This window comes from Lathamus discolor, chromosome 3 (genome assembly GCF_037157495.1).
Source record: "Lathamus discolor isolate bLatDis1 chromosome 3, bLatDis1.hap1, whole genome shotgun sequence".
Lineage (NCBI taxonomy): Eukaryota > Metazoa > Chordata > Aves > Psittaciformes > Psittacidae > Lathamus > Lathamus discolor.
The window spans coordinates 148,722,261-149,010,618 of NC_088886.1; the positions used below are offsets into that span (position 1 = coordinate 148,722,261).

Consider the following 288,358-nt stretch of genomic DNA (forward strand, 5'->3'; position numbering starts at 1 on the left):
GATTTACTCATGAAAAGGGTAAATCTCAATGAACAGTAAGGGGATGGCTTCTGAAACACAGAATGAACAGAGCCAGGAGCCTTAAGCAGTCTGTTGGTGGATTACGTCAACTGGAAGATAGATTTTGCTCCCTCAGGCTCATCAAATAATCTGATTAGCTGGCACTGATTATGCTGAGCATGATGTGCTGTGCTCTGTAAACCCAACACAGAACATCCCTGTTGCCTTGGACACTCCTGGAGAGCCTTCCTTACAATAAATGCCCTTTTCACTCTCTCCAACCACTAACTGTGGTTCCTATTTGGGATATATTAATCCCACCTGATGATACTGCTCACCTAAAGCAGAAAAATGCATGAGTTGTTGCCTCTCAGCTTCACAGCCAAACCTGTGGCCACTGAGTTTAGTATCTATGATGTTTGGAAATGTCATCAGTGGGGCTCACAAAAGCCAGCCGCAAGATGAGGGAGCTACCTAACCTAGGTATCAACCCAGGGGTTGTGTAATGTGGTGCTTTTATTTAGCCTCCGTGAGCAGCGTTGGAGGAGTCAGTGGTACGCTCACCCTCCAGTCTTGTCAACTCTCCCTCTTCTGCAGGCAGGAGCATTTTCATAGCATCACAGAACCCCAGCCTGGTTTGGGTTGGAAGGGACCTTAAAGCTCATCCAGTTCCAGCCCCTGCCACGGGCAGGGACCCCTTCCACTGGAGCAGCTTGCTCCAAGCCCCTGGGTCCAACCTGGCCTTGAGCACTGCCAGGGATGGGGCAGCCACAGCTTCTCTGGGCACCCTGTGCCAGCGCCTCAGCACCCTCACAGGGAAGAGCTTCTGCCTAAGATCTAACCTAATTTTGCAGGGGTCCTGGTGTTTGGTAGTACTTAAATCTGTCATTGTTGAGAGCAAGAGATGCTGGCCATTGCTCAGAGGAATCCAGCCTCTCTAGGCCTGACATTTCATACATGAGTTTATGGATTTTAGCCCATTTTTCTCATGGGCTTTTGTCTCAAGTCCTCACAAATGTCTTAGATGCCCCTAAAGGGTCTCAGGCTGCTGGTTCCTTTTATAGCTGCATTGTTTCTTGTCACTCTCCTCCCTCCTGACCTTCTTTCAGAGCCCATTCAGAGCTCTTTGCATTTTCCCGTTTTATTTTCCTTTCCCCTTTGTTTTTAATACTCGGCTTCACATTTGCCTTAATTCTCTCCCTCTTCTTCTTCTCTTCTTCCTCCTCCCACATTCTTTTGCTGTGACAAACCTGCTGAAGCATGCTCAGAGCGGCAGCAGCCACGCTGTGCTCGCCATCTGCGATGGGCAGCTCCTGCAGCCTCCCCAAGTCTCCAGAACCACCCTGGACCGCAGCCACGCCATCACCTCCCAGCTTCCCGTCTTATTCCATGTCTGTTGCTTTTCTGTTGGCCACCCAGCACAGACTCCTTCGCCTCCTCAGCGTCTGCCCAACTGAGGGAAGATTCCAAGATTCCCAACCATATGGCTCATCCCTTCAGCTGGAAAGCCCCATCCTGATGGATTTACTCCTTCACCCCTTTCCTCTGCTTGCCGTGGAATCATAAAGCATGAAACATATGGTGCATGTGGAAGCTTTCAGTGCAAGTGCTCCCCACTTTTAACAAACTTCTTTTGCTACTGAAATACAATTCAAAGTGACTGAGGTGATAACTCAGTACATGCTTTTGTCATATTTCTGCTGAGTTTCTCCTAGCTATATTTGTTTACTCCCTATCTTTCCTACCTATTTCCCATCTCTATACTAGAGACCAGCCCCAAAGAGAAGGACTTGGGGTGTTGGTTGATGAGAAGCTCCCCATGACCCAGCTTCAGTGTGCGCTTGAGCCCAGAACCACCCCCGTGTGCTGGGCTGCACCCCCAGAGCGTGAGCAGCAGCTCAGGGAGGGGATCCTGCCCCTCTGCTGTGCTCTGGGGAGACCCCCCCTGCAGTCCTGATCCAGCTCTGGGGCAGCAGCACAAGAGGGACATGGAGCTGTTGGAGCAAGGGCAGAGGAGGCCATGGGGATGCTGCGAGGGCTGGAGCAGCTCTGCTCTGGAGCCAGGCTGAGAGAGCTGGGCTGGGGCAGCCTGGAGAAGAGAAGGCTCCTGAAGGGGAGACCTGAGAGCAGCTCCAGTGCCTGAAGGGGCTGCAGGGAACCTGGAGAGGGGCTTGGGACAAGGGCCTGTAGGGACAGGCCAAGGGGAATGGCTTGAACCTGCCAGAGGGGAGATTGAAATGGGCTCTTAGGTAGAAGCTCTTCCTAAGTTATAGGTCTCAGTGTGGTAGCTTGTAGAACACCCAACAGCTATAGCAGGGAAGAACAGATTTGTTGGGGCCATTTTGCCTTCTCTCCCTTCATCCTCTTCTGGACAGGGGCAGCAGTGATCTAGCTATAGTTGAACATTTTGATGTTTCAAAGCAAGATGGGGAAAAAAAGCCACAAGTGTGAGATTTACTGGGTGTGAAGCTGAAGCTGACTCAGAGAGAGGATGGAAAAATGGTAACACATCAGTCAACCATTTAAAATATCCTGTTCTCAATAGCTTCAAAAGCTGTGCTGCTGTTGGAATTCTGTGCATTTCTATCCCATACCCTTTATCAGTTCAGTTGCAAATCTTCCTTCATCATGAAAAGCCTGAAAACACTGAATAAAGCAAAGGCAAGAGCAGGATTTGAGAAGCCGGTGCGAGGAGGGAGTTCTGCATATTCAGAGTTCAGCTAGTGAGGAATAACCATCTGGTGAGCACATACAGCTCTGCTCCTGGATAAGCCGGGGATGAATTGCCTAATGGGAGCCAGCAGTCTGCCTGTGAGCAGGTAGTTACCAGGGTAAAGAGAATTACATAAGGGTAAGATCTGCACTTATACATCACTAACTAACCAGATGTAATCTCTGCTCTCCGAGCCGAGGCAATCCTGCTGCAGCACAGGAACACTCCATGCCAGCGTAAAATAAACTGGGTTTTGCCTTTTTGCTTACCTGAAGCACAATTTTGCTTCAACAAGTCCCCCAGGTATTGTACACAGCATCCAGGAATCTGCTGCTGTGAAATGTTTTGACTCTTTCTTTCTAATTATAGCTTTTGGTTGTAAGCAGGGTGAATCAGAACAGAAATGTCAGGGAGGATGGAGGGAAGAAACCTTTTGCTAATGGTGAGCATCAGGGCTGAAGAAACAGGGCACCTCATGAGTGTGATGCAAAGTGCTTGTGTTTAATAGGAGAAACTGGCAATTTGCAGTCGTGGATTGTTCTGAAAAAGATCCTGAATTGTAAATTCTTTGCAGCAAAGGAAGGGAACTATCCCAGACATCTGCCTTGCTGGCTGCGAGCAGGGCTCACACCTTGGAAGCACAAAGGGTTCCTGCTTCAGGCAGCCTGTGCTCCATCCTGGCTGCTGCACAGGTGCTGGTGGTGCAGCTCTGGGCTGACAGGGAGCAGGAACCAGATGATTTTTCCAAGCACAAACACAGGGTGGGAGAGACTGGATGGAGCAGCCCTGAGGAGAAGGACTTGGGGGTGTTGGGTGAGGAGAAGCCCCCCATGAGCCGGTTTCAGTCAGGAACAGTAGGAACAAGTCAAGAGGAGGCCATGAGGATGATCAGGGGACTGGAGCACCTCCCGTATGAAGACAGGCTGAGGAAGTTGGGGCTGTTCAGCCTGGAGAAGAGAAGGCTGCGTGGAGACCTCAGAGCAGCATTCCAGTACCTGAAGGGGGCCTGTAAGGATGCTGGGGAGGGACTCTTCATCAGGGACTGTAGTAACAGGACAAGGGGTAACGGGTTAAAACTGAAACAGGGGAAGTTTAGATTGGATCTAAGGAGGAAATTCTTTCCTGTTAGGGTGGTGAGGCACTGGAATGGGTTGCCCAGGGAGGTTGTGAGTGCTCCATCCCTGCAGTGTTCAAAGCCAGGCTGGACACATGGGCTTGGAGCAACCTGCTCTAGTGAAAGGTGTCCCTGCCAGTGGCAGGGGGTTGGAATTGGATGAGCTTTAAGTTCCCTTCTAACCCAAACCCATTCCAGGATTCTATGATTCTATGATGCTGCAAAAACTCTGTGGCTTATGCACGCCTCCTGGATTTCATCGTATCTGTGAGTTCTGACAAGGAGATTTCCAATGAATTCTTCCCTGAGCAGGCTTTTTCTTGTTCTAGAGAAACTGGAAGGAAATCAAGCTGATCAGGGAGAGCTGGGATGGCTGAGGAAGGTGGGAAGAAAGCAGTGTTAGCAGAACAGGGATTTATGATGTTCGAGAAGTGGGGGGAAAAGAAAGCTGGAAGACATATGTGTGCAAATGGTATTTTTAGATGTGCATGAAGGCGCATGGTTGTGCCATGGGTTTATTCTGAGTTACAGAGGGCAGTTGCACACCCTCTGTGTGAAGGCACACAATCTCCAAGGCATGAGCAAATTCAGCTCCGCGCAGCAAAGTTCCCAAAATAACGTATTAAGCTGTCAAATGAATATGACTGTTCCAAATTTCTTATAGGGAGTTGAAATTTGTCCTTAAATTGGTGGAATCAAGTTGGAATTTGGGATGGAATGTAGGAAATTAGTACTTGCCAACAGAAATAGAATTAGCTTTCTGACATTTAAAGAAGAAAAAGATGATCAAATAGCAAATCTATTGAGAACTGGGTTATCAAGTCATGTAGATTTTGATTTCTCTCCAAATCAGAAGTCTGACAGCTATTAGTGCACAAATTGCATGTGTAAATATCAATGTTCTAAAGCACTGAAAGGTCATTGCTGCTGTATTTTATTGTTTAGGTCTAGAACAAATGGCAGTTTTGGAGATAAAACCGTAGTTGTGGCCTTAGGAATAGCGTCACCAAGGTCAAAACGTCCCGAAATTTGGAGATGCAGCCAGGATCCACTTTGGAAGCTAAAAGCTCTGGTAACAGTGTTCTAGCTCAGTTTTGAAATGATCATTGAATCATAGAATCCTGGAATGGTTTAGGCTGGAAAGAACCTTAAAGCTCATCTAGTCCCAACCCCCTGCCACGGGCAGGGACCCCTTCCACTGGAGCAGCTTGCTCCAAGCCCCTGTGTCCAACCTGGCCTTGAGCACTGCCAGGGATGGGGCAGCCACAGCTTCTCTGTGCAATCTCTTATGTATGATGCAAGTTTGGTTCATTAAAGCTCTTTTCTGTTGTGAACATACTTTACATGCTCCTAAAGTGCTGCAGTGCTCTGTGTTGGGTTTAAAATGGTTCCATGATTTCCAAATGGTTTTCCGACGGGTCTAGGTAATATTCTGGAAGGATTATAAGTGATATTTTCCCCTAAATTACATATTCCATGTATTTTCATATCCTTTTCTGCAGTCTAATCTATAACAATTATTTCTGGACATTTCCATTGCTGTACAGTTGAGGCAGCATTTAGGATTCACCCCAGTACTCGCTCACTTACATGACAGCTCTTCCATTACCTTTCCTAGACGCCAAGAACAAGGGATCCATTTGCTGAATTGTTTCTAACCACAGAGAGTTCTCCTTAGCTCTCCTTAAGAGAACTGATGTTTCTTTTGCATGACTTATCCAAGTTCATCCGGGTCTTATATGTGGGTGGATGAAAGAAAATACACTTTTCCCCATCTTTCCTATAGCTAAACATCCATAATTATGCTTCCCAAAAGACAATTTAGTAAATAACTCATCTGGGAGAGACAAATCACATTTGTCCCCCACAACAGTTTTTCATGTTTAGAGGGATCTAATTTAATTGCAAATGGAGACAAATTTCTCTATCAGCCTCCATAAGTAATTGCATTTTGCTTGTCCTGACTTTGGTTCTGGTTGTCTTGTCTGCTGGACAAAGGCAGTTTCTCTACCAAAGGCATCACTGCTCTGCTTGAACATCTTGGGTGCTTTCTGTTTATCTGATTGAGGCAGAAGGGATGGATCCACCTGGCCAGAGCAGGATGAGTTTCCCAACACAGCATCTAGCTCGAGGAATGAACTAACAGAGTCCCCTCTATAACCTCGGCCGGGAACAGGGAATGAAACCATGGGAAGAAAAAGTGCTGGAATGCCTGAGAAAGCCTGAAATGAAAAGTGGATACTGCAGCAGGAGAACAAAAAGGCAGGTATAAAATGATGTAAGATACAGGAGGGAAAAGCAGGGAGGTGGGAATTCTGTCTGTGAGCCTACAACAAGATGCAGACTTGCAGTTCTTGGGTAGAAAGCAAAACAAAATATTGCATAGTCAGTACAAGTGAATTTTTAAGGGATCATAGACTTATAAAATCCCAGGCTGGTTTGTGTTGGAAGGGACCTTAGAGCTCGTCCAGCTCCAACCCCTGCCACGGGCAGGGACCCCTTCCACTGGAGCAGCTTGCTCCAAGCCCCTGTGTCCAACCTGGCCTTGAGCACTGCCAGGGATGGGGCAGCCACAGCTTCTCTGGGCACCCTGTGCCAGCGCCTCAGCACCCTCACAGGGAAGAGCTTCTGCCTAAGAGCTCAGCTCAGTCTCCCCTCGGGCAGGTTAAAGCCATTCCCCTTGGCCTGTCCCTACAGGCCCTTGTCCCAAGCCCCTCTCTCCAGGTTCCCTGCAGCCCCTTTAGGCACTGGAGCTGCTCTCAGGTCTCCCCTTCAGGAGCCTTCTCTTCTCCAGGCTGCCCCAGCCCAGCTCTCCCAGCCTGGCTCCAGAGCAGAGCTGCTCCAGCCCCGGGATCATGGTTATGAGCCCCTCCATCACGGTTTATCCATGATACGCAGGTATTTCCTGCCAGGGCTCCGGAAGGGTCAGTTATCCCTGGTACATTCGATGGCTGCTGCCTGTCCGTGCCATCGCAGGGGTCTTCATGCGGGATGAGCTCCACAACCGCTTCCCCCCGCTGCTCCCCGTCCCCCCGCGGGGTGAGGCGGGCGCTCGGCTCCGGGCTCCGCTCACCTCAGGGGGGACCCAGGGCGGCGCGGCACCCGGCGGCACCGATGACATCACCGTTCTTCGCAAAGAAGCGCGCACCGATTGGCCGAGGGCAAGCCGCCGGCTCCGCCAATGGGCGCCAGGCATGGCGGCAGGCCGGGCTGACGTGCGGGCCGCTGGCCGTATGGGGGTTTATTTTGCTTTGGGCCGCTCCAGCCGCCGCCATTAGAGGAGCCCGGGGAGCGGGGCGAGAGGTTCACCCCCTCTCCCCCCCGCCCCCCCCCCCGGCCGTGCCGGAGTGGGAGCGCCCGCCGCCGCGGCAGAGCGCCGCGCTGGGAGAGACCATGTCCTGAGCGGGGGGAGCAGCGCCGCAGCCAGCGGGCCGGGGGGTGGGGGGGGGCGGCGGCGCGGGGCGCAGGCGGCTTCCAGCGCCAAGCGGGTGCCTGAGGGACGGCTCCCGGCGGCCAGGTAAACCCCTGTCCCCTCGGGCAGCGCTGAGGGCGGGCGGGCTGCGGAACCCGGGAGGGACCGAACCGAGCCAGCGCCGGTGGTTCCCCGGCCGGTGACCCCCCCCCCCCCCCCGGTGGAGCGGGGCTGGAGTGGCCCGGCTGGGCCGAGGGGCGGTGTGGGGTCGGAGTCGCCGCCTCCGCGGTCCCGTGGCCCCGGTCCTGCGTGGAGCGGGGGTTGCTCCGGCGGTAGGCGCTGGCAGAAGGGCAGCGGAGGGATGCGGGGCTGCTCGGTCCCAGCCGCGCGGTGTGTGGCACGGGCTTCGGGGATCCGCGGTGCAGCACCGAGAGGCTCGGTACAAGGGCAGGAAACTCGGGGGTTTCTTCTCCTGTGGGCGCTTCTCCAAGCGCGGGGCTGCGGTGCCTCGGTGTGCTGGGGTGAGATCATGCCTCTGCTGCCTCCCCCTCCTTGTTTTTCCTCTTGGAGATGCCTGTTCTGGGCTGTGTGCTGGGGTGGCTGCTAGGAGCTGCTTCTACCTGCGAATTTGGATAGCAGAACTTCCGTAGTATTGCCTGTAGTACAGTGTCACGTATTGCCGGTGCTTTAGCAGATGTGAAGTGCGGTGTATTGCCAAACCGAGCTTGTTTTTGTGAACTGAAGTTTAAACAAGATGGGAAAAGTTGGATTAATGAGGCAAACGTTGCTTGGCTCTCCCTTTACAGTCCCACACTGCGGCAGCCCGCTGCCGGGGTGAGGTAAACTTCTCTGCGGAGGTCATGGATATGTCTGGGACTGCTTGGAGTGACGGAAGGCTTCTAGCTCTCCAGTGCTCTAGCCCTGCGTGGGATAACTGATGGGAGAGCATGGATCTGGGTCTCCTGCATGGCCGGCACCGCTCGGCTGTGATGAGCTGCTGCCGCTGCCACTGTGACTTTTGGTGCTAACAGGAATGACAGCTTTGTCGAGAATTCTTGGGAGCTGGTGTAGTAAGCAAGTGTTGTTTGATGGGCTTTGTGCTGTGCTTGAACAGGCTCTACTCACTATACCAGCTGCGGGGTGGGGGTGGTGCGTGAGTGCAACGCATTGGTGAGTCTGGAGATGCAGAAAGTTGGAAGGTGAATCATAGAATGGTTTGGGTTAAGGGACCTTCAACGATCATCTAGTCCAGCCCCTGTGGAATGAGCAGTGAGGTGTCTTCTGTGTAATAACCTCAGCTTCTCTAACATACACTGTGTTAAAGCTCATCCTGGTGGGAGCAGAACCTTGTAACAGCAGTTCAGGAGAGGTTTGTTGCACTCTTGTTTGGTTTTTCCTTCTGCTCATGTAGCACTTTGCCTGTGGTGACTGCAGAAGAGAGCTCTGCAGCCATTTCTCTTTTATGTGTGTGTTTTTGTTTGTTTTTTCAGCGCTTACTCAGAGAAGGGGGAGCAGGTAAGCAGCAGGAGGTGTTCTGGAACTCTGTTTGCCTCCCGAAGGCCAAATCGGTGTCTCAGCATGAGGATTCTGTTTAAAAGATCAATTCCGATTTAAGTTTGTCACAGCATTAAAAGCGAGTAATGCTTTTGGATGAGTTGCATTTTGTAGCATTAGTGAAACTCTAATTATGTGGTGTAGATCTCTTGATTTAGAAATTACTGACTTTTCTTATGCTGAAGTAAAGACCAGCAGGTGGGGGTGACCGATGAGGCCATAGCCTGTTATTGCAGAGTTGTAGCCATTAGCATTTTCTCAGAAGTATAATTAAACATATTAATTTAATTGGAATGTGGAGTGACATAAAAGCATCAATGGGATTCATCACAGAAGCATGTCTTAAATGGGAGACTGGGTAAAACACAAGATTGGTCAAGATGACATTTTAAGTCTTCCTGGTGTATGTTCATTCTAATGGTATGTCATTCAGTATGTAAATTCCTCAGGGATGGCAAATCCCACCTCTCTTTGGTATTCTTTGCATAATGGCTCTGTAACTTAGTTGGAAGTGTAAGTAGAAAATGCTTTACTGACTGTATGGGAGGTTATTTTTAATACAGCCCATCAAATAATCAGATGTCCAGCGCAGAGCCACAAAGATGATTAAGGGAGTGGAACATCTCCCTTATGAGGAGAGGCTGAGGGAGCTGGGTCTCTTTAGCTTGCAAAAGAGGAGACTGAGGGGTGACCTCATCAATGTTTACAAATATGTGAAGGGTAGGTGTCAGGATGATGGAGCTAGGCTTTTTTCAGTGATATCCAGTGATAGGACAAGGGGCAATGGGTGTAAACTGGAGCATAGGAAGTTCCATGTTAACATCAGGAAGAACTTCTTTACTGTAAGAGTGACAGAGCACTGGAACAGGCTGCCCAGGGGGGTTGTGGAGTCTCCTACACTGGAGATATTCAAGGCCCGCCTGGACAAGTTCCTGTGTGATGTACTGTAGGTTACCCTGCTCTTGCAGGGGGGTTGGACTAGATGATCTTTTTAGGTCCCTTCCAACCCTTGGGATTCTGTGATTCTGTGATTCTGTACTCTCGGGCACTTTAATGTGAGGTTTACTGGCTCCTACCTACTGGTATTAACTTAGGTGTTAATGTTTCTCTTTCCAACTTCTCTTTGCCATATTGGGTTGAGGTAATGCAGAACTTAAGGTCAGTACATTCTTTATCATGGTGTACCATCTATGAATTGCAGCAAAACATTTAAACTGCTACTGCAGTCCTGTTAGTAAGCTCATGCCCATTCCTCCCCCTAGAATGTGAAGACTGGGTTATTTTGAGCTGTTCAGAATTTATGTCAACAAGTAATCCTCATTTTAACTGCATGAATTATGATCAACAGTCTCCTGGTACTAAAATGGAGCTAAACTTGAGTTTGGCAGCTGAAAATGGCTGGCTTAGCTGTTACAGAGTTCTTCATCTTTTAGGTTTTACATAGTGTACTACATATAAAGTGAGGCACAGTTGAAAAGTTTTCAGCATAGCTGATGCAGAGCTTCCCACTTGTCAAGTGGAGTAGCTCGATAAAACTGGTTAAATAACAGATAATTCTATCTTTGTAATATCAGTTGAATGGAATTGGTTATGCCTTAAAATGAAAATGTCTGTCTTCTAATTCAGATCTCAAACATGAGGAGTTCGACCACTTTCTTGGTACTTACTCTTTTGTAGCACTTACTGTATAGCTGACATTGCTTTGACTTGCACAGAATCACACTGATTGTGTGACTGTGTTCGGTTTTGCATCATCAGCTGCTGAAGCACAGCTTATCATATGTATGTAGTTAATTCTTCTGGAACTTTCTTGCCACACGAGATTAATAATAGGACTTTTATCTGTGGTGTTTAACAGTTAATGTTCTTGAAAAGAACTTTAACATCAGTTCTGAAAACGTGCTAGGCTGTAATAATGCAGATGATTTTGTCTTTCCTCCTTTTGTGGCATGGGCAGATTCTGAGAAGCTCTGGAATCAAACTGGAGTTGTATCAATCTGGCACTTTTCATAGCACCTTTTTTTTTCGGTGCTGCTGGACCATTACTCCAAAAGCTCATTTTGGTGAAGACAAAGGATGCTGGAGAGGGGCTCTTCGTCAGGGACTGTAGCAATAGAACAAGGGGTGGTGAGTTCAAATTGAAAGAGTAAAGTTCAAGTTAAATGTAAGGAAAAAGCTCTTCCCTGTGAGGGTGCTGAGGCGCTGGCACAGGGTGCCCAGAGAAGCTGTGGCTGCCCCATCCCTGGCAGTGCTCAAGGCCAGGTTGCACACAGGGGCTTGGAGCAAGCTGCTCCAGTGGAAGGCGTCCCTGCCCGTGGCAGGGGGTTGGAACTGAGTGATCTTAAGGTCTTTTCTAACCCAAACCATTCTATGATTCTAAGACGAAAGGTGGTGTGGAAGGGGGAGAAGGGAATGAGTGCAGTGATATTTGAAGAAGGAACTGTCTTCAGGAGGGGGCTGATGCAGAGACTGTGAGTCTAGAAAGCAGAAGAAATGGTATATTTCTTTTACCCAGGGACCATGAGAGTGTAATACATTTGGAAGAGTGGTAGTTGCCTATGAAGCATCCAACTTTGCAGCTCTTTTGCATCTTCTGTACAGCAGGTATAATTAAGTTGGCGTTTTTCCCTTCTGTTGTTTGGATATAATCTATTCCACTTCTTCTTAAACCAAGGATACTGTTGCATCTTTTCTTTGTGGTGAAATGGAGTTGGTTGGGTTTGGGTTATTTTTTTGTTTTGTTTCTTTTTACTGAGAGTGGCTGAGTGGCTCCTAATTTTGCTTGCATTCCCATGTGTAGTTTAAATTAATGAAAGTTATTACAAATGCTGGAGAAGGCACAACATTTGCAGCTGTCTTGAAGGTTCAGTTCAGAATTGAGCTGAAAGTACTTGAAGTGATGAGAACTAGATACAAACCAAATACCAGGAGTGCAGCCTGCCATCCAGGGGAGGAAAGTCTGTGTCCCTTCCCATGGCAGGGGGTTGGAACTGGATGATCTTGAGGTCCTTTCCAACCCTATTCTATGATCCTGTGTTAAGGTTTAAAAACCCTCCATGTGATTCAATGGCTTTGGTTGGATTTAGCATCTAGTCTTGAGTAGCTGTTTTGACTGAAACAGAAGTCTGAGTTACTGAGTAATTTTACAGACATTAAGAAACTTTTCTACCTTCTAGACATAGAATAGAATCATCTAGATTGGAAAAGACTTTCAAAATCATCAAGTCCAACCATTACCCCAGGACTGCCAAGTCCACCACTAAACCATGTCACTAAGGGCCTTGTTGACATGGTTTTTGAGCACCTCTAGGTGAAGACACCCATATTGCAGCTCCAGGAGTTAGCTTTCCTGAGCTAAAGAAAACTGTCAGAACTGTGGTTTATGTGACTCTGGGAAGAAAAATGAGCTTGTGTGGTCTATTTGGTTTGCAGTAGATTAAAATTATTACCATCAAGTAATGTTCTGGTGGCTCTGAAGTTGCACGCCTTCTTGTAGGTCTGTTCATTTGAAACCCTTGCAGCTGTTGGTGCACAGTCAGTTGATTACCTGGGAAGCAAAATGACTGTGAAATTGAATAAATGTGGATAATTCTAGCAAAAAAAAAAAAAAAAGGGAATTTGCTTTGTGAAGGTGGTTGTCAGTTTGAAAAGTCCTTTTTCTTATGGTTGTAAGGACTGTAAGTGCGTTGTGGAAGTGTTGACTTGTACTTCTTTCCTTCAGGGTAATGGACTTGAAAGTATTTCTTCTGTCTCCATTAATCTTCCTCGTATCTAAGCAGGGATTCAGTAGACAGCTGAATTATTAGTTGCTGCTGCTGCTCCCCGAAGCAGTTTAAGACTACAGGTCTGAGACTGAAGTCCTCTGCAGTTCCAAGAAGTGTTGAGTACATACTCCTTGTGCATGCCAGGCCTCTTCTTTTTTTAAAGTTCACACTACCATGATAAGTCAGGAGTACTTTGTACTTGGTGTCTTAATGTCTGTCTGTCATATGACAGATTTAGATTAGACATGAGGAAGAAGTTCTTCCCTGTGAAGGCGCTGGCACAGGGTGCCCAGAGAAGCTGTAGCTGCCCCTTCCCTGCAGTTTTCAAGGCCAGGTTGGATGGGGCTTGGAGCAACCTGCTCCCGTGGAAGGGTGTCTCTGCTTGTGGCAGGGATTGGAACTGGATGAGATTTAAGGGCCCTTGCAGCCCAAACCAGTCTGGGATTCTATGATTTGTGCCTTCCGTGGGCTGCGCCTGTGGGGTTAGGTTTTGGCTACAAAGGCTTTCCCTTACTCTGTGCTTGTTGATAAGCTAATTTTTATCTTGGTGAAGGATTGAGGTGGTTTGTTGGACTGTTTGAATTTTTTTGACCTCCGCATTACTGTTTAGCTTGGCAGGGATAAAAATAATCGTCACCTCATGGCTTTTAAATGGTTTATTTAAAGAAGGTTCTTCAGGCTTGTCTCTAGCAAGTTATTCCCACCTCCAAAAGCAGAAGGTTTACTTAGAGCTGTTAGTCTGAAACTTTCTAGCAGGTCAGAGCACAGCCTTGCAATGGTTAACTTGGAGCTGCTGGATATGTATTGTGAGCAGAGCACAGATTACTAATCATAAGGTTAAAAAATAAAAGAACTTATATCCCTCCTCTAGAAGAAGTTAAATTTGTTTCCCTTATATTTGATCTTTGCATTTGATCTTTGATACTAGTTCTTTGCACTGTGTTAAGCAGCAACATGGAGAGTAGTCGGTTTTGTGTGCTAACAGCATTTTACCTGTCTTTTACTTCTTTATACCTTTCTTTTTTCCTTTGATACTTTGCTGTCTAACCAGTATCTTAAGAAGAGCTGGGTAAAATGTTATGGCTTACTTAACGGCCTTAAAATACAGCCCAATTGCAAATACATATACCAGAGATGTCCTAAACTATATCTCAAAGCGGCTTGCCATTAGTTGGGAGGGAACTATACAATAGTTGATGTTGAGTGTTTGTTTCATTTGATGGCAGGTGGTTTTTCTCCACCAAATGGTTGGACTTGATGATCTGAAAGGTCTTTTCCAACCTAGTCGATTCTAAATGGTGACTGTGTCTGCAGTTAGCCATGATCTGATTTATGTTGAGCCAATATTGAGGAGGCTCAGAGGATCATAACTAGAACTGAATGTCAAATGTACAAGTCTTAATAGAAAGTTCCTTGGTTGGTGGACAGTTTTAAGTGTTTTTAAGTTCTGATGTCTGGCTCCACAGTGTGTTTTTAGTCAAGAGTGTGACATCTGGTTTTCCTCAACTTGTGTGAGAATGGCTGAGATGTAAACAGAAATGAGTCTTGTGTTTTAGGCATGTAGTCTAAACACAGATAAAATTTGACCTCCCTTTCTGTAAGGAGTCATCTTGTTCAACTTCTGTACTTTGTCCAGTGCAAATAGGTTGAAAATGAAGTTTGAACAATTCTGTTGTTTATTGTGTGGGTTTGTTGCTGTTGTGCATCTCGAGTCTATATTCATCTGTTGCTCCCTGTTCATAATGAGCAGATCCATTAAATGGCCCTGGCTGTACTTACATGAATATTCCATCATTATTTTGAGTCACTTTGCTTGGTTTTTGATTGCGATTGTGGGGGAGATGCTGTGTATTATGTAACTGCTGATCTGCTTACTCTGCTTTTCCCAAATTGGTTTCTAAGTACTCAGTTGTATTTAGTCCATCCTAATAGGTAGTAGTATCTCATTTAAATAGTGCACTTCTAATTGAGTTTTAAACAAATCAAACCTCTGACAAATAGAACTCTCCTGAAATAAGGGAACTGAACTGCAAGCATCTCCTGTTGTGTTTTTAAAGGTTGTTTTCAGCTGTTAAGGTTTTTGTAGGTTTTAGCCCCAAATTTAATAGAGCTATAGATGGAGTTAGATCCCTTTGAGGTAAGTAACTAACCTGCAGGTTACACAGCAGCTTTAACTGTAGTGGTTAAGAGCACAAAAATGCTTTGAGGGATAAACGTCAAAATAAAGGCAGCAGAAAGACAATGTTTAATATTCCCAAATACCTGTTAATTCTGGGATGACCTCTCAGCTTCTGCATGAGAGTACCTTTATAGTCAGGTCTGTGTCTTAACCTAAAGTTCATTGTGAGTTCTTGTATTCCAGATATTCCCTAAGATCTGTAACCTCCCCAGTGTTTGACTTCTCACTGCACAGAACACTTGCAGAACTAGGCAGCCTCTTGCATTAAAACTGCCTCTAAATTCTCTTATGAGAAGTCAGGTTTGGAGGTTCATTTGAAATAACAGTAGTTGGATTAAAAGTGGGAACTGAAAATTGGAAAGAAAGCTGAAGAAAAACGGCATAAATACCTGATAAAGTAGACTTCAGGTGCTTTGCAATGAGTTCTGAATGCATAAATCACAATGAAAGCAGTGTTGTATGTATTGTATGTAGAGGAATCCCGTCTGAATTCCTCTGAACCAACTTCTGAATGTCTTCAGAAGTTAGTAAGTTTCTCAGACACTGTTTTGGTGAAGGGAAGTGAGTTTCTGGCAGTGTTTTCAAGTTTTCTGCATGTTAACTAATGGCTGGCTGGAGAAGAGGAAAAGTTGTATGTAATGAAGGACGTCAGACCTAAAAACTTGGAGTACTTTGACAGCCTAGACTAGATAGTCTAGAAAACGGAAGTAAAAAATACTTTAACCTACTAGATTGTAAATAGTTAATAATAACTAAAATCTTTTTAATTTCTTTATTTTTCATGCACCATTAATGTTACAGTTTGTAGGTTGTGCTGTGGTTTACACAGCAATGATTTGGTCTGTAATAGAACTGAGATTTGAACTCTATGCCTCTCAATACAGCAGTGTTTCTCCTATATCATAGAATCACAGAATCATAGAATAGTTAGGGTTGGAAAGGACCTCAAGATCATCCAGTTCCAACCCCCCTGCCATGGGCAGGGACACCTCACACTAAACCATGTCACCCAAGGCTTCATCCAACCTGGCCGTGAACACTGCCATGGATGGAGCACTCACAACCTCCCTGGGCAACCCATTAACAGGAAAGAATTTCGTCCTTAGATCCAATCTAAACTTCCCCTGTTTAAGTTTGAACCTGTTACTGGGAGCAAAGAAACAGTTAACGTGACTCAGGAGAGCAGAGGTGATATTTGTGTGCTCCTGTTAAATTCCTTGCTTCAGTCTATCCAGGCTCATACAGAAAATGCTTATAAATTTGTGACTGGCAGTAATATTTATGTTCTTTATTGTAATACAGAGTTCCTGCCCTTCCTGCAAAGCTTCCAGATTTAGCACTGGGCTGATTTGGTTGTGCCATTGACAAGGTCAATGCTCTTAGTTTTGTCTTTAAAAGAGACAAGAATGGAACTTAACTGTTCATTCCCTTTAAACTACAGAAGCCTGGGTTCAAGATTTATTCTTTTAATATATTATCTTTTGAGGCTTATGCTGAATTCTTGAGGAAGAATATGCAAGAAATAGTGACTAGTTGAAGGTGGAGTAAGTAATTTGTTAACTAGAGAGTGAAATGTCAGTATAGAAAATCAGGCAAGGCAAATTTCAGGTGAAAATCCATTCTTAATACTTGGCCATACATTGCAAATAGGTGATTTAAAGATGTTTTTGTTGAAGTGTATTGACAATGAGATGCCTCATAAGGATTCTTGGACCCAGAGAACAGAAATGGATTTGAACCAATTAAATCTCAGTGTCTTCTCTCTAAGGAACTGGTGAGGTTTTCAGGGAGTTTACAACTTTGAAAAGGACAAATAGGCGTTTTTGATTTAAGCTTGTGTACAACTCTGTTACCTTCTAGACCTTCCTACTGGCTGGAGTTAAAAATGGGCAAAACTTTCCATAGCAAGTCCCTTAGTACAGCTTGTATGAGCTCTAAAAAGATGCCCTGTTTTGAGGCGGTAGTTTATAAATCTATTTATTAGATGACAGTGAAATCAAAGCATTGCTTTGTTTCCTGTTGCGAAGAGTTGATTCAGATTCATCTTACGGATTTTAATATTCTGCAGTTTACAGGACAAATCCAGCTACAACTCTCTGAATTCAGACTAGTGCCTATTTTATCACAACAGGTTTTCCTGTTGCAGCTTTTATTTGTGTATAAATGAACTTCAGTTTTCTAAGTCATATGCTAATATGGGTAATATTAATAGGTAATTGGAAGAGAACTTTGAGGCAGTGACGTGAAGGGGAACACTTCTGAAAACGTGTCGAAGTACGTGGGGTTAATCATGGGCAATTCTTCCTCAGAAAGCTGGTTGTCCATCATGTGTTTATATGACTTCACAGGACGTTATCCAGCTGTGAGTAGTTACAGCTGCCAGACCCTGTTTTGGTAGATGTACATTTAAATAGACCGTGTTTCACGATACAGATAGAATATGGGAGGTGAAAATGCTGCTGTTTGATCTTTTGCTTTAACTCGCAGTCCTCTGCCTCTCACTCCTTCTTGTGGTTTGTTGTGTGAAAGGTGTTACTGCACTCAGAAACTGTTAATGGCTTCTGTGTTTGGTAACTGAGATGTTTCTTTCTTTCAGAAGATGCATTTGCTTGTTTTGATGTTCCAAAAAGTTGCTTCAGTGTTTAAAATGAAAATAAAAAAATCATACAATCCCAGGCTGGTTTGTATTAGAAGGGCCCTTAAAGCTCATCCAGTTCCAATCCCTTGCCATGTGGGGTTGGAAAGGACCCCTTCCACTGGAGCAGCTTGCTCCAAGCCCCTGTGTCCAACCTGGCCTTGAGCACTGCCAGGGATGGGGCGGCCATGGCTTCTCTGGGCACCCTGTGCCAGCGCCTCAGCACCCTCACAGGGAAGAGCTTCTGCTTAAGAGCTCGTCTCAATCTCCCCTTGGGCAGGTTCAAGCCATTCCCCTTGGCCTGTCCCTACATCCCTTGTCCAAAGCCCCTCTCCAGGTTCCCTGCAGCCCCTTTAGGCACTGGAATTGCTCTGAGGTCTCCCCTTCAGGAGCCTTCTCTTCTCCAGGCTGAACAAAATACACTGGATTTTTTGCTGGTGTGGTGCTGGTATCTGTGCCAGCAGAAAGCTTGTACTGATCGCATCAGTGTTCCAACCCTAAGTCATTTTGCTCGTGTGTAAGGACATCTGAGCAAAGCAAACTGCTTCTGTGTTACAGGGAAAAGGGAGCTCGGGAATCCACTTAAATGTTCAGCGAGACTCACAAGGCGAAAGAGATCTATCTGCCTTCCCCAGGTGCAGCTGCTTCTCTGAGGTTGCTCCAAGAGAAAGCCAGGCTCGGTTATCATTAGGTCAAGAGAGGGGATTCTTCCCCTATGCTGTGCTCTGGGGAGACCCCCCCTGCAGTCCTGATCCAGCTCTGGGATGACAGCAATACAAAGAGGGACCTGAATCCAGAGGAGGCCACGGAGATGCTGTTGGGGCTGGAGCAGCTCTGCTCTGGAGCCAGGCTGAGAGAGCTGGGCTGGGGCAGCCTGGAGAAGAGAAGGCTCCTGAAGGGGAGACCTGAGAGCAGCTCCAGTGCCTAAAGGGGCTGCAGGGAACCTGGAGAGGGGCTTGGGACAAGGGCCTGTAGGGACAGGGCAAGGGGAATGGCTTGAACCTGCCCAAGGGGAGACTGAGATGAGCTCTTTACACTGGTCTGAATCAGTGTATGGCTGCTTATTGGGAAGGGCTTGGATCACTTGATGAACTGGAGCTCTGTATTGTTCCTTGTTTGAGCCAAAGGAAAAATAACTTCAGGACACAGTGAATAATTAAATTGAGGGGTGTATAATATATCCTGTCATAAAATGTTATTTGAGGACTTCACTGTTTCCACCCAAGTTCTTTGTGCTGTTTTGTGTTTTCCCATGCACCTAAATAGAGAAGTAGTTTTAAAAGCTGAAACAAAGCAGAAGAAAAAAATCAGATTGTTCTGGGTGATCATTTCCAATTGACTTTAGTGAAAAGGGACTCTGGCAATGTTTTAATTTTTCTTTGCTTTATCAGATTTTAATAGATTCTCCTCTTCAGTGTTGTGAGTTACTCCACTACTCTGTTCAGAAGGTATTTAACACATACATAGATTAACTGGAGCTTCTTTGGAGTTTTGTTGTTTCATTTCTTGTCTGCTCATTCTTTTTGGATGTTAAGGCATGAACCTGCACTTCACAGTCACTGTTGTGCTATTCCTCTGCGAGAGGAGGTTCTGTGTGATTCAGCTTTTCCTCTATGAAGAATCTAAAATAACAAGTTAACTTGAAGCCTGAGTGGCAAGCAAGTAATCATGAAGAAACGTACTTGGCTTGGAGCTGCTCAGTGGCTGGTGATGATGCTGTATCACCAGCACATCAGGTGGTGCTGGTGTCACTGGGGTGTGGGGCAGCTGCAGGTCACACCAAGGCCTGGAAGTAAAGCAACCCCATATGTGAAAGTGCTGGGATTCCTCATCAGTCTGTGCCGTAGTGGGTGTTGGCAGAGCTATCAAAGGAGAGAAATTGCTTTGCTCCATTGAGCCTTTTTGTATTCTTCACTCGTAATAACCTGAGGCCTTGTGTTCGGAGGCAATAGTCCCTACTTATAAAAGGCCCTTCTCCATGTTTCTTGTAGTTGCTTTAGGTATTGGATGACTGTTATAAGGGCTTCCCTGAGCCTTCTCTTCTCCAGGCTGAACAAGCCCAGCTTAAAATCAAGTTTACTTTGTATTCTCATGTATATGTATGTATTTTTCACTTTAGTTATTACAGATCTGGGGACCTTATATGATCTGTCTCCTTTTTTTTATCCGTTATGCATGGGCATGGACATTTATGAGGAGCAGTGAAGGGGAAGCAGTAGGAAGTCTAATTGCCTTCTCAGCACATTCCTTAGCCTGACACAGTTTTATAACATATAGGTGGGAGTGAAGCGTTCTGCAGGCTGTTCAAACAAGTAATATTAGAACCTGAGCTTTATGAGAAAGCTCTGTGTGTTCCTGATAGCTCCGCTGCTTTCATGGAGCATAAATATGGATCGCTGCTGAAAAGGATAGTCCTGCCCTCTCCTCTGTCCTCGCCATGCGATAGCCCCTCATTCATGCAGCCACCTGATCTGGGGACTAGAGCAGAGTTGAGCTGCTGGAAAAAGCCCCATGCTGCATGCTGGAGCCTACAGAAGGGAGGTGATAGGCTTAAGGGTGATAAATGTAAGTGGACCTTTAGCTGTGCGTTGGTAGAGCAAGTTGTGTGTGAAGGTATTTCAGTGAAGAATGTACTAACTCATAAATCACTTGCTACTCAGAGAACAGGTATAAGCTAACTTTAGTTTGATGTTCTAGTTACTGGTTGAATCCTGTTGTGTAACTTTTGAGTTTCTCTTTAATAGATTCTGAGTGGTTTTGTTAGCTGATGAGAGTTTCAATAGGATGAATGAGAGTTGTGAGTCAACTGAGATGGCAGATTTGGGTTCTAAACAGTTTTGCATGCTTGAAAATAACACCTTATTGTGCTTTAGATACTGGGTAACTACTTTGTGGCAAGGAGGAAATGGACTATATACACTTGTCTATTTATCGTTTATCTACCGGCCTCACCCTTTCCCTCTATTATGCTCTTTACACAGAGCTTTATTTCCCTTCCCCATCTTATGTTTCAAGTTGTAATAAGAATGTTTCTAAATATTTTAGTGGGAATTTGAGGGATCTGGTTGTTTTACTTCCACAGACTGATCACTTGTGTGGCCACTGGTTCTTTGTGACTGTTGCTTTCTTTTCACCCGTCTATATGTTAGTGTCAGCAGGTCATGACTGAGGTCAAACATGTAAATTGGGGTCAGAAGAGGTGTGCCATTTAATAATTAACTTTCTGGTTCCTCGGGTCCAGTAGGAAACCCATAATGAGCCTCTTTCTATTCTGTTTACAGGGATAGTTCTCTGCTTAGTCTCATCCTTCGCATTTGGCAATCTGAGGAGAAGGCCTGAGCCAGCATGAAGACAGAATCCCCTCTTCATTAGAGAAAAAGTGAGTCGGAATTGCATTGAAATCTGGATGTGTAGAATGAAAATGCTCTGTCAGGTTGCCAGTGCACACAGCTTGTGCATTGCTTGCAAGTGGTATTTTAGCTTTGTAACACTGCTGTTGTGAGCGAGGCCAGCCAAGGCCTAGTCATGCTTAAGCACGTGTATGAGATGTTCAGATCTATGCATTTATGGAAACTCCTACACCCTACTTTTCCAAAAGAACTGCTTATTCATTGTGTAACTGTCCACCTGCTACACTCCTGCCTTCCAAATCCTGTGAGGTCTTGCAACAGACCTCACAGGCTCTATCTAGACTTCGTGTTGCTTTTCTTGTACTGCTGTATTCACATTGGGTTTTGAGTTATTTGATATTTGTGACTTGCTTCTGTAGCTGTAGCCGGTCTCTTCTCCAGTATTCTCAGTGCTTAATATGTCTCTTCTTTTTATTTCTTCTTATTCTGAAGCCTCTGTGCCAATCTAAGGAATTCCAGTAATGAAGAACTGAGTTTTCATTTCTGCATTAGGAAATCTTGAGATCTGGATTCCAAATGCTGTCAGTGCAAGTCTTACCCTTTTCATAGTGATTTTTGTCCCCGTAAATGTTCTATTAGAATCAAGAATAAAAGATTGCCCTTTTCCCAGCCTGATTTTTGTATTAGTTCAACTAAGTTATCACTCATTTACTTCTAAGCAGAGCTCCTGTGCAAGTGCTGTACTGATGATGTATTCTGTTCTTAGCTTTCCGCCTGCCGCAGTTCACTTCAAGCAGTGCACGATGACAGAGCGTGGCATTAAATGGGCTTGTGAGTATTGCACGTATGAAAACTGGCCATCTGCAATCAAATGCACCATGTGTCGTGCTCAGAGACCTAGTGGAACAATTATCACAGAAGACCCATTTAAAAGTGGTTCGAGTGATATTGGGAGAGACTGGGATCCTACAAGCACTGAAGGAGGGAGTAGTCCTTTGATATGTCCGGATTCTAGTGCAAGACCAAGGGTTAAATCCTCTTACACTATGGAAAGTGCAAATAAATGGTCGTGCCACATGTGCACTTACTTGAACTGGCCGAGAGCTATAAGGTGTACTCAGTGCTTGTCTCAACGCAGGACCAGGAGTCCTACAGAGTCTCCTCAGTCATCAGGTTCTGGTTCAAGACCAGTCCCTTTATCTGTTGATCCATGTGAGGAATATAACGACAGAAATAAACTAAACACAAGGGCTCAGCACTGGACTTGTTCTGTTTGTACATATGAAAACTGGGCAAAGGCCAGGAAATGTGTTGTATGTGATCACCCCAGACCTAACAACATAGAAGCAATAGAACTGGCAGACACAGAGGAGGCTTCTTCAATCATAAACGAGCAAGACAGAGCTCGATGGAGGGGAAGCTGTAGTAGTGGGAATAGCCAAAGAAGATCTCCACCTACAACCAAACGGGAATCTGATGTGAAAATGGACTTCCAAAGAATTGAATTGGCCGGAGCTGTTGGCAGCAAGGAAGAACTTGAAGTTGACTTCAAAAAGCTAAAGCAAATAAAAAATAGAATGAAAAAGACTGACTGGCTCTTTCTAAATGCTTGTGTCGGTAAGTTGTTTGCTGCTCCCTTACACTGTTACACCTGTGCTTGAGTATTTGCAGAAAATGAAGAATTAAAACATCAACGTGACATTTTTGAGTTTGAAACAGCTTTTCTTTAATCTCTGCATTTTTAGTTTTAAAAGGAAGCCAAATGTAGAAGTTCCTGAAATAGTATTTGCTAAGAGAGAGTGCATAATCCGAACAGGGCTGGACCTGTTTCCCTGGACTTCTTTGACCTTGTATAGAAATGGATCCCCTTGTAACCAAATCCTGTTGTTGTGTAGCTGTTGAAAGGTGGTAAAAAAAAAAATACAAACCCAGCCTGCAGAACAATGTAATGCACATAGCACTGTACAGAATGCCAGGGCTGGGTAACTAAAATGACTCTTCTTTTTAGCTGTGGTGAGATACCCAAGTAGAATCAGCAGCTGCAGCTTGGGAGTATTTGTAAACAGTGTGGAGCTTGCAACAGTACAAGATGCTCTGTCAGATGTTAAAAATAACACCAAAATATGTAGCTCCAAGAAACTGCATGTGTAATACTGACCTTGAAAGTAATAATGTTGTGTTAATACAGAGCCTGGCTTGTAAATGTTTACAGCCTTTCCAAAAGTAGTTTTGTAGTCAACTGCTTCAAAAAATGCCAATCCCAGTTTGGGTTTGTGTTTTAGTGCTTTCCTAAGGGAATTCTGGAGAGTTTTCCCAATACTGTTAAAGAGCAGACGTGTGAAAGCAGGGTTTTCCTTAGTTACTGACCTTGTGAGTTAACTTTTGTGCTGTAGCTTCCCAGAAGCAGCTCTTTTGCACCCGAGCATACAAGCAGGTTAAACACTTGAAATGCACAACTATATTTAAACACTTCATTTGAAACTCTGGTGCTACTCCTATGTCTCAAGCTATTCCTTAATGTTTCATTAAGTCACTCCATGGTTGTTACAATCCCAAAACTAATTTACGGAGCTGCATAATTTATTTGATCAGGGTTAAATGTTTTCTGGGTATAGTGTGTTTGTTTGGTTTCTCTGAACTAATAAATGTTCCAGTTTATTTTTGTGGTGCGGGAGCAGTTGGAAAGCACATTTGCTTTTGAAGCCCAGATAGATGCCTTAGTGTTTCCTTCATACATTCAGCTCCTTGCATGCAATGTCTTTCCCTGCTGAAAGGAAGCAGTTGCAGTTCTTTGTGGTATTAAATGTTATCAAATACCAAAGATGAGTTATCGGAGGATGTTTCTGTGCATTGCAAGAGTCTCTCTTGCATTCTGGTAGCGATTGTATTAAATGTTAGGGCTTTTTCACTCTGCTTTTTGAAAAGAGCTGTTTTTTTGACTGTTCAATTGGTACTTAAGATATTTCACACTTTCAGACGTAATCTGTGTGGGAATGGTTGTGTTTAATATCTAAGGGTTTGAGTTTTGCAGGTATTTCACGTTGCCTGTGACTCTGCCAGGTATATGTGAAACTCCAGACTGTTCATAGAAGGTTTGTTTGACTTGGGTCTTTTAAAATGGAAATAGCTTGAAGGGATCTTGATGAGAAAGCCAGAGTGCGGATGGATTTGTGAGCTCATTTTCACTTCTGTTCTGCTGGGAGGCTTCATGCATTCCTTTCTGTGACTTCAGCATTTAATATACTTCAGTTTTTGACTGAAAACCCAGTAACCAAAGCTTTTCATTATCAGTCCTTCATTTCAGGGTTTCATTTCTGTTCTCACACATGTTGTGATATTCCAAGTGTCAGGAATATCTGGGAAGATTGATTAAAACTCACTAGATTTGTTTGTGGATGTCTCTGGACATTTTGCAGAGTGTATCTATATTGGAAGGGTACCAGTTTAACCAGTGATTTTAAAAGCAACAAGCCACGCTTGTACTGGTTGTTTTGTTGTCTTAGTGCGACATACTTAAAGCAATTGAACTGTCAGTTGAACAATTTTGCCTGAAGCACATGTTCTTAGCATCGAAATCAAGTGAGTTATTGTACCACAGTGAGCTGGTGTTTGTAACCCAGCTGGAGCTCTTGTGAACTTGGAGCTGAGCTGAACGCTTGTCAATCCTCAGCTAAACACAGCTATGAAGTAGGACAAGTTCATGTTAAATGTCAGGTGAGCTAGGGCAAATGAATGGGGTCAGGGCTGGTATGTGGTGTGTTCCTGTAGCCCAGCTGACAAGTAGTGCTTGTTAAGATTTGGTAATGGCAGACTGGCACCTCCAAGTTTTAGCTTGATCAGTTGTGGAGGTTCCATTTGCTTTGAGTTTATCTTAACGTGGGAGAGATGTTAAAAACTTGGTTAACTTTTAAAGGTAATTCTGAAGTTAAAAATAAAGATTAGAGCAATTCTTGGCAGACAGGTTACCTCCTTTTCTCATAGAAGGTAATTTTCATAGAATCCTATACATTTATAGTTCTGTGTACAATAGAATGGTTTGGGTTGGAAGGGACCTTAAAGCTCATCCAGCTCCAACCCCTGCCACGGGCAGGGACCCCTTCCACTGGAGCAGCTTGCTCCAAGCCCCTGTGTCCAACCTGGCCTTGAGCACTGCCAGGGATGGGGCAGCCACAGCTTCTCTGGGCACCCTGTGCCAGCGCCTCAGCACCCTCACAGGGAAGAGCTTCTGCCTAAGAGCTCATCTCAGTCTCCCCTCGGGCAGGTTCAAGCCATTCCCCTTGGCCTGTCATTAGATACCCTTGAAAAGACCAGCAGATACCAAGGAAAACATTTGATACTTTGACAGTTGTTTAGTTGAGCCTGCTCTTCACATTTCTAAATTTCACTGGATTTTAATGATGAGGGTGATTAAAAACATGTATCAGACTATTTCCTCCCCCCTCCAATGTGTTCTTTTTGGCTGAAACAAGACCGATGTGTATCTTGTATGGATTTAGAAAAGTACCTCCGTGTGCATGTTTGTGGTTGGCTTTTTGTTTCATTTGTTCTGTCAGAGACATCCATTAATGCTCTCCCCACCTCAGTAAATAAACATGCCATGGAGGCTTCTATCCCTTGCAGATCTGGGCTGTACACAATGTGATGAGTGCAGCTCTTGCATTTCAGCATGAGTAGTTTTCCTTGATGGAAGGGTATTCTTTCTGAATGAGCAGGATTAGTGGCATTCCCCCTTTCAAACTCTGCAAGTAAATGTACTTGAATGTTATTTTTGTTCCTGACTCTTCTGCAGCAGTGGATGTATCCATCAAATGATGCTTTCTCAAAAGGGTGAGATTATAGAACTGATTCATTAGGTTAAAATGTACTGAAATCAAAGCAGAGCATCTCAAAGCATGGCTGTTAAGAACATGACTTGCTGCAAATGCTGGCTTGAATTACAGTGAGATATCACAAACCCTTCTGCAAGGACACTGGTGCTTTCTGCTGTACTGACCTGGTACAAGGTTAACGTGAAGCCCAAGGTTACTCATTCTGTGTTGGGTGAGGAGAAGCTAATGTGTATGGAAGCTCCTTGTCTTATGTGTAACTCATGGTATCTATGCCAAAGGGACTGTAAGAGAGGTTTGGTGGCATGTGGGGCTTAGGGAATCTGATGTGCGAGTGCTGCTGTGGGGCCTGGTGGAGCTGCTTACAGCTGGCTATGGATCGAAGTAGTACAACTGGGTGAAGATGGTCTGCACTTCAGGGATATGTTGTGGCTGCCCCATTCTTGCCAGTGTTCAAGGCCAGGCTGGACAGGGCTTGGAGCAGCCTGCTCTAGTGGAAGCTGTCCCTGCCCATGGCAGGGGGGTGGAACTGGGTGAGCTTTAAGATCCTTTCCAACACAGACTGTTTTATGACTCTGTGACTTGAAAACCTCTCTAGCATTGAGTTTGCTTGGGGCTTACACATCAGTACTTACTGAAGCTTTCCCTCTCCTGGCACTTCAGGGCTGGGTTTCACACTGCTGCCAGTGATGTGTTGCTGCTGGGCACCCTTGGGTTGTGTGTTCAGTTCCTGTAGCCCACAGATGAAAAGTAAACTGCATTTCTTCTCCTTTTCTCTTCCAACCTTGCTTATGAACTGCTGCAGGAGGGTATGCTCTTTGCTCCTGGTTCAGGTCAGTGAGGTAACTGCTGCCATCACGGGACAGACTTCCCCGCTTTGGATGGTGGCTCCAAACCCATGTATACACCCATTCCTCTTACTGTTTGAAGGAAACAACTAGGAGAATGTTTCTTAAACAAATCCAAAATATTTAGAGCAGTCTGTAATGACTTGTTTTGCAGCGCATCCTTAAAAGGATTGTTAGTTCATTCCTGGTATTCCTACATATGTGTCTGCTTAGCTTTTCCTTTGTCAGCTGCATTATCTCTCTTCCAGGTTTTCTGTTTCTCCTTTCTCCTTTTCTTCCTTCACTTTTCTGATTTAGTTCCAGATGTGTTACCCAAGCACTCAGTAACCCTATGGGAGAGTTGTTGTGTCCAGCTTTTGGTATGGAGTTGGCTGGCCAATGTCCCAAACTGCTTCACAGCTACGGGAGAGATGGAGCCCATCTCTTGCTCTGTGTCTTGCGGAGCCTGTGGCTCTTTACTGACTGAAGGGACTGATATACCAAGGTGCTTTCAGCTGGCATTGTCACCCAAAGTAGCCCTCGTGGTGTATTTGCCTTCTACCACACAGTGAAGTGTGTCTGAAAACTAACAGTATAAATGGAACTTAATAAGATAGATTAGGGGGTGTTTTGGGGGATGATATTTTGTTTGCTGGTTTTGCTGTTTCAGTAAACACTGACTGGTTTGCTCATCCCATCTGTGGTACAACTAAACCTTGGTGGGGCTGTTCATGCTGTAGTAAGGGGGTGAGAAGTGTGCTGGTAGGGAAGGGTCATGGACTGATTCTTGCTGGTGTCAGTTCAGGCTAGTTTGAACTGTTTGGGGAGGTACAGCATGCATAAGTGACCTATCTGTTGCACTGGCCTTGGCTGGAGGTGACACACAGTGTCTGTTGGGATGGCTGGGAGGGAAGAGTCCCTAGTGTGAGCTGTACAGCCTGCCCTTCTTCCCCTGTTCCTCTGTGGTACTGGGAAGCATGACTGGGCATACTTGTTCGTTGTGCCAGGTGCAGTGATGTCAGCTTACAGCTTTCACATGGGAGAAGGAATCGTGTTGTATTGTCAGCTGTGCCCTGTACATATATTCTGTCATAAATAGATTACATCTGTGCATATTTATCTTTCAGAGTAGGTAAAACTCTGTATGCCTTGCTTTTTGGTAGGAAACCTTAACTCCTGAAACACACTTTGATCTCCTGACTGCTTTGTTTAGAAGCATTAAATACTTAATGCTAAAAATAATTGAATAAATGATCAGGTTAAAACCAGTTACTTAAATTTGCCTTGGAAGCACTGATAGTTCACTATCATCTATGCCTTTCCATTGGCCAGACTTCCTTTAGGGTACAGCCCTGCACATAACCGATGGGCTGTTAAAGCAACAGGGGGCGTGGATACCCCTGACAGATAAGAGAGAGGATTAGGACATCTTCCAACAGTCCTTGTTACATGTTTGCTGCTTTGACTTGTAATGATGTGTTAGAAACATACTGTGTATAGGGGTGAGAGGTGTTTGCATGGAGAAAAGAACAGGCGACAGCCATACTTACATGCATTGGATGGCTTCAGGCTTAAGGTACGTGTAATCTTGCATCAGCTTAAGAGTAAGTAAATTACTTCCAAGTTGTTGAACTTGAAGAATTTAAGAAACTTTAATATAGAGAAGGTTCTGTTTCAAGCTGTTATTATGTAGAGAGTGATCTGCTGTTGACTGTGTGCTAACACATGAAGAAAGGAGAATGAACAGAACAGTGTGGTTAGAGGCCCATAAAGATTATTGAGACAACCCCTCTGTTTTATCTGTATTGATGTGTCCTATTTGCTTGCAAAGGAGTTCCTCCTCTGAGAGGAGAACTTCTGCCCATACTGAATGTTTTTGGTGCTCAAAATGCTGAAAAGGTGGTTACCGATAATGAAACTTTCCTTACGGCCACCTGATGTGGCCCTGGTGAGGAGTTGGAGGATGGGGAAGAACAACCCCATGTACCAGTACAGGTTGGGGGTTGACCTGCTGGAAAGTAGTGAAGGGGAAAGGGACCTGGGGGTCCTGGTGGATAGGAGGATGACCATGAGCCAGCAATGTGCTCTTGTGGCATCTTAGGGTGCATTAGAAAGGGAGTGGTTAGTAGGTCAAGAGAGGTTCTCCTCCCCCTCTACTCAGCCTTGGTGAGGCCGCATCTGGAATATTGCGTCCAGTTCTGGGCCCCTCAATTCAAGAAGGACAGGGAATTGCTTGAAGGAGTCCAGCGCAGAGCCACAAAGATGATTAAGGGAGTGGAACATCTCCCTTATGAGGAGAGGCTGAGGGAGCTGGGTCTCTTTAGCTTGCAAAAGAGGAGACTGAGGGGTGACCTCATCAATGTTTACAAATATGTGAAGGGTAGGTGTCAGGATGATGGAGCTAGGCTTTTTTCAGTGATATCCAGTGATAGGACAAGGGGCAATGGGTGTAAACTGGAGCATAGGAAGTTCCACGTTAACATCAGGAAGAACTTCTTTACTGTAAGAGTGACAGAGCACTGGAACAGGTTGCCCAGGGGGGTTGTGGAGTCTCCTACACTGGAGATATTCAAGGCCCGCCTGGACAAGTTCCTGTGTGATGTACTGTAGGTTACCCTGCTCTTGCAGGGGGGTTGGACTAGATGATCTTTTGAGGTCCCTTCCAACCCTTGGGATTCTGTGATTCTGTGAGGGCAGAGCTCAAGAGAAGGCTTGAGCTTTTGAGGTCAGTCCACAGGTCTCCAGCACTCCGTGCTGGAAGAGCAGTAAGATTTGTAGCAGGTGTCAGAACTGGGTTTTGGTGGGTCAGTTGATCAGCCCTTCACTTGCTGTGTGGACACTTCAGCATGTAAACCAATGTTAGGTTCGATCTGTAGATAAGTAAATGAGAGCATATATAAGATGTAGACCATGTGCAATTGCATCTGTAGCAGGAGAGAAGCAGCGCAGGGCTCTGTTTCTGATCTGGTGTATGTTAGACGTGTGCGATCAGTCTTCTGACTTGCAAAATGCATAATGATTGTTGAAGAAATTCATCTTCTCCTACCACGCAGTTCAAGGAACAGTGATGTTGATTACAGTTGTCCCACATAGGAAGCTCAATGACCTCCTTTAGATGAAGTGTTTCCTTTTGTACTCCATTCGAGTGTGAGAACAGGTTGTTTGTGGAAGCATTGCTACCTCCTTGAATCAAAGAAATCACAAATCTGTGGGTTGTTCTTTAGATGTTTTACCTAAACAGAGGCATCTTCGCACTCTTCTGTTAATTTAGCAAAGAAAATGTTGTCTTTCTTTCAGCAGGTGTATTGAAATGAATCCTCTTTACTTTTGCATGACACAGACACACTGATGCAGTTCTGCCTTTTATGTAAAAGAATTAGCTTATTCCATTTCCAGTTTGTGCCAACCAGAACACTCCAGGGCTGTTGCAAAGAGAGACGTAAATAAAGGCAGTTGCTGGAGTGTTTTCCCTGGAAGCTTTTATATCCGGCTGCTCTGAAGTCACTGAGACAGTGCAAAACAGGCAAACAGGATTTAGTTTTCTAGATATGCCCAGAGGCTCTTGCATCTTTTCCAAGTTGAGTTAACGGCACTAAATCCTATAAACATTTACATGTTCTAAAGTATAAACTTCATAGCACCTTAGCTGAAGTGGTTTGGTTTTAGCAGCTATGCTAATTGTGGGCTTTTTTAATATGAGCAAAAGCAACAGTGATAAATAGAATCATAGAATGGTTTGGGTTGGAAAGGACCTTAAGATCATGGAGTTCTAACTCCCCTGCCCTGGGCAGGGATGCCTCACCCTGGACCCTGTCACCCAAGGGTCTCTCCAGCCTGGCCTTGAACACTGAACACAATGTAATAAAGATGATACATGTTAACAGTTGTAGCAGGAAGAATCCAGGGTCAAGATGGTACAAATAGTTGTCACTGGGGGATTAATATTGGTGAAATTTAGCCTTTTTAAATAAACTTCTTAATCTCTAGCATGTGTCTTCTCATGTACACTGAGATGCATGTTCCTGATCTTCAAGAGTTGGGCCCTTGGGTCCTGGTGCTGTGAAAGAGTATTCCACTAAGAGGAAGTGCCTGAATTCCAGATGGAGACGGAGCTGATCCTGTAAACACAGAATGTGAACTTGCTTTTGTTCTTGCATCGTGAATGATGACATCCACGTCTTCTCATGACTTGGGTGCAGCACTTGGCATTCTGTCACTTAAGGTGTCAGGTTAAAGTCACACACTTGTGCATTAAGTGAAGCACAGCTTGGTGGGGACACACACAGACTGGTCTCCAGTTGCAGCACCAAGCTGACATTTCTGGAGTCAGCTTTAAAGAAAAGCTATTCTTGCTGTGAAGTAGAAGTAGATATAGAATCAGAGACTGGTTTGGATTGGAAAGGACCTTAAAGCTCATCCAGCTCCAACCCCTGCCATGTGCAGGGACACCTTCCATTAGAGCAGGTTGCTCCAAGCCCCTGTGTCCAACCTGGCCTTGAGCACTGCCAGGGATGGGGCAGCCACAGCTTCTCTGGGCACCCTGTGCCAGCGCTTCAGCACCCTCACAGGGAAGAGCTTCTGCCTAAGAGCTCAGCTCAGTCTCCCCTCGGGCAGGTTAAAGCCATTCCCCTTGTTCTGTCCCTACAAGATCTGTCTGCATTTGTGTACCTGTTGTAGCTGCTCAGAGCTGTGCTCTCACAGGAGGTTTAGCTGCTGGAGCCCTCACGGCTGCTCTATGAACAATCATAAGGCAAATGCCACTCTTGACATTTAAACTGTCTGCGGAATGCAGTGGGAGTCAGTGGGAATAATCCAACTGGCACAGCACTGCACCAGAACACGATTCAGAGGCTGCTTGTGGCAGTAATCAGGCTCTTGTGTGTTAGGAAATGTAGTGAATTTTAGCAGCAGTAAATATTTCTGTGATATTTCTTGTAAATAGTGTTTTGTTAAGCTTTATTTAAATAGACTTAATGAATTGGAGGCTCTCATTCATCTGACAGAAATCAAAGCCATTGTAGGAATGTGCCTGGTATTGTCAATAGAAGCATATCAACACCTCATTGTGAAGCGGTGATCCTGGATTTAGGAACTGCAGGCAGTTCTTATGGGTGTTGCATGCAGGCGAGTTTACCCCACACTTCTGGGGCAAGATTTGTGCTTCCTGTTCCATATTTCTGGCAATCTGCCTGTTCCTGCTATGGTTTTGCTCAGTGTTCAGTGAATTGCACTGACTAGCACTTATGAGCTGTCAGGGATTTTCCCCTGTTCTTTAGAAGCCGCTAAAATGGAGCAGATATTGGGTAGAATGGGTAAAAAGAAACTTGTCCTTTCCTCAGTGTGGCTGAGAGGTTTGTAATGAGCACAGAAGTGATGCGCTGAATACTGAGGTCATAGTATTTCAATGCAGGTTAGTACCAGTTGTAGGGGCATGCAGCAGGTTTGCAAGAGGAAGTTTCTTAGAAGGAAATAGACTCGTAATGGGCTCCGTGCAAAGAATCATGCAGGATGAGCTCTGTATGGCTTGATTTTGTGTGTCATGTTATTGAGACTCAAAGTGGTTAGTGTATCCAGAAGTGAGTTTGTCTGGACTTGATCTAAAAGTTTCCTGATCTTTCCCCTTCTAGTACTCACTTAGCTGTTTGGATTAAGGTACAGGGGATGATGTAGTGTGCACAACAGTCACATCCTCACACCTCCATGAGCTGTAACTGTGCAAGTTTGATGTGTCATTTAGCACACCATCAGTGCTCTTCACTTCTGGATAAAGTATTGCCAACTCTGTACCTAAAATAGAATCCTGGAACGGTTTGTGTTGGAAGGAACCTTAAAGCTCATCCAGTTCCAACCCCTTGCCATGGGCAGGGACACCTTCCACTAGAGCAGCTTGCTCCAAGCCGTGTCCATTTAGAATCTCTATTTCTTAAGTATACCTAGGAAGCATCCCGTGTTTGCATGGTTGTGGGCATTGATCTTTAGCTTGAACTTCATCAGCAAAGTTGAAAATGTACTTTTAAAATTAGAGCTTATGTAACACTTTCTAGTCATTAATTCTGGGACATGGGGCTTTTAGGAGTGTCAAGTATTGCAAGACGTGGGAATACGCTGCAGGAACTGGCAGTGCTGTGTGAGGCACATGGCTCTCATTTGGATCCTTATTGTAGCTTGTAGTAGCTTGTGCTTGAAGGCATTGCCCAACTTCACATGGCCGCCTCTCGGCATCACTCTTAGACCTCAGTTGCTGCTGAGGTTTGCTTAAGAGAGGGATGATAATAAGTTGCCTGAGCACTAAAACCATAATTACAAATAGGAATTGACCAGGCACTGACTTAAGGCTGTAGTAGGAGGTACCACTGTGTAGTGTGTATTTGACAGGCTGGCTGACTTGAACTTGTCACAGTGATTTGGGTCCAGTCATGGAATAGTTAGGGTTGGAAAGGACCTTAAGATCATCTATCCTTTGAGGCATGTTTTAGAGAGTGTTTTGGAAACAGATGGGATTTTCAGTGTTCAGTTCCCTTCACTGAGTAGCTTTTCAGCATTAGCAGCTCCTTTCTTTCAAATAAAAGATGTTTTCATCAGCAAAGTTCTAAATCTGACAGAACAAGAACTAAAGCTGGACAGCCAGAACTCTTAGTCTGACAGGTTCTTTAACTCATCTGGGGTGAATACACAGGCAGGCACTTGAGCAGAATGAGACATTAATGCTGGAGTGGAATGAGAATGTCTTTCTGTCTCGGCAGACCGGAAGCATGCATCAGGAAACTAAAGTTGTTGTCCTTGTTTTCATTCTGGCCTGGCCTCTTAGGACTTGGGAGTCCCTGATGGTAAATGAGGTAGATGTTGTATCAGGTCTACCTCAGCTACCCCCTGGGGCTGATGTTGTATGACATACTTGCAGTTGAGTTGGTACTGTGGAATTTCTCTGCTTTAGAACACCACTGGAATGAATAATGTAACTTCTATCCATAGAAACTTGCTAAGTAGAGCTGATAACTTTGCAGAGAAATGTCTTGCACTGATAATCCATTTCCCCCCTGCATTTCTTCTGAAAGCCTTCTAATCTCAGTATTGAAAGTGATAGACTCTTTGGCTGAGCTAAGAATGCTTTACTAAATCCTGGATTAACCAGCAGCGTAGAGGTTAGTGTGCTTCTCCGGCAGCTCAGGTCGTTGTGGGGGTTTTCCTTGGTGGTTTGGGCTTTTTTTTTTTTTGTGGGGAGATATTTTGGGGGAGCCTGTTGTTTGGGTCTTGGTCCTTAAACCTGAATGGGAGTGAGTGCCCTGACTGATAGTTGCCTCTCTCCCTTCTGATCCGTTTTTGAGTCTTGGCAAGCAAATTGAGTGAAGGGTGAACTGGAGTCTCAGTTTCCAGCCTCATGGCCCTTGTGCAGCTGCTGACTCTTGGGAGTTAGAAGGAGGTTTGGCTACAGAAAATAGTGGGGATGGCACAGGTGACAGATGTTGAGCTGCCGCAAATAGGGCTACTTCTCAGTAAAGAATTAGAAGTAGTCCATTTACTTAAAGATGGCTTTAAGATCACTTTTCTGTTTCCTCAGTTCAGCATTACTTTGTTCTCTTATGAAACAAGTATCTGAAATAGAATCTTCATATTTGGAGGAATTTCTGAATTCAGGAAGTCTTATATTGGAACCGATTTTGTTAACACCACATCTTGTTGATGGTGTATTCTGGTAATTCGTAAATGGTTTGTGTTGGAAGGGACCTTAAAGCTCATCCAGTTCCAACCCCCTGCCACAAGCAGGGTCACCTTCCACTGGAGCAGCTTGCTCCAAGCCCCTGTGTCCAGCCTGGCCTTGAACAGGGCAGCCACAGCTTCTCTGGGCACCCTGTGCCAGCGCCTCAGCACCCTCACAGGGAGGAGCTTTTGCCTGATGTCTTATTTAAATCCACCCTCAAAATCTACCCAGCTCAGGACTGCATTCAGCATGAATGGTCTCGATATGAAGCATGGTACAGAAATTAGAGATTTCCAGGGACTCTAGAAGACATTAGGGTGTTGTGCCCCCTACCCAGTGATTTACGAAGCACACCTGGTGTATGTGTAATTTCTCTTTAATTCAGTTTGAATTGAGTACCCTGAATGATAACTGCAAAGTTCAGTTAGTAGCAGTGATGGTGAACTGAAGAGAAACTTTGTCTTCTGTACCTCTTCCAACACTGTTTTAAACCATATTTTGGGGAAAAAATAATCCCAAACCGAGTATTTATTCAAAAAACCTTTTAATAGATCTATTTCTTGGGTCCAGTAGTTTGTTTTTAAGATAAGGTAAGAAGGGAGATACAAAAGTCAAACTGGGAATGACTGACTTTCCCTCAGTACTGCTGATCAAATGAAACTCCAGTGAGTATGTTATGCTTGGTATTTCATCAAGGGTCCTCAGCACCACTTCAGAGCTGCCTTTTGATCTGCTGTATCTTCCAACTAGTTTGGATGGTGGAAATGGTCTAGGAGGTGAGGTAAGTGTAAGTAGTTCATAGTGTTATGTTTTAATAAAGAAATCAAAGTTTGTTGGTATGCAGTTATGTTCATGTGTTAGGTCCATATCGGATTCGATAAACTGTGTTAAATAAGGTAGCTCAGGCCAGAATGGCTCATTCACCAGCTAAAATGAATTGCGTTGTGTTATGTTTCCTCTTCAGGAGTTGTAGAAGGGGATTTAGCTGCTGTTGAAGCTTACAAGTCATCAGGAGGAGACATTGCCCGGCAGCTGACTGCAGATGAAGTGCGCCTCCTCAATCGCCCCTCTGCTTTTGATGTGGGCTACACGCTGGTGCATCTGGCCATACGCTTCCAGAGGCAAGACATGCTGGCAATTCTGCTCACAGAGGTGAGTTACTCTGTCCTTGTGCATGCTTAGTAGGAACCTCGCGTAACTGCACCATTGTCTGCAGCCAGTGACGTGTAACTGTTAGAGGATAGAGCCTAATACTGTTAGAATACAAGAACTGCTGCTTTGTGCCTTTGTTGATGCTCCTCCTTAAGAAGCGAGTTTAAGACTGCAGGTATGTGGTGGTCTTGAGGCTTTCAGTTTTCTCATCAATGAGCACTCTTGGCACACGTTCTGACCTCGCTGGTGGTGGAAGTGAGCTATTGTGAGGCTTCCTGTGCTTTGGGTGGGGGAGAGGAAATGCTCTGAGAGCAAAACACCGACATCAATGACAGCGTAGGGCTTTCTGAGTTTCGTTAATGAATAAGTCTGCCTGATCTGTCTTCCCTGGTTTTCTTTGGAGCTTCTCTTCCAGAGAAAGGCTTTGTGAAATTGCTGCATTTTTCCCACTCTGCGATTTTATGGTTCCTTTTTGTGGTCTCTTGGTTCTTGCACGTTCCATTTCCTTGTATTTTTTGGTATGGTCCACCTCGCTTCTGGTGGTCTTTGCCCTCTTACTGGGCCCATAAGTAATTCTGTTACCTTCTTTTTGTCTGTTTTCTTCATCTCACACTCTGGTTCCTCAGCATATTGGAGCCGGGTTTTTATTCTGCCTCCTTTCCTTTTTTGATGCTTAATGCAGTTCTGAAAGCATTAAGAAAAGTAACATGCCCAAGAAGTGCATAAGGATGATGGAATGCAAAGGGTTGAATAGTTAAAAAGGGTAAATGAAGCAAGGCAAATGTAGCTAAATCTTTGGGAGGAGTGTATATACTTATACATGGCTAATACCAGTAATTTTGTGCTGTTTACATAGCTCTCTGGGTGGATGGAGTTCTACATTTAGGAACAACTTGATTTGCTGAAATCTGATCTTGCAGAGGTTTCTGTTTGGTTTTGTCTCAGTTTCTAGGAATATATCCCATATATTACATCCATAATACATACCATTTATTTAGTATGTATTTTGCAGCAGCTTAGCAGTGTTTGAGCCACGTGATGCTTTGCTTTGCTAGGATATTTATTAGTGAAAATAAGTATATTAAAGGGTGTTCTAATACAGCCAGTGTCATCCTGTGTCACTTCACTGTGTCACTGAATGAATTCCTGCTGCCAGTAATGAGAAGGCTGAGTGGAGACCTCGGAGCAGCTTCCAGTATCTGAAAGGGGCCTAAAAGGATTCTGAAGAGGGATTCTTCGTTAGGGACTGTAGTGACAAGACAATGGGTGACAGGTTTAAACTGAAACAGGGGAAGTTCAGGTTAGATATAAGGAAGTTCTTTCCTGTGAGGGTGCTGGCACAGGGTACCCAGGGAGGCTTTGGCTGCTCCATCCCTGGCCGTGTTCAGGGCCAGGTTGGACACAGAGGCTTGGAGCAAGCTGCTCTAGTGGAAGGTGTCCCTGCCCATGGCAGGGGTTGGAACTGAATGGTCCTTTCTAACCCAAACCATTCTATGATTAGAAGCTGGAGAAACATCACCTACGTGATGAATGAGACATTGGTTTGCTGGCAGTCACTAGATACTTATTCTGTCAGGGTAGCCATGTTTATCCCTCTGTTGCATTACTAACAAAATCCTGTCTGCTGCTGGTGGTGATGACCCCTAAATCTTTGCATTTAACTAGAAATAATACTGAGTGCAGTAACTGTGTTGTGTTACAGGTATCCCAACATGCAGCCAAGTGCATTCCTGCCATGGTGTGTCCAGAGGTAACAGAACAAATTCGTCGTGAAATTGCTGCATCTCTTCATCAGCGAAAGGGAGACTTCGCTTGCTATTTTCTGACTGACCTTGTAACATTTACATTACCTGCAGGTACTTACTAAATTCTTACTACTAGTGGAAGATATTTCTGATCACCTAGTTGGGACTTGCTTGGTTTAGATGTATACTTTGACTGTCTGGCGGCACTCTGTGTGTACAGCTTTTATTTATTAAGTTTTAACAATGTAGGTCAGAATTAGTAATTGAATTTGCTTGTTAATGTACAGTATTTGTACACTTCAGCCTGTATCTTATTACTGTGAATATCTGTTGTTCTCTTTAGACACAAAGAGCTTGAAGAAAAGTGGTGTATTTTATGGACAGGCTGTGGTTAAAGTTAAGATCAGAGCCCAAAACTTTCTGGACTCTAATGTGACTTCTCATATAGCTGTGTCAGCTTTCATCCTTTTGCATTTGTACCAGGCTATAGCAATAGCACTATTTGAATACTTTCTAAGTACTCTACAATCAAGAGTCTGTCTATTAAACAAAGAGCTATTAGAAAGCTTTTCATCTTCAATAGCTGTTTCCTTTAATTCAGATGCCACCAGTGATAAGAAAATGTGTAAATGCAATCTCTACTAATCATAGAATCATAGAATCATAGAATAGTTAGGGTTGGAAAGGACCTCAAGATCATCCAGTTCCAACCCTCCTGCCATGGGCAGGGACACCTCACACTAAACCATCCCACCCAAGGCTTCATCCAACCTGGCCTTGAACACTGCCAGGGATGGAGCACTCACAACCTCCCTGGGCAACCCATTCCAGTGCCTCACCACCCTCACAGGAAAGAATTTCCTCCCTGTATCCAATCTAAAATCAGAACGTTTGTGTTCTTTATAAAGCAGTAGCATTGTAAGAATTGTATTTGGAACCTTTTTGGTTGAGTGTTGCCTTATCTCCTCCTCCTCAAAAAGTCTGGATAATATTTACCACTTGTCTACCAAGTCTCTGGCTGTGGTGCTCTATTCAGTCTTATTCTGTGGGTCATGTGTGAGTGGCAGACAGTGTGGGTGTACAAAGTGTTTAGAGACTTAACACTTCGTTGCTGTTTGGGGGAGAGAAGGGAAAGGGGCAGAAGGATTATTTCATAACACTCAGGAGAATTGTTGCTTTCAGCACAACTGAGGAATTTTAGTGTTTAAGAGGCATCTTAAACCACTGTGCAGCTGTTTGATGCATGTAATAGCATTTAAATAAGAGGAATAAGAATGTTCAATGGCTTCTGTGCATCAAGACACTCAATGTATTTTCACTTCCATCACACTTAATCACCTGAACGTCTTTTGTAGTCAGCAGTTAGTTGGTCTTAAGATAGCATTTCCATGGATGGGGGGTATAAATCCCACAATCCTGTTCTTATACTACCTATATGATGTAGTTAAGAACCAGTTTCCCCTTGATCTTTCAAATAAATGGATTGGATCCTCCCGAAGAGCCAGTGCACGGGTGTTAGAGTGCAAAGCTTCTAAGTTCATTGCTGGCCACTGTAAGCCAGTTTTAGTTAAAAACCCCAAATCAATCATCTAAAGAAACCCACCCCACAAACACCCTGCCTGCACCAAATAGTGCATGTCAGTAGCAACTCATGTGCCTAAATGTGGGCTTTGCTTCTACAAGCCCATGGGGATTGGACATCTGAGCAGGACTGGCAGGTAGGACGCTGGAATCGAGTGCTCTGTGTGCCCTTGAAATACCACTTAGAGCACAGGTATTATCCCCTAGACTGCCCAAAGGGATACTGGATGTCCCTGTTTAGCTATTTGATTTAATAATTGTGCTGAAGCTGGCAAAGTTTCTGGAGGTGCTGATCCTAGCAAGCTTTTACTACTTAACCTGCATTGAAATGCAGGCCATAAGCAAACCTTCAGGTGCTTGTGTTTTAGAATGTGTGACTGTGTGGTGTGTTACATGATACAAGAATCACAAAGGAGTTTTGCCTATTATACAGTTTTCAGAGGTAGATCCGTAGTTGCAGTTTTTCCCTGCAGACATCTTGCAACAGTTGTCAGAAGTGGCATTTTCCATGTCATACCTCAATAGTTTCCCCATTTCTTGTTTTCTAACCTGCAAACTGTGGCCTGTAAACCATTGGGGTTCTCTGAAGTGTTCCATTGAAGTCTGCGTGAAGCGCCTGAGGAAGTGGATGTTCTGTCCAAGAACAAGGCTCTTGGCAAGCTCTGCCTGTCCTCCTCTTCCCAGGGAGAGGAAGCCATTCAGATGGGTGGAAAACTATTGCTTAGGATTGAAGCTGTCCTAAATATAGTAGGGTTGAAAATACTTGTTTTTCCACCTCCAAGTGGTTCTCTGCTTCTTCCTTAAGAGAACTCTGTTCTTGTCCTGCGTGTGCTGTGCCCATCCTTTCTGCATAAAAGGTATGACAGTCAGTCTGAGGTACAGATCTATTTCAGTGTGCTGTGTGAAGCCTGTGTTCACAAGTGACAGGTCTGAAGTAATAGCAGCTTTTCAGAGGAGGCATTAGGGATGGTAGGGTGCAAGCTGTTGCGTAAGTTCCCCTGAGCATCAGCTGGTAATGTGTCTCTTTTATAGTAACATGAAATGACTTTTGTATTTGCTTTCTATTTTCCAGACATTGAAGACTTGCCACCCACAGTCCAAGAAAAGCTATTTGACGAAGTACTTGATAGAGATGTTCAGAAAGGTAAGTGCTCTGAGAACAGCTCAAAGCCCTCCTTGCTTTGCAATAGAGATCTCTGTTACTAAAAAAACCTCAGTGGTGTGTGTGTGGCTTTGTTGCCTCAATTTGTTTTAAATATAGATTTGATGCTTTCAAGTTTATCTTCACCCTGGACTTATTTTAACACTTACAGGTTATTTATGAAGCAGAGAGAGAATGGAGCCTGTGTAAATCATGTTTGTAGTATATCTTTGAATTGGAAAGATCTTTAAAGCTTTAGTTTTAAGCTTCAAGTTTTGAAGACACTGAACAAATCTTTCCAGTTCAGTCACAGCCCTCAAACAAACGATGTGATGCTTTGCTTAAGGCTATGGTTTGGTTTTGGGGCTTTTGCTTTCTTTTCTAAACAGTATTTTGCCCAAGGAATGCCTTTAGCCATTGTAGTATTTTTGTAGTACGAAGGAAAATTTAAGTTGAATGACTGTAAATGGATAATTTGTTGAGGTTGTCATTACTCTCCTCGTATTCTCCGAGACTTCAAATGAATATAGGTTTTAAGAGAGGGTCTTGTCACGTTGCAGAGCTAGAAGAGGAATCTCCCATTATTAACTGGTCGCTGGAGCTGGGTACACGCTTGGACAGCCGGTTATATGCACTTTGGAACCGCACTGCAGGGGACTGCCTGCTTGATTCAGTGCTGCAGGCCACGTGGGGCATCTACGACAAGGACTCAGTGCTGCGGAAGGCTCTTCACGACAGTTTACACGACTGTTCACATTGGTGAGTGATGATGTGTCAGCTTTAAAGGCAGCTTCCTGTGTAGCATAGGAGTTGGTAGTAGGACACAATTACAAAGGAACACCACCACCACTGCCCAGTTTACCTCAGATGTTGAGTCACAGTGTGATTCATGTAGTAATGCAGATGTAGCTTGTTTCTAAATGAGAGCACTGGAAACTTGGATGTTCTGAACTTGGTGACAACAGTGTGTGATATAAGGAAGAAGTTGGATGGGGCTTGGAGCAACCTGGTCTAGTGGAAGGCGTCCCTGCCCATGGTAGGGGGCTGGAACTGGATGATCTTAAGGTCCTTTCCAAATCAAACTATTCTATGATTCAGCAAATAGAATTTAAACCAGAGTAAAACATTTTGTGTTGTGCGCTCGTCAGAAGTGCACTAATCACAATTATTAAGACTGGAATTTCCTTGTATTTGCAACGTAAATCATGTGCATGCCATGCCTTGGGGGAAGCTTTGCAGAAGATTGTTAATAGTAGATAGCCTTTTATTCCTGTCTAAACTTTCCAGTATTTTCATTCCATCTGCTTAGTTACAGCTTTATTTGGTATTGCTGTTTTTGTTCCTCTTCTGTCTGCTATAATAATGGCAGCAAAGCACAGAGCATTGACATTTAACTGCTGCTGTCATGTGGCCATAGAATTAAATTATTGTTCTGTAAAACAACTTTTGTTGGTGACCTTCTTTAGTCCAGTGCTGTGATTTGCCTCTGCTGGAGGAAAAATTCCTGGAGTTGGAGTCCCAGAGGTATCCAGCAGCTCTCAAGTGTGTAATGGGACTAAGGGAAGAGTTTGATAAGGACTAACAATGTGAGAGACAGGTGGTTTAGTTTTCTGGTGTTCTTATGCTCAAGTGAGTCCAGAGGAGGCCACAGAGATGCTGTGAGGGCTGGAGCAGCTCTGCTCTGAAGCCAGGCTGAGAGAGCTGGGCTGGGGCAGCCTGGAGAAGAGAAGGCTCCTGAAGGGGAGACCTTAGAGCAGCTCCAGTGCCTAAAGGGGCTGCAGGGAACCTGGAGAGGGGCTTGGGACAAGGGCCTGTAGGGACAGGCCAAGGGGAATGGCTTGAACCTGCCCGAGGGGAGACTGAGATGAGCTTTTAGGCAGAAGCTCTTCCCTGTGAGGGTGCTGAGGTGCTGGCACAGGGTGCCCAGAGAAGCTGTGGCTGCCCCATCCCTGGCAGTGCTCAAGGCCAGGCTGGACACAGGGGCTTGGAGCAAGCTGCTCCAGTGGAAGGTGTCCCTGCCTGCGGCAGGGGTTGGAACTGGATGAGCTTTAAGGGCCCTTCCAACCCAAAGTACTCTGTGGTTATAGTTGAAGACAAACAGAACACTATCAGCAGATATACTAGAGGAAGAGCAAGAGGACTGGCTCTATGTGCAGTGCAGGAGTAGCTTTTGTGATTGCTGTTCCCAACTACCTGCTGTTTGAAGAAAACTCCCCACATTAGCACCCAGAACTGGATTCAAAGAAGTGATGCTTTAGTAACAATTCTCCTGAGAATCCAAATGAATCTGTCACTACTTCAGAGCTGTTTATAATGGAACATGCATCTCAGCCAGGCAGGAATGTCCCTGGCCTCACAAGCAGTTCCCCTGCAGCCAGAACAGAAATTTACGATACATCAGGTTTTGTTCTTTATGGTAACAGAACCAAGTGTGGTATTTAAAAACATGCTGCAAACTATGGAGATTTAAACCAATCTTTCAAATTGTTAGTGTTAACTGTTGTTGGCTTACTGCTGTATCTAATATAACCCTCATTATTTAGAGTCTGTTAAATCTAGGTAAGCTTTTTAGTTCATGGTCTAGACAGAATTTGCATTTTACTCTGAATTTACTTTATCTTTGTTGGTAGTACAGGGGTTTTTTTAACAGATGAATTTGTTCCTGTATAGTTGTTTGAATACAGTTGACTACCTCCTGTCTGGATAAGCTTTGCTGGTTTGCAATTGGAAGTATTAGTGCAGGTTTTAATACAGATGTCTATAGAGCTACATCCTTTATAACTTCTGTCTGCAGAGGCTGTTAGTGATGGGAATTGTTGAAGAATCAGCTGACATGTTGGTGGTGATACCAGGATCAGACTCGAGTCAGTTCCTTTCAAAAAGTCCAGATTGAGGGTGTGAGAAGTCTTTTTAAGTTCTGTTGTAAGTTCATGGAACCACAGAATCCTGGAATGGTTTGTGTTGGAAAGGACCTTAAAGCTCATCCAGTTCCAGCCCCCTGCCACAGAGGCAGGGACCTCTTCCACTAGAGCAGCTTGCTCCAAGCCCCTGTGTCCAACCTGGCCTTGAACACTGCCAGGGATGGGGCATTGATCATCCTCTGCATCCTGTACTTGCTGTATAGATTTCATATGGGATGATCCATTTACTTCTAATTTTGTGGGCTTGGACATGTAGCAGATAAGAAGTGATATTATCATCACTGGCTTGAATCATAGGTGTTGAAGAAATAGGCTCTCAAATGCAGTCACTAGTCTCAACAGCAATATGCTCTGACTTTGATCTAGTGGAATTGATCTTCAAAGCCTGCACAAGATGCTTAAAAATGGATATTTTTATAGTCAGACACAGAATGTTCATGTACCTTGTTTAGCTGCTTTTTGTTATGTTTGTTTAGATGCTGAACAAAGGAGAATCTATTTTCTACAGACATTGCAGTGTCTGGTACCCAGAGGAAGCTCAGTAGTGCAGTTCCCAGGGGCTCTGGCCTGTGGAGCCTTTTCCAACTCACCTTTGAAATCACTACACTAGTTTATGCATAAGTGTGCTCTTTGTCCCTTTTTGTATTCCACCCTTAGCTTCTGGTGGAGAACAGGCACATGCCCCAAGCTGGCTTTCAGATCTTACATTTTCTTCATTACAGATGCGTTCAGTTCACTTGTGTTAAACTGAAAACTCTGTTTTAAATGCGATTAAAACCTTGTGCCGTGACTTGTGTCTGCAAGGCTGTGAACATCTGTAGGTAACTGTGTCTATGGCTGACTAATTCAAAGAAGAAACTTCTTTAGGAGAGTGTTTTCACAGTAGTTCTTTTGGGCTTTTTCTTCAGTTCTTCCATTGTCTTTTCCTTTTTTCCTTGTGTGCTCTTGCTCTCTGTGTCCTCCTTTCAGGAGACCTGACATTTGATTCATTTAGCACAAGGTGTTTGCTTAGAGATTTCTTGGGGGGAAACAGGCAAGCTAATTCTCAGCTGCAAAGAGGGAAGCAGTTGATGTATTTGCCTAGGAACTGGAATGTGGATCCGGAAGATTCCCTGTGGATGAATTACAGTGAGTGAGCACACAGACCTGTCAAAATGTCTTACTAATGGGTCTTTTAAGCCATGCAGAGGTTTGAGTTCTACTTGGGAAAGCCAGCCTGGTTGGTGATGGCTGTTCCATGTGCCAGGGTTTTAGGATGATAACATCTTTACTGAAAGCAGAGGAAAGGTTTTTTCCACACACACTCCCTGCTTGTTAATTTTGTCAGATTTTAATTAAATGAGTTCATTTCAATGACTTTTTTAATAAGCTGAACTTCAGAATGGTTTCTTTGTGTTCACAGTAAAGGCCATTGTTTCCGAGTTGGCTTAGCACTCTTCACTAAATCCATGTTCCCAATGTGAAGTTGTGGCCTTTCCATAGTGCGGTGATCAGCCTGAGTTTAAAACTCCAGAAAGCCAGAAGCTGCTTTTTAATGTGTAGGTTATTTTTCTTTGGAATTGATTAAGGAATATAAAACACTGGGACCAAACTAGTGTACAAAAATGATAATTTTAACTGAAATATAGAAGTCTTGTGACCTGATCAGTCCCATTTGCTATATTGATTCTTATCTATGCTGCTTTATACCTATTCCATATGATGTGAAATGAGCATACTCTTTGCTCCAAAACCTGATACAAACCGCCTTCTGCCTCTAAACCGTGTTTGAAGTTGATAGAATCCTAGAATGGTTTGGGTTGGAAAGGACCTTAAGATCATTCAGTTCAAAACCCCTGCCATAGGCAGGGATGCCTCACGCTAGACCGTGTCGCCCAAGGCTCTGTCCAGCCTCCCTTGAACGCTGCCAGGAATGGAGCATTTACATGAGTACTTTGGAGTTAACTGGCTCATGATATGGTCAGCAATAGAAATTACTTGTACTGTTTGTGTGAGAAGAATAAGCAGTTCCTCTTATGTGAAATAGGACGTCCGAGTTATGTTCCGTGCACATCAACACTTACATAAGCTTAAATAAGGCTTCAAAAGATCTATTACAAGGAGTGTTAAGCTAGTCAGAAGCCTGTTAGGAGCTGGCATCTATTGCAGCGTGTTTGTTGTAGGCATTGTGACCCCAAGTGATTTCTTCAATGAGAATTACCAAGTGGAGTCTCCTGAAGGTTAAAAATAAAACAAAATCCAGTTTTCCTGACATACATGCTCTCTTTCTTCCCTCTTCTTTGTAGACTTGGGATAAAGGATTACAAAGGCTGAGTATTGCTATCACATGTATATGGTGACTGAGTAGTTATTTTTGTCTTTACCATTTTTCTCTCTCCTTAACATTTCAGGTTCTACACACGCTGGAAAGAGTGGGAATCGTGGTATTCCCAAAGCTTTGGTTTACATTTCTCATTGCGAGAGGAACAGTGGCAGGAAGATTGGGCATTCATACTCTCTCTTGCAAGTCAGGTATGAAAGCTGCTTCAGAAGATGGCTGTTAGATGGGCTATTTCAATCTCCGAAGAGAAATTCCAGCAACTTGAATTGTTCTTCATGTAATAAGAAAGGAAAGAATTCCTCTTAAGCCAGCAATGTTAAAGCATGACTGGGTAGACTCTTCTGCCCAGATGGAAAGCTTCATTTAGAATCCTGATTTTGGAGCTTACCATTAAGCAGTACAGTACAAAGTCTGGGTCTTCTGGTGTCAGTATAGAATAAACAGATACACAGGTGTCTGATTTGTGACCTGATCCTAGTTTCTACTACACTTACTTCCTAGAACGTTCCTTCAAATCTAAGCTTACACTGCTTAAACTTCACCAAGCTGCCATATTACAGTTCTCCTCCAAAAGGAGATTTACGTTCTTACCAGCTTCCAAATGTTGGGAGATTTTTAGTCCTCTTTTTAAGTATAACGATGATTTTAGTGCTTTTTTTCTTGTGATTGGTTTTGGGTGTGCTCTTTTCCTGTCATCAAAAAGTTATTTCCCTTAACCTGTCCTCCGATGAGTGAATTACTGTTATCTTTACTATTGCATTACATAGAGTTTCATGGCTAACTGGGGAATTAAATACATTAGATTGAATCTGGGCAATGGGACAAATAATTACTACTGACAGATTAATTTCCTGTGCAAGCTACAATGTTTTTGCTTATTTCCAACTGATATGTAATTGTCTTCCAGTCTTTCATTTTCCCTGTCAAAGTTGCATCACTCTTAAAAGCATTTTCTCTCTCAAATTGGAGCCTGTATTTCAAAGTAAAAGATAAGTTCTGTTTCAAGTAATGCCTTTTCTTTGTGTTTGCTTCAGCCTGGGGCGAGTTTGGAGCAGACACACATTTTTGTACTTGCACATATTCTTAGAAGACCAATTATAGTTTATGGAGTAAAATACTATAAGAGTTTCCGAGGAGAAACATTAGGATATACCCGCTTTCAAGGTAAGCTTTTTGGTTTCAAATTCCCCTTTAAAAAAACTATAAATCATAAAGGAAGTTGAAAGGAGAGTGGCATTAAGCAACTGAGTGGAACAGAATGGGATTCTGTTGCAGGTAATATTCATTAGCTATTAAAAAGAACAAAACAGTCCCTTCAGACTTGCAGGTTTTCATTGTATAGTGGGAATGCTGCCTGTAGGCAGAGTAAAAATGTGTTTTGACTTCCACTCAACATGCCATTAGTCTATAATTTATATAAAATGCTGTGATTGTGAAAACATATCAAAAGTTGTCTGCTCTAAGACACAAGAGCTTTGAATGAGATTTCAAATTCCATTCTGTTGTGCTGCTAATGGCTGTAAATGTTCATGGCAGGGAGTTGGAACTGGATGATCTTAAGGTCCTTTCCACTACAAACAGTTCTGTGATTGTATGATTCTGGAAACTACACTGCATTAAGCATTTCCTGAAGGAGGCTCATAAAGCTGGGAGTGAGGCAGGCAGAAGGAGTTTGCACTGACAGCTTTCTCACCAGAGGGATGGTGGTGCCTGCTGGGTGTCATTTCCAGGGTGAAGGGCAATGTCTCATCACTCTGGGATGCGCTGTGGGAGGTGATGGTGAAGTGGCCCGTAAGAGCAGTGAAAAGTAGCCACCCTTAAAACAAGGGGCAAGAAGGGTAGAGAAGGTAAAGTAGGATAGAGAATGATAAAGATGAAGGGTTTTTTGGTAGTTGATTAAAGTAAGAGATGGAAAATTGGATGTATGCCATAGAGGCTGAGAAGGAGGGAATTCTGTTCATAAATGCTCTAGCAACAGTTATATGAGAAAATAATAGGTAATTTAGTTTGGAGAGACTTTTGACAAAGGCATGTAGTGATAGAACAAGGGGAACAGCTTTACCTTGACAGGGGGGAGATTGAGATGAGCTCTTAGGCAGAAGCTCTTCCCTGTGAGGGTGCTGAGGCGCTGGCACAGGGTGCCCAGAGAAGCTGTGGCTGCCCCATCCCTGGCAGTGCTCAAGGCCAGGTTGGACACAGGGGCTTGGAGCAAGCTGCTCCAGTGGAAGGTGTCCCTGCCTGTGGTGGGGGTTGAAACTGGATGAGCTTTAAGGTCTCTTCTATCACAAGCCATCGTAGGGTTCTACATAAATCTCACTTTGTGCAAAAAAAGGTGAATTCCATGCTGTAGTAAAAATGAAGTCTTAAAAATTTGTGTTCCAGTAGTTCACACTTTACAGCAAGTGTGATACTGACCTATTTCTGAAGTAGTACTGTGATTTTGCATAGCTTGATCAGGTTCTTTCTGACCATTTCTCCTCCCAGTTTTCTGAGCAAACAGCCCAAATATCCATAACATAAATATGAAGATCTAACTCAGTCCAGTTTTCCCTAAATGCATGTTTCTGGAAGATGTGTGTTCTATTTTGCATGTTAAATATGTGTTTGGGTGACTTTATATTAGATGCTTGAACCCCCACCTGTGTGCTGGGCTGCACCCCCAGAGCATGAGCAACAGCTCAGGGGGGGGATTCTCCCCCTCTGCTGTGCTCTGGATCCACACCCCCTGCAGTCCTGATCCAGCTCTGGGGCAAAAGCACAACATGGAGCTGTTCGAGCAAGGCCAGAGGAGGCCACAGAGATGCTGCGAGGGCTGGAGCAGCTCTGCTCTGGAGCCAGGCTGAGAGAGCTGGGCTGGGGCAGCCTGGAGAAGAGAAGGCTCCTGAAGGGGAGACCTGAGAGCAGCTCCAGTGCCTGAAGGGGCTTACAGCTGTGTTACAGGGTGTTTGGGTGATTGCTTTACACATAGTTCATCCTCCTGGCTTCAAGTATTATCTGTTTGATGACTGTCCTACAGGTGTTTTCACCAGTACATCACTGTTGATTTACACATCAGTAGAGGACTTGATGAAACATCTATTTTTCTGGTGTTAAAAAAGCATGCTCACTTTGGAAGGAAGCAAACCCATTATGTACAGAAGAATTCCAAGCTGTGGAGTTAATGTCAAATGTATAACTTGTTATAACCTGAGGAGCTGTTTGGCTTTAAGTTTTGTCACTGCCCCAAACTTACATGTGAGGAAATGAAATACTTTATTGAAGAGTGTAAGAATTTAGTAGGTTTTGTAGTTACACATGACAGTTTTCTTCTGTTTGAGCTGATGAAGGGATAGGCTGGGAAGGAACAGTTATTCATGTGATATAGATCTGACACTTCAAGTTTGCGTTGCTTTTAATTCAGAGGCTGAGTGGTTGTGAAATGGTTTTATTTCATAGACTGCGCTTTGAGGCAGATAAGTGTTACATGGCCTGAATATGCTGGGATTGTTTCCTTGCTCTGTGAACCAGAAGGTAACCGGGTGTCTGGAACAACCTTTTCCTAGATGTGGGTTTCCAGGAATTCAGCCTGACAAGTATTTGACATGTGCTTGCTTGTCACAGGCTGCATCCATCCATCCCTGGGAACACACACTACTGTGAGCAGGTGAACCAGGGAGTCCTGTGTCACATTACCTGGAGTTCTATCCCTGTCCAGCCACATTTTTGTGGTTGATGTTGTGCTAATTATATGGTAGCAGCACAGCTGAAACCAGCCAGCCACCAGACCCGGAGTAGTGTGTGCTGCCAAGACAAGTCTACTGTAAATAGTCCAAGGCTTGCTGTTCTGGCCTTGTGTGTGAGCTTTGCCTAGCACGTGCCTCTTAGTGAAGCTTGGAGGAGTGCTTGGGCTTCTTTGGCTTGCACCCTGTCACTGTTTAAGATCATACTGACCAAGAAAGAAAGAGAAAAGAGAGACTGTGTGTTCTTGGGCTTCTTCGGCCTGGAGAAGAGAAGGTTCAGGGAAGCCCTTATAACAATCATCCAGTGCCTAAAGGGGCTCCAAGAAACCTGGAGAGGGGCTTTGGACAAGGGCCTGTAGGGACAGGCCAAGGGGAATGGCTTTAACCTGCCCGAGGGGAGACTGAGCTGAGCTCTTAGGCAGAAGCTCTTCCCTGTGAGGGTGCTGAGGCGCTGGCACAGGGTGCCCAGGGAAGCTGTGGCTGCCCCATCCCTGGCAGTGCTCAAGGCCAGGTTGGACACAGGGGCTTGGAGCAAGCTGCTCCAGTGGAAGGGGTCCTTGCCCGTGGCAGGGGTTGGAGCTGGATGGGATTTAAGGTCCCTTCCAACACAAACCAGTTTGGGATTCTGTGATTGTAACTTTTTGAAGAGGAGGGATAAGTAGTCATCTTGAGGGTGCTGATGCCTTCGGTTCTGAAAGGCCTCAGTAACCGACCAAACACGTATGTAGAAAGCACAGTCGTATTAAAATGAAGCATACGGTATAAATGAATTCGTTTCCAACCCTTGCTGCTTGATTGTTTTGCTGACGTTTGATGCTGAAGATGGGAAAAATGTTTATGAAGTTGCTTCTCTGAGTGTGCCTGCAGAATGAATTCCCAGGAATTGAGACAGTTTTCATTACATTTGACTGTATGTTGTTTCCACTGTAACTTTGGATTTTGAGCAGGTGTTTGGTCCTTTCCCTGCATGTAAAGGCTTGAAATGTTCTAGTTAACACCCCTTCTGCATCTTGTGTTTAGCATTGGATTACAGTGAGATGTCACTGTAATGGGAATGGGAGGAAGGAAGCACTGAGAAGGTATTAAATGGGTTTGTTCTTAGATCTGGATGGTGTAAAAACTTATGTGAACCTTAATCTAAAAGAAATAGACTTTCAGATGTTTCTTGATTCAAGAATAGGGGACAAATACTTATCAGTAGCCCCCACTAGTTTTTATTGCAGCAAAATAAATCAAGTTCTAAACTTAAATAAAACCCCAGACCAGCCCCCTTGCTTGAGATTTCCATTTTAGCGCTGCCCTTCCATCTCCATGGATGCTGGAGGAGAAGTGAAGTGCCTTGTTTTGCTGCAGTGCCTGTTCCCAACTTGCTGGCAGCAGCTGTACGAGGAGAGGTTGCTATGCTACATGTGCATTTAAGTTTATGCGTGGCTATTTTTAAGCTGTCACAAGGTAAGGACTGCTCCTGCTGAAGTTGTCTTGCAGCAGAACACACCAAGAACTAGTTCTGTTCCTAGAAGAAAGGATTGTGAATTTTGAGACTTCATGGGAATTACTGTCTTTACTGCTGAAAATGAGGAGGAAAAGTGCAGTTTCTTCTGGAGTCAGCGACATCAATGATCTGAGTAAAATAGTCTCAGCTTTTGGTGTGTTCTTCAGTTATTTATGGAGGCTAGAGATGAGAATTGATGTGGCTTAATTTAAGCTGTGAATACAATGTTTGTAAGAAGTCCTGTTGTCTCTGGGATGAGCTACATGCTTAGAGGCTGAATAGCATTCAGTGCAGTAACTTATTTTAATAATGAGTTTTGTAAGCAGATGGTGGAATTTGTGTTCTGGTAAAAATAGACATCTGCCTGAGCTTTCGTTTCTGTGATCCACAATCTCATTCCTTTTTCATTATACATCTTTCTTTTTAAGAAGAGTTGCCAAATGTAAGACTGCTTTCCTAACCTTGTGTTTTGTTCATCACTATACTACAGACCAGATTTTAGGGGAATAGGGTATTGGTTGGAATTGTAATGGCTTTGATGTCTATACTTGTACTGTTGTGGAGATACTTTACTAATCTCATGTTAACCTCATAATGATGAGCTGTACTGTAAAGTGTAACCTGTATGTGTTGACCAAACCAAGTATGTTTTAAATCCCAAACTGGTTTGTGTTGGAAGGGCCCTTAAAGCTCATCCGGCTCCAACCCCTGCCACGGGCAGGGACCCCTTCCACTGCAGCAGCTTGCTCCAAGCCCCTGTGTCACAGAATCACAGAATCCCAAGGGTTGGAAGGGACCTCAAAAGATCATCTAGTCCAACCCCCCTGCAAGAGCAGGGTAACCTACAGTACATCACACAGGAACTTGTCCAGGCGGGCCTTGAATATCTCCAGTGTAGGAGACTCCACAACCCCCCTGGGCAACCTGTTCCAGTGCTCTGTCACTCTTACAGTAAAGAAGTTCACAGAATCACAGAATCACAGAATCCCAAGGGTTGGAAGGGACCCAACCTGGCCTTGAGCACTGCCAGGGATGGGGCAGCCACAGCTTCTCTGGGCACCCTGTGCCAGCGCCTCAGCACCCTCAGAGGGAAGAGCTTCTGCCTAAGAGCTCATCTCAGTCTCCCCTCGGGCAGGTTCAAGCCATTCCCCTTGGCCTGTCCCTACAGGCCCTTGTCCCCAGCCCCTCTCCAGGTTCCCTGCAGCCCCTTCAGGCACTGGAGCTGCTCTCAGGTCTCCCCTTCAGGAGCCTTCTCTTCTCCAGGCTGCCCCAGCCCAGCTCTCTCAGCCTGGCTCCAGAGCAGAGCTGCTCCAGCCCTCGCAGCATCTTTGTGGCCTCCTCTGGACTCACTCGAGCAGGTCCATGTCCCTGCTGTGTTAGGGCCCCCCACGTGTTTGTAACTTGCTGCCTTTAGCCGGAAGCAATAGTTTTGTATGGAAATTACTCACTGTTGAATGCTTCAGTTCTGAATCTCACCCTTTCTTTTAATTTCTCATAGGTGTGTATTTGCCTTTGTTATGGGAACAGAGTTTTTGTTGGAAAAGTCCTATTGCTCTGGGCTACACAAGGGGCCATTTCTCTGCTCTGGTTGCCATGGAGAATGATGGTTATGGCAATCGTGGTGCTGGTGCTAACTTGAACACTGACGACGACGTTACTGTTACTTTTCTACCCTTGGTGGACAGCGAGAGGAAATTACTGCACATTCACTTCCTTTCTGCTCAAGAGGTAAGAAGTAACCTTAGAAGTACCACAGGGGCTGGTAGCCTTTGTTATGGGTGCTTATGAAACTATGGCCTTACCGATGTCTGTAGCCCCATAGGGCTCTGCAGTTCAGAGAACTACAGGGAGTGTGTGGTTCTGTTTGTTTGATACTTTGCCATCATTTGAGGGGATTCTGAAAGATATTTCCCACCAATTTGCTTATTTATAGCTCTGGAAATTGAGTGTAACTTCACTGCGTGTGAATACAAGTGAAGAGGACCCAGAAATAAGGATTCTGTCACTAATGTGAGACTAAAATAGACTTTTTTTTCCTTAAGAGGATGCAGCACAAATATAGGCCAGTAGTTACAGCCTGTTCTACCTCTTTCTAATGCAGTTCAACTCATTTCTTCTGGAATAACTATAAAGACAGTGAACCACTTCAGTAAAGTGTGTGCTTGGGGGAAGGGAGGGATGGAAAACATGAAGTTACTGCATTATCCTGTAGTTAAAGGAGAAAAAATATGGAGTTTATGTCTAGAGAGGGGTATCTTTTAGCAATTCCCAGATTTACTGTGTCTTACAAGAGGGAGGCTGTCATGTCAAGAACTGTTAGGCTCCCAAAAACTGCTTCGTAAAGCCAAAAGGCTTTTAGGACTTACCCTCCTGTGGTGCCTACCATAAATAATTAGCTGAAATATAGGAAGGCTGTGTTAGGAACACACTGTGAAGGCTTTAGAAGGGAAGAAAAGCTGGAGAACATGTGCAGAACCTTCACATTTTGGTTAAAACACAGTGTGCGTCAGTGTTTGGCTCTGACTCTTGGCTGCAGTGGTTTGCTAAGCCTTGAAAAGGAGCCACATTGCTCCCCTTGGCCTGGGTATATCAGAGTATCACAGGTGGCTTGCTTGAAGTTGGTTTTGATGTTTGAAGCCTCAATCTGTTTTCTCTCTCCCAAAGATAGGGAATGAGGAGCAGCAGGAAAAGCTGCTTCGGGAATGGCTGGACTGCTGTGTGACAGAAGGAGGGGTCCTCGTGGCAATGCAGAAAAGCTCTCGCAGGCGCAATCATCCGCTGGTCACCCAGATGGTAGAGAAGTGGCTAGATCGCTACCGACAGATCCGCCCGTGCACATCCCTTTCCGATGGTGAGGAAGATGAGGATGATGACGATGAATGAAGAAATGGAACAGAAAACGATCAGCACAGGGTGTCTGAGCCGGAGTTAGCATTGTGCTCTAGCAGTTCATTGTGGAACGACCCCATTCTAGGGGAGAAGTGCTGGAAAGGCTTTTTCTAACCAGCATGGAGAGAGTCTAAAGCTCATGTGCTGCGTGAAGAGAGCAAAATGGGCTGGACTACAGTTTGTATAGAAACAAAACCCACCTAATTTTATTATCAAGATGGAAAAGAAAGAAACCTTTTCTTTCTGATTGTAAATCTGTCTATAAATGTCCCGCATGTGGTTGTGTAAGAGGTTGTGTAATAGGAAGAGTATACCAGCATCTTAATTATTGCAACGAGATCTTGCAAAGAAGGGCACTTAGGAAAGCACATGGTATAGATGGATCTCTTCCTTCCGAGGTTCTTTTGCAGTAGAACTTGGTAATCTGCATCACCTTTTAGCTACTCTGACCCATTTCCTTTGCCAGGCCCTTTGATGTGAAATCTCACTCGTGCCCAGGCCAGACGGTGAGGTTTTCTCTTTTTGGTTTGCACAAAATCTCCACAGCAAGACATAAGCAAAAATCCATTCATAATGTTACTAATCCCTTAGTTACTGCTGTGCCCATATAATAAAACTCTACGGAACAAACTGGAAGGGAAGCTAAATTTTTCCTCGAGTGAAATGATTTGTCTCCTGAAAAAGGTTTTGTTTTGGGTTTCTCTTTTCTTTGCTTTTGTTTTTAACTTCTAATAGTGAATAGGTTCCTTTCAGTATACATAAGAATATTTATTCAGAGAAGTGACCTAAAATATGGGGATTTGATTCCAGTGAGCATACACTAAACATAAATATGTGAAATTGGAGAACTCAGACACGATTTGAGTTTCATGTTGCCAGAACTCCATCTTGCTGTGATACAAACTTTCTCATTTAATCATTTCTTCGTTCACCAACATAGACATTGCTGCAAATGAAAGAACACCTTTCTAAAGGGTTACTCCTTGGTCAGGAAATGTAGTGATGAGAACACACTTGGCAGTTCTGATTAAAAAGAAGAATCTATGCTAAAAAGTTGTTTTTAAAAGCACTGTGTTATATATTTCTCAGCCTGTAAACCTGGGAATTTCTTGCATGTTGATTGATGTGGCCATACTTAAACTTCTGTAAGTTCCTAAGACTGTAAGTTCAGAGTATATTCTCCAAGTAGAAATTTTATTATATTTGATAACTTTAGCCATGTAACCTGTAATGGATAAAGTTGATCTAAAAATCTCACTTCCAACACTAAAGGTTAATGCCAGTTTTTACATAGTGCAATTCAGGTTGGCTTGAAAAGCACTTTGGATGGTGTGGTGGTTGACTAAGGAATTTTGCCGTAGCTGAGATTTGTTTTCATTTAGAATTTGGAAAGAAGCCCCATAGCACCTATTTTTATGTAGTTCAGAGCTATGGAAACCCTGAGGAACTTGCTGCTTTTTCTTCCAAATGCTGCTTAGATGGTGTTGAAATGTGCACAGCTCTGACAGAAACTTGGTGATGACACCAAAAGTATAGAGATAATGAAGTACTGTATTAACTTAGCAATTGTCCCATCACAGATTCCCTTTTGGTTTATGATGAAATGTCTTCACCTCTTTTATTTTTGGCCATTAGATCCCCTCTGATGGGTGCATGCACAAGTTTTCAGGTTGAAGAATGCATGCTTATCTGCGATGTACGTGTGATCTACCCGAGCTGAACAGAACCGCAGATACTAAAGAGGTTCCTCACCAGCTTATGGTCCTGTTTGAAGTTTGCTTTCTAAATTGGTATATTTCTATTTCATCCCTTTTTTTTTTTTTCCCTTGCACTGAAATCCCTTTGCACCTTGTCTAGCTGAGGATGCAGAGTTTCTGTCAGGGGAGCTGAACATGGAGTAAGCTGGGATGAGAATTCCTGTGATCCGAGCTGATGGTGTTGTGGCACAACCCCAGTGCAAGGCTGTGGAGGTCCTTCTAGGTCAGGACTTACACATGTCAGCTTAAGTTCTTACACAGCAACCAGATCACTGTGAATTCAGTTCTGAGCTTACCCAGGAGCAGCTTCCCTGGGCAGACCATTTGAATGGACAGCAGGAGCAGCTCCTGCCTTCAGTAGGCTCCTTTGAGGGGTGTGCGAAACACTGTGCTGAGTGTTAACATCCCACCCACCCTTTGCTTTCTGTAGTACTGTTCTGTTGAAGGAAGTGAAGCTTCCTTGTAACATGGGGAGAACAACCAGTGTGAAAGCCTACCTTGAGCCAATTCGATGAGCACACCTCTCCTTACCTCCTGTTGCTGTGTGTGGGCACCTGTGTTGTGGCCCAGCCATCCCCATCCCCATCCAACGCCGCACCAAGCAGAAGTTCACCGTGCAGCCAGTCCAGCTCTATCTGAAAGCATGCACCACGCTCGCCTAGTTCTGGTCTGAGAGGACAAGTCCTGGTACTTCAGAGCTCTTGGCTTCCTTGATCATTATTGTTTGTTCTGATGTGCTGTAAAATGGTATGTTCAGGTTTAACACGCTTCACGGGCCATTTCGGAACTGGTGAAGTGTCTTTTACAGAATCAAAGTAATCCAAACCTCATGTACCTGTAGATTAAAGAGATGCAAACCCCTGCTTTGTGCTAGCACGGTCGTCAGTGTACATTAATGGGTTCTCTCCTTGAATTACAGACTTGAGGGGTAATAGATACCAAGATTAATTTGCAGATGATACCTTGCAGCTTGCTGGCAAGTTCTGCTCTCTTGGCCTAGTAGATACACATCAAATTGGGTTCCTCAGTGTTACTTTCCTCATACTATTGTACATGCTTTCCTAGCAGAGAACTTGGCTTTTCATTGCTACCTCCTTTACAGCTGGTTGATTTTTCTTTTCCCTGATTTTATTTACAAATTCCTCGGTGGAAATCCCTGTATTTCTTTTGGTTTTAATCTATTAAAATTTAGTAATTCTGATTCTTCCACAGTGCTGCTGCATGGCTTATGGCAAATGTTACTAGATTGTCTTTACTCCATTAACGAAATGGGTTTGTGTGCATGTGGAGACCCTTATTAAGTGCTGCTTTCCCTTTTTTCCACTTTTCACAGAACCCCAGAGTGGTTTGGGTTGAAGGGACCTTAAAGCTCATCCAGCTCCAACCCCTGCCACAGGCAGGGACCCCTTCCATTAGAGCAGCTTGCTCCAAGCCCCTGTGTCCAACCTGACCTTGAGCACTGCCAGGGATGGGGCAGCCACAGCTTCTCTGGGCACCCTGTGCCAGCGCCGCAGCACCCTCACAGGGAAGAGCTTCTGCCTAAGAGCTCATCTCAATCTCCCCTTTCAGGTTAAACCTAAATCAAAGTACCAGAGCTGGTTTAAAACAACCCTAAAACTTAACATCAATTGAACTTTGTCCTCTTGGTTTGCACCATCATTTCCCAAACCCTTCTCTGTAACTAACCTCTTGTGTCCCCAGGATGTCTCGTAGTGTTCATGGATCATCACTGATGTGCTGTTCCTCACTGACACGAAGTGGTCACTCATCTATAGAATGTGACCTCATTTTTAGTGTGTGAAGCTGGTACCTAGTTTTCAGTTTAATTTAAAGCTAACAGAATACACAGTTTTGTACCCTGGACACTCCTTGGTTTCAGTATTTTTTCAGTCTCCTCTAGTTCCATGTGTGCCGGCATGGATGCGGTGTGGAATCAAAAGAGCAGGTATTTCTGTATCAAGGCTCAAAGCCTCGGCACCTCTTGGGCATGATTTCAGCTTGGTTCCCTTGTGCTTTCTTAATGCTTCATTTCTTGAGTACATGCACAAAACGCTGTTTGGGGCATAGCTGCTTTTGTAGCTTAACAGAAACCATCTGAGCTGTTTTCCACCAAGGCTGTGTGTGATTAATGTCAAGTATTCACAGGTTAGAGCTTTTCAGCTTATAAATAGCACCACCTGAATGTCAAGACAAGAAACTGAAGTCCCTCAGTAGCAGTTTTGCAACCAACCTGCACCCACAAGCTTGACCCAAGTCCTCGTGGCACTTCTAGAAGACGAAGACCATCTTCACCTTCTGTTGCCCATGCTTGTGAGCACTGAAGTTACTTAAGGAGGACTTACCTGCTCTCTATGTGGCTCCAGAGGAGGGCACAGCGCAACCAGAGCTCCGACCTCTCGGAAATGATAGGAATTTTATCACTTTTTTTATTGAAAACTGCACTGACCGCTAAATGTCCACCTTTACAAGAAACAAATACAGGACCGGTAACACACTAAAACAAAACATACTGCTGATAGCCATCGGGTTGTGTGGTTTCTTTTCTGGTTGCTTGGGACAGCTTCAGGTATTTTATGTCACAGAAACAGGAGTGTACCCATACAAAGGCTCAACATCGGCCATCTCTTAAAAACAAAAAGGCGATGCTTCACAAAAGACTATGAGTATAACATGTAACTAAGTTGATACAAATCTAAGAGGATTTGTTAAAATCAGTCACATCTAATAGCACGTGGTCCAAGTGTTCTTGTATAAAATAGCACGTGAAGAAAAGAAGACTTTTTTTTTTAACCCATGTCTAAAAAAGGGGGGGTTTGTTCAGAGACAGTCTGACAAGTTACCATAAAAAGTGTTTCCTGAGACATAAGGAAATGCAACATTATTCTTGAGCCCTTTCCAGCTCAAGACTTCATTTTTTTTTTCTTTCCACTTGATAAAATAGCTGCAGATTTAAAACTGAGAAAATATATTTGAGTACAAATAGTGTGAAACTTAATACTTTCTTCTCTTTTTTTTTTTTTCCTTTTTTTTTTTTTTTTACTCTTTTTTTTTTTTGTCTTGCATCATTGCAGGGCAGAGGTGGATGCACAGCTACTTTATTCAGTGTATGGGGCAGTTGTTGGGTTCTTCCTTTAGCTTAGGAGGGCAGTGGCCATTCCCTTTCTGCCCTCCTCATCCCATGGATTCCAGCTTAAGCCTGGCAGGAGAACTTCCATTACTGGCCCTACGATTATTAGGATGGTTTTTCTCTAAGCCAGGCCTAATGCCTCCTGTTGGAAGAGGTAACCAGATCCAGGAGTAAGGAAAGGGCTGAAGCCACATCCGTGTTAACTCCGCAGTGACGGCTGAACGCAGCGGTTTGAACACTGGTGCAGAAGTCTGCCCTTCCCAATGAATTAAAGGTGAGGGGAAAGAATCTCTCTTTATTCATGTGATTGATGCACAGATGAAGGAAACTGAACACACAAGAACAGAAGTTGCTCATTCATGGATCACATCCGAGTTTTCAGCGCTTCAGTTGAGGTGACTTCTTCAGGCCTTCTCCCCATTGACCGCTGTCGCTTTGTGGGGAACAGGGGAACATCAATGATGCGTCTGTCCAAAAGGAACGTTACAAATCTCGTATCAAATGCTTCCTTTAGTCCGTGGATAACTTCTTTTCCAACGTCTCTTGGTCCTAAGTTTATGGAGTGCTTTTTAAATTAGCTGCTATTGCTCGTTGGGATGTTCCCTGTTGTCCCCGTGTTTCGTGGGCTGGTTCGGAGATGGCGCTTGGGAAGGATGTGCCACTGTGGGGAGGTTGTGAGTGACAGGGATGCCGCCGGGAATGATGCCCTCCATAGCTGCCGGTATTCCTCCCGGTGCCACACTGACCATCCCAGGGGGATACCTGGGAGAGGGGACACAGAGAGGCAGGTTGGGCATCCCAGAGACTACAGAGGAAACAGGCGGAGATCCCATTCCTGGTTTCCTTTTAAATTACAAGGGGTAGCTCATTGTTAAACCAGTTCCACTGTGTTCCATGTGAGTGTCCACTGACACCAGGACTGCACCTTGTTCTCCACCTCGTAACGGGTTCTTGAACCATAAAGAAGCCTCTGTGTTGTAAAACTGGGTAAGGAATGACCCTGCATGCTCTCTGAAGCACCATGCACTAGCATGCTCTTACTCGCTCATCCCTGAGTACCGTTGCACACATACACCTGGTTGTAAGTTATCCCTCTATGGAAAGTGAGCTGCATCATCCTCATGTAACCAGAGAGCACAGCTGAAAAGCAGGGTTAGGTCTAGTCCATCTCCCTTCCTAAGAGCAGGGTGAGTGGTCCAAGCCATGACACTAAAGGCGAATCTCTGCAGCTGGGCGCAGGGAAGATGTGATGGGGGCAACGAGGCCAAAACCCTCTGAGGGCCCCAACCACAAGCAGCTCCCTCCAGCCACCATTTCCTTAGGGAAGAGTGGAGGGAAAGGGAGGTTCTACCTGCCCATGGATGGGATGAGCTGATCCCAGGTACCAGATTACAGGGACTCCAGGGCTGTGGCTCTGGAGGAGCTGAGCCTGGATGAAGCACTTGGCAGAGGCAGAGATTAAGGCCGTGAGGGCATCACAGGATAAGGGCATCATCACCCTTGTGTTATGGAGCAGGACCATGGGGGATGCTTTCACCAGGTGTGGATATTTCGGTCTACACGTTCTGCTGGTCAAAGTGAGCAATTGCTCCAGTGAATTGCAGGGGTTTTCTGGGATCGAGTCTTTTTGGCAGTGGTGATCTGCTGAAGGGTGCCTGTTCTCCAGCTGACTCCTCATACCTCATATCTCCTATCAGCATCCTTTGAGCTATCCAAAGCGGAGCAGTGAGTAACCCTAATTCCAGGGATTTAAGTGGGAATGAGGCCATCTGACTATGGGCCTATAGGTGGAGTTTTCCCCTTGGCTCATTGACCCATTACCTGGGCCAGGCTCACAGTGAATTCAGTTTAGAAGTTCCCTCTGCCTGCTCATGGGCCTGGGGGGGACTGTCCCAGCACTAACAGTGGTGCTGTACAAGTGACTGCTGGCCCAGCAGAACAGAGGATTTATGAACAAGAGGCTTCATGAACAAGAGGCTTCCTAACCCCGTGGTTACATCAAGCATCTCTTGTAACCCCAGCTCTGTGACTGTGGTCCCCAGGGAGGGGGATCTCGGCCACCAGCTGAGCCGGCACAGAGGGTCTTTGTTACAGGGCTTTCAGGCTCACTTTATAGCCAGAACCCCAAATCCATCCCCCTGCCCAGCCAAGGGAGCGGCGGGGCTCCTGTTCCCCGCTTTACCTGTACGTGGCACCATTGAGCTCCGGATGGATCGCTTGCTGATCTATTACTGACCACGGAGCCGTTGTGACAAAGAATTCCTTATTGACGCAGTTCCTTAGGCTTTCTGGGATGCGCCCTGGAGTTGGCAATAAAGGGAAGTGTGTGTCAGGAGGGTCCCAGCTTTAGCACCCTCTCGTAAGCTGCAATTTCTTCATTTATATATGTGTGTATCTATAGAATCGTAGAATCACAGAATAGTTGGGGTTGGAAAGGACCTCAAGATCATCCAGTTCCAACCCCCCTGCCATGGGCAGGGACACCTCACACTAAACCATCCCACCCAAGGCTTCATCCAACCTGGCCTTGAACACTGCCAGGGATGGAGCACTCACAGCCTCCCTGGGCAACCCATTCCAGTGCCTCACCACCCTAACAGGAAAGAATTTCCTCCTTAGATCCAATCTAAACTTCCCCTGTTTCAGTTTGAACCCGTTACCCCTTGTCCTGTCACTACAGTCCCTGACGAAGAGTCCCTCCCCAGCATCCCTATAGGCCCCCTTCAGGTACTGGAAGGCTGCTCTAAGGTCCCCACGCAGCCTTCTCTTCTCCAGGCTGAACAGCCCCAACTTCCTCAGCCTGTCTTCATACGGGAGGTGCTCCTGTCCCCTCAATCAATATATATATATATATATATAATCATATATATATATTTACTGTAAAGGATGGGGATAAAAATCCCATATCCCTTGTTTCAGGAGGAGGTTTTGGCCATCCCGAGGTGCAGGGTTGGAGACCACTTTCCCATCCCATCCCAACTGTCTGCTTTCGGGAACGTTGTTCCCTTGACCCACTGCTTTCAAAGCAGGGGCTGGCCCGACGTGAAGCCGTGCCTTCCACGTTAACATGAAGCCTTCCATGGGGCTGGTTTTGGGTTTTCACATGCTGTCTGTGATGCTCTGCAGCATCTTTTGGGTTAGCAGCATTCAATGGGGCAGGAATTATTGCTTCAGTGATTGTTTCATCGTCATTCCCAGTCACAGACAGCAGTCTTTGCCACACTGCACAAGAGCCCCACTGATGTAAAGAACCAAACCCAAACCCCACAAACCCCATCACCAACCACCAGCAGACGCAAAGGACAGAAAGGTAAGGTTTGGTTTCTCAGCTCTTGTACTGGGAGGACAACGGGATTCAAACCCTTTTCCCAGTCTCCTGCAGGGACACAGCCACGGTGCAGCCCCATCTCTGCCCTTCCTGCTCTCGTTCCAGCACCCACATGGGCTGGGTACCTGTGATGGCACGCCGGATTTCAGTAGCAGCAGCTTCTCTCATCTCCAGGGACGCCTGCTCGCTGTACCAGGCCGTGTGCGGGGTACAGATTAAGTTAGGAGCATCTTTCAATGGGCCTTGAGCAAAACTGGGAGCAGGGAGGGGGGGGAAGAAAAAGACATTAATCCATGTTTAAAGAGAGAGTAAAGGATGGCAGCATCAGCAAATGGCCTGCCCTGTGTGTATGCAAGCCTCCTTCCCCAGCCCCTCACCCGTGGCTCCTGGGCTGGGGGCAGCCTGGCAGGGTCCTGCCAATCCCAAATGGCCACGGAAGGAAAGGGAGCAGCTTCCGATATGAAAATGCATCAAGCAAGAGCCAACAGGGCTGAAACCCAGCCTGCTGCGGGGAGGTCTTGGTGCTCCCATGGGAATCACTGCTTGGGGTATCTGTGCATCTGTGACCCTGGCACCAGCCCAGCACACCAGTGTTGGTTTTCCTGCCCCATGGGACTGCCCCATGGTGTGACCAGGCTCAGGGTGTTGTGTGTTGATGGTACCCCCAAGGAACAGCCTCAGGGTGTTGTGTGTTGATGGTACCCCAAAAACAGCCTCAGGGTGTTGTGTGTTGATGGTACCCCCAAGGAACAGCCTCAGGGTGTTGTGTGTTGATGGTACCCCAAAAACAGCCTCAGGGTGTTGTGTGTTGATGGTACCCCAAGGAACAGCCTCAGGGTGTTGTGTGTTGATGGTACCCCAAAAAACAGCCTCAGGGTGTTGTATGTTGATGGTACCCCAAGGAACAGCCTCAGGGTGTTGTGTGTTGATGGCACCCCAAGGAACAGCCTCAGGGTGTTGTGTGTTGATGGTACCCCAAGGAACAGCCTCAGGGTGTTGTGCGTTGATGGCACCCCAAGGAACAGCCTCAGGGTGTTGTGTGTTGATGGCACCCCAAGGAACAGCCTCAGGGTGTTGTGCGTTGATGGTACCCCCAAGGAACAGCCTCAGGGTGTTGTGTGTTGATGGTACCCCAAGGAACAGCCTCAGGGTGTTGTGTGTTGATGGCACCCCAAGGAACAGCCTCAGGAGCAGCAGTGGTACCTGAATGGTTCAGACTCGTGCACGTCGAGCGCAGCCCCTCGTATCCGTCCCTCCTTCAGGGCTTGGGTTAAGGCCTTCTCGTCCACCAGCCCCCCGCGTGCTGTGTTCACCAGGAACGCTCCCTGCCTCATCTGGCAGAGAGAGGAGAGTCAGCTCCATGCAGGGACCTGGTCCTACCACATCCCAGTGCAGCAGTGGGTGCCCCGGGGTGCCTCCATCCAGGACTGTACCCCATTTCCCATGCCGTGCTGCTGCTCTCCAGCCGCAAGCAAACCCCATCCCAGTGTATGTGGTCTGATAGAATCCCAGCCTGGTTTGGGCTGGAAGGGACCTTAAAGCTCACCCAGTTCCAACCCCTGCCACGGGCAGGGACCCCTTCCACTGGAGCAGCTTGCTCCAAGCCCCTGTGTCCAACCTGGCCTTGAGCACTGCCAGGGATGGGGCAGCCACAGCTTCTCTGGGCACCCTGTGCCAGCGCCTCAGCACCCTCACAGGGAAGAGCTTCTGCTTTAGATCCAACCTGAACTTCCCCTGTTTCAGTTTGAACCCGTTACCCCTTGTCCTGTCACTGCAGTCCCTGATGAAGAGTCCCTCCCCAGCATCCCTATAGGCCCCCTTCAGGTACTGGAAGGCTGCTCTGAGGTCCCCACGCAGCCTTCTCTTCTCCAGGCTGAACAGCCCCAACTTCCTCAGCCTGTCTTCACACGGGAGGTGCTCCAGCCCCTGATCATCCTCGTGGCCTCCTCTGGACTTGTTCCAGCTGTTCCATGTCCTTTTTATGTTGAGGACACCAGAACTGCACACAGTGCTCCAGGTGAGGTCTCACAAGAGCAGAGCAGAGGGGCAGGATCACCTCCTTCGCCCTGCTGGGATCATGAGCAAGCTGCTCTAGTTGAAGGTGTCCCTGCCCGCGGCAGGCGGCTGGCACTGGATGAGCTTTAAGGTCCCTTCCAACCGCCACCATTCCATGAGTCTATGATCCTATGCACGCAAGGTGAATTACCTGCTTGATCGTGAAGTCGTTGATAAGGTGGTGGTTGTGTTCATTAAGGTTACAGTGCAACGAGACGCAGTCGCTCTGGTAGAGCAGGTCCTGCAGCGTGTAGACCCGCTGGACCCCCAGGGACCTCTCAATCCCATCCTGCAGGTACGGGTCGTAAAAGATCACGTTGAAGCCGAACGCCTTGGCTCGGACCGCGACCGCCTGCGCAGTGCGACCTGTGTGCGAAGGGAGCAAAGAGAGGGGCTCGTTTAACCACCTTCCCATTGAGCTCCTGACACCCCAGCGTGGCCCCAGGGCTGCTGTGGGCCCCCCTGGGTTCCTCAGACAGAGGAACGATCCTCTGTGGTGCTGTGTGTAGCAAGGAGTGATGAAAAGGGAAGGCAAACCGCACCACCTTCTCTTTCAGGCAGCTTCTTTGGGATGGGAGGGTTCCAGCCTCTGGCTGGTTAATTTGGCATGACAGAGACAACTGTCGTGGCTCGGAGGCGAAGGGCTGTGTGGATGCTGTGCTGGGGGAAGGCTGCAGCATCACTGGAGGCCTCCTGCCTGCCCCTCCACAGGCAGGGCAGGCTCCGTGTGCCGTGCGTGCCAAGCCTCACTGGTTTGAATGTCGGTCGTTCCAGCTGGGAGCAGTGCAGGGGCCCCGCACATGCCTGGTTCGGGTGCACGGCCATGTCCCCCCATGCGCACGCACGCTTAATGCTGTACCGGTGCCCCAGAGCTGCGCGCTTGACAAGGGGACATCAGCCGGCTGCCTGCACGGGCAGCCAGATGTGAGCGCACAGCTGGGCACGTGCTGCCACCCTCACCCCGACCCTGACAGACTGACCCCGATCTCCTGCACCGATCTCAGCAGATCTCTGCTCTGTTTCGGGTGTGCCCGGGTGCTGGGTGAGCTGCTGCTGCCTCAATGCACCTCCTGACCCATCGTGTGATGCTTGGGCTTGGCTACCGATAGGGATACCCAGGAGGGCTGTCAGCAGAGGTGCTGCTACCTCTGATGCTGAAACTCTCTGTAGCTATGGGTGAGCTAAAGACAAACGTTGTTTTACTCCAAAATGACTCAGGAGGAGCTGGGCTGGTGGAGCTGCGACTTAGGAATGGGTTTTGTGGGAGAGGATGGCAGCATTGCCAGGTGTGGTCCTTCTTGGACTCAGTGAAGGCTCACAAAATGCATCTCCTTCCCCTCCCCAGTCCAATGTAAGATGTTCTCTTTACACACATCAATAGTTCTGGTTTGGAAAATGCTCATTTTAGGTCCTTCAAAGAGCAGTGAATTGGTGCCGAGGACTCCCCAGCACATGAGCCCTGTGCCAGCACTGCACCACGTACATCCCTTTGCCAACGTACCGAAGCCGATGAGGCCGAGCGTCTCCCCCCGGATGCGGGCAGCTCCGGAGGCCACTTCCCGGATCTGCTCCACACTCTGCACCCTCGTGCCTTCCCGCAGCGCCTGGTAGAGCCACGTGTTGCGGCGGTACAGGTTGAGGACGTGGCAGATGGTGGAGTCGGCCGTCTCCTCCACCGCTGCCGACGGGATGTTGCAGACGGCGATCCCTGCGGAAGCAATGCCATGGAGCGCAGCCATGGATCAGGGGGCAAAGCGGATGGGGGGATCCAGCCCTTCACCCTCACGTCACCCAAATGCATCACTGCTTAAAGCATTGGAATAATGGCTGCTGAGGATGTGCATGGTTTAGGTGCCGCAGCCTGAAATCTCTGCAAAACACACCATGAGGGGTCCCCTATACCCTTAAGGAGGAAGGACAAGCACAGATATCAAGTGCGGCAGCTACACCGGAGTAACCCCAGCACCAAAGGTCTTACTTCAGTTTAATCTATCACCAATGGGACTTAAATATCACTGGCAGAAGTCGCTCCTTTTCCAGAACAAGACTGTTCAAGCATTAAGTTGTATAGGGACCAAGATTTGGTGCACTCAAGCAGGATGGTGCACCAGGTCAGTGGCAGGGCCAGCTTCTCCTTTCACTAACAAGCACTAGAACAGTCAAAACACCCCATTGCAAGGCATGGGGTGACCACCACCACCACGGCATGTTCACCATCATTTGGTCCTTAGCACAAGAGGTTTATCTTAAACTGCTTGGAGCTCTATTAAGTTCACTGCAAATGCTTCCCTGATCATGGCCCCATCCAGGTTCTGGCTTGGGTAACATGGGTAGGGATGTGCTTAATGTCATGTCTATTCAGCAGAGCTCATATCCCACCAGATTCAATGTGATTTACACACACATTTAAAGGTGGATGTGTATTTAGGTGCTTTACTGGACTGGGGCCTTTGAATACATAGCATTGGTAGAACAAGTAGGAGATACAGAAAGAGTAAGAAAATCCCCTTCCACTGTGAGGGGCACTGATTCGAAACCCCATCGCCTACCAATACCCCTGCTCCCAGGAGCTGCTCTGCTGTTTTTCCCAGCCTGGTTTGTGTTGGAAGGGACCTTAAAGCTCACCCAGCTCCAACCCCTGCCACGGGCAGGGACCCCTTCCACTGGAGCAGCTTGCTCCAAGCCCCTGTGTCCAACCTGGCCTTGAGCACTGCCAGGGATGGGGCAGCCACAGCTTCTCTGGGCACCCTGTGCCAGCGCCTCAGCACCCTCACAGGGAAGAGCTTCTGCCTAAGAGCTCATCTCAGTCTCCCCTCGGGCAGGTTCAAGCCATTCCCCTTGGCCTGGCCCTCCATTCCTTTGTAAAACTGTTTCCACCCTGTGGCTATTTGAAAGACTTATGGAAACTGGGAGAAAAACTGACTGACCCTGCAGGGTGAAAAGCGCCATCACCAACCAACACCGCTCACCTCCGGTCTCTTTTAGATGATGGGGACACGAGGCTCTGGTCCCCACAAGCTCTTAAAGCTGACGTCGTCTCATTTTACATTCCCCATTTCCTCCACAGAGGGGACCTTTAGATTTACCTCAGAGATGTGGTGCAGCCCAGAAGCCACCTGACCGCCTGCCCAAGTCCCTAATGAAGGGGGATGGAGAGCTTCCCGAGAAGAAAGCACAGTGAAGTGTCAGACAACCGCTCCTGCCCATTTGCAGGCAGAGGCTGTGGCTGCTCGTAGCAGAAGAGAAAAGAAGGTGATGGGGAGGTCTCCATCAGCCTGCAGCTCTGCCAAGGGTCCCCATCACCAACCCTGCAGCGCTCGTCCCTTTCTGATGGACCACTTGCTACAGAGCTGGATGACACCAGGCTGCCTTTCCATCAGCTTCTTACACCGTTAGTTCATAGAATCATAGAATGGTTTGTGTTGGAAAGGACCTCAAGATCATCCAGTTCCAACCCCCCTGCCATGGGCAGGGACACCTCACACTAAACCATCCCACACAAGGCTCTGTCCAACCTGGCCTTGAACACTGCCAGGGATGGAGCACTCACAACCTCCCTGGGCAACCCATTCCAGTGCCTCACCACCCTCACAGGAAAGAATTTCCTCCTTAGATCCAATGTAAACTTCCCCTGTTTCAGTTTGAACCCGTTACCCCTTGTCCTGTCACTACAGTCCCTGATGAAGAGTCCCTCCCCAGCATCCCTATAGGCCCCCTTCAGGTACTGGAAGCTGCTCTGAGGTCTCCACGCAGCTTCTCTTCTCCAGGCTGAACAGCCCCAACTTCCTCAGCCTGTCTTCATACGGGAGGTGCTCCAGCCCCTGATCATCCTCGTGGCCTCCTCTGGCCTTGTTCCAGCAGTTCCATGTCCTTTTTATGTTGAGGACACCAGAACTGCACACAATGCTCCAGGTGAGGTCTCACAAGAGCAGAGCAGAGGGGCAGGATCACCTCCTTTGCCCTGCTGGTCACGCTCCTTTGGATGCAGCCCAGGATACGGTTGGTTTCTGGGCTGCGAGCGCACACTGCAGCCGGCCCATGTTCATTTTCTCATTTACTCTTGTGCCCACAGGAGCTGCTGGTACCAGGAGATAGATACCCACAGTGGATGGTTAAACACCAGTGTCTTGCTCTGAGGGGTTTTACAGTGGGTTAAACCCAGCCCCACCAGCAGTGTTTAGAGCCTGGTCATTTACTGACTGCACAGTTTAAAAACTACCTTATGGAAAGCAAACCCAATTAAACTTTACGCTACATTTGTGGGTAGTCATTACATTTTCTCCTCGAAACCACATCATTTGGCCACCCAATTTGCCAAATATAAAAAGAAGGATTATACTGCAGCATCCCATTACCTTATTCGTTATATTTGTCCTTTCTTGGTGTTCAAAGCCTCAGAATACTGTTATAATGGATAATAACAATAAGAGCTTAAAACATGAAGAAACCATTACGTTGGGAAGATACTGTTCTCCTCTCGAAAAAGAGAATAATTCGGCGTATTGAGAATTGCTTTTTATAGGAATAGAGATTGGAAACTCTCTTATCACAATGATCTCTGTGAAACGGCTCACGTGAGATGGTTGTTATTCCTCACTTCCCCAGAGATAACCTTTAATACAAGATATCCGAAACACTATTGTGCTTGATGATAGACTGAATGTTGGGATGATCAAAACCAGTTAGAACTCAGCTGTTAAAACCAGGCTACAGTTGAGCTCTCGTAGCTAGGGGTGTGCAACCAAAGGTCTCTGTGACCAGACAAACCAGTATGGAAACTGGGTGACCCCAGCACTGTTGGAGCATGTACCCCTCAAACCAAGGCATGCTGAACTATCCCATAGCTAGACGTAGGGTCTCCTTCCTGACAACGGGACCCTCTCTATTTTGGTATCTCATGGAACATGTACCCACAGTAAAGCTCTTTTTCAAGTTCCCGAGGCACCTTTGGTGAGATTGCAAAGGAGGCAGCAACAACCCAATGCACGATTCCTGCTCCGCCATCCAACACGTTGCCTTCCCGGTGGTGTGGGCATGATAAGAAACCCGGAGAGGGGCTTTGGACAAGGGCCTGTAGGGCCAGGCCAAGGGGAATGGCTTGAACCTGCCCGAGGGGAGACTGAGATGAGCTCTTAGGCAGAAGCTCTTCCCTGTGAGGGTGCTGAGGCGCTGGCACAGGGTGCCCAGAGAAGCTGTGGCTGCCCCATCCCTGGCAGTGCTCAAGGCCAGGTTGGACACAGGGGCTTGGAGCAAGCTGCTCCAGTGGAAGGGGTCCCTGCCCGTGGCAGGGGTTGGAGCTTGAGGAGCTTTAAGCATCCTTCTGACCCAAACCATTCCAAGATGCTATCACTCCAAGAACGAGATCAGATCAGAAAACACACTAACCCACCCTTCCTCCGTGTTTCTAAAGCTAGATCAACTCAGAAATAGAACAGGCATACAAATACCTGTTGGCACAAGCAGGCACCTGGAACTAGGGACAGCACAAGAACAAGGGACTGAGATGGAACAGTTTTAACACAGTAGGAGCCTCAAAGCTGCCTTCTAAAGCTGCACCGTTCTGTTTACATCGTGGTCAAGTTTTCTCATCATAATCTCTATATACAGAAGTATTTAAACCGCACCTGTAATTTTAGGGCCTGAATCAGCCCCCTTTGGGAGGTCCTGTACCTCTGCTTCGCCAACACGCTCCCATGGGAAGCAGCAGGTACCCGTACTGACTCCAAACACTCAGAAGGACATAGAGGGTACTGATTGCAGAGCTGAGACCTACCAAGCTCCCCCGCAGCTTTGATGTCAATGTTGTCGTAGCCGCTGCCTATTCGAACGATGACCCGTAAGGCCTTGAACTTCTCTAGGTCTTCCCGAGTCAGCGTGATGGTGTGGTACATCATGGCCCCAACGGCTTCGTTTAATACCTGCAACAGAACAGAGGGGTCAGGAGGCACCAGGACGGGACATCGGCAGCTCCTGAATCAGAGATGTTACACAATAAATGGTCTATTTTTACTGCTGAGTTACTACTGTCTGACCCAGGCTGCCACCAAAGCCATCAGGGGCGTGATGCACCGATACTGTGGCCATTCCCTTTGGTTAACAGACTAAATGGGTATCTGAAAATGATGCTGTTACATCTGAGGAGCCAAGGCAGTGGAAAACTGAGCCTGTCACTCACCTGGACCCTTTTCCGGGTTGCTATCCCTCTGCTCCTGACAGCAGTAATTCTGCCTTTAAAAAGGAATTAGGTTTTACAGCAGTATCTGCTGGTTTTGAACACGACTGTGTGTGTGTCACTCATGACTCCTCAACCTACTTTTACATGCTGTTCGTTCAAGTCCCTGTCACACCGTTCACATTAACCTTTCCTGTTGGTTTTCAAGAGTACCTAAAAAGATCCACCCGAGGCTGTGCCATCGCATAAGGCTGCACTTCATCCCCTTCAGTGAAGACTCAAGCCATCATTAGTGCTCACCGTAAGCTACCTCAGAGCTCCGTAACCTCAGGACCTATCCAAATTCTCCAAGACTGGCTCATCTATCATCTGTCAGCGTCTCACAAACCCCCCCACTCCTCCTTCCCCCTCATTTAATATCTGAAGCACTGCAAAGATCAGCACTGCTGCTATTTGTAGTTCTCTTTCCCAGATCCTGGAAGTGATTTCTTATCATTTCAGACCTCATTGGAGTTCCGTAAATGTGCACTACCAATATGCTTTAAAGAAATATTTACAAGTGGTTGGGCTTCCAAGCAGAAACACCCATAACACCCATCCACACTGCACGGATCTGCCTGCATGATGCCCAAACCTCACCCATTGCCCGAGGGGGGAGAAATGACCAGAGGAGACCCATTGGCTGCAGTGTGGGATGGTGTTAGCAAAGCCAGAGCAAGCATGCTGCACCCTGGGGAAGTGCAATGTTACTGCTGCACTGAGCAAGTGGACTTTAAGCATCATGAGAAACATTCATGTTACAGAATCATAGAATCATAGAATAGTTAGGGTTGGAAAGGACCTCAAGATCATCCAGTTCCAACCCCTCTGCCATGGGCAGGGACACCTCACACTAAACCATCCCACACAAGGCTCTGTCCAACCTGGCCTTGAACACCGCCAGGGATGGAGCACTCACAACCTCCCTGGGCAACCCATTCCAGTGCCTCACCACCCTCACAGGAAAGAATTTCCTCCTTAGATCCAATCTAAACTTCCCCTGTTTAAGTTTTAACCCGTTACCCCTTGTCCTGTCCCTACAGTCTCTAATGAAGGGTCCCTCCCCAGCATCCCTATAGGATGCAAAGAGATAAGGTGACTATTTTCCCCCAGATAACATCTGGCTTCTAAACCAGCCTCGATGGTGTCTGCAGTGATTTCTGCTGATGGACTCAGAGAGCAGCTTTGTACCCTTTCTGCTCAAGAAGAGCAGGGAGAGGATGACCAGAGCACACCACCCGCAGCTACCGTTGTAGCTCACGTTACCTTCTCATGAATCTCCTGAGTTGATTGTGCGTCACAGAAAGCAACCGTGGCCAGGTCCTTCAGAATGGGCATCTCCACCGTGCAGTCCCTGCCGTCCAGCAGTGCCACCAGCGGCCGCGGGTGCATGGGGCCGTTCATGATTTGGGGGCGAATACCTGCAAGCAGAAGGAGCATGGCTTGTACAGCAAGCGGTACCTGTGTGTGGTGCCTGTGGTGGCTGAGGAGCAGCAGCACATGGTTTCGGCTTGAGCAATGACTATCAAGGGACGATGGCAATGCAGTGCACATTCAGCACACGGTCCAGGTTTCTCCCTGGGGTTTAAACACAGGGAGGCCTGCTGGCAGGACAGGGGTGAACACTGGGACTCAGTGGGGATGGATCTCCACTGTGCTGATCCTCACCAACACAGGCCACGTTTCAATCAAACCACATAAGCCAGAGCTGCCGCCTCTTCAACTGCTTTATTTCACATCTTAGGAGTGAAACCCAAGCCAAGGGTAAGTTTTTCCCTGCCTGCAGGAGGGCTGGGATTTCGCTCCGCTGGCGCTTGGTCTGTTTTTGTAAGGAATGACTTTACCATTTTGACCACCTCTGAAAGACAAATCCAAGCAGACATGACCAAAAAAAAGGGGTTACTGGAAAATCACAGAAAAAGCAGGATAACGGAGACCTCTTTAGCATTCAGGCTTATATTCTGTTCTATTACCAACTACCAAAAGGCTGGGAACAGCAAAGCTCAGCTTACTTTGTAAAATCAAACCCGGTCTATCCCTGCATCGCACAGGATGCTCCAGGAGCCAGCGCAAAGGACCTGCCCCTACAGGATGAAATGGCTGCTGGGGCACCGAGTGCACAGGCAGGACCCTGCTCTTCTCACACTGACACACACCTCAATGGGCTGCTCCCTTCAAACAGTTTGTCCTGAGGGCTCTGTTCAGCTGCACTGTGGTTTTCCCTTTTCACACCACGATGTTCTCCAGACAGAGGTGAGGAAAGGAGCAATCACCACCAAGGGCTGCAGAAGGCTGATTTTATACCCTGCGTATTGCTCTGCCTGGAATTAGCTAGTTCGGTTTTAGACAAGTCACTCAAATTTCTATGCCTCCTTTGACCACTCAGTAAGGGCATGGATTACATGGGATCTGTACAGCGTATCCCATCTGTCTTTTTTGGCTACCCAGGTGGGTTTTGAAAGAACACAGGAAGGGGAATTAGGTGCTCAGGGCACAAAGTGGTGCTCTATGACTGCTGCTGCACCATGAGATAGCCGGGACTGAAGGGTTTGGGTTTGAACCTCCAAATCCCCAAGAAGCCCCTTTCCTAGCTGACCCCTCTACTTCCACACAAGAACCTTCCAGGGCTACCAGCCAACATCTGGCTCACCTTTAAGCACAATGGTTGTGAGATCCCTTTCATTGAGGGGCTAATAGACACAGTGAACGCCTTCACTCCTGGGTCAGCGCCTTTTCCCTGCCACATCACTGGCATCTCTACTTACTCGCAGTGACACTGCTGGTCAAGCACGGGATTGGGCTGAGGGAACTCCATGGAGTTGTTTTGGGGTATTCTGGCAGGTCAAACATCTCACACAGGGCATTACAGAACAAATGCTACTGCCTGTGGCACTGCTGGAGAGAGTCAGACTAAAGCCAAGAACTGGAGGCTCCTTCACCAGCTGGTATTAAAGTGAGGGACAGAAACTAATGAGATGAGCAACCAATTTGTTTCTTTTTAAAGGGAAAATTAAATGTGCCTTTTTGCCCACATTGCTGCCAGGTAAAGTATTAGTAAGATCTCCACCAGCTGACGTGTATGTGACAGACAGGCACTATGGGCCAGGGTGATGCTGGCACCAAGAGCATCTCCCCGGGGAGGATCCACACTGCTGCATATGAAAGTGGGGTACCATGCTTTAGTAGTTTTACATGGGCAAAAATATACATGGGCAAAAATACAATGCTTTAGTAGTTTTACATGGGCAAAAAATAACTCCATGGAAACAGGCAGGTTCAATGGCTCTCTGCCCCTGTTTTATTGAATCTGCTTTAAGACATGATGAACCAGCCAACCCAGCAGACCTGACTGGAGATATCCAGCATTACACATGAAAGTCTTTGGTATGGGTCCTCCTCTCTGTCTTTCCTACCGAGCTCTCCATTAGCACGTACTGGAAGTAATACATGGTGTTTGCCCTCGTTTCATCCAGATGGAAGTGTAAGTGTATCAGTAGGCAGGGTAGAGTGCCGGGATGATTTGGATAACGGAAAGAAGCTTGCCATAAGCAGATAAGCAAGAATAAAAACATGTACAAATCTCAGAGCTCTTACACAATCCTTATGTGAAGCCCTACACCACAGCTAGATTATTGTCTCAGGTTAACAAACCAGTGAATTATAACGCTGACTTAAACACTAACGTGTATGATCTCCAAGGCTTAGAGCATCACGTACCAGCCTCACACCACACCTGTAAATACAAAGAAAGCAAGGTGGCTGTGGTGGTCCTAGCCCTGGTGGCCACCACCCACATCCACACACATCCTCTACCTGGACAAACTGAGCTCAATGCCCACTGGGGACCAGGATCATCCTCAAGGCAGAGCAATGGGCACATGGAAGCTGGTGGTGGCTTCCTCGAGCATAGCACATGGAAGATGAAACCACGGGTTATCGGAAACTCTCACCTTTAATCTGAGCCCTAAAATAACGGGTTTATGGCGCTGCCATTGCATAAGCTTCTCTGAAAGTCAAACGAAACACAGCTTTTTCCTTTTTTTTTGGAGCAGCATCTGTGTCTTTGCTCGGGATTAGGGATGTAATTGTGCACTATGACACAGGCTCGTGAGGCACATCACCCTCGCCCGCACACAGAAGCACAGTCACTGAGGGTGAATGATGGCTGGGAGCTGCAAGGTGGTCAGAGGCAGGTCTCTCGCTTCCCTGTCTTCAACAAGGGAATTTACTTCAGCCCCACAAGGGAAGTTTTGGAGCAAATCAATACGAGATGAAGGGCACAATGTATGGAAATGACACCTTTACAAAAACCACTGGCAGGTTTGCCACTGAACCCACAGTGTATTTTCCTTGCCAGCCTCTCTCCTTGCCTCTCCACCACCGCGCATCTGTTCTTCACCGTCCTGGTTCCTGCCTCCTACACACTCAACCCCAAACCATTTCAGCCGACAAAACCAAGCTGCGCTCAGTCCGCTTTCCCTTTTACCCCTTGTTCATACAGCACGCTTGTTCTGCATGCGCCCGCTTCATTAAGAACGAGGTATGCCACGGATCAGAAAGTAATGAAACACCACACGCTCCCCCCCTTAAATCCTGATCAAACATCACAGCATTAACCCATTCCCTCTCCACCACCACCGGGTTCACTCCACTGAGTGATACAACGCCATGGACCAGCTCTCCTCGGAGCTGGAGTGGGATCAGCCTCCCAAATCCAGCATCTCCCCACCAGCTGAAGCTGATTTTGCCCGCAAACCCGCAGCCGTGCTCCCAAAGTTGTAACAAGTCTTGTTGGCTATTTTTCCGTAGGCATTTCCAGCCCGAGGACCCTCGCCAGCATTGCAGGGAGAGCTCGTAGGGAGGAGGGAGAGGAGGAAGGGTTTATGGAAAGAAGAGGTGGGGGGGAAGAAACCCCAGGAAAGGTTTTGCAGTCGCACCGAGAACTCAAACTCCACCCCGGCTTGTTGCACGCAGCCCCGCCGTATAAAGTGCTTTTGTTTCATTTTTAATACACAAAGCCTGCTTGTCCTTTCCTGCCGCTCCTCCCCTTTGCCACCCACTTGTATCCGATCCCAATGGCACCCCTGCCAAGAGAATTAGGGAGTGCTCCCTGCTAAATGGCAGCCTTTGTGTGACCGCAAGACGGCTGGTACTATCTCACAGCAACAAAAGCAGAAGCCATTTGCCTAATTCTTATTAATCTCAGTCGCCTCCGCCACGCAGCATTAAGGAAATAGAAGAAATAAAGAAAAAAGAAAGGGGAGGGGGGAAAAAAAGGCTTTAAACATGTTCACTTGCAGTACATAAAAGTGCACCGAGAAGCGATCCGGACGCTCGCCTGAATTACCCGCTCACGACAAAGTAGCTACAGCTTTACAGTCGACTACACACTTTATTAAACAAACAGAAAAGAAACAGGAAATTTCCCCTTGCCTGGAAAATGTTGCCTCCACATTCTTCTTCTTATTAAAAACCACACATGGCAGTGGAGGAGGAGAGAGGGAGGAGGAAGGGGGGGAACCCACACACGAGAAAATACTACCACTTTTCAGTGCGCTGCCTCTCCTTTCGTCTACGAGGGGGTATCTTCAAACAGGCAATCCCGTGGCCCACAGCTGCAACATCTCAAGACAAATGTCCCTTTGAACACGCAGGGAAAAGAAAAGGCTTTTGTCCTGAGCCACAGAAGAATAGCCTGGAATTGCGAGAGGAGTTACAGTCACCTCTGCGCGGCTCCCAACTCTTCAGAGCACTCCCTCCAGACTTTGCCGAAGCTTTTAACTAATCGTAGCTCTTTCCCAGCCCTTGAATAAAATCATGTGAGTGCCAGCCAAAAAATCTTTTGCTATGCACACTAAAGGGTTTGTATATGTCACAGTTGCTTTTTTCCCCCCCTCTTCCACTCCCCTCCTCCTATTGACTTGCACATACGGCGGGGTGGTTTTTTCCCCCCTCTTCGAGTTGTCTCGAATGGATTTCATCTGTGCCACGCTGCGTTTTATGTTTGTTTGGGTTTTTGTGTGTGTGTGTGTGTGGGGGGGGTTGTTGGGGTTTTTTCTTTCCCCCTTCAACTTAAAAATGAAACATGCCTTTCCATGCAGAGCATATTGAACAAGGCTCCAGAAACAGGCTGATAGCCTTTAGCAGCAGCACCATGAAAACAAACACAAAGCACTGCAGGAGAGCACGGCTGGGCTGATCAATCTCATCTAGCGCCCTGAAATGAGGGGCCACATTCCTTCTTGCTGTGTAAATCAACTGGGTTTTAGCATCAGAAACAACACTTCCTTGCGGGCAGGGCTCACATCATCTTGGGGGTGTCCATCCAGTTTATCCATCCTGCATGGTTTGTCCCAAATGGGTGAAAGCAGCCCCAAATCACCATCATCCCAATCGTGCCACTGCAGGACACAGCGATGAGGGCAGGTCGTCCTTGTGCAACGCCTCAGCTCCAGAGCGTGCAGCAGCTCACAGCTTGGAGCAGTTGGGTTTTATTCTTTCCAGTTGCCATCATCATTGCCAGAGGCAGCAAGAGCAGAGACAGCCCTCATCCAAGAAATGAGGGGAAAAAATCTCTGCATCTCACTCCTATTGAATACCGTTAGTGTTGCATCTTACTATTTGTCATTAGAGAGTGGAGTAAGTCCATCAACAGAGCGATTTCTGCGGCATTTCCATGAACAGCCTTCGAGCTCTTGAACTGATTTTCAGCCATGGAAGCCAAAACTGGTGCACGGTGCTGGCTGCAATGCTTCACCTTGCGATAGAAACACCGACCTGTCAGCCTCCCTAAAATCCAGGGTCCAAGTAGAAGACAAGGGGATCTAGGCACATGTTTCTCTTGAACTTACACTGCCATCGCTTGAGCACTCCAAATTTTCCACAGAGTTCCTGTCCCAGCCATCACCCCTGCATTACAAGTTGGGGTCCTGCAGTGCCCTTCCAAGGTTGCTCAGTGGTCCCTACCCCTTGTGGCCTCGTGCCACCCTTTCCATGGCTATAAAACAGAGCTGATCCTGCTTTAGGGATGCATGGAGGGGAAGCTCCTCTGTGGGTCACCAATAACACAAGGAGGTGTTTTCAAGCTGTAGCAGCATCATTGGCAAGCAGAAAGGTGCAAGTTGTGAAGGTGCCATTGAAAAAGTGCTGAAGGAATGTTTCTGTGAGGATGGGATGTGTTTGGAAAGCACTGATTTCCACCCTCCTCTTCTGCAGTGTACTCACAAGTGATGCTCTTTCTTTCGCTTAACTTTTCCTATTAATAAATGCTTTTCATTATAAACGCGTATGCAAAAATGCAGTCTTATCATACAGTCAGGGGGAAAAACAAACCCAAACAAACAGACATTTACTGTTATTTCTAATCGCAAATACTCTGGAGACACTTGGTACTGCACAGAGAGAAGCCAGTACAGAAAGTGACAACAAATACAGTGTTTTATAACTAATCATGGCATGATTATTTTTATAGAAGCAAAGCATCTTTGAGACTGCCAGGATCCTACCAGGGAAAGAATGTGAAATCCTCTCCTTCACAGGAGACCTGGTGTTGGGACCAATGTCCATATTGCTGCTGGAGCTGATGGGGCTCCACACTCGCAAAGGGAAGGGGGACAACGGCAAACCAGAGGTGATTTCCAGCCACTGGGAAAAGCCCCAGATCCGTGTGGAAAACCACACTTGAGAGAAACCCCAGAGCTCCGGAAAGATGGGCAAAGAGGCAGCAAGGCCCATCCTGCCCTGCTGGGAAGCAAAAGACTCGTACCTGCCTTTGGGGAGAGCCTGTGCAAACTCCTGACCCCTCCAGCACATTTCCTCCCGTCAGCACATGGGAGCTGGCTTCCTGCCATTTCCCTTTCCAGATAACTTCTCAGGGCTTCCTTTAGGGATGTGTTTTTAAAAATGAATGGGAAATTCCCATATAAAACAGTATCCTTGTTAGCCGATGCAAACACCGCAATTGCAGTCCTCAGCTGGGCTGCGCAAGAGACAGCAACCACTAAGAAAGGCTCAGAAAAAACACAGGGAATATATATATGATATTTTCTTGCTCTTACTTGAATTCCTGTAGATATACCAGAAACAGGTACACCTCTTCACCTCCTTTTGTGTACCCCTGTTAAAGCACTGAGATACGTGTAACCCACTGCCGATGCCGCAGGGATGAAGTCTCCAGGCAGGAAAGCCAAGCAGAAGCTTTGTAAAACTCTGGAGCACTCTTCTTCTATGATATAATCTGTGGACTGAATGAAATCTCATCCAGGAGCACTCTAGATACAGCCACAAGTATATAAACTGCTGTAATACAATAAACCAGCAATAGAATAACACTATGTAATCTCTGCTGTATACCTGCCATGTCAAATCAGTGGTGTGTTCATAAAAACATAGAATCCCAGAGTGGTTTGTGTTGGAAGGGACGTCGAAGCTCATCCAGTTCCAATCCCCTGCCATGGGCAGGGACCCCTTCCACTTGTTCTTATCAAAAGCCCCTCTCCAGGCTTCTTGCACCCACTTTAGGCACTGGAGCTGCTCTCAGGTCTCCCCTTCAGGAGCCTTCTCTTCTCCAGGCTGCCCCAGCCCAGCTCTCTCAGCCTGGCTCCAGAGCAGAGCTGCTCCAGCCCTTGCAGCATCCCCGTGGCCTCCTCTGGCCTTGCTCCAACGGCTCCATGTGCCTCATGCCCCAGGATTTTGGTTACTCCCAGGCTGCCAGGGCGGTAAATCTGTGCCTATGAACGCCAACCTGTGACTTCCCAGCCCAGCTCACAGCTGGGTTAACAGGAGTGACTTCAAGAGGAGCAAAGCAAGGCCTTGTGGTGAAACTTCTAATGGCAACGTGAGGCAGATGGGGGGTCTGAGGATGTGCTGGACCCAGGGCTGGGCAGGGACCTTGAGAAGCAGGAGTGGGAAGCAGGGGATGGATGGATGGGATAGTGACTCTTGGGAGGCAGTGGGAGCTGCCAGGGCACATGAGAGAGACCACAGAGCAGATGGGAGAGGCCATATGGGGTTGTGGGGGATGCTACCAAGAAAGCCAAAAGAAGCACCTGGGGGAAATAATGCTCAGAGGAGCTCAGTGTCTTGTATTCCTTTTTCTTTTAAAGAGAGGGATAGAGGAAAAGGGGAAAAAACCCATTAGGGGGTTGTGGTGTGGTTGTGATTCAGACACCATATGGGCTCTGGAGCTGTCCCACCTCCTAGGGCTGAGCTTTGCAGCTCCTACTAAAACCAATATAGAGAAGGTAGCAAAAACCCCAATAAATTCTCCTTGAACGTGCTCCGTTACCAAGCCCAGTGTTGAAAACCAACTCTATTCATTGTGCTTAGCAGATGGCTTTCTTGATATTATCCAGAACCCAGAGAGCATGCTTTCTCTCCAGTGCTGCCACTTCGGCTGCAGTATATATTCCTTATATTTCATGATGTTTACCTCTGAGACACACATTCCAGCCATACGGCATCATGCAGGAAGGATGACATCCCACGCCAGCTCTCCTTCAGGTCCCTCCCTATTCTCTTTATCCATTTATCTTTTTCCTCCTATCCAAGTGGAAACAAAGTAGAGCAGTAAAAACCAAACGAGCTGCTCCAGGAAAGGGACAGCTTCCCTTGTTTCTTTTTGGTTCAAAAAGAACTAAAAGATCAAATAAATACACCCAAGGAGAGCGATGCTGATGCTTTACACGAGGGCGCAGGGCAGAGCTGCTGATATCGGCCATCTGGGCAGGAGGCTGCTCGGACTTCAAATCACCCCGAGGGATTCAGAGGTTGTAAAGATGTTGTGGAAGATGAGGTGTACAAAGCAAGGCTAAAAGATGAGCCTGCTGATGGGCAGGACAGCCCTGGCATGGGGACAGCCTGAAACACCCCCCCAGGACCATCACGAGACCAGCAGCAGGGCTGCCAACAACGTTCCAGTGTTGTGGGGTGCAAACTTGGTTTTATCACACACACACACGCACAACTGGCAGCCTTATGGTTTAGAGTGGAAATTCCCCGTGAATGAAAACAAAAGCTCATCCATCAAAGCAAGCGCTTGGATCCATCTTTTGGGAAGCGAGGGCTTCAGTCACACCAGCTGTGTGCCACTGGCACCTTTTAAACTTGTGTTTGCACATCGATAATGAGTGATTGTGAGTGGGAAACAAAGAAAACCCCATGTTGGGAGGTACTGTAAGAATTCAGTTACGCTGGCGTTAACCACTGGCATTAGTCCTTGCCATTATGCTGGACAGAAAGTGCTATCAATCTTTTAAGCAAGATATACACTGAGTTTTCTGTGTGCTGCTTTGCTTTGCTGTTGGCATTCTGGGATCTGCTGGAGGCTTTCTATAGATCCCAGAGGAGGGCTGGGATGGTGTCAGAGGATTTTCTGCGCTGGGGAGGACAGTGGTTGCTGTTCACTGTTGGCATAAAGCATTCCCTGTACGGTGATGCTCCTCCTGCACAAATGAGCAAGCTGGAGAGACAGGACCGCATTGCTGAGGTGGGAGCCTTTGCAAGAGAAATCCTCATCTTTACATCTACCTGTAGCTGCTGTCATCTCCAGTCATTCATTTACAGCAAGAAGGGAGAACAACCCACGGAGGATCCAGCCCAGGCTTTACCTACTGCTCTTTCCATAAGAGCGATGTGTGAGCCTTCAGTAAGAACCCAGCTTGAGTTTAAGAGCCTCCCAAAGCAACCTTTGGCCAAGTATGAAGTGCCAAAGAGGGCTGGCAGTTGCCTCGGTTCCTCCTGCAAACACCACAGATGGGCTGTGGGCTGAGGTGGGAGCTGTGACCACCCAGATTGCACCCAATGGCTTTGATCGCTTAAATCCACCTGGACATAGAATCATAGAATCCTGGAATGGTTTGTGTTGGAAAGCACCTTAAAGCTCATCCAGTTCCAACCCCCTACCATAGGCAGGGACTCCATGTCCAGCATCTTCATTCGAAGTGATAAATGGCACAAAACCCTCATGCCACAAGCAGCAAGTGATGCCCTTCGTGTGCACCAACAGAAAGAGAAGCACGTGGGTTGTCCCTGAGCCTTGTGAGCCACATCATATGTGCTCCTGGGGGCTTTTCCACAGCCTGAGTGACCCTTACTAGCTCCTAAAGGAAAAGAGATGGGCAGCTCACTCCAAGCCCCATAGCTCTTGCCAAGGCCTCGTCCCTTGGAAGACCTATTAAAATAGCTCCTGGGCACTCGCCAAGCACACAAGCCCAGCTGGAACCGTCTGTTCAGCGACCCTGTTGCAAGGTCATCCCTTCTGGAGATCAAAACAGCCACTGTTTGACCTATGAATGTGAAACGTTGCTGCTGAGGGTGCTGGAGCTTTGGGAACCGTCCCCCTGTCGTTGCTCCCGGCCACATCCCTGCTCTCAGATCCACACTCTCCTTCCATGGTCAAATGAAGGAAATCTTGGCATGGAGAAGCCCAGCCACTGCCATGCTTCCGGCTTCGCTGCAGCACTTTCACAGCCTGTACAAGGCTCCTGCTTTTGTCATCCTAGTGCCTTGCTTCACCTTCCTTTTTCTTCCAATTTCTTTCCCCTTCAGAGTCTCTCCCATCACTCTCTGGGGAATCTGAGACCAAAGAATCATAGAATCCCAGACTGGTTTGCGTTGGAAGGGACCTTGAAGCTCATCCAGCTCCAACCCCTTGCCATGTGGGGGTGGAAGGGACCCCTTCCACTGGAGCAGCTTGCTCCAAGCCCCTGTGTCCAACCTGGCCTTGAGCACTGCCAGGGATGGGGCAGCCACAGCTTCTCTGGGCACCCTGTGCCAGCGCCTCAGCACCCTCACAGGGAAGAGCTTCTGCCTAAGAGCTCAGCTCAGTCTCCCCTCGGGCAGGTTCAAGCCATTCCCCTTGGCCTGTGCAGAAAGGATGCAAAATGGAAATATATGAGTGAGGCAATAACCCTGGGAAGCCTTGGGAGGTGCTGAATGCTTGCAAATCCCACTCATTTCCCTAAGATAAACGCCCTCACTTCCCTGTAGCACAGGATCATAGCTAAGTGAGAAAAAAAACCCTAAATACTAACATTGAAAAGCACTTAACTACCAATTTCTTGCTATTAAAGTTGATTCACTTTTTACAACCAGTGCTTCACAAGTGCATTGTAGGATAAGGGCACGAGTTCAATTTGTTAACGTTTAAAGCAGCCCAGAACCATCAAAACACAGCAAACAAAGCTTTGGGCTTGGCAGCAACCACCAAAGCTCACCTGCTCTCCCAGGGGTAGCAAACACACCGCACTCCACTACTTCCATGGCCCCGAGTACTCCCCAAAGGCAGGGTGACCATTCCCAAACTCATCAGCTCCTGGCCTTTCCGCTCTCACCCCAAGGAAGTCACCAGGAAACCCACCACGGTTGAGGACAACCCTCAAGCACGACACTTCAGCTTAGCACATACTTCAGTGTGTGCTGTCCTTAATGGAAACGCTTTCTTGGATCAGGCTGATATCCCCTCAAGGCACATCATCAGTTATTTGCTAGGCAAGAAGGCGCACTGTTGTGGGAGATAAAGATGACGACTGCACCACACAGCGCAGGAAAAATGGGCATGAGAATTGATTTCACCCTTTGGAGGAACAGTTTATAACTGCCCAGCTTGTGGGTTTTCCCAGCTATAGAGGGCAATAAGCAAAGGAGATCATCCAGGAGCATCATCCCCTGGACACTCTGGACCAGCAGCTCTGCTTGGGCATGGCCCTGCAGGCAATGGCAGTGCTGGGGAGCAACCAGCTGGCTCCAGCCTTCCCCTTGGGTTGTACTTACTGAATCCTACAGACCCCAAATGTCTGGGAATTTTATTGGAAAAGACTGGTTCTACCTCAGGCAGGATTTACTGGTCATGACTACATTAAGAAGATGCAATGCTCTGGGGAAAGTATGGAAAAGAAACTCCTGCTTCAACCCATGTTCCTTAGCTAATATACTGTATTATTGCTAATGTTGTTGTAGAGCTGTCTCCCCACATATATCAGTAAAATGAAGAAGGATCCCACACTGTGCTTGCAGCCACCTTCCCAGAGAAGCATGCTCTGCTGGAGGGTTCAATGGGAATGGGGTGATGTGGGGATAGAATCATAGAATCACAGAGTAGTTCGGGTTGGAAAGGACCTCAAGATCATCCAGTTCCAACCCCCCTGCCATGGGCAGGGACACCTCACACTAAACCACCCCACCCAAGGCTCTGTCCAAGCTGGCCTTGAACACCGCCAGGGATGGAGCACTCACAACCTCCCTGGGCAACCCATTCCAGTGCCTCACCACCCTTACAGGAAAGAATTTCCTCCTTAGATCCAATCTAAACCTCCCCTGTTTAAGTTTGAACCCGTTACCCCTTGTCCTGTCACTACAGTCCCTGACGAAGAGTCCCTCCCCAGCATCCCTATAGGCCCCCTTCAGGTACTGGAAGGCTGCTCTGAGGTCCCCACGCAGCCTTCTCTTCTCCAGGCTGAACAGCCCCAACTCCCTCAGCCTGTCTTCATACGGGAGGTGCTCCAGTCCCTGAGCATCCCCGTGGCCTCCTCTGGACTTGTTCCAACAGTTCCATGTCCTTTTTATGTTGAGGACCCCAGAACTGCACACAATGCTCCAGGTGAGGTCTCACAAGAGCAGAGTAGAGGGGCAGCACCAGCATCTCTTGCCCTGACATCTTTTGAGCCATTCAGCCGGGAAAACAACCCCTACCCATAACCCCCCAGAACACCTCGATCTTTATCCAACTGCTCTGAAAACAGATTTGAGAGATGCCACATAATACAGCCCTTTTTAGCTGTTTGTGCCCTGGAGCCATGCATTAATACAGCTGAGGCTAAACTAGATTGAGGGACTTTTAAATGGGTGCATTGGATGGTGCAGAAGGCTATCAAAAACTGAAATAAAGAGGGCAAAAAAAGCACTCTGGGAAGAAGAAAAAGAAACACTCAACACAAAACTGGAAAGGTTCCATGAGGTCAGGGTGAACGTACAAAACCTCCCACTGGAAATGTGATTAATAATAGCATCTTATCTCCTACAGCATAGGAAGTACATGGATTAATAACAATACACTGGTGGCTAACAAACTCCCAAATCTTAGAATATTATCATTTAATCATGAGGGTTTTTTAGACTGAGGGAAAAGGGAGCCAGGGAGGGCAGAGAATGCTCTATTTCCAACTCCCCCTTTTAAAACCTCCTGACTCTGTACATCTATAGAGCCTTACTGGCTGCTTACTAATAGTTACTGGGCGCTAAGAGCATCTTGGAGTTGCAAAAGGGCATTGTAGGTGTAAGAGTGTGTCCATACACTTACAGATACTTACACAGAACACACTTTTGAGGCTGTGTATAGAAACTATAGAATCATAGAATCATAGAATAGTTAGGGTTGGAAAGGACCTCAAGATCATCCAGTTCCAACCCCCCTGCCATGGGCAGGGACACCTCACACTAAACCATCCCACACAAGGCTTCATCCAACCTGGCCTTGAACACTGCCAGGGATGGAGCACTCACAACCTCCCTGGGCAACCCATTCCAGTGCCTCACCACCCTCACAGGAAAGAATTTCCTCCTTAGATCGAATCTAAACTTCCCCTGTTTCAGTTTGAACCCGTTACCCCTTGTCCTGTCACTACAGTCCCTGATGAAGAGTCCCTCCCCAGCATCCCTATGACTCCATGTATAGAGCTGTGGGGTTTCTACCAGTAAACTTCAAGCCAGAAATAAAGCCTATTATAATTCAGGGGTATGAAATCTTTCTTCACATGTCCAAATCAAATTAAACCAAGGGAGATAAGTTTTTTTGTGAGCTGCTTTTAAATTCAGTTCTTTCAAATATCCATTAAACCTTTTGAAAATTAAATGAATTTTGTTTTTCCTGTAATGTGCAATTGTGAAGATCTGAAGCAAAGCACATGGTCTCGAAAGCACGTGTGTTTTCCTAACTATACAAGTTGGTCTAATAAAAGATATTATCTCTCCCTGCAAACCTTGCCTAGCTTCAGTTTTCCTGGCTGAATAAAGATAACAGGTAAAGTTTAATGATTAACTTTCATGTTCTCTCTTTTCCCCATTTATCAGGCTTTTCCTGGCCACTGGCATTCCTGCCTTGCTGCAAAACATGGGCTGCAGGTCTGGGGGCTCTCTGCCTCCATGCACCTCTTCTGATACATCACCACCGTGACAGCCTCTGGACATGAATGATGCTGGAACAGCCCAAAGCTCCTCCAAGAAGATCTCCGATCACAGAATCCCAGCCTGGTTTGTGTTGGAAGGGCCCTTAAAGCTCATCCAGCTCCAACCCCTGCCACGGGCAGGGACCCCTTCCACTGGAGCAGCTTGCTCCAAGCCCCTGTGTCCAACCTGGCCTTGAGCACTGCCAGGGATGGGGCAGCCACAGCTTCTCTGGGCACCCTGTGCCAGCGCCTCAGCACCCTCACAGGGAAGAGCTTCTGCCTAAGAGCTCAGCTCAGTCTCCCCTCGGGCAGGTTCAAGCCATTCCCCTTGGCCTGGCCCTACAGGCCCTTGTCCCAAGCCCCTCTCCAGGTTCCCTGCAGCCCCTTCAGGCACTGGAGCTGCTCTCAGGTCTCCCCTTCAGGAGCCTTCTCTTCTCCAGGCTGAACAAACCTGGAACATACAACTTTAGAGACTTGGTTACTTTTGCTACAGTGAAAGCAACCTCTGAATATGACCAGAGATGGAAGCAGCAGTGCCTGCAGATACTCCATCTCACCTCCCTGGTCTTCTCAAAGGGTTTTGGAAGGTTGAAAGAAACCTTTTCAGAGCTTTCCAGCTGTTCTTGGGCCCTGGATGAATAACACACACTAGGAAAGGAAAGAACATACTTAACATTTGTGCTCATCCCTGACCCCAGAAGCATCCTCCTCTGACAATCCACAGCCACGCATTTCACATCTTAAACTAAGACAGCAGACCAAGCAACACCAACTGAACACCATCACTAACTTTTTGATACCAAAAGTGCCTCTACTCACCCTGAGACACCGAACGTGTCAGCACAAGTGATGATCAGCCCGTTGAGGGTTTCTGCCTGGGTTTTTCCTGTGTGTGCAGGGTGGGCTCGAGTCATGGCTGGGTTAAACTCATGTAGGTTTGCAAATCCTACCCTTGTAGCTGCTTCATCTCCACCTCTCCCACACCAGCTGGAGGGCACTGAGCCCAGTCAGCCGCACGCAAGAGCTTTCTGGTTTATGGAAACCACGCTCAATGTCCAAATATTGCACAGTTCCTTGAATAATAGAGATTAGAACTCCCCTAATTTATCATCAGTGTTTGAAATAGCACTGCTATCCCTCACAAATCATGATAGATGAAAAACTTATCTTAAAACAGAGCTATTTGAGCTAAATCGAGAGAAATCTTTACTAATCTGCTACTTCTTCGAGCAAAGCAAATGCGCACACCCTGTGTTTCGTACTGCAACAAAAATGAACATTGGCAGCGCAAGCAAAATCATCTACAAATACAAATCAACCTTTTCTCCTTGCGAGCCAGAGTAGCCCAAGGGATAACGGGATAACGGCACGATCACGCTGCTGATGTATTTATACAGCACATTTCATCTTCATTAATCTAGATAACGCCCTGGCAGATTCTTACTTCTCAGTCCAAGAACAACAAGCTATTCCCATGCTGCAGCAGTTCAACACCGACCTCTCCTCAGACACACAGGGCCCCATGGAGGTCTCTGATCACCCCCCTGGTGCCTGTTTCCTACCCCCCACTGCCTTGGGAAGCGGCTGAAGCACTGCAGCCCCAGATTGTCCTGGCTCCAGGCTGTGCTCCAGCAGCCCCCAAAGTTCACCACATCCATTTGGTCACAATGCAGAGCATGAAGGACCTTACCAAAGCACTGGGCTGCCCTGCCCTTGCCTTTCCCAGCTCTGATGCATGGCTTGTCTCATAGGGGTACCCTCAGCACTGCAACACGAGCTGAAGGAGGGAGATGAGGGTGCTGAAATCATAAAATCCTAGAATGGTTTGGGTTGGAAGAGACCTTAAAGACCATGTAGTTCCAACCCCCCTGCCATAGGAATAAAGTACGCCTTCAAGGATCCATATATGGCAGGGGGGTTGGAACTGGATGATCTGGAGGTCCCTTCCAACCCGAACTATTCTATGATTCTATATTTTCTACCTGTTTTTCATGAGCTGGTATTTTGGCCAGGAGTCATCATATTTTAGGTGCCTTATTTTCTTGTGCGTGCACAGGATAGCTAGAGTGAAACTCCAATGGCTGGTGGGAGGCATTTCCTACAGACACCTCCAGCGCATCAAGAGACAAATAACATCCAAATTGTAGAGAAAGTGACTGCTCCCGAAACCACGTTAACTATAATGGGTGAAAATGTCTTCATTTTTATGTCTCTTCACTATCACAGAAAGGAAAATCAGTGCCGATGTAGGTAAGCACAGGCCATAGGTTTATCTAATAACGTATACTGAAGAGAGTGAAGAATAATTCAGATTTGCCTACAGTTATAAAGCTGTAAATCACACTGGATGGTATCACTGCGGTAAGCTGTTTACCCCTAACAGTTTTCTCTATTTTATCAGTTCCATAAACCCCCACCTATTAACCTAAAACCTGTAGTTGTGTACCCTATGGTTATTCTCAATTAATGACTATTCTAGCTTAAAAACTGTGCCACAAACCCACTGAGGAGTGAGGTATGGCAGAATGAAGCAATCAGATTTCATTTCTTCCTTGGGAATGAGGTAGGAAAGGGAAAGGGAGAGATTTGCACTGAAGTTTCAGAAAGTTGACAAAGTTTCCTGCCTTGCAGTAGAAAGCAGTTACAAAGAGGGATGCTGGCACATCAAACCCCTGCCTACTTGTTTATATACTTGGTTACATCATACAGATTACACGACGTATAATAAAACCATAGAATGGAATATCAAATAGATAGAATATCAAAATAGAATGGAATATCAAATAGATAGAACATCAAATGAACCGAGTGCGCTGAGAAAACTGCCTGGGATCTTGAAGAACAAGGCTCCTGCAGCAACACCGATCCTACACAGAGCCTGTGTCCCAGGGGATCCCACAGCCTCTCGCACATTAGATACCACTGACATGAAACCACCCCACTGGCTCCAATCAAGAAGTACAGGCTATGTGGCAGAGAGGTGAAGTAAGACACGGTTCTCATCAAGAAAGCCAGTTAAATGAGCATTTTACAGTTTCACACACAAATACGTCTGTGTTTTCATGGTTCATTCCACAAATACCCAAGAGGTAAACTGTGCAGTACTCAGTGTAATCTATTCCTCTAATTAATACCTTTGATAGAACAAAGAAAACTCAATATTGTGAAAGAATCCATAACGTTTGGCCAGCTGACTTCCTTAAGAATATAGAGGTGGGTTCATAAGTAAGCCCCAACCTCCTTTCCATTTCGTGGCAATACTTTCAGCAAGGCTTTTCCCAAATCTCTCCTTCATTCTCAGCCCAACAAATAGGTCAGATTCCTTGTCCTGTCCTCTCTCTGCAAGCAGACAAATCCTGTGCCCATTTGTTTCCCTGAAATCCTCTTCCTTCAGAAGGCAAAAGAGATTCTTCTGCAGAAACTTGTTAGAAGTTGCTCTCAACAGAGAGGTGACCTACAAGAAGGACAGAGCTCAGTCACAGGGTCTGGAAATGGTTTCCTGAGTTTTCTGAAACAAGCTATATCGTTGCTCCTTGGAAGAAGCAGACCTTGAGAAAGGTGCTGATCCCTCTCAAGGCCTTGTTCAAGGTCTAGCCAAGTGACATTGATGGGTTTCAAGATATTTCTGTTCATTTGCTTTGCATATAATGCCAGGGTCACCATTCTTGAAGGACTCCTCTTCAAGCTCTCACTGAATGAACATGATGGATCTTCTGTAACAAACCATGCTGCTGTGCTCTCCAGGGGCCTTGAAGGAAGCGTTGAAGGGGATGTTGCACAGACACCCGCAACAGAAACACAACTTCTGCGTCCTTCCTTTGGACTGAGTTGATGACCCATGCTTGGTGCCAGCATTTGGTCCAGTGACTGCACCAGGATCCCTTGCCCTGTGCTTGGATTGAAGAATTCTGCTGACTTGAGGCTCCTTCACTGTTTCTGCCCCTCTCGGGCACATAAAGAAGAAACCAGTTGCTGCTTCCTTGAGATTCACATGGGGAGTCAATGGGTTCAGTGTGGGGATCATTCAAACCAGCTGCGGCCAGTGAAAAGAATCCATTCTTCATTCCTGCAACCAGGCTTGCTAGAAAGTAGGGAGCAAATGTTCCACCCAAAATAGTTTTGGTCTGAGCACAAGAGAAGCTCTTGGCAACAGCAATGTTGAAAGAAAGAATGTCTCAGCATTAGGCTCAGATGCCTTGCAAATGTATTTTGTATCCTCTACCCCAAACTGTATTTCATTCTGCCTGTAACAGACTACATGCTTTAACCGGCTCTGGCAGATTGCTGAGTGTCTTTATTTTGGCTAGTAGAGAGCTCCCTTCCATATGGGCCTTATCTAGGATGTAAAGCAGGTCTACCGGGATGGAGAGCCCAACTCCAGCTGAACACCAGGCCACAGTGGCCCTCCACAGTGAAACCACGTTGTGCAGGAATGCTGGGCAAAGGGAGCAAATTGGGCAGCGTCTTGGCTGCTTAACTTTCTATGGAGCCATCTGGCCAGGCAGGGCTGCGGCTGTATTCCCACATGTCCCAACACCACGTGTGCATCTGCTGGGTGTGCTCTCCCACACTCGCAGAATCCTAGAACAGTTTGGGTTGGCAAGGACCTCAAAGATCACCTGGTTCCACCCCCTTGCCATGGGCTTCCACTAGACCAGGTTGCTCCGAGCCCTGTCCAACTTGGCCTTGAAATGGTCCTACGCCAGCAGGACAGCTGAACTCCAGGACGCTCCTGCCCAGCATCCTGGTCCACCCTGGTGATGAGCAGGCTCTGGGCAAATCCTCCTCTATGCTGGATGCTCCCATCACCATTCTTCCATGCACCCAGTTTTATCAATGCAAGGATTCTCTAATGGTACTGCAACAAATGCTGCTTTTCTCAAAGAGCTGTGAACCACCACAGTGACCAGATGTGAATGGGTAGGTCTTTGCAGTCCATTTTAACCTACAGCAAAGGTTGAAGGTGCTGCTGTTACTAGGGATGCAAAGGTAGAGTAGGAGACGTGAAGACTTCCTACTGGATGAGTGACCGGGCCTGATCCAGGCCTTTCCTTTGGGATGACTGGCAAGAGCAATTAACCCTGATGTGGTGCATATGTTCTCAATTTTGTGTACTTCAGAAACGAAACCAGAAAAAAAAGTTATTGTGCTTTGCTGTGAAGTACCAAAAGCACTGAACTGTGATGCATTAACACGGCATTGTCTTCTGGACCCACGCCCAGCTCAAGGCTGACAGGAGGAGCTGGCACACAGACATTGGGAAGTGCCCATATCCTTTCCTCGCACACCCAGGTACTTTAGCTCAGCACAGTAATGCATGTGAATGTCTCCATCCTCTTCCTACAGTTATCAGTGCAGGCTGAGCTAAGGACAATGCCCATTAGCAAAAGATACAAGAGAGGATAACAACTAAGATAAAAAAAGATTTGCATTTATTAGCGCCACAATATAAAGGAAAAGATAAACCCCTGCAAGCAGAGTTTCTAATTTGGACTTAATCTCACTGGGTGTAGCTGTGCTGGCCCTGGCTGCCTCCCTGTCTCAGTCCTGGTCTCGTTTCCATTGGTCAGAACAAGCCTTTTCCCAAATCACAACAGCTGGCTGGAGCAAGCCTCCACCTCCTCTTTCTCGCTACAACTTGGAGCATGATGACTTTTAAATCCTTCCAGGCTCAAAGCCCAGTAAGCAGTAAAGCCCAGCACACAGTGATATTTATTTCTCATAACTTTTTTTTTCTTCATAGAAGAATCCAATAGAAAAACAACCTCGGCTGTATTTGTCATAGCCAGGGGTGCATTTGAGGCTCTTACAAAGTGAATATGCTGCACACAGCGGTGCTTAATGCGGCGCTCCTGCTTCTTAACCAAGTTAAAGGAAGAACCTGCCCTAAGCCAAAGCTCTTATCTTCCTTCAGCTGTAGTAAAGAATGACTTAAAAATCTTTTGGGGAGATGGAAACTTTGGTACGGACAAAGAACTCAAAGGAACAGCCGCAATGGCTGCAGAGTGGTTTCCTTAATTAGAAAGTTGGCTGCGCTCATAAGGAGGAGGAAAACAATGCTGCAGACAACCAAAGCAAAGAGCAAGTAATAACTGGTGCACATGCAGCTCTGGAGGAAGCAGCAACCGGCTCTATCAGCCCCCCAGATCCTCCACAATCGCTTGTAAGTATTAGACTGCAAATCAAGTGTGGTCTTGCTGCTGAATCAGAGCAGTACAAGCTTGTAAATATGACTTGGCCTTAATTAATTCATTTTGACAAGGCTCAAAACACTCTCCAGGCGATTTAAGACACCGTAAAACATCAAGGAACTGACAGTTTGTGACCTCAAGATGTCAAATATAGAACTGCTGTCTGGTTTTGACAAGCTGTCACTCTATCTCCCAGAAATCCCTAATAAATACAGCTAAGCACTCAACATCATGGGCTGCAGCTACACAGCGTGGTCTGTGAGAGCATCAGTTAATCCAGAGAATGTGGCTGCCCCATCCCTGGCAGTGCCCAAGGCCAGGTTGGACACAGGGGCTTGGAGCAAGCTGCTCCAGTGGAAGGGGTCCCTGCCCGTGGCAGGGGCTGGAGCTGGATGAGCTTTAAGGTCCTTTCTCCCCCCTCCTCCCCCCCATTCTATGATTCTATGATGATTCGATGATTCAACAGCATCCAAGAATCCCCATCAATACAGCAGCAGTGTTGCTCTCAGCCCCTTGCCCTGCTCTGGCACCTGGGGGAACAGACATTTGTGTGACCAACTGTAAGGAAGCCTTGGAAACCATCACCTTGACGCTCACTTGCTGTCGAGGTTTGCCCAGCTGTCCTCATGGAGAGCCTGGGTGCTGCTGTAGAACTAGCAAGCTACATGGCAAACAGAAAGCACCAACCAGGAAGGTTGTGCTTTCTTAAACAGCAGACCAGATCCCATCCTGAAAGCAAACCTCTAAGAAGAGATACTCAGCCCATGCACTTCTCTCAAGCCAGCACATCACAGAATCAAGGAACGGTTTGGGTTGGAAGGCACCTTAAAGCTTATCCAGTTCCAACCCCCTTCCATAGGCAGGGACACTTGCCACTAGAGCAGGTTGCTCCATCCCAACATCCTGACAGAGAGATGGATAACTGTACAGAAAAGTGAAGAAAACAACACGTAAACTACAGCTTTCCCCCATGCTGGTTGTATGCAGGACTGCCAATCCAAGCAGCACCTGATGCCTGTGACCAGAAAGAAGCTGATACCTGCTTGTGCCAAGTCGATTGAGCATCCCAGTATGGAAATTCAAACCACTGGTGCCAAAACAGCATTCCCAGGGGAGAGCCAGCTGGGCCATGCATCCGGGGAGACCAGGAAGGCAGCAGGAGGAAACACCTCCTGGCTGCAGCAGCAAACCAGCATAGCCTCTGCTATGCACAAGACTGACCAAGGAGAAATACGGGTCATGGACTGTTTCCAGCGGTGCACTTGAGATGCATTTGCTGTATCTGAACATGAAGCTGTGGCCTCCCAAGGCTGCACACACTGCTCGCTGTGATGGGTTGCCACGCTGTGTGACAAGCACAGGGTGTTTGTGTTCTTCTGCTTCAAGCCAGCTGCCAGAATGAAATGAACCACGGGTGTCTGATGTTAGGGAGGCTCAGGAGCATGGCTCCAAGTGACTGGAGAGGGATGGCAGGAGCAAGGCTGAGTTTTTGGAGCGTGGCTCCAAAAGGCAAACCTCAGAAGACACACTCACAACCCTATTCCATTTAGGAGATGAAAAAGCATCATCCCAAAGTGGACAAGGAAGTCTGCAGCCCCACACACCTCTACAACAGGGGTATTGTCATCACCCCAGGAGACCTGCAAGATTACCTTACAGCTGACACCCAGGGGCTCTGTGTGGCTTGATGCAAAGCAGCAAAGCACAGGTTACACACTCTGTTTACAAGACAATTAAACAAAGTGGAGTGAAATCCTGGATCTGGGGAGCAGGTTCTTCTAAAACCCCACGATTTAAACTCACTCTTTTGCCAAACTGTGATTGAAAATCACTGCTCAGGCCCCAAGGGTTCACAATCCACTTCCCAAACACGGCACTGCGGTACTTGGATGGAGCCAGAGCATTTCCAACACCACGAAGGGTACAAGCTAGAGGCAAACAAAGCACGTAACTACACCAACTTGAGAGGAGGAGTGCACCAAAAACTCAAAGCACGAACGTTTTGTGACTGTTACCGGCAGTGTCCTTACCAAGCATGGAATGCTTCCCTAGCAACTGGCTACCTTTAGGGCACTGGCTGTCCTGCTGCGGTATGTTGGTTGGCTCACTGTTGCTGATTCCAGTATTTTCCCCTTTCTTCTGCTCTCCTACCTCCTTCCTTCCTCTCCCACTTCTCCAGATGTGTTTGCACTGAAGGAAAGCTACCCCCTTTGACTCTGCAGGGCAGCTTCCAGCCCTGCCTACGCTCAGCAGTGCTTGCAGCCCGGCATTTCTTAGCCTGTACTTCTCATTCAGTACCTCGGTGCTTTGGCTACGTGCCTTATGAGTGGATTAAGCAAACAAATAGGTAAGCAGCATTTTAACTCAGTGTGCTTAATAACTTCCCAGAGTGGGAGTAAAGGAAATTGGAGATTCCCCAGGAAACCGTCCCCTTATGCAGAGCATGGCCAGATTCTTCCCATGACATCGCGGAGAGGAATCATGTGCTCTTGGCACAGGCAATCCATGACCAACCCACAAAACCACCACAGCAAGACAGGAATTGCATTGCAAACTGCTTATCTTCCCGAGTCCAGCTGCTGCCCCGGAGCCTGAGAGGCTTTTTCAGAAGGAGTTAAAGCAGCATTCTTCCTTACTGGCATCTAACGCCTCTTCCTTCCTGGAGCAAGAGCAGCTCGCTGCTCCCCTGGGAGAATGGCGGAGCACCTCCTTTGGCTCTCACTAAGTGCTCTGCAACTTCCCGTACCATAAACTGGTTGCGTAACACGAATCTGCTCTGTGCAAAACCTCTCGAGCACCGAGCTTCAGAGGAGCCAATGTTGTTTCTCCCCATCCTTCTGTGAGATCTGCTTTCCATATGTCTCTGCCGATACGCTTGCCTTCTTCGCGACTGTGAAAGACCAGTCTTCCTCTCCACTGATCCTCTCCCTGCCTCAGCCCCCAGCAAGCTGCAATGGATGGGTACTAAATCATCAGGTTTGCTTTCTCAGCACCTCTCTTTCCTAGTAAAGATATAACACTGTGGTTACGTGTTATCTCCAGCCTCTGCTTGGCCAGTCCCTCCCTTGTACCGAAGACAGAAGCCATGGTGGGATGGGAATTCCCTTTGTATTTCCCAGGCCTAAGCCCATCTACTACCATGAAACAACTACCAAGAGAGAAAAGCTCAGTTTCACAGAATCACAGAATCCCAAGGGTTGGAAGGGACCTAAAAAGATCATCTAGTCCAACCCCCCTGCAAGAGCAGGGTAACCTACAGTACATCACACAGGAACTTGTCCAGGCGGGCCTTGAATATCTCCAGTGTAGGAGACTCCACAACCCCCCTGGGCAACCTGTTCCAGTGCTCTGTCACTCTTACAGTAAAGAAGTTCTTCCTGATGTTAACGTGGAACTTCCTATGCTCCAGTTTACACCCATTGCCCCTTGTCCTATCACTGGATATCACTGTAAAAACCCAGCTCCATCATCCTGACACCTACCCTTCACATATTTGTAAACATTGATGAGGTCACCCCTCAGTCTCCTCTTTTGCAAGCTAAAGAGACCCAGCTCCCTCAGCCTCTCCTCATAAGGGAGATGTTCCACTCCCTTAATCATCTTTGTGGCTCTGCGCTGGACTCCTTCAAGCAATTCCCTGTCCTTCTTGAACAGAGGGGCCCAGAACTGGACGCAATATTCCAGATGCGGCCTCACCAAGGCTGAGTAGAGGGGGAGGAGAACCTCTCTTGACCTACTAACCACTCCCTTTCTAATGCACCCTAAGATGCCATTTGCCTTCTTGGCCACAAGAGCACATTGCTGGCTCATGGTCATCCTCCTATCCACCAGGACCCCCAGGTCCCTTTCCCCTTCACTACTTTCCAGCAGGTCAACCCCAGAACTAAGTTACAAGTCATATTTACTACCAAATCCCCAAACTCCCTCTTTACCATGTACCGCATTAGAAGAACAAAACAGTCGAGTGCATCTGCTCTGGCTTTCTCGTACAAACCTCTCACAGCTGCAAATGCTTTACAATGTGATTTTTACACAGCAAAGCACCTGCTTTTCACTCCAAGCACTATCTTGCCTCTGACAAATATCTTTTTGCGGTCTGGAACTTTATATTATTGAGCCATGAGCAAATTCACTATCTCCAGACACTCCAGTCATGTCAGTATTGCATGACTGCCATATCTCTTTCTCCTTCTCAAGCTGCTGCCGTGATCCACATTGCCACTAGCTTTAACAAGCAACCTCCATCACTTTGCGTAGCCCATAGAGTCTCTAATCTTAAAATTATCCCAAAATATAGATAGACAGATAATATTTGACATCTTCTGCAACTTCAAACCTCCCTATGAAACAGCCAGCTCTGCCCTTCCCACAGGACCCTATCCCTCCACCTCCAGGGAAGAGCCATTGGTCCCTGACCACTGTTCGTGCCTTTGCGCTGGAGCAGCCAAGTGAGCACCTTCCCTGCCTCCTGCTCTGCAGGTCTTGCAAATCCAGCTCTGCTGCCATTGCAGCATGGTCCCCCTCCAGCTGCTGCAGCATGTCCCATCCCATCCCTTTGCCCAGAGTCCTTTTCTCCAGGGCACCTGGAGACTCTCCCATGCCAGGTTGGATGAAGCCTTGTGTTGGATAGTTTAGTGAGAGGTGTCCCTGTCCATGGCAGGGGGGCTGGAACTGGATGATCTTCAGGTCCTTTCCAACCCTAACTAGTCTATGATTCTATGATTCTATAACTTTCCACCACTTCCAGCTAGAAGTCCCCTCCTCTTTCCTTCTCAGAGATGCAAAAGCCTTGGATTATTTCCCTTTCTGCTTTAATCGCTTCTAACTCTGAAGCACTTTTTCTGTTTCGGGGGACCTGTGTGCTCTTTCCAGCCACCTTTCAGCTCTCTAAACACTTTCAGATTTCATGCTAATGCTTCAGACTGTGTGTAGGTCATGGAATAGAAGGGAACGGAATGGTTTGGATTGGAAGGGACCTTAAAGCTCATCCAGTTCCACCCCCTGCCACGGGCAGGGACCCCTTCCACTGGAGCAGCTTGCTCCAAGCCCCTGTGTCACAGAATCATAGAATAGTTAGGGTTGGAAAGGACCTCAAGATCATCAAGTTCCAACCCCCCTGCCATGGGCAGGGACACCTCACACTAAACCATGGCACCCAAGGCTTCATCCAACCTGGCCCTGAACACTGCCAGGGATGGAGCACTCACAACCTCCCTGGGCAGCCTGTGTCGCTTCTCACCACCTCTTCTACATCAGAGCACAGTGGGCCCATATCTATGGATAATTTTCATTTTCTGAGTTATTACTTTTCTAAGGAGCATCTCAGTGAGCTATTCAGAGCAGCTCATTGATAGAGCAGAGCCCAGCCTGACACATCACAGTTTAAGGCTGAGTAAAGCAAAAACGTTGTAAGTTGCCTAATCAGAACAAGAACGGGAATATAACGATTTCACATAAAACTGAAACATCAGGAATGAAGAAAATAGAAACATTCAACACCACATGCAGAAGGAAACCGCTTCGAAGTGGCAGACCTCCAAACCAGAACAATAGTTCTTAACACACAGCCAGGACTGCAGCTCAAAACCAGGCTGACCATGAAAAACTAGCAGAAAACGAAGCAGTCAACATCAATGCCGATCAGTAATATGTTTAAAAGCAGGCTGAGCTTTAATAATGCAAGAGGATTTAATTTGCTGGTAGTAAGAAAGGTGGATTTTCTCTTTTTTTTTTTTTCCAAAGCATGACGTGGATGGATATCCTATCTCTGTAAATTACACCCCAATTGGTAGCAAGTGCCGGGCATGGCTCCAAACACACACAAGATCTAACACGCAACATCTGAAACCAAGCGGCGTTCACGGTGTTTGTTTTACCCCTAAGCCCTCCGTTAGAATTTTCCTTCAGATATTTCCAGTTGCAAAACTTGCAAGTGTTTGGTGGAATCCCTTTACAGGGCTTGCTTCAGGCTGTTAATAACAGTCCCAGTGGTAATGACCCAACTCGCGACCGTACGGAGGGAAAACAGCACTTCATGAAATATTGATACACACTTGGAGATTCGACAATTATCTCCAGAGCTGCTCGGTAAAATTTGAAAGCAAATAAGTAGCAAACATTGCCTGTACTCATTAAAATACTGAGACCCAGAAAGAAACCCACTCATTATCCGTTTGACAAATACAACCTATTATTTTTAATAATGCACAGGCGTTTAACGCGTGATATTTACAGCTTCTCTTGCTTAAAGAAACCTTTGGGTTTGAAGATCTGATTTTAAGAAGTGTAATAAAAGTAAGCTATGCGGAGCTGGGTGCGTTTGCAGGAGAGGGTAAAATCCTTCTTCTACTGAAATCAATGACAAAACTATTATTTTCCTGATGGAAACAAAACTGGTTTGGAAGCTGCTTGTCCAGGAAGATATTCCCCCAAAATTAGAAATATGAATTTAATTGCCCTTTCTCATGCAAGCTTCAGAAGCAGAAAACCAGAGTGAAAAAGAGCATGGGGCTGCTAGTCCACATCATCGAATCCCAGACTGGTTTGGATTGGAAGGGACGTTAAAGCTCATTGAGTTCCAACCCTCTGCTATGGGCAGGGACACCTTCCACTAGAGCAGGTTCAACCTGGTCTTGAACACTGCCAGGGATGGTGCAGCAGTATATATCTCTGTATCTTGCTTATCATACACTAGCGAGACGATACACCAGCTCTCATCTCTGGCCAGAGCACGGCATGGGAGATGCCACACTGCTAGTCAAGAGCTTTTAGGATAACAGCAAACACAGAGAACACCTTCCCCTGCTGAATAAATATGAACCATAAGGGGAAATCTTTCAATGCAGAGCATGACAGGTTGCTTGGCATTGAATTACATTGCAATCATGGGTGCTATTACAGTAATTCTGATTTCTGGACTTTTTAGCCTTGACTGTGGATGAAACGGAGCCACAACAGCTGCAAACAAAAATGAAATGGAAATGTAAGATTCTTAAGCCAAAAATGTTTCAGCTGTAAGATAAGAACTTCCAGTCTTATGCAGGTCCACTCAACATGAGCAGGAATTCTAAGACACGAAAGGTGGGGATCAACAGGAATCGTGACTGCTGGCAAGGTGGGATAAATGGAACTACATTTTGGCTTTCCTGATTACTTCAGTGTCCCAACAGAGTGGTCTAGATACCGAGAAGCTCTCTGCTGCCCACACTGAATACACTCTTTTATCTCTCATAATAAATACTAATCAGGATTCCTTTTATTGACAATGCAAAATGCATGCACTTGTATGAACTACTGTGCTTTCTGAATATTCATTTTAAACTTTATAATAAAGCATTCAGAAGAAGGCAGAGAACACAGCAAATGACTGCGTATGACATTTCCATTGCTGCTTTTATTCACTCTGCGGGTGGCAGACTCCAGTAAGAGGCTGGTCCATCATAATCGGAGGCTGATAATCTATAGGGGCAGCAAGTGAGTGTGTAGGAGGCAGCTTGAAACCGCTCAGGGATTTGCAGTGTTAGAACAAGCGTCAGAAAACGTGTTAGGGTTAAGAAGACCAGCGAGGAAGTCAAGGGGGCATCATTAGGTTCTTGCATCCCATCACCCTATGACTCCCAGTGCGGCTGCTTGGCATGGAGGGAGCCCACCCATAGACACCACCTTCACAGCTGGAAAGTGTTTCAATTTTTATCAGGTTTTATCCTCTTTTTCTACCTTTTTTCACTGCGAGTATGTCCCAAGTGATTTCTTATCATTGGGTTTGCTGTCTAAGCAATGTCCCATTTGCTTATTTACTTGCCAAGTCACTACAACTACTTAGGAAATAATAAATGGCTTGATAACCAGAACAAGTCACTTTTGGCACACACTGAAGACTCTGCAGAAGTACTGATCCGAACGGGTAATGGCAGATACATTGATTATATTTTTGAGAGTTTTCCTCCCCGTTTTCATGTGTATATATATCTACATATATAAATCAATCACGAGAATACCATCATAGCCATTGATACCAATATTTACCAAGAATCTTCACTGGCTCCAACTGATCAGGTAAGCCCTGCTGGTTTTCTTCTTACAGTGACAACCTGTATATCTCCCATTCCAGAGACTAAACCACCCTAGCACTTTTGGGAACTGCAGGAAGAGTACTGTACTCGCACTCTTCTCCCAGCCCCTTCTTGGCTTCTCTGCTTCCATGTGCAAGATGTGTCAAGAGGCCCGATGCCTTCGGCCACGCTACGTTTGATGTTTGAGATGCACCACTCCCAGGGCCTAGGATGCTCCCAGGAGGGAATACCATAGGAGGCAACAGACCACAAGCCTCTATCAGTGACCCCAGTGCTGGCACTGGTTGTTCAAGCGGGGAGCACCCTGCTCATGCAGCTGGCAGTGGGGTCTGCAGACATTCCTTGCAAACACAAAATGAAATCTATGCCTGCGGAAGGTCTTCCCAACTACCTGAGACCCGGAAAGCCTTCCACCTGGAAAGGGACACAGGGTGGCCCCACACAGGCTGTGTTACGTTGTGCCATGGGACCCACGTTTAAGCCGATTGTGGCCTCGACACCCTTTACAGTGGGGGAGAGGGTGGAGGAAGCAAAGCTGGGCACTAATCCGCTCCATCTACTCTGGAGCAGCTAATTGGATTGTGAGTGTAGAAGGCAAGGCCATGGACACAGTGGTGACAGTCACACTGGCCAGGAACAGGCACTCAGAAACCTCCTATTTGGCTAAACAAATCTGCTCCAGTGCACAGGGTAAGGGTCCTACCACGCTGCCAAACACTGCTCTGCCCAAACCTTTCCTGAGACCTCTACTGCAGAGGTGGAACTAAGCACTGGAAAAATAACACACGTAAATCCCATCCCTAGAAGTTACATTTCATCTTTAACAAAACACTAGAAAGAGCAGACAGAAGAGATTAAAACTGAGTTTTCTCTACCTAAAGCCAGCGGAATGCTGGTAACGTCAGGTTTTATTTAGGTGCAAAAGTCAAAAGCTCGTCTGCCAGTTGCTATATATAAACCTCACTAATATACGTCCTACGTCTGCAGCATTTATTCTACATCAGTGGCTTAATGATGTTGGTCTTGTGCTTTTTAAGGATTCAGCTCAGCACCTGCTTGGCTTTTAAAAATAACAGACAATTCAGCTGGGCAGCGCTTCCATTAAACTGCTCGGGAGTGTAATGCTATGAGAAAGACAAGGAGAAGAAACATAAAAACTGCTTAATACAACAATGATCAAAAACCCTGAATTCCTTTTCCCCCCTCTGTGAACACCAAGTTTGTAGCTATGGAAACTACTTATGAGAAAGCTAAAAAAACCTGTTAGCAAATATAGTCGGAGAATGATCAGGATATATGAAAGTCCTAACAATGATAGAGAACTACAGACGCAGGGTAAAAGGGAAGTGTAAATTGAAGATGACAACACTTGTGCCTCTGACAACTTGTTCTTCTCCGACAGGTCAAATTAAATTTTATTGCCACGGCACTAAAGTCAATGAATTGCAACTGGAATGAGTTTGACACTTTATATTGCTTTTGATAAAGCCATTATAAAAGGCGTATTTCAACCTTTAAAAAGGTATTTGAAAAGCTTGTTCTCTGCAGCCAGTGAATGCTGTGTGCATATTGGCCAAGAATGTCGATATTTTATTGAGGCGGTTTTCAGCATCTCTCTCTCGTGCTCTGTTTCGCAGCCATTTACCCTACTAATGCAAGCAGTTCTGATTACTTCAGCTCTAAGATCCACACAGGATACACATCCGTAAATTCATCTGCCCCACTGAGGTTGGCGAGTCCTTGTGAGCCTTTCAAATGCTCTCCCAATTTCCCTGTATTTCCAGCTAGCATCCTTATTATTTTGGATGCTAATCTGCATCTTGCAGCCAATACTATGACCATCAGGACAGCAGACAATACGAAGATACATTAGCTTATTTCCAATCAAGTATTTTTGTATGGAAGTTGCAATCCCACAGAAAATCATTAATCTGGGGTTTTGCCAGTGCACACAGGGAAGACTTACTTTACCTGGAGCTGGGAATTGCTCCAAGGACTTGCTATGGTCTGTCAGGTCAATGTGCAAATTAGATCAGATTTGTTCATGTTCAGTACACAGAGCCTCCTTTGGTGCTGTTTCAGTCTGGATTGTTAATTGAGCTGCCTTACATGTATATATATTATGGTTACATGCTGCAGTCTGGACGGGAAACATAGTGAAGAAATCCTGAAGCTGATTTCTGAACTGTCTGCTACGTGGTACATTGGGCAAAGAATAAACCAGCCTCAACAAATGCTCATGAAATTTATACTGTGTTTGAAATATCACCACTAAACTCTCTCTGCCCATAGAAAGCAATGACAGTTTCAGTGCAGTACTCATAGAATAACGGGCATATGCTGCAATTTTAACCAACCTTGATGGGCTCTTTTAACTATCCTTGAACAACCATCAAAGCTCTTGTTCTTACTACACCCTCTCCTCTTTGGGGATTGCCCACATGAAGAGCCTCAGCCTGCAACTGATGTGCAGTTAACACAATCGTTATCAGTCATAAACAGAATCACAATCATCAAGTGTTAAACAGCGTAAGCACAGCTGAGCTAATCACAGTGAGAGACATATCTAGCTGGGCTCTAAGCTGATAAAAGAGAGGATGAGTCTCCTTCACACTGGTGAGAACTACTTGTCCAAGGAAGGCAGCTACCTTCAGCCTGGCTTTCCCTGGTCAGGAAAGGGTTGGGCTTTTAAACAAGCCTTACAGTCAAGTCATTAGTCTCCTCCTTCCTTATGACACCTATCCAACTGTACGGGACAGCCCTGTTCCTCATCCCCAGTGAGAAGCATCTCCCCTTTTGTGATCATTTGCTTTGATACCTTCATATGTAAACTACAGTTTGAAAAGCCACCCAACGCACATATATTGCAATGAATCGCCGCTCCCCACTGGAGTTCCTAAAGTCCATCGTCGGAAACAGAAGACCTGACAAACCCCCTGTTTGGGATAAGTCTAGGCTAGCTATGAAAACATAAGGCTTCTAATCAGCCAACTGCTTTAAAACCAAACACTGGATTAAAAACATATAAATCAAGAAATCTGATAAAATACTGGCAAATATAATTTGAAGATGCAACATTTTGGAGGTGGAATTCCTGTAATCTGCTCAGTGACCATTAGATGCAGTTTGCCCTCACCGGCTTTGCTGACCTGCACTATTTATTTCCCTGCATTACCACCCACTGCAGCACGAGGCTGGCCACAAACCCGCCCTGGCAGCAGCTGACATGGTTTTGTCACGCAGAATTCACAGGGGTTTTTGCCTGCTTGCCACTAATATAACTCAGTGCAGTCACTACCTGTGATGCTACGAAAGGCAAGGCTGCAGGAGCAGCCAGCTCGGAGGACTTTTTGCCTTAGGAAGCCATTCCGGACAGCTTCATGGACAAGGTCTTGATGATGCAGGGAGAGGCAGCTTTGCCAGAGCTGTGGCTGGGAGTTCCCAGGATGGGAAGCTGGCTCGGCTGCAGAGACGTCACTCTTGGCTACTATACTCCACTCACTCTGCCATCACAGCAATGGGGTTAGGGTGCATATTCAGCGCCTTCTCTTCATGCAACTCTGCCATTTCAGATAAATTCTGCTAAATTCAGATAAATCTGAATTATCTGATAAATTCAGATAAATTCTGCAATGTATCTAATTTATTCTTTATACTTATTTTATGAAACAAAAAGAAGTTGCAGTAATAAATCTCGTTACTGATTTTCCCTTATCTGACCATACCAAAGTGAGAGGCCCACAACACATGGCACGTTCCTGTGTATCTAGCATCAGGAATACCAGGCAGGAGGAGACACCTTCCTCCTGAGAGTCCTCTGCCCAAAGAGCAGCAGTGCAGAACCCGCATGGAGTGTCAAAGCTCAGCACAAAATCACAAATCAGAAACAACTCACTGTAGAAAGACTACAATGCACCATCCAACAAGACCTTCAAAGCAACCAAAAGGATCAATTTCCAACCCCTATCCATGTAACAACGTTCAAAACGTCACTGGACTGTAATATCCATTTTATAACCCTCTGCTGACCACAAGACATTAGCCTAGACTAACAGAAAATATTTGCAGCCATTTAGAGGAGTTTAATACTGAACTTGCTTTCGCTTATGACTCGAGGAGCCATAGCTAAAGCTACAGCCAACAGAAGGCTCGTCGCTCGTAATAACGCATCCTGCCTCTTCCTCACGGCAAATACGGTTTTCCAGGATTTAGTCAAGTTTCTGTCACCTGCTCAATGTTTTAAAAACATCTTAGCATGTTTGTAATATCCCCTTATCACCTCCCGTGTGAGCGTGAGCACTCCTTAGCAGTGGTGCTCCTTAAAGAGCAATTCCTCAACATAGCTCAAACATCTACAAGCTGCCACACCTCCCGTTTTCAACACGTATCCTTCCATTTGCCTTGTGTCTTACCTTGGCTTCTACTTCTAAACTACAGTTTAACAGGAAGAAAACCTCTCGGGCAATTTGGAAAACAAAAAAAAGGGGAAATAAATAAAAATGGAGACAATTTTACAGGTCCTACTTCAGCTAAACCTTTCAGGGACTTCAATGAGAAGATAATCTTTCTGTGATTATGGCCAAACCCTCTCGTTGCTTAGCAACACATAATTAAGGAATATGTTTTCAGATCCGCTTTGCAAGCTGGCCATTATCAGATGAAATTACTGGAGCAACAAATGTCATCCTCATGCAAATGAGTTGGTCGTAGGCAAGAAAAGAAAGGAGAGGGTTGAGGAGCAAGAAAGAGCTCAACAGCACGGAAACGCTGCTGGCTTCCTCTTGTTGAGCGCCGGCGATTCTTTTAAAGGGAAGGGATGATATCTTGGTGTTTAGAGAATAGGGTTTGCGGTTTATAGGGGAGGCACACAGAAGGAAGGGTCTGTTTCTCAGGGTGGAGGAGACTGCTCCCAAAACATGGTCCCTCACCCCAAGGCTTTCACTCATGGGTCCTGACCGGCTCAATCAGACATACTGCTAATAAATGAACATATTTCTCTTCCCTGAATTATGCCAGTTCATCTCTTTCCAGGCTTCGGGAAATTGCTTATTTGGAAACACTGCCTGGATGTACTAATTTTATATCTATTCCATGTCAACACAGAACGTGTTGCCTAATATTTAAGCAGTTTTAAGAAATCAATACATTACACCAGGCACATAAAAGACACATAAGCATGAAAGAAACAGCATCTACTTCCTAGCTGTGTGATCATGGTGAGCCACGGAAAGGCGTCTGCGTTTTGACAACTTTATCATTTCCACTCACAAAATCATGCTTTATTTAGATTCCTCTGGAATGGCATCAGCAGTTTGGCACCGTCTCTATGCCTATAAATGGTATCCTTTTATTAAAGCTTTGTGCATGTACGCTGGTACGGCACATTGTTCGGGATGTGCCTGCATGGGAGTGAAGCTGAACTGCACAGGGAGAAAATTCCCTGCTCAGAGTTACTACCAGGAAAAGCATTTCAAGGGGTTTCTTTCCACGTTTTCCCAAACAAGTCAAGCTTTAAATGAATGGATTTGCCACATTTCCTCATACTTAGGTGTTTCTGGGGGTTAGTTTCTGTCAGGCTCTGAGTGTTATCGTCAATGGGCATAGCCAAAGTGGAGGAGCAGAGCCTGCTTACCTTATCCAGCTCTACATCTGAGAAGCCAAGTGCCTGAGCTCTTCTAGAAGGGGAAGGGAAGAGTAGGAGCCACCACTCATTTTTATTGTTCCAGTGCTTAATGACAGACTTTTAGTTTTAAGCACAGGCCTATTACTTTAACAGCAATATCACTTCACTTACAGGCATCTCCAGAAGGAAATCAAGGGTTTTATTTCGTATGCCTGATAAAACAGCAAATTAATAATAAGAAGAAAAGGCTTAGGTAATGGCCAAAGGTAAGTCGATTCTCAAATAACACCATTAGCTATCTGATGAATTTAGTCAAAACAATGCTAACCATTTCCTTGGAGGAACACATTTGTGCCTGATAACAGCAGTAAAAAGTCAATCTGCAGCAAACCCTGTAGTCCTAATTGCCCAGCCAAAGCAGTATCTAATCTCCTGTTCTCTACAAACAATGGGAATGGCAAGATTAACCCTGGAAGCATTATCTGAGGTACCGCTCGCTTTTAACTGAAGTTGGCTAAACAAAACGTTTGGAATTCAACCACAGCATCCTTCGCTCCACAAAGCCAGTGCAAGCCTGTGAAGAAATCCCATTCACCTCCTTTTCTATATAAGAAAGGGTCTAATATTTAGGCATGAAACCCCAATATATTCGACTGGCTTTTAGAGGGGGTTAAAGTAAGCAACAACAAGTTCTAAACTACTCTATGGGCTAAGACCCTGTGGAAATTACTTGGTTCAGGTGTTGCCATGGTGGAGACGATAACGGGGGGCCCCGTGCGCCTGCTGAGCTTCGGATATGGGGAGAGCTGGGCAGGGAAAGCGGGTCCGGTGGGTGCCAGGTTGCCGTCTCCCGCTGCTCCCGGCCGACGGAGAAGCTGTGGGCTTCCATGAGGGCTGGGTGCTGGCGATGCTGCCACTGTCCGCTCCCTCTTCATCAGCTCCATGGGCACGGTGTACGTGGTGGGATAGGCTGTTTTGGGGCTGGCATGCGGGTTGCCCGTGGTCATGGGCACACTGCCTGGAGCAGAATAGGTGGAAGCTGGACGTGGGTGAGTGTTGCAAGGCAGGGGGGTGTTGTATCCAGAACCAGGGAGGAAGTGTGGCCCCTGAGGAGCCCCTGTTGAAGCAGGGTAGGTGGAGGTCTCCAGTAGATGCTGTGTCGGGGCGCTGGATGGCCGGCGGTGCATCTCTCCTGCTCTTGGCGAGAGCGGCTGCAGCGGAGGTGGGTGCTGCAGGGTGGCAGGACCATCAGGGGTGGCCCCAGAGCCGAGGGGCACCCCATAGTCCCCCGTCAGCTCGCTGCGGTGGCTGAAGCTGTTGGAGCGGGTCCTGGGGCGCAGCACCCCGGGCCTGCGCTCCTGGCGCTGCATTTCTGCCTTGTAGTTGTGAGCGATGCGGGACAGCACACGAGCCTGCCCTAGGTTGGGAGCCACTGACTTGATGTCGTTCTCCTCCATCATGGCCAGGAGGCTCGGTGAGTCAAAGCCCTGCTGCAGCAGGGCAGCAAAGGTGCTCTCTGAGACGCCTTCTGCACGAAGCAATGCCACAAACTCAGGGTCGAAGCTCCTCTTCCCTTCTGGCCCAGGGAAAGCGGGGGGCACCGGTGGATGGGAAGGGGTCACCGTTGCTGCCTCATAGCTGTCATAGGGCCCCTTGACACCAGTGCTCTCCCTGCCCGGCCCATAGCTGCTGCTGGTGTTGCTGGCAGGATCCACCACAAGGCATGTTGGGGCAGCCTGCCTGCTCCCCATCGGCTCGGGTGGCCTCTCCGACCCATCACCATAAACCTGCCTGCCAGGGAAGGCAGGAGGCTCTGCCGCGTACCGCGGTCCATGGGGCTCCGTGCTGTACCATGCTGGGGATGCATCTCTGCCACGCATTCGCTGCCCATCCAGACCCAGCTTGGGGTCCCGGTACAGGCGGGCAGCCTCCGGTGGGGCAGGCAGGCGCCCTGGGGGCTGTTCCCAGGACATCCGTGTGCCGGCTGCCCCATAGCTCGCCAATGGCCTGGTCACCATGTGGTCACGATAGCAGCGGGGGTCCTTGGGTGACCTAGCCGCCAGGGATGGGTCGCTGTAGTAATCCTGGGGTGGCAGGGAGCCCCGGCCCGCCATGGCCGCCTGCCGGTCGCAGTAGGCGAAGTCAGGGACAGAGCCCTTCCTTAGGGGCCCCGGGGGGAAAGTGTTGTCCTGGTACGGGTACGCCTCTTGCTTCAGCTCCGCGCCGCCCTGCAAGGTGATATCGTTGGCTCTCGGCGGCTCATACCAGCCACCCTCGCTGCCATAGGTCAGCGAGCTCCTCCGGCCCGGCAGGCGTTGGTACTCGAAGGCGTTCTCACTCTCCCAGTTGCCTTCGTACCACCCGGCAGCATCCCAGCTCTGCGAGCGGCCGATGTTGGGGTGCTTGCTGGGGATGGGCATCGCCACGAGGCCGCTGGATCCCACCGAAACGAAGAGATCCCACCTTCCTTCTCAGCACGTCTCCGGCGCGCATCAAAAGCGGACTGCGCTTTGCCTGAGCCCTCCCGGGACTTCACGAACCACCCACCGGCAGTTTTGCCTTTCAAAGCGTTGCCTGAATTATTAATCCTTGGAAACCTTAGCAGGCAAAGCCCTCGCTCCAGGTCGGAGGAGGAACAGACCCTTCCCGTGCAGTGTGGCTGATGAAGAGGGCGGCTGCGCTCAGCCCAGATGCTTTATCCTGTGCCGCTGGGGACGGCGCGCACATGGACAACTGGCCGAGCAGTGTGCGGGGATTAGGAGCTAAATAAAACTGCTAAAGCCCTCGCTCCATGTGACATCATTTTAGCCTGATGAAATCTCCCAGCCAGCAACCTCAATGCAATTTCTCCCCTGGGGAATGGCTTTTTTTTTGTTAACATTTTACATGTTGTTTTGTTAACGTTTCGGTCGGCGCTTTCCTCGTGTGCTCGGGGCTCCCGGCTGCACCAGCACCCACCAGGAATCACCAGGGGGAGAAGGAAATGTCCATGTATCCGCTCGTCCCCACACATGTAAAAATAAAAAGGAAAGCTTCCGTGTCAGCTCAATCTTAATCCACCCTGATGAAATGCTAATCCACTGCGCACAGCTAAGGACAAATTGAACGGGAGCAAACAAGCAGGCCTAAAAAAAGGCTGGTGCAAGGCACTCGAGAACACAAGAACGATTAGAAGTTAGTTAGGGGTCTCTTTAACGCTTTCATATTGGAATTTGCTTCGGAAATGACTTCTTTTTTTGCTGTAGTTTCAAATTGGCCGTACTAACTACGCTCCGGAAGGATTCTTTACATTAGCATCATAACGCATAAATCCTTTCATCATCCCAGAACTGCATATTGTGGAGGTGTAATCGGGAATGTATAATTTTAAGACCCTAGCAGAGGTCACAGAAAAGGAGGGGAGGATTCAAGGGATCTGAAGCCTGATCTTACAAAGCAAAAAGGAACTGTAGACTTTAGTTCATGATCTCCAGCTTCCTTTGGAGAAACTTCGTGTTTGTGAGATGTGAAACCACTCAGAAACATCAGACAAAACTCAATTTGTACCTAGCAGTGTTTCAATATTCATGCGGATTAAGCCTTTTTTCTTTTTTCTTTACACTTTGAGCAGGCAACAGGATTTAGATGGAATCACACCACAGAAAATTGTTATTTGGGCATGTAATGGAAATTTCCATAGATAGCCACCGTTTTCAGAGGTGACATTAAAACGGTCGCTAACAACATGTATCTAAATTCTCACATGCTGCTCACGCTCAGATATTCCTTTCTAAAGAACAGGTCAAACGTTACCCGGTTTGCTAACCACTGCTGGGGAAGCAACGCTTTCATTTTACATTAAAAACAGTCAGATGGAAATGAGTTTGCTTTTAGTTGCTGTGATCACGGCTTTCTTCACCTCCAACACATCCCTTCCAGGATGGACCCAGTCAAAGGAATAACAGTCACCTGCTCTGCTCTGTCTGCAAGACAGCCTGTGCGTTTTTCCTGGCTAATCCACAATAAATGTTTAGTGCAGTAGCCATCACATGGTAGGCTATTGTGCTATTATGATAGCTAAATCACTAATACAGTCTAATGCTTCTACTTGTCTATCATACTAATACCTCTGGGCTATATTTCTGACCCAAATACTGACAGGATCTTTGAGTAATCCCTACATTTCTTTATTGCAGTAAATATTATAAATCCTCTTCAAACATTCTCTCCTCCAATTCCACCCCCAAGACCCACAGCCTTTACAATGGTGTTGGATATTGCACAGCCATGCAAAACAAGGGCCCCCAAAGATTATTTATGCTGTTCTCAGGGAATATCTGATTGGCATTATATGGAATTAACAAACAAACTGAAGGCGCGTTGGAAAGTTTCTTCTTTCATGAGAGTCAAAATGGGAAGATACATTTGTGGCTTATAAATAAAGCAGAGAACATTTTAACAAACAAAACCGTTTTATTACAACAACATTTTGCTAAAGAATAAACTGCATTCCCAAGTGGATGCAACAAGATCCATGCTATTTGTTTGTTCTGAAGCAGCAGAAGAAAGCTACCAAAAATGTATATGAAAAAGAACAGTAAAATCCTGGTCTATAGATCAAGGGCATCTCCCACCATTGCCTTCAAAAGAAATCACTAACGAACATAGCTGCCATGTTAAAACTCTGCCTGACAATGGAAAAATACCACACCATAGAGGAATTCAAATCTAAAAGTGCTGATCTTGAACAACTGAACTGCAAGGGAAGTCAGAAGGGAGCTTTGAGCATTTCCTACCTCTGAAAACAGCACAAAACCTGCAATAAGCCCTTGAGCCGCATGATGGACAACACAGAAGCATCCTCACCCAAACCAACAGGTCTGTAACTGGTTGCTGTGCCCTGCCCAGCTCCAGTGCACACATGGGTAACAACAAGACCAGAAGACCCTCCTCCAAACTCCCTTTCACCCAAGAGCAGGAGCACGCCTGGGCTCCGAGGACCACCTTGCATGGTTGCATGGATGCATCCTTGCAGCCCTTGGGCAGGACGTGCTCCTCTCACACCTCCTTCACAGGAGCCAGGAAACTTTAACTTCAGACCCGACTCGAAACACTCATGCATATGGATGATTGATTCCATACGCTGACCTCAATGGAACAAATTAACGGTTCCTATGTCCCACACCAAGCAGGGGTAACTGCTTGCAGGACCAGGGGCTGTAGGACATGTGCTTTTCCCTGCAGTCATGGGGCAGATATCCTCTTTGGAGGGCTCTGCTGGCCCCTCTTCTTGCTGATCAGCCCCACAGCCAGAGGGAAAGATGTGCCTGGAAACCATGGAGCTGTGCAGCCTCCCATGCCACCACACAGCAAGGTTATGTTACACCCCCAGAGAATGAATAAGAAATGAGCGGAATGAAATATTTATGGATGGGTAGTAAGGGTCTTTCATTTTTCTTTTTGGTTTTTGGCACTCCTAAAAGCTTTGCCTATGCAAATTCCAGTAACTCCGCAGCTATTCCTGAATTCATATCCAGGCAGCAATGGCCAGGAGGGGATACGGAGGCAGCAGGGCACAACCCAACAGAGCTCACCTCGTCATTCTCAGGAGCGGAGGAGGCTCTGACACTCGTGTTCTCAACATGAGGGGGAGATGAAGGACTGTGGGACAGGAAAATTTATTCTCCTTTTATCTTTTAATTCTAGAGGTATTTGGGGCTAAAAACCACACGCACACGCACAAAAGAAGAGGGGAAAAAAGCTGATCAAGAGATTAAACGCTGTGGTATTTCAGATCACATGAAAAATGCACAGTGCTGACTTAATACCCTGAGTTTCAGTTTAGTGGTGATCTAACACACAGCAAATTTTGCTGTGGTGTGACTTCGGGAGAAGTCTGCTCCGGAATAAAGGTAATGACAGGGTAGACGGAAGGTGGGCCCAGCGTTTAAACATCACACTCAAAACCAAACGGCATGAAATCGGGTTCTGGAAACCACTCGCGCTGGATATGGAAGAAGTATCCCACACAGTGCTGGAAAGCGCAATTTTCTTCCCATAAGGAGAGTCTGTTTTACACATAATACCTATGATAAGAAATCAGGATGCTAAATCTGCAACACAACTGTGTAAACGGCACTCTTTGGTGTCTGCAGCACTGACACAGGGCAGATTGGACGTGAAATTTCATTCGCATCGATGTAAAACCTTTCGTTACAGATTCTGAAAGCAACTTGCTGGAAAAATTACCCTGTAGCAAAACGGTACAGATTGGGCTTAGATTTGCTGTTTGTTACTGTAAAATACTTTTCAATTGCAAATTTAAATCTTGTTTCTATTGGGGCAAAAAAGAAAAAAAAAAGGATTCTTTAGAGTGGTAAAATGTTGATTTTTTTTCACCCAAATTATTTCCTTCTGGGAGAGAGTGGAACCGAAACAATGTAGTGGACATGCCAAATGTAATTTCTGGCACAGACTGTAAGGTGCATCAGTATTGGAAAGGCTATTTCTCTTTCAAAGGCAAAGCAGTTCTACCCCTAGTAGTGAAGAACCCATTAGAGAACAAATACATCTTGTGTTAATAGGGAGAGCAGGTATCAGGACACCCACCCAGCCTTTACACTTCCTTCTGCCACTGTCAGCGAGTAAATTACTTAATTCCTTACTCACCGATTCCTCTTCCATCAAGAGGGATATAACAATATACACCCATCACATTCAGATGGTGTTAAGATTAATCAGTGTTTGTCATATGTTTTCAAGTGACAAGGGACAAAGCTACCAGCAGGATAAATGCTTCTGCCCTCACTGCCTGGGCTTCCAAGGCCCACACATTATTGCGCCTGATGACCCCCAAAGCCTTTTCTGAATATCATCCTCCTACGTTCAGCTTGCAGGATGCTGTGGAAGCAGAAATGAGCTGGTGCTGAGCTATACTGTGCTATACCATGGATACTACTGAGAAGGAAAGGAATAGCGTTCACTGCGAATAATGCACACACACACAAATTAACAAAAAATATAAACCGGGAGAAGAAAAGCAGGAAGGAAATGTTCCAAATCCTTGGAAATTAGTGCATTTGCTAAAATTTGGCTCTGCAAAAATCTCACAGTGGCAATAAGCACTCTGCCTAGATGGACTTTCTAACAGTCTCCTGAAATTAGAGGAGTATAAAGAGAAAATTAGCAGGATTGTGCTGGAATCATTTTCAATAATCAAAGGAACAGAACAGCATCTGAAAGCACTCAGCGCTTGAAGCCATGCCACATGCTTTTACCAATTTCCAAACCAAAAGCATAGATGCTTTGTAACTTTAACAAAACACTCTCAAATACCAACTTGGTGCGTTACAGCAAAACACTCTTAAGATCAGCCGATCATTAAACAATCACTGCCTCATGTAACTCTGTGTTTTGATGACTTTAAAGCAAAAAACAAAAGCTTATGTCCATTTGCAGCTCAACCCCCCTGGCGCTGGGGTAGAAACGTGCCATAACCATGGCTCACATGCGTGACAAGCTACAGGAATGCACGAGCACATGCTGCCTCTAAATGTTATGCACAAACCGGAATCTGTAACTGGGTTCGGTTGCTGCTCCCACTGGCTGTGTAAGAATGGGCCCATGCATATGGAAAATGAAAGGTCGATATTGTACCTAAATAAACGCAGCGGCACAAAGGAGCATACCTCCCATGGAAAAACAAAGCAGGCATTGACTCTCAAACCTGATGACACAATATTGCAGTGCTGCTCTGAGTAATTTCCCAAGAATCCCCTGAAATCCCACATATCGACGTGGCGGGAGAGGATGCAAAGCCTTTTCACTCACACCAGCTGGTGTCATGCTGAGAAGACACACAGAAGCATTTCACATCATGAAACTACAGTGACCTTTCGTTTTATCACTGCGGACCCAAACGCATGCCTCTCTGCTGCTTTATTATGCCTATCTCTGCTCAGAAGGAGCTTGGTGTGGGAGAAAGGCTCCTTCCCACCCTCCTGACTGGGCTGTGCTATATCTCCAAGCACTGCCACATGCCAACAGCTCTCTGGCTAGAGGTATTTCACCCATCTTCCACCAAAGGGTACCCTACCTCCAATTACCTTACTTTTATCACTGAATAAGGTATGCGCAGAAGCATCCTGATGAGCACGCAGTAACTCATCGCCTCACGCTATCCTGCTCCCCTGGCAAAGCCCTGGTGATTTGCCATCTGGGACGAAAATCAAATTGCAGGTAACAAATGCAGGAAGCTAGCAATCATCTAAAATACACTCGCAGTTAAAGACAAGAAGCCCAGCTCGAAAACACACTTTGAAGCATTGGAATGAATCCTACAAGCTCTTGACACTTCAATCAGAAACAATTTTGCCTTCAAGTATGGGGAGACTCCAGTAAAAGTTATCAGAAACAGCGTTGTCACATTCCTGCATCAACAAAGGGATAATAATATCACCACACGTATCCCTGCACCACAAAACTACCCGCTTTCAAGGGCTACAAAATAAACCCCAATCCGGATGCTGAACAGCAGCCTAAAAGCCAGCAGCCAAGGTTCATTGGGCACATCCCTTAACTATTCCCAAAGATCTAATCTACGAATGCTCTTAAAAATAATCCTCTAGAAATCACATCAAGCACCTTGTCTCCAAAACTGGGTATTAGAATTGAGGTCAGATCTCATCATTTTTAATAAGAATTCAGGATCAAGATTTAAACGGCATGTGTAATGAAAAGCACGGGAATTATATCTGTCCCAGAAAGCAGTAGAGACATCCATTGTTAAATGAATATATATTGTAATTCTGAACTCTGCCATGCGTGTCTGGGCTTTGCATAAGAAATAATTAATTGCTAGATGGTAACACAGTCCTGAGGAGATAAACAGGCTGGGATTCCGGGTGTCTCTGCCTTACTTTCCCTATTGATGCCAAGGGCTTGAAACAGGTACTTCCCTTGCAAACCCAATGCTGATGAACCCAAAACCAAACAGCAGGAAATATTACTTAAGCTAAAATACTTTAACGCATTGCTTTTTTAAAAGACTGGCATTTTGTGCTATTGTACTGCAATAAGCAAATCAAAGTATTAAAGGTGGAGAGACATCTGCAGTCTCACCATCCCTGAGGAGCACCGCTCCCCAGGGGGGATGACGCCAAAGCCATCAGCATCCTATGCTTAGGTTTGCTGATTCAATCAAATCCCTGTTATCAACAATAGTCAGAGAAACTGTTTTCTCCCTGAAATGGATGTCAAACTGAAACTATAGGCTATTTCATGAACAGAAGCTGTTTATTAGTAAGTTTTGAGGTGCTAGGTGGCAGCAGAGAGTGTTTTGTTTTAACAAAACCCTAAAAAGACAATCTGAAAACAATCCCAAAGCAAATTAGTAGTGTCAAGCTAACGGGCCATATAAAAGTGTCAGTAAGAAATGATCAATGTCGTGTAATTTTAAGGCAACAAAAATGCACAAGCAACTCCAGAAACTTGCTCTTTGAAGAAAGCTCTCCGATACAAAAGGCATAATGAAAACCTTCACTGTTTTGGCACTTCGATCCATTACATCTGTTTGTGGATAGCAAAAAAGTATGAAAGAAGAGTTGTGTAATGTGTTTCTCTGCAGCTTCAGTTTAATATAGCCAGATGTCCTAATCCTGTCAAAATATTTACTAGTAAATATTCAGGCGAATCAGAATCACACCTAAAAGTCTGGTGCAGATCCAAATGTCATCAGTCCTCAAAAGAGTCCAACTTAGGAGTTAGAGATGAGATTTTGCTGGCATTTTGAAGGAAAATCCATCCTGTTTCGCATCTATCCCCAAGGACTGATCATTTCCCATCACATGCTTGGAAGAGGTAAAGCACTCAAATTCTACCCCCTGGATGCTGGCTCCTGCAGCACTCCCACACTCCAGAGCCTGGGAATACACAACAGGGCTGCCCCGAGGCTGCTGTTCCTATGATCCTTCACGTGGCTTCTCCTTGCATATTCTGGGGATGTTTTCTGAGTAATCTTTAAATGCTGGGGAGGATTTAGAGTAAGGAGGAAAAACCCAGATACGATGACAACACGCTAATCCCTAAACCAGTTAATTTAAATGGGAAATGTGGTAAGGATGAATATTAAGTTGATGGCATTGAAGTCATCAGCTGTAATTGTTTCTTAATGAATGACATGAAGCTGTAAAGCCTGTTACACAGAACCTTGTTTTAAGGCTGGGGGAAAATGGAAAAATACAAGGCGGAATTAAGAGTTAGACACATATTAAGTTACCATAAATGTGGCCGAAACCACAAAGAGAACACAACAGAAGTATTTTTCCCTATTCCTGCACAGAGAGCGCTCAAGCCTCAGGGAAAGGGGAACTCTCCTTTCTGCAATGGTTTGAGTCACATATCGATTACAACAAAGTCGCATATGGAATTAATGACATTTTTTGCCTGTAACCTTATCTAAATGTGTCTTATTGTTTGCCGGGGGGATTTTGTCAGGCTGGTTTCATACCTGGATCAAGTCTACGTCTTGTCATGCATGTACCGCTATGGCACGTCACAGGAGACACCCAGCATAGAACAGGGTGTACAGAAAAACTGGAAGACTACTTGAGCAGCCTACGCCTTCATGCTGTAGGACAACAGCGTACCTGTAGATATGAGCTGTACACTACAAAGCAAATGTTAAACTAACAAATACAGGGAGTTCTTGATTCAACACAGCAAAGGGTTGAAAATCATGGAATCATATTATCATGGAATCCCAGCCTGGCTTGTGATGGAAGGGACCTTAAAGCTCACCCAGTTCCAACCCCTGCCACGGGCAGGGACCCCTTCCACTGGAGCAGCTTGCTCCAAGCCCCTGTGTCCAACCTGGCCTTGAGCACTGCCAGGGATGGGGCAGCCACAGCTTCTCTGGGCACCCTGTGCCAGCGCCTCAGCACCCTCACAGGGAAGAGCTTCTGCCTAAGAGCTCAGCTCAGTCTCCCCTTGGGCAGAATAAGGTCTTACAATAAGGTAATTATTAGCCTGAATAATGTCTATGAACCCACTGAGGTTCCTTGAACTTTCTTCTTCCACAGGATTCTCTCCAATTAAAAACACCCTTAAAAATTTAACAAAACATATTAATAACAAGTAATCCCCAAGCCTGACATAAAGGAGGCTTCAAATAACCAAATACGGACTCTCAGAAGAGCAAGACATCAGGAGCAGCCAGACAGATTGTCAGTCAGCATAAATCAGCACAGGGTGCAATGGCAGAGGATCTGACAAGCTAGCTCTGCCTTTTCTCCAGGCAAAATCTGGTGAGCAAGTCTTCCTTAAAAGTCTGATAGTTAATGTGCTTTGAGGTGGAAACTATAAAAAGGCTTTATTGTGGGAGGGAAATCCTTGTACTGTGCTTTATATTTATGTAACAAAGAAACCCAAATCCACTAGGAAACAAAAAAGTCTATATTTATTCTAAGTCAGTCACTTTTACCCAGGACAAGCAGTTTCTTCCACGCTTGATATCATCTTTAACACATTGTTTCTCATCAAATGACTAGTGGTGATAAGAATTTCCTGAGATAAGAAGATTCTGTTTCTAAGCAGTAAAAATAAGTATTATCAGATGCTACTTGGCATGCAAATTCGCAAGAATGGAAGAAAATCCCTCCACCCAAGCATCTAACGTACTCATTTTGGCCACTGTTACCTTATACAAAGGAGGAAGCCACTTTCCAGTCACTCCTGGGACCCTCAGATGTAATGCTCCAGAAGAAAGATGCTGAGCATTGAAACAATTCGTTTTCTGGCATTCCATGTACCACAGTATCTTATAACTGATTATTTCCTACACAATACCACATTAACAAAACGCTGCAGCTTGGAAAATGAGAGGATACCAGAATTCGTGTTGCTTTTACAACTTGCAATTTGACTGCTTTGCAGTTTCTAAGTACATTTTCCCATCTGCTTCCACAAGCGAGGTTCGCCTATCTTTTAATGTGAAGGGACTATAGCTGTTGAATGAGAACCTATTGCTTATTCCGCTGCTAGTGGTGTGTGACCCCAGACACCACGCGCTGTTCAAATACTGCTGAAAAGCCAGAACCATTACAGCCATCCTGTATCCTGGACGTGCCACCACCACTGCCTTGTCCCTTAGGTTTCTATGTTTCACGAGGAAGTGACAGCACAACCCTGCACGCTTCCATAGCACCTTCTCCAGCTTCCCAGCCAGACTGCTCCCAAAGACACTACAAGCAACCGTGGAGGACTGCTCCTCACTCCCTGTCTAGCTCACAGCATTATTCAATATCTCTTAACCGTATTCACAGAAGCACAGCATAAAGAACAGCTAAGCAAGCAGCAAGCTGGGGTGAAGCGATGCTTCAAGTTATTTCCTTGCAGGGGAATTCCTTACATGGATCCATGATGGATGGCATGCTCCCGAAATGCCACTGTCTTCCGAGCTTGGGTTTCTTGGAAGCACTGATCAACACCTTGTTCTGCCACAGGTAGCACAGAAACAATGACACCTAAGGTCTCTCTGTAGTTTCCTAAAGGAAAGGCAGTCAAGCTTCTGCCCTGAGGGTTATTGCTGCTGATGGCTTGAAATTGCTGCTGCAAGAGTCCCACACTGCAACAACTCACCTTGACCACAGACAAAACTGTCTGTGGCTGGATTCTGCAGCTGAACCTTCCCTTCAGCAAAGCAGCAAGGAAAACAGAGCAGCAGAAATACTGCACATCTTGCCCACATTCTGTCCCCTTAGCAGAGCCTCCCACAGCTTATCCTCAACCTGGAGCATCACTCACTTTCTGCTGCCCAGAGGGAGGCAGAGGATGCTGGAAAGAGCAGGAGGAAACTGCCAGGCTTACGAGACAAGGGGAAATAACACATATATCTGTAGTATCATGCAATTGGAGACCATCGTAACAAACTAAAATGGGGGTGGTCATGAAGGATGGATAGAAGGGTAACCTTATTTCTTGCAGCACCTGAGTTTGAGGTCCGGTTGTCTGAGCTTCTGCTCTCGCCTTCCTCACATAGGCTCTGTCCTGCCTCCTTGATCCAATTGACTGCTCTCATCTCCCCTAACCCTGCTTCTCTCCCTGTACTCTGGCAGAGGTCCCCCACCTTTCCCCCACCACCCCTGTGCTAGGAAGAACATTACAGAGCACAAGGCATCACCCTCAGCTGCCTCAGCTGATCTCCCACTTCATTTCCCCCAAAGACTGAGAAATTGCCCCAAATCTGGGAACAATAACAGCACACTCCGGGCACCACAGCAAGATTCAGACCCCTTTTAGCCAAAACCAGAGCAGGCGGGTACCACTGCATGGCTGCAGGAGCGCGGCTCTGCTTTGTTTCAGGCGCAGCAGAACACCCGTCTCCACGTCCCGCTCCACAAGTTTTGCTGCAACTTCCATTTATTTTTGAATCCACCCCGAGGTAAAAAACTCATCAGGGAATGGAAAATTTCAGCTCAAACGAATTTCCAATGTGGCAAAATGACAAGCTAACGGGACAGGATCTGAACTAGGGGGTGCAGGACAAGCCTAACTAAACCCAGCATCAGGAGCTCCACCTCCAAGGCGTATTTTGACCCGCTATGTCAAATGACACAATCCCACAAACAGGAATTATATAAACCACTCTGCATATATTAGTTTCAAAAGCCCCAGCCATTCAGTGGGTACATCTTTCCATCCACATGGATCCAATTACAGAATAGGCACCCAAACTCTCTGGGACAACCAGAGAAGAAAGAAACGGGTGAGCCAAGATGACTGTGAGCGCACTCCGGCATTGCTGCACTCGGACAAGCATCACAAACCCACTTAATTCTGAACAGATTGCTCTAAATGTCTCCACTGCAGGCTGTTGCCCTAAAATTCCTTTATTCCCTCAAGCCTGCACCCTTATCCCACCTGTGTTTTTCTATAGAGTTACCTGGTGCGAAAAGGTCACCTTACAGAATCATAGAATCATAGAATAGTTAGGGTTGGAAAGGACCTCAAGATCATCCAGTTCCAACCCCCCTGCCATGGGCAGGGACACCTCACACTAAACCATCCCACACAAGGCTTCATCCAACCTGGCCTTGAACACTGCCAGGGATGGAGCACTCACAACCTCCCTGGGCAACCCATTCCAGTGCCTCACCACCCTAACAGGAAAGAATTTCCTCCTTAGATCCAATCTAAACTTCCCCTGTTTCAGTTTGAACCCGTTACCCCTTGTCCTGTCACTACAGTCCCTGACGAAGAGTCCCTCCCCAGCATCCCTATAGGCGCCCTTCAGGTACTGGAAGGCTGCTATGAGGTCTCCATGCAGCCTTCTCTTCTCCAGGCTGAAGAGAAGCTAAAGAGAGGCTAAAGAGCCTGCTTGGAGCAAAAAGGAGCGCCGTCATACACACATGTCATTACTATACGTTAAAACAACACAGAGGAACTGATCAAGCTGAGTAATGCAGGGAGGCTGAACTGCTTTTCTCCTCCTGGAAGACTCATAAACCTGCCTATAAAGGCCATGAACCAGCGTTTTCAAAGATCCCACCTCCTTGTATGGCTTGGATTACTTTTTCCATGCCAGATGCACGTTTAACAGAGTAACACAAACAGTGCAGCTTCTTAATGTACTCTTTTAACACCATGACAGTTTGTAAGCTATTTCCCCCAACATATGACTAGTTGTGTTTTTACTGAGCCCATACGAAGAACAACCCATTTGGCAGGATGAGTAGTGATTCCAATATGCAGCCCGAGGGTATTTAACCTCCAGACCTGCCGCCATCCTGCTGCATGGAATAAAGTCCATTCCTAGAAAACTCCCCAAGGGTTTGTGTTGGGAATAGTAAAAGGCATGGTACGGTATGCACAACTCCATAAAAAGCACAGAAAGCCACCTGCAGACCAGGAAACATTTAGCTGTTCATCAGGTAAATAGAGCTCTGTATCACAGTCACCTTTTAAAGAGGAAAGTGGCACAAGTGCTTCAGCAAGTTTGATAGCAAAGATGCCTCTTCCCAGTCTTGCTGAAGTAGTTCCCTAATTTCTCACCAACTTTCACTGATTATTCCATATACCTTTAAGGTACAACCACAAGAAATGGTGGGGGTTTTTCCCGAAGTGTGTTTTCCCAGCAGCTGGAATGGCCACTCTTCAGCGCTTCACTATACTGTAATCTTACGCTTCCAATGGTTAAAGAGGGCCAGCAGGAAATCCAGAGAGGGGCTTTGGACAAGGGCCTGTAGGGACAGGACAAGGGGAATGGCTTGAACCTGCCCAAGGGGAGACTGAGCTGAGCTCTTAGGCAGAAGCTCTTCCCTGTGAGGGTCCTGAGGCGCTGGCACAGGGTGCCCAGAGAAGCTGTGGCTGCCCCATCCCTGGCAGTGCTCAAGGCCAGGTTGGACACAGGGGCTTGGAGCAAGCTGCTCCAGTGGAAGGGGTCCCTGCCCGTGGCAGGGGTTGGAACTGGATGAGCTTTAAGGTCCCTTCTAAACCATTCTGTGATTCTATGATAACTCAAAATTAGAAACCTATAGTAGAAAACAGCCATCAGAGTTGCCACCATAGTACACTGCTGTCCAACAAGGCAAGTATTTTGGCAAATCCTAAGTTTTTTTGCGTTTTTCAAGGCAATTTTTATAATGTTGCTTACCCTAAATCCTAATCTGCTGCTTATAAATACCACACAACCGAGTCTTACAACAGTAAATCCCAACATTTCTATCAAATTACAGAACAAGTGGCAAATGACAAAGTATACTTTAAAAAGTTCTGTCTTCTACACATTTACACATTAGAAAAAGAATACCTTTTGACCAAGAAAGAAGAAAAAAGCTCCTATATCAGAGGAAAATAATCTCGACTTCAATCACATCTAAAGCTCCGTTAGCAGGTTTGTCGTACGAGCCTTTTGAATTTCTTGTACACTCAGCAAGTAGATCTGATAGTAAACATCAAACCAGGCAGGCAGCTTTTGAAAACCCAGGCTCAGCTGATACAACTCTTTAAAGTCAAGTTCAAAGTAAAATCTGAAGATGAGATAGCAAACTACACCTGAGTGGTTGTGACATTCAATAGGAGAAATCGGCAGCTCCACGCTGCAGCGTACCCTGGCTACTCCTTCCTAACTTTCATCTTCTCTGCTTTGCCTCGCCCTTCCCAAAATAACAGAGCAGAATTAAAAGGGCTAAGTAACTCCTGACACGTTTAAAGCAACAGTAATGGAGAGTAAGCAATATATAACACACAAAATCAAGGCAAAAAACACCCAGTCCTGCTCATCAGTGTTTTATACTCATTGGGAACTCCACAAAGCCCCACACTTTCTGCTCCAATGGACATGGTGCATCTGCCCTGTGAGCTCTGCACTTTCATCCCCAAGCAGAACCTATTTCACCTCATTGGCATTCAATACTGCAAATTGCTACGCTGCAGGCCACTATCCATCTCCTTCAGAGCAGAAGAACACCAGAACTCTTTAAAAAGAGATAACTTAAGATATTCAGTCTAAAATATCTCTGTTCTGCCTTTGCTGCCGATGGTAAAACTTGTGCGAGTGTTGGTCTGTATAGGAGAATTATCAGTGCACATCAAAAAGTCAAAGCTTGTTTGCCATCATCTGACGTAGGGTAACTTACGTTACGCGAGCTGCAATACAAAACATTACCTAAAACCTTTTCCTGATGGAAAACTGAAGTAAAAGGTAAAAGTCACCTGTGCTGTGACAGGGTAACATCCTGTTAATAAAGAATGACTCACAGCAGATTGGTTTACAGCACATCTGCCCTATCAGCACACACCAACGGAAGAAAAGCTGCTCCAATGATATGACCAAATCCATAAGTAAGACTCTAACAACATCTTTTAAATTCTCCATCATTTCTCATAGGGTGACAGTCGATATTATAGGATTATCTACTGAGGGACGCTTGTCTTGGATACCGCAACTGGAGTGGGAAGGAAGAATTACAGAACCAGTGTCTGCATTCCAGCTTGTTCCCTGGCCAGAGGAGATGTCCAGAAAGCAACACACTCAGCTGAGCACAGCCCTTTCCTAAAGACAGCATAAGTTTAAGCTATGCTTCAAACTGGGACTGAATAGATCATTTCATTACAAATCAGGATAAAAGGAGAAGACATGGTAGCTAAAAAAAACCCTGACCACAGGACTGCAGATGATTTTCAAACGAGTAACCAGAGCATCCTTTCCCAATGTTTCAACGACAGCATGACTATTTTGAGTCAACAGAGAGGATGTGGGAGCTAGTCCTGGATCTGCATCTCTTTATGTCTAAGTGCTGTGAAAACCAAGGCAAAATTAGGTACTCTACCTTAACCATGTGCTACAGAACAACCGGAGCGTACTCTTACCTTCACAGATTCTGTCCAGTCGCTGCCGCTTGACTTTGTGTTTATCCACAAGTGCCATTCTTGAGGGTGTTTTGCAACTTCCTGATTCAAAAAGCAAAGCAGTCCCCCAGGAACTTAGGACTATTCACAGGAGTCGGCGTGCATACCGCCACTGTTGATCCTGCAGCGGAACAAAAGGGTTCATGAAGATTGCCAGCACGCCAGGTGAAACCTCCCCATCTCCAACCCTGCTATCCCATCAGTCCCACATCTTATACTGCAAATCAAGCTTGCGGCCCCTTTATCTTCCTTGCAATCAGAAAGCACGGCATTGTACACAAGAGCTGCTGAAGCGTGGTATGGCCTTCCTGGTTTTATTTCTGTCTTAAAACCCTATTCCTAGCAGATAAAATCCATTCAGCTATTTTGTAGGCTCACAGACACTGCAAGATTATTAGTACATAAAAAAGGGAAAGCAGCTTCTGCTCTTCCAGTACTTTCACACATACAGACACAAACCACTTTTATGCCTTATTTAAGCCTTGCTCTGTAAAGGTAATCAACAGAACTTGAATTCACAATGAGACCTTGAGACGTATTTCAGAGGTCACCATAGCCTGTCCTTACCTTGATACATGAAGGGTTAACATTAAACTTTGGATGCCGGAGCTGCCGTTTCTAGTGTACACACTTTTAAATGCCAGTGAAATAGAGCGATCCATAAAGCAGTATGTGTGGCTGATTTACAGCAAATGCCCTACAAAGGGACAAGAGCTGCAGGCTTCTCTGCATGCTGGTGACACAGAGGAAGACCCTAAATGGATCCTCTCAGGTCTTTTATTCCTACAGAGAGCCAAAGGTTTGTTTAATCCCCGAAGGGTCGACCTGAGCTCAAGCTGCAGACCCTGAATGTGCCATGGTGGCACTTCTACCCAACAGTTAGGAGTCTTTCAAAGCAAGTTCCACAACAGCATTCATGAATCAAGACATACAAGAGAAGACCTCATGCTGACAGTGGAATTCAAACCATTCGGTACTACATGAGTTAGTTTTTTTACCGAGTTGTATTACCAATGATTCAATATCCGCTTTCATATTTTAAAGGTGAAGACAGATAACCCTGATAAGAGCTGCAAACCTTCCAGGGTTGCCTCCTGCTTAAGAGACTCCTGCCCTCCCCCATTTTAAGCCCACTTAAAGGAAATAAAAAAAGAGCAGAATTAGTGGAAAGCTGTGATTTCTAGATACAAAGTAAAATGCCACCACGATTTTGGTGGGATGAGGGAAGAGAAAGAAGAAGACAGGGACAAGCACAAGCAAGAAACCCTCTCCTGCGTGGCCACCTGTATTGCGCTGTGCAATAGACTCTGCCTCCATAGGCTGAGTGTGTGATACACTCAACCACTCTGCCTGCAAAGTACTAGAAAGGGTTAAAAACCAAATAGGCTCTGGAAAGCCAGCAATAACCACAAACTTGGTACCACTCATTCAAACTGACCCCCAGACAGCTCCTCTGCAGTGGGTGAATTTGCACACTTCCTTATTTGCAAGCACAGGTTCACATCAGGTATAGAAAACACAAGAAGAAGATGCTGAAAACCAGGAAAACCCAGGTTGATGCCCAAAAGCTGACCCTGGGCAATGCGTGTAAGCTCAGGTTTTGCTTCCCCTTATGTAGAGCTGCAATAGCAATGCTTAAGCCATCCTCTGGAAACACTTCAGCTTCTTCAGCTTCACACAGTCCAGTCAGGCATTTCTACCTTGTGTTTTATTCCTCTGCAACGGCGCCCAGCTCTCCTAAAAATCACACCAGCAAAAGCAATAACTTCCCAGCAAACACAGTTAACAAACGCGACAGCCCGGGCTGAGCACGCCAGGGGTAAAGGCTCTAACAAAGCCACCGCATACCGAGATGACAATTTCATGGGTATTATTGTTATTATTATAAATGGTTATCAATTATGCATCACATTGATAGTTAATTTCGAAAAGGAAAAGGGTTGTGTTGGTACAACTGCGCTCTGACTAAAGGAAGATGGGTGATTTCCTGGTAGTTAATGGCCAATTTCCCAGCAGCGCGACTGCAGCGTAATCTCTGAGATTTATAGCAATAATTAATTGATTTCTTTTTAAGCATAGGGATGCTAAAGAGCACGATTCCCACTCGCATTAATAATTAATGCAACCTTCTAAAAGAAGCTGAAAACTTCAATTCCAGAGGCAGGAGCTTGTTACGGTCAAAATATTTCTTACAACAAGGATCAAATGTTAGTGTAGCTAAAGCCGGAGCAGGGAATAGCATTTCCACAACGAATATTTAAAAGTATACACACGAATTTTTACCTCTATTTCAGGGAGAAATACCAGGTCATAAAAAAGTCATGGCAGGGGAGAAGAAGTTAGCATTGTGTACTGAAAATGCTCAAATGGTTCATTAGGTTGGGGCTGCAACTCTTTTTCCCGTTTTCCCCCAAACAAAAAGAATCAATATCCAAACTGTATTTGATTTTGACAGAGTGCATCTTCTGATGGACAAATGCTTCCATTATGTTCTTTTCCCTCTTGTCAACTCAATTCCCTGGAGGAAAACTTTCTACAAAAGAAACTAATAATAATCAGAGAAATTATTGCTCATATTAGCAGAATCCTGCATAGCTTAACCTAATTCCTGTAACTGAACTCCTTCCTAATGATGTTAACTATTCCATCTTGGCCTGACAGGTACCCATGGTGGTATGAACCAGCAGTAAAAGCCCAGTTTGGAAGACTTATTAAATACGTGGCAGGAGCTTCCAAGCAGGATTTGGCAGGGATGGATAAAATGAAGAAAAGCAGATATGAGTGGCACAGGAACAAGCAGATATTCCCCAGCCTCTATGAAGTTGCAATTAAGAAACCAGTTCTTCCATTCATGGGATGGAGGATGCAATTAGATGCACGTCCAACTTCAACCCATCCTCAATAGTTTCTACATCTAACCCCATCTCAAAGGCTAAATGTCCCCTTACAATAAAATAAATACAATCAGGCTCAGCAGAACAAAACTTATGGTCAGCAATTAAAAGAAGAGGAAAGCTCATTGTGTAAGGAAATTTGAGGGACACGGACGCATGCACAAAAACTACTTCATCTTCAGCAAGATTAGGAAACAAGTGAAGTGATTTACATACAGTAATTGCATGGCCGTGTCAGCCTCCAACAGTGTCTTTCAAAATGTAAATTTCCTTGAAAACCCTTGGACATGATGATAGCCCAGCAGTTATTTATTTATTTAAAAGAAGGAATGTACTTAAATATGATGTTTTAGGGGAAAAAAATACCCAACCCTGACATAGCGCATTTAAAAAGCTTAATACTGCTCGTTAAATACCTCAATCTATGAGCCAGAAAATGAGAGCGGAGAAAGCTGCATTAGGGCTTATTTTTCCAGCTTTCAATGGAAAATGTGCAGAAAGAAAAGGTGATTTTCCAAAATAGGAGGCACTGTTAGCTAAAAGTAAGACAAAGGGGACTTGGCAAAGAATGTGTCGTTTGCTGAGCTCTCTCTCAATTAGCACTGTTCTATCATCTTTTCACTGTCTAAGTAGGTAGCACAGGAGCACAAACATACAATGGTTTGTGTTGGAAGGGACCTTAAAGCTCACCCAGCTCCAACCCCTGCCACGGGCAGGGACCCCTTCCACTGGAGCAGCTTGCTCCAAGCCCCTGTGTCCAACCTGGCCTTGAGCACTGCCAGGGATGGGGCAGCCACAGCTTCTCTGGGCACCCTGCGCCAGCGCCTCAGCACCCTCACAGCAAAGAGCTTCTGCCGAAGAGCTCATCTCAGTCTCCCCTCGGGCAGGTTCAAGCCATTCCCCTTGGCCTGTCCCTACAGGCCCTTGTCCAAAGCCCCTCTCCAGGTTTTCTGGAGCCCCTTCAGGCATAGGCAACATCTGGTTTTGAGCATCCATCACATATGTTACCTCCAAACCATAGTTGCACCCAGCAGGTGATTCAGAGCCCCCGTTCCCCTTGCTCCAGACAAAACTGTGTCTCACACATTCCCTCCCTGTGCACAGTCCCAGCAAAGTGGAATGCTCTTCCCTAAAACTCATTTTGGGACAAGCAGATGCTGATGCAAGTACACAGTCCCACTGCAGCACTGCAGGCTTCGGTAAAGCATCATAAAACCACACCTGAGAGTCCTGCCCAAAACACAGCTCAACAGCTAGGACTTAATAAAACCACAACTGCTGCCTTCCTAGCTGTGAATGAACAAGTGGCACAAAGGCACCACTTCTGCCAGTGCATACATGGTCACAGGTTAAGGTGGGACTCCTCTCTGACTTCGAATACCAGCATCTTTCTGAACAATCCACACACTCCAAAGCCCATAGTGGAGTCACAAACCTGTTGCTCCTGATTTCTGCTCTCTATGAAATATGTCATCGAAATACGTCTCTACGAAGCATGTCATCTTGAGGCCCTTTCCAACCCTAACTATTGGAATTAACCAGACAAACTATTCCATGATCCTATGACAATAAAGAGAATCCCTACTACAGAAAAATCTGGGATCCACACACTGCAAAAGCTCCCATTTCCAAAGAGTAAAGGAAAATCTCTGTTCTTCCTCACATCTAAACTGGGTTTCCACATGCATAACTCCTTAAGCAAGGGAAAATCCAGCCTGAAAGTTTTGATGATGCTATCAGATATTTCCTAGGCTCTCAGGAACAGAGAGATTCCTGGCGAAGGTTTTGCATTCATGGTTACTGCAGGACACCAGTAGACCAGGATGCTCAAGTAATTGTGAAGGTAGCAGCCACCGATGCCAAGGGCTGCTCTCCTCCATCCTCCTTTATGTTAAGGTCCACTTTTCCCAAAGCTCAACGCGCTTGAACTGAGATTTCAATGCAAAAACAGTCCTCAGAACTGTTTCAGCCTTGTGATTGTATCACCGGGTATTAACTGTTCTGGCCATTTCCACTGCTGATCACTTCAGACGTTGGCAGCTGGTGGGGAAGACAGGACGGGCTGGGAAGAGCAGCTCCATGTTAGAAAGGCAATGCAGGGAAAAAGAATGAAGGAGACACATGGAGATAATGACAGGGGAGGGAAGCGGACAAAGGAGATGGTACAATGCAGGAGGAGCACAGGGAACACTCTGTCATCCTTCCTGTGCCAACGGCTCATCTACAAGTGCGATGCCACTTCTCAGCCCTCATCACCTTCTCCTTTCTCTAAAGCACTGGCACTACTGCAGGGGAGGAGGGAAGCACATGGAAAGGAAGGGAAGGGACAGACAACAAGATCCTTCGTGAGATCCTTCTTTTGGGTGATTTCTTTTAACGCACAATAAAACAACACAGGGAACTCATAGTGTCAAGACACCATTAAGCCCAATAGCCCAGCAGGAACCACAAATGGATGAAATATTTATATGGGTAGTGAGAACTAACATAGCTTTGCATTGGCCCAAAGATAAAATAGGTTGGGTTTGGTCTTTTTAAAGGCCTGAGGGATAAACCCTCACACTTGGGAAGAGGAATCACACAGCTTCTGTGTGGCCAGGGTTCGGACTTGTCCCGCTCCATTAAACACCATCAGCCACTGCATAGGAAATAGGATGCTAGGGGAAGAATAACCAAAAGGATTTTTCCCAGTTTCTGGGGGAACTACCTAGGCTGTAAATCACACCTTGGGGCCAGGCGCTGGGCTGGGTTTGCCTGGGGTACAGTTAATTTTCTTCATAGTAGCTGGTATGGGGCTGTGGTTTGGAATTGTGCTGGAAACAGCATAGATCACGTAGGGAAGTTTTGTTATCACTGAGCAGTGCTTGCACAGAGCCAAGGTCTTTCCTGCTCCTCACCCCATCCCAGAGTGACTGAGGTGCATGAAGAGCTGGGACACAGCCAGGACAGCTGACCCCGACTGACCCAAGGGATATGCAATACCATATGGAGTCATTGTCAGCACATAAAGCTGGGGAAGAAGGGGGTACGATTGAGAGTGATGGTATTTGTCTTCCCAAGTCACTGTTACCTATAACAGAGCCCTGCTGTCTTGGGATGGCTGGACACGTCTGACCAGGGGAAGTGGTGAATGGATTCCTTGTTTGTTCTTGTGAGTGTGGCTTTTCCTTTACCCGTTAAACTGTCTTTACCTCAACCTATGAGTTTTCTCACTTTTCCCTTCCAGTTCTCTCCCCCATCCCACCGGAGGGATAATGAATTAGGGGCTGCATGGAGCAGGAGCTGCCATCTGGGGTTAAACCATGACAGCCTACCAGCAGCCTTCATCCCCTCATGGACCCTCAGCACTCACAAAACAGCAAAGGCAGGACTTGCTACAAAACCTTTCTCCATTGGGCTTCATGTTTTCACTAGTTATTCGCATGATTTTGCTGCCGCAGAGTGTTCAGAGACATTTTGCATTAAGACCTCTCTGTGGGAACGACTGGATGATGCCATGGGTGAAAATAAACACTATTTCGTAGAATCCTAGCCCGGTTTGTGTTGGAAACGACCTTAAAGCTCATCCAGTTCCATCTCCCAGCCACAAGCAGGGACCCCTTCCACTGGAGCAGCTTGCGCCAAGCCCCTGTGTCCAACCTGGCCTTTGTCTTTTCCGATTTGCTTTTTTCCTGCTGCAAAACCCAACACCAAAATCTTGCCCTTCCACGTCCTACCTGGTGCCTTCCTCCAAAAGCTGCTGGGGAAAGTGCGCTCGCCGGCAGGGAAAGCAGTAACAGAGCAGGTTAAATGTGCTTCACGGAGAGCTGGCACTCCCACGTTAGCACCTGCTGACGGCAAATAAGGAGCTCTTCTGCTCTTTGCCGTACAGAAAAGCAGAATAACATGCTGTAGGAGTCTTGTGCTGAAGAAGTGGCAACAATTCTGAGGAACTTGCTATTATATGAGTGAACAAAATGTACCATAACGGCATATGAGCTTGCACATCTGCTGCTAAATTAAACGCGTTACAGAACGATGCAGACCACATCTTAAAACATTATGCAACAAGACACAGACTGTGTTAAAATAGTAAGGCTTCAAAGACACCATAAAGGGCCTGATCCTGCGTTCCTTTCAGCCCTTGAAAGTCACAGTGAGTACCCCTCATCAGTTCTATGCCATCAAAGCTACTTGTTGACTCAGTAAAAGAAATATCGCACGTTTATATATGCCCTTCAGAGGAAAGAAAAACATGCTTTTGCAGCATTTTCCTTCCTCTCCATCGTAATGGTGCATAAATCATGACGGACATTTTTATTTGGAATTGGATATTTTTTAAAGTTTCTTTAAGAGTCATATTTCAGGTGACAAACTGTGCTCCAGATCGGGTTCTCTGTGGCCAGAAAGATGTTGGGAAGACCTACCAGTGAAGGAGAAGCTCTTCCCTGTGAGGGTGCTGAGGCGCTGGCACAGGGTGCCCAGAGAAGCTGTGGCTGCCCCATCCCTGGCAGTGCTCAAGGCCAGGTTGGACACAGGGGCTTGGAGCAAGCTGCTCCAGTGGAAGGGGTCCCTGCCCGTGGAAGTAGATTTGAAGTGGATGAGCTTTAAGGACCTTTCCAACCCAAACCATTCCATAATTCTATGATACTGAAATAACAATATTCAAGTTGCCACAATAGCAGTGGTGCAAAAGAGAAGGGAGTGAGATACTTACTTTATTTCCCAACTTTCTTTTTACCTTGATTTTATTTTCCACCATTAGTGATGAGTTTTTGACTTTGAGCAAAGAAGATCCAGACGTTCTCCCTTGCCAAACAGTAACAGCCCCATGCAGATCCACTCTGAGTTTTCAAGTACAATTAGGAAATACCACAACTGGCACTCCTTTCATTCCTAAAGCTAAAATACAAACAAGCAACCAAAAGAGACAGCAAGGAAATCGCTTTAAAGAAAACAACTGTCATCTCTCTTTCTGGCATCAAAAGCAGAGCAGGTCCATGCTCTGCTCTTACCCTGCACTGACAGCCCTCAGGGGCCTGGTGGTGGGCAAAACAATAACCAGGAGCTGAACCCAAATTATCCACTTAGCTTTGAGAGCACCTAATCCATCTGCTAATTAATCCTGGGCCTCCTTCAGCCTCTCTTATCTTGTTTTTCTAAGTATCTAACGCTGGTAACACTCACACTGATGCTGCTATAGCACAGAACTGGCTGGGAAACCACCCTTAACTTTTCAAGTAAAGCAAGAGGGAACAACCTATAAATAAACTTAGTTTCCAAAGGTCCCTACCACGCTGAAAAATAACACTGTGTGTTACCAGAGTTCCTTAAATTACTCACTATTTATTTCACTAATTGCAAAGTTTAACACTGGAGAGAGGTGAAGCTTTGCTGTTTGAGCATCTGGATAAGCAAAAGCTCTCCTCCACTAAAGCTTGTAGTTGCTCCTGGACCAAAATCATCATGGCCAAATTAGAAACCCCAAGAAGAAATGACTATTTGCTGTTTTATCAGATGAGTTATGCAGATACTTGGCCATTAGAGGGCATTTTATACTGCTGAGTGAAGCACCAGCACACAGCCCGTGAACTGCATCGCAAACTCCCATCTGGAGCTGCTGGAGAACAGTTTCTGTCTATCCTCATTTAGTAATTGCCACTTTTCAACCTTTCCATATGTTGTATAGAGATGAGCAAGCAAGAGCAAGGACAAGAGGAAAACAAGATGAAATAGCTATGATAAAAAACCCTGGTTAACTAAACACGTTGGTGCACAGCTACTGCAGCTCCCAACATTTGCTTTTGTTCTGTTCTCTTCCCCCCGTTAACTCCAACACAGCAAAGTTCATCTTTTTCACTCTCAAAACCAGCAGTTTATGCTTCAAGTTTAGGGAATGAATAACTGGGAAATTATGCCATGGCACCACCACCCATCTCCAGAGCATAGGGGAGAGCTCATCCATCTCTGGAGCTGAACAAAGGCAAATGAGGCATCCTCACTGCCAAGAGGTACGGCATGGTCACTTACCTTCAGACGTCTCCTTCTAGTTACTACTATACTGCTACATGTGAACTTTAAACCGTTTTCAGCTTCTGCTGGCCAGGAAACCACACAAAGCCACCCACTTCCCTGCTTTGGTGGTTTTCCTCTCTCCATCTAAATACAAATCAAATGAGGAAAGAGACAGATATCTTGCTGTACATCTCCAAATATATGTATGTTTGCAATCAGGGTGCCCAAACTTCCTGAGTACGAGCTGCATACCAAAATCTTCATGTGGCCAAGAGCCACATCCTCCCAACTTCCATATCCTGCTCCTGCCACTCACTCCATGCTCCACTTGTCAAGCCTGGAGTTCCTCCATCCCCATGACACTGTTCTACCGATGTACCAAGCCCACTGCCCTCACCAGTCTCTGGCTTCCAATGTGGGACTGGCAGAGGAGGTGGCTGTGCGTTACAGATCTGCCTTGCAGGATTTGATTAAGCATCAGCACGTAGTATATGCTTCTGTAATAGTGACAAGTTAGTCCTGGATTCCTCCTTAACAGAAAGTTCAAAACAGCAAGCATAACAATATAAAGCCTACCAAAAAGACCCTGGATACAAATGCTTTCCTTCAGGTGCCCAAGCTAAAAAGACCAACACTAAAACAAAGGCCATTTTTTTCTTTGAGACCCCTGCAAGTCACAGAATCATAGAAACCATAGAAACAACCAAAATCATAGAAACTGCTTTGTGTTGGAAGGGACCTTAAAGCTCATCCAGCTCCAACCCCTGCCACGGACAGCGACACCTTCCACTGGAGCAGCTTGCTCCAAGCCCCTGTGTCCGACCTGTCCTTGAACTCATTATATCACAGATACCTTGAGCTTTTTCTCCATCAGATCTCAAAGAGCCTGTCCTGGGAGCTCTGCCTGGACTGGGAAGAGTGGAGAGGAGCAACACTTCTAGTAAATGTCTGGAGTTGCAGCTTGCCCTTCTGTTAGTGCTTACATTTACAAGGCACTCTTACATAAAAAGTCCTCATCTGCATTGACTTATTTAGCAACATGAAGTAAAATAGCCTGAAGCTATTCATGTTGCTTAACATGCTTTTTTTTTCTTTATGTAGATGATGCCCCGTGTAAAGGAATATTCAAAGGGGAAAAGTGTGTTTTATTTGTAACACTTATTACTACCACTGAAGAAAAGATGTTCTAACAAGTCTCCGAAGGGGGAAACACACGTAATACCTTTCACAGCTCAGCTAATTCATCTTTAGCTGCCCAACTGCTGGCGAAATCTCAACTGGAAAGTCTCAGAATAGAAACATGGAAAACCCCGTTTCTTGTGGTCTGAGCTCAGTTCCCACTGCACAATCTCCTTCCACCGGAGTGAGTCCTGTCTGTTTTCAGCTTATAGCAGCTCTAGTCTAAAGACAAAAAAGGGAAAAGAAAGGAGTTCAAGAGTTCAAGGCTACGGCTCTATTCAGGCGTACACCCACAATGCAAACCGGCCTCTCCATCCTGTGCTGGAGGCTTTCGTCTCCCCATCACCTACCTGCAGAAGGGCCCTGACTGAGGGAGATGATGAGGGAGATGAGGGATGAAGGAAGGAGCAGAATGCTAAGAATGGTGGAGAGGAGAAGAGCCCAGACTTGAGGCATCGTGGATGAAAGAGAGCTTGGCTCAAGAAACAGGGATGAGGATGGAAGACAGCTTTTGGAGAATGAGTATGGTGAGCCTCAAGGGACCCTCTTGCCCTTTGGGCTCCGCTCTTGCAAAACCCATGCTCCAGACAATACTGAGCTCCATGGGGTCGGGCACAAGCACAGTCAGGATGGAAATGTGTGAGTGTTTCCAGGATGTCCCATGGGAAAAAGCTCGTTGGGATGCAGGGCAGCACTGGGATGGCTCAGCTGCAAAACGCTGCCTCTTCCCATCCCTCCATTCCTGTCTCTCCCTCGCATCTCACCTTTGCTGCTCTTGCATCTCTCACACAGTTCAATTTCCAGAGGAGTGAAAGGAAAGGGAAGGAGGGAGCCAAGTGAGCAAAGGGAAGTTTAGATAACAGTAATAAATAAGATGAAATAATTCTCTCACCACTAACCTTTAGTGGCAAGTCAGAATATCCTCTGCATCCACCACAGGTTTGCACAATCTACACATGGTATAAGCCCTGCCGGTGTGCTGTAACAAGGCTATTTTGCAATCTAACAACACTCAGGTTATTGACCTAAATTTACACAGGCTCATCTGGAGCCATAACAGTCCATTGTGTGCTGAGGCCTGCTCAGGATGCCTTAATACACAGATTATTGATGCAATGAACTGTGACGGCTCCTATAGAGCTGTTATGGTTTATTGCTGCAACACCTACTTGGGATCCCTTTAATGCACAGATCGGTGACACAATAGACAGAAAGAGCCACTACTTGGGGACGCATTATCCCACGGATCACTGACATGATAGACCACAATGGCTCCAGCCTCCTGCCTTAATGCAGCCAGCAGGCAAGCACATGGAACTCCCAGATTCCCAAATCCTGGGGAGCTGAGGGTGGATGGAGGAGAGGTGCAGGGATGCTGCCCCTCTACCCACCCAAACCCATCTGCTCGGAGAGGTGAAATTCGCAGGAAGCAAATTTGCTACAAAAAATTAGGATTTACAATGGAAGCCGCAGCGAGACTAAACTTTTAGCACGAACAGCCACAGGCCTGCATTAGAGATCAAGGCTAAAACCCTGCGTGAGAAATACATGGAAATTAGCCAGCAATAAACCAAATCAGCGTCCAATTTTGAGCACACACAAAAAAAAAGGAAAGGAAAACATTTTATGCTCCAAAAGAATGCAAAACGAAGCACACCAATGTCTGCATTTCTCTGTTCCTCTTGAAGAACAAAAGTAATCCTAAGAGGCTGAGAGTTAAGCACGGTTTAAAGCAATTGCCTGTGTAGGGAGACCTCGGACTGAGTAAAGGAGAACCGAAGCATTAACAAACACTAACGAAGTGTGCGCAGGCTCCTCACAACAGCCAGTGCACAGTTCAAAAGCTGCAGCTGGCTTTGCACTCCTGCGTGCATCTTCCCCCCCCATCATTTACTAGGAGCTTTTTTTAATGCTGGTGACACTTTGCATTCAAAACTGTGGTTAAAAATAGACCCTTGGTCCTCCCGTTTTAACCCTGCAAATTCCAGCTCCTCCTTTCTGCTCCTCCTGCTCTGCCATCAGCTATGGGGTGACGGAGGGGTGAGGTACCTTCCTGCAAGCCCAGGGTTCCTCCAGTGCTGCCCAAGGACTTCATCCAAGCCTGGGTGGACCCTCTCTCCCAGTTTTCCCAAAGCTGGGAGCAGGTTTTATTTGTAGGAATGACAGCATCAGGTCTATTCTCTTTCTCAGTTTCCCTTCTCACCTGCTTTTGCAGATGCCATGAGTCTAAGGCTTTAAAGATCCGCCCCCCCTGCCCCTGAACACTACTGTTTTCTCTATGGCCCTGCAATCACCAGCCTAATCAGGAGCGTAGAGAAAGAAATTCCTTTGTTATCCTATAGCTACTTAAATGCTGAACCTTCAAAATCTCCTTGGGAAATAGGCTTGGTAAACAGCTCCTGCTAGTACAAGGAGCCCTGCACAAGAGAGACTCGAAAATCAATATCCTTCACCCAACTTATCAAATTTACCGAGGACATTTATACAGTATAATTAAATAGAAAAGAGATACAAATACAGAAGAGTATTTGCACGGCACTGCATTGCAATTGCATTATCTCTGGAACAGAGGACACTTTGACAAAAAGGGGGGAAAACGCCATACATCAACCAAAGAAGCCGCAAGGAGCACGGGGAAGGTCTGCTCTCATTGTTCACGAGGAGTGTCTAACACTTAAGTAAAGACAGGCACGAAATACACATCAGCACTTCTACCTAAGGCATTTCTGCAGGTCCTGGTCAGTCAGCCAAAACGATGCCATCAGAATTAGCTGGTGATGAATGTGGTCCAAAACACTCGCCTGCCTCTCAGACTTGTGCAGGGTCTCCAACACATGTTGGGGCACTTCCCCCTCGCTGGTGTGGAAGCAAAGCAGATGCTATCATGTTGCTTTTCAGGTTATTAATGTACCAAGTAAAATTGATTTTGCCCAATAATCCACTTGGTAAGTCAGTGATGTTTTCCACAACCAGCAGCCATCCCTGCAGACCCACAAGATAAAATCCTATGTGCAAGGTTAGACCTGGGAAAGGCTGACTGCCAGTGCAGGGCAAACCAAAACAGCGTGGAAAAGGCAAACTAGATTATGTGGCTATTTGTTAAACAATTCTTCTCACAAGGGTTGTGTTACAACTGTGCTTTGTGAATGCTCCTTTGCTTTCAGGTAGAGCTAAAGAGGCTGGCTCTTCGCTCCAAGTCCCCAACAGCAGCAACAGTTGCTGTAGATGCAACATAGAATCATGGAATGGTTTGTGTTGGAAGAGACCTTAAAGCTCATCCAGTTCCAACCCCTGCCACGGGCAGGGACCCCTTCCACTGGAGCAGCTTGCTCCAAGCCCCTGTGTCCAACCTGGCCTTGAGCACTGCCAGGGATGGGGCAGCCACAGCTTCTCTGGGCACCCTGTGCCAGCGCCTCAGCACCCTCACAGGGAAGAGCTTCTGCCTAAGAGCTCAGCTCAGTCTCCCCTCGGGCAGGTTCAAGCCATTCCCCTTGGCCTGTCCCTACAGGCCCTTGTCCCAAGCCCCTCTCCAGGTTTCCTGCAGCCCCTTTAGGCACTGGAGCTGCTCTCAGGTCTCCCCTTAAGGAGCTTTCTCTTCTCCAGGCTGAACAAGCCCAGCTCCCAGCCTGTCTTCAGAGGACATCTCCCTTGCCACACTGACCTTAAAATTCAGAACAGCCCAGTGAGGTGTTGGACACATGCTCAGGTCTGAGTGCAGGTGGGCAAAATCCAGGTGCATTTGCAAAAGGTACAGTAACCTCAGGCTTCCTTCCACTTCAGGCTCTTCATGGTTTGATCTTCATGGTTGCCTACAACAATCAGGCTTTGCCTAATTACACCAGCCAATAAAACCCAACACACAAGATGGGTAGGATTCCTGCTCCTCAGACAGGGATATTTGGGATGCAATCGCTTTGCACAACCAACCTGCTTGGGCAGATGGACTGAATGAGGGCTGACAGAGGACATGCACCACTAAAGCACACACACTGTATTCCCCTCCCACCCACCTCAGCTGCCCCAAAAGCAGAGGTGCGACCCCTCAGCAACATCCATTACTGCTCCTCTGCTGCCAGGCACCACAGGAAGAAGGGAAATCTCAGCCATCCACTCCACAATATACTCATGGGGAAGAGCAAGAACCAGGATGAAGGCTTCTTTGGTGCCTCTCTTGTGTCTTGATTTGTTAATGTGAATCACACTCCACTCTATTTTGAGCAATCCTTTATTAAAAATGCCTGTGAGTCATTTTCTCTAAACTTGAAACTATAAAAATGGTAATGTTTGGGTAATACTTAGGAATTCAAGGTTTTGCATACTTCTCTTTTTAATTGAACAAGAAAAAGAAGTGTAACCTGACTCACAGAAAGAGCTTTTTATCCCTTATTTGTCCTGCACAGACCCGCTGCTCCTGGATTAAAACAAAAATCACAGCTCATGGAGTAAAACTTCTGAACATTCTTCACTAAATACACATAGAGAGAAATAAAAGAACAAATGGAAAACAAAATATCTGTTTAGGGAAAAGCCAAAAACCCAACAAGTGACAGCCTGGGAATCTCTATTAACCTGTGTCCAGCATGGTATTAAAAAGAAGTCCACAGAGGTAATTCCACGAACTTTAAATTAGCATACATCCCTTTCTGGATGGCAAAACTCAACAACTGTAAATCATACTCATATTTATTTGTATCTCCAATGTCCCCCACCGAAAACCAAAAGAAGACCAAAGGCTCTCTGAACTGAATGTCGCTAACCCCACTGGAACACAAGCTGTGCTCCGTGCAACACCGCGAAGAAACCAGCCCCCAAGTACCACAGTTGTGGTATTTTCATCCTAGACATGGAGACACCTCACCCTGCCTGATGAAGAGAAGGCTGCGTGAAGACCTCAGAGCAGCCTTCCAGTACCTGAAGGGGGCCTATAGGGATGCTGGGGAGGGACTCTTCGTCAGGGACTGTAGTGACAGGACAAGGGGTAACGGGTTCAAACTGAAACAGGGGAAGTTTAGATTGGATCTAAGGAGGAAATTCTTTCCTGTGAGGGTGGTGAGGCACTGGAATGGGTTGCCGAGGGAGCTTGTGAGTGCTCCATCCCTGGCAGTGTTCAAGGCCAGGTTGGATGAAGCCTTGTGTGGGATGGTTTAGGGTGAGGTGTCCCTGCCCATGGCAGGGGGGTTGGAACTGGATGATCTTGAGGTCCTTTCCAACCCTAACTATTCTATGATTCTATGACATCAAGTGAGACCCTACTGCAATGCCAGCTCTGGAGAAAGGGTCTTCAGCAGGCAAAGGTCTCAAACACCCATGGTGTGCACTCATGGCATGCACACCAGCCTGACTCCAGGTTCCTCTTCCCCATTACCTCACTGCAGAACATGTTTCCATGGTCTCCGTGCAGGACTGGCAGAAGACAGCAGGCTGTGGCCAAGAGAGGCAGCAGAGAAACTTCCTTTAGCTGCCTCCTGGATGAACTAGGCATCTCTGATGTTCTTGGACGTACAAGTCATGCTCAGACTTTCCTACCCCTTGGCCCAAAGCGAATTAAAATGCAGCAGGAATGAGGATGCTTTACTGCTCATTCCCACCACATTTGCTTCCCAAACTGCTTCAATGCGTGCACAGACCCAGCACCGTCTGCAGCAGCAGATCCAGAGATGCAGTATGGAAGAACACATGGCAAGAAAGCAACACCCAGGTGATCTCCAAGCACAGCAGCCTGGGATAGAGCTGAGACCCTTTGATCCCTTGGGCAGGAGCGGGACCCACGTGGCAGCAGAAGACAAGGCACCAGCAGATGCCAGGGTGGCTCTAGCAGCTTAAGGCTGAAGGGAAACAACACCAATGAAAGCCTCAGCTCCAGCACTGCCAACCTTTTACTTCTGGAGCTTGGAGGTGACTCCAAGACCCCTTTCATTCTGTTTCACCACCACAAACAGGGGTGAGGGTGATGCGTTTACTGCTCCAGCTGCGGGGTTGCAAGTCCAACCTGTGCAAGGACTGCTAGGGAAAATGTTATAAAGGGAAACTCATTTCCCCCGGGCTGCCTGACAGAGTCCATCAGAGGAAACATCTGCCATCCTCCGCACAGGACAAAACTGAAGAGGAAGCGGTTGGTCCATCCAGAGAAAAAAAAGAGAGAAGCATTAAAGGCACAAGGGTCCTGACCAAGGCAGGAGACCCACTTCTGCAGGCAGATCCCAGCAAAACAGGTTAAAATAAGCCATTTTATAGGCTGCTGAGTATGAAAACGGCAGCAACAGCCCACTTGATGAGGTCAGGGACTGAAGTGGCCTATGGTACTTGTAAGAGAAAACATCTGCTGGTGTTAAAAGGTCAGCAGGAAATGAATGCTATTTACTTTGTCCTTATTGGTTAGGCCACCGCTCCTCGAAAGAGAACCACACATGGCTTAACTTAGCAACATTCACCAGCCACCCAAAGCCCCATGGTGGATGTCCTGCCTCCGAGGTCCCTTGATGCACGTAAGAACCCCCCATGTGATGCTCGGGAGAGGGATGAGGGTGGTCGGCTCCATCCCTCCTCAGCAGCCACCACTTCACAACACTTCAGAGGAGGCAACAAAATAATAACCCTTGGTGCCTCAGGAACAAGCCGTTAAAATAAATCCGTCAACATAAAAGTGAAAAAACAAGAGGTTTCTTCTGAAAAACAGGAAGCTCTAGGTACAGAGCGGCTTAAAATAGCTCCTGCTTCGTTTGTTGACAAAACGTGGGTCCCAAGGGCTTGTGCCTTTTGATGTGTTTTTAGTTTTGCTTGTGGATGGCCAGGATCCCCTCCATGCTGCCCACTACCAGTGGGGTTGAGGGGGCTGATGGCAGCGGGCCTGGCTGTGCTTCCTGTGAGCGGTCCAGGGATCCCACAGGAAACCCGGCCAGAAAACAACCGACAGTGTGAATAAACACAGGGAATCAGTTAAGGCTGATACCCCCCTCATTAAAACTCAGCCTGAGGTTTTGAGTGAGTAGGAAAACGGTGTCAAACTTCCCCTTGCTGGCTCTTTACGCAGCGTTGGCCAGCAAGGACAAGCAACCTATGCTTAGGGAAAAGCTTATAATGATAAAGCTCTGATCCCAAGTCCTATATCATGAGGGTTTACAACCAAGGAACTACAGGATGATGCCTTCTGCAGAAGAGAGGAGGGAGGAGATTTTACCCTCCGGCTTTCCATCGAGGCTGTGTGACATTTTCCTATGGCTCCATAACAACACAGGTTGGGCTCTTCCTCTCCTTCCCTACCACACACCCTGCCCTCCTGCTTCAGTCTGCAGAGCTGGAAAGCGGCAGCTTTTTTTGCCTTAATTAGAAATAACCCATTAAACCAAGAAGGCTCTCGGATGATCCTGCCCATGGCACGGGGGTGGAATTAGATGAGCTTTAAGGTCCCTTCCAACCCAAACCATTCTACGGTCTAATGCTGATTAAAACATCCACCCTGAAAAGCAGATCAAGATACGGCTCCTTTCCACAAACCTTGGTTATAGACTGCGAGTCCTGCCTGCCTTCTCCTCACACCACACAGCTCCCCACACCAGACACGAAGGGGCCCCTATCATGAACAGCTAATTACTGGACCACATTAAATTATTACACACATTAAGATTTGTGGGTTTTCCCCCAGCCTAACAATACGCCTTTGACAGCAGCATTGCAAACACACTGGAGCAGGAGCAGCAGTCTAGCTCCATGTGCAATTAGGCCAGCATGTGGATCTTATTGCTCCTAAGGATTTCCCGCACCACCAACTGGTGAGAAGTTTTCAAGTTTAAATACAGAAGAATTAGATCTCTCTTTGGGGTGGTCGCATCCGGAGCTGGAAAACCAGATGGAGAGCGGTTTTTTTCTTTCCGAGCCCTTTGTAAGCTGAACCAGCACACGAAGTTGCTAAGGAGCAGGCGAATACAATCACTGCTTTGGGGCAGCCCGCAGCAGAGCCCGTGCTGTGTCTGCCAACACTCAGAGGCACCGTCTTAAGTGCTAGCAAGGAAGAATGGGCTCACGGGCTGGGGTTTATAAAATACCATGGTGAACATGGGCAATGTGGAGATCTGTGATTCCTGAACATAAGCACCTGCACCCGCGGTCTTCTCCTGGTGCCACCCAAGGAACCTGGGAGATGGATGATTCCCTCAGTTCCCTAACATGCAAGAGCAGGCTGTGAAAGTGCGGAATGAGGGGGGCGGAGAAAGAGGGAGTAATAAGGAAGCTTCAGCATTTCAAAGCACAGAGAACCAAGTACAGAGACGGACACCACTCCTGCCATTGAGTCTTGCAGGCTGGACAGAGCCTGTGATGGGATAAGCCATCTCTGGAGTGCCCAGTCTTCATCATCCCGGCCAGCTACAGAAGCTGTTGAAGGGGTTTCAGAGTGCCTTGTATCACCTAGTGTCTGCCCTGGCTCTGCATGCAGCATCAGATAGACTCACAGATCATTCCCTGAGTGGGGACTGAGACAGGAATGTTTTCCTTCCTGGGGACCAGGAAGGTAGACGTGACAGAACACAGGATGGTTATTGGTCTTCCCTGATCAAAACCTGCTTTATAGACTGAAGAGAGCAAGGGATGAACTGGTTTCAATCAAAGTTTGGCCAGCAGCATTGCGTACTCACACAAAGGTATATGGCCTAATAGGACAAGTAAATCCATATCCCTAGAGCTAACAAGAAACTGGCTGGGAATCTACACATCCTCTGTATCTAACAGCATGAGCAGCAATTTCTTATGTTGCTCCACCGTTTCCAGCAGGTGAAAGAAGAAAAACCCATCTAAAAGTTCTGATCCAACCTTCATTTCATTTTGGTCATCTAACACATAACAGCAAGGAGATGTCCTGCCCTGCAGTGATGGCTGAAGGACTGCGGAAGCCAAAGCCATGCTGGAGAGCTGCATCTGCTGCTTGTGAGCCCTTGGCACTTCCTTATATCTCTCATCCACACAGGAAAAGGAGCATGGTGCTCCAGGAGTTGCTTTGAATACCTGTGTCAGCCCTGAGCTGGGGTTTATTTCTTCCTTGGAGCTAAAGAGGACTTGTATGAACAGCTCCAAAATGGCACAGCCTTTGCCAGGGAATGGCTGCTGTAGAGACAGAAAAGGCATCTATCCACCCTGGTGCTTAACCACATGCTGAGTCTTAAAACCTGTGGGTTTAAAGACCTTCTTATCAGCAGCTAACACAGAGCACGCCTCCCCGAGATGCAGGAAGCATACCCCAAACCTACCTTCCTTTCCTGTTCTTTCCTCCTTGGAACTCAGGACATGCAATAATAAAGTCACAAGTCAAACCATTAAAAAAAGGGACATTTCACTATCACATGCTGAGTTTGCAGTTGGAAGAGCAACCGGCAGCTTCCTATGTGACATCCCTGGGGCATGGCTGGGCACAAGGGAGGGCGGCAGCCAATACCCCCAGAATATCCCCCAAATATCCCTAAAATAGCCCCCAAATATTCTGAAAGCACAACAATTTGGAAATTCATCAGCAATTCAAGTGAAAACGAAAGACCTTTAAGTATTCGGGGCTTTTTGAGAAGGAAGCGACATGTAGAAAAACGGACACACATCCAGAGTCAGCTCTTCACTACTCAAAAATACATACATAAATGACTCATTCTTACAAACACAGCCTGCATATAAACATCTCACCTTGAAAACAATCCTGTGTGCGATACGGGATCAGATGAGCAAGGAGGATGGTGGGAAGATCAGAGATTTACCAGTAGAAAACAGAGGCAATGGGTGGCAAGGGAGCTATGCGGGAAGGATGCCCTAAAGAGAGATTCCCCTTGAACAGCACACACAAGCACCTGGCTCCGCTGGTTTATCAGGGTTTTGGTTCGCAGGTTTTGTGCACGAAAACACAGTCATTTTGCCTTAGAAAAATTCCATTTGGCAAATGGAGAATTATTGGCATTTTGAATTGGCACTGGAGGAGTGCTTGGCTTTTTAAAGGGTATTATTTTATAGCCATTTTAATCTTAGAAAAATTATTATTTTCCTCTGAAGCCATAAAGGTGACACCTTCTCTATTGCATTTTTCATATAAAATTCTACATTGGTTAAACTTTTTCTCATGGGGGAATACAGACTCATCGAGTGCTCTGGGTTGGAAAGGACCATCAGATCATCGAGTTCCAACCCCCTTGCCATGGGCAGGGACACTTTACACTAAACCATGGTACCCAAGGCTCTGTCCAACCTGGCCTTGAACACTGCCAGGGATGGAGCACTCACAACCCCCCTGGGCAATCCATTCCAGTGCCTCACCACCCCTACAGTAAAGAACTTCCTCCTTAGATCCAATCTAAACTTCCCCTGTTTCAGTGTAAACCCCTTGTTCTATTGCTACAGTCCCTGGTGCTCTCCAGCATCCTTGTAGGCCCTCTAAATATATATATCTACGGGTATTATGCAAGCTATATAGCTACACCAGACCAACTTTTCCAGCTGTGGCTACAATGAAACCTTCCATGGCCCTGGAGCATTTGGAGCCACTGGGATGTTTGAAATAACATGCGGAAATATCTGGGTGACTACACAGCCGATTTTAAGCAGCCAATTTCTGGTTGGTAGCGCACCAAGGGAGTGCAAGGTTCAAGAGCTGGCTATCATACAACGTGTTTCCCAATGAATTTGGACTGGTTTTCTAACCCAGCTGTCTTGTTTAAAACCCAATGCAAGCCTCCAAGGTATACAAATCATTAATTTCAACCCAAGCACTAAAGCAGCAGCTCTCAAACTTTCTTTCCAGGCTGCGACCTCATTTTACAGACCAGTAGCTCCGCGCAATACTGGACAAAATGAAATCTCTGTCATGCTCATGACCTCATTTATAACTTCCCCAAACCTCATCTCGGGGCCATCACCCTGCTTTGGGAACTGACACAGTCATAACACAAATGATGCTCAAAATGCAGACCAACCTATAGACATGAGTCAATGGCACTCATGCAGCCACCAAGTGCTCCAAGGTCATAGACAGGAGAGCAAGACCTCAGATCAAGGCTGAGGAGCTGTATGAACCATTCCCACTGATCTTAAGTGGTCCTAGGGTCACTTTACAGACCTCTGTGCTGCTGCAAGATGCCTCAACAAAACCCTCATTCAACAACGACGTTCAATGATGTCCATGGGGTTTGACCTGGCAATGTCCAAACCCACCCTGCAGCTCAGCTCTCTTCAGCCGGTTTCACAAACAGCAAAACACCAAAATGTGGATGTCATTTAAAGCATCATAAAAAAATCCCCTTCAAATTACCTCCCCTGGTATTTTTTATTGCTACAAGACAAATTTTAGCTTTAGGGGAACTCTTGCTTTTTGTACGCTGCCGAGGATGCAGTCAGTGTTATAGACATAAATTAGGAAGTAAAATGACCTGCTACCACTATGGAAATCTGGTAGCAGGAGCTAAGATTAGAATTAAAGCGTTTTTGGTTCCCAGCTCAGGTCCTACACAACTATAGCCTTGTAGCCAATTTATAAATGAGACCTTTCTAGGATGGGTATAGGAGATAGCAGAGAAGGGTTTTCCCAGAAAAGGGAAAACAAACCTTGTGAGGGCTGGAGCATCTCTGCTCTGGAGCCAGGCTGGGAGAGCTGGGCTGGGGCAGCCTGGAGAAGAGAAGGCTCCTGAAGGGGAGACCTGAGAGCAGCTCCAGTGCCTAAAGGGGCTGCAGGGAACCTGGAGAGGGGCTTGGGACAAGGGCCTGTAGGGACAGGCCAAGGGGAATGGCTTGAACCTGCCCGAGGGGAGACTGAGCTGAGCTCTTAGGCAGAAGCTCTTCCCTGTGAGGGTGCTGAGGCGCTGGCACAGGGTCCCTTCCAACGCAAACCAGTCTGAGATTCTATGAAACAACCAGAATCACTTCAGCAACACTCATCTCCTCATGTCTGGCTCCTAGTTCATGATTCTGGCATCATCCCTGATGGTGGTGACTTACAGAACTAAAAAGGCAGCCAGCGAGTTCATGCAGAAAAGGAGACAGATCCTGGGACAGATGTTTGTGCCACCTGCGCCTTTCTGACATATATGTTAAAAGATCAGAAATCCCCAAAACGGCTTGACTGCCAGGTTGGGTTGTGAGCAGTGCGACTGTAACACCTGCAAAGCGACGTTCCCTCTGAGCGCACACTGCTTCCCGGGGCTGCAACCTGAGCGTTAAATATTCCGATATTCCCATCCATGTGCGGAAAACCAAGGATAAAAATGTAGTCCTTTGGCTCCCTATGGCTGCTAAAATTAATTTCCACATAAAACTGCTGATTCCGACCAAATGAAACTATACAATTTATCAGCTCAAGGATAGGACGAGCTCACTAGTGGCTTAAATACATCACCTGAGTTATTACCAGATTGCGCACCAGTGACAGTTTTATGGATCATGTAGGTTTTATAAATTCATTAGTATGGGACTAACTTTCAAAGTAAACAAAGACATTAAGCAAACATCACACGGCTGTGTGTACACGTAAAATAGATTTCCCTTTCTTTCCCAAAGCCATGCTGGGATTCTCGGAGGAAAATCTGAAAGCAGCTTTGCCGTAACACTTTGTGAAGGGAAAATGCGGCTGTTCATTAGCACCCCAGAGCTCAAACCTCTATTTCATCCCTATCACTGACCCAAGACTTGTGCAGGTCACTCATCAGGCTCCTGCTTCAGCCTCCCCAGGCTCTTAAGTTGTTGAAGCACCATTTTTATACCACAAAAGGACCTGCTCCAGAGCCCTTTGCAGTCTATGGCATCTTTCCATTGGTTACAGCAGGTTTAAAATCAATGGCATTATATCACTTAATTAAAAGGATGCTGTCACCTGGAATCGACTCCATTTCAACCAAAGTTAAAATCAGGTTTTGGGACCTACACCTGGGTGAATTCTCCTGCTCTTTCCCTACTGATTACACATTTTCCCTCCCAATTGATGGAGGAAATGCCTTTCAAGCTAACACAGGACCTGAATACATGGAGAAAGAGAAAGATTCTTGCTGTCAAACTGAAGACGACATTGAAGAAAAAGGGGAAAACTGTTTTCCAGCCTTTCTTACAACTTATAAAAAGAGGCATTAAAACCAATTAGAGGGAAGTAGAGACTTTAAGCTGATACTGCTTCCTCTATGAGAAATCTCATGATGGAACCTATACTCGCTGGCAGAAGTGACTAACATTGCTATAAAAAAAAAAAAGAGATTGTAGGAAAAAACCCTGTTTCTCTCCACTTTTCCATTCTGTTTACTCTGTGCATTTATCACCAGCATGTGTAGAAGCAGTCTCACTCTTTCCCCTGTGCAGGCAGCGAGTTAGTCACACTTTCCCCTGTTGTGTAGCTCCTTTAGTCAGCAGCAGGGAAGTGATAAAGATGAAGAAAAAAACTAAACACAAACAGGAAAACGCAATTGTAAAAAACATAGGAATTAGCAGGAGGTCCTTGTAGGCAAATGTAATATTCAAATCGATTCTGCTTGCTTTAATTTAGGAGATCGCAATCTGGAAAGGAGCTCCGTGCCTCTCTGCGCGGCTTTCCTTACGAAGGGTATAGAAAGAGGACAAGGACAGAAGAGGCAGTGTATGGATGTGGGTGCAGAGGTTCAGACTTGAACCCCTGCAAACCAGGGGTGAGTGATGCGGAGAGGTCTCTGAACCCCAGCACCTCTTCATGGGCAAACCGAGCCAGGGAAACCATTCCTCCAGCTTCTTTCTCCCCATATGCTGGGAGAGGGCAGCAGGACAAGAGGAGCCAACCTTCACACAGTGCTCAAAGAAACCTCTACACAGCACCGGAGCTGGGAGATAACATTATGATAACCTGCTCCAGCAGACGGGGCAAAAATGAGTGTTAGCTTTTAGAAACTGAGACAGCAATTGCTACCAGAGAATAGGTTTTGTCAAAACCAGAGTAAGCCATAGCTTCCTACCATAACAGTGCATTCACTTACACTCACCAGGTGTTAAATAATGAGCCTGCAGCAGGAACAGCCCAAGTTTTGTGACCAGTGTAATGTAATTATGCACCACTGCTTCGGTCTTGGGGGTCTACTTATTTAAAATGCATTAAAGAAATAAATCACTGTTATTTGTCCCGTCCCCCTTCCCTTTTAAGCTCGGCTGGGGCAATAAATCTATGAAAAGAGTGACTTCTGTTTTAAATAAACCCAACAAAAGCAGTAACAATGGGAGGCTCCCAAACTTGATTTGCAAAGTCACAGCCTCACTTATTTTCCATTAAATTATTTGCCGCAGTAGATACAACCAAGTGGTAAGGACACCAAATGAGCCTACGATAGCTTTACAAAATTATCATCCCAAACCATCTGGAACCACAGTGTGCTGGCAGGCAAACAGCTCTCCAGTCTTGGGACTTACCCTTGACTGTAAAAACATGGATTGGTCGCAAGCAGAGCAAGGGGAGGCCAAGACTTTACATTTATCAGTCACAAACCTGCGCTGACCTGCGTTCACACAACACCAAAAACACAAGGTAGGATCTTGCATGGAAGACCTTGAGGTCCCAGTCTTGCAGGTAGTTGCTGTGCCTGACCAGAACTGGCTCCATCACTGCACAGAGGCTGCTCACAGTCAAAATCCAGGGAAGAAAGAACTCCTAAGTGTCATGAGCTGAACCTGTTAGCTTTATTATTATCATCAATATGTGTGTGTGTGTGCATGTGCACCCACAGTCATGCCTTTAAAGGATGGGACGGTTGTTTCAAGGTGTCCAGGAGGTGGGGGAAGAATCATTGAATAGAATGGTTTGGGTTGAACAAAAACAATGGACTTGAATATTGCCAGGGATGGGGCAGCCACAGCTTCTCTGGGCATCCTGCACCAGCGCCTCAGCACCCTCACAGGGAAGAGCTTCTGCCTAAGAGCTCATCTCAGTCTCCCCTCTGGCAGGTTAAAGCCATTGCCCCATGTCCTGTCATTACATGCCCTGTAAAAAGTCCCTCTCCACAGAGAGATGGGATGTGGTTGTTCTGCCTCTACTACACTGCAGTTTTCAGTAGCAGCACAGGGCACAAGACCCATTGCTCTTCCCCACACACAGATACACCTTCCCAATAGGAACGGCCCTGACCTCCTTCTAGGAATGTGGAGGATTGGCTTGCCGAAAAAGGTCAAAAGCTCACGCTCCCATCAACGAGCTGAAACAAGACATCTGTGTAGAACATGGTGCAAACCTCTCACGCCAGATAATGAGGAAATGAAGGACACCGGCAAACAGCAACATACTATGACCAATCACAGCCAAGGCCACTAAGTGATAAGTGCATGAGGAGGAGGATGATGGGGGGGTGCACGGTGTAGCTGCAAAAATATAGAGCTTACACAATGCCTTATTTGTGCCAGAACCAATCAAGTGCCTAGTATTTGCATATTCACTGTTATATTAACCGAAGGTAGAAGCCCAATAAACAAAGCTTGCTGTTAACTCATATTGAGTCGTCCAAGTCTTCCTTTCATGACATAGGAAAGCCCAAAGTTTCCAGCAACACCCTCTGGAATAAATCCACTTGCAAACCCATTTGTCCAGCAAAATGCTTCTCAGATACATTTTTCCTGCTGTGGCTTTAGTCATCGACCTCCAGAAGCATCTCCACTGGCTCAATTTAGCCTGGAAAGGCACTTCCATCAAATATTTAAAGGAAGAAATAGCCAGCAAGAGGCTGAGCAATCTCGTGTGAGCATTTCTGTCACGGACACAAATCTTAATTCTCTAAGGATCATCTCATATGCCAATGGGAAGCTCAGTAAGGGATGAGATTTTTAATCTAATCTGCTTTCAAAATAATTTTGTTGGCATTGATTGTGTTGAATTGTATCTATGGGAAAGAATTTAAAGCAAGAGCAAATACATACATGTTTGACCCAGACAAGTAAGTGTCTCTTACCATTAGTGTTAGCTGGTAATAACAAAGAACAAGCACCTCAGTACCAGTTTTAGGTGGAATTCCCTGCTCTCAGGAGCCAGCACGCGGATGTGTATTTAAACATTATATACAAAATTAAGCAACATTCTCAAAAGCAGCCTGGATTTCGCATACTTTTGCTTGACTTTACCCCTATTCCCCCCAAAACAGCCCCTAAAATCTCAGCTCTCTCTAAGCCCAGCTGTTTCCTGGCTTTTCTATGCAAATTGTTCTCCCTGGATTTTATTGTGTGCATGTGTATGTCTGTTAAAATGCACTCAAGTTTGAATTAGGGGCCCTACTTCCATCAAAGGGAATTCTTGTAAAATATGCTTCATTCTCACAATATCTGACACGGAATTATTATCCCATAACTCACTGGGGTCCTACTGGCTCCGTATTAAACGTGGCTCCGAAAAACTCCCAGAGGGAAAAAGCACATGAAGGGACATGAAAAGTCACTGGAACATAAACCTGCAAAGCAAGGAATTTCACATCTCTTTGCCAATCTAACCCATAAAGCTCTCCCTGTGTGTCTGGGTGAGGACATGCCTCTTCCTTCTGAGCTTTTACTGATCAGGATTAACTAAGCACCTATTACATCGTTGTGCATGTAGGTTAAATTAAAACTTTGCTTAAAGCAAGGAACACTTTCTTTCCAACTCCAATCCAAGCCGTTTACTTAATTCTCAGTTTGATACTGGCATCTCCCTGCAGCATGACAAATTGGAAACTATCATGGGTTTACAGCAGGAAAACCAGAAAGCGTAAGTTACCGGAGTACTTGGTCAGAAAGCTCACAAATGCATACCAGAAAATCATAGAATCATAGCACCACAGAACGGTTTGGGCTGGAAAGGACCTTAAGATCATGCAGTTCCAACCCCCTGCCATGGGCAGGGACGCCTCACACTGCACCATGTCACCAAAGAAAACTATGAGATTTCGGCTGCTGGTTTCCACACATGCTCCTTCCCCACTTTCCCACTGGCTTTCTGGCTTCCTCACATCCGATTGAATGCAAAAGAGAAACTCAGATGATAAAAAGTTGACAAAGTTATTTTCCGCCCCCCCCCAACCACAAAATCTGCTACTAAACGGCTCCAGCTGAATGCCGCACCATCCACGCTCTGCTGGTTCCACCATCCGTCCTCACTGACCTTTTGTGGGAATTTGCTTGAATTTTGTTTCCAGTAGGAATGCAAGCACATCACCCAGCAAACACCCACAGAAACTCCCCAGACCTGGAAATACCCTCAATCCTTGAAGATCCCTTTAAAAGAGCAGAGATCCTTTAACCAACTGCTCCCACTCAGCTCACCCCACAAAACAGCTTCTGCCGTCAACCCCTCTCATTTGGATAGCCAAGGCTGCACTGTATCTCCAAATACATATAATCCTGTATCATCAGCATTGAAATAGTCTAATTCAACCTATTTATCAAATTCCAGCCTTAGGCCAAACTGGTTTTATGGTCAAACCAGAAATATCGTTAGATTCATAGCAACACATTGCTACAGCGCCAGCCTGCGCAGTTTTGTTATGCGAATCTCAAGTATTTTATGCACAAACTTTGCAGTATCTGACCCAAACACTGTCCTGGGCCACAAGAATGAACTCGTGTGATTTCACAGAGGTGCAAATGGGCTGACACCATCCGAGAGCAGAATCTGCCTCATGCTGTGCAGTAACTAAATGATAGTCTGTGGTAATAAAATATTTATTATGCTCTACACAATGCTGCAATTGAATTGATGTACTTCCTCCCCTATTCATCAGAGCACACTGAAAGCCCTCTTTAACTTCTACTCCAGAAGTCTCCAATTACACGTCTTCATTTTTCTTACAGATTTTCCTATAGGATTGTGTATCTGCAAGGAACCATTTGGCAGCTCAGGCAGTTTACCCAGAAATACAGAGTGGTGTTCAGTGTTTTCTCCCTGTTGCTTCAATTTCTCTGCAAAGACATCCCCAGCAGAGCATCCAGCATCAATTGCCTTAATCCAAATAGAAACCCACAAAATACACCAAACAGAGCAAAAAGCCACATTGCACTTGGTTACCCGGTGCTGTATGAGGCTCCAACAGAATCCATTGTGTGGCAGGCAAGGAAAACAATAAAAGACCTGTTTGTTAGGAACACTTAATCTTCTGCCTTACAGACCACTGCCATGGTGATATTCCTGTTTCAGTGCTTTCAGAAACAGCTCTAAACTGGGATCTTGCCTGAAACAGCCTGAATTCCTCTTGCCACCAGTAAGGCAAGTAAGGCAAAGGAGGTGGCACCAGTGAGATGCTTTATTTGGGTCCCCATGACTCGGCAAGGGGGATATAAAGGGATGCTCATCACAGAGCTTGGTGTCCTTAGAAGCAGGGAACGTGTGGAAAAGCCATGTCACAGAGGGCGGATGGGGTTGCTGGGAGGTGAAGGATCCCACCCTGCCCTCCCTCAGTGGGTCTGTTGCTGTTGGCACCGAAACAGAGAGAGCTGCAGGGGATGCAAGGAATTGAGATGGAAAAACCAGGAAATAAATGTAAAAAGTGCATTGTGAGCAAGTGATTGAAGGAAGTAGCAGAGCCCTTAACAAATTGGTTATTTGCCTGGTTAGCTGGTGCAGAAGTGGAACAGGAAATTAATTCAATATGCCACAGACTTACATTCCACTATTATTTCCTAGGTTTCTTCTTCCCTACTTTCTTCTTCATATACATATATATACACATATAAGCCAAAACAGCAAAGCATTCCTGGACAAGCTAACAACTGAAGCCTATGAACCTCCAATTAAAAAGACCTAATCATCATCAGAACTAGACTACAGATAGGCTTGGAAATGAAAGAATAAAAGCCAGTTAAGGAGAAAAGACCCTCTTCAGAAAGCACTTGGCTGCCAGCAGCTCTTGATTTGCTGAAAAATATCCCCAAACCAACAGCTAATACCGCTGCACTCATATAAACCTTTAGGAACAAGTTAGCACTCTCTGTGCCTTACAGGATATGGAGGCTTGCCAGCAGTTTTGCCTTAAACATGAAAATGGATCTCAAATCCAACTTTCTAGATATAATAATGGTACAGGAGATTGATGGCATCGCTACGCAGCACAGTGACTATTTAAACCACTTTCGGCTGCACTTACGAAGCTCCAGTGACCTCCAGAACTATAGAAACTGTACCTAGTATTAGGAGGAAATAAAATTAGAGATTCACAATGAAGGACTAAAGCAATTCAGTGTTTTTCAGGGAGGGACTGACTGCAGCGAGCGCTTCTGCAGTGACACAGCATTGTGTTTGGAGAAGGAAGGAAGGAACACTCTGAATTTCCATAGGCGAGATGTCCACTGCCAGGACAGCTCTATCTAACGGTCCTGGGTGTGCCAGGGAAGCGAAGTGGAAATAGATTTCTAGTTGCCAGAAGAGTTGAGTTCTCCTAAGCATTGTGGGGAACATCACTCCCCCACACCATGGTCACATCTCACGAGTGGGCAGTGAGATGATGGCAAAAAGGCAGAAAGACGAAAGGGAATTAAGCTGGAGGAAGAAAATAGGAGGAGAAACAAGAAGCTGAGACTAAAGCTGAAGGCAGAGTGGCTGGAGTACGAAAAGGAGAGAAAGCCAGACAAAGCAGAGGAGGCACCCCCTTCACACCTACTGCTGACTCACACATTTCGGGTTACTTTCATTCTTTCTTTGTATTCCGGCAGCATCTGGCATCTGCCGCTGAGATCAGAGCCATGGTGTGCCAAGCGTGAATCAAGACCTTGTGCTCACGAGCTGAAAATCCAAACAGACAAAAGGGAAAGCAGAGCAAGGGACCTCACCAGACCTGCCTGGAGCGGCCAGGAGCCGTAGCAGGAACAGAACCCGTCTGCTTTGCATCCAACCACTGCCCTAAGCAGCCAGGGAGGACCCAAAGCACACCTATTTTTCCCTATAGGGAGAGCTGATGCATTCAAGTGGTCTTTAAAAGCTGTCAGGATATACCTGCCCCTCAATAAGTATGGGTCAGGTGTTTGTGTTTGTCAGGTACCATCTCTGTTTGCTGCTTAAAGAAGCAGGATGGTTTCCATGTGGTCCCCATCCCCATGAGTTCAGTCATTGCTGCATGAGTCCATGGAATGGGTCTTCTGTGAACCTATAGGACAACTTCAACAGGCAGCAGCCACAACCCACTTATGCTGCTACCAAGAACCAAGCAGGTTCTTCCAAGCACCCAGATGTGTCACAGGGCAGGTTCACAGCTGACATTTAAGCTCATTTCACACCCATCAGGCTGCAAACATCCTGTGCTGAGGTTCCTGGGCTTGTCCTTGGACTGGCTCTGCACCCTCCTGGCTCTGTACTTTCAACTAACTTGGTGGCCATAGAAAGTCAGGAGAGCATGCCTCTTGTGTTGTGCCATGGAGCTCTGCAGAACTAATTATTTTGCAAAAAGAGCTCTAAATCATTAACAAAAAATGTTGATTATAGCATCTGCAATCATTGTTTGGCCCATTACTTAAAAAGCTGGATGCAATAAATTGGATGGGGAATAGCTGGTATTACACTTCCAGAGCTCAAGAATAGGGGCTGTCAGAAAACGAGCACTGCCTGTAATGGTTACACATGGGCTCTACGAGTACTTTGTAATCAGACCAATACAATAAGTCCTTCATCCCCAAGCAGTTAAAACCCCCACCAGATATCATTAAAAGAATGAAAATACTGTGGAATTTTCTCCCAGGCGCTTTGTCTTTTCTTCCCATTCTTTGGAACATTCATAAACTTACATTTTTACATTTCCCCATATGATTTCTTAGATAAATATTTTAACTAAGTCAAAATACCACAGCTTGAAATGGGGATGACTTCTCTGTATTCAATTTCTTCCATGCTGGCTGCCAGCTCTGGGAGTCATTCTTTTAAATGGCAGCTGCTGCAAAGCCCACAGTGGGAATGTAAGTGCCCCTTGCCTCCCACCTCCCTCTCCTCCCATGGGCACACAGATGAGTCCTACCACCACCTCAGTCTCCAGAAGAGGCATTTATAGCATTGGACCATTCACACATGTCCTCCTCCATGCCATCTTCATTGGCACCAGAATACAAAGTCATGCTTGGGAAGCACCTTCCAATGAGACCATCATTGCGTTGCACTTACAACAGCCAAGCAGAGTGATCTTGCTGCAGTTCTCTCACTGTCAGAACCAAAAGCCCAGATGCTCATCCTCTAACCTTGGAAAACGAGTGCATCTATCAGGCTTTGGCAGGAATTTTGATCTAAAGCCTATCTGGAGCAGCCATGTGCTGAAGCAACTGACCATCGGGAGCTGTCACCCTCACTGGCAGATGATGACACAGGCAGTTTATGCCTGGCCACTCGCTGCATGACTACACGCTAGCTGCCGCAGCATGCACAGATGTGCTCCACCAAGTCCAATAGGATAATGCAGAACTCTGGCATCAAAACAATGGGTTTATGGTTAAAATATTACTAAGGTCCCACCCCCCCATGGCAAATACCTGACAGAAAACCAAGGGGCTGCACTGTAAAGGACCTGACCAGCAGAGTCCTCTGGGCCATGAATTACAGAGCTCTAGAATGATTTGAGTTGGGAGGGACCTTAAAGCTCATCCAGTTCCAACCCCTGCCACGGGCAGGGACCCCTTCCACTGGAGCAGCTTGCTCCAAGCCCCTGTGTCCAACCTGGCCTTGAGCACTGCCAGGGATGGGGCAGCCACAGCTTCTCTGGGCACCCTGTGCCAGCGCCTCAGCACCCTCATAGGGAAGAACTTCAATATGATATGATGTATGATATATCTAATATGACATAACATAACCTAACCATAATATAAATAATACAATGCAATATAAATCTCCTAATGTATTTTTTTTCCTAATGAAGTTTGAGGAACTTCACTCTTCAGTGGAATACAAGTTCTCCTTTACATTCAGCCCAGGTTTATCTACATCATGGCTTACAGCACACACAGCCTCCCCAGCAGGGTCTGCAGGTGTGCTCTGCAGATGCACTCCTCTGCCACTTCCCCACCTAACACACAACTGATACCTACACACCACACTGGTCCCTAACCAACATCCCTTTACCAAACATTTCTCATTTCCCTCCCCATTTCAGTTATTTCTTCCTCTCTGATCTTTTCTCCAGCCTCATGTCCTCACTCTGGCCACATTATCCCTTCCCTTCTTGCCTCATCAGGGGTTCTGTGCTGGCCCCTCTTCAACTCCTCTCTTCAATGCAATCAGCTCACTGAGAGCTAGACAAGCTGGTTGATTTTCTTCCCATGTCTGTCTTGCACAGCTTCAAAGCAAGAAGCAAAAAGAACGTTATTTTTTCCAGCATGTAGAATCAAAATCTCACGTTGCAGAAGCTCAACTTGCCTATAAACAGGGCGCTTGTCTGAAATAACGAATGCAATAGCTGGTGTGGTAAAACAATGTGTGACGGAGGAGCACAGAAATGAGAGAAAAACAAGTGCAACTGATCTAGTTGAAGATGCCCCTGCTCATTGTAAGGGGTTGGACTATTTGACCTTTGAAGGTCCTTTCCAGCACAAACTATTCTATGATTCTTTACCAGCCTCTAAAGAAAGGTACCAAACGAGCCAAAATGAAGTAGACAGAATGAACTTCTTTGTTCTCTTTGAATTTTGATATAGAACTGCAAAGGGATTAAATCTCCTCTTTCTGATTTTAAACATTTATCTTCACTAGGGATAAAAAAAGGAGGGGGAAAACAAAGGTAAACAGAGTACAACATACAAATAGGAGGAGGCAACGTTAACTGGAGCTGTTAGTGTGCAATAGTGGAGATACCGCTTATCTCAAGGGATGCATGCTCCAAACAAAAGAAAAGATGAAAAAAGAAGAGGAAAAAAGGAAGAAAAGAAAAAAGAAGAAAAGGAAAAAGAGAGAAAAAGAAAGAGAAAAAAAAAAAGAAAAAGAGGCCATTTTTATGCTAATCACCATGCTTAGAGAGACTCATCTCTGCTGTGCCACTGAGACAAGACAGGCCATGCTCACATGTGCCACAAGGTCCCTGCAGCTACCCTGGCCACCAAGACCCCCTGCCCCAAACAGGTCCTGAGTTACGGGTCAACCCCCCCATCAGCACCTCCACTTCCTACCATTGGCATAGCCATTCAAAGGGTTTTTTTCCCTGTGGTTAGTTTATATGCTCCAGCTCATTAACATCTCCTAATACCAGAACTTGAGGCTAATTAGGCATGGCAATCCTGAGGAACATATTCTCCGCTCATCTTCCCAAAGCAGGATGCTCCTTGGCGGCCCAGCTGTAGCGCCACATGCTACCCATGAGGGTATCACCCTGGAAGTAAAAATACTACAGGATCCCACACATTACACAGCAGGGATCCCGTACTTGTTAGTTGATGGCACAGTTTACAGGCTGTTTTGCTTAAAAATTGGAAGCATCCCTGCCATCAAGGCAGGTTCCTGCTTAGCAGCCTCAGGGATTTTCCCCAATAGTTATCAATACACCAGAGCTTTCAGAATAAAAGCTACTGACTTGAAAATGAAGGGGCAAAGTGGCTGGAAAACTTAAGAGACTTAAATAAAAAGCATTTGACAGAACAATGCTAGTGGGGATTTTCTCACCGTGGCTACAAATGCACAGGAGCAGACAAGCTGCGGGGTCTGAGACACACTCCATGCACATAAACTACTCCTAGGAGCAAGCTGTCCATCTGCACATCACCTAACACCCACTGCAGCAACAGGTACCCAAGGAACACCAACACACAAACAACGGGAGCTATGATAAACACCAGCCACTTGTTTAAGCTCATAAAACCTGGGTTACCACGTCTTTGGGACCACACAGATGCTGACCAAAGCTTGTCCAGAGCCATGGCATTTTAAAGCTCCCTTTGCCCATGGGATGCCTGCATTGCAGGTTTTTCTTCATGCAAACATTTCTACGGGTGTTTTCTTCTTCCTGCTTTCAAAGTTCATCGCCTCCAATGCCTTCACCTTGGGCTTGCTTGGGTTCACCAGTTGTGAAGGAAGAAGGTAAAGGCTAAATTTATCTGGTCACCATTTCAAATTCAACATCTTCACTTCAACATCTGCTTTTTATAGTCAGAGATACTTAAAAGCATCTTTCAAACAACTACAGCAAAAGGTGCAGATACATTTTCATCCTAAAGGACCACACAGATTCACACACACAGCACTTCCCTTCTCCAATCACTGGAAAACAGGGATCTCTAAGGAACCAAAATGCAACTACAGCACGAAGGATGGCTTCACACCTTCCTGCTCAAAAAAAAAATGGTATGGCATCTTTACTGATGATGAGAGGAGCGAATGGATAAGGAATGTCCATGGACGAGGATGCAGCGTGCCACCGTGAGAGGGGAGCGACAGCAGAGATGGAACAGCAGCATCCCTCTTGGAATCGCTTGCAGCAATTCCTCTGTTGTGGTTTTTTCTCCTCCTTTTCAAATCCTTCCTCTGAGAACTGAGAGCCTCTACACCAGAAACATGAGCCAACTTCACCGCCCGAGGCAGCAGAGACCTGCCTTCAGCTGCCCTCTGACTTTCATTTTTGGAACGGATTCATTTCCGAAAGCTCCTATAAACCCGGCCCACACGTTACAAAATGGAAACATGAAGAAATCCTGGAAGGAGATGAAGCATCCACCAGACCCTCCAATTTGAAGGCAGCCTGAATGCAAACCTTCCCTCACTAGCCACCTCAGCATCAGAGTTTATCCACTCTTACTCTGGAGCTCTTTCGCATCACCAACACGCAGCCCCAGCCAACTCTGAAACTTCATGTAGGGAAAATGTGCCCAAAACTCCAGGAGTTTAAACAAAAACAGGCATTTCGTTTGGGGCCAGCTCAGTCCAAGCTGGAATTCTGTTTGTTTTGAACTGCCCAAGCCGTTGGCATGTCAGAATCCAGCGAAGCATTAACCTGCTTTACTAAGCAACACATCCAGCTCCTGGGGACAAAAACATCAGGTTTGGCACTGAAAATAAGGCTGGGGCTCTGAAACTTGGCTCTGTGCGTGCACCATGAGCTGCAGTATGAGTCCCCGCACATCCATCGGCTTTCCAGCCTGCTCCCAAGGAGAATCAGTGCTTTTAAAGGGGCAGAAAACAAAGCAGCCTGTCATCCGCAGAGGTGCCAGGGTTTTGTTCACCTCCCAGCAAACCCAGTGACACGGGTTTCTCCGCTCCGTGTGTTGGTGGATGAACCTTGGCAAAGCAGCGGGTTTAGTGCGTGAGGTATGAAAAATACAGGGTGAATTTTGCAGCCATATGGGGTTAATATTAATTAGAGTGTGCTTGAGGAGTAGCTGCGCGAGTGGCACAGTTCTGTTCCCGTGCTCTCGCAGGGGATTAGCTGTTGGCCGAGCGGCGATGCCGGCAGGAGACTCCAGCATCCGAGCTGTTTGCTGGCACCGCGCTGCTTTGGCTGGAGCTGCCGCGGACTCTTTGGAGAAGCAGTGCTTTTCTAAACGTGCCTGAATCCTGGCAATGGCCTCTGCAACAGCCAGCAGCCCTTGTCCCCCAAGAGCCCCTCACCATGACAAAGAGGTGTCCTTCTTCAGGGTGATGGCTCACTAATGCAATTAGCATCCATCAGGATGGGGACCCTTCTTTGTGTCTTCTGCCCAGATGTGCCCTCACTAGGCCAGACTGCAGTGGTGACCCATATATCCCAGGCCACAAGACGTGACTTATCTGGGCTAAGTCCAACCCTTCTCCATCCCCAGTGTCCCAAACAAAGCTCTTCAGTCCATCAGAGAGCTCTGCTTCTACAGGTTTTATATGGATTAGATGACTTTAATTAATCTTTTACTGATTAAGGCTCAGATGTAATTATAGAGCTGGTATGGCAACATCTGCCTTCTCTTTTGCTGACTCCCAGGCCACGTCTCCCACTCACACTGCTGATGGGTGACACCAGAAAACAAGCCCCAGCCGCTCTGCTGTAGGGGACACGCTGCCATGCTGCTTCTTTGCGACTATTTATGTATAAAAACCAGACTAATTTCTAAAAAGCAGATACAAAACAGAGCTACTGAAGCTGTCTCTGCCACCACCACGCTCAGATTTGGGGCAGCATTAGCAGGGTTTTCAGCTAGCACAGGAGGCTTTAAATTAGCAGGCGTTTCTCTCCATCTTCACTTTAAACAACGTTGTGCTGTTCCAGTATTGTACCAGTGAACTGGCAGTGACCCTGTCAAATAAATATTTCTCCCGAGGTAACACTGTTTTAAATATATCCGTTTAGGATCCTTATTTGAAAACACTGGACAAATTAAATGCCTGTAAAATTTGACTTTCCGGTATTTTGTATTCAGATAAACTCCTACAGCACCCACTTCCATGGCAGCCAGCCCATATTTCCAAGTAACTACAGTTTAAAAAAGCTAACTACGCTTTTCAGTATCTATGCATTCATCATCCCTTCTAGCCCAAGGAGTCTTTTGGAGTTCAAAGAGACAAGTGTGAGGAAAAGGGATGAGTGTTCCACATGCTCCTCTCCCAAAAGCTTCATCCTGAGCATCCCATATGGCCTCCTACCATGTACCCCATCCCAACCAGGTATCCCTCACCAGGCTCCCATTGAGACTGGGCTGTAAGAAGCATTCCTGCACAACAAAGGGGAATGGTGAAGCCAGTGAAAATGCTGCTGAGTGAAGCCCTGTGCTCCAGAAGAATTCACTGTAATTGAATGTGACTTCAAAATATTTCAGATTCTCAGCAAGGATTTGGTAGCAGGACACGCTATGACGAACCGTGTTTCTAACACGATATGGAAAGCAGTTTAAGTACAGGTTGCCAAAAAGTGTCAAACGGGCTAAAATACGCTTGTTGATAGGTGAGCAGATGATGCCTCCGATGGCAGGAGTGAGGAGGAGGGAACAGCCATAGGCAAGGAGAGAAACCTCACCTTGCAGAGGCCCGATGCACCCCTCTGGTTTAATTGTATTTTCCTTTGCTCTTATATTTTGAGGAAGGTGAAATATGTCAAACGCGAGTTTACAAAACCTCCCCGACAAATCCTCTTACTCACATGATCTTTCTAAACGGTCCCAAATCTTTTCAGCTACACAAGAAGTGATGCTATTTGCTCTGACCACTTCAGCTGCCACCTCCCCAGTCTCAGGGATTCCTGTGCCATGGAGGTGAGGGGTTAACATCCACGCAACACCCAGATCAAAGAGCATTATCATACTTCCCATATTTTCTCACCCATTCTTCCTACAGCCTAACGTCTTGTTTGATCTTTTGTGGCGGCGGCTGCCCACTGAGCAGATGTCTTCATCGAGCTGTCCGAAGCGACCCTCAGGTCTTTTCCCCCTGTGGTTACAGTTCATTTAAGGAGCAACAACGTGCACAAGAGCTCCTTCCTCGGTGCCTAACCTCGTGTTTGTCAGTGGTGACTTCTGTCTGCCCCTCTGGTCCTCTTTGCTTTACTTCAGCTCTGCCACCTTCCTCACGGGGCTGCCTCCCACCGGTGCCTCCGTGCTGCCAAGGCACCATCCACCTCTTATCCAGATTGCTAATGAAAGTATTCAGACATTCAGTCACGATGCAGCTACTTAGAGCAGTCCAGCATCAATTGTCAGACCTCGTAGCAGCCTTCCAGTACCTGAAGGGGGCCTACAGGGGTGCTGGGGAGGGACTCTTCGTCAGGGACTGTAGTGACAGGACAAGGGGTAACGGGTTCAAACTGAAACAGGGGAAGTTTAGATTGGATCTAAGGAGGAAATTCTTTCCTGTGAGGGTGGTGAGGCACTGGAATGGGTTGCCCAGGGAGGTTGTGAGTGCTCCATCCCTGGCAGTGTTCAAGGCCAGGTTGGATGAAGCCTTGTGTGGGATTGTTTAGTGTGAGGTGTCCCTGCCCATGGCAGGGGGGCTGGAACTGGATGATCTTGAGGTCCTTTCCAACCCAAACTGTTCTATGATTCTATGATTTTATGAATTTATTCCCTATAGAAAAAAAAGCTGACGCTTGACTTGTTTTCTCTTCTAACCCAGAGCAAGCCTTTTTTACCCTGCAAGGTTCGCTTAGACAGAGGTTCTCTGAAAATCCCAGGCTGGTTCTTTGAGACCCATCACTTTGCTGATGTAGTGTTTAAGAAAACACACAGAGATTTCAGGTTTTTCGTACAATAACAGAACAGTTTGGGTTGGAAGGGACCCCCAAAGGTCATCTACTCCAAGCCCCCAGTTTTTCTCATATCACATCTTCATCGATGTTTTTCCAGGAGAGCTGGTGCCCAAATGAGGCACACAGCTGTCCTCCCCTCTTTTTTCCCCTAAAAAGCCCCAGGCAGGTAAACCACGTGGATCCACCCACCCTCTGAAAACACAAGCAGGCAAAACCCCAGTTAATTGTGAGGACTGAGGCAGAAAAGCCAAGAAAAGGAGGTGTGAGCATGACCCTGCAAAGCAGTAGAACAAGGGGGCTTCTGCGATGAAGCTCCTGCACTGGCAACCTTGGGGACATCCAAGTGTCCAGAGGAGGAGGCTTAGGGATGGGAAAGGACAGAGCCATACCAGTGGGTCCCTCGGAGCACCCTCTATGACCAGAAAAATGCAAAATCCTGAAGATTTGTTAATTTTTCTGACTCTAGCACATTATTCTAAAGATACGGCACATTTTTGGTTGGGTTTCTAGAGAAGGTTTATGAACATGCCACAGTCTCCACATGCTTCTGTCCCCTGGGAGGAGGCCATCAGCACCTCACTGCAGAGCATGCTGAGCCATGGGAGATGCCATCAAGCCCAGAGGCATGGGCCCACAAGGACATAGGCGGCACTGATTGTGGGCTGCAGCCTCTTCAGTCTGCTGCTCCCCAGACCTGTCACTCCTTATCCCACGCGCTCATCTCCACCACCTGAAATAAGCTGAGCTGGTCTAGATACTAACTGGGTCCAGCCCGTGGAAAATGCTGACACAGACACTGTCTTCTCTCCTCTACCTCCAGCCTCATTAGCGGCTGCTGTTAACCCTGGAAGTCCATCGGAGCAGACAGCTTCTCCCTACAGCTTAATGCTCACCGGTTTTCTTCCCTTTTCCCACATCCTCCTCCCAGCCCTCTTTCACTTCATTCTCACCCTTCCCGGTTTTCACAGCAGGTTTCACCAGCCCATCTCCTGGCTTCATCTGGGCCATTTTCCATTTTCTGGTGAAAAATTCCATTTCTATTTCCGTTTTCTGTGTCTATCCTGCTTGGTTTCACCTATTTTTGGCTGCTTTAACATCCACCACAAGCAGCACCAACACCTCCCAAGCCATTGAGCTGCGGCCAGCAAAGCAACAACCAAATCAAGCAAGAGCTGGAAACACCCTGGCGTTAAGATCTACTTAATAAGTTGTCAGCCGGGTCCCGTGTATCTATTCTTGCGGGCATAAAGATCTCTGTCAGCAATCAAAACATGGATTTACACTCCCCGCACAATTCCTAGCAGCATTTAAAGGTTTTTAACGACCATCCCTTTGTCCCAGGGAGTTAAGCGCTGATCGAACGTCACAACGTGACACATGAATGCACAACACAAGGGAGGTTTGACAGGCAGCAACGTTGTAATATGATAATTCCTCTTTGTCCCTTAATCGCCTCTGTTTTTTGCAGACTTGATTCACTTACCAACATGTGATCAATCACTGCCTTTTTCAGTGAGATAATTTTTTGCCCTCTATCTAAATGGCTCCTGTCAAAGGGAATCCAGTACTAAATTAAAGCTGATATGCTTGTCTCTGCCCTTTTGTTTGTTGACTTCTTCTGGCACACAATTGATTTTAAATAGATTCTTTTTATGGGTTCCATCACTGTTTAAATAGATGTATTTTTAAAAATCTGGCTCCTTGAAATTAACACTGGATATGTACAGAGCTAAAACTGTCTTGAGCATATAATTTAATGGAGAGGAATAAATACAAGAGTAAGTGCTGGCATGTGCATTAAGTCCCTGCTAGATGTGGAGTGAGTTGCCTGTTTAGATCTTCCCACGTGCTCTGTTTAAAACAGGAGGACAACAACCAAGTCTCATGATTTGTGACTGTAACAAAAAAAGAGGACGGTGTAATTTAACATGAATGGAAGCAATGCAACAAAGACCACTTTTCTGTCTGCAAGAAAACCAGATTTAGCTGAAGACCCACAAAGAACTTCTCAGTTGTACCTCACTGGTGTTTGCATGATGATGAGCACCCCTCTACTCTGCTCTTGTGAGACCTCACCTGGCACATTGTGTGCAGTTCTGGTGTCCTCAACATAAAAAGGACATGGAACTGCTGGAACAAGCCCAGAGGAGGCCACGAGGATGATCAGGGCACTGGAGCACCTCCCGTATAAAGACAGGCTGAGGAAGTTGGGGCTGTTCAGCCTGGAGAAGACAAGGCTGCGTGGAGACCTCAGAGCAGCTTCCAGTACCTGAAGGGGGCCTATAGGGATGCTGGGGAGGGACTCTTCGTCAGGGACTGTAGTGACAGGACAACGGGTAACGGGTTCAAACTTAAACAGGGGAAGTTCAGGTTGGATATAAGGCAGAAGCTCTTCCCTGTGAGGGTGCTGAGGCGCTGGCACAGGGTGCCCAGGGAGGTTGTGAGTGCTCCATCCCTGGCAGTGTTCAAGGCCAGGTTGGATGAAGCCTTGTGTGGGATGGTTTAGGGTGAGGTGTCCCTGCCCATGGCAGGGGGGTTGGAACTGGATGATCTGGAGGTCCTTTCCAACCCTAACTATTCTATGATTCTATGATTCTTAACAAGAGGCAAGAGGTCTTTAGCAGCACAAGCCCTGGGGAAATGAGGATCTACCTTTGTGAATAAAGTAGAGAGGTGTTTTTGCAGCTCTGAGGTGATCATCAGAGGTGCCCCAAGCAGCTCTGCACTGGGACAGAGGCAGAGTGAGCACAACTGCATCAGCCCAAAGCCCCTCCAAGCAGAGCCACACACATGCAAACCACCCAAAATCTCTGCCTTGCTGTCTGGCTTTTCCTCCCAGTTTCCTCAAGTACGTCCACACCACATTCCAAACCTCAAAAATTTCACATTCTGCCCCTTCCCTTTGGCTTCTCTTCTCCATCTTGCGTCTTCTGAGTTGGGTCTTCCACCCCTTACCCTCACACCAAACCTCAGCCCTGTCCTCCTGAAGCCAATGGCATGGCACCCATGGACCCAGACGAAAGTGGGACTGTGCTCTCCAGTCTTCACAACTCTGCCCACATCTGATTGGTGATTGCTGTTGTGCAAGAGAAAATGCAGAACCGCCCCAGGTGCATCTTTCCCTTTCCCATCCCAAGCAGAGACCTGTGCAGCACCTGTGCTGGCATCATTCCTCACCACTAAACATATAATTCATGGTAACAAACCAGGGTGATTTCAAAGCTAGGTAAGATGACACTTATTTAATTCCTTGATTGAATATCAGGAGATTTTTGGCTGTTCCATGCACTATAAGTTATTCTACATGGTTTCAGTACTTGTCCTGGTTATGCACATAAGGCACAGAAGACTGTGCCAAGATCATCTAATAGACACATCGCAATCAGACCTGTAATATAAAGAATTGTCTCTTTTTATACATATTGTTTCCAAGCTGGGATAGTTTCTGATGAAAAATTAATGTTTTCATCTTGTGGTTCTAGCCGTTTTCTCCTTCTGCACAGAGGGAAAAGGGAGAGAAAACAGCTTTGCAATGGAGGCATCACCCCTGGGTGAGGGCGAACGGCATTCCAGATAGGATGCGTCCATCCACAAAGGGCTGCAGGAGCCAAGGCATTAAAAACATACCAATGAAAGAGACAGGGGGAGGACTGGCTCTGGAAATAAAACAAAAAAAGCTCATTTTTCAAAGCACAGATTATCACACAAAATGTATTTTAGTGTATTTTCATCAAGGTATGGAATGCCCCCGGTCTCTGCTTTGTGTCTCTTGGCAGTTCAGGAATGCCAACGCGCCCCGTCCTTGGGGTGCCAGAACCAATCTGTTGCCAAGAGACACAAACCTGATATCACGGGTGTATAAAGCCATCTTTGGAAACGTATGAAGCAGCGAACGACCTCATGTTCGGGGTTTGTCTTAGTCAGCAAGACGTCAAGGAAGAAAAATTAACCTTTTGCTATAAGGTTTGACCATTTGTATCCTCCTCCGAGGGAGAATCAGCCTTTCTGCTCGAGCCTGGTATTGCATTTCAAGCAAACACCCCCTTGTTTTTCTCTTTTTCATGGTTACTGATGTTTTAGGAGATAAAAATCAGCCTCATGAGTGTCGGGGCCCTCGGGAGCAGGGAGGCTGGGCTTGGGGAGGTTGGGTAGGTCACACTTCTGAAGCATGGATCTTCAGAGGAACCCCAAATGCCGATGATAAACCTTCATGTTAGCACCCACATGTGTACACGGTGATGTTAGTAGCTAAGAAGGATTCTGAGGCTCCAACTTGAAACATCCAAAAGGTTTTTGCATTTAAATCTGGTCACTAGCAAGTTCTTCAAACATTTATTACTCCAGCCGGTGAGTAACCTACTGGAGATGCCACAGGGTCACCCTACGCAAACATCTCCCCTCTTTCGGCTCTGTCCCCCCTCCAACCTGCAAACTGGATGCAAATCCTTTCAAACAGTATTTCCATAATTTTCCTGCTGCAATTACAGCCCAGTTTTGCTGCCTTTCCCAGTCACAGAAAGAGAATTCCACGAGCTCAGGATTCCCTCACAATACAAAAACACGACAACAGCACAACCGCTCCTTGTAGAGAGGTCCTCTGCAAGCTGCTTCTTTTCAGTTTGTTTCGGTGAAGTTAAATAGTTGGAAATTAAGACTCTAATTAAGAAATACTGTAATTAACTGTAATTAAGAGTTACAGTGAGAGCTGGGTGGGTTTTCCCTAATCTGGGGCACAAATCTTTACATGGTAACTTAAAAACTCGGTTTAGGAACCGAAATACTAGAAGGCTGTGGAGTAACTAGATATTAGTTTGATATTATCCAGGAACAGTCAAATTTCAATTACAGGACACATTCAAAACATTACGATGATGGTATTTCATGCATTTCTAACATCTTTATATATATATTACATATGTTTTATACATATATATAAGTACGAACAGCACAGGGGTCCACTGTTGAATTACCTTCAGAGACAGACATGCAGCATCACACACTAAAGAATTAGGATTTCCAGGTGGATTTTATACCAAAGACACAGCAGCACAATGAGCCCTTGCCAGGACTGAAGAGCAAAGAATCCTGAGAGATGGGAGCCGCATTACACATAACCAAAAGACAGTTGATAGAACCAGGTCATAGGTTTTGGGGGGTATTTTTTTGACTACAAATAAAAGATCTTGCCACCACGACAAGAGTAAAGCATCTTTTTGTCTTATGAGCCCCCAGCAATGGGAAGAAAGCTGAGCGGGGCCATACCAGCATGTGGGCAGAGAGAGACTGGAGGGGTTGGAAAAGGGTGAGGAGAGTTGATAAAATTCCTACCAGAAAACAGAAAATGAGATTAAAGGAGACATTTTGGCCATGAGGCCTTCTTTCGGTTGGAGAAGGCCTCAAAGCCAAAGTGTCTCTTCTAATCCTATTTTCTATTTCGAGAGTGCATTTTAATAACCCCTTTGTATATGGTACAATGACTTTAGCAAGTCCTATTTTAAACAGATTTTCCACACTAGAAAGCAAAATGGGTTAAAATAATTGTACCGTACACCTCGCACGGTGACACTTTGCTTAATCCAGTGTCAGACACTGGGGACACACAATACAGTACGAGGTCCATGTCTGAAAGTGCCTTTCAGGACAAGCAACCCCAGGCACAGGATGGGGAGAGCAGGCTGAGGAGAACAGCTCCCTCCCACCAGCACCCAGTCCCTTGCTTTCTGACTTAGATGGAGACTTGTCTGATGTCATTGGGCCACAAAATCCCTCCCCCTTTGGGAAAAAGGCTGGCACTGGCTTCTTCCCACTAGGAAATCATTTGGAGGTGGCTACCAGGAGGTTTGGGAGAGGGCAGTCGGTGTGAGAGCTCCTGACCCCAAAGGGAGCTTACCTGCAGCTCCACTGTGGTGTCCCCATAGAAGCCGACGCGCTGGCCAAGCTCAACTTCACCTTAGTAATCTACCTCTTTGCCTGCACATGGATGATGTTTTCTTCACCTCCACAAGAAAAACCCCGTGAAACTGTACGTGAAGAGTGCAAGGTACACAAAATCCAGGTTTATTTAGCTTGGATATCAGGAAAATCATCCAGTTCCAACCCCTGCCATGGGCAGGGACCCCTTCCACTGGAGCAGCTTGCTCCAAGCCCCTGTGTCCAACCTGGCCTTGAGCACTGCCAGGGATGGGGCAGCCACAGCTTCTCTGGGCACCCTGTGCCAGCGCCTCAGCACCCTCACAGGGAAGAGCTTCTGCCTAAGAGCTCAGCTCAGTCTCCCCTCGGGCAGGTTCAAGCCATTCCCCTTGACCTGTCCCTACAGGCCCTTGTCCCAAGCCCCTCTCCAGGTTTCCTGCAGCCCCTTTAGGCACTGGAGCTGCTCTCAGGTCTCCCCTTAAGGAGCCTTCTCTTCTCCAGGCTGACCCAGCCCAGATCTCTCATACTGGCTCCATGCAAGGCTGATGAAAGGATTTACATGTCTGTGATGATGAAGACAGAACCAAAACAGCAGAAACAAACACAAGCAGAGAAACTCCTGAAACAAAGACTATCTGATAGAGAAGCCAATTTTGTCCTCTCTGTGCAGCATCAGTCAGCAATACCCAATCTCTAAGCAGCATGCAGAAGACCACTAGTCAAAATAGATTGAGGAGTAGGTGCAAGCATAGTGTCCAGATGCTACCAACCACTCAGCAGCTCCCCATGCACACACAGCTTATACACTCCTTGGATGATGTCCACTGGCTATACCTGGGAGGCACAAGCAGCCAAGAATGGGTTAGGTTGGAAGGGATCTTAAAGATCATCTCTTTAGCTCTGGAGCAGCTTCACCTCTGGCACACGCAATGGGGCTGCAGGAGCTGAAGCTCTTCTTCACCCACCCCTCAATGAGGTGATGAACATGTGAACCTAAACCCATCACCAGATGGATCACTAGCACCAATGGCGAATTACATAAGGAAACACCAAAAAGCCTTAACATCATTGTGTGTTGCATAAAAAAGTCTCTTTTAATTATAATAACAGCACATTAAGTACAATGGTATTTTGTTCTGCATCTCAGAGGTGCTCTGCGGTAGCCAAAGCTTATGGCCAACAGGATAACATAAAGCAGGTGAGAAATACAAAAACCTATGTAGCATGAAATACCTCTAAGAGACTTGTTTAGCAAAATTAACTAGTAGTTTAATAGAAAAAAGCTTGATGTATGAGAGTGCTCCAATTTCTTCATAGAAATTAACATTTCAATCCTGTTTTTATCTAGAAGTCATTAAACTGTGCAACATGAATTATTGGAACTGTAGCAGAGAATTAACTCTATTCATCAAGTAAGTCCAAACAGTTTAGAGTGCATCTGTAATGAAAAAATAGCTCCACATTTCTATCTCTTCTCATTAAACTAAACCAGTTTTTCCTCTCTCAGTATATAAAACTGTCTTCTCCTCCTGTAATTTATATTACCATAAGCCAGCTCACATTCTAAACTATTACACGCCTCCAATTAATTTTTGCAGCTTTTGCCTGAAAATTTAATGAGATAGTAGTGTATGAACCTGCTGACTCCAGATTACGTGTGTGCTTCCAATATTAATGCTGGCATAATAAAATAATCTGATACATACTTGATGAGAGCTTTTCACTATTGTGAGAGTAGTTAAGGCAATGTGTAAACCAATTCCACTGATTTGCTTCCTCCTCCCACCACGTTGGGAATAAAAAATACCCCCAAAACCAGCAGAACTTGACAGCTTGAAATTAAGGAGTCCCATGTCAAGCACCCATGAGACAATCATCAAGGTAATATCATCAATGCTTCCCCAAATATCTTAAATCAGATGTTTATTACTCACTGATTACATTTATTTTAAGGTGTTTTGAAACACCTTTATTTTTGAACACTGAAGGAGGACAGGGCCACGTTGTGATTTACTTATCCCCGAAGGGAAGGGCATATTGTAAGCATCTCTCAATGCCACCCCACTGGTTTGAGGAGCAGGTGTGGAAGGCAGAGCATCCTCTGCGCTGTTCCCAGCACACACAGCCCTTGCACACACAAACCTCCCCATAGCAAATCCACCCTCCACCTCAAAGCTCACAATGATTGAGAATTTCAGAGTCTGGGCTGGGAAATGGGATGGGTTTAGATTCCCAGGAGTTTCCGTGGGTTGCTACCTCTGCAGCTCATTTTAAGGGTATAACTCCAATTTTGCAAACTGTTCTCTTGCCTACCAGACAAATCACCTGATCTTCAGAAGGACGCATTCTTGAAGACTAAAATTAAAGAGGAAAAAAAATTCTAATATTGCTTTTCATTGCAACTTCAATTTTACGACCCCATATTGTGCATAATACGATTTTAATATCTATGTGCCCAAGAGAAAAACTGGCAAATGCGATGCTCTTGGAGATCAAATAACGTTATACATAGACTTAAAAATACACATTTGGCATTATTTGGTACAGCCCTGATTTTATATTTACAGGAAACTATAAAATGCTCCTGGTGAATCACACAGCCCCTGAAAATACCTAGTTTTTCTCAGAGGAGCAGAGAAGCTGTGTCCAGGGAGCTGATGCAGCTTGGAAAGGCGTCGGAGTTGGGATCCCAGCAGCTTTTAGAATCAGTCCCATTGCAGCCCACTCGCAGGACTACAAGACTGATCATCATTACCTACCCCAATTAAACCATGCCCTTACTTCACTAAACACCCACATTATGCGCCATCCCTGGAAGCTTTCAAGGCCAGGTAGGATGGATCTTGAAGCACCCTCATCTAGTGGAAGGTGTCCCTGCCCATGGCAGGGGATTGGAACTGGATGAGCTTTAAGAGCTCATTTCCAACCCAAACCATTCCGGGATTCTGTGATTATCTACCTGTTACAAACAAGGGAGAGAAATATTGAAGGATGCAGAGAGAAATTCAGGTCCAGGTTGATTATGGTCTGGGACACGGCCATAGCAAAGCCAAATTGTTCAAGTGTTTGTCAGAAGAAAAGGCATCACACCTTATACATGATACTGAGATACTCAATGCCCCGAAACTCAGGTCTCTTTGAGGCAGAAGGAACAAACCAGTCTGACAAAAGACTGGGAGAAGGGATGTACAGAAGTGGCAGGAGAAATAATATACGGCAAATTTGGAGGCCAACGACTGCCCACTTTAACGGCTCCCAGTGGCTTCAAATCAATTTACATTTAAAACAAATGAATCAAATCTGATAATCTCTGGTACCACTCAACCTATTTGCTCCAGGGCACTGAAATTCAAATATTCTTGAGTTCTGAAAATAGGCTTTCACTCCTGTAACATATAAATGAAGACAAAGAGTACCACCACCAAACACAGTCTTTCCTGGTTTTGACACGCTCAAATGGCAAAATCACTTCCACAGTGTTCAGAGCATTTTGCTGCTGTGACTTTTGCCTCTTGCAGTCAATCTCTAGCGTTTCTAAGCTAGTTATAATAAAACCCATTCTGGTTTTCATTCCAGAAACCCACATGCGTCCAGATGAAACCAAGTGAATGGAACAAGGGGCACCAACCCCAACATCTCTCTGACACACGAGAGCCCCCCGTTGTGACACTGGATGAGTCCACACCAGAAACCAGATTATCACACTGATCCTGGCTAAAAATAATCCTTCTGGTTTAGCATGGAGTTATTTTCAACTGAGACCTGATTTTCCTAACACAGGCGCAGCAATGGAAAGCCACCATCCGGCATGAGGAATGTGAGAGCCCGTACCACGCACGTGGCGATGCACATATATGCACCCATATACACATGTATATCCATAAGATCTCACTCAACCCTTTTGAGGGTGGGGTTACCTTTCTTTTTCCAGGTTTTTAAATATCTACCTTGTACTTTTGTTTTCTACATCCATGCCCTTGCACCTAACAACAGCTTGTACCTTTGCACGTCAAAAGAAACATGTAATTAAATTAAGAGATGCGCGCACTCTTCCTTTCCTCCCATCTCTTCCCCTTGAATGCCACGCCAGATAGCAACTCCAAATCTGCATTTAAATAGAATATTTTTAATGTATGAAAGTGGGCGGCCTGGGGGTAAAGAGGTATTGCATTCACTGCACAAAATTGCATTTAAAATGTGATACCAGCTTTTAAAAATTTATTGGATATTTTTTGTCATTCTCGTACCTTTGTTTTATTCTAACGAAATCTTCAGCTCCACGGAGATATTTGGATTAAAGCACGCTAATAAAAATGATGTGATATTACAGCGTTTTATCAATTTAATCTCGAGAAAAGTATGATATTCAATCACATCTCATAAGTCACTATCTCTGGTAATTCCGGCCATTATTCAGTGTGAAATTCAAGCAGTCTGAATTCATTAACATAGGCTTGCTCCAAATCTGCATTTTTCAGACTTTGTCAGAAAACACAGCAGCCCAAACTCAGTGACCTGAATCTAACAACCTTTCAGCCGAAACGGCCTCGCCCCCCATCCCCAGCTCCCTTCCTGCGCCAGGACAAAGCCGCGCTGCCGACGACCAGGTCACGACCGCAAAGCTAGAGCCAGCACGGGCTTTTTGGCAAACATTCCCTGCTGAGCTCCCAGTGTGGCATCCCGGTGATGGGAGGGCAACGTGGGCACACGATGCAGGGCTCCCTGCAAAGTGAGGAGATCCCTCCTCAGCAGCTGAGGAGCAAGAAGGAACGTGCTAGCACGGAGTGACATATGCTAGGGAAGAAGTGTCACATCGCATAGGACCGGCCATGGTGTGATGGAGACCAAGCAGCTTTGATGCTGTGTTACCAGGTCAGCACCTTCAGGAAAAGGGTGGGGGGAATGTAAAATAATGGTGGGGTTTGAAGTAACTGCAAGGAGTGGCTGCTAAAGCCATGGGAGGTTCGTGGCCATGATGGAGACCCAATCCTACACTGCAGAATCCAACAGCAAAACCCTATTAAAGGGCAAAATCCTGCCATAATTTAGCAAAGCTCTCTGGCTTAATGATGCTCAGTATGTCCCTCTGCCACACATCTCTGTACCCTTTTGCAGCCGGCAGATGTCCTTCATCCTTTGTTGCCTGCATGGCCCTTTTGCTGGCCACCCTGCAGCTTTTCTGCCCAGCCAGGAGCATCCTCTCACCTCAACACTCCCAAGACCATGTGGTGTCCCAAGCAGGAACATGCTCTCCTCTGTGTATTTTTCATTGATCTTATCTAAAACCATGATGAAATTAACAATTTGCTTCTAATTAGAGCATATTTTGCTGACCAATGACCTAACTTTTGACTATAAAGGCAGTCTAAGGAAATCTAATACCATAGTGCCCGTGCTTATCACTGCACAAAGTGTACAGTCATTGTACAGGAGCAGCACCCCGGCTAACTGCAGTGGCATTGCTCCTGGTCACCAGAGGAGATCTCATCCTATTACATTTCTCATTATATATGAAAATCACAGTGGCACGAACTCCATCATTCTGGTGGGATGCTGGGTGTGAGAAACCCAAGTAGTAATTGCGCAGGAATTACAATGCTGCGGCCTAAAGGCACCTTGAGCAGGCTGCAGATACATTGGCAGGCTCTACTCTACTCTCACCAAAGCCTGTGGCATTAAAAAAACACTTTGGTTGGGTAAATTTATACTTGCTTCCCAACAAAAATAAGGTATTTCAGCATCACCATATTTACTGTGGAGCTTCTGCTACTGAAAAAAGGCTGAAGGGAAATCAACTGCACCCCAACTAGCGCTTCTGTATCAGCATCAGTTTTCAGACATTTGGCTTATTCTACCCCTTTCTCACTCCAGACAAGACATCCTCTTCCATTTACTTGATCCTCCAGCAGATACCAATGAAACATCCACTATCCACGACAACCACATGGTAATACCTGAATGTCAGAGTCCCCAGGACAGCAAAACATCTCCTAAAGGAGCAGCTTAAGCCCCCAGAGCAGTAAAACCCCATCAACATTCACCACCAACAGACTCCTGTCTCCTTTTGTTAACTATTATAGTGCATTTGTTGTTACGCAGAGATGGATCTGCAGTAAAACTCCGAGCCTAGAAAGGTGAAAGCTATTACTTGAGATAGCAGACGAGGCTGTTGCAATTCCAGAATAAAATGGTAATGTGCTGCTGGTAGCGAGCAGTACATTGTTTTAACGTGTTGTGATATTTATAAATATATGAAGTTTAAATAATCAGATGACAGAGAGCTCCTTTTCATCTACTGAATGTTTATTATTCTTCACACATTAGCACTTTTTCCCCCAAATGTTATATCTTCTGCCATTTATAATTAATTTTAACAGCTTCTGCAACTTATCCCACAGGTTGTTGCTGTTTCTTTTAAACAGCGTGCTGCTGAGAAATTGATTTGTTTGCTCCGTATGCCTACAGAAATCACATTATGAAATATGCATAAATGTCATTTCTTGGGCTGCTTCTGAGGATTAGCGGAGGAGAAAAGCTTGCTGAGGAAAAGGAAGAGACAAACAACAACAAAGCTTAACTTAACACTTCGACTCAGCCACGTCCCTGGCCAAAAGCAGCTCCTGCGCTGCCCTGCTCTGCTCCGGTCCAGGGGTGGGAAGAGCCAGCGGGAGATCCCAGCGCCTCTTCTCCCCCAGTAAACAAGCCCCTGCCAATGCAGAGGGGAATTAACAAAACCAATTAACACATGAGGAAGCACCCGTGCACCCAGAAAGCTCTCTCACAGGCGGAGGCCAGGAGAAGCCCTGAGGTGAGCAGTGGTGGGGCTGCACATGCTCCATCACTGCCTCCAGGAGGTCTCCATACACCTCCATGCTGGGCAGCACCAAGCCCAGGGCAGGATGATTGCCGAGAGAGCTGCACTTATCCATGACTCCTCTGCTGAGACTGGATCGAGGATTGTGGCTTGCTGCACGATGGTGGTGTGGGAGGGAAGAGGGAGGATCACCCTCGCTCTGGTCTCAGACCTCAGAAATCAGATCTCTGCAGTGCTGCAAGGGTAGCAGAGCCACCAGCCACAGCAATCTCTCGTCAGCATCAATGCATTCCTCCTCCCACTGCTCTCACTTCCAACAACATAGAACCTCAACTGATCCCACTTCATTTACTCTTTTAGAATCATAGAAACCTGGAATGGTTTGGGTTGGAAGGGACCTTAAAGCTCCTCCAGCTCCAACCCCTGCCACGGGCAGGGACCCCTTCCACTGGAGCAGCTTGCTCCAAGCCCCTGTGTCCAACCTGGCCTTGAGCACTGCCAGGGATGGGGCAGCCACAGCTTCTCTGGGCACCCTGTGCCAGCGCCTCACCACTCTCATAGTGTTTTGACACCTCATTTTGATGGTGTTGTTTTATTACATAAGCATTATCTAAGATTTGTTTCCAATAGTCATCACTTCAGGCCCATGCACGGATCACTTGTTTCATCAAAGCAGATTCTATCACCAGCCCTTTCCCACGCACAGCCAGTGAACGGGTCCTGCAGGTCTCTTCTTTCTACCCACAGCTTAAAATCCCCATCATCCACGGGGTTAGCACAGACCTCACAGACCTTATCTGAGATGGTCATGCTTGCAAGAAGAGGTTTATTACCAAGAAAGAAAGGCATCACATCCATGCAGTCCAATATACGCTGCCATCCTGGACCAATAAACCACAGCACTGTGCACAGCTTCATTAAAAACAAAGTTTCACTTAAAGGCTGGACCCTGCTGTCTGCGATCAGAGCAGAAACATCCTCCCATGCCCTGTGTACGTTGCATGGGTGCGATGGCAGCCTGAGATGGAAGGCATCTTTTCCATGCTATCTCCTACCGCAAAACATATTGAATGACAAGTCCTGAAATGCAAACCAGATATTTTTCTCGGAGACTTCGTTAGACACATCACTCTCCCATATTATTACAGAGAGCTGTCAAAACAGCCTGGTAGGAAAGCTCTTCCACAGACACGCTGGAGTATAAATTGTCATAGTATAAAGTAAATTCCATTAACAGCTACATAGTCATTATTTTGCATAATAAAAGTAAAGGCTCTTTGCTTGTGATCTCTGTATTTACGACCATCGAACCAACAAGCACTTTCTCTTTCCTGATGCCTTTGTTAAAATTACAAGATAATTGGTTGCTGTTGCAGATATTAATGTCTGATAACAAAGTGCCTAAGGCAGGAGAGCTGAAGTGGTGGTGAAACAGCGCTACCGGCAAAGCTCTAACTCCTGTTCTCTGAGGATTAACCAGACCAACTCCAAGAATATAATTATTTTTAATTTGCATCACCACAGACGTTATTTGAAAGGAGCTTGTTGGACATTCTGGGCAACACCTTTAAAACCCACATTGTTCTTTATTCTAGCCATCAAATAATAAAGAAGAGAGATAATTCGACCGCTTTTCAGTGTGAGATCCTGAGAGATATTGAAGGATCACTGGCAAGTCCTAAGATAACCTGGGCAGCTGCTCCAGAAACAAATGTATTCTCATCCATAAGGTTTAAGGGGCAAAAAAAAAAGAGAGTAATTCTAACATACTACGAGTTCCTCAATAATCAGTGCCAATGCACTGCTAAAAAGCCTGCGCTTATAGAGTACGTCCATTTTGGTTGGAAGCAGGAATGATGACACACGCAAATACTCTGCTCTCCCCGAGTTTACACACAGTCGTGTTTATGAATCAAATTGAAGCTTAAAGCCTCAGCCGTGATGAGCAATTCGGAAGCTCGCTGTTCATAAGCATCATGCCAATTGAAGCAAGCTGGTTTGGGGATATTGTATATTATTTATTACAATTCAGTCTGTCACGGAATTAGGCACATTGAGCCAATTTCAATACGAGCAGTGGGGGAAGGAGAGATTACATCCAAATTAATAAAGTTTCTTTTAAAGCACAACAATGGCATCTGGTAGCATTTTCATAAACTGAATCACTGATGGGACAAAACCAACCTGCAATTACCCACCCTCTACCTTCCCAGTCTCCTCCTTCCCCTGATGAGAAACTCAGGGCATTTCTTGCATCTCTTACGGGAAGCTTGATGGCTCAAATGCTCAAAGGATGGCAAGTCCCCACGATGCAAATAAGAAACCAGCCACAAACATCTGCATCTGCCCTTACAAAGGATTCCTCACTAATGTCCTTCACTTTTACTTCTTAAATCATTCTCCTGTGATGGACACGATACCATTAATTTAATTCCAGATTGCATTTCCTATTAGTATAATCTGCCGAGTTATCTCTATAGCAGCAGCAAAATCACTTTACGGTGAGCTATATCACTTCCGAGTTAATTACACGTATTTGGGGGTTGATAAATGAAAATAGGGGACATGATTAATTGAAGGACAATCAATAGGATCCAGCTATTAGACAGCTTGATGAGGTATTCAGAGGATGCATATAATCTATAGTAATCAGCTAATTGAAGACGGTGGACTGAAAAGATTTTAGGAAATCCCAGCTTCAAATTGAAAAATACCCCAATGAAAGGGATTGGAGGAAAAACATTCCCAACCCATCCAGGAAGGTTTAAGGCCTGTTTTGATTTTGGTTGGTTTTGAACAACAAGTTTTGCATCACTGGCTTAAAAAACCACCACCTACTGTGAGAAAACATTGAAATGAATTTGAAGTGAATCCTGAAATGCATTTCTTATTTACATCCACCCAAACTCCTGGAATTGTATTTTCCTCATGATTTCCAGAGCTGCCAAAGGTTGTGAAATAGTTTCATTAAGACACGCGCTTTGTCTTGCTTTAGTCACATTACCAGATCAAATTAAACAGCCAAATAGTTGAATAAATGAACCTTTTCGATCAGTTTTGACATGAAAACAAGTGTGCAAAAAAGCCATACACCAGTGATGGTTAAGTTTGTGTTTTCAAAGAAGGGCACAAGAAGGGAGAAAATAATCAATAGGAGCAAAGATGGAGTATTCCATATTAAGAAAAATATGGACATGGCAAGTGCAGTCCGTAAGCCCGTGGTCTGTAAGTACTATTAGCATAAATGCTGACAACTGTTAATCTACTGTAACCCTGATTAATGGTTGCAGTTGTCCATTAATACCAGGCATTTTAACTTACTACTAAAATTGATTAGTCAGTTAAGAATTCAATCCTAATGTTCAATAAAACTGCACTTTCTCTGCAAATGCAATATGAAATGAGGTGATGCATTTAGCAGCACTCATGTACATTAAGAGGGTGCAGAGTGAAGAAGAGATGCCCAATGCCACTCCTGGCTGGCACAGACAGTGCATCCATCTTCATCCTCCCTGCAGCCCTCCTGAACTGGTGACAGAGATGGAGATGATCCCCTATGGAGTTCTTTGATGAGGGCCCCACGGCACTGGCACGGGGTGCCCAGAGAAGCTGTGGCTGCCCCATCCCTGGCAGTGCTCAAGGCCAGGTTGGACACAGGGGCTTGGAGCAAGCTGCTCCAGTGGAAGGGGTCCCTGCCCGTGGCAGGGGTTGGAAGTGGGTGAGCTTTAAGGTCCCTTCCAACCCCAAACATTCCAGGATTCTATGATTCTGTGAGTTCTGAGGGGCTGGGAAAACTCACCCGGGCAGGGATGGAAGCAGCATCATGTTGGGCTGTGCACAGTGGGAGAGATGGTTCCTCTAGCTGGGTGCCCCAGACTGACGGTTTCTCTGTCAATGGGTAGGTCTGACATAGTCTTACCAGCTACTCCTCTTCCTTCTTAATGCCAACATGCACTTTTCTCCCTTTTCCAATCCCTAATTTCCATTATCATCATTAACATTATTATTAGCATCATCATTCTATTATTATTAGCATCATCATTAACAGGAAATTCTTTACTGTGAGGGTGGTGAGGCACTGGAATGGGTTGCCCAGGGAGGTTGTGAGTGCTCCATCACTGGTGGTGTTCAAGGCCAGGTTGGATGAAGCCTTGTGTTGGATGGTTTAGTGAGAGGTGTCCCTGTCCATGGCAGGGGGGTTGGAACTGGATGATCTTGAGGTCCTTTCCAACCCGAACTATTCTATGATTCTATGATTCTATAATTCTTCTTATTATTATCATCATTATTATTATTATCCGACCCTGCTTCCCTTTGCAGCAGCAGCCACAGTCCAGCAAATACAGAAGGGTCCAGCCACACACCAAGGGGGAAATGTCAGTTCTCTACCAATCTTTTTCTCCCTACAACGTAATGTGAGGGTGCAGTATTCCACAGGACTCTATAGAGGCCCTGTGCAGTCTGCAACACCATCACTACAGGTCTCTCCCAGCTCCTTCTGCAACCTTTCTTTCCGGTGCAGAAGAGATGAGCACCCACTGCCAAACCCATCATTTGTCATGAAAGAAATACCTTTTAAAGCTGTGTTCAAATTAATCTTAGGATTATTTTAAAGGAGCTATTTTCTGAACACATAAAGCCAGGTGAGTAATTTTGAGGCATTCTTTGCCTCAAAAAAAGCTGAAAAGCATCACACTCCCTTTCCTAGAGTACCAGGTAACCCTAAAAATGACAGCTATAAAAGAATCAAGCAACAGGAAGAGAATGCTTTTAGCACTGGCAGCAGCAGCTCACACCTCCTGATCCAGAGGTCCCAGTTCAGCCTTTGCCCACAGTTATGGAGCTGTATTACCAGAAAGGTTCTCTAAGCGCATCCTCCTCCAGCATCCCTGTACAACCAGAAGTCCCAAGAGACAGTAACGGTACTCTGGAGCCCCTGGGGAGGGCAGAAGCTGAGCCTGGGGTAAGATGCTCACAGATGCTGTTGTCAATAACATTTTTTAAGTGCTGTTAAAAGCGGACTTGGGAGATGCTGAGCTGACCACACCATGGTCCTGTTCCAGCAAGATTCAGCCGAAGTCTTCCAAAGCTAACTGCAGGGAGTTGGGAACGGTGTCAGGACTGCATTTAGGTGAATTACGATATCTGTCCCTGGGGACTCCAAAGGAGTTCAAGCCCCTGTAACACCAGCTCCACGAGGGCTCCCATTAACAGAAGGACTAAGACCACCATCATCTTGACCGACAGCACCACAACCAGTCCCACTGTATAGGCTGCAGCCCAGCTCTCCCATGGACTCATCACCCACTGGCCTGCCAGGATGCTCAGGCTTTCCTAACTTCCACATATGGCCCCTATATGAGAGCCTGGAGCTTCTCGCACCCTGCTGTATCCTCCTGTACCAGATACACATCCCAGTGACAGGAGGGCAAGCAGCTACCGAGTGAGTCCGGTGACCAGACACACCACTCACTGCCCATGTTACATGAAATATTTCAGAGGGACAGTAAATCCCATTAACATAACACTGAGGAAGGGGAAAAAAACCCAAAAGACACCGGGGAAAGAGGAAACTCTAGCACAACAAAGTACATGGAAACCACCAAGGACCTGGGTATAAATCCACAGGTGATTCATAAGGACAACCCAGGACGCAGCCCGGATCTGTTTGTTATTTGCCTGACCAGCAGCCTGGGAAACAGCACTTCTGCAGTGGCAGCACCCGGGGACATGATCTGATTTTCAGTGTGACCTGCAGGGCTGCAAGACCAGATGCTACGGCTGGCACCTTCCCTCCTCTGGTGCTGTGGGTCCATCAGGGAACATCGCACCACCATGGGAAAAAGCCCAATACTGGTTTTATTCTTCATACAGACGATGTTTTAGTTCCCCCTGGTCTCAGCTAAACTCTGCTGGTGTTCACCACCTGCAGATCTCACCAGTGCAGTAATTATAGCAGCACCCAGCAATAACGCAGTGGCCGCCTCTGCAAAGGCCTTTAATAACATTCATGTCTGTCAGGCGAGCCTTTAAGTATTAACATATGGGGGAAATGCCTAATAGCTTAATATTATTGTGTGTGAGTCTGAAATAACACCCCGCAAGGCCTCTTACATCAAACATTAAACCTGCTTAAGAGAAGACGTTTGAGCAGAACCAATTATGCCGCAGTAATTCTTCATCCTGAAAGAGGTGTTTTGAAGTTGGGAAGTGTGTGTGTTGTCACAGCAGAACTATTTACACCTTTAAAAGCACGTTTTGTCTCAAAAGTAAGTTACAGAAACAATAATACGACTGTAAAATTACCCTTTATCCAGGAAAAGGCTTGAGAACTAATTCTTGCTATATCTATAGATACCGCAATCACAGCATCACACTAAAGGTCCTATCAACGCTTTATTATAAACTTCTCCCCTCATATTCAGGGAATTAGAAAAATCTTTGCCTAGAGGGGATTGTTTTCATAAACTCAGTGCACAGGGGTCTCGGCACAGGCAGGAATGTTTATGGAAAATCTGAGATTGGAACATTTCAAACTGGCTGGTTTCAAGTTGCGCACATGTAAAGCTATAAATAGGGAGGAAAATGAGCATAAGGAAAGTGAAGAAATAACAAACTGTGGAAACCCCCAGGTTCGTCAGTTACAATGGCAAAGTGAACACTTTCTCCCTTCGACTAAAACTCCAATTTACTCTCAGGCAGTTCCAGTTCACTCTTGGATTGCTAAAAGTGTTATCTCTGGGATCTTTTAATGCCAGCTTGTATTTACAGCCCTAGGAGGGGCCCTCCAGGCAGGGTTTCATTGCGCAGGGTGGGTTTAGCCTCCTGTGACTTCCCAAGGAGAGCAGAGGGGTCAGCGCTCACTACCGTGGGATGACATGCGAGCAGGAATTCCAATGTAACACAAGAGCTTCGGAGCGCTTGAAACCCACTGAGACCCAGCTGCTGATATAAGGGCTGTGCAGCATCTTGATGCAGACGCAGAAGCTCTGATTGCTTTTCTGCTACAATCACCACAGCCTAAGCATCCACTCCAGCCGCTCAGAGAGGTTCCAGAGAGCCTGGGCAGGAGTGCCATGATGCTGGACTCGACCCACCACCTCCCAAAAATCAGCACAAATGGGCAGGAAGAGGGGATAACGTGCAGAGGACATCCACACAGTGAGATCATAGAATCATCATAGAACCATAGAAAACCGGTTTGTGTTGGCAGAGACCTTCAAGCTCATCCAGTTTCAACCACTGCCACGGGCAGGGACCCCTTCCACTGGAGCAGCTTGCTCCAAGCCCCTGTGTCCAACCTGGCCTTGAGCACTGCCAGGGATGGGGCAGCCACAGCTTCTCTGGGCACCCTGTGCCAGCGCCTCAGCACCCTCACAGGGAAGAGCTTCTGCCTAAGAGCTCATCTCAGTCTCCCCTCGGGCAGGTTCAAGCCATTCCCCTTGGCCTGTCCCTACAGGCCTTTGTCCAAAGCCCCTCTCCAGGTTTCTTTTTGACCTCCTTAATTTCTTGTTGACCCACTACCTACCATCAATGGTCTTCATCCAATGCCAGGAGTACATCCTGCAGTCACTATACTTGATGCAAAACAACCCAAATATGAGAAGAAATGACTATTTTTTGCTAATGCGGGGTATTTTATATGTCTGGTTATATGCTGTAAGGACACAGCCGAAGTCTATGAGCAGTAAGTCCAACTACTGCCAGGCAAGAATTTTGCATGTAGAGTAGGAAATAGCTGAAGGCAAAGGCATCTAAAACAAGAGCAAAGCCAGTGCAAATTCTATCAGCGGTGGCAGCACTTGACGGTTCCTCCAGGCTCAATGTCTAAACTGCCCTGTACATCTCCCAGTGGAGGTAGAGTTTGCTCCCCAGAGATGCGAGTCCAGACCATGGACTCCTTTCCTGACCTAATGTGTCCCTCTTTCCCCACCTCTCCTCACCAGGAGCAACCTGGACTAACGGAAGGTGTCCCTGCCCGTGGCAGGGGGTTGGAAGTGGATGAGCTTTAAGGTCTCTTCCAATACAAACCAGTCTGGGATTCTAGGATTCTATGACAACAATTAGAACTGAGGGGTAAAATTTATATTGCAGCATTTAAATAACATTGGCTGGCCCATTTGAGATGATCCTATACCCTACAACACTGAGGCTTTGGGCAATGTACGGTGTGGAACTGCAACCTCTCGGAATCTCGTTAGCTCAGCTAAGTGACTGCAGTTTGCCTCCACTTTCTTCTCATTTTAGCTGGAAACTCTCCACAGCAGAGCACATGCAGGGTGAATCCAAATTCTAAGCGTTGCGCTTTGCTGAGATGCACTGCAAGTCTATTTTCTTTTGGAAGAGGCAGGGCTGGTTATTTTACTTAGAAACTGAAGTTCTCAGGATGTTAACATTTCAGGGCAACTTCTGTTTTTGCAGTCGAGAGGAAAGGGTATGGAGAGAGAAGGCAGCCGCCTGGATGTCGGGATTACAGGGCTCCTCAGAAAATCCCGCTGACACAGCTTCCTCTTCATCTTTGTCTCATATCAAGTTAGTAGTCAGTGTGTTATTTTAACAGCATGACAACGACTACGCAGAATGTCAAATAGTTACCTTTTATCTGGAATTTTATTCCTGCCGTATATTTCAATGGAAAAACACAACTTAATGTGGCAACATATTTCATGCTGAAATGGGTAATAAAAAAACTATAGACTGTGCATTGCCCCCAAAACATAAAGGAGGAGCACACTGGAAATCTCTGCTGTTTACTACTCTCTGTCTTCCAAGATCTCCACACCAATCTACTGTGCTTGAGCTATAAATATTGCTGGGGATATTTTCAAGGTTTTTCTTTCTTTTTTAAGCAATAAAATAGACCCCAAATCCAGAATGTTCTGCCCCGCCTGAGTTTCAGTTCCAACCTGACATATGGATGGAGGTGTAAGACAAACCTTCTTGACTACACTTTGACCCACTGCATGGGAACTCAGTGTCCCTGAGCTTGAAGAAGGGTGCTTCCAAACCCCAGGGAAGGAGCAAGGCAGGATCAGGATATTTGACATCAGCAGGTGCAAACCAGAACCTCTCTATTACCTCCTGTACTCTAATATCAGGCCACCACTGGAGGTACATGGGGGGAGAAAGGCTTGGAAAATAGGAGCCGTCTTTGGGGTCTCCCCCACTTGTCAAACACAACGTTTTTAGCTACGTGCGAACTGCGAGTTCCCAAGTTATCTCCAGTTGGATACATTTTCCTTTCTAAGGAAACCGCAAACAGGAAGAAATATTCCCTGCCCTTTTCAATGCACGGCAGCTGGCTAATTACCTAAATTACAGCTTTGTCAATATTACTTCATTCACTCAACCCCTCTTTGCTGTTAGCAAAAAAGAGCTGGAAGACCCAAACTCTTCCAGATGTTTGGGTTTACCCAAGAAACGCTTTCTCTTCAAGGGAGAAATGGTGGCCAGAGCTGTGGTCATCACCACATCTACATGGAGCAGCGTCCAGGATGGCTCCATGACAGGGGTCTTTGCATGCAAGATAGGCTTGACCTAAATGAATAAATACACACAAATATACCCACTGGGAACACGAAGAGGACAGAGAAGTCTTAGAAGAATGTGAGAACATGACTTATCTTAGAGGAAGACTTCCAACACTTCTTCCTGCTAGAGGATGGATTTACCTGAGGACTATCAGGTGTCTGGGATTTGCTCTGATGCTGACTTTGCTTGCTCCTTCCTTTCTGTGCACGCTGCTCTTGTCTGAAAGGTACCTCTATCGGTACCTCTATCTACCAAATGGATGATCAGACTATGCCTTCTGGTGCATCTCAAGCTTTTACGTCTCCAATAGTCTGGGTCTGCCCTCAAGCAGGATCTGCCTGGCAGTGGTGCACACAGTGAGTGCTGCAGTTAACTCCCAGTGCCATAACCTTTTCCTATCAGTGACCACTTAAACCGGAATAGCTAATTCCAGTTATAGATGGATTAAAAACTGGAAAAGGGAGGTATCAGTAGATGCTTTACTAGTACCTATATCTAGTAGATAGCTCTACTTGATATAAAGCCGTGTAAGCCAGGGCAGCTCTTCAAGGCCAGAGACAGAGCCAAACACTGCTGTCAGATCAGGGCTCGACAGAGGAGGCTGCAGGTCCTGCTCTTCCCTCCAGTAACATGACTCTGCTCTTTGCTCCTTCTTGGCTTTTAGGACCTGTACAACATCCTCCAGTGTGCCAAAGCTAACACACGGGATGCCTGACAATCCTGAGACACAGATGCAAGACCAAAGAGCATGCTCAAAGGTCTGCCAAGCCCTGCTATATTCATACCAGGGCAGGTCCAACCTAATGGTTCTGTCCTTTTCTGGGACAAACATGAGTTTAGCATTTGTGCTGGCTCAGTACATACACGAAGCTTGCAGACATCAAATAGAAAAAGGTGAAACAGCCGAATTCCCTGCTTTTGTTTTTGGTGTTAATTCCTCTTCCATTGCTTCCCCTCTCAGCAAGAAAGCCCAAACCCCCAGACACCCATCCATCCTGAGCCAGGTGATGCCACCTGATGGCACACATCTGCTTAAAGCAGGCTTTTGCTCTGGGGACTCGCCTGGGATTACTGCTCAACCTTCCCTGTTGAGTAGCCACCCATCCTCAAAGGCAGCGGGTGCTGGATGCTGGCTCTGCTGCTGGCAGCTCCAGCCCATGAGGCTTTGCTGGCAGAGGCAGAGATGAGCAGGTAGCTGCCCCAGTGAGCTCTTGCACAGCAGCACAGAGGCCAGCAGCCCTGCCAGGAGCCGAAGCTCCTTATCTGCTCAAAATGTGCTGGGCTGTTTCAGATATCTGCCCTTGATGCACATGTCATGAAAACTGGAGTCCAGAGCACCAAATGCAACAGCTTTTCCTCTCCCCTAGGAGAAGTTTCATAGTTTTGACCCAGCAGCTTCATCATGGTGACTTTGGTTTACCAGGAGATGACCACACAAGAAGATGAAAGAATGGCCAACAGCCCTCACCCTCTGTGATGGTGCAGAGAAGCAATAAGGTTGGTGTGCAACCATGGTGTCATAAGATGAAAGCATCCTGGAAGGTCCTTCAATACCACTCCACTGGAGTTGCCCTTTCACCCCAGCAAGACCTCACCATCTCTGGCACTGGTGAGGTCCTGGCACAGGGTGCCCAGGGAAGCTGTAGCTGCCCCATCCCTGGCAGTGCTCAAGGCCAGGTTGGACACAGGGGCTTGGAGCAACCTGTTCAAGCAGAAGGTATCCCTGCCCATGGTATGGGGTTGGAATTGGATGAGCTTTAAAGTCCCTTCCAACACAAACCAGTCTGGGATTCTATGATTCTGCTAATGAAAACGTCACAGCAGCCTGGGGTGAAACACAAATAGCTGGAAGCGGGCAAATCCAACAGTAAGCCAATGGCTATTTTGGAAGACTCTGAAAAACGGTTGAGCAGTGATTTATTCAAGAGATTCAGCAGTTCACCAACTTTGTGAAGCTTCATAGATGGAAAAAAACGTAACAAGTGAGCCTCTTGCATGAATAAAAAATTACGTTTTACATAAATTAAATATATAATTTGATTAAACATGTTTATGTCTTTGCCGTGACATTTAGAATAGGAAGTATTCATTTTCTGTTTTGAAAGGGAAAAAAACTCTTTCAAATGTAATTTGAAGCTGTCAAACCAATCTTCTTTACAGATCTTTTAAATGTCACATACCTTGGAAAGGGGCTGGCAGATCCCTTTTAAATATGCAATTGCAAACAGTCCAAGCAAAATCAAGAATTTATTAAAATATGCTACTGACATTTATACTGATTAAGTATAGCCCTTTCCTCACTGCCTTCCGATAGACTCCTCTACAAAAGATGTGTCACAACAGCTCCTATTAACGCCAGGCTCGCTGTAATTCCAACACACAACCAGCCCTTCCCAACCGGCAAAATCCAGCTGCGGGTAAAGAGCCTGCCTCTTGTTATGTACAGGGATTAACAGGAATTTCTGGTTGCTTTACATGAAGAATTGTACTTTTTGATGATTTCTTACTGGCATGCTTGAAATTTATAACCAAAAATATTAATTGCGTTTACTTTCAATCAGGTGCTGCGCTAAAGCTAATGGCTTTAAATGGAAAAGTGGATTCATCATACGAGTAAAGAAAACCGACTGCAACTCATGTCAGACAACTTTAGGTTAGCGACCTGTGTGTTTTGGTTTATAATCATAATATCCATCCTTAGATTATTCATTATTTTCTACAGTTAAACGTGTTCCTGGATTTTTTCCCCATTTATTTTAAGGAATAGAGAGGAAGGACAGGACAAAACCCTCTCAGCTACCGGTGAATGCTCAAGCGCACCAAAAGGAAGGCAGCTCCCACTCTCAGTCACTTCCCACTGACAGACTGGGCGTTTTAGGGTCATTTTCCTTTTTTTAGATGACAAAGAATTCAATTATTATTTCTCCTCCTCCGTCACCAGGACAGCAAAGGGCATGGGCATAACTCGCATTAGCATCAATGGAAATCCCGACTGCAAATTCTCCCCCACAAAGCCACATGAAGAGCAAGGCCAGCCCAAGCAAGTGTACTGCAATTGGAAAATAAAATACACCTCCCGTTTCCAACTACCACCACAGGGAAAATGTAATGAAGTGCAGAAGATCAAGCTACGATTGCGATATCAAATCTTACTTGTACTCTATAATTACTCAAGGAGTAATGCATCACAAATTGCTCCTTAATGATGAGGATTTGTTGCACTTTATGGAAGGACTTTATCCCGATGCTCTCAACTTTCTGGTGCGTAACACAGCAAAGTACAGCACGGCCAGCGTAACATCAATCACGATCAGCACCAACTCTGGCTTACTTAAAGCTTACACTCAGCATTTAAAAATCAGAATATGACTAAAGGGACTGCTAGTACTGCAGAAAGCATGTCAGTGCCAGGCAACGGGGACACAACGCAGCCCACTGGCAGCGCTCTGTGCTGATCACACCTCAAAAGGCATCCAAAGAACCCAAAAATAGCCAGGACCATCATCAGCATTTTCTTGGCGGATTCATACATGACATTCATCATCACACCATAAATGAGTTTAATGTAGTTAAGGATAGAGAGGAACTTTGCATTGGGCTTCAATGCCCAACCTCCCACCACCACACGTGATGCTTTCCCCTCCATTGAATACTTGCCCATGCACCATGGAAAAAACACACCGGTGGGTTCAGCTTGTGAGGGGCAACAAAGTGACTGCACCAGTCCCCTGACCCTTCCCTCCACCACCCATTGCAAAGGGCATCCAAGATTTCTGGGAATTCCCAAAGGATGTACCATACCCTTTGGAACTATAAATACATAATCTCTCAGTGAGCAGCTACTCTCTGGTTTATGATCTACCAATACCTTCTGCTGAAACAACAGTGTCAAGTGTTTAAATAAAACCCATCAAAGTTTAATACCAGAGCCAAGCGCATCCTTTCGATGGGTTTCTCAAATACACAAAGTATGTCACCATACCACCCCTCTGAGTTCCTCCTATTGCTCCCTAAATCACATCTTCTGCATGACCCATGCAAGCTGGACCACCAGAGCAGATCCTGCCTGACATCCACCACATCATTCACACCTGGATAAACTTAACACCACACGTGGAAACTCATATAGCCTCCTGAACAACATGGCAAGCATCATACTCCAAGGTGAGAGCACGTCTTCTCTGTCCTCTCCAAATCATTTTCCCATCTCCACAAAGACAATGAACCTTTTTGCTAGCAGAGGAAGTGTTATTCCCATTCCTTACACCTTGAAAGTGCTCCTTGACCAAGACAGTGTGGGGATAGCAAGGAATTTTGTATCTTGCCTCTGCTTTTTCTGTGTACCCAGTTGCTTTTATACATGGATACATGGTAATACACAAATGCAGGAGCAACCAAACACCCAAGATGTAAATGGGACTATCTCAGCTTCTCCTTTGAAGAGAACACCTTCAAACCCTGAGGCTTGTACTCATGATATGAATCCTTGGGAGACGTCAGCATACTGCTTTCCTGCTGACATTTTCCCTGCCAACACCGGGACAGGCCACCTGGAAAAGGTAAGCAATGTGCCCAATGGGCTTCCTGAAAGCACAGCGAGTCTGATCCACGTCCCAGCTACTCTGAAGCACAATTTTGGACCACATCAGCATCTGGTGTAAATCAGCATCAGTCCAGCAGCGTGCAAAGAGCAGAGTCTGGCTCCGTCGGCGCTGCAAGGCGCGGGAGCATCCCTGATTTCCTCTGACAGAATCAGCGCACTCGTCACCGACGTTTCCCAGAGCCAGAGCAGGAGGTTTGCCGTTGTTTCCACTTTACTGCATCCTGCTGACCCAGGACACGGCATCAACACAGCGAGTATGCAGTGACAAGGTTTAACAGACCAGGTTGGTGCTGAGAGCCTGCTTCTGCAAGGCTCTGCTCTGCCGGTGGGCAACCACAGCACACAGACACATCTCAGGAGGCTGGCCCACAGGAGGGCCATGGCAACATCATGCCATCTATGACAGCAGCAGAAGACACATTAACTCTACTAAGATTGGCTTCTCAATTATGTTTCCACACAGGAGCTTTCTATGGCTTCAAAGTCCCCTCCACAGCTCTGTCCAAACCTGTCCCATGTCCAAGCATCCTCATCACTTCTTGAGTGCTTCCTAACCCATGTCCAGCAGACCCATGTCCTCCTCCACCTCCATCTGCCACAGAGCCATCACACCAAAAAGTACCAGCAGCTCCCAGTGTTAGATGTCCAGCACAGACATCGTTTCTCCCCCCTGAATCATGCTATTTGCTTGATTTATGGAATAAGGAATAGGATAAACAGCCACGGAAGGAATATTGCATGAAGATAGTTGGGGAAAAATTATAGAAACACAAGACAAAGCCCATACAGAGGGTGTGAGTATGTAAGCATCTCTCCTGCCATACCATGAATAAGTCAAACCACATTGGGATCATGGAACATGGGCGTTATTTTTGTTGATGCGTCTGGTTGGGGTTTGAAAGCTATAGCTTCCTGCATTCCACAGCAGAAACTTTACACCCCCAAAACCCGGTACCATTTCTTTTTATTCTTCCTGCCTTTATTGTATTTATTTATTCAGCTACCCCATGTGAAAGGCCATAAATTGCACTGCTACTTAAGTCACAGGGGGAATTCCTTTAAACAGAAGTAAAAACTCATAAATAACTTCCTGCAGTCAACAATGCGTTCATTTACTTCTCTGCCTTCAGACTAATCTTCCAGCTAACAAATCAAATCAAGTAGCAAAACGTAATTATTCCATTGTGATAATCATCTCCTTCTACTCCGAGCATACCTTGGCTTATTTCTTCTTAAATTAAAACTAGCAGAGAGGCTCAGGCTGGTAGGAGAAAGGGGAGGAAAGGTTATAAAGCATTGACAAAGCCGATGCGTGACATAGAAACTCTGCAAGTCGACCAAAGTCCTGCATCTTGAGCAGAAGGCAGGCTCCTGATAGGGTGGTGGAAAAGAAGTGATGCCAAATCTGATTTAGACTCCACAAAGTTTGCTGTTTGTGTCCCAGAGAACGGAACCCACAGACAGGGACTCGCCGTGTTACACGGCTCCACGCCATTGCATTGCAGAGTGGCCGCCAGCATCAACAGCAGGGCCAGAAGCATCAGGCTAAAAATAACCCAACAGAAATAAACTCCCCTCGGCTGCCAGGCTCCTGAGGAACCAACCGCACAGAGGACTTGAGGGGAACAAAACCAACCCTGCAGCCTTCAAAGTGACAGCAGCAGAAGCAAAGAGGTAAGAGGCTCATCACCGGCATCGGGACTGGGCATGGAAACGGAGTGGAGATAGGGCATGGAATCACAGCCTGCCCAAGAGCATCCTCATCCTACTCAGAGCGAAGCGGGGAAAGGCAGAAGCGAGCACAATGGGAAGGGGGCAGTGGCCAGGAAAAGAGAGACAGAGGGCAGCTGGGAGCTCCACTGTACATCACAGTTGAAGGTTTTTTATTACACTGTTTTATTTTGTCATCTTCAAACTAAACTCTCCTCACAAGCTTTTTCCATGCAAACACCTTCTGTAAATCATTGAAAGCATGTAGATCTGTAACACTGCAACAATAAACCATGCCAGACACACTCAGACATGAACATTGAAAACATTAGCAGTTTAGATAACAAATTATTTTGCTCCAAAGGCTGCAGGCTCCTAAGCCCAATGTGTTGATGGGAGCTCTGGCTCCCACAGCTCTGGTAGCACCATGGCTCTCCAGCCTTGTGCCTCACAAATGCAGCCACACCTTCAAAGCAAACACCTGGGGAGCTTGGATTCCTTCTCAATCCAACTTACAAGGCTGGTTTTGTATTAGAGAGTTCAGGAAAGGACATCAGAGCCATTTGGAAGTGTTTTGGGTTTTGGTATTTTTATTATCATAGAATCCCAGCCTGGTTTGTGCTGGAAGGGACCTTAAAGCTCACCCAGCTCCAGCCCCTGCCACGGGCAGGGACCCCTTCCACTGGAGCAGCTTGCTCCAAGCCCCTGTGTCCAACCTGGCCTTGAGCACTGCCAGGGATGGGGCAGCCACAGCTTCTCTGGGCACCCTGTGCCAGCGCCTCAGCACCCTCACAGGGAAGAGCTTCTGCCGAAGAGCTCATTTCAATCTCCCTACTGCCATTGCCATCAATGAGGGTGAAGAACAGAAAGCCAAGAATTGTTGCGAGGTTTTTATCCCAAGCAGGGCTCAGCATGATCTCACACCATTGACACCAGGTGAAAACACAACTGCAAGAACCAAACTGTTTGAAAACAGTGGAAAAGCAGCCAGAGCCCAACACTGATGTTTATGAATCATAGAATAGTTTGGGTTGGAAAGGACCTCAAGATCATCCAGTTCCAACCCCCCTGCCATGGGCAGGGACACCTCACACTAAACCGTCCCACACAAGGCTTCATCCAACCTGGCCTTGAACACCGTCAGGGATAGAGCACTCACAACCCCCCTGGGCAACTGATTCCAGTGTCTCACCACCCCTTTTCCAACACACCAGCCAACAAAACAGGGAAATAAGAGATGCCAGGGAAGCAGGGGTGGCTCAGAGCTGCGAGGTGGCTTCTCTGGCTTTGGGGTGCACGGACCCAACGTGGTGGTGCCAACCCAGCTGGTACCCACATCTACTGCAAGGCAGGGTGAGGGGCAGGAGCCCAGTAGTAGCAAAGATGGAGAGCAGGAGCGCCCAAGCATCTCGGTCTCATGTAGCACAGCGCTACTCCTGAAGGCAACATATTTTTTATGCCTTTTTTTCCCTATCTGCTATTTTCCAGTGCCCAAAACACTGCAGGACACAGAGCATCACTACACATACTGCATCCTGCACACAGCAGGAAGTTTTAACATTTCAGCTGCATCCACCAAACCCTCCAACACATGTATATTTTATTTGATTTACTGTGATACTTTTCTTCCATCTCTTGAAAGTAATTTTTCACTAAAGCGTAACTGCTTAATTGGCAAGTGTACAAAATATAATTACCCTGCATACAAGTTACAATATTGCTTATGGGAATATCACTGTTGATGCATCCTGCTTTATTTTGTGTTTAATCTCTATTAAGAGAGCTGTACGAAAATAGCTAGGTACTCTTGATTTCATAAACATGACACATCATTCAGTCAGTTCTCTGCGAGCCAAAGCCCAAACAAATGCAACTGAAAGGCAACAGAAAATTCCTGGCCTGTCCTAATGCGTCCCAGTTAATAAAATTATGTTTTCCTCTAAATGAAGTGCAGTGCTCAGGATGCTAAAAAACCACCTCTCTCCAGGCTTAGGTTTGTCACATCCATCACACTACCAGAGCGATGTAGGATGTGGTGCATAGGGATCTATTGCTTTGCATGACAGCTTTAGGGGTTTCTGTCACATTCCCCACAAGAACTTTTGCAGTCGCATCTTTTATAGTGGAAGGATAAAGAAGGAATGAAGAGACACAGATGCCCATTTTCAATGCAGTGAGCAGTACCCGGACCCAGTAGCAAAAAACCCCACCCTTTGTGCCACCACTTCTCCTCAAGCAGGTGAATGCAATTAGAAGCAAAGAATCCCAGCCTGGTTTGTGTTGGAAGAGACCTTAAAGCTCATCCAGCTCCAACCCCTGCCACGGGCAGGGACACCTTCCACCGGAGCAGCTTGCTCCAAGCCCCTGTGTCCAACCTGGCCTTGAGCACTGCCAGGGATGGGGCAGCCACAGCTTCTCTGGGCACCCTGTGCCAGCGCCTCAGCACCCTCACAGGGAAGAGCTTCTGCCTAAGAGCTCAGCTCAGTCTCCCTCTGGCAGGTTAAAGCCATTCCCCTTGTTGCATCGCGACAGGCCCTACTAAAAGGGTCTCTCCCCATCTTTCTTCCCATCACCCTGTGTCGCCAAATCTTGACAGTTAAAAAAATTCCCATTGCATCCGCAGTTCCCAGTGAATTCACATCCAGCCATGCCAGCTCCATCACCATCCCAAGGGTAACTCCCTTTTCTGCAAGCATTTACACACGTAACTTCATGCACAGGAGTAGATGTGCTCTCTGGCAATGGGTCTCACTGGTTTCACAGCTAGCTAACATCAGCATGTTTTAAGTGCCTTAAAGGTTTATTTCATTTGCTTGACTAATGAGATTAATGAAATATTTGTTTGTTTGTTTAAGCTAAATCACACAAAGCCAAACATCTAAATGTCCTTAACTCATACCATCAGCCCGAGCTGTGTTACCATGTGAGCCCGTCTTACTACGCTGCTTTTCTCTTTTCTATGCAAGCAAGTAGGCTTATATGAAATTCAACTTCTAGACCTGAAGAAACCCAGTGTAAACTCAGCAGATATATACCTGTGTAAATATGTATATATATACACAGACACGCACAAAGGGGAGTTGAAACAACACTCGTGCCACGACAGCTTCTTTATATTCAGGCACAACACAGACCAGAGCCCGGCAATCCCACAAACCTCATCCATGAATGATGGATGAGACTGACAGACCAATCTGCAAACTCGCCTAAAAGCAGAGTAAATCTACAAACATCCAGCTGGAAGTTCTTGCTTCAAAATAGAAATGCATTTGCACACAAACGCATTGGGTTGTTCCAGCCATGACCTGAGCAACGTGATTTTTCAGCCTGGGTTTGAGCTGTTTTGATCAGTTTGAGTTCCTGTCTGTATTCTTCGACTGAGAAGTTTTCTGTAAGCTGGAGTTTTTTCTGGTGTCCCAAAATCTGGAGTTTAACTAAATTCGGCCCAGTTACATAAAGCACACAACAATCAAAAAAGAAATCCTCATTTTCTTCCTATACCTAAACTAGTTCACATCTGACCAGGCATTAGCCATAAGATGGGCCAACACGGCCCCTGCTAACTCCTACCTAGGTCCAAGTACCTGGTGTAGGCGCAATCCATCCCTGTGACAGACACGCCAAGGGAAATGGTGGGAAATGAAGGATCTGTGATCTTCCCTGAGTGCTGAAGGTCACATCTTGCAATCTGCACCTTCAGGTCTCCTCTCTGCAAGTCATCCTCTTGATGAAAATCATTAACGCTGGTGTGGGGGATCTGCAAGCATCTGGACACTCTCATTCAAATGACGGGCTCCCATGGATTTTGAGGTCAGGAGAGACCACTATGATTTCCAGCCTGACACACTGCACACTAACTTACCTAAATACATCTCTGCTTGAGAGATGCTCACTCTGGCGAACAAATATCCCTGAATTCAGTGTTTCCAAAGTGGAGCAACCACCGGCACCTTCGGCAGCCTCTTCCAGCATCAACAGTGCTGAAAACATGAACCTCAGCCACAGCCTTTGCCTGGCTTCACCTTCCAACTACTGGGTCTTGTTAAAACTCTCCCTACTAGACCCAAGTGCTCTTTATTATTCAGTTTATGATTCTATGACTTAATTTATTTACCCCATGACAACACTAATTGCCTTAATCAATTTACCTTCAAGACTCTCCTGTGTAAGTCAAGCGGATGGAGGTCCTGGACCCTTTCGCTGCATCCCTTCCCAATTCCTTCAGCATTCCCGCAGCTCTCTGCAGATCCTCCTCAACAGTCCCTGGGCCCACGTAGGCTGCCACATCCCTTTTCCAGCTTGGCAGCCACCTGTAAACTCAGGCAAGGAGCACACAAGACCTTTGACCATAATACCTTATTAGCAGCACTGGCTCGTGACTCCTCGCTCCTCTATACAGACATGATTTCTCCACACAGCATCCTGGAGGTAGGGCCTGCATTGTTTGCTCTCAGATAGAGAGATTTACAGCTGGCCATCTGAGAAGTATTACCTGCTTGTATCCAGGCAATACAAATTGCTTTCACCAGCGGTCACTCCTTTTCAGTGTTTACCACTCTCCCAATCTTAGTGACATTTCAAGCTTTAGCCATGGTGACTCTGCCTTATCACGGGCTGCTCACAAAACCCATTCAGCGGTGTAAGGACCAGAAACGAGCGCTCAGAGAGGCTGCTAGAAATGGATGTGTGGAAATTCTGTCTGATTTTACAACTGTGTTTTGATTTTACAACTGTATTTTGAGAGCTGACACTGCTGAGTCTCAGTTTTGCACATCCCCAACCAAAACAGTGGTGCTGTACCAAGCTGCATCTCTTGCTGAATTTTAAGTACGTAAAAATCCCTGCCGTTCCCTGTTTCAATCCCATCGATGAGCTCTTTAAATGTAAAAAGAAAAGCTAGTTCTAAAGGATGTGCTGCCCCTAAACTCATGCTGATGGAGGCTGAGTGCATCGCCGTCCTTCCCCCCTTCATTAAACAAGTCCCCTCCCAATGATTCAGACTGTTGTTACTCAGCCTGCCCCTTTTATTGCTTGCCTATAATACTACACCATGACCACTGCTACAGCTTGCAGGGACTTCTCCAGTATTTCAAGACTTAGTAAAAAACACACATTAGCGGTCTGTTCCTCTGTAAACCTCTTCAAAGAGAGACACCGGGGCTGATGTACAAAGGTCTGACTAAAGCAGCGGCTGTTTGACATTCACTTCTACCACAGTCTCTAAACATACCATCACTTTTCCTGCCAAACAAGCGTAATAATTTTGTCTTTTCTATTAACTTCACCTAGTCACCTGGTTGTATTTCTAAGATTTTACACAAACTGCTCGCTGTTCTCGTCATCACCAGCCGCAGCTTCTCCCTGCATCCCTTTGCCCCCCTCCTCAAGCTCTGATTTCCATTCTCTGCTCTCAATTCCCCTCTCAAACACTTGGATGTGCAGACATCGACTGTATCGTAAGGGCTGTGCACCCCACCTCGGTGTCGAGCACCTTAAACAGCCCAGAAGCACAATGGATGAAGGTGACATGTGCAAGTAGAGACCCACTTGCCCAGATTCTCCCTCCTGATACATCATTCAATTAAATCCATTTCAGAAACAACCACAACAAAAATCACTGGCCACAACCTCAGTGCCTGGAGCTAACCAAGAGTGAGATTCCATACTCTGAGCAAGGCTGGAACTAGGATTTAGTGAAGTTGGGTCACCTCCGAGAGAGCACAAATTCAAGAAGAAAGTCAAACTGATGGCCAGACAAAACTAAAACTGCACTTTCTTTCCCCAAATCTGTCTATGCTGCTTCTTTCTAATACTCGTAACTTTGGTTGTCCAGATAATAGTTACATGCTTTCTGCTCTTCAGACATTGCAGATGGGAAAAATATGTCATTCTGGCACTTCTCTTAGGAATAATATTTCAGTGCATAAAACCCCTGTGTCCTTCTAGGCATGGAAAACAGGTAGAATAGGGATTTCATCTGAGAAACACTGTTGTTATTAGCAGAGGGCAAGAACTGAAGTTCGGGCAGGTATTCATGGAACTGTTGGAACAAATCTAGAGGAGGCCACGAGGATGATCAGGGGACTGGAGCACCTCCCGTATGAAGACAGGCTGAGGAAGTTGGGGCTGTTCAGCCTGGAGAAGAGAAGGCTGCGTGGGGACCTCAGAGCAGCCTTCCAGTACCTGAAGGGGGCCTATAGGGATGCTGGGGAGGGACTCTTCGTCAGGGACTGTAGTGACAGGACAAGGGGTAATGGGTTCAAACTGAAACAGGGGAAGTTTAGATTGGATCTAAGGAGGAAATTCTTTCCTGTGAGGGTGGTGAGGCACTGGAATGGGTTGCCCAGGGAGGTTGTGAGTGCTCCATCCCTGGCAGTGTTCAAGGCCAGGTTGGATGAAGCCTTGTGTTGGATGGCTTAGTGAGAGGTGTCCCTGCCTATGGCAGCGGGGGTTGGAACTGGATGATCTTGAGGTCCTTTCCAACCCTAACTATTCTATGATTCTAATACTGAACATCTGGATACCCTAATTCTAGGCTCAAATCTTGCACCACACCATTTTTGTGTTAAACATAAAACCTTCAGGAGCTTGTGCTGTGGGCTCATGGAATGCCAGATAACAGCAAGATCATGAAAGCTAATGAGAAGGTGGAGTTTTCCCCCGTATATTGAATTGAGATGAATTTCATCCAGAACTAATCACAGCAAAGCTGAAGTTGCACAACTTTTGAGTGTAACATCTAGAATTTAGCCTAATTACTTTGCTTAAATTGCTGATTTCTTCCAGCATCCACTCTCACACAGAACCTGGTTTGCAGCATTAAACTAATAAAACCCTCAATGCCTTATGGCAGCTCTACAGGTATCACTACTCTTGTATTTGGCCTAGCACATTTTTAAAGGGGGATTTACAGGGTTTTCCCTCCAGCTAACAAGAACAAAGGCCATTCCCCACACACATGTATCGTCGTAAAACCAAAGGGTATGCTGATAAAAGCAAGGAGGAAAGCTGAGATGCAGTTATTCAAGGGGCCTGCAGAAGGCCAACTTTTAATTGGAAACTTCATCTGGAACATAAACTAAGAGCTCCTCACGCCCAAAGTGTTTTAGTGAATCACCTGTACAGGAATAAGGCAGCTACAGAGACCTCACACCTTGGGGAAGCCTCAGCCAGGTACATAGGCAGATGTAATAAGCGATGTGGGATGCAGTAAGAGAAAAGATACAGGAAAGCCCGGAAACCTCCTGGACAAACCAGCGGGGCCGAAAGAGAATTGTGCTTTGAGAAGGGAGGGACCACGTTCCCTAAATATAATCCAGAATATCCACAAGGGCAGGCTGAGGACCTGTAGAGCTCATTGCATCCCACGGCACAACACCCACGGTCTGTGCTGGAGGCAGCCCTGTGATTAATTGTTGGGTTTGATTATTTCCTACCCTAACAATGATGCTGTCAGCTCCATGACTCTGTCAGCTGTGAGTAAACTCACGGATTTCCATCCCCTTCTACCTCTTTTGGGGCTGCCCCTGCCCTCCTTGCACACCTACTGCTCTTCCCAAAACCCACCAGCATCTCAAAGTGGCTCAACCACGCTCCCAGCCGGGGTCCTTTATACCTTGCAGAGCCATACATTATAGTTATCACAATAACAACCAAAAGCCAGCCTCATTTTGGACTATCCTACAATGTTTTGCCAACTTCCTCAGCGTAGAAGCTCCTCTTTTCCCAAAGTGAACGGGTCACTATGAAAAATGATAGGCAGCATCCATGCCATATCTGTTATATTTAGCAACAGAGAATCCATCTGCATTATTCCTGGTCTCATTAAAGACTTGGCTCCTTGTAAATATTATGTCTCTAATCCACACATTCTCCCTCTGTGCTGTGCTTCAGGGTCTATTTAAGTAATAATTGGTATGCAACGTTGTAAAGAAATAGTGGCTGAGTGTTTGACAACATTACACAAGTTAATGGACATGGGAGCAACCACAGCGGTTCTGGTGTGAAAAATCAACTCAGAGGCTGCTACCAGCATCTCTGCAAAAAGCCAGGGTAACTGCGTCCAAAGGTGGGTGTGATCTGGTCAACCTCGATTTGGTCACCATGGTGGTAAAGGTTCTTCCTCATCTATCGCTGCTCAGACTGCTGGTGGGGATTAGGGAGAGGACCTAAGGGGGTGAAGCAGAGCCCCACATTCAATGACTGAGCGGGCTGCTTTAAGCATATAAACCCTTCTGCTGGCAGGAGGGACAGGCAGAAGCCCAGAAGGAAGCAGGGCAGTTACTTTCAGCAGGCCCACTGTTTTTTATTGGCTTGAAGAACACATGAAATTGCTGCCAGATAAGGCTGGAGGAGCAAGTCATTAATAATTACAATCTACTGCGGATGTATTTGAGTAAGTTGGGCTTTGTTTGCTTTTTACAGTCAGTAAGTCCCAGAGCAGATGGGACTTTATAGAAGCCTATCAAGATGCCTACCCTGATCCACCTGGAAGACCACGTATTTGGAAAACAAGGCTGGATTATCCAAAATAACCATGCAATGCAAAGGAACACAGCTCCCATTGGCTGTGGAGCAGGGGGACCCTGGAATGTGATAGCATCCTCGGGGCTGCCGTCCCCTGGCACAACCACAGAGCAGAGACCAGCCTCCAGCACCCCCCAGGGCAGGCTCTGCTCCTGGCTGGAATTTCAGGATGGGATTAAAACTCCCTAAACATTCCTGAAGTCGGCAATCCCACAATGCAGCGGCACCGATGACCTCCGTGAGGGGTTGATGGGTCCACCTAAGTCAGCGCGAACAATTCCAAGCCTTCCCCGTGGCTGCTGCAGGGCTCTGACAGCGGCTGCATGTCCACCCCTAAGGAGCTGCATGAATTCTCCGTAGACAACATATATATGTGAAACACCCCAAACCATGAGTGACAGTGATGGGAACGGAGCTGATGTGATGACGTGTACCATTGAGGGCACCCTCTGCAGCACCACAGCTTTAGTGTTTGAAGGAAAACACCGTGCTTCCCCTCCTCATGCAGGACATGTAATTACAGAGCTCAGACCAGCCAAAGCAAACTCCATCCCACCAGCACTGAGCTTCAGGACTCGCAGGTGCAAACCTCTCCATCAGACCACTCTGGTTCCACCCCACGTTTTTCCCCTCCAACTATTCCAGCTGTATTTCTTTTTAATAACCCCATGGATCACATAACCCAGGCCCTAATAAATCATTACAGCACAAAAAACCACCACCAACTCAGCCAGCAGGACCACCAAGAACTTCCCATGCACACCACCGTGTCCCCCCCTCACCAGACCAGCTAAAACAAACCCAACAGACCAGAATGAACCGCAAAGCCTGTGACTATCTCACCATCTCGACACAGCACGTTCAGGCGGGGAGTCAAATGTAGAGATTGGAGCAAATTGGACTCAGGCCCCTCTCGCGTTGAAGATAAACGTGACAAAATGGGATTCCTGTTTCTCAACAGGTCTAGTACCTCATTCTGAACAAGAGGTCTTCGTCTTTCTCGATGTAATCTCACCATCACGTTCCCAAATGTGACATCCCTCCAGCATTACCACCTCAGAGAGGAGAAACACAAAGTAATTTACAAACTCCAGGTGTTTATTCCTGTAAAAACAATGCCGGGTTCCAAAGAAATCACCAGGGATCACGGTGCAAGACAGGAGGAGTGCAGGCTCCTAAAGCATCATCACTTGTTGTAGAACAAACTGAATAACAACTGATTCTTCTGTGCTCTGGTAACAAAACCTGATGCTGACCTCGCAGCAAGTGCTACCTGGTCCTGGCACTCTAAAGCACCAGATTCCGGTATCCTCACCACAATGGGGCTGAGCAGAAGGAGAGGATGCGCACGGCACAAAGAGAAGGCTCGGCCCCCTTGCCCTCACCAGGGCATGCTATTTTTCATCCTTTCACCTAAAACTTGTGTTTATTTCATGTGGCAAAATGGAAGGAACAAAAAAACAAACCACAGGAACATGGGTGAAGGAATGAGAGCTGGCTCAGGCATACCTGGGTGTGACTAACTCCATTTTAGAGCTGTATCTTTCTTACACTGGTGGGGAAAGCATCAATTCCTGGCTAAAATGTTTGTGTTATCCCAGTGCGGAGCAAAACCAGCAGCAACTTCCCAAAACTTCCCTTCTAAAGTTTCAGTGTTCCCTGCAAGAGGGGACCCAGCAACCCCCCTGCGCTCCCTACTGCATGGTCCTTATTTGTCTGTGAGCCCCAATCTCTCCTGTCTATCTGGGTTGGAAGGGACCTTAAAGCTCATCCAGCTCCAACCCCTGCCACGGGCAGGGACCCCTTCCACTGGAGCAGCTTGCTCCAAGCCCCTGTGTCCAACCTGGCCTTGAGCACTGCCAGGGATGGGGCAGCCACAGCTTCTCTGGGCACCCTGTGCCAGCGCCTCAGCACCCTCACAGGGAAGAGCTTCTGCCTAAGGGCTCATCTAAACATCCTTAACTGCTGGGGTAAGGGGTCCTACTGCAGGTGTAATCACCTCCGTTTGAAGAGCTCCTCACCAGCAGCTCCTCTCTCCACTTCTTTAACTTACTACAAGCGGAATACAAAGCACAGAAAGCTGTACTTGCTAGATCTGATGTGAGGAGTAAACATGACACCTATCAGATTTTACGAGCAGCATCATCCACCACATTTTAACAAAACACTTGCAATTTACCAGTGCTGTGCTTAGAGCAGCTTTTCCTTTTCTTCTACTTAAACACGAAGGCACCTTCAATCCCTACCGCTGCGAACAGCCCCCCAGGCCTCCCCAAATTAACCTACCTTTTGCAAAAGGCTGGAGAAACATAGATTTAAGGGGTTTCTTTTTCCTTGCTGTCCATATTCTCACTGGAGTCAGCTGAACTGAAGAAGTTCTATTTGAACTGCAGCCAGCCCGACGAATAAATCAAACTCCCTGGCCAAAGGTTTCAGTGCACGAGTTCCAAGTCGTGCCTGGGACCTCATACTTGGAGGCTGATGTTTTTCCTGGTATAAGGGATATTATCATCGGACCCCAGTGATGAGTCTGTTCTGGAACGGCAGCATTAAAGACAACCTACAGCTTTTCTTAGGGACAAATTCCTTTGGACATTTTCCACGTAGGAAAAGCACGAGTGGAAAAGGGCAGGACTTCGCTCCGCAAAAGCAGGTGTGGGTAAGAGCTCCACAGGGATCGTTCTCCTGAGCCGATCCTCAGGGATCCCACACAGGCTGGGCTAGGAGAAAAACTACCTTAGATCCAGGGGAAAGCAGCCACGAGAAAACATCACCTGCGGTGTGGACGCTGTAAAGTCAACAATAAATCAACTCTGGACCATCTCAGCCTGCAATTCCAGGGGGAAAACGGGAAGCCGACCTCTCCTGCAATCCACGCCTCAGGACACAGGAGGGTTTCACCACTCTGAACTCTTTTCTGTTCGGTTTTAGAACTACTTGGTTAGGACTTTTAAAGGGACAGAGCCTTTGGTCGCCCAGGGCTGAAGATCGGGATGGAGCAAGCAGCTGCCCACAAGCCCCAGATGTGCCGCGTTTACTAATGATGAAGGCGAACCCCGTCCTGCTCCCTGGTAATGACTTACAGGTGGGTTCCCAAACCCCTCCAAAAAGAAAAGCTCCTTTCTATAAACACCTCCCTGCGTTGCCAACACCAGGTTTTCCAGACAAGCCCTGATGGGAGCTGACAGCCCCCAAACAAGCGCGTTTATCGGCTCTCGGGGCTGCCCCTGCGGCACAAAGTTTTGCGAGGTGAAGGAAACACCAATCTTTGTCTGAGATTTGATTCAGTTTTTCCCTTGGCCGGCTCCGGAGCTGGAGCACAAATCAGCTTTGTGGTAATAACAGATTACAGAACACATCGCCACAAACAATTCCTGTTATTATTTTGGGGGACACCCCCCCCCCCCCCCAAGGGATGTGCAATTGAAATGTCGGCGAATTCAGCAGCCACCTCGGAATTCATAAACGGCTCATGGCATTCCGAACACACTCTCCTATAATGAGACCGTCTTCAATTTTCCTTGGAAAAGAGACCTTTAAAGAATGCTAAAGCAGGTCGGCGCCCTTACGCACTGATGGAAACAGGAACAAAAGCATTTTGTCACCAGGCATCTCCTCCAGCATTATTTTCTTCGCTCTGCTTAAACAAACTGAAAAGTACGTGCCTTTTCCTCCCCTCGGTTTTTTTCATTCCTCCCTAAATATCTGCCATAGCTGCAATTTCAGCCCCGGCACTGAGCCACCATCTGTATGGAAACAAGGGACCATTATCCCGAACCGTCCCCGGCTCTCGTTTTTCCTGCTTCGCTAATGTTTTTTAAAACACAGGATTAAAATGTCATCCCATCCCTGGCGTTCTGGGGAGCCCTGCGTCCTCCTCTCCTCCGGTCACGGTATACTTAATCAAGTGTGAATGATTAAAGTACTTCAATTAGAGCTACGTACATTCATTGCTGGCAATTCAAAGGCAGCGGCAGAAGTCGAGCTGAAAGAAGAAATTACTTCTACTACTTTGAGATCTCCATCTCCCGCTTTCCTCCTCCCAACGCAGCCATGGGACCCGGGAAAGGACTAAGAGCTCAGCTCCGGGCAGGATTTACCTTGGGGCACGTCCTTGCTTGGACAAAAGGCTGTTCTTTCCCTTTCAGCAAGTCTAGCAAGTATATTTTCAATTGAGATATGATTTTTTTAAGGGGGGGAAGAACCACAGAACACGCTGAAACCCACACATCAATGCAGCTCCTTTGATTTTGCTTTCTAGTGATACCAAGGGAAGGCTTAAAATAGCCAGATGGGGGGGGGGGTGGGGGGGTGGAGGGGGTGGAGGGGTGGGGGAATAATCGATAAAATCAATAAATATTAAGGAAATTCAGTGTTTCCAGCGCTGCAAGGGGGATAGTGCCCTGCCGACCGGGTAAACGCGGAGAGTTGGGAGGCGATGGATGGATCGATGCCGCGCAAATAAAAGGGAATTTAAAATAATATGTGTACAAATGTTTTAGAAGAAAATTTAAAAATAGACAATATTTTATGGAAAATTGGGTTTGTTTTTTTTTTTTGGAAAGAAAAAAGATATTAATATGGGGGGGGGGGGGGAGGAGAAGTAAAACCCCCCCGAAAGGAAAACACAAGCTCGGAGGAGAGCGGCCGGATGCTCCGCGGTCCCCCGGACGCCGCATCCGCGGCGTCCGGGGGACCGCGGAGCATCCGGCCGCGTCTCCCCGCGGGGTTCCCGTTGCCCAAACTTTCCTGCCGCCTCCTCCCCGTTAATCCCCCCCGGCAGATGTTGTCGCCGGCGCTCGGTACTAAGTAAACAATGCGGAGCCCGGCACAACAAAAGATTTCCCACTTCACCCCGCCGCTCCGCGCCCGCGCAACTTGCGCGGCCGCCTCCCACCACCACCACCACCTCTTCCCTTCCTCTTCCCCCCCCCCCCCCATCTCACCTCCCCCCACCCCTCTTCTCTTTCTTCCTTCCCTTCTCCTCCTCCATCAGCATGGATTTGGAAAGAAGCAAAGATGTCCTCGCTTCTCTTCCCCTTGTCCTCCCGTCGCCGCCGCCGCCGCCCCGTTACCTGCTCCCGGGGCCGGCGCCCCGCTCCTCAGCGCCGCATCCCTGCCCGCATCCGCCGGGATCCACCGCTCGCACACACACAACAGGGGGAAAAAAACCAACTTAATCCTTCCCCCCCCCCCCCCCCTCTCTCCCTCCTTCCCCGCTCTCCTGCTCCGCCCGCCGCGCCGGGAGCGGCCGGGGGGCAGCGGACCCCACCGCGGCCCCAGCAGCAGCAGCGGGGGGATGCTCAGCGCAACTTGGGGGGGAGGATCGCTGGCTCCGGGGTGGGATTTTCCCCCCCTTTTTTTTTTCCCCCCCTCTTTTTTCCCTTTCCTTTTTATTTTTTTTTTTTCCTTTTTCCCCCTCTTTTTTTTTTCTTTTTTTTTTTTTCTTTTCCCTCTTTTTTTAAGCCCCCAAAAAAGGGGGAAAGAAAGTGCCCGGGCGGCCCTGGGCGGAGCGGCCGCTCCCCTCGCCACGCTGGGAAAAGGAGGCAGGGGCTCCCGTTCCCTGCTTTTTTTATTATTTTTTTTTTCCTCCTCAATTTTTTAATTTTTTTTTTTATTATTATTATTTTTTTTCCTTTTTTTTTTTTTTTTGGCAATAGGCGGGGTCTCTCCTTGCAAACCAATGACACAAACCCACATGGACCAGCCTCGCCCCCTATAGATACTCTTCACTACAAATAGGCTCTCTCGGGGGATTAGTGGATCAGCTAAAGTACAAACAGACGCAGCGAGGAAGGGGCGGGGGGGCGGCGGCGGAGGAGGAGGAGGAAGAGGAGGAGGGACGGGGTGGGGGGGACACGACACCGGGTCCGAGCCCGAGCCCTGCCCCGGGCACACCCACTGGGAAGAGGCTCTGTCTGGTGGGAATGGGGCTCGACGCGGCTGCACGGAGCCTGTTGCACTCCGTGATGGCCCGTGGATGGATGGATGGATGGATGGATGGATGGATGGATGGATGGATGGATGGATGGATGGGGGGAAGCACACACAGCCTTTATCCCCTCCAGTCCCCTTTTCCCCTGCTGGCATCCAAGATGGAGAGTCATACCAGAAGGGGGGACACCCGTGAGATACCCAGTGCCGCCCTTGGGTCCAGGGTCTCATTCGCATCACCCCCTGGATAGCTTCACGTGGTTATATCACCATCGTCTTCATCCTCCTTGATGCATGTAGGGTTTGGAACGGCAGCGGTGAGGCCATGGAAAAAAGACCAGTGGGCACATTGAGCCATGCTTGTTGATACCACCCCTGCCAAGCCCCTGGTTGGATGTGCCGACTGGATCATGGCAGCGGATGTTGGGCTGAGTGTGAGCTGAGGCAAGCACGCTCCCCCGTGCATTTATTTGTACGTGTGTTCCACGCTGCCCCAATAGATTTGGGAATTAATGTTTTGACAGACATTCTTCATCTGCTTATCGCAAGAATGTGGGCAGGTGGTGATCCCATCTCTTTGTTGTGTAATCATCAGCCTTCTGCATTATATATATATCCCGTGCTCCTCAATCAGCCTGTGAAAAAGCACATTCCTTTCCTAGTCTAATAAAGCCCTTGAACCACATCAGTTGTCCATCAAAATTAATAAGCTAGCTTTCGGCTTTGTGGCTGAAATTACACAGTGAAGATCCCAAACATCTTGATTCTTATCAGCACGTTTTGGGGCCTCACTGGATATTTAAACCACATCCATCATTTCTCCTCTGAGCACCTGCTGCTGAGCCTCACATAGCCTGGGAACCACCATGGTGCAAGCGCCGAGATCAGATTTACATTATATTGAGATGAGCCCTTAGGCAGAAGCTCTTCCCTGTGAGGGTGCTGAAGCGCTGGCACAGGGTGCCCAGAGAAGCTGTGGCTGCCCCATCCCTGGCAGTGCTCAAGGCCAGGTTGGACACAGGGGCTTGGAGCAAGCTGCTCCAGTGGAAGGGGTCCCTGCCCGTGGCAGGGGTTGGAGCTGGAGGAGCTTTAAGGTCCCTTCCAACCCAAACCATCCCATGATTCTGTGACTCTATGTTGATTTCCTGATACAAACAAAGACACAAATGATTATTTCATTGCCAGGGCAATTCAATGACAGGCTGTGAAGAAAGCTCTGGAGTGAACGTCTTAGTTTAGCAGGACAATCCTGAGGCATGTGGATTTGCCTTCAAACTCTTTGGATTGTGATCGAGCATTCATCAAAGGTGAAGAAACCTTTGTAATTAGATGCTAGGAAAGAAGATGCAGGCGAGGCTTGGTGGGATGCATTTGAACTGCAAGCTGCAGGTCTTCAAAGTTCCGTTCAGCTGCTGCCCAACCTTGAGGGAGCTTTAACTCCTCCAGTATCCCACTGGTTGGTGCGAAATGTACTCGGAGCAGGGCGTTGTGGCTGCCTGGAGCTTGGGAGCAGCCATCCTGGGGCTTGGGAAAAGGAGAAGAGCTGGAGGATGAGGATGGTCCTGCTGCCGGGGCAGGTGGATCCCTCTCCTGGCCTCTTTCCTCTGGGTTAGTTCAGGGTTTTATCCACTTTCAGGCTCTTACCTAAAGGCAGAGTCCCCACATCTCCTCCTTCTCTGCCTGTATTTTAGAAGGCTGAGGCACCCTTCCTTAGGGAATAACTGGGGGTGGCTGTGCAGAAGAATAGTCCTGAAGAATCCTGAAATAGTCCTGAAAATATAGTTTATGAGGGATGCTTGCAAAGCAAAGTGAAATGAAGCTGCTCCTCTCCCTCTCTTCTATTTATTGTATCCTATCAGTAGCAGCACTGAAAAGTGACTGGCACCATTTGAAACCAAGCATTTTTTTTTTTTTCTTGTGGAATCAAATGAACTTTAACAAATGTACTTGTTATGAGGCCTTCCAATATGGGAACCACGTGTTTGGGGTGCAGGGTGTACGTGGAACCCCTTTTCCCTGCAGTTGGGTTCCTCTATTCCTTGCTAAAATAATGTTCCTCCCTCATGCTGCTAAATCATTTCAGAGCTCACTGGGCTTGGCCAATGTTGCAGCTGGACATGAGTGGTTGGAGCGAGGCCAGAGGAGGCCACGGAGATGCTGCAAGGGCTGGAGCAGCTCTGCTCTGGAGCCAGGCTGAGAGAGCTGGGCTGGGGCAGCCTGGACAAGAGAAGGGTACTGAAGGGGAGACCTGAGAGCAGCTCCAGTGCCTGAAGGGGCTGCAGGGAACCTGGAGAGGGGCCTGGGACAAGGGCCTGTAGGGACAGGCCAAGGGGAATGGCTTGAACCTGCCCGAGGGGAGACTGAGATGAGCTCTTAGGCAGAAGCTCTTCCCTGTGAGGGTGCTGAGGCGCTGGCACAGGGTGCCCAGAGAAGCTGTGGCTGCCCCATCCCTGGCAGTGCTCAAGGCCAGGTTGGACACAGGGGCTTGGAGCAAGCTGCTCCAGTGGAAGGGGTCCCTGCCCGCGGCAGGGGTTGGAGCTGGATGAGTTTTAAGGTCCCTTCCAACACAAACCAGGCTGGGATTCTCCAATTAACTACTCAGTAAAATATAACTGTGTAGTAACACTTATGACTTACTAATATATAACTAAGCCTGTAACCCCTGTGTCTAAAATAGTTGCATTTCATGAATTTGTAATGATTTTTAGTAAAGGATTACATGCTTCTTTTGTGAATAACTTGGTTTCTCTTAAGGGTGGATTTGTGGAAACAGTGATGTTCAAATCACATCTCCTGACCCACATGTTGGCTGAGGGCAGGTCACACAAGGTGCTCCATCAACCAGGAGCATCATCACACTTCCCTTCTACACTTCACCACCACATCAGCCTGGGCGCAGCACCTCTTGCTACTCTGGAACGTCCCAAGACCTTGCCAGGAACTAGAGAAATCAGAATAAATAGGATTTACAATGCGGTTTGATTTGCCGGTGCAAACGTAGGCCTTGGTCCTGCAAAGAGGATGCTCCCGCACAGCTTTCATGCAGCGTGAGGAGTCAGAGCGACTTCAGCTGGATGACTCTCAGTGCATAAATTTAAGCACATGCATCTCTGCAGATTTAGAGTGTGTCTGTTGACTAGAATAGACCAGTTATTTTACTGCTCCAAGTGTTTGGTGCGACTCAGTTACTCAGTGCTATGTAGGAACAGGCAGACATGAATCCTGCCTAGATCCTTCTGAGCCAGGGACCACGTCTGGGCATCACAAATGAAATGTGTATGGGTGACACCACGTACCCAGCGCTGAGGTCAATACCCCATTTATTTTCTACCTGTGTTTAAAATGCTTTTAAACAGACATGTTGGCTGGTATATAACTGATCTTCATTAAAATAATCATTATGTTTAACAAGGTGCTCATGGGTTTTTATAGATCAGTAAAAAGTTCCTTTTCTACCAGTTTTGTTGATCTAGAAACTTCATTTTAGAGTTTAATTATACTATCTATGATATAGCTGCAATAAGCAGGAGTATGGAAGGACATTAAGGATTCCTTACAGATTTTTGTGAGCGTAAATTTGGAGCTGGAAAAAAATGAACTGGTTTATTTTACTCCCTTTATAATATTAGTATTCTGACTTTAAAAAGCATTAAGAAAAACACATCCTTCATTTCCCTGCTGTAGTTGACGCAAAGCAGAGATGAATTTGTTCCAAAATAGATTTAGTGAACTGCTCTGTAACTAAGTGTTTAGAAGACGGGCTGTTTTCCTTATAGTTTTGAGCTCACACCAGACTGACACGGGCTGAGCCAGTGGGAAGTCGAACATCCAACATTTGTTATCAAACCTGTAAAGGGAAGTTCATTGAGAGGATGATTTAGATGCCGTTTTGTATGACTTATTGTAAGGATGTCATCCTCCGTGAAAGATTGCGCTGATAGAGAAAAGTTGCTCTTAATCGCAGTGTATGATCTCTACTAGATCAGCAACTGCGCTCTCCAACCCCTGTTTTAGGATTAGGTTTTAGTATTTAATTGCTGTAACGTTATGTTTTAGACTTTTAAAAGGTTTGCACTACAAACCTGGACTTTCATACCCTACCAGTATTTAATGTAAATGAACAGGGCTCAGGTATGCCACAAGCTCTCCATGGGGTGAGAAAGGGGAGTGAATGGATTTGTCTTTTTTTTCACTGGCTTAAAAGCACAGTGAATCTTGTTTGTCAGGGAGAAAAACAGAAGCCATCAAGGCAGCTTGTAGCTGGGAGGCTGCCAGGAATAATACTGCTCAGGGTTTTTGCTTCTCCACTTCCATGGGAGTATTTCAAGTAGGCTTCTTACAGGAGATCGCCCTCATTTGTTACCTTATACTGATGCTGCTCTGGTGTTTGAGGTGCTGGATCACCCAGGCTCTGATCCCAAATGGATGTGGGTGGTTGTGTGTGCTCTGAGACCCCAAATTGTCTTCCTCCAGCCTGCCCTGCCTGCAGGCAAAGAGGACTTGGACATCCCAGCAGTGTTCAAGGCCAGGCTGGACATGGGGGCTTGGAGCAAGCTGCTCTAGTGGAAGGTGTCCCTGCCTGTGGCAGGGGTTGGAACTGGATGAGCTTTAAGGTCCTTTCCAGCCCAAACCATTCCAGGGTTCTATGATTCTATGGTCCTGGGTTATGTCCTACCACAGCATCATGGTGTACTTTGAGCTCCTAGTTGGAAGGTGCAGGTTATTCGCTGGCTGGGCAGAAACCCTCCCAGTTCCTCCTCATTGTGAAAGAGACCCAAACCTATTTCAAAGCACAGCCTCCCTGCAGCCTTGTGCTCAGCTGCTGCAAGCGCCCAAAGAACCAGTTGGCTCCTCTGGGCCCCAGCCATGCGCTCCCAGCCTGTGCTGCCTCCTCCTGCTGCCAGCACCAGCATTTGTGCAGCTGCAAGGTGAAGTGGATCAGGGAACGGATCCAGCTGAACACTAATCCTGCGGGAAGAAGAAGTGGGGGGAAAAAAGCTTATTTTCAGCTGGATCTGTTCCCCAACCTGGTTCTGCCTTCAGCCCATCAGACATAAGCTTCCCCAGGGTAGGAATGAGCAGCCAGGGCTGGGAGTACTGGGCTGGGTTTATGGCAGCGCTGGCTTAGGCTGCCTTAAAAGCATTTGTCAAGCTATGACCTCGCGTTAATGTATTACTGTTTCGGTGCAGCAGAGGTTACAGCACCAGGTTTTCACTCCTAGAACCATGATGCTGCATTTAGCAGGGTCTGGGGGCAGAAAAGACTCTGGTGATGTTAAATATCTCCCTTCTGAACACAGGGATGTGGTTGTGTTGGGGAAAGAAGCATGGGGTCATGGAGGGGTTGCCGGCAGGGAATGGGATACCCACACACCTAATCAGAATACACCAATCCTTCACTGGCTTCAACTGCAGCTACAAGTGTGTCCTACAACCAGCAAAACGCATGGGATGCTCTAATACAATATATAAACCAACTTAATTCACTAGAACATTGATCATAGTAGTAATAGTAATAGCAATAGTAACGCTAACAGTTGTTTTTGTGATGTAACTACAGTCTCGATATCATACTTTCCTTACATAGATTTTTATATAGATTTTGATTTGCACAGAGCCACACAAATTCAGGGCCTGGGTGATATTTTACATAGTATGTTGGAGTTCTCCCTCCTTGGCAAATTTATTCCTGTTGAGAAAGAAAAACAGCTACATGCTGAGAACCCTTGAATTGAATCGATGATTAGAAAGAGGCAACACATATTACTTCTGCCCTGCTACAGATGCTGAATTCAGCAGCGGTGGCAAATTCTCAACCCATTTCCCCTTGCAAACATGAGCAAAAGGATGCAAACACACAGTAAAATTCCCTTTTGATAATCCTCTTGGGGTTTTGTTTTCCCTGTGTGTGAAATCATTATGCAGAGCTGTTGGGGTATGGCTTTTCCCCCTGTTTTATTCATTTTATATGCTTAAACAAGGAATTGCAGGAACGGAGAAAAGCCTCTCAGCGCACGCACATTTGTATACCCCTTCCATAAACCATCCTAATGTCATCACCACGTGAGCAGAATTGTGCTGCTGGTATAACACATGGCTGATGTTTAATCTTTCCAGGAAAGTTTAATGAAAGGTTCTTGAATCAATCTGTCTGGTTTAAAGTTTGAAGGGCTTTTGGATGCACCAATCTGATTTATGTGCCAGGTGTTTCTAAGCAAATAGTGGATAGATAAAGACACATAGAGCCCTTCCTGCTCCCTCGCCCTTATCTGCCATGGGTTCAGTCTCCATAAACGCCTTCTCATTTCAATTGCCCGCGCTCTCAGTGTACTTTAATACCTTAATGAGGAATAGTACAGCACCCAGCTTCTAGTTCTGTGTTAGCTACTGGTTTTTAAGCCTGTTACTGGGAGATTTAACATTATAATGTCAGTAGAAAAGAGTTTGGTAACAAAATAAAAGGGTGAACCGAGCTTTCCAGGTAATTTGCCATTTGCTGGGACGCTGGCAATGGCCCTGCAATGGCCTTTAGTGTTGGTCAAAGTGAAACACATGAGCTTGCATCCCTCTGTGCTGTGTTGTAGCCTGGACCCAAATCACAGCTGCCTTATTCTAGCTGTCACTCTCTGAATTACAGTTGTGCCTGGGGCATCATTTGAGATCTGGCTGGAAGAGAGCTGGCCAAAGGGGATGTGTACCCTGAAGGGTGCAGAGGAGCGGATATGGAGCAAGTGTTCACTAATTCTTACAACACAAGGATGTATCGAATCACCATTAGGTATCAGATTTTCAATCTGAGAGTCCTATAGTGCAAAATTGAAGTGTGCAACATCCTGCCACCAAAATGCTGCGGAACCAGCTTATATAGAGGATTTAACGGGGCTGAAATAAACACGTGGGATACAGATCCATCAGTGCTTACTGCTCATGGCCATCCAGACACTGCTCTGCGTTAAGGGAAGGCTCATACCGGGGACTGCGGAAAGCTAGAAGGGATATTTTCTGTTCCATGGTTTGCCCTGACGCATCCATATAACAGTCTTCCAGTACCTAAAGGGGGATTACAAAAATCTGGAGAGGGACTTTTTACAAGGGCAGGTAGTAACAGGGCAAGGGGAAATGGCTTTAAACTGACAGAGGGCAGGTTTAGGTTAGATACAAGGAAGAAGTTCTTCCCTGTGAGGGTGCTGAGGCGCTGGCACAGGGTGCCCAGGGAAGCTGTGGCTGCCCCATCCCTGGCAGTGCTCAAGGCCAGGTTGGACACAGGGGCTCGGAGCAAGCTGCTCCAGTGGAAGGGGTCCCTGCCTATGGATCTGGGACACCTATGATGTGTCATAGAACCCTAAGAGACAAGAGATGGGGTGAGGTGGACCAGACTTTGTCCTTACACTGACTGTCCTTGGGAAGAGCCCTCAGTCCCAAAAGCACCTGCAGGATAAAGAGTCAAAGAGATGAAGTGTTTCAGACAAAGCCCCTTGGTAGTTCAGGGAGAAGCAGGGTTTCAGCAGTCCCCAGCCAAGATCCTGTTCACCAGAGCACCCATCTTTAAGGTTTTTTTGCTAATTAGGAAGTTGCAGCCATAAAACTGAAGCAGGGGAGCCCTGACCAAGGAACTCCAAGGATTTAAATGCCTGGAAGGCAAAAGTTCCATTTCATTGACAGTACAATTGTGTCTTAAACCTCTCTGGTCATCAGAGATACGGCAAGAGTGCTGTCAGCTCAGGACCAAATGCAGATAAGGCAGCGCTCATAGGTTGCCCGACTCTAAATGGTGTTGGAACAGTACAAAGGGGCCTGAGCTGTGTGAGCCTTGTCCCTGCCACTGCAATCTAAATAACCTGGAGAGATAGAATCATAGAATCATAGAATAGTTAGGGTTGGAAAGGACCTCAAGATCATCCAGTTCCAACCCCCCTGCCATGGGCAGGGACACCTCACACTAAACCATCCCACACAAGGCTTCATCCAACCTGGCCTTGAACACTGCCAGGGATGGAGCACTCACAACCTCCCTGGGCAACCCATTCCAGTGCCTCAGCACCCTAACAGGAAAGAATTTCCTCCTTAGATCCAATCTAAACTTTCCCTGTTTAAGTTTGAACCCGTTACCCCTTGTCCTGTCACTACAGTCCCTGATGAAGAGTCCCTCCCCAGCATCCCTATAGGCCCCCTTCAGGTACTGGAAGGCTGCTATGAGGTCTCCACGCAGCCTTCTCTTCTCCAGGCTGAACAGCCCCAACTTCCTCAGCCTGTCTTCATACGGGAGGTGCTCCAGTCCCTGATCATCCTCGTGGCCTCCTCTGGACTTGTTCCAACAGTTCCATGTCCTTTTTATGTTGAGGACACCAGAACTGCACACAATGCTCCAGGTGAGGTCTCACAAGAGCAGAGCAGAGGGGCAGGATCACCTCCTTCGCCCTGCTGGTCACACTCCTTTTGATGCAGCCCAGGATCCGGTTGGTTTCTGGGCTGCGAGTGCACACTGCAGCCGGCTCATGTTCATTTTCTCATCGACCAGCACCCCCAAGTCCTTCTCTGCAGGGCCGCTCTGAATCTCTTCTTTGCCCAGTCTGTAGCTGTGCCTGGGATTGCTCCGACCCAGGTGTAGGACCTTGCACTTGGCATGGTTGAACTTAATCAGGTTGGCATCAGCCCACCTCACAAGCGTGTCAAGGTCCCTCTGGATGGCATCCCTTCCCTCCAGCGTATCAACCGGACCACACAGCTTGGCGTCATCGGCAAACTTGCTGAGGGCACACTCAATCCCACTGTCCATGTCAGTGACGAAGATGTTAAACAAGACCGGTCCCAACACCGATCCCTGAGGGACACCACTCGTTACCGGTCTCCAGCCGGACATCGAGCCATTGACCACAACTCTTTGTGTGCGGCCGTCCAGCCAGTTCTTTCTTCATTCAGCCAGATGGAACACACAAGCACCAGCTCTAACTGGGAATTTAAAGAAGGGCCATCATCTTGGAGGTCGAATGGGTGTTTGGAAGGAATTCCTCTCAGCAAAGCCATCTGCCCTCACCCTTCCTCTTCTTCATTCACTTTGGAGGAAGGGTTGCTTATGTGAATACAAAGCCCATGCTGCAATAAAAGCTGCTCATTGCCAGATTGTGTGTGTTGAAGCAAAGGCCAGTCTGCCTGAGTACGGTACTACTGTTGTAACTACTGTCATAGCAGTGACAGCTAGAGATATGATTAGTTTTTATAAACTGGAACAGTTATATACTGGAAGTTGTACTCTGATATAATTATAGTGGTGTAAACACGACCTGTGCCATCTTGCTTGTCTTATTTCCTGAACTGGAACAAGCTGCACCGGTGTGCGCATCTCTTTCAGCGATGGAATTGTGTCCTCACATGGATTTTTGCTGCTTTAACAGAAATGGTATTAAAGCAACAGAACTTTGTGCTGAAGACTGGTCCTCGGTTTCTATGTAGGCTTTTTTTACTCTCTGTCAGCAATAAACAAGCCATAGGAATCCAGTCCTTTAAAGAGAAAGATGCAAGGCAGAGAAAATCTGGTCTCTTCTGTTCCCGTTTCCTGATCAGACTTCAGAAAAGGGCAGCCAGAGAAATGCCTTCAACCTTCACCAGTTAAATCCCCACGAAACCCCAGTGCCCAGGATCTGTGGTCAGGAAAAAAATCTCCCAAAGGGCATAGAGACAGGATGGATGCTAAAGGATGGATACCTAAAGGAGGTCTACAAGAAACCTGGAGAGGGACTTTGGACAAGGGCCTGTAGGGACAGGCCGAGGGGAATGGCTTTAACCTGCCAGAGGGGAGACTGAGCTGAGCTCTTAGGCAGAAGCTCTTCCCTGTGAGGGTGCTGAGGCGCTGGCACAGGGTGCCCAGAGAAGCTGTGGCTGCCCCATCCCTGGCAGTGCTCAAGGCCAGGTTGGACACAGGGGCTTGGAGCAAGCTGCTCCTGTGGAAGGGGTCCCTGCCCGTGGCAGGGGTTGGAGCTGGATGAGGTTAAAGGGCCCTTCCAACACAAACCAGTCTGGGATTCTATGTTAGGATGTCCCTAGGGATTCAATAGGTAGCACAGTTTGCCTGGAGGAGGGTGTGCAGGGCGAGCTAGGGGGGAGCAGACCTTAGCACTCGAGCTGTGCTGACTCCCAGCAGCAGAAGCAAACAGGAGATTTAAGAAGCACAAATGCAGTGATGTATTTCCGTATAAACTTTCCTCTCTGACTCTGAGAATTACAGTGGATATTGATACTGAGCCAAGCAGAAAGTAAGTCAGTCAAGTCCCTTGTTACTGCCATTATCTCATCCTCCCTTTATTTCTCTGCATTATCAAGTAAGAAAATAACTCATGTGAATAAATCAGCCTGGGGACTAAACTAAAATCCTGGGAATTTCTGTGGGGAAGAGCCTAGGCTTTGTTTAAACAAATAAACAAAAAGTATGAAAGGAAAGAACTACTCTGAGCCAGAAGGGTTCCTGCCTAAAACTCCAAGGGTTCCTCTAAAACTGGCTTTTTCCTTCGTCCTTTGCAGGTTTTGAATTCATTTAGATAAATATCTAGATCAAATTCCATTTGCACACCAAAAAGTGGCTCTTAATCGCGAAAATACCGACCTGGAAAACTGAAACTTTTTTCATCTGGGGCTTTTCTTCTCCACGAGGCTGTTTCCTGAAATCATGATGAATTTGCAAATAGTTTCAGCTGTCCCAAAATTACACTTTTCAGCAAACAGCTACTTGTCTGATGAAAATCACTCAGCTGTTACCAAGGCTTTGGCTAGCTCTGGCTGTTACATTTCCAATGGGATTTTTCCACAACAGTTAAGCAGCAGCAGCCTGGGAGTTTAAATATGGATAATTCCCTCCATCCTGTTGCAACTTGTGCAGCTTCAGCTTTTGCCTGGCTCCTGCATGCGGCTGTGCTGCAAGCTGGGAATGTGTGTTGGGATGACAGCAGCTGCTGGAGCATCCCTCTGGGAGGGAACAAAGGCAAACTGCAATGTGTGGGATAGTCAGAAGGAGATACAGAGTGTAACTGGAGATGGAGGGGTTGATGGAAGGCCCATGGTGGATGCTGGGGAGGGTTTGGCTGGGTCAGGACAGGCTGGGGAAGCAGTGAAGGACCTCAATGGGAAGAGCAGCATCCTGGTAGCTCTATCAACTATAAATGTTATCAAGCAAGGGGGCTGTGGGGAAAGGAAAGGCTTTAAAACCCACTTTTACACACATTGTGCTCTGAGTCAATATTATTTTAGCTATCTAAAGTATTCAAACTAATCACGGCAGTTTCCTTTAATGTCTGCCATTGCAGACGCAAGGTTTATTTACTGTAATGTAATACATCTTGAGGGAATGTCATATGCAGATATTAGCAATTAACTCATTAATCTAAAAATCACAATTCTTGCAATTAACAGAGCACTGCACAGTCACTCTAATTACAAACTCCGCACAAAAGGCCAGTCTCACAGGGAACATGTAGCCTCCTAATTAGCCAAGATTTCAAAGGCAGACAGAAAATTGAGATGTTGAGGGTCAGGGAGGGAAAAATGGGAATACACTGCACCGTGACCATATCTGACAGTGGGACCGACGAGCAATGCATAAAGAGTTCACGTCGGTGTAGACTTGGGGGTAGCACTGATCTACCCAGGGTAGGGATCTGCTGGCAATGAGGTGACTTATTCTGGGGGAAAGCACTCCTTGCATGGAGGCAACGGGGTCCTGTAGCTCCTCTAACCAGGGAATTCCCAAGCTTTTGAAGGCACTCACACATATACGCTCGAGGGAGGCACTGCCGTGGGATGCAGCTGGTATCTGGTGATGGAGATTTAGCTGCAGGGGGAACCACGGCCATCTCCGGGCTCAGGGATGGGGAAAAGCCTCTTGGATTTTCTCCCCGAATTCTATGAGATGCCAAGCATCCTGGCTCTGGTTCACTGCAACACTTATGCATGCATTTAACTTTAAGCACAGGAACAATCCTGCTGATTTCATTAGGGCTACTCACACGCTTAAGGACTCAGCTGATTTGGGAAAAGAGTGCTCAGCACGAAGCAGGACCAAGCCCTCTATAGCTGGGCATGACCTTGTCTTTCAGCATCTCCGGCTTTCCAGCTGTAAGTGGAAGGAATTAGACCCATTTCCCTCTGTGCCTGATGTGCTGATGTGGTGGCAGAACCCTGCATCCAACATAAGTGGAGTTACTCACCTGCCTCCAGAAGGGCTCTTCTCTTTCCTGAGACACAAGACCTGGATGCTGGTGTGCTTGGTGGGCCGGTTGCAAATCCCAGCCGGAGCATCGTCCTCTGGGCATTGCAGATATCTCTTCCAGGGCTCCGGACAACATCCCCAGGGGTGCTGTGGGAACAGTTTCCTATCCCAGGCCCCCACCCAGATGCTGTTGTAATCTTTATCTTCAAGCAAGAGACAGGGAGTCTGCCAGCACGTGGCTGGTGTTGGTAGAAACCGTTGTCATAAGCTGAGTTACAGTGGAAAAAGGCTGCGTAAGACAATGCCTGTTTGACTTACAGAGTACAAATACAAAAGCAGCACTGATTTATCCTCCTTTACATTGTGTCCCTGTGCTACAGCCTCCTGAGCAGTTTAGGAGCTCATGGTTTTAGTCCCAAAGAGAGTATTTTTTCATCACAGTTTATTGATCGCATCCCAAAGATAAACTCCTGTGTCAGGAGCAATTCTTTTAAGAGGCACTGATTTTTTTAGGGACACCTTTCATTATCCTTGCTTGCTGAAAGGACCCTTTCAGCTCAGAGCAAATGCGTCCCAGGAAAGTATCACCTTGTCTAGGATCTCAGGAGGAAATCGCCATTGGAGTGCACAGGTTCCTGTAATGAAGGTGGAAGCATCGTCATGGCTGGTGAAGGGGACAGCTTGGAGAAGCAAAGCCACTGCGTGTTTAGATGGTGGTAAAGACAGAGATCAGCCCAGCAAGAGCCAGAGGGTCTGCAACTGAAACAGGTCTAATGGCTTTAGTGTTTGGTGGGGCACCTACTCCTGTGAGGGGACAGGTCTTCTCAGTGATGGGCTTCTTTGTGCAGACCTTGCTTATAGACTAAACCTGCTGGTGCTAGCACAGCTTGGAAAACAAATGCTGGCAGTGTCTCCCTGGGAACAGACCTGCTAATGGCACATTGATCCCACAGCTTGGGCTCATCACAGCTGAGATTGTGGATACGTAGTCACTGACTCCAACATAACGGGCTGAGTCTTGAAGGACACCAGGAGGCCCAAAATCCAGAAAATCCGAGATCTTTCAGAGTGAGAACACTTAAAATGTGTTTGGGAGAGAACTGAGACAGGAGAAAATGCTGAAATAAATACCCTAAGGAAAAAGTATTCTTTCTTCTACGGATAGGAAGGAACTTCACAGACATCTTGAAAGGTGAAGCTGGTCCACCATCCAGCAGAGAGAGGAGGGCTTGGAAGCCACGCAAGTGAAGTGCCATACCTCCAGAGGTACGTATATGAGCAACCCATGAGATATGGGAGGCTGCTGTGCCAGTCTCAAGCAGCCTGAGAAAGGGACACAGAGGCAGGAGAGAAGAACCACGTTGCATGGACCATTTAGTGACTGCTGCCCTTTCAGCGAGGTATTTGCTCTGATGAGCTGTTATCTCCTGTCCTGTAGGGTGGGGGGTAACTTTAAAACTAATATTGTCCAGACAATGCTGCTGGAAGGCTTGGTAAAGGGTGTGAGAGCTTTAACCTGCCCGAGGGGAGACTGAGATGAGCTCTTAGGCAGAAGCTCTTCCCTGTGAGGGTGCTGAGGCGCTGGCACAGGGTGCCCAGAGAAGCTGTGGCTGCCCCATCCCTGGCAGTGCTCAAGGCCAGGTTGGACACAGGGGCTTGGAGCAAGCTGCTCCAGTGGAAGGGGTCCCTGCCCATGGCAGGGGTTGGAACTGGATGAGCTTTAAGGTCCCTTCCAACCCAAACCATTCTGGGATTCCATGATTTTGTGAAGAATTAACTAGAAAAAGACTGAGAATGCACACTGACAAATAACCACTCCAGTGGGATCCCTGAGCCCTGTAGTGCCAAACCTGTGCTCCCAGCTTTTTGTTATTTATGGGGCCTCTATCTCTTGGCGTTGCTGTGGAATAGGCACTCATCATTCCTGCAGTGATGACTCCTTGAAAACTAGTGAGAAAAGTGGTCAGTGTGAGAAGAAAAGTTAATTTCTCTGGAAAGATCAAGAAAACCCTTAAAAACCAGTTTTGTTGCAATCGCTGCCTCTGGATTATTGTTTGCTGGGAACAGAGTCTGTGATTCTGATCTATTTTTTAATAACAAAGATCTCTGGATATGGGAATAAACAAGAGTTATTAATACACTTCTTATAAGGGTGACCTGACCGTGGGTCATGCCTGGGGTGAAGCAGCGTGGATCTCCATGGTGCTCATCTCGTCCCTGCCCTTTCCCTCCTTATCTTAACCTATTTATGCCAAACCTTCCTCTGCTGCAGCTGGGCCACTGGAACCTGACCTATGGACAGGGCTGCTGAGAAACACTGATTAATTAATGGTTGTAAAACACTCCCAGGGCTTTGCACGAAAGGGACAACGGATGAAGTACTGAGAAGAAGTCACAGCGATGTGATGGTTATGTGCAGAGAAACTAAAAAGCCAAATTTTCTTTCTTTCTTAAAATGTTCTTTTTTTGCCTCTTGCACATGTAATTGTTATTGTAGAGAGTTTTGTTGCAACCTAAGGACGGTTATTCCAAGGGCAGGGAAATCAGTGTAAATCTTAAACCCCCTCCATTGCTGTCACGTAATTAACTTCATGTTTTAACCAAGATGATCTCCCCAAATGAATCACGAGAATAATATGGTTTCAATACCGATCATTCCATAATTAATCTTTGAAGGGAAGAAACTTCATTTCACGTGCTAGGAAAGTAGATGTAAAATATTAATCAGAGTGTTCAACTAACAACAGATCGCTGGATGCCATCCAGGCCAGATGAAATGCGACCACTTCCCTGCACTTCTGAAAAGCAGGAATTTTATCCAGACGTTTCAAAACTCCTGGGAAAGGCAGTTAAGTTACAGATACGCTGAGCGAAATCGTGCTCGGGTTTAAGAATGTTGTATAGTAGAAAAGAAATGAAGAAGAATAAAAGGCAAAATAGTGCTTGAAGCTCGAATGGAGCACTCTGGTAAGACAAAAAAGATGATAAAAAAAGAATGGGTAAGTCCAAGGCGGCAGTTATTAGAATAGCAAAACCATAGTGTTTCTGAACCTAATGGTTTAACTTAGATTAAAAACCATAATTTACCCGAAAACACTCCTTTTAGTACTTCGGAGGTTAAATATGGTTCGTAGCAGCTCTCACAGTTAAATTGTTTTTCCCTCGCTTCAATAAAGTATATTAAAAATCGTTTCCTGAAAAGTAACGAAAGCTGATTATTTGGTTTGCAAACCGACACCGCGATATTCCTTTACAGGGAAACGCGCTGCAGCCGCTCTTGCACAGCCAGGGCTGAGCTGAGAAAGCCAAGAGCCCTGCACCTATCTTGGTAGGGTAAAGGGCTCCATGAGCAGGACCCGAAGTGGGGTCTTTTGCACCAAAGGAGCCATAGAATCCCAGCCTGGTTTGTGTTGAAGGGACCTTAAAGCTCACCCGGTTCCAACCCCTGCCATGGGCAGGGACCCCTTCCACTGGAGCAGCTTGCTCCAAGCCCCTGTGTCCAACCTGGCCTTGAGCACTGCCAGGGATGGGGCAGCCACAGCTTCTCTGGGCACCCTGTGCCAGCGCCTCAGCACCCTCACAGGGAAGAACTTGTGCCTAAGGTCTAATCTAATCACCACAACAGTGGGAGATCTGCCCATCTCCATTGACTGTTCCATTGAAGCGGCTGCACAACGTCTGCCATGGTGTGTGGTAACGGAGGTAAAGCCTCAAAGCCTGAATGTCTGAGCAGGTCTGGATGCTCTGAGACACCAATCCCCTGGAAGTGTACAGCCCGGAGAGGAGCTTGCTCCAATTCTGTATGTTTTGCCAGTGGACATTTTCCCAGCGTTGCTTTGCTTACACAGTAAATTTTACTTGTTCATGGTTGATGGGAAGGGCTGAGATGTGCAGTCCGTCCTTCTGGCTGTTTGGTATGGGACAGTGTTAAAAAAATTTCCTGGGATAAGAGTAATTACAATACACAATCCCCAAACGGCTAGCAGCCTCATCTGCTCGCCATGAGAACAGCTATACCTGTACAATTAGGTATAAGACTCGTGCTTAAAAGCAGGAAATCGCATGGGCTTGTCTGCAGCAGGAAGGTGGGTTCTCCAGGCCACACTCTGCAACTCCATGCATCTCCCTCCCCCTCTTGGCCACCCACCTCTCCCCCTTCCCAGGATTTCTGTTATTATTTACCCAGGATTTTCCTCTGCAATGGGCAAGGGAGATGCTTCAGCTTCTGGAGATGCCATGAAATACCTCCATGGGTTACATCAGTGCGAGCTGCTGTGAACCATTCAAGTTATTTCCTCCTTAATGGGAGAATGAGATCAATATCACAAGTCAGCAGCGTTAAACATGGATCTGCTCAAAGGAGTCCGGAGGAGGTCATGAAGATGCTCTGAGGGCTGTAGGACTTCTGCTATGGAGACAGGCTGAGAGAGTTCGGCTTGGGTTGGAGGGGCTTGGAGCAAGCTGCTCTAGTCGAAGGTGTCCCTGTCCATGGCAGGGGTTGGAACTGAATGAGCTTTAAGGTCCCTTCAACACAAACCGTTCCAGGATTCTGTGATATTAAAAACATAGCAAGGAAAAATTCCTTCTGCTTCCATGGGAAGGACCTGCACTGGATCCTAGCTGCAGGTTGTCCCATACCCCCCAACACCTAGGAGGCTATTAGGGGAGAAGACATCCCTTCATTCGTCAGCAGCCATTCATCTCTCTGTGACACAACCTCTGCTCCACACAATAAGGGAGCAAAGAGGTGCTGATGGTTCCCTTGTCATTCCGAGTGCTGTAAGCTGGGTGTCTCTGTCATGGAGGTGATGAGGTTAAAACAGATGGGGAGAAATGGGAAAACTCCTCCAGGCTTCCTTGTGGATGTAAACAGCCCTTGAGGGATTAAAATACAAAGATGGAAACTGTCATCTATTTTTGGAACTGTTTTCCTCTCAGGGACTAACTCCAACGCTATTAATCAGCACAACAAGAAGAGGAAGAGACTCTCAAAGATCAATTGCTCCTCGCTGGAGAAGTAGTTCAAAATAATTGTGTGTGTGTTGGGGCTCTTTTTGGTGTAATTGAATGGTACCAAAAGAGTCGAGTACATTTAAGGGATAATCTCTGCTGTACTGTAGTGAACAAAGCAACACGCCTATTGAGATTGATTAATCACAGAGGAGGTGCCAAGGAGTTTAATCCATCCCAGAAGTCTTTAACGACAAGGATCCTGCAAAGTAGTGGGGATTATTATTATGCAAGAAAACTGTTGGAAAATAAGAAATCCTCACTCTTTGATATACACAAATATTGTTTCTGCCTCCACCTGCAGGAAACTTCCACCCCAGAGGTCTGGATAAGGACTTTGTGGTGAAGCAGACTGCGGACAGGAAAGGTTCACGCAGGGTAGTTCCTAGAAAGCTGTCTCCTCCCTTGATTGCCTTTTGCTGATGGAGATAGAGACGGGAAAAGCATGGAAAAAATTCTTCTGATTAAAAGCAAAGCTTTAACAGACCAGCCTTTCATCCTGTACAAAACAGAGGCTGTCCCTCTGTGGACCTAAGTGAGCTTTAAGGTCACTTCCAACCCGAACCATTCTAGGATTCTCTGAGGTCTGATTCTCACCCTTCATCCTTAGGATGCAAAAACTGCATTCTTCTGCTAAGAAGCCCTGACCTGTCACCGGCATCACTGAATCTGCAGGGAATTAGTGGGATGAGGTTGCTTCAGGCTCCTGTCTTTGCCTGGAAGGCAGTTCTTCACCTGGCAGCGATGCTGTGCACACCTTACATGAGAGATGGTATAAAGAATTGGAATAGAAAACTGGTCCAAATTTGAATAGCATCCACACTGTGAGGATTAATAATAAAGGAGGCATGGTCACCAAGGAGATCTGCATCTCTTATTCTTATGCAGAAAAAGAGTGCAAGCATGATATGTCCGTAGAAAGCACAGCTCGTGCTGCACAGGTAGGCAAGAAACTTTGGGTATCTGTACACCCAGACTCCGTACAGGAGTATCTCGTAGCTGCTTCCACTTCTTTTTGTCTTTTTCCCTCTAAGCAATGCTGAGTACACAGCAGGAAAATATTTCAAACATCGCAGCTGACAAATCAAATGCAAACATGAGAACATCATTTGCTTCATCTTCCTAACCTGAAGACAGGATTCCTACCATGAAAGTACACCAGACAATAAGCACCTGATTTGCTTGCAAGGCCTTTTTGCAAGGAAGAGGATGTGCCCTTTCATCTGGTACATCTTGGCCTCTGATGTACAAATCCCTGTCTCTCTGTATGCAGGGAGATTTCCAGAGCAAAGCCCATTTTGGCTTGTGATTAAAATCAATGCATCCAAACCTGTGTCAGGAGGGGCTGAATGTGTTTTTGTCCCTGCACATCCATTTGGTTTGTTGTTACCAGGCTTTTGGGACCCCACTTACTCGCCTCTGGATCAAGCTGCTGGCTCAGGCTGCTGTGTCAGGGGTGTGCAGGCTGGATGGGCACAGAAAGAAAAGGTCAAAGGGAACCAATTCAACCCATTTTGAGCTCTAAATGAGATGAAAGGCAAACCTTGTGGCCCTGGTTCAGGAAAGCATCACTCATCAGAAAAGCCCTTTAGGATGTGTGTGGGTGTCTTTCCTGATTCAGGGTCTAATGTTGCTCTGAAGAGATGATCAGCTGAGTGCTTCCGCACTGTGCATAAGCAGAATCCTTTCTGTACGGGGTATCGCACCATATGCCAACTGTTTACAAAGGGCTTTCTTCTCACCGTTAACAGTATTTCTCTATTTTATGCTCTTTCCTCAATTTGGACTTCAAAACAAAAAGGAAGTCTTGTTATTTTCTTCATCAGAGTCTTTTGCAAGTCCTTACTGGTCCCATGTTTGAGTGTGTCAGACTCCACGCTCAAAGGGCCACTTGCTTTCTGCACTTGCTCACACTGATATTTGTCAAACCATGGGAGCAGTTGCATTAAGTCTGCCAAAGTTACTTCTAATAAAACTGTGATTTCTGATGCAAATTTAAGACCTTAAGTCATCTTCCCCTTGCTTCCATGTGTACAAGCATCACAAGAACCCAGGTTGTGGCTGGTGGGTTTTTCCTTTCAATCATTTGCTTGAATATAAAGTTATTACTGTCATTATCTACACACTACAGGAAATGCATTCAGACCCTGGGCCATGTGTATCTGAGCAATGGTGACCACACTCAAAAGTACGAATATGTGGTCTACCACCAAGTTAATTACCAGATATAAACTGTAAATGTATTAACTCTAGAGCTTCAGTGCAGTGAATGCAGACTGTACATCCATTGAGAGCCAGAAGAGTTTCACCAGGATCTCTTTGGCTTCAACTCAATCACATACCACCCAGTGGCACAGCCAGGAACTATATTTCCCATCTGTTCGGAAATACTTTGTGGATGCAGTAATATATCCCTAAACTATATATTAGGAAGGATCTCCTTTTTCCTTCCAGATTCAGCTCAAGACTCCACTAACTTCTATTGGGCTTTATGATAAGTGGTAGCTCAAAAGAAGCCCTTATGAACTGCTATAAAAATCTTGATGTGAAAGCATATGCTTCTCCTCACTAGAGTGTAAAGGCGCACTATTAAGGCAAAACTAAACACAGCTTAGATATGGCCATCACAAGCCTCAAAACCACAAAGGTCTATGTGTTAGGAATGCATTTTCACAGCATAGAATCACAGAATCCCAGCCTGGTTTGTGTTGGAAGGGTCCTTAAAGCTCATCCAGCTCCAACCCCTGCCACGGGCAGGGACCCCTTCCACTAGGGCAGGTTACTCCAAGCCCCTGTGTTCAATCTGGCCTTGAGCACTGCCAGGGATGGGGCAGCCACAGCTTCTCTGGGCACCCTGTGCCAGCGCCTCAGCACCCTCACAGGGAAGAGCTTCTGCCTAAGAGCTCAGCTCAGTCTCCCCTCTGTAGAAAACAGTTTTCGCATGGGATAAACGTCTTAATTTTCCTACTTGGATAGTGCTGTGAGCTGAACCTACTCAGGAGTGACCTGTCCCTACCTCTTACAAGAACACCTCCATCCCGATTAGTTTAATATGAATGATAAATATTAGTATGAGAAAAGTCTGAAAATTGCTCTTTATCATTACTTGTAGGTAATAGACAGGTTTAAATAAAATCCATATTCCCTTCGCCTCCTCCTGAACAGCAGCTGGTATTTGATATCAAGAGATTTTTCCTATTAAATTAATCAGAAGTCATCAAGTTCTAGGTGAAGACTGGAGGGTTTTTGGGGGCTAACTTCAGAATTAATCCCAGTGAGTTTGAAAAGGGTATACATTTTTCATTATGTCAGATGAAAAGAACATCCTTCCTATTTGTATGATAGCGCAATAAAAGTCTTCACCAGTGACTTCAGCTCCAGGGTAATTTTTTACTTGTCTATCTGCTTCACTCTTCTTTGATCAAACAAAGACTAAAAATACTGTGGCATTTCACTACTTTAAAACTCAGACACACATCGACTTCATCTTGCTGAGGGAATATTGGAAACTCCTGCGTGTTTGAGTTGCCTGAACTCTGTGGTTTCTGGGTAAGGACCAATGCCACCAAGCGCTACGTAGCTGCAGCATCACCTCTTACAGTATCTACTGCAACCCCACTGCGGTGCTGCCCCCAGCCAATGCACAAGTGGGGCTGAATGAAGCAGAGGCAGCCCGGGGGTAGTTGCAGTGCCCCACTTTTGTTACCCAGCTATTTGAATATACTCTTCATTTTTTCTTCCCATCAAAGGAGGAAAACTGCAATGCTAGAAGCAGCTCAGGCTCTTTGGTTGCTTTGCTGTCCCCTCCAGATGCCCAGCCCTAATTAATGCTTCCCCCCACGCTGCCTGCCTTTGTCTTTTCCTTTCTACCTTCTTTCCTCGCTTATCTTCAGGCACTTCCCCTAATCCCACTCACTCCTCTGTCATTCTTATTTATTTTCCTCCTTTGTCTCAAAAAATCCATGGCAAAGTTCTTAACTCGTGCTGCCTGGACTTCCCGTCCTTTATCTCGCTTCCTCTCCTTTCTGCAGCTTTGCGTTCCTACTTCTCCTCTCTCCGCCACAAATTCATTCAGCATTTTCTGCAGTGACTCCTTGTCTTTTCTGCCCTTCTCACTGCATTTCCACCTTTTCCTTAGCTCCCCTGTTTCCCCTGGGAAAGGTCCAGAGTTTTCCCAGCTTTCAGGGCTCTCCACCCGTTTGCTCATTCCCTCTGCTAAGGCTGAGGCTCAATAGCAACCTGTGTCCTGAAGGTCTTTTGCTCCACCACATCCTCCTCTTCCTCTGCCCCTTGTGAGCTCCTCCACAGCTTTCTCATCCATCACTCCACCAGCATCGCTACTGGAACCTCTGCTCCCAGATGTGCACCCACATCTGTACCTGCCCTTCCAAACATGTTCAGCTTTTCCATCCTCGCCTTACAACAACCTCAATTTCCATGATGAAGCTTTCCCTTCTTACAAAGCCTCCTTTGCAGCCCATCCTTTTTCTTCTCACCATTAGTAATCCCCACGCTCTCCCTCATCTAAACTGCTCTCTGTCTCTTGCCTTTTTTAGGCTGTAAGTGCTTCGGGACAGGGAACATGCATCATCCATGTTTATAAAGTGACTGGTAAATTTTGTGACACTGTATAAATATTTCCTTTATTAATTACAGTCTCCAGCATGAGGCTTTACTTCAAAAAAGGTTTGTAGAAAGGAAATACATATTTTGGCAGCATCTCATCGAGTATGTTGACCTCACTTTATAATTTCCCTCCCAGCACAGGAAAGCACATACCGCAGTGATTGCTATCGTTGGCAGCAGACACGCAAACCTTCTTCCACATGCAGAAGATAAAGACCTATCTGTTAACCTCCTGTTTGTCTCCATATCATTGCAGACCGACTATGTGACAACCTTTTAAGTGAAGGTGACATTTCCTACCCCTCAGCTCCTCCAGTTAGATCTGGGTGTCAGAGAACATCATGTTGGTGCAGGTAAGAAGAAGGGAGGCATTAATCTTCCCCAGCAGCACTGGTGCCAACCGTTTGTCAGGCCTGGTGTTACATTGCACTTCATCCATCCACTTGACACTAGGCTTTCTGCAGTGCTCAAGCCTTCCCTGCCAGTGGGTACCAGCTGAAGAGCTCATATTGTGGGTTTATCTTCATCTGGCCAATAACTTGCATGCTATTCACTCATATAGCACATTATATTGGTGCCGAGTTGGAGAAAAATCTCTTTTTTTTGGTGAAAAGATGTCTCTGGACTCACATAAGCAGAAAACATTTTCTCCTTTGAATCTCCAGGAGAAGTGTCCAACCACCAGCACAGACAGGCAGTGTCCCTTCAACAGACACCGCCTTCCAAGCAGAGCTCTGCCACGGGCAGGGACCCCTTCCACTGGAGCAGCTTGCTCCAAGCCCCTGTGTCCAACCTGGCCTTGAGCACTGCCAGGGATGGGGCAGCCACAGCTTCTCTGGGCACCCTGTGCCAGTGCCTCAGCACCATCATACTGAAGAATTTTTTCCTAATGTCTAATCCAAACCGACCCGATTTCAGGTTAAAGCCATTCCCCTTGTCCTGTCCCTACAGGCCCTTGCCCAAAGCCCCTCCCCACATTTCTTGTAGGCCATAACAGACACTTTTTATCATTATGACTGTTCCTACATTAGGAATTGTACCAGTTCTAACTATACCAACTATCTAAATATATTTATAAAATGAAGCTGCCTCACCCAAATAGATGCATATGAAAAGTGGAGAGACCTCATTATAGTACTTTGTCTGCTCTCTCCTAAATGAGTCTTAATGAAACATTGACTTAGTTCTGGCATTGTTTCAAGAGCTTGCTTGCACCTCACCCTGACCAGTATAATATCCAAAGCCTAATCAAAGCATAAATCATCACAAATATGTCTAATTGCTTTGCAATCTGAGAGTTTAACAAGGCTTTCCCAACTGGGATCCTAGAAGTGAGGGAAGCCCAAATTGACAGTTGGAAGCCGTAATGAACAGGACCCAGCAAGAAGAAAGTGCTGAACTGTGATTTTAAACAGCCAGTGATGCCTCAGTGAAAACTCTGGTGTTGGGGTGATTGTTCATTCTGAATGGCTATTGAGCCCATCGACACCTGCACCTCAGTGAAGAGGAAACTCATAGACTAATTTGACCCCTGTGTTTTTTCACCTCTGTTTACAAATTTCCTCCAGAAAACAGATGAATAATGAAAGGGTGACACAAAATGATGCCAAAAGCAAAGGCAAAACCACCTGAGAGCTGTGGAGGGTCCCACAGCAACAAATGACTCTGTGACAAAACAGATTGAATTCAATTCTGAGGAGCTCAAAGGGAACCCCCCCCACCCCAGCCTTCACTCTGTGTCCTCACTGATGAGCTCTTCTGCAGCTATTACCACTTAGAAAAGAGATCTGAGAGCCACTGCTGATAGTTTGACGAAACATCATTCAAAGCTCAGGAAGGCAACAGGAATATGACAGTCATGTGCGCCTGAAAGCTCATTTAATTTTCCCAGCTCTGCAAGTTGGCGTAATAGAAGGTGTTATGTCTGTCTATGAGCTCTGCTCCATCTGTATCCTTAGACCATCACAACTGCGGCAAAATACCCCTACACCAGACAATACCATTATGCCACTGGATAAATTCACGTGTGCAGTTCTCCTGCATCCCCCTCAGCTTAGAAGAAGAGATGATTGAAGGGGGAGTGTGATAAAGATCTGCAATAGCCTGAGTGGCATGGAGGAGGAGGAATGGGAGAAAATGTGAGTTAATCTGAGAATAGGTGAAAGCCAAATGAAACTTTTGAGCAGTTAAAACAAATACCAGGACCCCCCCCACCCCCTTTCTTATTTCATAGAAAGTCTATTGAAACTGTGGAACTCATTTGCCTTGGTGCACCAAAACTAAGAAAAAAAATGATGGCTTTTAAAGGGAGTACACACATTTACATAGGAAAGGTCCAGAGGGTGAATTAAGCCTCTTTCTCTCTCTCTTTACTCATGTAGTTGTAGTAGTCATAGTGCAGTGAGCTGTAATGAGTCTGCTTCCTCCAGTGGGCTTACACCTCCTTCAGTACCCACATGCACTGGTTATTCTTTAATTACTGGGCAGCTTCTACTTCATGTAGCTTCCTGCTGGTCACTGGAAGAATATGGTCAAATATGGAGAATATCTCGTTATAAAGCCCTAGCATGCCTCTGGCTTCTTACAGGGTGTAAGGAGGGCCATGAAGATGATCAGGGGTTGGAGCACCTCCCATACAAAGACAGGCTGAGAACAGTGGGGCTGTTCAGCCTGGAGAAGAGAAACTGCGGGGAGACCTCAGAGCAGCTTCCAGTGTCTGAAGGGGACTACGAGGATGCTGGGGTGGGACTCTTCTTCAGGGACTGTGGAGATAGGACAAGGGGTGATGGGTTCAAACTGAAACAGGGGAAGTTTAGGTTTGATATAAGGCAGAAGCTCTTCCCTGTGAGGGTGCTGAGGCGCTGGCACAGGGTGCCCAGAGAAGCTGTGGCTGCCCCATCCCTGGCAGTGCTCAAGGCCAGGTTGGACACAGGGGCTTGGAGCAAGCTGCTCCAGTGGAAGGGGTCCCTGCCCGTGGCAGGGGTTGGAGCTGGATGAGCTTTAAGGTCCTTTCCAACACAAACCATTCTATGAATAGAAGGTATAGATGACACACAAGGTGTCAAGTGTTGCATTTAAACCATCTTCTCCTGCCGGGTTGTCCTGGTCTGACAGGATCACCAGTTTACTTCCTCACTGTTTACATCTTCCTTACAAACACCTAGTTTTCCCATAATTACAAAGACTAAGCTACCATCTGGAACCATCATTACCAGGAAAACTGTATTTATCCATTTGCATTTATTAACTACCCCCCAGCAAAACTTTGCCCTATTTCTCAGCCTCATTTGTCTGTCAAGTTCTGACCAATTGGAAGCTGTCTGTAGCTGGAAGTCCTGGAGACGGGGACCTCACCATGCTGATGCTCCTTGGTTCTCAGGGGTGCTCATTAAAGCAAACCTCTGCCTGTGCAGCTGCTGTAATTCCAGATGAGAAGGAGGGACCGCAGAACATAGGGAGCACATTCCTTGAGCCACCTCTCCGCAGCTGCTGCCTCTAGCAGGACAATTATGGTTAAGGTTTTGCCCGGTGTGGGATAAGCAGCTTTAAATCATCTGCATGCAACCACAAACAGGGAGTGTTAAAATCGGGATTAGGACTGAGGTCTTTTTGGCTTCACTTCTGCACTTGCTTAATCCATGGTTCATTAGCGTAAAGGAACAGAAATGCTGGTTTTGACCTAGGATTTAGTCCCATGTCCTGGAGCATGAGACCAGACATCCTTCCCAAAGTAATTCCTCCTTAGCCTTCAAAGTCATCCTGATTATTTCCATATCCCCAGGTCCCTGCTGAGGCTCAGTCTGGAGGGCACACACACACTGACCAGCCCTGCTTCCCTCCCCAGGCAAGATTCTCCTCCTTTGGGGCTACCCTGCACAACTCCTGTTCCTGCCAGTGGGAGTTGCGTGTGTGTCTAAGAAGAGAATTTGGCTGCGGAACAGTATTTTAACTACTATATTTAACATATTGTATTATGACATTTACAATATTTCCCCCAAAGCTCTTCTCAGATTGAAGAGAAGCGACTCTCTGCATTATGCTGGCCCTTTTTCCTTGTTGATTGACAGTGAAATTAAATCAGTTCATTGCTTGTATGTGGTATGCAACTAATTCTGCTCAGCATGGTTGAGCAATAGCTTATCCTGCTAGACACCCCATCGACTTCCCCAGAGCCTCTGACTGTGAGGGAGGGCTCCTCCTGAATAAGGTTGAGGATCTGGCTCTGCATTTGAATGAAGATCTTTGTCACCAGATGAAGCTATGGGGCTAGGGGGTTGTTTGGGTTTGGTTTTGGTTTGCCTGGGTTCCTCCGGGTGTGCTCATTTGTTTGAATGTAGTTCCTTAATGCCGGATGGGAAGAACATTTACAGCTAAATCTGTTTCATTTGATGTTAATTATTTCATACAAATTCAGTTATTATGCCATGCCCCGGTAGCACACAAACTGTTCAGCCATAAACAGATGAAAGACTACTTCAGGGGAGAACCACTAACGTCTGGAGACATGAGTCAGATAACAGAGTCTTGGAGAGGAGGAGGAGGAGAAATCTATATAGAATCATAGAATAGTTCGGGTTGGAAAGGACCTCAAGATCATCCAGTTCCAACCCCCCTGCCACGGACAGGGACACCTCACACTAAACCATGCACAGACTTCATCCAGCCTGGCCTTGAACACTGCCAGGGATGGAGCATTCACAACATCCTTGAGCAACCCATTCCAATACCTCACCACCTTCACAGTGAAGAACTTTTTCCTTTTATCTAACCTAAACTTCCCTTGTTTCCAAGACTAACTGAACGCATCCCTTTCAATCTAGGAATAGGACTAAAAATTTCAGGAGGTGAATTACCCTTCTGAAATTTTCAGTTCCGTGGGCCTCAGAAGACTAAAGCAGCACGCACAATTTCATAGGGAAGAAATGGTTCATTGAGACCAAAAGAAACCCCATTTAACTTCAAAAGCATAAGAGTGTGTTAATTTCCCTGGAGTCCTTTGGAACAGTTTGGATTATTCTAATGTTATTCACACAATAGAGCAAAGTATGACAACAGTAAACTTCCCTAAACCCAAAGCCCAACCTATGACTGAAGTGTACAGCTAGAGGCAGATCCAGATTATGCAAATGGCTCTCCAGTGTCTTCAGGCAGACAGAAATGGTCAGAAATAAGGTGTTTGAATGCTTGAAAGCTTCTTCTGCTGGAAATATGGATTCTAGATCTACTCCATTCTTCCTGATCTTATCAGCTTTGGGCTGGATTTGAGGATTCACAAGGGGAATGGCTTTAACCTGCCCGAGGGGAGACTGAGCTGAGCTCTTAGGCAGAAGCTCTTCCCTGTGAGGGTGCTGAGGCGCTGGCACAGGGTGCCCAGAGAAGCTGTGGCTGCCCCATCCCTGGCAGTGCTCAAGGCCAGGTTGGACACAGGGGCTTGGAGCAAGCTGCTCCAGTGGAAGGGGTCCCTGCCCGTGGCAGGGGTTGGAGCTGGATGAGCTTTACGGGCCCTTCCAACCTAAACCGGTCTGGGATTCTGTGATTCCTGTTGCATGCGTGCAAACTTCCTATGTACCGACTGCAATAGCTCCAGCTCTGCAGAAAGTTCAGGTTCACTGCAGTGTGATCCCTTGATATGGTCAGATGTAATGATACGGTCTCCAGGGTCCGTAAGTTACTTTGGGATCTACTTCTGAGGATCCTGAGCAGCCCCTGCTGAGCCTGAGCATGGACCTTATGTTAGGAACATCTGCTCTGCACCAGGCTTTGAGCGCTACTGCCATGTAGCGCAGTGTCAATACATACTCAAAATCCATGTTCCAAAAGTAGCTAAGTGCTATTCTAGAACGCAATTTTAGCACTTCAGAGTGTAAACCTGATTGCAAGTCAGTGACATTGAAGGTGCAAGTCATCTCATCTCCCTTAGCTGTCCAAATCTTGGACAAGGTTCCTGGAATTGCTCCCCAGGCAGTGGTGATAGACACAGTTGGCATGGTCTGCACTGGTTAGGCACTGGGCCTCCTCCATCAGCACAGAGAGACCCTAGCATAAAGTCTGTCATGATGTAAGCACCAGATAGGTACATTTTAGATCATGAGACATACATAAAGTAGGTTTTCAGTATCCTAAAATGCGGTGTAAAAAATAATGAGGTGGTGCTGAACTCCCTGCTGATGTGACCTTATTGTTACCAGGGTCCAAGAAGAACTCTTTTATAGGTCACCACTATGCCTAAAGCTCAGATTTCCATGCCCTTTATATGCCACTGTCATGCTAACGACACAAGGGTAAGCGTAGTCTGGTACAACCATTGCAGAATTAGGGATCCAAGGACTAACTCTAAGGATTTAGCTCCCAAGTCACATCTGAAACGGCACAGGGTTGGGTTTTTTAATAGTTTTTGCTCTGTGCTTTGATTTTCCACCTGCAGAACATTTCATCCTTCAGAGGTTTAAGGACAATATATCATGTCTGAAGGACAACAGACTGCTTGGCAGCACTGGAACATGTACGCCCTGATGATGGAGATGAGAGAGGTCATAGAATCATAGAACCCTGGAATGGGTTGGGTTGGAAGGGACCTTAAAGCTCCTCCAGCTCCAACCCCTGCCACGAGCAGGGACCCCTTCCACTGGAGCAGCTTGCTCCAAGCCCCTGTGTCCAACCTGGCCTTGAGCACTGCCAGGGATGGGGCAGCCACAGCTTCTCTGGGCACCCTGTGCCAGGACCTCAGCACCCTCACAGGGGAGAGCTTCTTCCTTGTAACTAACCTGAACTTCCCCTGCCTCAGTTTAACTCATCACCCCTTGCCCTATCACTACAGTCCCTGATGAAGTTCTTCAAGGTAGATCCAGCCTTTAACCAAGCTCCCTTGGGAATTGCCAGCCCCGAAGCCTAGCAGACCGCTCAGGCACCCAGGAGGCTGTAGGAACTCTTTTAATGTCTGTCCCTGTAGTTGCAACATCTGTCACTGCAGTTCAGGAGAGACAACTAATCAATAACTATGGAACCAAATAGGCAAATAAAACTAAAATCCATTAAATGGCAGAGGTATTTACTTGTTGTATTTACACCACGGAGAGCTGCACTGTCAGTCAGTGCTTCCCCTTTGCAAGATAGAAGCAATTTGTGCAGACTGATCCCAGTTTTCTCATTAATATGGAAATGAGGCATGCCAGTTGTTAGGTTAGAAGAAAGCTGTCATGTTTATTGTGACAGATTTAATGGATGTGTTTGGATTGTGCATTCAATGTGTTTTCAAGAGCATGTCTTATCTTTGTTTAGGCAGTAAATCAAACATGTAAACAACAATTCATTAGCATCTGTCAGAAGCTCAAAGCTACATTGTTATAGTTGAAAATCTCCCCAGAGGTGAAAAAAAGTGTATCTGACTTATTCCAGATTAGCTTCAATATTGTCTTTCTGTTTACCGACTTGTAAGTAATAATGGAGCCACAGAATAGGTGCTCTGGGATAGCACTAGGGGTCAGACAGAAACCAACCAAGCACCGGGAATCCGGAGCTGGGCCACAGACCAGTGCCCACACACCTCTGCCGTCATGGGGACTTAGCCCCTGCCATGCCCAGGTTTGGAGCGGGGACTGCAGAGCCCACTTAATGCCTTCAAAGGAGAAGTCTCCACTTGGGCTACTGCAGCTGCATCTTGTGGTTCACCACCCCAGCATCGCCAAGTGGGGAATTTGGATGTGGGATGGATGGTGGAAGCAATTTGGATTTAGGGAGCTGGCTACAGGTGGTCTCCCAGACGGTCAAGACTGGATTTGCTGGAGCAGAGAAAGACTGGACCTCCAGCCGCAGAGACCTCACAGCTCTCTTGGTGCACATCCATCCCTCCTTCCAAACCAAATTGTCCCACTTCTACCCAAAGTACCTGGGCACAAATCCTGACCTTAGTCAAGGTCTGAAGCTTCCCATAACTGCAATACAACCAGATTTTCAAGGTCCTCTGGTTGAACAGTCAGTGCCTAAACAGTGAGTGCTGAACAGTGAGTGCCTGACTCATGAAGCATTCCTTACTGTTCTTGAAGATGTCCCTGTTCACTGCAGGGACGCCGGAATAGATGACCTTGAAATGTCCATTCCAACTTGAACCTTGCTGTGATTCTACAGCTCTGTGGTGCTGCTCAACTGCCATGGCCAAATGGGACCCATTATATTTAGAATCATAGAATCATAGAATAGTTCGGGTTGGAAAGGACCTCAAGATCATCCAGTTCCAACCCCCCTGCCATGGGCAGGGACACCTCACACTAAACCATCCCACCCAAGGCTCGGTCCAACCTGGCCTTGACCACTGCCAGGGATGGAGCACTCACAACCTCCCTGGGCAACCCATTCCAGTGCCTCAGCGCCCTAACAGGAAAGAATTTCCTCCTTATGTCTAATCTAAACTTCCCCTGTTATTTAAAAGGCATCAGTTGTTCCAGGTGCCTGTGTAGATAACACCCAATTGTGGATGGAGCCGGACTATCACAAGGAATCCGCCAATATGTGAAACCCATTGCCAGTCCAAGAAAAGTACTTTGTGTCTTCACTATAAGAAATCACACTTTGCTGTGGAGAAAAGGGAAACTTATCTAGGCAGCAAAGTAGATTTTCAGGTTGATTGCTAATCATAAATATTTGATGCACTGTAATTACTGGTTCTTAAGTATCATTTTCTAAATTATTATTATTTCTATTAAACACATAGAAACTTGGGATGGAAGAGTGAGCTAATGCAGTAACACTTCAACACTGAAGGTCTGGGTTTGTGGAAGGTCATAAGTGAACTTGTCTTTTGTTTCTTCCCACCTACCTGTCTTTCAGACCAGCACAAATGTGGAATTGGTGCTCAGGTGATCCTGGACACAGCAGGGCAGAAGTCGTGGGCTACGTGACACAACACAGTTTCTGTCTGTGTGATGCCCAGCTCTGGATGGTATTTGTAGTCTCTGGAGAACCAAACTCACCTGGGAACGAAGAGCTTGTAAAAGTAGAATTAGTCGTTGATGAGTAGAAGCTAAAAACAGTAATGCAGGGCTATGAGAATAAGGGCTGGGGTCTTGCTATGGTTGAATGCTTCCCTTTACTCCTAGCTGCAGCAAAAGGAGGCAACAAAGGTGCTGCAAGGGCTGGAGCAGCTCTGCTCTGGAGCCAGGCTGAGAGAGCTGGGCTGGGGCAGCCTGGACAAGAGAAGGCTCCTGAAGGGGAGACCTGAGAGCAGCTCCAGTGCCTAAAGGGGCTGCAGGAAACCTGGAGAGGGGCTTGGGACAAGGGCCTGTAGGGACAGGCCAAGGGGAATGGCTTGAACCTGCCCGAGGGGAGACTGAGATGAGCTCTTAGGCAGAAGCTCTTCCCTGTGAGGGTGCTGAGGCGCTGGCACAGGGTGCCCAGAGAAGCTGTGGCTGTCCCATCCCTGGCAGTGCTCAAGGCCAGGTTGGACACAGGGGCTTGGAGCAAGCTGCTCCAGTGGAAGGGGTCCCTGCCCGTGGCAGGGGTTGGAGCTGGATGAGCTTTAAGGTCCCTTCCAACCCAAACCATTCTGGGATTCTATGGTTCTGTGCTCACCAGCCATACAGGCAATCCAGCATTTCTTTAAAATCATTGTTTTAAACCCAGTTGGGCTATTGAGCACAAACATCTCCCTGACCTTCTGCCCTCTCCTGTCAGGTTGGTGATGGATCAGAGGCCTTGGTTCGAGGAGGCAGGGGTAACCCATGAGCTGCAGTTGAGCCCTCTGCCCCACCAGCCTATTGAAACCCAGTGAGCCAGCACCAACCTTCCATTTATTCAACTTCCTTCCTCCAAAGGAACTTACAATTTAATCAGAACTTCTTAATAGTACATGAATTCTAAATTGCAGTCATTTGTTGTAGCTAGCCGCAGGCTTTTCTGTCTGTTAGAAATATCTATGTTATTTCTTCCTTTTAGAGTTTACGTAAATAAAATAAAATAAACTTTTACAAATAATGTTTGCCACTTAATGTTCTCAGCCCAAGTATCTATCTGAGGAAATAGAAATCCCTCCTTACAATTCGTCTTAAGGATGTAGTTTCGGTTTTCTTATGAAGTAATAACGAATGTACCACAGATAATGTTCCAATAGTGCAAATGAGAGGAGCATATAATCAAAATGATAATAGCGGGTATTGTATGGCTGCTATAATAAAATCCATCCCACTATGAAAATCATATCTCAAGGCAACATTCTGTCTGATTTGTGTAATAATTGTGCAAGTGAGAGCGGGGCAGCCACAGAAACAAAGGTGCTGCAGTGGTTCGTTAACCAGGCTCTACCCCAGCAGCCCATCCTGCCTGGTCAAGGGGCTCTGCTGGGATTAAAGAGAGGAATCAGCCCCTGGAAATAGAATAAAACCCCATCCTAGAGCCAGTCGCACCTCAGGTGCGGTCAGGATGAAGACTGAGCCAGGCAAAGGGTGTGCATTTGTGTGTCTGAGAGCTCCCTGCCTGCACAGGCAGCACGCCCATGGAGGGCATGGGCTTTCTCCAGGAGAGACAACCAGCCCTGTGGTTGCGTTTGTTCTTTCACTGTGGCCACGCTTCCTCATGACGGGGAATGGTTGTTCCCCATTCTGTGATTTCTCTTCTAGACATTTCTTTCCACCCAGGTGAACGCCACGTTCCTCACTCCTTTATTTAACTTCAATCTCTTCCATGTTTGCTATGCAGCGCGCGCGGGTGGTGGCCCGTGTTGCTGTTTGGTGCCCATTAGAAACGCTTGCGTACATACATAATTCCTGAATTTTAAAGCACAAATGACTTTCTTTGGGGCCAACAGGCTCAGCAGATACAATCTGTCATGTCAGCTCTCATTCACTTCATGCTTATTTTTTTCTTAAAGGAAATTACCATGCCAAAACTACTCTCAGAGTACTAACAGCAGCAAAGCTGCCTCTCAGGCAACGCTCTGGGTTAAATATCTTGAGCTAGACTCTTTTTAGCTCTAGTCTGTTTAGCTTTTCATTATCTGTCATCTCTGGTACCTTTAGTCCTGCTTGGCACCCCTGTGTTCTGCTTCATCATGGCTGTGATCCCGGTGGAAACAAGGCACAGGGCAGGCAGAGCTGATCCCCAGCATGGTGTGGAAGTCACCACATGGAGGACATCACGTGGCTGTAGGATTTCAGCAGCCTGGAGTCATTTGCAAGATTAGGATCTTAATCTGGAAAGTGGATCCAATCTAGGCTGCTGTATTACTTCCACCGGCGGCTGCCGTGCCCCAGCAATAGGGCTTGGGTTTAAGTGTCACGGATTAGTTAAGTGACATGTACGTGTATACCCTTAAGTATACACGTACCCTTAAGTATACACGTAAGTATACCCTTACGTGTACATGTATGTGTGTGCCCTTAAGTGAAGAATCATTTCCAGTCTGCTCTCTCTATGCTTTTCTACTCTGGTAAACACGTATTCCTGTTTTCATTACACTCCAGTCTTTGATTGCTGATCTGTGTTAAAGCATCATTACAATACTTCACAGTCCTCAGATGGGAAGTATCATTAGCATCTGCTTAACAGCCCTGAATGGTGCTCCGCACATGCAAGTCCACCTTTCCCAAGCCGTCGGGATGGGGATGGAAGGGGTTCCCATCCAAGGGAGATCTGGCGCAGATATGGCCTGCACACCACATGTAGGTCCAGCTCCATCAAGCCTTTGGAGCCAGCACTACAAGGGACCACTTTTGGGTCAGGGCAGAAGCAGCAGAAATGGGACTCTGGTTGCACTGCGGCTGTGAGCACCAGAAGGCACCATAAGATTTTATTTATAACACATGAACTGGAAACAAAATGCTATGTTCTAAGACTAGATGCCATTTAACTGAAAATGAAGTGCCACTCGATAGGAATGGCAGGTATAGAAGTAACATCTTGACACTAAAGCAAGTATGGAAATGTGGTATTACAGCTCCAGCTCGATGCAAACCTGGTTGCGTCAGCTATACATATAGGGAAGGGCAACCCAAGCACATACAACAACAGTAATGGGAAAAATTAAACCACACACTTCATAGAATCATAGAATAGTTAGGGTTGGAAAGGACCTTAAGATCATCCGGTTCCAAACCCCCTGCCATAGGAGAATGTGGCTTTCTTTTTTTTGTCTCATACAAAGACAGAAAAGTGTAGAAAAAGCCATTAGAGCTTTTGAAAAGTTCTCACATGGCAAAGCGGCTTACGCTAACCCATTTCAACGTGGTATTGATAGATTAGGCCCGTTAGAAAGACTGGTGTCACTGACCAGAATTATGCGGATTGTTCAAGTACCTTTTCCTGGATGCCGAAAACCCCTAATCCCACAACAGCAGAAGACCTTGCTGACTTAAGGAGATGAAAGAGCTTGATTTGAAAGAAAATAAGAAGGCTTTTCTGAAGCTAAGAGAACATCTATGAACATCATAGAAGTCAAGTGTAGCAAATACGAAACAGAGGGTGCCCAGAGAAGCTGTGGCTGCCCCATCCCTGGCAGTGCTCAAGGCCAGGTTGGACACAGGGGCTTGGAGCAAGCTGCTCCAGTGGAAGGGGTCCCTGCCCGTGGCAGGGGTTGGAACTGGATGAGCTTTAAGGTCCTTTCCAACACAAACCAGTCTGGGATTCAATGTTTCCCACCTCCTCCCTAATGCTTCACACCAGCCGTGGTAGCACATCTGTACTCACATACCTTACCACTTGCCTGGCTTTTTAACTTCAGACTAATTCAGAAACAAAAGCTGAATTAGACTCGGTGAAAAGATGACAAGCAAACGCTTGCAGTGAAAGCCACAAAATCAGAAATATAAAAGGGGAATTAAGTTGTTAATCAGACTGAATCATTTCAGAAAGAGTGTAGAATTTTCCAATGAAAAAGATGACTCCAGCATATAAATTAATCTTTTGTATAGGAAGAAATGAAAGTCATTAAATGTCATTGTCTTATTTTAAAAGCAGCAATATCCTGTCTGATTGCAAGCACTTAAAGTGAGATGATTAAACAGAAACCTTATCTTCAGTGTTCCAAGGAGAAAATTGGAGAGAAGTTATCCAATTATGGATAATAAAGAACAGGGGAAAATCTGAGCGGAGAAGAACTTGGTTAGGTGAGTTATGGAGGAACACTTGGGGATCAATCACACCCGACACACCAGGCACAAACAAAAGGCATCTACCCCGTATTACACATTTCATAGCTTAGAGAAGCCTTTGAACTGCACACTAGTGATTTTACATTTCTGTAAGCCCTCTTCAGCCCTTTATAAAATGATAGCCCAAGGCACTTGTAAATACTAATATTCTGTTAAACATCTGGTTACTGTAAAATAGGATTGTTTTATTTTCAAACAGGAGTTTACAAGCAGATTATCAACTGCTGGCTGGCTGCTCTTTTACACTCTCCAGCAATCCACTACTCATAGGCACGTTGCTCTGCCTGAATGGCATTTCCCTATATTGTCAGTGAAACCTTAAGTAGAAACAGTAGCTCACGTGGCAAAGGGAATGGTATGATCAGGGCCTTCTCTTTCTGCTGCAGATATCCAGATGTCTGTAAGCTCTGAGAGCCTCATGGTTTTAATGCAGTTATTCCTGCAGTGCCTGGGTGAGTTGGCACAGACTGTCCCCATTTCCTGCAAGGAGGGATTGAACGGGGACAACAGAAAACAACCTCTCACAGTGTGTCACAGTCAACGTTTAGATCGTTGGCCAAGAATGAAGCTTTGCATACCGAATTTGAGAGAAAGGTTTCCTTTACTCCACCAAAGGAAAAAGCTTTTTTGGACAGGACCTCTTATCAGGAGAAGCGAGAAAGAAGGAAGGAAGAAGTCTTATGGCTCTGGCCTCAGCACCAACAGGTTTGCAAGAGCTGTGTGGAAAACTATCATGAGCTAAAACTCAAGTTGCTGCACTTTCAGGTGCTCCTGATGCTCCTGGAAGCATGACCTGTGTGGAGGGATGTACTGGTGCCTACAAAGGTGGTGGCAGAGCCTGCTCAATGCTGAGGTGCTGGCACAGGGTGCCCAGAGAAGCTGTGGCTGCCCCATCCCTGGCAGTGCTCAAGGCCAGGTTGGACACAGGGGCTTGGAGCAAGCTGCTCCAGTGGAAGGGGTCCCTGCCTGTGGCAGGGGTTTGGAACTGGGTGAGCTTTAAGGTCCCTTCCAACACAAACCGCTCCAGGATTCATTCTACGAATGGGTATGGCTCATTACAGGCAGCAAGCACAAAACCTTTGACCTTCACACTTTACTTCATTTAACCTCTAAATGATGTAATTTCAGCTCTTGCTTTTTACTTCCCTTTCTCTGTGTGGGCAGCGCATTCTAAACGCAGCCTCCAGCTCCAGGGGAGCCCTGTGGGAGAGAGGCCAGCCCTTCATGGCACATCCGCTTTTCCATTGACTCCCCATGGCTGCACAGCCCATGCACGAGCACCGGCTGTGAAAAAGAGGAAGGTCAAGTCATGTATTTTTATACCTGTGCAGCTCTTCTCAGGTTCTATTTCAGTGTATTTGGCAAGTAAATAACTAGACCTGAAAGTGGAACAATGTGCCTGTCAGGGGGGTTAGCTTCTATGGGAGATGTGCTTTTGAGTTTATAAAGGGAAAATTACTCCTAATGAATTCAAAGATGCTTCAAAACAAGCCCCTAAAAAAAGAAATCAGTCTTTAAAGTGCACTTAGTTACGTATAATTGATGTCATTAAAGGGATCTTTTGCAGAATTGTTATTTCTGTGAGGAAATTACAAGGTGTAGGACTCTGTGTTCCCATCTTTTGAGCCAGCAAGAGGGTAAAATGTACCTTCAGAATTTAAACTTGCATTCAGAAGCAACCTGGAGCTTAGCTCTGGAATCCCGACTGTCCAGAGATATTCTGGCTGAGTAGAGAGGATAACACTTCATAATCTGGTGTGACTTAAATCTCCTCTGTGCCAGATAAGAGAGCGAAGGGAGAAAATCAAATCAGGTTTCAGGGAGAGTTATCACACTTCTTTGTACAAATTTATATCTAAATCTTCAAGCTGAGGAGCGTGTTCAAAACCTCTTAAGAAGGACACAGGGGAGGAAAGCTGCTGCTCCATGCCCCACATCAGCCGGACTGCTTGAAGACCATGATACCGCATTACACACTAAGTCCCCTCCGCTGGCTGGCTGCCCACAACCTCTCGTTTTACATGCCATTCCCTAGCACATCCATGTGATCCATTTGGTGGGATGAAGGCTGCCAGAGTCACAGCAAGGGATAAGAGCTTCTTCCTTTCTTTTTCCAACAGCCACTTTCATCCTCAGAACCCCTTTTTTGCTTTCTAGACTAACAAACATCCGTAATGGATACGATACACTCGCAGATCTTAGGACATCTGTTCCCTAGCCTGCCTTTTCGACTAGTAGGATATGATTTGATGTTGGAAACGTTTCCAGTTTCACTTGCTGGCTGTCACGCTGCAGTGGTGGCTGGGCTATTTGCTGCAATAGCCTCTGCCTTGATATTTGGTGATTGAGTGGAAATATCCTGCAGGAGCATGGCTGTATTCCTGCCCCCAACAACCAAAGTGCAAGCTTTCATTTTGAGCCCTCCTTCTGCTCTTCCGGACCCTCATCCGAGACAGGCGCTGCTCAGCTCAAGAACAAACAGATGTTTCTCTTGCTACACAGTATGTTGTTTAATTCCACGTCAGGGAGCAGTCTGGTGCATTCCCATGCGACTGTCAGCTTTGGAAGGTATTTTGCCCTGTGTATGTAAGGAAATGTAGCTGATGATGATACAACCAGCAGCTCTAGCCTAATGGACTTCAGGGTTAGATTCTCAAATGTCCTATAGGAAAAGAACTGCGAAATCTACTGCCCAGATTTTAGGCATAGAGCTGGAAATACTACATTTTGCTATCAGATTATGATTTCGGATGTGTAAATCACCCCGTCTACTCCTTACAGTGACCATTACATGGAACAACTGTGATTTGGACAATGAAACATTCAGGATGAACTCACAGACTTCAATGTCCACATGGCCTTAATGAAATCTATGGATAATCAAGGGTACAGAAGCAAATTTCTGGTCCAGATTGGGCTGAAAGTTGCTGTCTTCACATCCTGCGCAGTGTGTGGTTATCAGAAGAGGCAAGCTGTCATACAGACATGTCAGTGCTCTGTCTGAAGATGTTACGTATACACAGGACACAGCTGCACAGAGACAGGAGAGTCTCTGCTTCATGTAAGGATGGATCTGCTGCTCCTGTTTTGTCTCAGGAGAAGGTGCTGCCCAGGGCTGTCCTCAGGCATGTTCAGCCTCAGTGACCATTATGGCCCTTATCAGGTCAGGGCTTTGCAATCCTATATCAGCATGTGGAAGGACTGTCACTTGTTCCACACTCAGACCCAGAGGAGACATTGCAAGTTTGCCTGACCACCAGCAGCACAATAACTCACTTTTCCATGAATTTGCCAAAGCAAACACATATATGTAACAAACGCAGAGCTGTATATTGGCAGGAAATGAAACCCAGCTCCTTTCTGGAAACAAGCCATACAGTGTGAGGCAGGATGATCTTCCCATAGGGTCTGCAATCCTCCTGCAGCAAGACAAACGATGTCTTGCCTGAAAGAACCAGAGAGTCCCTGCGAAGCTCCCATGGGATGACTGAGGACCTGGCCATGGGCTGGTGAGGCACCTCTTGGCCTCAGCCCACCGGACACTAAATTCCCTGCATGGTGCTCACTACCTCAGCAATGCTTTCTCTAGCCAAAATTCCTTACCTGTGGTCCTTCCCAGTCTGCTTGCCATGGCCTGGTAACTGGGTCATTTAAAGCACCAGCTCTTCTCCTTGCTGATGGTTGCCTGTTTGGGAAAGCAGATAGGATTTAGTAACACAAAGGTGCTTCTCCCCTCTTCCCATTCCTGGGTGTTGCTTTGGAAGTACCCTCGATCCCCGCCAACCCTCAGCCAGTAACCAGGAGCCTGACTCCTCTCTCCTAGCAGCAGGACCATTAGTACCACACAAACTATTATCCGCAGCCCTCCACACTGGTCCCACTAAAATCAATTTATCGCCTGAAGTATTTGGCTCATAAAAGGATAGTTTCCTTTTTTTTTCTCTTGCCTTCATAACCAAGGTTATCTGCTCGAGAATGTACAGAGTAAATGAGGTTGTTCAGCTTATGGATACAAATAGACCTTGCTTTTTTGACTTGCAAAATGAATTCCACTGTGACTTCGATAAAACTTAAGTATGCTAATGTTCAGTCAACCAGTTGTCTATTTATTTCTGTTTATGCCAGCATACCCATTAGCAACTTTTTCTTGTTTTCTTTTAGAATATTAAATGGTTCAAACATATTCTAAAAATTAGTTGATTAGCTTGTTAGGGCACATTTCCACTGCCTGTTCCTTCTGTAGCAAAAGAGAAAATGAAGGTAATTTTGTTTGCAAGGAACGTATGATTGGAAGCTGACTGTTGAAAGATGTGCCATGTCAATGTAATGAGGGAGTGTAATATCTTAGTTTGCATCAATATGGAAATAACTGTGCAGTTTGACAGACCTGATGCTAAAGGCAGCACCAGAGCACTCATTATGCATTCAGGCTCTGATTATGAAAAATAGTGTGTTTTCTTTTAAAGAGGAATACACATTATCAATCAAACCCGCGCCAATTATTTCCGAACGGGATCACAGCTAAACAGGCGTGGGGTCTCTTCAAATATAACTGCACCTGAGAAAACAGGCAGATATCAAAGTACATGAGAGTTTAATTTCATGACAGTTGAATTAATTAGGCAATATAAACCCTGTCTCTCTATTGGCCTGAGGTTTGCTAGGCTGGCGCTGCCGGTTGCGATGACTTCTCTTCATTAAGTGGCATCATGAGTTGGGAGTTCAGTGTCACTTGGGCTGTTGCTCCTGCAGCCCCAGCCAGGAGGTCCTGCTAAAGTGGGACTTGAAATGCGAAAGTCCTCCCGTGGCTGGAAGGCTGGAACTCATGGTGGGTGCCCATGTGTGAGGCACCCCTGCCTTCCTGCCAGCGGCTGGGGAGCTGCCAAGGAGGGGCTTTATCGTCTCTGATGGCAGAGAGAGGCTCACAAGGTCCCTTCACAAGGTCCCTAAGCGCAGGCTTACAGTGAACTGCTGATCTATATTATCATGAATCAGAACCACAGAATCCCAGCCTGGTTTGGGGTGGAAGGAACCTTAAAGCTCATCCAGTTCCAACCACCTGCCATAGACAGGGAAACCTTCCACTAGAGCAGCTTGCTCCAAGCCCCCTCCAACCTGGCCTTGAAAGCCATTGCTCCAGTCCTTTTGTCATTCATCCCATACCTTATCTCCATACACACACAATGCCCTGTATCTGAGCTCTTTAATCTGTCTGTAGAGCCCAGAGCATCATTCTGACCCACAGCCTGCAGCAGCTCCTAACAGAGCTGTGATTTCTCTTACTTTCAACAGATGACTTCCTAAAAAAGCAGAACCAAGCTGCATTCAACCGTCACTGAGCTGCACCATGTGAATCAAAAACTTCCTTGGCTTTTCTCCTTATTCTGTTTCCATTCCATCAGTTTGTCCCTGAAAAGACGTCTACATGAAAGCTGTGTTTCTGTAAATAGGGGAAGTCAGTTGATCATGTAGGATTTCAGCCTGCTTTTGCATTTGAAGGTCTCTAATGTCAAGTTGTCTGTAATTTGTACTGAACCAGAAGCAAAATACTGCTGTGCTGTCACTGGAGTGTCAATGACTTCTCTCCAAAACTGAATCTCTGTGACATTTACACATCCTAAGGACCTGTCTGAGCCTTGCATTCCACTGAGATGCTGCAGGAATAACAGTTTCTTCAGGCTTCAAACTGAAGCTCTTCTGGCATTTTGCAGCTATAGGAAGGGGGAAAAAAACCTGGTAACTTGTAACTGACCTTCTGTTCTGCTTCTTGGGAACAGTACATGCTTCAGACAGATGTATGGGACTTAAAGGCCTGCAGCCTTCCTGGAGGTGTAGGTGCTGTAGAATTAAAACCTAACTGGTCTCGGTGGATGTATTTTCATTAGCTGTTTGAAGAGAATAAGGGTGTGTAAATATTAAGCTCAGGGCTGGTTTTCTCAGCCCCAGAAAACCAAGCAGATGTATTATCTCTTTGTTAGCAAGGTACAAATAAACACAAACATAAGAAATGAGGAATGTAAACCCCAACTCTCCATAGGAAATTACACCACAAATCCCCAGTTAAACGAGTTCAGAACTGGACTACACAGATTTGGTTAAAGGAAACAAAGAGCGTCCTGGTTTATATGTCTCATAGGAAAAAATAACACACAAAGTAAGCAACAGGTTCAATAAATGCTGTTCTGTGATTTTGTTAGCCTTCAAATGAATGTTGTACAAATTGCTTTGTTGAGAGTCTGAATACTTCTCTCCATCAATGGTTGTCGATAGATATACCTGTGTAAAGTGTCACAGTCCATCTTGATCCCTTGCCATCTAACGAAGTTGCAGTCTTTTAGAGTGCTTATGTATTGCAATAGTTTCTATGACAACAGATGATGATGTTAAGAGTAAAGAATTTTAAGTTGGGTCTGTGAATAGGGAGATAAAGGCACTGAATTGCAGAGGGAAGGCTTTTCTTCCAACCATTTAGCTTAAATAACTCTGCTATTAATGTTTACCAGCAAATAATGACAATTGTATTGAAAAGCAAATGCGCACAGGCTTTAAGCTTTAGAGAAGGAAATGTTTTCCTAAAAATCATTACTCTGTGGATTTGATCAGTTACTGTGTTCCCTGCCTGACCTGAGCAGGTTCTTCTGGGACGAACCCAAAGCTGGACTCACACTGTAACTCACCCTTTACATTTCCTTGAGAAGAAGGCATGGATGCAAAAAGCCTATACCAGCTCACACTGCACGGGATTGATCAGCTGAATATTGCTTCCAAGCCCTTTCAAACATAGAAATACTACACTGCTTAGTGATGACACCTCCAAAGCCTGGGGTTTAGAACTCCTTTGCTTATAGAAAAAATTAATACCAATATCTGGGAATCATGGAATCCTGGCATGGTTTGGGTTGAAGAGATCTTAAAGCTCATCCAGTTCCAACCCCCTGCCACTGGCAGGGACACGTTTTGCTAGAGCAGGTTGCTCCAAGCCCCATCCAATCTGGCCTTGAGCACTTCCAGTTCTTCCCAGTTTCCCCTGTGCAAAGCCCACTTGTTTTGTGGTTTCAATACTCGCACTCCTGCTATTAATTCAGTTTGAGTCTTGCCTCCTTTATCTCCGCACAAAGATACCCTGCAGCTTGCCTGGGGTTGGGACAGGCTTTGTCTTCAGGCAGTGCTGAACAGAGAGGAGCCTTGCCCTTTGGCTGGGGGCCAGTCTCTGACCCTATGATGCAAATAACACACACCAGGAAAAGTCTTCCCCGGTGGTTAGTAAATGTCATGACTGCAATTGGATATCTGCCGCACAAGTTTAGGCTGCATAATTAATTTAGTGTTATTTGGACATGGATAATAAATACCTACACTGGTCCAAAAAGGCCATTAGAAAGCCACAGTTAAGAAAGCTTTAAGTTCCTGCCAATCCCAATGGCAGCTGCACGGGGAGTGTGAGAAGAGGATCATGGTTTCATGGCCAAATCTGCTGTAATCGGTGACCGGTAACACCCCATCCTGCCAGCCCTAATGGACAGGCTGGGACAGGCTCAGCTCCCACAGTCCAAAGCCTGCTGGTTATTCAGAGATCATAGAATCAACCAGGGTGGAAAAGACCTTTAAGATCATCAAATCCAACCGTTCCCCAGCACTACCAAGGCCACCTCTAACGCACTCTACTCAGGGCCTTATCTACATAGTCTGTGTATACTTCAGGGACAGTGATCCCACTGCTGCCCTGGGCAGCCTGTTCCAATGCCTGCCTAACACACAGCTCTGGGCTAGGCAGCACTGGAGCATCTCAGACATGGGGTGATGGCAGTGGAGGACAACAGGGATAACACCGGGGGCGATGCTCTGTCCTGGAGAGAGACCTGTGCTTGGCTCCTTGTCTCAGGTTGCACAGCAAACATAGAATCATAAAATCCTTTAATGGTTTGTGTTGGAAGGGACCTTAAAGCTCACCCAGTTCCAACCCCTGCCACGGGTAGAGACACCTTCCACTAGAGCAGCTTGCTCCAAGCCCTCTCCAACCTACTCCTAAAGCCACTATAGATTTAGCCACTGACCTGACAACAATAGCCGATCCCAAGCTATTTAATCAGTTCTGGAGTGCATGTAACGGAATAAATCCCAAACCCTTTTCCCTAGCAGCTTCCAAGCACTGTAGCTGCTCTGGCCTCCTGCTCTGCTCACAGGCAGGCCAAAATTTACTGACAGAAGGATATTTTTGAAAGTAAAACTAGACGAGTCCAGTTCTGTTATGGGCTAATCTGGGCAGAAGCATGTGCCAGCTCTCGTAACCTTCTCATGCCTGCACTTTGTTTTCCACTAAATGTCAGCTCTGATAGACTAGCCTGCTCGTCTGAAAGGGCAGGTTTTTGCTTCAATAAAAACAAACCCAGTTAAAAAGACAGACAGTACCTCAATAAAAAAATACCATGGATGCATGAAATGGTCAGTCTTAATTGGTAGGGCTGCACTGCACTGTTTCCTTGCTGGTATCACAGAATCACAGAATCCCAAGGGTTGGAAGGGACCTAAAAAGATCATCTAGTCCAACCCCCCTGCAAGAGCAGGGTAACCTACAGTACATCACACAGGAACTTGTCCAGGCGGGCCTTGAATATCTCCAGTGTAGGAGACTCCACAACCCCCCTGGGCAACCTGTTCCAGTGCTCTGTCACTCTTACAGTAAAGAAGTTCTTCCTGATGTTAACGTGGAACTTCCTATGTTCCAGTTTACACCCATTGCCCCTTGTCCTATCACTGGATATCACTGAAAAAAGCCTAGCTCCATCATCCTGACACCTACCCTTCACATATTTGTAAACATTGATGAGGTCACCCCTCAGTCTCCTCTTCTCCAAGCTAAAGAGACCCAGCTCCCTCAGCCTCTCCTCATAAGGGAGATGTTCCACTCCCTTAATCATCTTTGTGGCTCTGCGCTGGACTCCTTCAAGCAATTCCATGTCCTTCTTGAACAGAGGGGCCCAGAACTGGACGCAATATTCCAGATGCGGCCTCACCAAGGCTGAGTAGAGGGGGAGGAGAACCTCTCTTGACCTACTAACCACTCCCTTTCTAATGCACCCTAAGATGCCATTTGCCTTCTTGGCCACAAGAGCACATTGCTGGCTCATGGTCATCCTCCTATCCACCAGGACCCCCAGGTCCCTTTCCCCTTCACTACTTTCCAGCAGGTCAACCCCCAACCTGTACTGGTACATGGGGTTGTTCTTTTCTAATGGAGATTATCTTTCTCTCAGGGGATTTTCAAGGTTATAAAGCATCTTAAAGGTGTTAAGGAGTGTGTAGATTAAGCTGCTACAGGTAGGTAATGTTCCCATGTCAGGGCTAAATCTGTTGCTGCCTCCAGGTAGAGAATTTACAATGGTACGGAGCACACGCTGAGGGTCTGATCCCCAGTTAATGTAAATCCCGTTGGCTCCATTGGCTTTAAAACATCCATTTGCACTTGCTGCATTTTGGATTCAGAGACCCAGCCTTGAAATTTAACATCCAGAACACTCTAAAGCACAGGGAAGTTGGAAGTTAACCCCCACAGCCTCAGTAGCTGCTACTTTCAGGCAAGTGCTTCCCCCCTGGAGGGATGCGGTGCCTCACTGGGGACCACCTCATTGCCCCATCCAACCTGGCCTTGAACACTGCCAGGGATGGGGCAGCCACAGCTTCTCTGGGCACCCTGTGCCAGTGCCTCAGCACCCTCACAGGGAAGAGCTTCTGCCTAAGAGCTCAGCTCAGTCTCCCCTTGGGCAGGTTCAAGCCATTCCCCTTAGCCTGTCCTTACAGGCCCTTGTCCCAAGCCCCTCTCCAGGTTCCCTGCAGCCCCTTCAGGCACTGGAGCTGCTTTCAGGTCTCCCCTTCAGGAGCCTTCTCTTCTCCAGGCTGCCCCAGCCCAGCTCTCTCAGCCTGGCTCCAGAGCAGAGCTGCTCCAGCCCTCGCAGCATCTCCATGGCATCCTCTCTGGACTCACTCAAGCATCTCCATGTCCTTCTTGTGTTGCCAAATTGTCATCAAGGGATGTGCCATTTAAGTGGGACATTATTTCCTGCTCTGGGTAATAAGGAACCTGGAGGAAAGATGGGCTTTATTCACTGATTTTGTAAAGTGTGAATGAAATGGCAGGAACCGTCATGTTTTTCACTGGGCTGAAACACAAGAACCACAGCACTGTGCCCACCGAGGTGTGCAGGTATTGGACATGGCTGGACCAGCAACAGCATCTCTGGGGAGGACACACTCAGGGACAGCCCAGCCCCAGTTCACATATTCCCTCTGGACTTTCTACCATAAGAATAGCTTCCGGAAAAGTATTTAGGGAGATCTTGAAAGCATTAGCAGTATGACGGAGCTCTGCAGCCTTCTTGTAAATGTTATTCTGGGTTAAAAGCTTTGGATGAGTATGTTATAAACATAAGTACGTCTGTGGGGATTGTTAACTCTTCCTTTGCCAAAGTAACATCCCTTACTACTGAGCAAGGGAAACTTGTAAAATGAGGTACGGTGATGATAGTGTATTGGTACTTGCTGTACTCTGGATGCTAATATAAACTATGGGTGAATACGGGAGAGAGGACTTGGTAATGTATGTGCTCCTTCCCTAATTACTTGGTGTTACAGCACGATGTTAACTTAAGAAGCGGCCCTAATGGATCCCGTGGGGATTCACCCAGGGGGCCTTGCTGGTGTAGGTGTCAGAGATGCATCCAGACCATCCCAGACAGCCCCTTCGAATTCTTATGCTGCCTGGTGCATCATGTATCGTATCATGCTTGCTATCAGTAGCCAGCAAGCCTCTATTGCAAGGGTGGGGAGGCTCTGCCTGGACCAGGAATTGTTTCTTGGTCCCTAAGGGGAGCCAAGGGCCATGTACCCCAGGGCTCTGGGCCAGGGCCAAAGAGCCAAACCAAGGTTTGGCTTTAAGCAGCACCAGATCTCACCAAAACAGGGCAGACTGTCACTGCAGAGCCAGGCTGGGAGCTGCCTGCCCAATACACATGTGAGCACCTGAAAATACCAGCACAGGGAAGACATCCTTTAGGGAATACAAATACCAAAGAAGAAGAAATGCATCCAAACCCTTCCAGATTGTGCATGGTTGCTGTTCATGTCCATCAGGACTTTTCCTATGGGAAAATTGCCTTTAGAAGCAGTCCAGAGCAGATCTTAAGCATATACCAGTGCCAGAGGCAATGCAAGCAGTGTTGTCATCCCCAGTTGTGGGGACTGCCCATTTGACTTTGGGAAGGAGGGATGCAGCCACCTGGATTTCCTTGGGGATGGGGGATCATGTAAGACTGAATCACTTGCTCCTTTTAGGAGGTTTGGAAGGTACTGAGAAGCACGGATGTGAGCTGCCCATGCAGCACTGAGGAGCTTGGGGTGGAAGGGAAGGTCACCAGCACATGCCATGAGAGCATCCCATGGCCACGGTGCTGGGGGCAGCAGGGGACCAGCCTTGGGGGGGATGCAACAGCACATGTGCCATCACCACATCTTCTTCCTGCTCGAGGGAACAAATTACCCTTATGCTTCTAACATTAGCAGCCATTTCCATAACCAATTAACCTCTTCGTTATGCCATCAAGCATCTGAAAAAGGTGTTGTGACACAGTTATTAAAGGATGGAAGGGACTCACTGCCTGGCATGCATAATAGAGGGTGGCCTGGCTTTCTGGTTTGCATTTCTGAACAGGAGCACATGAAACCAAATCCTTATAGAAGTATTCCACCTTGATTTGGGCAGGATTTGTCCCAGGTTTACAAAGCTTTTACAATTCATATGTTTTGTTTTATTCATTTCCTTTTAAAGAAAGATTTATTTCCTAGCAAAGCAAATGACTACAGAAATTGTTTTCCACATTTGTCATATTCTTTCAAGAAACAACCTGCTCTTTTGGCTTTTGTTTTCCCTCGATCAAGCCGATGTGTCCTGATTCAGGACCAAACAGCCCCAAACATCAGTCTGGATTTGCTGCTGGGGGCTGCCCTTCTCCATTCCCTCCCAGGAGCTGCAGCAGATGGTGAATTCATTCTGCCGATGGTCCCATGGAGCTCCTGTGGTTCCTTGCACCTGCACTTGGGCAGGCACAGGGAGGGTGCTTCAGCCCCACTGCTTGGTCAGGGGTGGCCTCCCCATCAGGAATGTATGAACCTCACTTTCTTATCCCTACCAGTCCCTCTGTAAGTAATACAAACAAGATGAGATTGTTCAGCCAGAAAAGAGAAGACAAAAAAGGCTATTTCTTTGTGAAGAACCTTTCCTTTATGTGCCTCCTCTCAATTTCAGCCAAGATGCTTCATCCCTGGGGAAAGCCAACGAAATCCCCAACCTGTAACCATTTGTTGTAATATGCGAAAAGAGTCCATATATGTCTATTTCTCCAAATACTTAATCCTGTGACTGATTCCACATCCGTTTGTTTGCCTGCTCTGTAGTTGTTTGGCGGATGTATTTTTAAGGTGCAATATGCTCTCTTAAAACTCCTTTGCTTTACCCACACATACCTGCATGTGTGCACACAGGCATGCACGAAGTCTTCCCTTCAAATCCCTCTCAACTGGAAAGCATCATAGAATCAACCAGGTTGGAAAAGCCCTTTAAGCTCATCCAGTCCAACTGCTCCCCACCACTGCCAAGGCCACCACTAACCTATGGCACTGAGAGCCTCATCTACACGGTGTGTGAATACTTGCAGGGACGGTGCCTGCAGCCCTGCCCTGGGCAGCCTGTTCCAATGCCTGAGCACCCTCTGGGGCAGGAATTGTTCCTCAGCTCCATCTAAACCTTCCCTGGTGCAGCTTGAGGCCGGTTCCTCTTGTCCTATCAAGGCTGCCACCATCCAGGCTGCTAAGGAGCGTAGACTCATGATGTGCTTGCAACCCCACTGCGACAGGCTACATGTGGATCAAAATATTTCACCAATATCTGGTTTTATGGCCAAAAAAAATTGGAGATATTCAGCAGCAGTGAATGGTAGAAAAGGGAGCAGTTACCAAATAGTTCTACAGGGTTGTTTTTTTTAATTCCTAATTTCCCCTTTTCTAACACAGATTGCACAGTCTGTATGGTTTTGTATCCCATTTTTCGCAGTGAAGGAGACTTGGGAAAGAAGGGTTAGGCCAACAGCAGCCATACTTCTATTCTTTAGTTAGGAAACTACACTGACACTTTAATTTAATGATCAAAGCGATGCAAACACCATGACTCCAAGCCTCCTCTTCATTCCTTTTCCATTAAAAAATGCTATGGAGTTTACTGGTGGTGCTCCTAATGAGGTAACTTCAGCACTAATTCCACATTATTAGCACTCTATCTAGTAGAAGCTGATGGTCTTTGGCCACTGTAAAGCATGATTCCCAGGCCAGGTGTTGGGCTCTCAGCCAAAATGTTGTGTTTTTCCCAACACTGCACTACAAAGGGCCTCAATGATGATAGGAAAGATATACTTCCTTTAGGGATCAGAGATAATTAACTCTTTATAGTTGCTCTTTTATTATTATTGAACCCATGCCAAACTTTTGTACTGCTTTACCTAATAAAAGTACCTCCTGCACTGCTGGTACTGTCCAAATTACTTTTTTCATTCGTTAACAGTCAGGCCTTTAAGTGCATTTTGAACTTCTTTGTTGTAAAAAACTCTCCAAATTAGTCATTTCTGAGCATTTACACGGCACGTTTCTCCTTAGTTTCCAAACTGTATAACGTAATTGTTCTTACCAAAAGGGAGGAATTTAGAAAGTATACAAAGAAGCCAAAATCACAACAGCATATGTTTATACAGCCATCTAAGAACTATATTTAAGGTAGTGTGTGCTATTACATTATTGCAGCATAGAGCTAATAGATTTACAGATTCATTAATAACATCAGTGTTCACTTGCAAACCATAGGATAATGGACTGGTTCGGGTTGAAGGGACCTTAAAGCTCATCCAGCTCCAACCCCTGCCATGGGCAGGGACCCCTTCCACTGGAGCAGCTTGCTCCAAGCCCCTGTGTCCAACCTGGCCTTGAGCACTGCCAGGGATGGGGCAGCCACAGCTTCTCTGGGCACCCTGTGCCAGCGCCTCAGCACCCTCCCAGGGAAGAGCTTCTGCCTAAGAGCTCATCTCAGTCTCCCCTCGGGCAGGTTAAAGCCATTCCCCTTGGCCTGTCCTAAGGACAGGGACACTTGGAGCTAGGAAATGTAAGGAGAAGCATATACAAATTTCAATTAGTCTATTACGGTTCATGGGGTTCCTCATGCTGAGATGTGCTGTAATAATCCCCACAAGCACAGCCCCATGGCAAGGGGGCTGGAGGGTCAGCTTTCCTCCCAGGCTTGCAAGGCAGCAAGCATCCATCACCCACTGCTACTGTCTGTGCTGGAGCTCCAGCCACAAGGCAGCATTCCTGCTGCTGGAAGGACCTGGTCTTCTCAGAAAAAGGGAGCAATGTGTTCTGAGAAACACTGCATGTTGGATCAATATCCATTCTGCTCCTCACCTTGGTGTTTCTAGGGGTTTATTTATCTAGAGCCTCGGAGTTTCCAGCTAAAGAGCAGATTGCTCAGTTTATACCGTGCAGGCAGGTAGAATAAAGATTTACACACATCCAATACACAAGGAAATGAAGAGAGAGGGGAAAAAAGAGATCAGTAACATTCATTGCATCTGGGATTTGCTTTTCTTTTGAAGCTGCATCTGAACACAGACTAAAAACATAATCTTCCCAGATCCAGGCTCCGGGATTTTAATCTGGATTTCTGGTTGATAGCAGTTAAAAACTGACAGCACAGAAGTATTTTACTTAAAAGAATGATTGGCCTAATGATATTCCACTGAAGCATGGCCTCCAGATTGGAGCTGGTCACATGTATGAAGTGCTTAGTTACCCAAGATCACAAAGGGAATTAATAGAACCAGGATCCACATTCAATGTCTTTTTCATTATCGGCTCTTTGTTCTACCCATTAGTATACACTGACTCCCTTTGGTAAGATCCTTTGTATTTCCAACTTATCAGGGTCTCATAAATGAAAGGCATGTGCTTTTATCTACTCATTCCCTTTAATAAGTGCCACAAACATTCTGTGTGATTGATTAACTGGTAACAAGAAAGAGACAAAGTAGGAATATGCATATTCGCGTATTTTCTTTGCTTAAACAAATGCATTTTATACTTGTGATATATTAAGCTGCCAAAAGTGTTAAACAAAGAAGGAACTGAATTACGGTACAAAACACAGGGAAAAGGCCTAATTTATCCTTGGTGTAACTCCCTGATGTCATCAGAGTTAAAACAGAGATGAAACAGGCTCACTACGTGTATATGCAACACCCCAGTAAGCACAGAGGGATGTTCATAGGTTTTGCAGCCAGAAGGGATAGTTAGGGTCGTATTCTCTGATTTTCTGCAAAACACAGGCACAAAATGTTACCCATTTCCCCAGTATACACACACATGATTGAAAGGTTTTGCTCCTTTCATGCTGGCAGGGGAATTGCTCTGATATTGGTATAGGAAGATGCTGTATCCCAATTGGAGGTGCTGAGCATCCTCCCTGCAGCTCCAATGGCAGTGGGAGGTTTTGTACAATCAGTTTATGCTGCATTTTTTAAGGTAGGGTCTGCAGATAGAGCATGCAGATTGGACAGGGCTTGGAGCAAACTGGTCTAGTGGAAAGTGTCCTTCTACTAGACAGACCTTCCACTGGGTGACCTTAAAGCTCATCCAGTTCCAACCCCTGCCACGGGCAGGGACCCCTTCCACTGGAGCAGCTTGCTCCAAGCCCCTGTGTCCAACCTGGCCTTGAGCACTGCCAGGGATGGGGCAGCCACAGCTTCTCTGGGCACCCTGTGCCAGCGCCTCAGCACCCTCACAGGGAAGAGCTTCTGCCTAAGAGCTCAGCTCAGTCTCCCCTCTGGCAGGTTAAAGCCATTCCCCTTGACCTGTCACTACACTATGCCTGTATTATGATGGGAAGTTGAGTCATGGAGCAGACTTAGTGGCATATTTAATCTTTGCAAAGCTGGAGACTCATTTTGCATCTCTGAAGACTTTGCCTGAACCAGAGGATGTGTCTTTCTCACATACAGTACTCCCCTGGATGACTTCCCACACAGCTGAAGAACAAGCCAGTCTTTTTCCTTACACTGCAGTTTATATTTACGAAGTACTGCCAAGCACAAGTACATTAGCATCCCCAGAATCTATGTTTCCTGACATATACCTTATACTTACTGAACCCTGATCCTGAACCCCTGTGTCAAGCCTGAGAAGATCTCAGGCATTCCCAGGTCTGGTATCTTCTCTCAAAGCCAGTCTTACAGAGGGACAAACACATTTGCAAGATTATCTTTTGGCTTCCGGTAGCAGAAATCAGAAACAGATTATTTGAAACGAGGCACTTCTATCATTTTAGCCCCAGGCCAGGTGGACATGGATGACCTCAAAGGATATATTTAGCAAGGAACACTTCAGACCGCAGTGCATATGTGTATTCAGTTACTAACTGTTAATCATGCCTCCTTCCCATAAATTGGCCAACCAAAAGGACACCTGGCAATTCTGGAACATTCCTATTAGATTACTAATATCAATATTAAGTGAAAGAGCTTGAAGAATGTCACATTAGTTTCTGATGGCTCCCTTCCGCCATACTTCTGGCCAGCTAGCTTTGGCAGATGTGACTCCATTCTGTCCAAATGCAATTCAGTGTTTAAGAATGTGCTCACTTTCCTGGGACCATCTGTTTACTTCTCTGCTGAAGGAACTCCAGCCTCTTTGGCAACCTCTTTGTATTGTACTCAATAAATCCTGACATGTAGCAAATTTTTCTGGCACCTCTTGAGTCTGAATGCCATCCAAATTGTTCATTATTGATATTAAAACCGATTTGTGCATCAGCAACCATTAAAGGAATGTACAAAATATCTCCATGAATGAGAAACCGAGTAGTCCGTCAGAATGCATTTATCAATAGTAACGTTCAAATGAAAGGAGTTCCATGGCTTTTCCTGCTATTAGAAAAGCCTTCCTCAAAGAATAGTTGCTTCTTTCCTTTTTGCAGGAACCCTAATGTACATAGAGCTAATGTAGAGATTAAAAAGGCAAAAATAAAAGTAGCTGTCTACGTCGTGTCTTCCAACACATGCAGTCTGAAGTGGCGAGGTAGACCTTGCATCTATTCCTAGCTCAGCCACAAGTCCACTGTCTGACCACAATAAAGTCTCTCCATCCTTTGTGGGGATGATATCTTCTGAAGGTAGTTGTCTAGACTGTAGGACCTTCAATGTTTTAATAGGCTTATAAAATAGTTAATAGTGTAAAATAGTGTAAAATAGTGTAAAATAGTGTAAAATAGTGTAAGATAGTGTAAAATAGTGAATTTTCAATACTCTAACTCCTGCACTCTGATGTCCACTGTGGCTATCCATAATGTGACCAAGTGCAATGGAGCTTTCAAAGCATCAGTGAATATCTAAAAACATAATGATGTATGCTTTCTGAATGTGTAGAGTGTATACCTACTTTATCTAATGAAAAATAAGTAATTTTCTAGAAATTTAATTAAGTTTACTTAATTTTTAAAGACCCATTTCCACTGGTGCGTTGTCTAAGTGCTGCGGGATTACTGGGCTCCAGTTGGTGCTGGTATATCAGTTGTCATCATTCAGAGCACATTATATATTTCACATGACTTTTCACATTGGTTTGCACAAGCTATGGAAAAATCTAATCATTTGATCTCCTATAAAGCAATGGACTGCATATGGACTGCATTTTTTATTAAAAAGAAAAAAAGATAAAGAAGAAAGCAATACTGAGTCAATGTAAAGATCTGTCCTGACTCACCACATTGGAAGCAAAGATTCTTTCAACAAGGGTCTGTAGGACAGGACAAGGGGGATGGCTTTAACCTGCCAGAGGGGAGACTGAGATGAGCTCTTAGGCAGAAGCTCTTCCCTGTGAGGGTGCTGAGGCGCTGGCACAGGGTGCCCAGAGAAGCTGTGGCTGCCCCGTCCCTGGCAGTGCTCAAGGCCAGGTTGGACCCAGGGGCTTGGAGCAAGCTGCTCCAGTGGAAGGGGTCCCTGCCCGTGGCAGGGGTTGGAGCTGGGTGAGCTTTAAGGTCACTTCCAACACAAACCAGTCTGGGATTCTATAATTCTGATGAAATTTCCTCATCTTTCCTTATTCCTTTCTGTTCTAGAAAGTATTACAAATTCTGACCTCAAGTATTTGCCCTTTATTGTATGTTGGACATCGACGACGAAAAGTAGAAATTGGGCAACTGTTGCAATAGCACCTATAGTGTGCAGTCCCCATGTAAGTAGTTGGATCCAAAACCAAGAATTGGCTTCAGAATGAGCTTCACCCTTTTCATTCTTTCTCTTTTTATCTTTGTAACAGGTGGCTCTGGAAGGTGTTGTTTCTAAAGAAGCTATTCTCCTCTTGCTATGTGGAGTGATCAAGCAGCCTCGACAGTATGCTCAACTCTTGAACTGCTCCTATATTCTCCAGCCACTCATACATCCCTTCTCAGTTAATTTAATGCTGCTGAAAAGCTGCAGATTAATAGCTTAGGATTCTGAAGCCTGTTGTTACACACAGGTAATTGTTCAGTGGGATAAATGCTTCCTCTCACTACCCCATTCTGGTGGCTCCAGCACCAAGAGCAGCATCCGAGGGCTAGGACAGGTCTGTTGCCTCTACACCAGCTCCAAAATCATTCTCCTCAACCAGTTCAATGCCAGCCAGAGAACTAGAATGGATTTTAGGATGTAGCTATCTCTCCAATAGAAAATGGAGCAAGGCTGCCAACACTCATAGATCTCTCTATTAACAAACTGGCTCTGTTACAAGAGGCACACTGCAGTTTCACCAAGGAGTCTTCTAGTCCCAAGCCAGAGCACATGGGCTTTAAGAAACGTGTTAACAATATGACCGTGTGTGACAAGGGAGCTATACTTTTAGTCATCCCTGCTCCTTCAGGTGATTGCTCTCTCCTTCTCCCGCTTTGCTCTTCCTATCACAGGTCAGGCTGTGCAGTAGAGGGAAGGAAAGCACTTAGCTAACTTTGAGCACCTTGTATTTCCTTATCAAGACCGGTGGTTTTTATCACTGCTGTTTTTCTGGTTTGTCTCACTTTCATTAGACTGCTGGGCTTGTGAAATGAACTGGGGATCATTCCAAATACTTCAGTTGGGATGAACGAATATATCTCTGATATCCTTCTTTTTGCTGTTAAAACCTCTTCTCTTCCCTCGGCTGTCTCACCCGGTAGAGGAGGACACTTGGTCAACTGTTGCTTCTTTCCTCTGCACATCAGCGCAAAATCATCTTTTGTGCTTTGTATACCCACTGCAAGTGTGAATCCATACAAATCAGTGCAGTGGGAACAGAATCCGAACTGATCCGTCAATGACTAACAAGATAAATGTCCATTCTTAAAGTGAGGTTCTGCTCCTGGTCATTCATTACTAAGTTCAGTCTCCTTGCTGCACTGAGGCAGGCACCACAGAGGCTGGTACACAAGGAGCTTGGTGTCCTCCACATAGTCATGAGAACCTTCTACTATATGAACTGGTACTCTGTTATCCATGCTGTTCTGTCTCCATTAAATGCTTGTATCACCTAGGGCTGTATAATTGGCTAAGAGAACAATGTTGTGGATGTCAAGAAATATGTTTCCCATACGATGCTGGATAACAGGTTCTGCACAGCTTTGGATTTCATATATATAAATATGGGATACTAATTCCTAGCCTGTTGCTGGAATTTATGAAGCTTAATGGATGGGAAGTTATACCTAATTAAGCAGAAATGTTTAGTATGGAAGGAGATAAGACGCTGGCTCTGATTTCCACTCCAGTATTTAGCTGTGATCTTTTCCCCAGCTATTTCTGCTAAAAGGCCTAAGGTTCCACCACAGCTGGTAACATCCACAACCAGACGTATATAGTACCTTTGCAAGTTACTACGTAGTGCTGTGGCAGATAATTCTGACAGCCAGCTCCCGCAGGAAATAACAGCAATCACAAACCCGAGCACCTTCTACTACCAGTACAAGATGTACTCCTGAACTTGCCTTCTCAGTCAGAACAGCTCATCAGCATGTACATTAGAGACAGAAACAAAACCCTTCAAACAAAACAGCACACCGCTTACACAGGGCAAGACAGGAGAAAGAAAGCATCTGAAAGATGTTAGTCACCTCTTGATACACTGCTTTGAAGTACATCAATACATGGTGGAGTGAGTGGCATGACGAATGCCACAACCTCACAAGTGCAAGCAGGGCTTGGGGCAGATGCTGATGCCCACCTGTGCTCCGTTGCTTTGTAGAAATGGAGTCAATAAACTCCTCTGCAAAGACTGCAACTCCCATTTCTTGGGAGCAAAGCTGGGATGGAAAGCGCTGCAGTTCAATAGCACCTTCTATCTGCGAGTACTGTTACTGAGTTGCTCTACTCTCTGTAGTGAAACATAATGATGAAATGGAAAAGAGATGGGGGGTTCTGTCTGTAGGACATGAAAATAGTTGATTTTGGACTCTGATTTCTAATGATAAGACTCTGGAAGTCCCTAAACTCTGTAGAAGCTGGGAATGTATTCTGTTGGAAAGATGGCTCAGCGTTGCTGGCTCTTACTCTACTTACTCTTTCTCACCAAACATCCACTGCTGGCCTCTGCTACAGAGAAAATATGAAGATACTGGGTTATATGAATCTTTGGTCTGAAGTGACATGGCAAGTCTTACATCTTTAGTATGTAGCTCACGTTGGCTTCACTGGGAAACCTTTGTATTGGAAGTAGAATGAGCAGTGGCCTTGTAGTGTAAATCATAGACTGATATCATAGACTCCTCCAGCTCCACCTGATTTATAAATGTTTGTAGTGGTTCACATATTGAAGTGGAATAAGGTAATCTTACTTTATAAATGCTTCATATATTTCCTCACAGAACCATTGTCTCTCTATAGCAACAACATGAGACCTTCTGATGGCTGCAACAACAACCTGGGCTGTATGAAACATAGGGCTTGTACATATTCACTGAAAGCTTTGGCTGAAGACACATTCCTTTACCTTAACAGCTGTTTTAGGTGAACAAGTCTTATAAGCTTGGATATTGATGTTAAAGAGCCATAAAGTATTTTCACTAAAGATCCGTGGCAGCTGGAAGATTATTTGATCAAACCTAAAATGGGTTTGAATTAATTCAGCAAATATTGAATCCACTAACAACTGTTGCTTAGAAAGTAAATTCCACAGGGCAGGGAGAGATATTATCTGTGTGTTAGGTATTACACAAAACATATTGACTACATCAATAGCAAACATGGATCTGGACTCTCAGTTATCGAACACAGATGGAATTTAGCATTTTTTTTTTATCTGAGCAGCTGATCCAAATACATATTGTGAATATATTGGTAAATATAATTAAGCTTCTATTTTATTGTTATAAAACAACAAAATATGTTAAAAGGCATCTAGTGCTCCCAGGTCCCTGATTTTATTATTCACCCGTCATGTTGTGCTAGATGTCACACAAACCACTGGCCTTTTGGAAGGGCTTAGTGTGATGTGGCACAGCAGCCGTCATTGCCAAGATAGAATCCTAGAATCCTGGAATGGTTTGGGCTGGAAAGGACCTTAAACCTCATCTAGTTCTAACCCCCTGTCACAGGCAGGAGCACCTTCCATTAGAGCAGGTTGCCCCAAGCCCCATTCACCCTGCCCTTGAGCGCTGCCAGCTGAGGTAGGAAAGATCCATAGGGGATATGGATATACCCAAAGTACTCTGTAAATCAAAGAGATTAATAATATGTCTACATGTTAATTTTATCCCAGGAGTAGCTGCAACCAGATATAAAGTTACATGCAAATGGGAGTAACTCCTTATGCATGCTTAAAATATGGAGCTGTTCTCCCCTTGGTTTCTTCTTTTTCCTTTTATTAATCTTGAAAACTAATTATTGCAAATTATATGATTAGGCAAAATACAGGAATCATATTATAAACAGATTTTCTTCTTTAAACAAGTTACATGAATTCATGCTACAAAAGTTCACACTAATTAGCCCCCTACTAACAGTTAAACAGAAATTAGAGTAAGCATGCTTTGGTTCTTTTTTCCTTTATCAAAAAAATTATGCAATTCCCAGATTTGGATCATGCCGGACTGGTGAGCCATATGCATAATGCTATCAAGAAATAAAACATCACAAAATATTGACACTTTGGGAGCAAAGATGGAAAAGGGATTTCAGCATTTCAACATGAATCACATTCTTCACTTTCAAGAAGAAAGACTAATTCCTATTAATAATTGAGAGATGTGTAGGAACGCTCTCTCACTGCAAGCTCCCTGTCAAGGAACGCTGCACAGATGCAGCTGCACCAGGAAGCATCTTCCTGCTCTGTTGCAGGAATTCCACCTCCTGCAAGCCAACAGTGCTGTAATGCTTGTGAGGTTTAAGAGAAGACCAGAGGACAATCACTGTCACAGAATCCCAGAATGGTTTGGGCTGGAAGGGACCTTTAACCTCATCCAGCTCCAAGCCCTGCCACGGGCAGGGACCCCTTCCACTGGAGCAGCTTGCTCCAAGCCCCTGCGTCCAACCTGGCCTTGAGCACTGCCAGGGATGGGGCAGCCACAGCTTCTCTGGGCACCCTGTGCCAGCGCCTCAGCACCCTCACAGGGAAGAGCTTCTGCCTAAGAGCTCATCTCAGTCTCCCCTCGGGCAGGTTCAAGCCATTCCCCTTGGCCTGGCCCTACAGGCCCTTGTCCCAAGCCCCTCTCCAGGTTCCCTGCAGCCCCTTTAGGCACTGGAGCTGCTCTCAGGTCTCCCCTTCAGGAGCCTTCTCTGTAAATTAAAACACAAGGTGCCAAACTCCCAGCATCAACAAGTTTTTAGCAGCACTCCAGTTGGCAGGTTAGAGAGGGAATGGCATCCTCGAGCAGCTCTACTTTATGGTGAACAGCCACATTATCCTGTAGAAGGGCTCCTGACAGGCTGCAGTGCTATCGCTCCACGCAGGAAATAGCCTAATCCTATCATAATCTCTCTGCAATTTTCCCCTGTATTCTGAAGGATATTGGTCCAATGATACAATTTTATTTGAAATAGAGTTTATTTCAGACTCTGATGTGTCAAATTTAATTTCAAGTGTTTTTATTGTAGGGAAAGAATCTTTTATTTGGCAAGAGATTAGAAATGTAGCAAATAACTGGCACGGAGGTTCTGCTCTGCAATTAACTGTTTCCAAGGCAGATCCAGATCCAGAACTGACATTTATTCCCTCAGCATTACCTACACTTTAGACTTTTTAGATGTTTTTATTCACCATCAGCTCCGGACAAGGCACATCAAAACACGATGTTCAGAAAGATCATTCCTGTGGGGACCCTGCACTGCGGGAGCGCAGCTTTCAGACTGCCTGTGTCGCGTTCGCATGGAAATCTCTGCACTGTCACTTCAGAGAACTCATTCCAGCAGGTGGTTTATGATGCCGAGAAAGCTGTGCTGGAACTAAAGTGAAGGATTTTGTTAGTAGAAACAAGGTCGAGTGCGAATCTGTGCCAAGGAAGATGAGGTTTACGAGTACAATACTCCTAGTGCACACGAGACATTATATCAGTGGTGAGAAATGTATTGCAATCATCTTCCTATATTCATTTCTGCCTTCTTTTTAGTGACATAATAGTGTGAAGAGGAAAGGTCACACCTTGATGCCAAGATGATTCATAACTTTAATACCAGAAGGAACAACTGACCTAAACAATCTTTGGCTAATGTGTATTTCCAGCAGTGCTTTCTGCCTTGGTCTGAAGCCAAACACATAGAGAAATCGTAGAATCATAGAATAGTTAGGGTTGGAAAGGACCTTAAGATTATCTAGTTCCAACCCCCTGCCATGAGCAGGGACACCTCACACTAAACCATGTCACTCAAGGCTCTGTCAACCTGGCCTTGAATACCACCAGGGATGGGGCATTCACAACTTCCCTGGGCAACCCATTCCAGTGCCTCACCACCCTTACAGTAAAGAGCTCATCTCAGTCTCCCCTCGGGCAGGTTCAAGCCATTCCCCTTGGCCTGTCCCTACAGGCCCTTGTCCCAAGCCCCTCTCCAGGTTCCCTGCAGCCCCTTCAGGCACTGGAGCTGCTCTCAGGTCTCCCCTTCAGGAGCCTTCTCTTCTCCAGGCTGCCCCAGCCCAGCTCTCTCAGCCTGGCTCCAGAGCAGAGCTGCTCCAGCCCTCGCAGCATCCCCATGGTCTCCTCTGCCCTTGCTCCAGCAGCTCCGCGTCCCTCTTGTGCTGCTGCCCCAGAGCTGGATCAGGGCTGCAGGGGGGGTCTCCCCAAAGCACAGCAAAGGGGCAGGATCCCCTCCCTCAGCTGCTGCTCACGCTCTGGGGGTGCAGCCCAGCACATGGAGGGTTATGATATTTTTTCCTGAAGTACAATATTGACAAAACCACAGATATCCAAAAGGAATGAATCAAGATCAAGGACAACACAATGGCATTTGCTGCTTCAGCAAACCTGCTGTTCTGCAGCCTTCTTGAGGAGCAAGGTGAACCTCATTCATCCACGACTTCTCCTGCTCTGTTTCTGTTGTCCACAAGGGCAGACTTACAAGCTGCAAATAAGAGAGCAAAGACAATGTGGGGATTGAGACATCCTGGCCTCTGATTCTGTGCCTGAACTGCAGATCTGGCTCCAGGATGAGATCTGAGATCAGGAGTGTAGTACAGACACGGACCCACCAGTGGTGAGCAGGATCAGTGCTGGTTCTGGTGGGCTGGAAGCATTTGCGATGCTGTAGGAAGGTCTACCTACAGCAAACTAATATCATCCAGAGGACACTGAGCCAAGTTGTCAGAGAAACTGCTGCTTTAAAAAACCAGGGACTGTGTCACAGCGCGATAAACATATGCACAGATTGATTTTGGCCACAAACCAATAAATTCATACACCCAGTGAGCCCAGCTTTTAGTTGCAATGAACAGGACAGAGTTGTGATACAATACACTCAGGCTAGCCATGAAAAGCTAATGACTCTTGCAATACTTTTGCCTGAAGAAAATTTTGGTACCAGATATTGAAAAGAAACATATAAAAGGAGATACAATGGAAGCAAATGGGGATGTGAGCTGTGCTGGTAAAACAGACATGGACGGGAATAAATCAGAGCGAGAAACCCAAAAGAAAGACAGGAATGATTATCAAAAGGATAGACCAAGGTTCAGAAGTTTTTACTGTGTCCGGAAGATCACGTTTTAGGAGGCTGATTGTGTCCTACTGCTGTGTAACCACTTACATCCAACTACATCTGGTAGCAATAAAAGCTGACAGATACAGCAGGTGTTACCGATGCAACTTTTGGTAAGCAGCCATCCATACATAGACCATCAACAGAACCCAAATGGGCACCTTTGGCAATCACAGCAAAGAACCTGAACATTGCCTGGATATTGCTTTGGAAAGTGTCTTCCTAGCCCAGAATGGAGAGGTTTGTTGAAGCCTACAGAGTGTGGAGGGAGGTACTACTCAGCTGCTGCTCACTGCTCCCTGAGTGACCAACCACCTCACTTCATACTGTTTTACATCTTGTAGAATCATTGAATCCCAGACTGGTTTGTGTTGGAAGGGACCTTAAAGCTCATCCAGTTCCAACCCCTGCCACGGGCAGGGACCCTTTCCACTGGAGCAGCTTGCTCCAAGCCCCTGTGTCCAACGTGGCCTTGAGCACTGCCAGGGATGGGGCAGCCACAGCTTCTCTGGGCAGCTTTCTCCCTACGCGCTCCCCCAGTTTGTTTTTACTCTTCACAGACTGGAGCCGTTTTCTCTCTTCCTCTCATGTTCTTCTCATACAGGAGCTAAATAAAAATCCTCTCAAGTTTGGAGGAGATGCACTAAAGATAACATCCTGTGTTTAAATTAGACTGGGAAAAGAATGGAGGGGATACATGTTCAAACTTCAGGGCATCAAGTGCCAAAACAGCCTTAGACTTGGGATAAAAACTTAGTTTGAAGAGTTTGCTGTTAATTGACACTTGAGGAGGTTCTTGTAACGTTCCTTGGAAACATTTGGTCGTAAACCCTACTCCAAGTGGAATATTGCGCTTAGGTACACTGAGGCTGTATCTCTGCATTGTCTGTGTACAACCTTTTCTGTTCTGCACTGCAAACATGAACATATTGCAATCTGCAGCGACACATCACCGTGTCACCAGTCTCAAACTTTGTTGTGGTTTTGCTCTTTCACTTAAAGGTCTTTTTAATTCACAGCCCAAATGGTGCCTCTTAACCTCATGTAGGCAACAGATGAACTAATATACACAAAATCTCCCAGGCTCTATGTTCATGACCCTCAAAAATGGTTGTCAGGTTACGAACTCCAGTTATTTCATGATAGCACCATCCCCAATATGGTTTCCCTCAATACCCACCTGCAGTCTTCTAACTGTGTCTAGTCTTTTATAACATCTCCCTTTGTTTCCCTGCTACATAGACTCCAGAGCACCCATCACAGTGTCTAGCTTGTGGACAGAGAAATGATGCACATAGAAATCAACAACATAGCCCCTGTCCTATGGGAAGCCTGCAGCAGGGCAAGGAAGTAAAGCATCCAAACCCAACCCTTAACTACAAAATTGGACTCTTTCCCCTCAGTAAGTTATTAAGTCCCTGCAAAGTCTTGAGCCTCTATCACAATGGCATTTGCGAAAGAGGATTTTAATGTTTAAACAGTGCTTGAGTTAAAAATATATTGAACATTCCATTTACATTTTGGACAAAGTATATTGAATTTACCATGAAAATAGTCCTATGGAGGCGAGATGAAATAAATTAAAAGGCAGCTCTTCCTGTATTTCATCTTTTTTTTTTCTGTAGAACTAATATAGGATTAAAGAGGAAAACCTGGTAGCTGCAGGAGCAAGTTTGAGCAATCACTTGTCACTTGCAGTTAGCACAAAAATGTATTATAACAAGATATTACTTGTAGAACTTCCACTATAAATCTTTTATTCATTCCAAGGAATCCCAGTCCAGGCATTTGCCATACCGCATTGTCAAAAATAATGCCCAGCATAAATGGTGTGCAAGAGACCATGAACGTCAGAGATAACAAGAGCACTAACACCTTATGGGCCTTAAAAACCCGGTAGTGGTATTTCTGGTCTCCCATTAAAAGTGAAATAAAAATCTTGTTTAAGATGACTTTTATGCTTAACGATTAAGTGCAGGCACTGATTCCTTGCGTACAGGTTTTCCCACTCCTTAAAAATTGCTGAGTGGATATAAACAAGAAAGTAAATTTTTACAGCCCCATTATCCTGCTGGGCAGAAGAATAACCAAAAGCTGAAACAACCTGCAAGAAAATACCTGTAACGTACCAACAGGCACTAAGAAAAGGAAGAAGAAAGGTGGCTGAGAGCGAGCCATGGTGTAAATCAGTGTGTTTCCATGGCAGTCAGGAGGCTTTTGGCAGTTTTGGGGAAGGAGATGCAGGATCTAACCTGGATTCCTGATAAATTACATTTATGGAAAAGAGAAGGCTCAAGGGAGGATGTTATTGCTCCCTACACCTACCTGGAAGGAGGTTGTAGTGAGGTGGTGGTAGGTCTCTGCTCCCAAGGAACAAGCGATAGGACAAGATGAAACAGCCTCAAGCTGCACCAGGGAAGGTTTAGATGGAGCTGAGGAGCAATTCCTGCCTCAAAAGGGTGCTGAGGCATTGGAACAGGCTGCCCAGGGCAGGGCTGCAGTCACCGTCCCTGCAAGTGTTCACACACCGCGTAGAAAAGGCACTCAGTGCCATGGGTTAGTGGTGGCCTTGGCAGTGCTGGGGAACAGTTGGACTGGATGAGTTTAAAGGTCTTTGCCACCGTGGTTGTTTCTGTGGTTCTACAACTGCATTCAGTAAAATTGCTAGCGGCAAGGGCTGAGCTTCTTCACTGCACTGGGCCAGTCAAGAGCTGCGGTTTCCCCTCACCACCAGTTCCTGAAGCTGGTTTGCAGATCAGATTTTCCTAGGTGAGAGACTTCACCCTCAGAGCCACTTCCCTCTGCATCAGGGCACTGGTCTCAGTGGCAGGACTCAATCCCTGTCTGAGCAAGGGATGTTCTCTTCGCTGGGTCTGGGGAGTGTTGAGTTGTGCTTTATTCACTTTCAGAAGGACAACGTGGATGAGCAGAGATCCTGGGTTCTGCAGCCACTGCAGCTTTAAGCATTCGTACCGGTTGGACACTGACACCTCCACTAATGCATTGCACCCCTTTGTCTTTTTCTGAAGATCATTCAGAAAACACAGCTTGACAGCTACTACTTGGTAGGGAGGACACTTTGCTGAGTCTTCCCTTTTTCAGATTTCCATATTCAAATCCTCATACTTCTTGTCTGTATCAGGGTTTCCTCTGCTTTAGTTCTCCCTCTGCATCGTCTTTCTAAGGGTCTGTCCTTCTGATGAACTCTTCTCCTTCACTTTTTCCATTGGACTCTCTCAGATTCATTTTCTTCCAGATTCAGCTGATTTGGGAGTGGGAAGGGCATAAAGTGAGGGATGTCAGTGAGAAACGTGAGGCAGTGTAGCTGTGTCATATGGTGATGTGCCCATACTGCACTGAGATTAAGAAAACTCTTAACCAAGGCAAGTTTTAAAGCAACTCCTGCCCAACTCCTGGCACATTTCTATCAAACAGGTAAGCAAGCCATGAGCTCATCTCTTTCTTGGAGAGGTTTCTCCTTCTTTCTCTCCACTTTGCAATTCTTTCTTTCTTCCTAATTCAGGCTTTTTGTTCCTTCCGTTTCCCTCTTCCCTTGACCTCCAGAGGCCATGAGGGTACGAAACAGCTTTTCCCCAGCCCACTTGCCAGAAGTAGATGGAAAAAAAATAGATTTCCTCGATAGGGCAAGATAAGTCTCTAGTTTCATTAACGCATCCTTGCTTTCACAGCAGAAGCACAGGGCAAGTTTCCTTCAGCTGTAGAAAATGAAGAGCAAATTAGGGGAGGGACAGACAAAATAGAAGATGAACTCCGTGCTTTGGTCTCTGCTGCCACTAAGACATACAGACTGAACCAGACTCTTTCTGCTAGCATCAAGCCTCATGGAGACCTAAGGTGGGATAGCCAAGAACAATGACATGCCTTTGATTTTCAGCAGACCTGGAAGGTAGCATCAGCATTTTCTCAGCATGGATTTTGGAACTGCTGCAATAACTTATGCAAGATCAAATGCCTGTGAGCCCCGTAACATCACCATATGTCCTGTGTGCAACCAGAAAATAAATGAAATTTAAAAAATTAAGTTGCAAATGTTTGAAAGAATATTTTTAAATGAGGAATATCTTTCGTACGCCACACGCACACTTAGAAAGGGTGCTGCCGTGTTTCCAAGAGTTATTCTATTAGCTATAGAGCTCATCCGAAAGGGAAAATTATAATCATAAAGGGAAAATTATGACTGATCAAATTTTAAAGAAACCTCTAAAAATAGCTTGTCTAAAGCCCATAATGTCACGATGATAAAGTCTAAGATCTCAGGTCCTCCAAGAGCTTAGAGCAAGATACGTCCACTTAGGAAGTTTGGGCTTTTCCATTAATTTCCCTGCAGGGTACAGACATTGCTTTGGACTGTAAAGCTAATAGAGCTGAAGCATCTCTCCAGTACTAACTGAAATATTCCCTAAATCCCATGCACCAGTGTCTGGGAAACAAGATTTAGCACTAAGCAGGTATTTGTCTGCCATAAGATGTGGGTGAGTGCTTGTTTCCAGTTATAGAAAACCAGGAATTTGGAGCTGTTGGCAGCAGCGGGTGGGCTGGAGATAGCCCTGGCAATGATGGATTTGCAGACAACACAGAGATTGGGTTAGAAGTGCAAGATAATTACTGTTTGTGATACTGCACTTCAGTTTATCACTGCAGCAGCACTGTACCATCCATTCAGGAGTCTATTCTGAATGGAAGATGACCTCTAATGTTAAGCAGACGTTACTAATAACCACTTTCTTTGCCGTTAGTATCATAAACCACTGGTGATACACAGTGACCTCATCTTTTGGAGTTGAGTCCCACAGTGTTCACTAACACAACAGGAACTAAACACCTCCTGATAGCCAGAGCAAGTTCTGCTTGAGCACAGTTTCTTCCAGCTACAAGTACAGTATTTATCATCAGCAGGAACACAATTTATATTACACGGCCTGTGCTCCCTGTTAAAATTTATACCAATCAGCAGAGTCATTAAGTCCTACATTTGCCTTCCCCTAATCCACTGTTAGATTAAATGGTTCAATTAATAATAAATATTAGCGGTTTATTAGATGAATAGTTACACCACTGCATTAGTGTATGTGGCTGCAGAGAGACAGAAACGAAGTGATAGTTTCCCACTAAATCTTTTTTAGCCAAGCAGTGTACCATATGTTGTTCTGCTGCGCTCCTCTCTTCTTCGCAAAAAGCAAAGCCAAAACCTTCGGCTTCACCTGCCACTTCCAGTTATTCAGCCACAGCACAAGGATCTAGATGGAAATGAGGAACCAGCCTGCGCTCTGAGCAAAGCCATTGAACTCAGCAGGGCTGCAGGAGGGGAGCCAGCATGGGCTTTGACCCATTTATCTGAGAAAACTACCCCTGGACAGCGAGATAATCCTCCCCAATAAACCTGGCTGTGGGCAGGAGGAAGCACCAGATTAGCGACAGGTTCTGCTGAAGGGACTGATGTTTAGCAGCTGGAAAGGTTCTGCTATCTCATGCTGAAGACATCGGTGTGATAACATGCCAAGTTGTTGGCATCTGTACATGATCTGTTTCTATCTACAAAATGGATTGAAAAATGGTCTAATTTTATAAAGCAAAGGAAGACTCAGCTGAGGGGGAAGTTGGTTACATTGTCCAGGAAACTACTGTTCATGTTGATCTGCTGTTTGTCAAACATCCATATGTGTTAGAAAGACGCACACTGTTTTGCAAGCACATGGTAGGAGGGAGGGGAGATAACAGTCAGGGGACCAGACTCTGCTTCAAGCCTCATCCATAGCTGGATGCCTTTTGATTTCCTCCAGCTCTCTCAGCCATGTCTAGTGAAATGTCTTCTCACTGTTGAAAATTCATTCTTTCCAGACCGTATGAAGACAGGCTGAGGAAGTTGGGGCTGTTCAGCCTGGAGAAGAGAAGGCTGCGTGGAGACCTCAGAGCAGCCTTCCAGTACCTGAAGGGGGCCTATAGGGATGCTGGGGAGGGACTCTTCGTCAGGGACTGTAGTGACAGGACAAGGGGTAACGGGTTCAAACTGAAACAGGGGAAGTTTAGATTGGATATAAGGAGGAAATTCTTTCCTGTTAGGGCGCTGAGGCACTGGAATGGGTTGCCCAGGGAGGTTGTGAGTGCTCCATCCCTGGCAGTGTTCAAGGATGAAGTTGGATGAAGCCTTGTGTGGGATGGTTTAGTGTGAGGTGTCCCTGCCCATGGCAAGGGGTTGGAACTGGATGATCTTGAGGTCCTTTCCAACCCTAACTATTCTATGATTCTATGATTCTTCATTCTTCTGCTTCTTTTGCCTGATCCCATATTTCTTTGTGCCTTAGTTTCCCTCATCTGTAAGAGATGAGGTTTTTCATAAGGTGTCTTTGAATGCAAGGCACTGTCAGGGTTGTTAAAGGTATTTCCAGGGGGTGACAACTACATTTGACAATATTCATCTCAGGGACATACTCTTCTCAAGGCCAGGTTGGACCCAGGGGCTTGGAGCAAGCTGCTCTAGTGGAAGGGGTCCCTGCCTGTGGCAGGGGTTGGAACTGGATGAGCTTTAAGGTCCCTTCAACATAAACCATTCAGGAATTCTATGATTCTGTGACATCTGTTGAGGGGCTGATAATGTGTTTTCGTTGTTTTCTCTGCTCATAGTTGATGGGAAACAGCAAATATGTAAGAAAAAAGGAAAGATCTTCAGAACTGCATGATCCAGTCATCCAGTCATCCAGTCAATCCATCGAGTCAAGCAACTCTACTTACATGGCGTTTCCCATAGGGAGAAGTTTCCACCCCTTCCTGAAGTTTGAAACATATTTGATTTCCAAAAGGGAGGAGGGCAGAAGGCCTCATCATCTTGGTTGAAAAGATCACGATTTCTCTGCTCTTCGGAGTTCAAAGAGACAGTAAAAACGATTCAACTTGGGAAATGTAGACTGATGGGTATATTCTTATCTCCCGTGGATGTGAATATCTGGGGATGCATGACTGCAGTCCCACGCACTGAGATGAGATAATTACAGTTGTACAGCAGTGGAGGCATTGCCAATATCCCATAATTAATTTACAGCCAGAGTATTTCCTCCTCCTTTCCCTCCATTAAGTGTAGAGAAAATAAATGTTCTTAGGAGCTGGCAGTTTCTCTTTAGTTTGCATATTCCTCCTAAATATGAACATTATGTTGTTTACTCATCTGTTAATGACAGCTGATTATCAAACCATAAATATACATGTGTCTAATGGCTTGTGAACATTAAACATCAGAACGCACTATGAGTGGGTGTCCGCAGGAACCCACTATGAACAACTGCCATTTAGCACGTCAGCCGCTGTAGCCGTGTCTCGATTTGGGTCCTGCCACTTCCCATGTATAAGAAGAAGAGAACTGCTTTTTCCAGCTACTGGTAAAGTTTTTGTGTGCTGCTACATGCAGATAGGTTGGGTTTTATTGCTCTTGAGCCGCCTTTCTTGCACAATCCAGTGGTGTTACTGCTTTTTGATGGCTTCTAGGTGTTCAAAAGGGGACTTGACAAGCCGAACACCTTAAACCTTACTTCATAGAATCCCAGCCTAGTTTGTGTTGGAAGGGACCTTAAAGCTCATCCAGCTCCCGCCCCCTTACCATGGGCAGGGACACCTTCCACTAGAGCAGCTTGCTCAAGCTCTTGATCACTAAGAAGAACAGAAGGACACAGTCACTACTTCATTGTGAGCACTCCCGAGAAGTCAGGGTTTAATGCTACTGAGCCCAAGGCCTTTTTATGTGTTGCCCAATTTATTCCTTCTTTTGTCTATCATCTCCAGCTCCCTCCCTCAGCTCTCTTTTCCTCCAACGTGTCTTGCTGTTATCTCAGATTTGGTTTCTCTGGAACAAAGCTGTGTTCTTCCCTCCTAACACTTTGTCAGAGGTGGTAACTTTACTAAATTCACAGACTTGTAACTTTAGTGTCGCCTCAGTCCTGACTCTTCACCTCCCCTGCACTTAGGCTCTCTCGCTTGTTTTTTTTCTTCATCTTTGTGTTAAATCCACCCTTTTCCCTTGCCCTTTGAAGCCAAAGCCCAGGAACTGTCCTTTTCTTTTTCTTTTCTTTTCTTTTTTGTTTTCTTTTTTCTTTTCTTTTCTTTTCTTTTCTTTTCTTTTCTTTTCTTTTCTTTTCTTTTCTTTTCTTTTCTTTTCTTTTCTTTTCTTTTCTTTTCTTTTCTTTTCTTTTCTTTTCTTTTCTTTTCTTTTCTTTTCTTTTCTTTTCTTTTCTTTTTTTCTTTTCTCTTCTCTTCTCTTCTCTTCTCTTCTCTTCTCTTCTCTTCTCTTCTCTTCTCTTCTCTTCTCTTCTCTTCTCTTCTCTTCTCTTCTCTTCTCTTCCCTTTCCTTTCCTTTCCTTTCTTTTCCTTTTCTTTCTTTTCTCTTTCCTTCCTTCCTTTCGTCCATCCATCCATCCATCCATCCATCCATCCATCCATCCATCCATCCATCCACCCATCCAGGCAGCCCTATTCTGAAAGCTTGCTTAAATTCTCCTGCTGAATTTGACTTTTGTTATTCTAATCATGTGAACTTGCACTTCCTCAAAGTCCTTCCTGATTGGTCTCTTGTTGCAGAAATAACTTTATTCTCTTCTGTCACCTCTCTTCCAGCTCCATATTTACCCTTCTTTCCTAATTGTCTTCTTAATCATTTCTCTTTCTCTTCTAACTCTCTACTCTCTACTTGCAATGCTCTCTTAAAAACTAGAGCTGGGACAGATACAAGGGTTTGGATCTGAATTCTTGCAAAATATAAAAGGAACTTGCATGGAGCTCCAGTGGCTTTGAGATTGGAGAAACCCCCAAAGAAACAGGCAACTTATCCCTTGGAGCCAAGCTGCACAGCACTGGACGCTCCCCATGAGTACCCACTGCCATCAGCTTGCAGACTTCTGGTAGAAGTAGGACTGATGAATGGCCTCTTCCCCTGGCTAAGCCCCTGGGGACAGTGGTATTCATGATACTATGGGTCTAAAGAGACATGGATAAATCTGATAGTTCCATTCTCGGTCTTATTAATGTCTTCAAGCCATCTCTTTATTTTGAGTAAGTGTTTGTATCTGGAAGTCCCAGCTACAGAAAATTTTGCATTGCAGCAGCATGTTCCAAACAGCCCTGCACATTTTGTCATCACTTTTGATGGAATTGGAATAGGTTGGTCAACCATTTTTGGGCAACTTGCAAGGAGTACGGTGAGCATGACTTGTCTCACAAGTAGCTGTTGGAATTCCTCAAGTTAGGATGAGGCATATGTGCAATATTCAGAGTGGGATGTTTATGCTGCTCCAAGTTACAGACAACATTTAGCAATTTTGATCAAACAGCAGCACCGCTGTGATATAATTCCAGAATCAACGTATGAAAAATTTCCCTTGTCTGTTTAGCAATTATTGATGAAGGGAATAAAGCTGCAGGTGAACACAAAGGGCTGTTTACCTTCCTGCACTGCCAGCACGCCAGATTGGATAGCAAGCCAGTCATTTTGCCTGGAACTATACCAGGCAGATGCTGACAGGTTGGTGTTAGTGAAGTGCAGGTTTGGCTATGAGAACAAGCTGCTACTGCTAACACTGACCTGTGCTACTGGATTATATGATACCTTTCTTCTTAGAATGAATCAAAAGGGGCTTATTCAGGGGATGCTGGTTCAATGCTTAGTGGTGCTGAGCACCACAGGAGCTCAGAAACCCTGTGAGATACATATTTGTGGGGCTGACCCCTGGGGTGCGGTTTTACATCCTCTCCCATCGTGTTTTTATTGCACAAGGCAAGAGAATTGAATAACTGTAGCTGGATCTGTTAAAAGGGCTGTATAGTTTTATGAACAGTTAATAACACAGGTGTATATAAATGTTAAGAACAGCCATATCTCGTGATTCACCCCAATTGCTGCCAGCATTGGGAAGGAGACCTCCTGCTCCTTGAGGAGGGGTTTTGCACAGTAGAGTGATAGCAAAGAGCAGATCTGGGTTTTTTTTTGAGGAGTTCATCTTCACATCAACCATCAAAAGCTGCATCTGAATGTGGTACTGTGGAGATTTTCACTACCTCAAGCCAGTGGAATTATTGTAGAACCACAGAATCCCAGACTGGTTTGTGTCAAAAGGGACCTTAAAGCTCACCCAGCTCCAACCCCTGCCACGGGCAGGGACCCCTTCCACTGGAGCAGCTTGCTCCAAGCCCCTGTGTCCAACCTGGCCTTGAGCACTGCCAGGGATGGGGCAGCCACAGCTTCTCTGGGCACCCCGTGCCAGTGCCTCAGCACCCTCACAGGGAAGAACTTCTGCTTTATATCAAACCTAAACTTCCCCTGTTTCAGTTTGAACCCATCACCCCCTGTCCTATCTCCACAGTCCTGATGAAGAGTCCCTCCCCAGCATCCTTGTAGCCCCCTTCAGACACTGGAAGCTGCTTTGAGGTCTCCATGTAGCTTCTCTTCTCCAGACTGGCCTCTTGCAGGCTAAGGGGAAATACCTGCTAAGAAGCCTGCAGGTTGCAGGCAGCCAACCTGGTTAATGTTAATTCTTCCAGTCCTGAACAAACCCATCCTTCCTCTCAGGTCCTCTCTGTAGTTTCTGCAGGGGGATCTCCATGTGTTGAATGGACACAGTGGGTGACTTACATTGTTAGCTTAGGTTTTGTCTGGTTGTTTGCATTTTGGCTTGACACAGCAGTCCTCATGCTTCTCTGGCCGTGCATCCCTGTTGCTAATGCCCTTCTTGTGAGTGATCCTCCACTGTGGAGCTCCTGAGATGTGGCGAGAGGCGGGAAGGAGCTTGCCTTTCAACTGCCACAACATGGTGCTTAATGGTATTTACTTCATTTTTGGCTTGAAATCTTATTCTTCTCCTGCTTATTGTCACTACTCCCAGCAGTTTGTTTCACCTCTTATCTTGCTAACATGAAGTTTGAATAAAGCCTCTTAAGAAACAGCCTGAGGATGTGATAAATAGCAGCTGTAGGAGGCCACGGCCAAGTACTTTCAATTCTTGCCTTTTCTGTTGTCTATTGTTTGTACTTAAGGATACATTTTAGACTTCACAGGCCAAATTCATCCTATTCAAATGAAGTTACCTCAGAGACACACTTGGCTCTGTTGCTTTAAAACAAACCCCGGATAATCCCAAACAGCAGGATAATTTTATGACCGCTAATTACATTTGTTGCTATGCAAGCTAAGATAATGATAAGAGTAATCGTATCTCATGCTTCAAGGCATACGCTCATCACCTGTGGACATCAGGAAGGAATTTTTCTCCCCATGTACAGCACTGTTCAATTAACTAGATAGATTGCGGTGGGTTTGTTTTCTTTCTGTTTGCTTCCTCTGAAGCATCATCTATTAACTGCAGCCGGAATAGATACACCAGATTAGATTAACCAAGAGCCTGATCCGATATGGGCATTCCTAAATCCCCACACTGGAAAGGCAAATCAACTGAGGGGAAAAGAATATGTAATCTCTTGCAGTTTGGAAACAGATTGGTTTTGAAATGCCTGAATATCCTGCCTGTAACCAAAGCTGAGAATGCAGCAGCACTGAGATTTGAGCTGCTGTGTCGCACAAAACCCAGTGCTGCGAGAGTCCTGGTTTGAGGAAAACTTGGAGTGTTGCTCTTTTGACTCTGTGAGTAGCATCTGCATTCGAGCACCACTGGCTCCTATGGATTATGTTCGTGGCTACCCGTCATGTTGCATTAGAATAGCCAGCCTTAGCCAGAAAAGCAATTGAAAGGCATTGGAAACCTGCCTCGCTGTCCACATCCAGGGAATAAGCTCTCTGATAATCCTAATAGAGAAGATCAAATTTGCCAAGAAAATAGAAGAGACTGCTTGTATTTTGCTTCATCCTCCTCAACTATCTTTCTGCTCCTCACAAGACTTAATCAACAGCTAATAAAGCTCAGCTTCTCAGTGCACAACAGAGTATTGTCTTTCCAGTTCTTGTGTTGGGACTGGGATTTATCTGTTATTGACTTCATCCCTTTCCTATCCTTCCCTTTTGTTTGGTCCCCATTCCTTTTTTCTCTCTAGCGCTTGCTTAATTTTTATCTCTAGTAAAGCAGATCTGCCATTTAATTAACAGATTGGCCTCTACCTGAAGCCAAATGAAATGTAATCTCCTGTCGACCTGCATGAAAGGTAGAAATTCCATGTCTGAGAGATTTCAACATTTGGTTTTCTTTGCTCATTTCTGGATAAAGTCAGAAAACAATCCAGCTTTATATCTGGGAGATAATGCTGAAAACAAAATAGTTTGGATTTGTCAAAACTTGGGCTTTTGTTTTATGTTAATAAACCAGTCAGAAGGATGCCATCTTCACAGTAAAACAGTAGTAACTTGTAGTAGTACAATAAATCTACAGCTAATCTACAAGAAATAGCCTACAAGAAACCTGGAGAGGGGCTTTGGACAAGGGCCTGTAGGGACAGGCCAAGGGGAATGGCTTGAACCTGCCCGAGGGGAGACTGAGCTGAGCTCTTAGGCAGAAGCTCTTCCCTGGGAGGGTGCTGAGGCGCTGGCACAGGGTGCCCAGAGAAGCTGTGGCTGCCCCATCCCTGGCAGTGCTCAAGGCCAGGTTGGACACAGGGGCTTGGAGCAAGCTGCTCCAGTGGAAGGGGTCCCTGCCCGTGGCAGGGGTTGGAGCTGGATGAGCTTTAAGGTCCCTTTTGACACAAACCAGTCTGGGATTCCGTGGTTCTATAATAATTCCACTGGCCTGAGGCAGTGAAAATCTCCACAGTATAAGGCCAGGTTGGACAGAGCCTTGGGTGACATGGTCTAGTGTGTGGTGTCCCTGATAATATTTGTCTGAGCCTCTACGTGCTGCTGTGTTGTTGCAGTTGCCCCTGTGGGTGGGATAAAGAACTCAGCATTATTAAACTGCGGGTAGATACCCAGATGGTGTTCCCCAATGGGGAATAAGCAGAGGAGGTGCCTGGAAACAGCCACTAAACCCTGTTTCAGGGCAATGGGGTTCCTGCTGCAGACTCTCCGGTGTGATTTCTGCAGGCAGTGGCTGCTGCCAAGTTGAGTGTGGTCCCTATGCCTGCCCTGCACAAACCACAGTGCACGAGCAGCCACTGGGACCTCATCTCCTGCTGTGACAGAGGTGCCACGGTGGTAATTCTATCAGCATGTAAAACTTTATAAACCGCTTGGCCTCACCACTAGAAATAGCATAAGAATTGATAGAGCATGCACCAGCACCAGCATCCAAATGCCAGACCGACAGACATAAAATAAGTGAGCACTTTCATTGCTCCTTAGAGGATTCACACTTATTTGTCAAGGTTAACAGCACCTTTGAGGCAAGACGTTTTTTGTTGTCATTAAGTATCATTCACTGCTGTGTCCTTCTGCTTAATGAAGAAGCCCTCCAAAGCTCACAGGTAATTTACGCTGCAAGTTGCTGCTCTTGTCATTTTACTGTGAGCCCCGTGGTATGCGCATGGCTTTGCCCCATCCCTGGCAGTGCTCAAGGCCAGGTTGGACACAGGGGCTTGGAGCAAGCTGCTCCAGTGGAAGGGGTCCCTGCCTGTGGAAGGGGTTGGAGCTGGATGAGCTTTAAGGTCCCTTCCAACACAAACCAGGCTGGGATTCTATGATTCTATGATTATTTTAACCGAGGTTTGGGAGCCACAACTTAAGGTTTGGGAACACGTATGATATGCAAGTCCCACTGCTGCTTGGACATAAACGGCTTGGTGCCTGCACTGGACTAAACTTGCTGGTCTGAAGAAGCACTTTGCACCAAAGGACCACTCCAACACATCCGGCTGCCAAAACCACAACCATTCAGACCGGCTCTTCTGCCTGGTGTGGGTTAGAGCTGGTCACTCATCCTGCCTGTCCCTTCTGTGCCTTCCTCGTGGGGAGGACAGTCATTGTGGCCTGCATCTTCCCCAGCGATCATGTGCAATGACTTGGACTTCTATGTGCTCCTGCCCTCCTGCACGTAAGCAGGCATCGTCACTGTTGGCCATCACCAGGGAACAAATATGTATTTAAATGCCACCTACTTCATAGAGTAATAGAATCACAGAATCATAGAATAGTTCGGGTTGGAAAGGACCTCAAGATCATCCAGTTCCAACCCCCCTGCCATGGGCAGGGACACCTCACACTAAACCATCCCACCCAAGGCTCTGTCCAACCTGGCCTTGAACACTGCCAGGGATGGAGCACTCACAACCTCCCTGGGCAACCCATTCCAGTGCCTCACCACCCTAACAGGAAAGAATTTCCTCCTTAGATCCAATCTAAACTTCCCCTGTTTAAGTTTTAACCCATTGCCCCTTGTCCTGTTGGAAAGGACTTTACAGCTCATCCAGTTCCTGCCCCCCTGTTTAAGTCTAAGCCCCTTACCCCTTGCCCTATCGCTACAGTCCCTGATCACAAGGGCCCTATGTACCTCCATGCAGAATGTGGCCTTTCAAAGCCGGAGCCTTCTGACTGAGCAACAAACGCTTGCTGCACAAACTACACCGATAATTTCTGACGGATAGGAAATACAATATTTAGTCAGAGTGCTGTAACTTAAAACACAGCAGACAGTAAAAGGATGAAATTATACCCCAACAGACTTTTAAATGAGAAAATAGTCTGTGTTAGGGAACATTATTCATTTAAATAGCAGAAAGCTTATAATTTCAACGAGGCCACAATTTCCATAAAAAGCCTGCTTTTGGGATTTTTTCTTTGCCTTTCCCCTCTCGCAGATTGCAGTTAAAATGAACGAACCTTCGTGCTTCCCGAGTAATTCATTTTTATTTTACTTTGCCTTTTTCATGTCAATTATAGAACACTTTGGTAAAATGATTGCATAATTTTCGCAGGAGCTTGGTTACTGCGGGCTGGAGGAGATAAACCCATTTAAATGTGACCAATGGACTCTCAAATTCCTGCCCAGAGCACTTCCTCATCCACACATCACTCACATCATCTCCCAAAAAACCCCTCACACAGAACCAGTGCAAATGTCGGAGAGACCAGAAAGCATCTTTGCTGAGGCTGGTACCGCGTGAGCTCTGGTTTTAGGCAGCGAGTCGGAGGTCGCTCGCTGCTGAAAAGCTCTGTATCCTCAAGTGCTCGTCTCCTCGCTTGGTTCCCGTCTCGTGATAAGGTTATGCTGAATGGGGCTGGCATCCTTCAAGGTTACTGTTCCAGAAAATATTTGCAAATAATCTGACGTGCTGTCAGCTCGCAGGCAGCGCTGAACTCATAGGATTCAACATTCTAATGTGGGTTTTTCACGCCTAAAGCTATAAATAAGCTTGATATTTGAAAGTTTCTGTGATGTTTATTTAATAGCAATATTTTATAAATAAATCTTGATTATTCCATTGCACTCCAGTTGAGGTCTTCTTCCAATATAACAGTTGTTTCTAACCCCAGGCTGCTTTTCCTGACCCCTCCCTGCCACCCACATCTCCATTAAAGACACAAAACACTTCCTTCGCAAATCCTTCTGCAGACACAAGGGAATTATGGCCATGGCAGCTCCTCCTTTACTCCTCCTCCTCCCTTCCCCTTTACTTTGCCCAAATTGCAGTTCAATCCCCCGGAGATCTTGCCTGATTTATGGCTGCACAAGGATACCTGTGGCAACTCTTGGAAGCGCAGTTAGAGAAAGTCTGTCTGTTGGGCAGATCCCATTTAAAATCACAGATTGAGGGTGCGTGAAGTCTAAAGGAGATGTTGCCTCTGCTCCAGTTGGAGCATGAGTTTTGGGTCCTGCCAGGCAGCCCTCAGGAGTGCTTCACACTCCACAGTTGACTTTTGGGATGCTCTCCCCATTCCCGTGCTGAGGAGCATCACAAAGCAGAGGATGCTGGAGCTCAGTTGCTTTTCACAAGCTCTGTTCCCATATGGCTCTTATCACCTCACTGCCTTCCTCCTCAGTGCCTAAAAAGCAACGCAAATCCCCCTGAAACCCATCTGAAAGGTGGGGAGAACTTAGAGCAGCTCCAGTGCCTAAAGGGGCTACAAGAAACCTGGAGAGGGGCTTGGGACAAGGGCCTGTAGGGACAGGCCAAGGGGAATGGCTTGAACCTGCCCGAGGGGAGACTGAGATCAGCTCTTGGGCAGAAGCTCTTCCCTGTGAGGGTGCTGAGGCACTAGCACAGAGTGCCTGTAGGGAGAGGACAAGGGGAAATAGCATTAAACTGAAAGAGGGTCCATCTTTCAAGAACTTGGGCAAGCTGACCCTCTTCTGTAGAGCAGCTTCTGGCATTTCTTTCCTCTTCTTTTTATCAAAAAGCAATTCATCAGAAGCTTTCTAATTCAAATGTAGCCATTCATTGAAAAAGGGCTCTCATGGAGCTGCATACATGGAGCTGCATACAGTTCGAACCATTGCACTAATGTGACATTTTGTTTGTTAAAAGACTGATTTTCAGCATAGTGTCTGCAACTCAGTAAAATAATCCTTCACTTTGGAAAGCCAGCAATGCCTAATAACAAATCATTATAATCAAGTTGGACACAGGGGCTTGGAGCAAGCTGCTCTAGTGGAAGGTGTCCCTGCCCATGGCAGGGGTTGGAACTGGATGAGCTTTAAGGTCCCTTCCAACCCAAACCATTCCAGAATTTCATGTTTCTATGATTATCAAGCAGGACCCAACATATAGATGCATTTTATGTTCTCTACATACGTATATTTAATCGCCTACAGCTTCTCCAGCAGCTGGATCTTTGTATATTATTGTGACGAGTGATGCAGGAAGAATTCCTCTGCTCCATGTAGCTAAATGGAAACTTAAGCCCGAGAATGCAGTATCTAATATAAAAAGAACTAAGCACATCCCCACATCTGGGCTTGGCAGAAAAAGCGTTAGTATCTGTAGCTAATGGCTGTTTGATGGCCCTGCACAGGATCATGGACTCAGTCACAAGGTCCTGCTTGCCAGACTGGGGTTTAGAGAGAAGTTGACTGTAATTCCAGTGCCAAGGAAATCAATGACCAAAAAAACCTGTCTGAAATCAGTATTTAATAGCAATAACCCCCACTGGTATTCAAAGACTTCTGCCCATGAGGGACCGAACCCCAAATGAGCAAACCCCACTGCTTTCCAACAGGGGAAAGGGAAGTGAGACCTCTCATCAATGAAACAACTTCTTTGTGCTGCACTCTGAGCAAATATTTGGATTACTAAAACAAATTTATGAAGCAATTACTTTTAATGCTATATGAGGAAATTAAGTACTCATTGATGCGTGATTTATAATCTAAAGCTAAAAGATCATGAAAAAGCAAATATAACTTAATTAAATGTCCTTTGGCTTCGCTACTATTGCAGCCCTAACTCATAAAGTAAGTAAGTAAAACAAACCATTTTTAGAGCATGTACGAGTATTGGTTCTTCTAGTTCAGAAGACAAATAATTTACTGGTTAAATATATTCAGCAAAGTTTAGCCATGTGAAAGATTTTTTCCAGTGGCCTCTGGGTCTTGGAGGAAGGATAAAAACTGACTGGTGCAGATTGAAGGAATTTGTTGTGCTGCCAATGACAGGAGCATGTGCTATGAAGAGGGGAAAACAAAAGGCTGTTTCTGTTCTTTTCAGAGTTGGAAAAATGTATTAATATATTCAAGGAGTAGAATATATTGAGAAAGGAACGTGCCTTTATGGTCTCTCCATTGGCAACACACTTGTGATTATTCACACCTGACAATGAGCCCATTAACCTGGGGAAATTTAATCTAATGCTGTAGTAATGTTGCTATTTTTCCACTCTGAAGTGTAAATAATATGGAAAAAAACCCCACAAACCAGCAAACAAAACCACCCATGTTTTTAGAATGAAGCATCCCAAGTGATATATTCAGTTACTCAAGCAGTTAGTTTGACTCTTCCTTTGTATTGCAGAAGCAAGAGGGTTGAGTTTAAAAATAGAGTGAAAAACAAAACACTAGTAAATAAATCACAGGAAACCATCCATTGTAACTTCATATTTCAGCAAGATAAACTGCTTCTAATTATACTGGGTTGGATGTCTCTCCCTTTATATCTGTGGACGGTGTTGCATGTGCATACTGAAGGAGGACATTTAAGACAACTTTGATGACCCTCGAACTTTATGCATTTCCAGTGAAAGATGAAGATGAGGAATGAAGATGAAGATGCTGCGAGGGCTGGAGCAGCTCTGCTCTGGAGCCAGGATGAGAGAGCTGGGGTGGTTCAGCTTGGAGAAGAGAAGGCTCCTTAAGGGGAGGCCTTAGAGCAGCTCCCAGTGTTCAAAGGGGTTACAGGAGGCTTAGTAGGACAATTTTTGTCACCTAAACATGAAAACCCCAGCATATATAAAAGCATTATAAAGCTCAGATTCCTAAGACACAGATTTATCCTTCCAAATGCATCAGGGAAGTCATTCATAAATAAAAGGGTGACTGACTGCTACACACGCCAGACACAGCCAAGTAGATCTGAGAACAGGACAATAGCTCATCGGAAAACATCAGCTCCACTGTGAAAAGAGACATCAGAAATCCATAGCATTTCCAAGAGACCTTGGAGCTGAGGAAGCATCTGTCTTTTGAAAACCTCATTACTGCAGACTACAAGGGCTTCGGCACACAAACCACAAATTACATCAGGTGAGTGAGTTACCATACATCAGCTGGGCTGTGTGCATGCTCGGAGTGCACAGAACACACTCCGTGATTTGAGTTAACTCAGCCCTCCCCGAGTTTACACTGACCTACAGCAACATGCTGCCTTGCAAAGGACAGAGATGGAGAGTGGCTCCATCGATGGTGACCCCAGGCTGATGTGCAGCAATGTGTGAGGGAAAAGGCACTTCTCTGCTATTCTGAGCCATCCTTAGGCTGGGGACTACAGATTATCAAAAGTACCTTAGCTAAAGACCCTACAGGACCACAGGTTCTCTCTGTCTTTGACAAAGAAAGATTGGAGCCTCCAAAGATTTCCCAATTTAGGCAACTCCAGAAGAATTATTAAAAGTATTCCTCTGTGTTAGAAAAAACATGGCAATTAGTCTCTTCTCCTCATTTAGAGGAACATGAAAAGCTAAATTTTTCAAGCAATGCCCTTTTTAAGCATTTATGGTTTTTAACAAGTAAATTAGGTTCCAACTTAAAAGGCAAAATTACAGTCTGGAAAGCATTTTGCATCTTTGCTTAATATATAAAACATCTAACACAGGAAAATAATCTAGCCACAACAATAGCTGTAACGTGAATGGGAAGTGGCTTCACTACCAGTGACTGCATTTTCCTAGCAGATAACAGAAGTCTACACAGCTTTCTTGTTTCTTTTCACTATCCGTTGCAAGAAATTAACTCACGCCTCATTCTAAGGGCACAGACCCCAAAAGTGGAGAACATTAGAGCAGCTTCCAGAGCAATGGGCTACAAGAAACCTGGAGAGGGGCTTTGGACAAGGGTCTGTAGGGACAGGCCAAGGGGAATGGCTTGAACCTGCCCGAGGGGAGATTGAGATGAGCTCTTAGGCAGAAGCTCTTCCCTGTGAGGGTGCTGAGGCGCTGGCACAGGGTGCCCAGAGAAGCTGTGGCTGCCCCATCCCTGGCAGTGCTCAAGGCCAGGTTGGACACAGGGGCTTGGAGCACCCTGCTCCAGTGGAAGAGGTCCCTGCCCGTGGCAGGGGGTTGTGATTTGACCAAACATTTGATGAATCTGAACTCTTTGCTTCTGTTTGTTGTCATTCTGACCAAAGTCTGATATCAAATTCTTTGGTGATTTCTTAAATAATAGGGTGTTTCCTGTACCTTGATCACTAAACCAGAAAAATCCAGTATTCAAAGGCCCTGTTCACAGCTTGTTTTCCACACTGCCACTCGACATCAGTCATTCTTCTACCGCACACCCCAATACCTAACAAATCCTGGAAGCCTCTCCTTTTCTATTGTCTCTACCTCAAATCTTCTTACCGCAACATTTCCATTATAGCAACTACTTAACTTTGTAAGAGTGGTATGGGGATGACGCTGCACCACATTCATTTGCATTATGTTGTATGAAAAGCGGTTGCTATGAAAATTATCATGTCATAGATGGGGAGAGCATGGCTCAAGGTGAACAATATCTAGCAGAAGTGCATGTGTTCTTGAAATCTCTCTTTATTACTGTTGAAAGGTCACACACAAAAGCATGGAATGTGCAGAACAGAAAGGTGAAGTGTACTGTATCTTAAAATGACCCTAAACAACATGAACATAATGTTATATGTATAATAAAACATTAATAATAACTTAAAGGCCTCCAGAGATAAATGTTAGCTATTTTCTGTTATCTGGCAGTTACACATAAAAAAGGAATAACAAAGATGTATGATAAACTAGATTGATAACCCATTGTGATGTGTATTGAGAGATAACCACAAGTGGAATAAAACATGGGGATCTAAGACAAAGAAACAAATTACCCCTAAATTAGAAGAGAGGCAAACGGGGAAAGAGTCGTAATAAGGGAACGTCCCAACATGCTGTTGATCTCGGACATGAAAGCACCAGTCCAGAACTTGCTCAGTCCATGAGTGAGCTCTGCCTCAGCAGACCTGCTGCCTATGATGCTACATGGAAAGGACCACATAAAAAGCCCAACTTACACAGTTTAATTAAAATAATAGAATTCTAGAATGGTTTGAGTTGCAATGCCATTCTGATATCTCAAACACAGCATAGGTTTTGCATGGAGTTTCATTTACAAGGGCCTGTAGGGACAGGCCAAGGGGAATGGCTTGAACCTGCCCGAGCGGAGACTGAGATGAGCTCTTAGGCAGAAGCTGTTCCCTGTGAGGGTGCTGAGGCGCTGGCACAGGGTGCCCAGAGAAGCTGTGGCTGCCCCATCCCTGCAGTGCTCAAGGCCAGGTTGGACACAGGGGCTTGGAGCAAGCTGCTCCAGTGGAAGGGGTCCCTGCCCGTGGCAGGGGTTGGAGCTGGAGGAGCTTTAAGGCCCCTTCCAACACAAACCAGGCTGGGATTCTGTGATTTTTTTGGTTTTTTGCTGCAATGGCTTCATTTTGACCCAAAGTAGCTTCAAGTCCTCTCGTTGACCCAACAGGGATGTCCTCATGCTCTGTACACAAGCTGCTGGTACAGGGAGGACCTCTCCTCCACATCACTGCTGATGGCACAGAGCAGCAGTTTGCGTATTGTTCCTCAATGAAGCCCACGAGGTTGATGTAATTAGCAACCAGGATTCCCTATTGCAGCCGAACTGAGACCAAGGGTAGGTAAGCTGCAAAGTAAAACAGAGGATTCATCACTGCCTGCAGTGGTAAAAGGGATCAAAGGGACGACTCAGCAGATGAAATGTTTACTTGTATGTTGTACTGATAACATTTAACCATCGAATTTGTGTGTTTGTTTTTAGAGGATTGAGATAGGTGCCTGACTTCAAAAGTTTCTGATGCTAAAACCTACTCCCTGTAGGGAAGAACCAGAGCTCCAGAGAAACCTGCTCTTAAGTCTTTTATATGTGATGGTTTGTTCTGGACAATGTCTTTCAGCAGTGCTAAAGCTGAGCTGGATTTAATTCCACAGCACAATCAGGTTGCAAGTGGATTTGTGACAGAGTATGCAGCCATCCTAAGGAAGCTATTAGAACCTGTGACCTTGAGCTCAGTCTAGAGGGTTCTTTGTGGGACTACTTTGCCTGCGGGCAGTACAATAGAAGTGTTCAGCAAACTTGCCTGCAGAGGGAATCTGACACACCAATCAGTGCTGGAGAGATTGATTTCAAGTGAAATAGCAGTGAAGGACACTTGAGCTAATAAAGCAAGGCTGGAAGGGTAGGAAGACATCATGTGCAGCAAAGGATGGTCTGTTTCCCTGTGAAACTTTCAGATGGTCTTTGATCTCTGTCCAAAACTTGAAAGTGATCATAGCTATGGATACAGCTATATATAAACCCAACTTCATTACTAGAATCAAGGGAGGGAAACCAGTGGAAGTGTTGCTTAGAATATTGGGGAGATGCACTCTGCTGTGAACACGTTGTCCATGAGAAGGAAATGTGTGAGCATCATCTGAGTCACCACGCAGCTGGGAAGTGCTCTCTGAAGCCAGGAATTTCACTGGAGCAGGGGAGGAGGGCTGGAGGACACTGACTGCTAAATCTACCATGCTCTGGGGGCAGGAGATCAGACAAACTGGGGCACTGCCACTGAACTGGATTGCTGATGAGCAGCGTGAGCAGGTCAGGTAGCAAATCCATGAAGGGATTAATCGTAGATGGTAGAAATTAATAAGGAAGTTCAAGGTGAGAAGGGCTGATTACCAAAATAGCTTAACTCACAGCCCATCTGATACCACCTGCATCACAGGGGCCTATACAGGAGTGGCTGCTCCATGGGTAAGTTGTCTCCGACATTGGATATGGCACCTCAAATACCTCCACCCCTCTTTTCCCTATGACACAGCAGGCTTGTTTTCAGGCAGAGGTTCTTATCCTGGGCTTCCCAGAGCACAAGAGTGGGAACACAATCATGTTCCTCTTGAAAGAGCCAAAGCAGATGAGATGAAGTTCATGCGGGTTTTATGCCAACGTTACTGCCGCAGTGGGAGAACAGACAACACCTGATTCAGCAGAAAACCTTATGGTGTAGTCTATAAGCTTTTTTTTCCACATAAATCTGAACTAAGAGAGTCAGTTTGTATGGAATCAGCACTTTGCATCACTTGCCTGTGGCATTTTGGATCCAATAGCAAGAGTCTTAGTGCCAGATTTACTGTATCAATGAACCACAACCTCAGCTTCTGTCAAACAGGGCAAAAGCAGAAGGGAAAGGCTTTATTTCAAGCATCTATGCAATATTTAGAGACAACCCCCCCCACATTTGGATGGGAGAGAAGAATAAAAAGCAACAAGGAGGCTGATGGCATCTTCTAAAACATCCGAATATCACCCAAGATGTGATTTCTGAATAATTCAGCGTCGCAGTAAATCAGCACAGCACTACAGCTCTGAAGCCAAAGCAACAAGATTTCATTACACCCTATTAACATGTAGTCTTTAGGCTGCAATAGTCCTCAGATCAATACCTCTATTTCTATCAGGACATTGTACATTTGTTTTGCTACCCCTCTACGATGTCCAAAGAGACTTTTGCTTTGCACAAACAGAGTCAGCCAGGTTACTCTGTTATTCTAATGAATTTTCCTGAAAGAGAGGCATAAAGCACCCCAGAAAATGGCAAACTACACTTTGAGCCAGCAGTTTTAATAAATGTCTTAAAAACCCAAACCACCCCAACAGCAAACAATTGTATTTATCCCCTGCTGCAAGGATCTGCCTGCTCTTCAGATAACCAATTTCTTTGACTTACTAATACCAATTTTAAGAGCAAGCAAGGCTCCCAGTACCTGCAATCCAACAACTGGAAATAAGCTATAATTTGCATTAAAAATAAAGCCAATTCATGCCCTATAGCTTGGACATTGCAAGCTGCAAAAATAAGATACACTAACTACCCAGCCTTGTGACACAGGGCTCCTGCGGCATCCAGCCTCCAATTAAAAGTGTGTCAGCACTTCTTTCATAAAACTCTATTTCTGAGGACTTCATAGCAGCTGCTTAACTTCATGTAGCATAAATGGTCACAGTCCAGCAAAGATATTATGTGCAAATTGCCCCTGCTGTGTAGAAAATAAGCCTAGAGAACCAAAGCTGCAAAATACAGTAAATATTAAATACTTCTGTTATTTATACACCCCCAATCTCCTCTATACAGCCTGCAGAAAGTTTTCTGTGATTAAAGGCATCTAGAGACTCCCAAAATTATTGTGGATCCCATGCAAAATCTAAATGTGGACTGAGCTGATGCTGGATGGGGTAGAAATGCCTCTGCACCCTTCAGCAATGGGACACCAGCAGCAGCCAGGACCCTCAAACCCTCAAAGAGGCTTTAGGGAGGGGTGAAATTCCTGCTCGTTCTCTCCCTGCAGTACCAGGCAGAGGAAAACTCAGTGCCAGGAGCCAGGGAAACTCTTCAGATCAAGATAGCTCCTACAGGTTTGATTTATGGCACACTGGTCTATTTAGGAGGCAGCTGAAGAACGTTTTTGTCTTTGTGCTCTGCTGTCTAATGAGAAACAAATGACCCTGCATAGAAAATCAGTAAAAACAGTTTCCAACACTGCAAAGGAAAAAAAAAATAATTACCTTTTATAACAAATCAGACTCAAACAAACAATTTAGGTCCAAAATGTAACCTACTGTGTAACTCTTTCTATTTAATATGATGGTCAGTGTGCTCGTTATTCAAATAGCTTTCCTTTTGCATTTAGCTATTCTCTTTGTGTCTGATGAAATTGTATCAAAAGCAAAACATTCCCTACTGCTTCCAACAGAAGAGATGATTTAAACACTTTTCCTTTGCTCTGTCACAGCAGTGATTCAACTCGCAAAACACTGTTGGGATCGCATATGGTGCAGATGCTCTGCAAAGTTAAAACACTATCAAGATCATTAATCTGAGCAGCTCCAATAATCTGAGTTACATTTCATTTGGTAATCAACACCAAGATGTTAAAACTGTTCTCCCTCTCGTGCCACATGCTGTTGGCCGCCCATCAGCTGCTGCAGAACTTGACTGAGTCAAGCCAAAGCAAAAGCACATCCCTACGTGCCAGCTGAACACATGCAAGAGAGTTGCATGATAGGCACTGAGATGAGTGTGTGGACAGCAGTATCCCTTCTAAGAGCTGAAGGTGAAGATATGGTTTGGGTTGGAAGGGACCTTAAAGCTCATCCAGTTCCAGATGCCTGCCTCAGGCAGGGACACCTTCCAGTAGAGCAGGTTGCTCCAAGCCCCTGTGTCCAGCCTGGCCTTGAGCACTGCCAGGGATGGGGCAAGAGAATTCTCTACCAGGAACAAGACAGAATTTATCTTTCCCCACAAAGGCAATGCAATGTAATCTCCAAGGCCAGCTGTAAGTTATTGGAGAACACGTGGCAGTAGTCTCTATTCCTCCTAAATCTAACCCTAGAATGATAGAATGGTTTGGGTGGA

The 288,358-nt window shown here is 46.2% G+C and overlaps 2 protein-coding genes across 10 annotated transcripts; one reads left to right on the top strand and one right to left on the bottom strand.

The window, feature by feature from the left end:
* Positions 1-7,065: 7,065 nt before the first annotated feature.
* On the top strand, positions 7,066-55,991 carry ZRANB1 (zinc finger RANBP2-type containing 1). 2 transcript variants are annotated; one of them, XM_065672459.1, is made up of 12 exons: positions 7,066-7,344; positions 20,653-20,750; positions 21,488-22,338; positions 35,038-35,225; positions 36,928-37,081; positions 39,624-39,695; positions 40,253-40,451; positions 45,004-45,124; positions 45,968-46,097; positions 51,643-51,872; positions 52,078-52,154; positions 52,809-52,899. In XM_065672459.1, the coding sequence occupies exons 3-12, from the start codon at positions 21,525-21,527 to the stop codon at positions 52,810-52,812; spliced, it is 1,989 nt and encodes a 662-aa protein (XP_065528531.1). In that variant the 5' UTR covers positions 7,066-7,344; positions 20,653-20,750; positions 21,488-21,524; the 3' UTR covers positions 52,813-52,899. The 2 variants fall into 2 exon arrangements, with proteins under 2 accessions (XP_065528531.1, XP_065528530.1); XM_065672458.1 differs by lacking the exon at positions 52,078-52,154 and having other exon boundaries at positions 7,067-7,344; positions 52,809-55,991.
* Positions 55,992-57,193: 1,202 nt separating this feature from the next.
* CTBP2 (C-terminal binding protein 2) lies at positions 57,194-202,326 on the bottom strand. 8 transcript variants are annotated; one of them, XM_065672450.1, is made up of 10 exons: positions 202,253-202,326; positions 121,905-122,064; positions 70,778-70,932; positions 69,074-69,218; positions 64,802-65,008; positions 63,452-63,666; positions 62,449-62,579; positions 61,371-61,498; positions 60,100-60,217; positions 57,194-58,679 (listed from the first exon to the last, which is right to left on the bottom strand). In XM_065672450.1, exons 2-10 carry the CDS (start codon positions 121,960-121,962, stop codon positions 58,499-58,501), a joined length of 1,338 nt encoding a protein of 445 aa, XP_065528522.1. In that variant the 5' UTR covers positions 121,963-122,064; positions 202,253-202,326; the 3' UTR covers positions 57,194-58,498. The 8 variants fall into 8 exon arrangements, with proteins under 8 accessions (XP_065528522.1, XP_065528523.1, XP_065528521.1 ...); XM_065672451.1 differs by lacking the exon at positions 202,253-202,326 and adding an exon at positions 128,554-128,642; XM_065672449.1 differs by lacking the exons at positions 121,905-122,064; positions 202,253-202,326 and adding an exon at positions 105,289-106,978.
* Between the last annotated feature and the right edge of the window lie 86,032 nt (positions 202,327-288,358).

Coding starts and splice junctions, on each gene's coding strand:
- CTBP2 (XM_065672449.1), bottom strand. CDS start 106,978: ATGCCCATCCCCAGCAAGCACCCCAACATCGGCCGCTCGCAGAGCTGG. Junction 65,009..69,073: donor CAAAGCTGCGGGGGAGCTTG/GTAGGTCTCAGC, acceptor TTGCTTCCGCAG/GGATCGCCGTCTGCAACATC. Junction 62,580..63,451: donor ACGACTTCACGATCAAGCAG/GTAATTCACCTT, acceptor TCTCTCTGCCAG/ATGAGGCAGGGAGCGTTCCT.
- ZRANB1 (XM_065672458.1), top strand. CDS start 21,525: ATGACAGAGCGTGGCATTAAATGGGCTTGTGAGTATTGCACGTATGAA. Junction 39,696..40,252: donor TGATAGAGATGTTCAGAAAG/GTAAGTGCTCTG, acceptor GTCACGTTGCAG/AGCTAGAAGAGGAATCTCCC. Junction 51,873..52,808: donor ACTTCCTTTCTGCTCAAGAG/GTAAGAAGTAAC, acceptor TCTCTCCCAAAG/ATAGGGAATGAGGAGCAGCA.